Genomic DNA, 288358 nt, shown 5'->3' on the forward strand with positions numbered 1-288358 from the left:
TAATGTTATAAAATCATAACAATTTAATAGTTATGAAAGAAATACAGAATTATTTTAATATTATAGATATTAAATTAAACAGCAATAACATTAAAGAAACTAAGAATATTAATGAGGGTGAGATCGTGGTAGAGATTTGGTGGGTATTATTTGGATTTTGGATTTTAGTTATTGGAGGAAAAAAAACAAAATATGTTTTATGAGCAATTTAAATTAATCAGTGAATAATTTATTGGGATACTTCAATTTGAGGTAATGTTTCAGGAACTGTAGATTATCAAATGATTTTAAAGATTAGGTTAAATAATGTTTTCTTATTTTCACTGTAGTAAAATACAATTTATTTTTGGAAATGTTTTCAAAGAAAAATGATTAAGCGATAGTATTTTATCAGTATTAATATCTATCAGTGTTCTCATGATTCATGTTGGCAAACTGAATTGACTTGGTCAATGTTTGAATAGAGACTTTGTGATTTATTTTTCCGAACCAGGTGTATTGATGAGTAGCTTATTTTTTTTTTATGAATATCTGGTAATTTAAAAATCTTATAATATAAATAAATAAAAAATGTGGATAAGTGGATGTCGCTCTGCTGTATAGTAGGTTACAAGTGGGTCACTGTAACGGATGGTTTTAAATTTGAATTCAATGATATAATATCATTGTATAAGAAAAACGATTCTGAGCGAAAACGGTCAGTCAGCCTATGATATTACCAAGTATATTTGATGATATTATTGTGAATTTACGTGGAGCCTTGTTTTAAATTTTCAATCCTTAGCCATAAAAGTTAAACATTTTATACATTTTTAACTACAAAATAATTAATAAATTATAAATTTGATAAATGTTGTCAAAATTTGAACTTTAAATGCTTATAAAAAAAAATTGTGCCTATGTATTTTTAATATTTTTCAACTGCTATTAGAACGATATAGCAGGAGCCTTTTATTACATTTTCACGCTTTTTTACCCAACAAAAAAATATTTATTGATATTTATAGAGAAAAAAACTAAAAAAATTGAAAACTGACAATGTCCGTAAACCGCTCAAAAAGAGTCAAAATATTTTCAAAATTTTATAGTGTATAGAACATGCTAATATAAACATTCAGTAAAATTTTCAAGTATCTACAGTCATTCGTTTTTCAATTTCAATAAAATAAGAAAATTGTTACATGAGAAATCAAGTGAATATCAAATGTTGTAAAAATATAAATTTCAGACGCTTATAAAAATGTAATTTAAGTTTCTTCTAGACATTTTTTTTTTGATAAAGGTAGACAAACTTATGAGTAATCTTATATTACATTTTCAATTCTTAGATTTAAAAAGAAAAATTTTTACAAATTCTCAACTCAAAATAATTTGCTATTTTTCGTGATTTTTCCGTATTTTGTCAAAATTTGAACTTTAAATGCTTATAAATAAAAACTGTGACTAAGGAATTTTAATTTTTTTCATCTGCCTATGAAAAAATAACATAGGAGCCTTCTATTAAATTTTCAAGCTTTTTACTCAACAGATAAAATTTTATTGATATTTATAGAAAAAAAAACTAAAAAAATTGAAAACTGACAATGGCCGTAAACAGCTCAAAAAGAGTCAAAATATTTTCAAAATTGTATGGTGTATAGAAAATGCTAATATAAACATTCAGTCAAAATTTCATGTCCCTACGGTCATTTATTTTAGAGTTACACCAAAAACCAAAATCGATTTTCACGAAAACAGATTTTGCGTAAAAATTTTCGTTTTTCCTTAATTTTTCTTTTGTTTTTCACGTCGCTTTTGAAAACTACTGGAAAATTTTTACTTTTCACCCCCCAAAGTACCAACTAGATTTACATTCCTATCAGAAAAGTTACTTTTGAAGGAAATCCAAGCACTTTTACTGTTCTAAAAGGTGATGACAGACACAAAAATAAAAAAATAAAAAATAAAAAATAAAAATAAAAAAAATAAAAAAAAAACACACATCATTGTAAAATCAATACATTCATCGCTTCGCTCAGAATCTAAAACACACATCATTGTAAAATCAATACATTCATCACTTTGCTCAGAATCTAAAATGTATGTACTGAATAATGATTATCTAATGTATACATTACTCGTATACAGATTGCTGTTGTCTGTAAAATACTTTGAATGCATTTTCTAATAATAAATATTTGAAAGTTGGTTTTTAAGTGTGGATAAGTTTGCCATCTTATTAATTACAAAATGTGAACGGTCGCGTGTGTCGTGGCAATGTGGGATTTTTAGTTAAAATGTGTGCTCATTTGGATCATCTAAAAGTTACTTCCATCCCGTCAAATTCAAGGACATCAAAACTACTCAAAGACTCGAAAGACTTTTACTTTATATTTATTAAAGATTTGAAGAAATATTGCGTTTAGCTATAGGACACGGAGGTTAACTATTCCTTGTGATGAAAAATGTAGTATGTGAATTTTGAAAGGATTAACGGTTTTACCTGCAATGCGATTTGAATTCATGACAGAAAAGTCTCATCTCCTGTGCTTGTTATAATATGTTATATTACTCATTAGTCATTAGTAATTATTAATACCAAAAATACGTATATACCTATTATATTATTATTACTTTTTTTATCTAAATAATATAATGCAATTAAATTTGTTTATAAAGCAATTTTTTTTCAAACTTATTTATTCAACATTAAACAAAAAGAAATAAAATTTATTCTTATTCATTAAAACACGTAAATTACTATTCGTTTTGTCAGCCTTAATCGTTATTGTGAACTGTACAAATGTTTAACCGTTTACGGATCCCTAATCTTAACAATGTACGCTTACATTGAATACCGAATACTTACTTACGTCTTACACACTAACCAATGAATGCAGTCTATTGTATTTAGAGATTTCTGTTGGAAAACCGCTTACTCAAATGATGATTCGAGTAAATATGATCTTAAAATTCACAAGGTTAATTTTTTTCTTCGAATATAAAAATGACGTTTGCATAGTTAATAATATTGGGTATATTAAGTGATATTAATTATTTGTAGTATCAAAATTAAATAATTATAAGCAACAGCATTTTAAATACAAATAATGTAATGTATTTTATTAACTAATGTATCGTTTATTATATAGCTATTTTTTTTTTAAATTTAATAACCTAAATATAACTTCAATTAAATTGATATTGTACTATAGTATACCGCAATAAGATTGTATAAATTGAAATAGATTAAAAAAAAAACCAGAATTAAATGATGTATTTGTCGTTACGATCATTTTGCCAATGCTGTCAATTCTGAAATTACATTTTAAAACAATGATGCATTATCACGACTAATTACTCAAACAATTATTATGATTGTCAGTAGTTTTGTGTTAACCTTGGTGGAACTAATGATTCAACAACTGAAACATTACCTGTGTATTGTACTATTTCTCTATACCTCCCTACCAGATTTTTGATCACCAGTTGTTTAACATAGAACACCCTTTGAGCACCCTTTCTACTTGAAATAGTATTCACGGAAAACATAAAAAAAAATATGGAAAACTAATGCATTCCTTGTTTTTCTCAAAATCTAAATGTAGGTTTACAAAAGTTTTCTTTTGAAACGTCGACAAATATTTTGCACGTATAATTAAATTCAGGTTTGCGTACCATGTTGTTGAAAAAAAGTTATCATAACCACTACTATATTATTAAGTGTGAATAAATATTATTTTTATTTTACTGAGAATATAAAACAATTTCATACATTTTTTTTTAAGTTTATAGTATTTTAATTACCTCTATATAATATTATTTTTACTATAACTAACGTGTTTTGAGAATTATTGTTTATTCAATTCTTACGCTTAAAAAAAGTTTTGTAATCTAAGATAACACTAGAAATGGAAAGAACAATATTCATAAGAAAAAAAAAACACAACATAAATTTAAACGATGTTATCAAAATTTAGCAATTGTATAGGCGTATATCTAGTATCATAACTATTAACCAAAATCACTGTTAAAATGGTTATATTATAATACAAAAAAATAACAGGTATTTGTACTGAAGGCATACAACTTATATTTAAATTTTAATCAACCATTAAAATCATTAATGCGTCTGTTGAAAATTGAATTAAAAACCATCGATATACAATAGTTATATCCATAAATAATAATTATTACACACCAGTCAATAAAATAAATAATCTCACCATTATATTTTTTTTTTTTTTTTTTTTATTGATCTAATATAATGCCCGACAAGTATGGTCATTAGCTACAAATATGAAGTATACAATAGTTATTTACAGTTTTAAGGTATTCTTATATATAAGTTAGGTATTAACATTGAAATTACAGAATAGGTGTGGTTACATAGTGTACAGTCGGGTTAAATATTATTATATTAAATTGTAAAGGCCTGTCAATTTCAGGAATTTTGTTATCTTAAAGTTTTCTTCGGTGTTGGGTCCCAGTGCGGTGTCCAGTGATGAATCTAATCCGATGATTTGACGATCGCGTTGGAATTTTAGGCATTCGATTATGTCACCATTATTTGTTTTTATTGGTATTTTTTTTAAAAAATTATGATATTATTGTATAGGTGCGATCATCACGAAGACAAAGTGATGATCATAATTCATAATTTATAATACTTACTAGGTATTTTATCGCCATTCGCGTTATCGTGATGACAAAATATATAAATGTATAATTTTCATAATTTTCTTATATATTATTCAATAAATTACCAATTGAATATAGTTGCAATCATTTTATTATCAAGACAATTTTTGTAGGGTATGCACTAACCTAATGACATTGAATTTAGAATTATATTTTTCAAGTCTTCTGTAATCCATCTTCCAGAAGAAGATAACTGATTAGACTCGCTGATACTTACATTTACAAAACCTTAGAAAGACAATATCCGTATCCAGCATCATTTGAGTAGCTTATAAAATACGATTTTAAAATACACCTTATTGTGCTAAAAAATTGCATACTGTTTTTTATCCAACAAATATTAAACCGTGGTACTAAATAATATTTCATTAGGTGTCATGTATGTTTTAAAGCAATTACGTAGTATATTACATAGGTACGTTATGCGTAAACCTAACCTGGTATGACGTTTAAAAAAATCACAATTTATGATTTCAATTTAAAATTCATTATAGTAATTTATTGTTGTTTATAAGTTATAAACGATGAACGTTGTCAATAAATATTATTATGTATACCACACATGAGCAAATTACTATTTTTATTTTTAGATAATAATTTTAATATTTTGGAACTCATGAATATAATGTATATTAACATAAAACACGAATTTAATATTAAACATATATTATAATATATTATAAAGTACATTTTTTTTTTTTTAAATTGTATCAGACATAATATTATAATGACAGAAATTATGTCTCTATATTCTATAATAATATCGAATAAAATAATAATAATAATAATAACATATTATAATTCCGTAAAAAATATGTTTAGAACATTATTGTTCAATATTTTTGATATTTAAAAACAAACTATCAAAGCTCAAACACACGCAGTAGTGCTTCGTAATAATAATAATAATTGTAAAAGAGAAATACAGTTATTTTTAAATTTTAAAGCTTAAAACTCTGTTAACCTGACTAAAATCATAGAATTTTAAATATTTAAATCGAATTTTTAGTTTCCGTGCAGTATTATAAATCCGTCTAACGGGAAATCAAACAAAAACGTATAAATAAATACAACAAATTCCCACGTCAAACTTATATATGCACCCAGAGCTCACAATATAATATAACCTACTAACAATAATAACCTACCTACTATTTACAACTAACGATTTATGTATTATGTGTATGTCTCATAGAAATTATTATTATTACCACAATTATTATAATAGTATTATTTTTTTTATGTTTTTGATAGATTTCACTAGTGAATATGCAGCTAGGTACCCAAGTCTCCGGCCATCGCTACCGCCGTAGCTGTCAGTTCGTTTTTACGATCTTGTCGACGAAACCATTACCGCGGTTAAGGCGTGCACCCATACGCGGTATAACTCGCCGGTACTTAAGGTCACGTCGTTCGGACGTCACGCGTCGCTCGTGATACGACCCGCCTCACACTGTCAACATATTGTGTATTTTCCCATAAGCGGGTCACAAATACATATAACTTTTCGGAAGTTTGATGTAGGAGCCAATAATTATATTATGCTACGTTGACATAATATATTATAATACACCTAAAACTTTTGTCAATATGTCCCGCATAAAATATTTAAATACGAAAAAGATATGCTTTTAAATATCATTATTGATAATGCGCACGTCGTTATTTAAATAGCTCGGCTCTTATAGCCTTACATTTATTTACATTTATATAGTTTGTAATTTATAATTGGTATAAATAGTGTGGTATGTAAAAAAAACAACGACAAATTAAAACGATCATTTAAAAACGTTTTTATGTTATGCTCAAACACCCCCACAAATACTTAAGAGCATACGAAATAGATTTTCAAAAATGCACTCCCAGGAGTAATAATAAAAAAATGTTGAACAAATTATAATCCTACCACGTGAAGGAAAAAAAACTTTGTAGTCATAATAAATATTGTTGTAATACATACCTCATAATATTATTAATAATTATTATAGATACATTTATAATATTATTTAATATTAGTTGTTGTTCAAGGTTTTCGGATAAATGTTTATTTTATGACTTCGTTCAATAACTATTAACGATTTGATCAGTTAAGAAATTCCCAAAATTAAAAATTAAAATAATTCATTTTTTAGAAAGTTTGACATTTTCCCCAAATCATAAATATGAATTTAAGAAACATTTATCTTAATATTTTAAACTTTTTTTCTAAGTTTTATTAACGTATTTCGTAATAATTTATGACAGATATTCGATTATATTCCTATTTTTAATATTCATGAATCATGAACATAAGTACCCATTAATTCACAAAGTATTGCTACACCGTGTAATTTCCTGTCATTAATTTCGAGTGTTTCAATTATTTTTCACAAAAACAACTGTTTTAAGTTTTTATAATGAAAAAACAATGAACATATGAACCTAACTCATATTAACAGTAATATTATAGTATAAAAGTACCTAGTGAGTGCACCTTATTGTATATTTTTATAAATCTAATAAACTTCATTGGTTTTGCCTGCAGTGGGTTTTTTTTCCATTACCACACTTTTATATAAAACATTTGTAATATCATTGTATCAGCAATTCTAAATCATTCCAAATCATTTTTAGACTTTTAGTTGTATTTTTTATGTAATTAAATAGGTTGGTGCGTCATTTACTATTATTATTATATATTTTTTTAACATTTGTCTTCTATTTTAAGCATAGTTTTGGCATCGATTAGAAAAGATAAGGCACGTTGAATACATATTTGGATGGTTGGTTAGCGTTTTAAGATTTATCAATGTTTAAAGAGCGGCTTAACACTGTAATACAACGTGTCAAAGTTCTCGATCCACTTAGTGCTTACCCTCATCAGTTTTCACCAATGAAGTTTCTGCAATTCGTACAATTTTAAAAAACAATTACTTAAATAAAATACAATTTCTTTTTTAAAATATTTTAAAATAGTTAAGTTATGTTTCATGCTAAGTTAGTATTGAAGACAACGTTTAAATAAATTCATATCGTTACAATTGTCATATGTAAAATGGTTTAAAAATTTAAACGTTTACTAAATATATAATAATCATATTTTATTGTAAAATTCGAATCGTGCATATTATTATGTTTTCAACCAATTATGTATTGTTGATTTTTTATTTGGCTCACTATTATATAATAGTAGCGTGGGTCACTTTATTCATCGCCCGGATTTACATGACAGTGATTTGGCTTTCAGCCATTTATTCCGTCGACCTTTGAATTTCAGCCGTTTGTCGCAACCAACCCCATACAGACCCAAACGATATAAATCATCAAATCTAAACGCGCAGCTATCGATAATATCGCAATAATTATTAATCACTTCAAAGTGCAATAATGCAATACTTTGTGCGACATTGAATAGTAGAACTAGTTCACCCCTTTAAATTTGTTGTTTATAAAATAGCTAAGCTAATGAATACCATATATCAATGAAATTTATCATATTGTAACAAAACCTGAAAAGTTAGGTTATTATTCAAATCCAAAATATCGCTAAAAAGTCGACGGAATAATGATATATAACGTCTTCCTAATTCTCAGATTCGACGCGACAAACATTGAATCGTATAATGCGTCGCTCAGAGTAAAGATATTTACTTACTTCAGCCGGCCGTTTGATGTGAATTTTAGATCACCGCTAAATAATTTTATTGATAAATATTAATGGGTGACGTCTTGCATGATATGAATAAATTATGAATTATTAATATTGTACAAGATGTGCGTAGTTATAATAATCACTATCCCCGTAAGACAATGAAATGCAAATAAAACTGATCGTAAATAATACACAACATTTAACTTTTAAGTCGCATACTGTGTCATCATAACATGGAATTTCTGTATGAAGTCAGGGAGCCAATTTTTACGCACTGTCAAAGAAATGATATCGCCAGCGGAAAAAAAAACTGACATTAATATACTTATTATATTATTACATGTCCAGCGTGCCACGTGTCACGTCTTAAACCGACAGCGGCTCGTAAAATATGTAGTTTTTTTTCGTCACACTTGTAAGTCATTACGATAGGTATTGTTTGTCACTATATATTATGATAATAATAATATAGGTACGACGTGTCATATCATCGTATTGTGATTCTATATCGTGTCGAGCTTATATCGACAACATATTATAATAACATCTCCGTTATACGTTATTATAATACTTACGTCGTGTTTGCGATTGCAAATCGATACAACAACGACAAGTTTCGCGGATTTTCGCGCGTAAAATCTGGCGGCGACCACCGAAAGCCATTGCGGCAGACATTCGGCATCGATTGCTCCCGGAGATTAATCGCCACCACCGCCGACGCAACACCACCAAAGGTCACCCCTTTTCGAGAATCGTGAATATTCATGTCGTCATTATCGTTATGGCACGCTCGCGAGACCGTGGGCGGATCGCCGCCGCCGCCGCAGCGGAGAAATACCAGAGGAGCGTTGTTTGCGCCTTTTAATGACACCGGACATTTTAAAGGCTGACTGCCGCATAAATTTACTCGTGTTTGACGGTCATCCCCCGCCGCCCGTCGACACTTGTATAGTGGCTACGACGACGACACTTTTGGGTCATAAAACGATCAACTCGAGACACCTCTACGACGACGGAAATTCGACAACGATATCCACGTGTAATGTGTTTACATACACTGGTATATAGGTAGATACCGGACTTGGGTACTCGATTGAGAGCCTGTCGGTGGACTGTTCTTCGTTGTGTTTTACTCTCTGTGACCCGCCTGCACTCGTAGCACAGCTGCACGTTTGCGTTCGGCCGAACCTGAAGTACCTATTGCGTTTGAGATGCGAATTTACCGACTCAAGAACATTAGTAATTAGGTATCAGCTGTGTTTGTACGTTCAAAATCAATTTTTGTAGGTATACAATACTTACAAATACATATGTCAATTAATATTGCGATTTAAAAATGCTCATACATTACAGAAAAATGAAAATCAATATGACGTCGTAGAGTGTTTGTGACTTTGAGTTTGATAATAGGTCAATTCATTTTAATATTAAGGCTAACAATACTTCTAGATTGGTTCCGCTGAAAAGGTCCACAGATAAAACAAATAGCTGACATCCACTTAAGCCTAAGAGTAGGTATACATGTATTGATAGTACGAGAATGATAGGAAAATGTGCTGAGCATGAGAATGTTGCAAACAATTTAAACATACGGTTACGTTTTTATACTTGTTTTACCTGTGTGTTTTACTACTCTTACACATTCCTTGTAATCAAGATACGGTTATGTCTTATTAGTATATGTACATAGATTAACACTGGTAAAATAAGTCTTGTTCAAGTAGGTACATTTCCAACAAAACCATTGATTCGTTTTGTACCGTAATAAATTCATATATTTATGAATCAACCAGAAAAACTTCTACAGTCCTACTGAATTTCATTTTAATTAAAAAACTATAGTGGTTTACGTTTAGAAAAAAGAATAATATTCACTGGTGTTGTACCTATATTATATTATTATAATACTTTTAAAGTAAAAAACCAGCAAAATGTATTTTTTTCCGTCCACGTGTAAAATATCTGGCAAGGAGGAGAAATATGGCCCTGGCTTTTAGAAAATCCAGGCTAACATCGCAAGTTAGATGGTCAACACACAGGTACACGCGATACATACATCGTATTGGACCGTGTCCAATAGACGCGATGGCAAGTTTGGGGAACTCGCTAAACGATTTCATCCTTTATTTTTTTTACATTTCGTACCGCTGGGAAAACTTTAGTAGATAAGCCAGACGTGGATAACAAACTGCAACACAAGGGGATACTGTGTGATTTAAAAGTTTGCAAGTACAGTGGAAAAAAATGTCCACGACACATCGAATACCGATTAGAAGAAAACCAATTGTCGGTCCGTTTAAACAGTTTGAAACGGGCTCTAGCTCGGCACCACATTTATGTATAGGTATGTATCTATATAATTTTTGTCGAATCCATTGATTCATTCGCACTCATACAATATGATATAATACATTGTTGTGGTCGGTTTTCAAAATGTACGTCTGCATTAATTCGTATTCGGTTTTATTGAAAATAACTAAAATATATTTAAAGTAAATGGCCACTCAGTATATGATAATATATTAAATAAGTAGCTGACGTACTGTAACCAACAACAATGTCTTTCCTTGTTTTCTAGTGATACGAACATATTATAGTCTAAAATCCGTTGTTATTATAGCAGAATTTATGGTAATAAATAATATGTGTTTATTTAATTTATATATTCAGTAAAACGGTGGTTAGTACTTGGTACATATTATGTTTAAAAACTTGGTGATTGTTTAAAATGAATAACACAAATATAAAGAAGAATTAAAACAGCTTCGTAATACATATAAACAAAGAAAATTGGATATTATAATGTAAAAAATCATAATAATACAATTTAAATATATAACACAAGGAATAAAATATGACAAAAATAATATATAACGTTTTAATAAAAAAAAGCAAATTTTGCACATAACGTAAAATAATTATTTAGTTTCAATGTTTAGTTTGAGATCAATAATTTATAGTTAAATTATTTTATTCAATAAGGTTTTATCATGTATCTATGCATATATAAAATAAAAAAAAATAAAAATATTTAGAGGTTAACATAACAATTTAATAAAAAATGCGTTTTTATTTTTTCTAATAAATTACTCAGTATAATGTTGAAATAAGAAAAGTAATTAAAATACATAATTTGTACATGATTAAAATAATGAGAATCATAATGAAAAAACCTAGCTTAATTGCTTTAAATTATTAAACACACCTAGGTACTTACTAAATTCTTTGATATTTATAAAGCCGTGAGATATTATAATATTAATATAAGCAGTTAAAGACAATGATTGAAGAATTTTAATATAATATGGTATTATATTGAATAATAGTTTGTTAAATTATTTGAAAAAACATATCACATTAGATTAAAACAATGCATTTTTAAAAAGTATAATACATAATAATGTAATATATTTCTAAAGATATCATATTTTATTTTTTAATGTACAAAATATTATTTACATACATTATACATTATATACGTTATTTTTATTTTAACAATGTTAAATATTGTTTAAAATCTTAACTGTTATATTTTTTTTTTTCATAATACTGAACTAATGATTCCCTTATTTTGTTATCGATTAGCATTAAATTCTATTAACCTATTTCAATTAAGTATATAAATTATAATTTTTATTTATTTAAAAAAACATTGTTCATTTTATTAGTTTTTTCGTGGTTTTATTCAATTGTATGATTTATCTTCTTTAAAAATAAAATAAATGATAGCTAGTATGCATCTTTATACGACAGAACATTTGAAATGATTTTTAGAGCATAAAAATATTTTAATCTTATCATTTTCAGTACATACAAATCCGGTCTCTAGTTAAAACATAAAGCCATATAGGTATTATATTATTTGTATACGTCTTGAGTGCAGTCATAGTGTAATAATATTATATTTTCCGTGTTTCACAATGGCTTAAGGTATCATAAACAGTTTTTTCAACTTTGTGTGTAGATTTAATCAGAGAATTACTGAGAGTTACTGAGAATTATTATTACTTTTAATACGACAGAATAAAAAGTAGTTTGTACGTTATCTTAAAACTGTATATTATAGGTATATATATAAATTGCAAACCGGTATAAGACATATATTATATTATATAATATTATATGAGTTATTTTAATAGGTAGTTAATAGTACTTAATACTATATTATGTAATAGGTATATTTGTTTGATCGTGCTGGACGTTAGTTTTAACTATCTATTGTAATAATTATTATACATTTACAATAGTATATTATTAATATTTCGGTGGAAAAACGATCGACGCGGGATCCAAAGGAGATGAAAAAGCATAAAAATAATGAATAAATCAATAAAAAAAATTAATGAATCAATAAAAAACGTGTTAATTTGGAAACCCGTGACCAAACGACAACAATAATAATATAATATACCTAACTATAAAATACGGTAACAGTGCGATATTGCGTCTACACGTAAGCGATAAGGGTGCAAGACAAAGTCTTTCGCCAACAAGGACAAAGTCTTGTCGTCCGTCTACCACAGTTTCCGCCTTTCGACAAATTACAATGCCGATACTCTGCCGTCATACCGTGCCATGATCGTTCCATTTAGATCATTTCACGTTTAAAGACACTGCTAACTGATTAATTTTCGTGAATTCGCAAGAGCCGACTGTAGTCTGCAGCTTGAATAATAATAATAATTGTATTTATTGGTTTATAAGGCTTCAACGGCCGAGATCATTAGCCTGTAAGGTTGGTAGGGTTGGTACTGTAAGGTTGGAACGGTTGGCACGGTTGTAAACACGTGCATGTGCGGCAACGTTTTTGCACACTACGATAACCAGGATGGTCACCCATCCGGGAACTATTGACAGCGGCCGTTACTAACTCTCAGTCATATCGCGTGATTGATAACAGCCGCGCCAAGCCACATAGTACCTATTATTGTTGGGCAATTTAAAATATAATGCGTACAATAACAATAAAAATAAGTTAGCCCGATTTCGACCTCATCCTATATGTATAGCCACCAAGCGCCGCGGCCGGTTTTTATTTACGGCTAAAACGGTAATAACGCACGCGTGGCCAGTAAAATGTTAAGACATTTTCAGCGTAAAATATATTATCATATTGTGAAGAGCCGCGCTCGTTCACCCTTTTGTGTACCGTGGAGCCTCCGTACCACGAGTACCTATACACCCGTTGTTGTACAACACAGCTATTATGCGCCTACATAATAATATTATGAAGTTTAATATTATACGCGAGGACGTGTCATCACGCGTTCACCCCCGCCGACGTGTGCGACCAACAAACCGTTGTCGAGGGGACCGGCGGCAACAGACCGATTTTTTAGCGAATGTTCACGTGTGAGAGATATTATTATGTTCAAATCTCTACGTGTGCACTACCGTGTAAATCATTAATGCATGCATTATAATACTCGGTCACCCTCCGTCAGTCGGACAACGGATACGCCATGGATACCGTGAGCACCGTGCAGTCGTTGCATTATAATATATACCATATCAATACATTTCTGCGAACCCGATTTCATTCCATCCAACCGCAGAATATAATATGACAAAAGTAGTGAGAGTCGGTTGTACAACTGAGAGTCGAGAGCGGTATTTTTATACTCTGTTTTCGTATTTTTATATTGATTTTTTTAATTATTTTTCACTACATATCGTAGATAGCTGTAGTTACTGAAATAATAAACTCGTATACCTTATTTGAGTATAGGTTTTGATCCAAAATCCGTAAAAATTCGATAGACCCGAGCTCTCTAAGATTATGACCCGTCGAGAAATTAATTTACGTTTTAAAATATACTTTTCGCTTCGTCGTTATCATTTTAATTTGAAAGAATTTTCAGTTCTAAGAATAATGGTATAGGTTTTACGTTTCTACTCACATTATTCAATAAGTTATGAACAATTAAAAAAAGACGCGTGACGTTATTGGGCCCGGCTCATCGTAATTGCCTATCTTATACGTGTAAAAGTTCCTCGCTTCACACAACGATTTACCAACCTAAAAATTTTATTTTTGAAATTTAATTTACATATAAATATGTAGTTTTATGTCTTTGAGACAATACAAGTTCAACATTTCAAAATACCTTCATATAGCCAAGACGTGATCATTGACCTATAATAAGGCTATAACCATTAACCATAGAACGAATAGAAATCGAATTCGTAAATTTTTCAGATATATCAGATATAAAAACAAAATATGAGACTGGAAAATTCAAACAGCCTAATTTATTTTGGATCATTGAATAAATAATTAAAAACATTATATATGTTAATGATAATATTTATGTATCTTACACAATACACAGCTATAATTTCTACCGCAAACTTGGTAATTGCAGCAAAAATCCAGCTCAAAGAGAAAATACTCCTGTTCCACGGAGGAATTCCAAATGTGGTTGCATAGTAAAAGAAAAAGAATTCAACAAATTAACAAGAAATGTACAGCCGATCTAACAGTACTACAAAAGCCCAAAACTAAAGCTCTGAATATACTTAGAACAAGTAAAATAAATTCATGGCGAAATTGTACCGACTCGCCCATAATCACAGTCAAGCTCCAATGAGTTATGATACAAAATAAAAAGATTCAACTGCTTATCGAACAAAAAAATTAATACATTGACGAATGACGAAAACACAATACCAGTACCATTACAGATATCTCATATGATCCAAATAGTTAAAGTTAGTAGAAGTCCCAATTAAATAGTAGAACAGCGTGAAATATTTCTAACAATCAAAAACAAATATGGAAAAGTGAATATGATAATATTGATAATATTAATTATTATAATATGAACCTCGCATTGATAGAAGAATGATTGTTTTGTGCTAATGAGCTACTTACTACATCAACTGAATTAAATAACAGTTTGAGACTTTGAGTCAAAATAAATGCAAAAGCTGTAGCCTACACTATATTCCTATATAGTTTTTATCAAAAACTTATCATTTAAACCAAAAGTTTTCTAATACTTAGATATATAATAAGTTACGAAAACAAAGAATGTTTCTATGTAACAATGGGAAGCAGTCATTAGTTGTTCTAATATCAAAAAACAATCAATACAATACACTACCACCAAAGGCTTCCACCCTATATCATTACTCAATAATTTCAGCAATATAATAGAAAATAAAATGGTGATTTGCTATCTCAAAAACACTATGTTTCGCCCACTGACGCCGATTTCCGAAAAATAGAATTCAATTATTTTCACAATTTATATACTGTTAAGCTTACACACATCATATCATGTCAACTGATACTCTTTCTGTTCGAATTTCGGTAAACTAGTAGAAATGAGCCAGGTTTTGTATAAGTACACTTAGGGCCGTTCTTTCCATGTCCGAATAAAGTTACCGGACATTTAACCACGAATAAAATCTGTTATCAGTCGGTTAGCGTTAATCGACACTTTACCGGACATTGTAAGAACGGCCCCTTGTTAACTTTACGTTTAACTGGTGTCAATTTGTTTCCAGTATTTATCCGTGGTTTTGCACCCGATTGACCCCTGCTTCCAGGATTAATAATCATTGTTTGAATTTTAATATTAACCATTAACATTTTATTGATTGTGTATTAGCTCTATTCATAGGATTCACAAAATTTCCAAAATTATTGAAATAGTTAAATGATTATAGCCAATATCGCAAATGGTTTATCACACCGTTTACCCACAAATGTACCTACAGTAGATCATGACAGACCCAAAATGTCACACGGCTTACCAATGCCTAATTAGATAATAAAACAATAACTACACCTAACTGAAATCATAATGAAAATAGTAATTCATTTATACGTAAGCGTTAACTCCATCGTTTTCGGTTTCTAAGAAGTCCATAAGATCACATTTTTTGGCAAAGATTCTTTCATTACGGACGGTCCGACAAACTTTGTCTAATATTATTTGAGATACTTGTTAGAAGTTAAGGCCAAGTCTAAGTCAGTTCAACGTACGAGTAATAAATAATAGTTTAAATACAATAGCATAACACTACGCGTTATAAGACAAAATAATTATAATTGTTTTTTTTTTTTATATTTTTGTATATTTAGTTTGATTGTACTACCCTTTGTGTACGAATATTATATACTTGTGCCTGAAATGTATATAATCAACAGTAACTTAGTAAACGTTTATAAATGGCGATCGTTCAAATAGTATTCATATTTCATTATACATGTGTACAATATGATACCGGGCAATACATAAAATATTACAATTTTGAATGACTGTGTAAAATAAAAAATAATCTAACCAAATATTTGTGGTACAATATATTTTATTATCCACAGATATGTAAAAACATTTGATTTCACAACTTATCTGTAATTATTAATATTACAATTGTTAATTTTAAGTAAATAGTAAAATATTTAATATCTAATAATATTAGTACAGATTTGTGGCTCCTGGCTTCATTTGTATAGGAAAATTAAAAAATGAATAATCTTAAAGAGGACATATTTCCATAACCAATCTCCCTATAATTTTCAAGAAAAATCGACAACATAAAACACAACTTAGTTAAAGAACGGTTCATTAGTAGTTGACTAAATGTTTGAACTTTGAACTTTGAACTTTAAACTAATTACGTCTCGTTATAATTTATAATAATTTCGTATTAAAAAAATATTTTTATTTATTTATCTTAGAATATTGTGTATTACCTAATATAATTTCATAAGAATATAAGCTGATCCCGCCGGCACTTCGTTGCCCGTTAAATGTATCAATTCTATATGACTCAAACTTTGTTCAATTCGTTATTTAATATTCGGTGTATATGGTGTATGGTGTTCAAAATTTATCTTAACTTTTCTGTTGCCCGGAATAAAAAGTCCGATTCTCAGCAGTATATATTATCAGGTGGGCAATCTACCTGCGGTAGATCGCAGACCCCGAGCTGTTTGTACGTAAGTGTATGATTTCACTCTAAAGTATCAAAATTGTACCAAGTTTGTCATTTATACTTAATTCCACCTACAGAGGATTAATATAATCAATTAATACAAAAGCCTAACGCACCCGTACTAAAATCCGATGAATAAACAAAAACAAATTTAACACTTTTTAAATTAGCCTATCTTCTTCCCAGAGGTCTAATCTACACACAAACATTCATTTTTATCTATACTAATATATAAAATGATAGCGTTTGTTTGTATGTTTGTAACTCCGAAACTACTGAACCAATTTCGAAAATTTTTTCACCAATACAAAGCCACATTCTTTGTGAGTGTCATAGGCTAATTTAAAAAGGGAAGTGATCACCCCCGGTAAGTGCTCAAACAGGAATTTTAAGATTTACGATAGAAATTTTTGTTTTTTAATGGTTGATATGGGTTATATATAATATAGATAAAAATAATTGTATAGACGTTGTTGTTGTTTTTGGCCATGTCACCAGGTGTGCACTTAAGAGGCCATAACTCCGGAACCACTTATTGCACAGCATACAAACTTCACAAAAACTATCTACATATCAATATTAATATGTCCTGAAATTTTTATCGAAATCGGTTTGGTGGATCTTGAGTTATAACATTTATTCAAAATGTACACTTATTTTATATATTTTAGTGTGCTGTAGAACTACCGGCCAACTGTTTATGATTTCTCTGGAAATCACATTAATATTGATTGTGAGTAAGCGGAATATTTCTACTTTAACTCTTTCCACGTCACTATAAAATTGGGTCCAGATACACCAAATTAATTTATACTACCTAATTAGATTATTTAGGTACATATAAAAACAATCATCGATTCCAATGTATTTCGTCAGTATAATAATAATAAATAATAATATTATTATAGCACAACAATGTATGTACTGCGTAAGATAATAATATGATATTGATGAAACATTTTTAAATATTAATTGGATGTTATACAATTGTTTGAAATAAATTAAAAAAATTGATTAAATATGCGTGTGCATCAAGATATTGAGACATAAAATATTTAAAAAAAATATTGTTAATGGGTAAACGATTGTCAAAATTGTTAATTTTTGCAAGTTTGATGTCATTATTAGACCCTATTTTATTTCTCTAAGAATAACATAATATTTATATTATAGTTGCTACGTTAAATTGGTTGAACAATTGTAATTGATAAGTGATTCATTCACAAATTTATTTTTATTTTATTATTATTAAATGTTGATAATATGAATATTGTTTTCTACTTTGGTCACGTATAAACCACACTGTTGCACCCGCCTCATTCAATGTCATAAAATAAAGTTTTATTTGAACTTTCTTCTGTATCATAAATAAAATTATTTAGGAAGTCACAACTTTCACCCTTCACGAGGGTGCCCAAGTTTTCCTCAAGAGACACTGATACCCCTCACCAGTTTTTACCATAAGGTTTTATTCAAGGTTCATTCGCATCCATCACGTACGTCAGCGTGACGGACGTGTACATGTTTCTTCTTTATTAAACGAGATGTTTTTTTTGCACTGTTAAACGTTATTATTAAAAGCGTTTTTATTTATTTATTTATTTTTTTAGTCGAATGCAGCGCATCCGAGCTGTTCGTAAAACCCTAGGTAGTTTAAAACAACACATTTTAAATCTGTTGAGCAGACCTTTTGATGTATGGTTCAAACTAATTCAAAATGATGAATTTAAAAAAAATGCAATGTAATTTTTTTGTTTCTATTCAGGTATAAACACGTTTGTTTTAATGTTTAAAATGATTAACTGTCGTTTTATAGCCTGGACATTGAAAGTAAATTCGTAAATTCTACAAAAAATTTCAAAAAATTTACATTTTACACTAAATAAAATATGTAAATATGTAATATAAATCAATAATGATTTTTAATTAATAAGTTCAAACGGTACATACATTTAATCAAACGTCGATGTTGATTACCTGATGGCTGATGGTATTAAATTTGATACCTAGGTCTAACTATAATAATGTACTTATGTCAAAAAATCTTAGATTTTTATATTTGTTTTTCATTTTTGCAACAACTGTTATTAATAATTTATTATTAATTTGATGAATGTGATAACTTTGTGTTACTGTTATGAGAAACAATAATAATTAATTTCATTTTATACTATACATTGTATATTGTTGAAAACACACTTATGATGGTGCGTATTTGCTGTATACTCTATAGGTACTAATTTTTAATGGTAACTATAATTATAAAACAAATTAAGATCAAATAATTAAAACAAAATATATTAAATATATAAAACAAATATTCAACAACCCTGGCACTAAGTATAAAAGGAAAAGAAACCTTTAAAATACAGACATAGGCAAAACACACGCTAAACTGCTGGACTAAAATTACAGCAAGCAACACAATTCACGAAAAAAATTTCTAAGCATAAACCATTTTTTAGTTAGATAATGAAGTTTGAAAATACAATATTCCAATTGGAAATTTTACGTAGAAGTGCATGGTGTAGATAGTTTTCAAATAATGTTGAACAATATCAATAGAGTTATAGCCAATTTAACTAGAAATTATTGTAGCGTATTCTCAACATTTTTATTATTTCATTTATATTATTATTTTTTATTATTAGATAATATTCTCCACAGCCCGCATTACAATGCACTATCCAACACTTATCAATGGAAACCAAAATACAAAAAACATAATATATTATAAATTTATTTTATAAAATAATTAAAAAAAAAAAAGAAAAAGAACATCATTGTAAGCCAATATGTTCCCGAAGTAAAAGGTATCAACAAAACATTTAGCGGTATTCCACCGAAAAAGCTCCATCATACTCTTTGTAAAAAAACTGGTCTAAAAGTTGTGGTATAATTTTATAGGTAGCTGAGACTTTGAACTATAGATAACATTCGTGTTAAAATAATCTTCTAAAAAATTTGAACTTGGCTTGGTGACTTAAATTAAAAATTTAAAAATACTATAGCATTAAGAGTACATAATAATAATATTGTCTACTATCATTGAAATAGGTAGTATAATCAAGTGTCTTAAGAGTCACTAATGTAAGTTAAATTTTTTAGCAGATTATTTTAACATAAAATATATCTATAGTTCAAAGACTTAGCTACCTATAAAATTATATCATAAATTTAGAGCTGTTTTTTAATACTTAGAGTTTTTTACACGGAATATGTCGGAGTGTTTTGGGTGGGATTTAGTATACGATAAACACTTCAATAAACAGCTGCAAAGATATTTTATTATTTACATTAAATAAAAAAATATAACTTAATTAATTAATTAAATTCTTAAAATTCCACAATGTTTACAACCAAAATTCGCTGGTAAATATAGCGTCAGACTAATTCGTAAAATGCAATTTTTTTGTTTATGATTTTTTCAAATAAAATTAATGATAACGCATCGTTTAAAAGCATGCTGCCTCAAAAATAATAGTTTATTCTTCCATGAAAGTATTTACAAACATATAGTGAAAATGTCCCATCTGATTTGTTATGGAAGAAAAAGTTCCATCTCCATGAACAAAAAACGTGTTATTGATTCAAAAATAAGAATACTTAAAATAAATGTATTTTTTAAATTTATTCGATGGCTTTGTTAATATTATTTTTAACAAAAAACCACAAAACATCAATAACACTCTTGTAACAGGACTTAAATTTTTCGTTTATGGTCCCTTCTGAAAAATAGACACTATAGAGATAGAAGTTCTACGAATTAGACTGACAATAGAATACCAGTCATTAAATAATTTCCGGACAGGTAAGTTTCTTTTACGTAGAAATTATAAATGTATTTTATGTTAATGTTTAGTTTGAAAATTACCAAGAAAGTTGTAAGTTTAATATTATTGTAATGTATTTTTTTCCAAAAATTATTTTGACATAACTTTAGGTTCCAAAATTCTACAAAATAATAGTTTTCTGTTATATATTATATTATAGTTTGGGCTTAAATATTTTAAGTAAAAACTATAAAATGTCAATATAAAAAATAAATGTACGTGCATTTACTTATTAGGTACCTATATACTAACTGAAGTTTGAAGTTTTATACCTACCTGACTTTTCATTGATATAATTAATGTTTAAAACCGCAATATGAAATTAGTTTACTTTGTAACAATATGTTTCGTATACCTTGGTATAATTTTTTTTTGAAAGCGTTTCTTAATAGTTTTTCTATTGATGCCTAAACTATTTTTAAACATCAAGATTTATAATCAAGTTGAACAATTTTTTTTACAGAAGTTTTTTGAGTTCTGAATGTATTTAAAAAATATAACTTAATAATCTAGTTATTAGCTCAAACAATATAATGTTTTGTTATGCTTAAGCAAATACCGTAATCTAACCTATAACCCTTTTTTGTACGTTAATTAGTAAAACTAGTAAAAAGTGTTTGATATAATATGTTTATTAGTGATTACATTGTTATATTAAACACATACATCTTGATACTATATTATAGCTCACATCTATTTATAGTACCTAGTGCATGTTTTTTATCTGAAGTATAAATCTTGAAATATTTTGATAATGCTTATCATGTATCAAATATTTACATTAATTAAACTTGATTATAATGATAAAAATCTGAATAAGGTTCAGCAACTATTTATTCGAACTACCAAGAGAACCTATATTATATAGTATCACATCGGTGCAAGTAAGCATGTTACATACTAAATTTGATATCAATAATATGCTTCTTCCACAGTGCATCTTCTGGTATGAAAATTAAAATTTAAAAATTAAAATTGTTTGCATAAACTAATAACAATAACTATAATAATATCATTATAACATAAATGCATTCTTCGTTTCATTAAGAAACTCATCAAAAACCTCCATATTGATTAACTTGCAATATAATTTATGGCGTCTGGGTCAATTATAATACGCCAAGTATTATAATATAAGGATTATTATAGTAATTATTCAAGTATGTACATCAATAACGACTTTAATCAAAATGTATCGATTGTAATATAATATTGTCTGGGGGCAACTGCACCTAAAAAATAATACTTATCAAAACAATATTTCATCATCATAATAATTAATAATATGAAAATCAGTATCTTTTGTAATACTTATGAACCAAATAATATTATATGATAATTTTGAGAAACGCATTTTTTATCTTTCATTCAAGTAAATTATTCTTATTTCTTTGTGTACCTATACTTGATGAATGTATACATTATGTCATTATTTATCGTAGGTATCTATGGCATAGTGCTGAATTCTATTTAAATATTTGTATAGAAGATATATACGTTAATTTATTTATAGTAGAAACAATTAAATACATATTAGTGATTACCGGTGAAATGTAACGATAAATAATAATTTAAGGGCATTAAAAATACATTACAAGTAACAATTTTTGTGTTTTAAAATAAAATAAAATAAATATTATATATTTATATTTAAATGTACTTAATATATTACACACAATTTACTATTTACTACCTGTATTTACTGGCTGTTATACATTAGTTATAATCGAAGGATATATGATAGTTTTAATGATAAAATAGTATTTTTATCCGCATGTGTTAATTTGTTAAAGTACATGCTAAGTATTTTGACGAATACGGAATAAGTTTGTTCATGAACGATAAAAAAATAAAAAATTACACTTTGCTAGTGTTTATCCAGGCATAAAGTGGACGTCTTGAAATTGCTTGTGCTTTAGTCACCATGTTGTTCTTATTTGTCTTACTAATCTCTAGTGAATTCCACGTTATTTTTATTTAGCATGTGGTAGTAATGCTGGAATAGCGATTTTTCCCAATATAAATGAGTTCGGACTTTCTCAATATTTATACCTACTTACAAAAAAATATATAATAATATACTTTATTAAATAAATTTAAAATGATTGATTTTGACGTCAAGTCATTTTCATTCTATTTTTCAACATTAAATAAATACATTTATTTTGTTCAAATACATTGAAATAATAAAATTAATTCTAAAATTATAATACAATCTTTAATGTAAGAACTATTTCCTTATTCTAATTGCACTGAAGAAATGAAAAACTAGTTTGATATTGTATAATTCACATGAACTTAACTCATACTTATCTATTTAATATTAATTGTCGTTTATTTTGATGTGATATAATTTTATTTTACAGTAGTTACTTTTCTATACATTTGATTATCAAGACTATAAAAATGTATAAAATAAAAAATAATGCTTCGTAATGATTTAAATAATTGATCAAGTAAGTTTCGTGTTTTTAGATAATATAAAATTAAAAAATACTTAGGTACTATAATTTCTTAATATATATACAAAGTTTATAAAACACATTTAGGAAATATAAGTAAATCGTCTTATAGTGTTATAACATAATACATAGTTGGAGGTCTTCTTGTGCTATATTAGGTCGACATTATATTTAACTATATTATCCGGAGATAATTATTAAATATATTAACACTGAGGTTCATTCTGTGAAATATTGACTTATGTTGTGTTTGTAATTTCTCATATAAAACATTATATGAGAAATTACAAACAAACTCCTATATTTTGTATTGGTCCAACAAAAATGTTCAATATCAATTTACTCTTATTGCCAAAAAGAACAAGACGGATAACAAAGAGGTTTTGGCTTTTAGCCAAAATGCTTTAACCTGAGTTAAAATAGTTCTATAGAGCGTTTATCATGTTTGACAAGTTCTATTTATTTTAAAGATATTACAATATTTTGATTTAGGTATTCGTCTGACTACATTATAAAAAGCCCTTCGTAATCTCTCATTTTTTCATATTTTTAATAAAATAGTTTTGAATTTTGATTCATAACAATGGGAAATTTGAGGTTTGAATGAATTCACATAAAATAATAATAATTTATTTATTATTAATGTTTGCTTTTAAAACAACAGCTTTATGTTTTTCGACGTCTTTATTTGTGTCAATTAAATTTACAGCAGACATCAGACATTCAAATTATAGTATTAAAAATAAATTGTGTTTATGCAATCTCAAAATGCCCAAACGGCATGTCGCGTTAAAATAGTACGCTGATGCACATATGTTTTAAGACTCAATATTTGAAATGGTGGAAAGCAGTGGAGTATATAGCCGTTGTATGGAGGTGGCATATCAACGAATGGCATATCAGACGTGTCGGCGTTAGGAGGTGAAAAGAAAGAAAAAATAACCCCCCCCCCCCCCCCCCGGTCCCGTGTAAAACACCGTGGAAATATTAAATAGGACTTAGGAGCTGAGTATAAACTGCGGCCCGGGGACGACAAGGATTTAATAATAATATCAAATCTCATTTTACGAAACTAATAAACGGAGAATACGCCGCAACACAGCGGCCGTCGTCATTTTCGTCGGCCGACGCCGGGGAGAATTTCTTTTAATTTTTGCTCTGTGTTTTTCTCGAGTTTGATCACGTACAAACGTCCGTCTAGTCCAAGACCCTCCCCGCCCCCGTTCCCGCCCCTAAAAATCACCCCCCTCCGATTCGCCGCCACACACCGCCCACACCATAACACGCCGCCGTACTATACACGATCGCGCAGCAGCACGCTCTAACCCTAACAAATCACTGGACGTTTGTCCTCTTTTTTTTCCAACGGACTTACGTAACACGGACGACGACTCTCTTACCCTCCCGCCCCTGCACCACCACATCCATCCGCCCAGAGTACAACGCCGCTTATTACGCTCGGTCTTTTGCGTTTGTTTTTGTGTGCACAACACACTCTGCGCTGTATATACGAAAAATTACCAGCGATAATAGAATTTTCCTTTGATTTCCACTCGACCACCACGGCCGCCGCCGCCGCCGCCGCCACCGACGGACCGAACGAAAACAGTTATCCGACAAATTCCGACTGATTGGGTGCCGGCGAAGCGTGTTTTGCAAACCGGTGTTTCCGTTTCGCCCTTCGCCCTCGGCAGCCGGCAAAACGCCGATCTCTTTTTATCCCTCCCCTAGGCCAACGGCCGCACAGACTATACAATATATTTACACGTGTATAGAATATGCCGCTCAACGTGCAGAAATAAACAACAACAATAAAATATATCGTCCTGCGTCGATGTAGTGTCGTCGGTGGTTGACGTCTGAGCACATTTGCACACTATTGTCACATAATATTATATTATCTTATTGTTATGCATATTTTACGAATCGATAAAAATCTTACGTCGACCGAGTACGAGTGCCTATACACTGTAAAGTGTCAAGTGTACATAATAATATTATATTGTACACAAATTCGCGTGCGTTCTCGGTATGAGTTTTTTACTTTTATTATTATTATAATTATTATGCAAATTACCGTGTTTTTTTATTCATTAAGCGTGCAACTCAACCGTTTATAAATTGTATGCTATAATATATAATATATACAAGCGCGTGTAGGATAGCTGTCGATCTCTGGTGAATCGTATAAAACAATGGAGATTATAATACGCAGAACCCGCGACACTCCCATCATGTATACTCAAAACGGAATTTGAATTAATAATGTTACAACAATAATAATAATATATCACTGATCTTTATTAACATAAGTTTACATAACTATTGGTTAGTGAAATCCAATCATTTTGCGTCTATTCATCGGAACAAACAGTACAATGCGAATATTATATGTAAAACATATTATGGTTATCATCTAATAATGTATTATATAGTTCCAGTTATATCTACTGAACTATTACACTGTATAGTTTAAATCTATAATAGACATACAATATATTTATATCATATAATAACTATTAATTAACAGCGTGAAACCGTCATTTTGATGAAATTAACTAAAAATTACATTTTGTACATTGTTGTAATCAAAGCCCCACAATGTTGGGACATGTAGCTAAATTGACGAATTTTTTTTTATAACATCGTTTACGGTGAAAATGTGACTTAACAACATAATGTTATGTTTTGTATAATAACCACTTCTAAGTTCTAACATTTAAATTTCAAACCCAAATGTTGAAATGTATGAAAAAAGAGTGAAAGTGATGGATTTAATTTTTCGATATATTATATCTGAAAATATTTATAATGTTTTTCATGCTTTCCTCTTTGAAATGGAAAGATGTCAACGATTGTGCTGCAGAGAATTTAATATCATAATAAGATCTCAAATTGTGGGCATGGCATACATTTTTAGACACAAGAAAAATCTTCGAATCTTTTCATTAGAAATTGTATATAATGTTTTCATCAGAAATACGAATGATTAAAAATTTTAGACATCTACTCAATATTAGCAATGCAAACCCTAATATTATTTATACCTAGTAAAATTATAAGAACAAAAAAAAAAAAAATAATAATAAAAAAATATGTATTATTACAATTTATTATAAAAATTTAATTATATTATTCAATAGTGAAACGGAAATCTAAGCAGTTGATGAATAAATAAAATACATCAGAAAAATGTTTGAATTTATATAAAACAGAAGAAAATTAGTTTTTATAAATTAAATATTAGGTACAATATTATCTTGTATAATGGAGACACACTAAGATATGTATGAACATTGAACATACCTGCACAAATATTATGTTACCGACAGTCCTAACTCAATAAGTCTGCATGTCTAATGAAGATGAAAAAAAAAATGAATATTTAAAAACAAAAAATGTTTTATCAGAGCAAGAACAACATCAATAGTATCCCAGTATAAACTTTAAAAGTTAACACGTGTAAAATGTTATACAATTAATTGAATTTAAAATAAACAAATAATAATTAATGTTTACCTATAATTGTCAATGATTATTAATTGTATTTAAATGTTTGCTAATGTATATTTATATCTAATTAAAATATTGATTTTTTTATCAGTACATTTATATGTCCTAAAAATGCCTGAATCAAACATAGAGGTTGGTAGGTGATCAAATTTGTTTAGTATTGTGGCGCTGATTATTTAATTTATAATCTCGGGGTCGTGGGTTCGAGCCCCACATTGGGCGCCACTTTGTCGTATACGTCGACCACAGACGTACACAAATAAATGAACAAATAAATTATAATGATCACTTTTATCAAAACTTTGACATCCAGTGGCGATCGAGTCACACAATCACCACCTACAGACACCTTTTCTGTCTTAACAATATGTTCCTTCTATATTAATCTTAAAATCGAATCATTATCGAATAATGTCGATTGTCCCATGATTAAATTGTATACTTAGTTGTTATTATATTACATAATTGTTGTCTTAACCTAGTTGCATGAATATGTTTAATGTTTATTGTTTAATGTTTGATATTCTACTTGTTACCTTGTTTTCTTAACCTAGTTTTTATGAACTAACATTTCTTATCACTACATCCTTTTAATTTATACCTGTATTAAACGCTTAATACAACAATAGGTACTTTACAGTATGGTTAATGTGAGGATTGAAGTTAAACACATTCAATCGTACGAAATGTCATTAATTAAAATTAAATCAAATCATTATAATATGTCCATAAGATAAAATAAATTTAAAAACCCACAATTTTATTGACTCACCAAATAACACTTTTATGTTAGATTAATAACTTTTTACACTTATACAATGAAAACCACAAAATACCGGACACTCTTGGTCGCTGAAATTTTGTCCGCTATTCAAGGGTCTACGTTTGTATTTCGTTTCGAAAAAAACGTTCGATATTTGAAGGTGTCCACTACGTAGAGATGTCTGTTAGTAGAGGTTTTATTGAATCAGTAAAAATGTATTATCACTAAAAGCAATATCTATAAGGATAACTGCAAAAATATGAAAAACTATTAATTATATCGAAAATATATTGACAATTTTTTGTTAATGTTGTTTTATAATAAATTATTTACAAGTTACAGTTATGAAAGAAAAAATGTTTCCAACACATTTTTTAGATAATGTTTAATTTCTGTTGAAATCATCCTGTATAATCTATATTATAGACTCTTCATTATGTATTTATGTTAATAATTCTACACTGTTGTACGTGTCTCGTGTACATATTAAAAGTTTATATAAACATTGATAAATATTTATTTATTATTATAATAATTCTATGAAGCTATTCATATACAAATTATTATTTATAATATTTTTCATTAAATAAGCTCCGACATATCAAAGAAACAGGATGTAAACCTTAAGCATTAATGTACGTTAAGCAGGTACTCGTGTTAAAAACTAATAAAATAAAACGCAATGTATAAAATATGAAAACGTTATTCCTTAAATTTCCATAAAATGTATACCTATATTTCGTTTCAGGCATAGAATATTCGTAAATATTATTAAACAAATTCTTGCTGATGTGCATTTTAAACATTAATCCCGATTACACAACCATTTTCTATCGTTGGTAGTTGGTACATTCTTATGAGTAATCACTTCCCAAAGACTTATTACGTTAATTTAATATTTGTCTGCTTTTATCCGTTATCCATTAAACCTGCGTATTATAAATAATATTCTTGTGTAATTAATTAGAGTCTGAGTCGCTTAAAATAATGTGTGTGTATATTTTTTTGTGTCTAACACTCTAACGTCACCTTTGGAAAAAGTAAAAAAGCTTCAATATTCAGCTTTGGAGGTAATTTATGAATCTAGTTGTTGTATTGGAGAATTGAGAAAAACGTGAATATTCAAGCAATAAAAGTCTTGGATAAACCAATTTTATTATAATTAAAAATTTAATAATAATAAAAGGAAATTTAAAATTTTCACAATTTGTACATATTATATAATATATATATATATAAGCATTATAACATAAGTAATATTATAATTTTTCATACATGATAATATACATAATATATCATAAACACGTTTTGAAAATATTCTGTTTATATTTTATTTCAGCCATACACTTTTATAAAAGATTCCACAACCGTCTTTCCTCCCACTTAAACCCTTTAGGTAATTAAAAACCTTCAGTCCCTCACGATCCCAGGCAGCTCTCTTAGACGCCTAAAACATAAATGGTTCAGAGACCTTTCACAATTTTAACTCTAAGAAAAAAAAACATGTCTAAATAAATAAATTCATTTTATAACTTTTAAAAATCAACAATAGTGTGTCATCATTGGGTGGCTTCTTTACTCACTTTTATTTTCGTACTCATGTTATCTGTCTTTTATCATATACCCTTATTATGTCATCCGATGTATACTTCGACTTTAAATAAAAAAAAATATTTTATTTCAAACATATGGCATCCACGGATAATCCGTGTATAATCCACTAAATTCAAATTGAAACGAAAATTCAGTAATTAGATTATTAAACAACTATAATTATGTAAATCTTGTAATGTTATATAATATGTAGTATTTAAGGAAAATTAAAGAGAACCCGTTTTATTTTTATTTTTTAGGTTAACCGATAACCCGATAACGCGGGTTGTACGTTAATTGCATTTGATCTTATATAAATTAATTACTAATCATAATTATAAAAGTCAATAGTTCTTAAATTATTTGGTAATTCCGGAATATAAAGTTTTTAGTATATAATATATATGCTATATAATATCATATAATATTTTATATTTTATATTCTAAAAAAACTTGAAGGGCCCTGAACATTTTTGATTATAAAACCTAAGCTGTTGACAAAACTAAAATTGGTTTACGTGATTTGATTTTAATTCCAAAAAACATATTTGGATTAAAAATACCAAAGTACTGATTTATAGATTGTGTAATTTGCCATACAAAATATTAAATATTATTTAAGGAGTTTAATAAAAAATTTTAAATTGTGTATATTTTACAAAAAAACATAAAACAACAAAACAATCATGAAAATAAATTAATTAAAAAGTGTTTTTTTGTGATGAATAAAATAAAAAAATGTTCATTTTACACAATATACCTAAATATAGGTTTCATTATTATATGAACATTATTTTAATAATATTGTATAATGCCTAGTGGAACACCAGTGAAATTGTAATGTTGTAGCAAAAATGAGTTCATACATTTGCATTTAGGAACCTGTATTCAGTGTTTTAGTTTAACTATCTAATTTCACTGTGCATAGCGAACCATATGGTGTGGAACTAAAATTAACTAACAAGGTAATACAATCCAATATTGAACATCCCACGCACTTTAATAATTATTATCTTCTTGTCATTACATTTTAACCTAATACGAGTATAATTGCGTTCAAGGTTGGGATTTTGAATATTTAATACACTAAAATAATGAAAAGTATAATATACAACCGTGCGAAAAAAGAAGATTTCACAAATATGTGACATTAGTAAATATGTAACAGGAATAATTTAAAAAATATTTATGATTTTTTAAACCTTGTTTTTTTAAGAAATCTTTTTAATACTGTATGGGCTTTAATATAATAAAGTATTTTTATTTGCGTCTACATGATGCATATTTTAATTTCACTAAGTATTTTTTATTTGTATTACTTATGAATTCCTGAATTTTCGTGGTTACATAAATGACTTAAAAACGAGATTGTTATAATAATACCATTTTGAAGTTGAATGTTTTGCCATTTCTGTTATGGCTAAAACGTATTTACATATTTGTTAACTTATGGATGAACAATTATGTGTTTGAATATTTTGTAAACTATAAATACAATTTTCATTTTAAGAACACTATATTTACACAATACGATTGACACGTGTTGCCAGAATGTTTGGAAACTTATGAATACCTACAAGAAATCAATAACAACTGGTGAAAGTCAAATAATAAACCACAAAAAAGATCTACATAAAAATGAATACAAATGAAAAGAATCAGCTCTTTCAGGTAATAAACCCTAAATTATTAATACATTTTGTGTGGAATCGTAGTTTATTGTACCATTTTCAGCTTCGAAATTTTAATATTTCTTTCGTCTGGAAATTTAGTAATTATTTAGGTCAGTACATATAGAACTAGTTAAATTTGTTTTCAATATGTTTTGAAATCATGAGTACATGATATAGGTACATAGTTTTAAGCAATATTAGGACACTATAAAAATGTATTCGTATATGTATCTATATGTATGTATAATTTGACGGAGTATTTGTGTATTGAAACAAAAAAAAAAAATGAAGATATCATCATGAATAATATAGTATTTGTCTTTACTTACCAAATATGCTGGTATATTATAAAATACGCGTTGTTCGACGTTCAATACAAAATATATTTTACGGTAACAATGATATTTTCAACCCCATTTCATGTTTATGTAAAGCACATAATTTAGTCCAATAATCCAGAAGATCTCGTGCTCTATATGCAGGAAACATACTATAGCTATAGTATTTAAGTTTGTAAATGTACCTACATATACTATCATTTGACAGAAGAGTATATTTTTTCAGTCTGATTGTAAAAATAAAAACATTGTTCTAAATAAGTTTAAAATAATATATTGACAATAAGATAATATATATTTTTCCATAGACTGCAAAATAGATGAACAAAATTAATAACAATAATATCTATTTAAGGTTTAAGTGAACTAAAACACTATTAATATATTAAATCAAATTATCATTAATATTTATTAAATTACAAATGCTAACAGTCGAATCATTTAATTTAAATGATAAGCTTTTGTTTTGAAGGATCCTACTATTATATCAATCAACTTTACATTTCAAAATTACCTATGGATAAATCATCTGATTGATTTCCAAAACGAAATGTAGGTAGGCATTTATATTGATTTTATTTGTGGTATTAATACTATTTACACATTTATAATAATATGCTAATAGGTGTTCTTAAATCATTGGTTTCTTTTTACTAGAAATAAAGTATGGTAATTAACAATATACAGGCCTAACATTTTTTTTAAACGCATAATGGGTTGAATCATTAATAATTTTAGTATATATCTTTTTTTTAAATATACATTTTTCATAGCTTATTTTAGTACAAATTGTTGAAACTAATAAACGATGCAGCTATAAATGTTATGTTTTATGTATTTTATATTTAATAAACCAACATTAGAATTATTGTATTTGAAAAAAAAGCTAAAAATACCTTTCGAACGATATTAGATGATATCTTGTATTGATTGCATAATGTTTAATCACTAATAGGTAATATTTAAAATTGATTTTAATTTTTAATTTTTTATCACTTGTGTTCCTCCTATACCTACCTCAATGATTATTATTATTCAAACCGGAATTATAGTGTGCCTATATAAATAGTTAATATTTAAACAGTGCATTGATAATAACTATACACTGTTCTGTTGATCTGATTACTCGTATATATAATAATATTATATATAGAACAGCGCTCGAGTTTATATTAAACAATATTATTATATATGCGTCGGATTATTTGATTTAAGATCGAGTATGTTGACGGGTTGATGAATGCAAAGTGCCGAATCCATAAAACGCGTCTCGCCTCGCGTTAATAGCGTAGAGTCTATGGGACGACTTTGGTGTCGCGCGTTCGATAATCAGCGAAAGTGTCTCCGAGCAAAAATTAACAAAAAAATATATAAAGAGCGATGCTAGGGTGGTATCCGCGAGCGCATATTTTCCCGCGTCCTCCGACAGCAGCCGAGACGTTGCGTTATCGCGTTTGTTAACGAACTCGATGATATGCATAATCATATATAAATACACACACACACACGCACGCGCACGAGCAATATGATAATATTAGAATAATAATAACAATAAAACGTGCCGCTCGCGTGTACGTGTTTCCACCGCTCTTCAGTTTCATTCACTCGTTCCGCCAAAGTGCAGAGCGCGTATACACACGTGTTGTAGGTATATTATTGTTAGTACGATACTCGTGTAAGGTATATAATACGACGACGTCGCCTCCGGGGTAAAAGAGACAGCTATAACCGAATCACGTGATGTATCTCTCACACCCACGCACACCCACACACTATCGCGTCGATGACGAGAGAGAATCACGCCGTCGTCGTAGTCGTTGAATTTCAAATACGTACGACGGCGGCGATAGGCCAACAACACCGCCGCCGTCGACCCCGTTGATTTGCCAGCTAACGAGCAAACCGTCGTGATAATAATATTCTTAACCCCTTTCGCCGACGATGCCAATTTGTAGGGGGCGCGCGGTGCGGGGCAACCCACGGTCAGGGGGGTGTGGGACTGTGTGGGGGGGGGGGGGTCGTCGGCGGGGGACGAGTTAAACGATCCGTGCGCGCCCGGATTGACTGAGCGTCCCGAATTTAAATTTGATCCCTACGCCGCCGCTCGGGTCTGTGCGTGCGGTTAAATACGTGCGGCCACCGTTCCGCCGTGCCCCACCCCGATGAATAATCAACGCCGTGTTGTGTTTTATATAATATCCGCATAGAAATATGAGGGGAGGGAACCGTTGCCGAAACCGACGGGCATTATACATTATATTATTATTATACGTTACGTTTCGCAAACACAACTGTTTACGCCAGCCACGCCGCTGATCGACGGACTCGCGGCGTGACGAAAACCCGTCGCTCGCGATGACGCATTGTACGCGATCCAACTAGAATTAGGTAAATAACGCCAATCCGATCGCAGTTACTTTGACGTTTTCGTCTGATTTCGGCGAGGTTCAACTATTGCCACTTCTTATTTCGACTCACCAATGTCGGAACTGCGTGTATAATAATTATACTATACAGTGGCACAGATTTGTGTAAGGGGGAAGGGGAAACTGAGGAATCCACCCTAGTCTAGTATTTATATCGACCTCAAGTCAGCGCAGATTCTTATAAGAAGTCTTAATTTTAACTTACAAGGCCATTGTCATAATGTTGATATATTTTGCACATAGACAAACAAATTTGTAATTTATTTATCTTTTAATGACTGCAGATAACCGACTGGTCGGTGTGCCGAAACGTGGCAGTTGTTGCAGGTACTCGAAGCCTGGCAGGCGCTCAGAAATTTAGATTTTAGAACTACGTCCGGAACACTGCAGAGTACGTACTCCGTACAAGATGTGTACTTCAAAATCCAACGTGTGAAGTTAAAATACCTGATTATCTACCTCCCCCTACCACCCTCCTTCAACCGATATCATAGTGCACTATATCATAGCAGGAGGCACTATGGCACGACTGTCGACTATGCCATGTGAATCTGTCTGAAAAAAATTTTAAGTGGGTAAACCAGTAAGTAGTTTTCCTAGTCTAACAAAAACTGAAATGACGCCTGCTGATTATGAAGCGTGTCCATATTTTAATATTATAATATTGTATAGTGACTATTGGTAAAATAGTTCCGGATTCATATTTTAGATATTCGTACCTACCTGATGTTGTTCCGTCATTATAAAACCACAGAAGTATCCATGTGTTTTAGATATTAATATTGTTGTTTTAAAACTTATGTGGTTGATTTATAAATACTATATAATTCATCCGAGATTCCAAAGAAAACAAATACAAACTTTTAAATATAAATACAATATGCTTATTTAATTATATTGAATTATATAATATACATTTTTTTTAACAAATAAGACATTTTCATTTTTAAACATTGCTATAAATATCTTTAAATGTATTAAAATGGGGTCTGTGCAAGGACATTTTAATGATGAGTACGGACTGTTGACATATTTCGTCTGGGAACGCCATATTAGCGTGAGTTCGCATGCATCGTTTTCGATTTTAAAAGTTTAATAATGTATTATTAAATGTTTGTATTTTTGGGTGGAATTCACAGAGCATAAACGTCCAATACTTTACCAACGATTTCTGTTTTGTTTTTTTTTTTTTGTTTCATAGAACTGCAAAGGACATCGTCGTTCCCCGTTTTACAATTCTGGGACCGGACCAAATAAGCGAAGCTACGCGTTTGCCGTCCGTGTGTGTGTCATTCCGGGCGTTCCACGGCCAGTGCATTCCGACGTATAATTTCGCGAGACTATCCTTGTGATAGTGGTCGGTCGGACATCGGTGTATATACGAATACGCGAGAGGGATGGAATAATGCGTTTTAAAAATTTGTCGGTATACATATACGGTATAATAACCGTACATGACGTGCGCAGTTGGTTACGCGGGGTATAAAAACGACAACAAAAAAAAAAAAAACAAAAGTCGATCCCATTTCACGGCTCGAGCAAAAGCTTTAACGATAAAAAGACCGTGGTCCCTCTCTCTCTCACACACACACACACACACACACACACACACACACATGCGCGTGCGTATAAGCTCGCACAAGCGCACATTTTCTCGCGGTGGTGTATATAAGTAAAATTTATGGCTAAAAGATCTCCGGCGGCGGTGATATTATCTTTATAGTCCCTCGGTTCACGCGCGCTGTCCGTTGTTATTATATCAAAAGTTGGCAACATCCTCCCTGCCCACCACCCCCGCACAGAAGCATAACACCCCTCCAAGCGAACACCGCGGCGCCCCCTCCTCACCACCACGACACCCCCGCCCGCCGCCACCGACCACACAGAGCCATAATAAACACCATCTCGCCGAAAATAACACCGGAGCACGAAACAACAGCAGCCCTATAATATATACTGCTGCAGTGTTATATATATGTATAGAAGCCAACCAAGCCGCCGTTACCCTCAATAATTTCACGTCTCTCGCTCCGTTCCGTGGCCTCAGCTCACTCACACACCGCTGCCCCCCCCCCGCCACCCCCTGTGCCGTCCTCGTGCATTTATATTTTCTGTTTCCTTTGCGGGTTTTTTCTTCTACTTTATTGAATTTTTTTCCCTGCTGAAAATTTTCCCATTCATTACGCACTCGTGAACCTATATATATATACCGAACGCATAAGTGTATTTCATTACCACTGCAGCAGCGACGGCGAGGGTGGGGGAGCGAACGAGGCTTTTCCCCGACATCCTAGCGGTTCTTGAATTTCAATTCCATTTGAAAATTTCGAACATAATTATGCACATTAACCGCCGCCGCCTCCGCCCCTGTTTTATATTCATCGAGTGCACCGTCTGGCGAAACAGCCCCTCTAACCGCCTTGTAACCCCACCCCCCCTCCCCATCGCCATCTCTTACGCTCTCTCAGCGGGGAACCGAAGACGTTATAATATTATACAGTAAGTGTAAGTGTGTATGTGCTCGTACGCTCATAATACACAGTGCTATATAATATAGCCCGTGTATATATATATTAAGTGTAAACGCTGGGTTCAGCGGAAGCTAGGACGAAAAAAATAATACGCACTTAAAATAAATTGGAGGTAGATACAAAATCCCATTATTTATCGTGGCGACGACATAAATACGAAATATTCCGCCGATAGCTCGTACAGCATAGTTGTGGTAAATACGACCTTATACCTGTAATTTCTTTTTCCGTTTTCATTTTTACCCTGAAATGCCAATGGAAAAGCAATATCCGAACGATTACGAATTCGAAAGGTGCGTGACAAGGTGCTAAGGAAAACGTCGCAGAAAGCTGTATGCAATTGATGGGAAAACTCAACAGTTTAATATTATTATTTTTTTGTCATCAAGAAGAAAACTGAAAATATTTTAGAATATTTAATCTAAAACTACTATTTGTTTACCGGCATACAATAACAGTGGTTCACCAGTTCTTGTATACAACATTATAATAAAATAATCATTCTACATTCTACCTGTATAATTTATTGTGAAGTAGACTATACATTATAAAAAACAGTAAGGTATAATATTGTATTGTTTATTCAAGCGTTGTAAGTGAGTATTATAATATACAGTTAAATCTCTAGCTACCGGAAAACTCTCAGACGGTGACATCGTGTCCGCTATTCAGAGGTGTCCGAAATTCATAGGGTTCAGATTATAGAAAGTTTGAAGTTAGTTCCATAGAAAATGTCTGTTACTTGGATATGTCCACTATCCAGAGGTGTTCAATTGGAGAGGTTTTACTGTACACGGGTCAATAGTACGCTTGAATATAGTAATAAAAGTTCAAGAGTTAACTATAGAATTCCAAAGTTAACGAATACCTAGCAGTATAAATTATAATAATAATTGATATTTGATATAAATTAAAATGTACCTGCAGGGCTTATAAACAAACTGGTACTAAAAATGATTTAAATCGTACATTGTATGCTAAGTTTTAAATATAAAATCATAAAATCATTTTTACATCAGTTACAACTAACAACTTTACAAAGAGGAAAATGTTAACAAATTATTGAATATTAAACAAATGTGAATACAACAATTAACAATTTACAATTTTTTTCTAACCAAAATGTAATTAATATTATTATTGTTATAAAATGTTTTATTTTTATGAATTTGTGGTTTTTTTAATAAACATAATGATAAAACTCATTTTTAGATTGTGTGTTTAATATTTTAACACTTATGCTAGAATATAAAAAAAAAATAGTAATCAACTTCTCTTGGACAGTGTTTAAAGAAAAATAATGTACACTATACATGATGACGATTTAAAATATTATATACATAATATTGTGTTCCTCTAAAAATGTAACAATTGTTTTTTAACAATTTATTTTATTTTTTACTTGCAAATGAAAATTGTACACGTAGTAAAATGTTGATGCATTCAAATGTATATAGATATCTGTATCAATCCATTCCGATTTATTATTCAGATAACTCCTTACCTACGAGGGAAATTATATTAGTATTATTTTACAAGTGGAATGAAAAAATAAATTATTTTTGGCACGAAGTAACACGATATTATCTTTAACGTTTTTATTTCAGACACATTACACTTGTATTTTCTTTCAGTGGTACGAATAAAAGAATAGAGAAAGCTATATACTATATATTATATATTTGGGATCTTAATTTTCAATATACTTCAATTTCTCTGTTCGTAACCCGCCTCTTCAGAACAGCAATATACCATGTACGTGTGCTGTTTCGTAGAGTTTTATATTACTTGTCTCTATTTTTAAACTGTATTTTTTAAACGCTGTCGATGAAAAATGTTGTATTTGATACTAATACACGTTCCACTGACTGTTTACTTAATCGATACCTGTATAATACTGTGTATATGGAAGGAACTTAAAATTATCGAAGGTAATAAAAAAAAGGATAAATAACAAGAGATAAAATCCGTTTTAAAAAGTGTATTTACATTTTATATTTTTACATAAATGTTTCATGGATATAATAATGGTATATATCAATAAATATATATATAATATATATATTTAAATATATTTATTTATTTAAAAGTATACATTTATTTTTAGGTGACAATATTACAAGTAGGTAACATAATATTATAACAAAAAAATGTAAGTAGTTTTCACATTTAAATAGATAACGTTGATTATAGTATAGAGATAAATGTTATTTTTTTTTTATTTTATGAATAATGTAAATTTAGAAATGTGTTAGCTAAAATTAAAATTAGACTAAAGAATAGTAAAGTGTCGTAAACAACAAAAGTTCTGTACAGAAATTATATATCTCAACAATATCGAGGTGTTAAAAACAATTAATCTAAACGAGACACGTTTAAAAACTATACTATATGTACCTATGGTTTACTTAAATATCCACAGATTACAAAATAAATGTATTACACTAAACAGTAAGTAATAACGGTTTGCAATGTTAAAGCTATTTAACTATATAATCTGAAAACAATAAATTACTATATATTATAACCAAATTGATTATATCCCATACAACATTACAAATTATAACTTATAACTGACTCGTTAAATATTAGATGAATTTATTATATATTTATTAATTGCATCATTAATAAAATAATATTATGGTAACAAAAACTTTGGAATGATACATACAACTATACAATAGTACAGTACAAAATTAATTAATATTGTTAATTAAAAAAAAAAAAAACATGAAACAAATAATTTTATTGACTAAGACGTGTATGTCAACTTTTAGATACTGTTAAACAATAAGTTAGGTTAAGTCAGAATGTTTCATTGCAAATAGTTGGTCATAAACAATCAGTACGAATTAAATTACTATAATATTTTACTCAAATGCAATATTGTATTTACTGTTTTAAACTAATTTTATTTTATAATACAATAATTATGATTTTCGTGATTTATTAAACTGTTTTATTCTGTTGATTTTAATAATTATTATCATGGGCATAATATTACAATAAAGAATATTAGAAATATTACATATTTTATACGTCATACCTAATAATGCAATATGATTTTCATCGATACAATTTGATATCCATCGATTTAAGTTTTTGAAACAAATTGTTCCAAAGCCGAAATGACAAAATGGCAGACTATCTATACAATGTTTTGACATTCAGACAGAATCGAGCCTCCCTGACGAGTTATCGAAACGTCCAATACAGATGTACAAAAACCACTGACAATGAAACTATAGGAACCTATTTTGATGTTTATGTCTGACGACTATAAACAATGTAATTTTGTACACGGTTAATAATGCCAGTTTGTATTAAATGCATAATATTTGTATGGTAAACAGTAGAAATGTTTCCAATTAACTTAGGATAAAACATATTTTATGAGTATATGACACACGTCTCGACTTCGAAGAAAAAATAATATAATATTAAAAACTTTTATTCAATTTCCATATGCGTTCAATATTATTTATGAATACAATCTGTATGATATTTTCTCGAGAATATTAATTAATTACACAAACTTGACATTCATTGTTGCAGGTTATAAAATAGTTTTCAGATGTTGTTATATGAGAATATATTTTAAAATGAGTCAAATAAATCGATATATTATAATATTTAAATGTTAGCATACGTCTTATTTTTAATGATTTATTGTAAATAGTTTATATTAATATGTTATTTTAATCTTATATGATAAGTTAAAAATTATATATTAAAAAATGTAAATGTTTATTTTTGTTTTTTTCTAGCTTATCAATATTACACTACTTACAATAAATCCAATGGTGGTGGGAAATTTGGGTGTAATAAATCATTGAACAAAAAAAATCATGCGATGACGCATTATACGAATTAACAAAATGCACATGGACTAGTCTTGATCGGTAAAAAAGATAAGTATGCCTTATCAATTTTTTATTTTTATAGGTAACAACAATTAACTATGAATTAAATTACATATATTTATATAGGTAGGTAATATATTATTAAATATAATATAATATAATATCTAGTTGTACAGAACAACGATAAATAGTATTTACACAAAAGATGTACGACAACCAAGACACTTGTTATGCTTGTTGACTTGCACTCACAAACCCGTAGCTTTTAGGATGTCGAATTAATTTATATGAAAGTATAGAGGTAAACAGGGGAGAGGTAGGAAAGCGCCGTAGCTAATCAGCATCACCGTATTTGCTCATTGCAAAACATGTAAACATAATGTGGTCAAAAAAATGGAAAAAAATGGAATTATTTTGAAAACACTCAACTTACAACAAACACGTTTTTGTTTCTTGCGCGTTGGTGGTAAAAAATAAAAACTTTCAACCGAATTATTATTATTTAAAGGTTAATAAGATGGTGAGTCTTTTAACGGTCCCACACAAAGGCCTGAACTTTCAATAAAAAGTTTAAAGGTTTAAAAAGCTCTTTGAAAAAATAGCACGAACTCTCTAATTGATACCACGGATACCACGTTTGTGTACACGACTTCGCTTTGAACGAAGCATTTTTGTGTTTGAAGTTCAGGCCATTATTATGCGGTGGAGTCCAAGACAACCAGGCAACAACAATGAAAAAAAACGCCATTTAAAAAAAAAAAAAAAATAAAAAAGTTTTTCATCCTAATTGCACATTATTGATTATAAATTGAATGTGTTATATCTATGGTATTTAATCAAGGTTTTACTTAAATCTTCAACTTAATTGTACACTTCGTAGTAATAAACAGCAGATATGATCAATATTATGGCACAATGGTTGTTGATGGCAGCACCTAAAAAAAATAAAAGATGATACAAATGAAATCATCTTCTACGCTTCTTCTCGATATGCATGATATATTATTATGACTATACAACAGATACAAATTGTATACAATATATGATAATATTATGTGCCTGATTAATTGATTGAATAACTGTTTTTGTGGTACTATAATTGTTCACTAAAAAAAAGTGATATTTTTTTAAGAAAATTATACAGTTATACAATTTATAAAAACGTAGATTATTTTTTTGCCCAACAAAAAATCTAAAACAAGAAAACATTGACCAAATATTTTATACTAATATACTATTGATGTGATGGGTAATGAATTTGGTTCTTACTTATTAATCACCCAACTCACCCCAAGGCATGATAGTAAAATCTAAAGGTAAATTAACATTATTATTAAAGCATGAAATAGATTATTAATTTATAATCAATTTACGGTTACAATAAAATATTATAAAATCAATAAATGTTCGATTAAAGTTATTTTCATTAATTTATCAAGGATTTAGTACACTTGAGTAGGTAGTTGAGTGTATCTATAATAATTTAATATGTTCATATTGTTAACATACTTCTGTTTAAAATGAAGAAATAAAACCAATTAAAAAAGATTTTAGTGTACAGAGAAAAAATGATTTTATTATTAGTTAGTAGTATTGTAACAATTACATTTATATTTAATATAATAATTATATTAAATAAATACAAATGTTCCAAGTAAATAAAGTTTTCTTAGTAACAATCTTTTATAATTAAAAATCAAACCCATTCAATAATAAATCACTTACTTACAATTCCTTCAAATTCAGAAAAAATAATATTTTCTGACACTCGACATTACTATTAGTGCATGGTGACAATAATTTAATTTAATTTTGTATTTTACAAAGTAGATATATGTATCGTAATGCGTAGAAAAATTAAAAATTTTATTCAACTTTAATGATTATATATAAACTTTTGGATTGGAACAAATTACCAAGTTTCCTAGACCAAAGTATAGATCGAGTAAGTATAGAGACAGTAACTAATGATATTGGTCGTGATACATATAGCCCCACCCGTATTTCTCTAAAGCACTTATTTTAATTGCCATATAAAATATATATTTATAGTGAAAACTACAAGAAATAATAACAACTATGAACTTTATTTAAATCAAATACATCAAAGCAAATCATTTAACGCTTTTCCCCGGAGTAAGCTGGATTATGTGAGCTTATAATTTCATATATGGATTGATAAGTACAACAAACTGACAGCTTTTTTTCTTCTTTCGAATATTTAATTTTAAATGTATGACGGTACAAAAAAAAATATAAATGAATATAATATTTACCATACACAATAGTATAATGTTTTTAATTAACAGAATACAAAAGTATTTACGAAAATATATTAATTAAAAACTATAATATAATCGGTTGTGAAAAATGACTCGCAGTTTGGCGTTCGAAATCTGAACGAATTCGTTTTGTGTAACCGCACAATTATAAACGTATGCCGTAAATCATTTTCACGTATCACAAACCGATCTCTTCGATGAAATAATTACGAGTGGTGTATAATAAATGTGTGCAAATGTTCTGATTGTGTATATCAATTATTCGTAGGTAGTATTGCGTAGGAAATATTACTCGGTATACGCTGAGAACTACCTCGGTTACTTAGCGTCGATAAATGAAACATTATGCGATTATAATGAAATTATTAACGACTCGTTTCGTTGTGGTTAATAAACTATCGTTAAAAAATAATAATAACTGCTCTGTCGTTACCTATATTTTTTTTGTTTTTAAATCGAGATCATTCGTTTATAATAATTAAATAGTTATCTAATTATAAATACACAACTTCTAAATACTTAGTACACCCAGTACAACAATTACTTATTTAGGTTTAAAATTAAAATTCACGAAAAAAATTGAATTTTATTGCAATAATCATTAAATAATTCGTCAACTGAGCGAAATTAAATCACAATAAACAAATAGCAATACTCTGAAAAAAATAAAACTAAAAACAATACAATATACGAATCTGATATAGCCGAATAACACACTGTTTTTTTTTTATGGAAAAATAAGATTCATCCTGCAATATATTATGGCTTTATAGAAACCATGACGGTTAAATATATTATACCAATAGATTTATGTAAACATACAGATGACTTTGACAACAAATTAACGCACCAAATACATTGGACATGGTGCTTTGTCCAAATGCGGAAAACAACCAGAAAAATATTAAATCATAATAAAAATGAATTGTTTGATGTATTTAATAAGAAAAAAATAATTAAATACTGTGAAAAAATGTAATGAAATAATTGAAAACAAATGAATGGCCTTTGAGCTATGAATAAGCTGAAGTTATGATTTGATAAAAAAAATAATATAGGTTTATAGGTATTCATTATGTGTGTATTACTCAGAATATTACACTTGAAAATATTTCCCATACTAAAGGTACCTACCAATTATGCACATTTTTATTTAGTTTAGATTTTTTTACTGCAGTAAATATAATAAAACAGTGCTAGTTGTCTGTACATCAAATAACAATAATAATTATTAATAAACGTATACATTTCAGCCGTGTTGTGTATTAGTATGAAATGCATATTACCTAATAATTACTTGATAAATGATTATATTATATTTTAATTCACTGTACTATTACAAAATGTACTTATTAAAGTTACAAGTAGGAATACTAAAATATATTTAATTGATTGAAAATCTGTACAGCGTACCTATTATTATATTAACATATTTCAGTGAAAATACGTCATGCTTATTAATGATATTAATGGTTATTATAGCTATCTATTATAATGATATAGGTATAATATTTATTATTACAGAAACTGAGTACCCATTGAAGTACTATCCACATAATAATAACACTGTAAGCAATTAATTTTATATTGTGCGAGAACAATATAATGTGATTTTTATTTCTTATTTAATCAATGTCGGTAGTTTTGGAATCCGTAGTATTGTTTGTATCAATTGACTTCCAAAACGGCCCTCGAAATAAAATCGATTACCTACGCGTGTGCGGTTGCGAACGAAAACTACAAACAAAATAATTGTATTTATTTACCAGCATTAAGAATGTGCCTCTCCTGCGATAGTGTCTGATCGGGTACGAGTCGCAGCCGTACACTCGTCTCGTCCGTCTTGGGCTCAGCTCCGGCTACCTTTGCAATGCATTTGACGTACATAAGTTTTTTGTTCATGTCCACCCATTCCTTTTTGAGCGGAAACCGCAGGCCCAACGTGGAGTTGTAGAACGGCCCTTCGGATATTTCGGGAGTGTAACGCTCGAGCAGGTAACTGTCCACCTGAAACGGCATGAGATTTCGTTTGAATGATAATTATATCGCCACGACGTGATTTAATGACAGTAAGTTATACTATAATATTATCATGTAAGATGGTCTCGTTGTATAAAATATAAATGTATGAACACAAAATATGACGTGAAAATAATATGATCCGCGAGTAAGCGTTTTTATTGATACAAATATTCATAAAGCAAATCGTTTTATGTTAAAATTTATAATTATTGCTCAAAAAGAAAAGTTTATAGTTATTATAGTATTTATCTGGAGCGAATGTGTGTTGTTATGTTATCATAATAATATCATTCGATGGAACGCGTGTGACAACGTAATGTGGACAAATAGTATATACCTACTGTATTATGTGCACGACATTACAACGATTATGGCTAAAAGAATATATATTGACAATTGGATAATCCAATTGCTTTTTTGACGGTAAAATAATGAAACTGTAAGAAAAAAAACCGTGTTCTTTGATGTCACGAATGTAACAGTAACAAATTACAAGATACGATTATACTAAATATATTATACTACCATCGTGTTATTTGATATTGATGTAATGGATATTATAATATCGATAAAAAAAAATAATTATACATTTTTTTTTTCAAGTCAGCCAGCTCAATAGTATAAACTAATACATAATATTATTATGTTATTTATCATATTCGCGTTACCGTAATATTAATATTATACAAGTACGGAAATAAATTTTCATTTATAAACATCACGTGGTAATATATTTGAATGTTATGGAGTATTGTATATTATTGGTATACATAATACGTATATTTGTTTCGACACGTCATATTATTATTATCATGGCGTAATAATATTATAGCTCGCATATTATGTTTACGGTCAAAAAATTATCACGATTTTTTCGGAACAAGTTTTCGTAATTTTTAAAACTCGTGTCCATTAACGCACACGCGCGTACACGACATAATAATAGTGTATTATAATTTATAATATTATAATATTATAACCTGATAGGTATACTAATAATAATAATAATTATTATTATGCATTACTCGAACATATTATACATTTTAAAATGTACGCCCGGCGACGACGTTCAATTAAAAACGTATTAACGACGCGGGGGCGCCACCCTAGGTTTAGTTTTGTTACATGTTTACTGCATTACACCAAATTGCAGTTCGGCGGATCGCACCAGAACATGGGGCTGCACACTTTGGGTTTCGGCATACCATGTGTGTTTAAACGGGCGAGGTGGACGCGACATCAAAGGTCGGCGCGGCGGTAACAAAACTTTACCTACCCCTACCGCGGTCGTTGTTTAATAATGTACGCGCACAACAATAACGATAGGTAAGCCGTATAATAACACATATTGTTACTTCGGAATTCGGCCGGTGTATATAGGTACACGAACCCGGGTAATTTGATTGCACGTATTGAAATATAATTCAGTGGAACAGTGTTACTGTCGAATTCGTTTATTATAATTATTCCACATTATATTATTATAATAGGCGCGTAGGCATTGTTTTGTCCTATAATAATATAGCGATGCGATGCTCTTTAAATGATGGAATAAACTATATTATTGTTATTATACGCACCGCTACGGGCCGATATATCCGAAAAAAACCGAATTGCACACATCGGTAAATACACACGACCGGCCTAATAATTTTCATTACGATATTATATAATATATGCATTCTCAGAATCCGGACATGTTCCAGTCGTACACTGATTTTGTTACGTATTATAATATTTAGTACTATAGAATTTTATTGTAACGTATAATGTTATTATGTACAATGTGTAATTTTAGTATTTAATGATTATGGCTATTTGCTCTTTTGAAATCATCTATATAATATTATGTATTATCATGTTTTACTAAAATGTTGCCAGGCAACAATAATAATTGCAATATAAACAAGTCTCTGTACTTCCACCGCGAACGGTTAAAAACACTCATTGTCGTATTCTGATGGCATTATGCGTGTGCATCGTGTATGGGTTGATTTCAGATCGATTCAAGCCGATTACATCGCAGAATATTTACAAACAGCATCAATCGCATAGAGTTGTTTGTTCAAAAAAAAATGTCGACATAAACGTGCTCGAACAAAAAAAAAATGTTTTCCCAGTTTACCGAGTAGGAGGTTACAACTTTAAAATGTGCCGTAGGTTTGTTGTCTAAATGTTATTAATTATAGTTGTACAAAATACGTTTTCGTAGAAATTCGAAATTATAGTGTAATTTCGTTTGTATGCTATTTGAGTTGTTATTTGTCTTGTAATATTTACCTACGCGTACCTAGTAACCATCTCAACTCCATAGTCCATACTCCATAGGAACTTCAAACTAATGTCTAAAATATCCATATAAATGGCGGAGTAGTATTGATAAAAACACTAAAATGTAGTATATATTTTTACAGAGAGTAGGTGAATACCTATTCATATTTGGATAGTATTGAATCAGTACATACTAAAATTAAAAATTAAAACCCATTATAAATATATATGTTTTTAGTGAAAATATTTGTTTATTAAAATTAAAAAAAAAAAATATCATGTTTTAATGAATAATATTACGTTTCTATTAAAACAACAATAAATATAATAACTATTAATAACAACCAACACTGTTGAGATGACGGCATTTAAACCGAATTTCGAAAATTATTAGTTTCATAAAACAATAAAGTATAATTTATTTTAGAACTGTGATCAATAATTGATCATTTGAAAATAAGTAACTAGTTGTTGATGTTGAAAAAATATCAATAATAGTAATAATAATAAGTAAACAACAAAATAATAAGTAAAAAAAAATAATACTAATTATGGGTTCTCTGCAAAATATTAATTAAATACATGTAAATAAAATATTTCACAGCATATTTGATGAAACAATGAACACATACGGTTTATATAACTAAATATAAATATTATATAGACATAACAAATGGTTTTTAGAGAAAAAAAGTATAAAATATTTAATGCAAATTGGAAATAATATTTTTAGTTTAGTTTAGTATATAATTTTATGATTTTTAAATGAAGTACCTACGTTTGTTTTGAAATAAAATCTTACGATTTAACTTAAGGCAACTAAAAATCCAAAAACAGCCAATATTTTCAAAGAAGAATTTTGAAATCGATTCTTATGTTTAGTTTACATATTCAGATAATACTAAGCTAAGGTATATTAAAAGTGCCTTTTATTATTTGAACAAATTGAGATGTTGGATACCAAAAACCATTTCATTTAAAACAAAATTTGAAATATAAAGCACATTAGTCAAATACGAAATATCATCAGTTACTCCGAGTATGAGTTAAGTTTAGTAAAAGTTTCCAAATAAAACTTACCAAAAATATTTTTTTTTCTCCGAAAACACTTAATGTTTTTTTTTGCCTAAGAGAAATCAAATTGTTGGACACCTGTTTATGGTCCCGTGGGAATGGTTAAATGAACACATTTCGAGCATCAAATTACATAGCTAGTAAATGACTAAAGAAAAAAGTTTCGTATCCGAGTAAGGAGGCAGCCGTTGAAAGTTGCGGTTATTTGTCAAATTGTACAGAAGGTCGAAAAAAAAATAAAGAAATACAATAATAAAAACAAGGAAATGCGAACAAAATTTATGTCTGGTGTCTGATAAACCGCTGCATAGACATTATTATGTTAAAACCGTATTCAATGACTCTTTTTAAAATGTTGATATATTCTAAATTGAAATTCTAACGAGTGCGTAGTTTATGAGTTATTTAACCTCTTGTATTAAAGATAATGATTAATGATTAATGATTGTTCAAGATAGTAGGTTTGGACGATGTGAGGGTTATGGCAATTTTAAAATAATAATAGTTAAAACTTATAAGTTATAACTCATTTAAGTTAATCAATTAACATTTTATAGTTTGTACAAATAGTTTGTGTATAATTAGTAATAGATTAAATATAAAAAATATTTAAGAAATTTGTTTTTAAAACCCGCAGCACTTTTAGCACTCCTTAGTATTGAAACAGTATGCACAATCTTTGTGCTTCGTATATAATGTGACTACAGGTTTTAATGGTAAATACGTTGTCCTTTATTTCTATGGGAATGTTTATATAAAATAGGGAGAGAGAGGAGTCTATACTGGTTGATTGGACCCAAGGATGTGACCTGTATGGGTAATTATCCCTTATCGTTGACCATGCAGTATCATCATGCAGGCCCATCGCTAATTACAATGTGTGATGAATATATTATACGGATTTCTACAATGTGTATGAGGTTACGTCGTTTTCAAGCCCGCTCAAGCAGATACAGACCAAGTCGAGATACGACGATTAAATAAGGTCGTCGGTTGAGAGGTGAGTGGTAACACGATAACGGCCGTTTTTTGGTCGGTCTTGGAGTAAAATGACACGTCTTCACCGGTGTTGTCAAAGTTCTTTTGTGCCCCATTATTTGGATTCCTGTTGGTCTCGTTGATTCGTTTCACCAGGTCCAACCGTCATCGGTGATAATTTGTGTCTTCTCAATAGTGAGGTACATAAACAATTGAACGTAGCTGCGACTCACTGCCAGGTCCACCGAAGTCCTGACGCTAATTTACGCTGTAGTCCTGCTACAGCTGGGTCCACTTCTGTCGCTTTGGATCATTATTTTATATTCTCGAAGGGTATTGATTGGAGGTTTGAGGAGAAGCTGGGAATCTTCTGGGTAGTATTTCATTGTTTGGTAGGGTTTGAAACCTATAGGATCGTGTCAGGCTATGAGCCTATGACTAGTTGAGTTGTTTCAATTTGGAAATTTAAATTACAGTTATTGTGACTAAGACCTGTACAATGAACCATGTTTTTGGTTGATGGAAGTTTGGTGTTCCTGTGACACTGACCGTCCAAGGTTTTAAATGTGGACGTAATTAGAAAAAGAGTTGTGTAGTAAAATATAATTTGGTAGTTCTTAGTTATCTTTTGATTGTTGAATGATGATAATTTGTGTGAAAGTGTTAACTGTTAAGGATTTTGTTTGAGAAAAACCATGAAGTCCAATGGTTATCACCGTTTCGAGTCATTATAAGTTTAGTGGTAAAGATAATGCTGGACCAGAACTTGTTGCTATCTCAAAATATCAAATTGTTCAGTAGAGTCATTTTAAACTATTTTCAACTGTACAATCTTTTTTTATAATGAATGATTTTTTAACAATGATTAATGATCGACATAACTAAAAATTTAAAAATTTGTTCTCTAGTTGACACTGACAATTCATTTTTTTTAAATATAACTGAATATCACCATAGTTTTAGGAAAATATGAGGTTGAGCATCTTGAGAATCATTCTGTTTACATATATATGTATTTAGAAATAAAAACCATAAGTACCTAGGTAACAAGAACGTGAAAAGGAACGTAGACAAATATTACCATCGATATTTATCCATCTAGTGTTTTTATATTCAGGCGCAAAAAGTAGAGTATGATACGACTACCTGCGGCAACCCCATTTATGGGTAAATGAAAAAAAAAAGTTACTTCGATCGAACGGCGAGTTGCGTGCAAGGGTAATGAAAGTTTTTTTGGTTAACAATAAATTACGAATTGAAGGTATATTATTCTTATCCTATATTATTTTACTCCAAACGTTCGTGAAAGAAAAAAAAAACGTTTATCAAAAAACTTCTATATTGAACCTGTCAAATGAGGTATTATTAAATATGGTTTTATAAGGTAGAATTTACGTTTTATAACAATTCTTTATGAACAAAATTTCACTGAAACGAAATCATTAAGTTCAAAATAAACATAACAGTATATAATAATACACCTTCAATAATATTAATATTTTCCTTCGAAATATAGCTATGCCAACTAATAAGCAGAGGAATGAACTTTTGTCAATCTGTTTAGTTTAAATCGATTTATAAAAAAAGTTTAATTTCTTAAATTGTTTTGAAATAACTATCGTACAGATGGAATTTGCATTGATCCAAAAATAATTTCATTTTACTATTCATTTTTCGGTAAAGCAATTAATAACGTAAGTACATGCAATCATAATAAATTATAACATAATACGAAACTTGTATTTAAAAAGTATCGAAAATGAACGTTTTCTAACAATACTGCGTATTGCGTAGTACTTACACGTTTGCTGAAATGAAAATTTCGTTGTTAGCCGCGAGACATTCACACATCGAAAATGTTTATTATTAAAATATGTGCTCTCTCATTGGTAGTTTATACTTTTTTTGTGCTTTAAATTACAATGTAAAATTGTATTAAACCAGGAGTTAAATTCCACCCAAACAGAATTTACTGCTACAGTCATAACGCCATCACACTTTTAATCAAATTTATATATATATATATTTTTTAAGTAAAAAAAAATGACAAATGCATATTTTATATCACCACAACTATAACGAACTTCAAGTTGACAAGTTTTTGTACCCATTTCTGTCATTTTATCTACAATTTGAATAAAATATAAATTATTACTAATGATTAAAATTATTTGACGATATTATATAATTATGTTTTGTACGTCACGTTTATACAACATAAACGATGAAATATATATCTGTCTTGTCAAATAGTTTTAAGGAATAGATTGGTAGTTTTCAAGAACGTCAACTGTTTTAAGATTAGAAGATTAAAAGAAAATTCAGACATAATTTAACCAAACAAATTAGTGAACGTAATATTAATATCGATGAGTTTAATTATTTATTATGTGTTTGATCTAAAAAAACAAAATTAAGTATGGAAAAAAAATTAAACTTGAAGGACCCAATATTATGCCAGCTGTTTTTCACTGAAAGTTGTTAAAAGCTCTAGCATGACTGCAAGACAATGTAAAACTACAAATAAATAATACAAACAGGCCGTGTTTGCACTATACGTTTCTATCGTATATTTTCCCTCTAAAAATTGTTAGTTTCTCAATGCTTTGTTTGATTTATTTTGAGGTTTATGTGACTGTGGGCTCGTCATAAATTATGAAACTACCACACAATTTTATATTTACGTATAGAGTTATCTATATAATTTAGTTTATAAAGAACTCCATATCGTGGTCATTATTACAATGTGTTAGTCCATAATAATATATAGTTGACCGTTTTAATTTTCGTAAATTATTGTTAAAAACAAAAAAGAAGAAACGGTCGGAAATATTCGCAACGAACGTCTATGTTTGTTGAAAAAACATTATAATCGCGTTCCGGGACTACCTACTTTATTTTCAGTTCAGAGCCAACCACGCAGAAACACGTCCAATAGTGTTAATTTATACGATCCTTTTTTTTTTTTCTATGCATTTCATTACATCAGTCCATCAACGATTTTTAGTAAATGTATATATTGGTTATTTTCGCAGCGTAGGAATAAAGAAAAAAAATACACTCCTCTCCACACCCATTCATTCAGCCATGTTTAATACACACACACACACACACACAGAGAGACCGACGTAGGCCTTTTAAATTTAATGGAAACGCCACCGTGTCTTCTAAGTACGTATATTTACCTCCATTCACTACAGTTCGGGTTATACATGCCACACTGAGTTTACACACTGGTCATTCGATTTTATTGAGTTGCTGATGGGGTTTTACCTCTTCATTCTCTCACACGCACACCTACACACACTCTTACACATACCTATACACATTCCTATACAAATATACATACATACATACATACATACATACATACATACATATATACATAGGTACATACACGACGCATACTTTGCTGCACGCTGCCTTTTGTCTTACCATTTACACTCTGCTGTTATTATTATTAGATATTATTTTTATTATTAATATCATAATATTATTATTATTGTTATTATAGGCACCATATTATTTGTCTATCTGCACCATCAAGTGAGATAAAGACCGTCTAGCTTCTATGAACACATTTTCGTTTCCTAATTTTTTTTTTCACTCGCTCCGGGTACATTATTATTATTTCGATCGATGCATTAAGTACCGTTATTACGTTGAAGTATATTGACTGTTAAAATTACATTCGGTGTGTTCTCGCGGTGGTTAACTCGGCGCTGTTCGGTTTATAATATTACACACATTCAGCAGCCTCGTAATGGACAGGACCGACCGCAAAGTTTCCACGTCCCCGCTAAAACTTCCGGGACAGTAATTACGTTAAGGACGTTCACCGTCTTAATTGTCGGCGGCACAAGGTAATGCAATAAATTACACTACGTGGATATTATCAAAGCGGAAGCTCCGAATTTGAAATTGCACGGTTGATGTAATTTATCTGACTATTCGTCGATATTGTTTTAGGGAAATGTACGGTAGTGCAATGGCGTTCGGAATTATTTTTACAACCGTTGCACGTTACGCGGGACGGCGAACGACCTAGATGGAAACGAGCGAGAAAAACACTGGTTTATAGTATATTGACGGCAATAACAATAATCTAATAGCGACATAAATTTCCAAAAACGGCGAAAATACAATATTGTATAGTATGTTGTTTAATATAAACCATGTCATCAATTGAAATCATATTAAAGTGTTATTTATTTATTTTTATATAAATATTGCGTTATGTAATTCAAATTCGCTCCGTATTTGCGCCGTGCATGTGTATACGCTATTTTTATTGGAAAACTTTTTGAAACATTTATTATTTTTTAAGTAAATTTATTTCTCGAAAAACATAAATATATTTTACAACGAGATTTAGTAATCTCATAAAAATACACCTAATCCTTTAACGGGGCAATAACATCGTTGTAAACGTATATTATTACTAAAAAAAAAATTCGTGAAACGGACATTAAAGTATAAAGCAGATACAATCTCATAGCGGTAACACTGGACTGAAGTTTTATCCACCAACCGTGTAGTAGAGGTAATACGTAATGAAATTCTTTTATCGAAGGAAAAATTAAATTAAAAGTTCTGGGTGACCCGATACCAGTGAAATAAGTGTTTCGCAAATCACGAGAAAAGGACGTTTTTTTTCGGTTTAATCAACCACGCCCTGCAATAATTGATAAGGTTAGTCTAATAACAAAGGAAAAATGATCGTCCAAATGTCACGCAACCAAGGTCGAGAGCTATATTGTTCTAGGCCCTTTTATTATTAATTTACGTAAGTACTCACTTACATTAAAGTTTATTGAAAGATCGTAATTAATAGTACCACATAAAAGTATATATGTAGGTATATATATATATATCATTCATTTTAGTCACCCCAGGTGTTAATAGTTATATGTTATAATATTTATACAACCAAGGTGATTATATTTAAGGTGGGGGGGCGGAGTGGCCGAGCGGACCAAGGCGGCGGCTGCAACGCAGCCGGCGCTTGTTCGATTCCTCGGCCGCGGGCGGCATTTTTCTTCGGGCAAGTCACGGTGTCCAAAGAACCAGTGCCGCCATCCCCCCACCCGGGGCATAGCAGAAACCTACGGGTGCCCCATTAGAAATTCTGCCAAAACACAACACACACATGTACCAACCTACCCAATCTAAAAACTTACAGTTCCCTCTCCACACCCAATGTCCTATGTTGCCGCAGGTTATCCAATAAAAAAAAATATATATATATTTAAGGTGAACACTCATTATTTTGAAAATTATTCACTATTTTGGAAATATTTATTTTAAATTATATTTGTACTATTTTTATACTCAAATGTTTTTACTTTTTCATGAGAAAGCATACATTTTTAATTTAGAATTATTCCTATGAAGATCCCTTTCTGACAATTTTAATATACAAAATTGTTATGAAAAAGTAGTGGATTAGTATTATAATACTACTTAAAGTCTATATAAACGATATGTAGCGGCACAAAGGTACTCCATAAAATGTTATAGGTACTAAACTTTAAATACCTATCTACAACTAATAACTGATTAAATATACGTTTGAAATTAGATTTATGTACGTTGCAATTGTCAGAAAAATATTTTGTCTTGTAATATGAAATCACAACCATTGCAATTGGGGGTCGATAAAAAAAAGAATAAAACTTAGAAAAGATATTTTTTCAAAAACGTTGTATTTTAATAGCTTTAAATCGTGTAAAAAATTATATATTTTAATATATAATTAGAGTGTTTAGTTCTAAACGGATCGCCCTTTGTATTGTACGCTTTTTGACCGGCACTCGCGGTATTTTTACCGGTCCGCCGAGCCGTACAACAGACCAGTTTAGTACGGTCAGTGCTCTGTCGACGGATGCCGTCTTAAAGCCAGGAAGTGGCAACGGTTCTAGCAGTGTATATACATTTCCGTTTGCACGGCCGGAAGTGTGTATCTTATTCGCGTGGAGTCGCCTTTAGTCACCACCACATCATGGCGGCGTCGGTGGTGGATGTAATCATACCGAGCGAAACTGTTAAGTTCACAACTCTGAAGTTTTCGACACAAACATCTGGTCCGTGCGGTTATTCGCAAACACGCATTTACACACATCTGAGTAGGTCCGGATCGCAAACAGCAGCCATGGCGCGCTTAATATATAGTGTTGTTCGGCGGCAGAGCAACTACGCCGGCAAAGGCGATGAGTTTATATACGTTTTGCCGGGCTTTTACCAACTGCAGTCGGACAAAAGGTCCCGCCGCCGTGCATTTCTCGGGGCTAATGGATCGGGTGGCACCGATTTCGACAGTGTATGTGCGTGCATGTGCATGTGTGTAATATTATATATTATTATGTAACGTTGGGCAGCGGCAGAGCGGTTCTTCACTATCCGTCGCGCGGGATCAACATCCCACACCCCCTCCCACACCTCGCACACCGTCTATACGACACCCTCCCGCTGTTCGCAGCGCGTTTCAGACACGTCGTTTTGTCGCGATGGGTATATTGAGAAATTGTGAAAATTTGTTTTGCTCTTTATTCTTTTGTCGCCGCCACTCCTCCGCCACACACCCCGTCGTCCCATCGCCGGGACGCCACACTACGGTAAAGTTCATCTTTAAATAATATGTATAATATAGGTCCGTCTTACCTATACGGTTTTCACAACCCGAGATAATATCTCTTTCTGTTACCCCGACAATCAACGACTGCAATCGTCTGTTTCGAAATAAGTTATTGCCCGTCGTCTTATGCGCTGCAGGATATAATATTACGATGCCGAGGTGTGCGTGCGTGCAGTTTGCACTTGACTGTTTTCGATTACTTTCGTATAATATGCGTCTCGTCGGTACCATCTTATACCTTCGATTATTATGGATATTACAGAGTATAAATCATGATATATTTCTGTTAATTGTTGGTAGGTTAGTTTTTGCTTTAATACAAGTAATTGAATAGATTTTCAGTATATTCAAGCAGTTATTACGATGTTAGAGTGTACTTTAATATCGATCAACTAGAACAAAAAATATCTTTTTTCCCGTTACCTATATTGTTTTAAAAAAAATATTTAAACCAAAAAAACAGCTTAGGGGTATTCTTTCAAATAATTTAAATCATAACCAATATATACCACGTGGAAGTATTGATATGATATTTGCATATTGTATGTAATATAAAAATGAATGTATTAAAAAAAAGTAGGTAAGGTATAATACTCACTGAATGTTAAATGAGAAATTCAGAAGTAGTATTAATACTTTATAAAGTGATCTATTATTCTGATTAAATCAAGTTTGATTAAATATTCTTTGAATTATTCTGGAATAGCATAATATTTCCTAATAACGGGAATACATACGCTAAAAAACCGTATAACAGTATTTAAGTATTATGCATAAAGACATCATCCTAAGAATTGTAAAATATAATATTAAAGTAAATACATATTATTGGGTTCAAAGTTAATACGCATATTATAATATATTACATTAGATATTATATATACACTATTTTATTTTTATCAAATCTAAGACTATAATATACAGCCATATATGTAATAATTCAACATACACGTCCAGATTTAATACGTCAAAGTATGTAAAGATTTCACATTAATTTAAAAATAAATGTTATCATTGACATTATATTACTATTAACTTCAGTCATACATTAACAATTCAAAAATATTTAGGTACTGTGATCACATTAATTCTTAAATGTATGTATTATGAGGTAGAGGGGTACAAGTATACTAGTAAATGGTTTAAAATACCTGGCAGACAATTGGGTAACATTGAAAATGTCTTCAAAGTATCGGTAAAATTTGTCAGTGTGTAGAATGTTCACTTAATTTCACCAAACATAAATAGAGTCAAACGTCTTGTTTTTAATCATTTGCTAAATGATTTATTACGAACAAGAAACCAACCGTCATTAGAAATGGGTTCATGGCATAGATGTGTACCCACTGGTTTCATACAAAGTATTTTATTTTTTATTACCTACTCGTTTAATGTTTTTAATTATTTTTTTGTAAATATTTAAGCTGTGACAAATTGTTCAATAGAAAAATTTTTAATAACATTGGGTTTTACAAATATTACTGTATAAGTGGTTTATTTATAATAGTTTAAATATTTATATAATTAAAAAGTCCAATTATTTTCACGAAAGTAAACTTCATTTCATTAATCCTATACAATGCATTAATGGGGAATAACTGCGTTCTTTTGTTTATACACAACTTTTCAGATTTTAATAAGAGTGCAGTCAATTGCACCAATGCATTTTGTTAGTTCAGTAATACTAAAAGTCTGTGTTGAATTTTTGTCATTCATTTAAAGTTACTAGAAACAAAATATTCCTTGGGTTGAACCTCGATATAACTTTAAATACTTTGTATTAAACTATAAATATAATATAGATATTGCAAAGATATCATAAATGCATTGTTTTTATTTATTCATTAATATATATGTTACGGGCTAAGTAGGAAATTGGGCATTGTGCACAATTCCTGATTTTCGAGGAGAATGTTGGAATAAGTTAACATTTTACTGCATTTTTAAATAATCATAATAAAAACTTGAAATAGGCGCTTCAAATATTAATTGCCTGTTAATAGTTTTTAAACTATACTGAAGAATTAATATTTTGATATTAAAGTGTTTTGACATGAACAAGATGAATATTATTTGTTATTGAATTATAGTTATTTTAATAGTTTTAATTTAATAAATTATTACTAAAAAGTAATCTTAGGCACGTAAGATAACATTATATTACTTTATTTATTAACAAATACACAACCCTATCATGGCACTTTGAGTAAAATAGACGACCAAATGTTTTGCATTTAAGTACACCGATTGGCATTACATAATAATACAGTAGTAATGACGGACACGCAACGTCATGACAATATAATAATTCGATAGTTATAAAATATTATCTAGACTTTAGTGTTCGCGCAAATGCGCAATATACTATATTGTGATCACTTTTTCGTTAAAATTACAGATCGGTTCGTATTATCTGCAGCCGCCATCGCGTATATCGCATGTAATTAGATGGATATCTCGTAACTCGTAAGTCGTGGTATATCAAACGAAGACAATACCTATGTAAGAATAGTTTTGTAGTGTTATTGTTACGTATAAATACCATTCTACATAAATGTATGCAGTAGTTAATTCACTTTGCCCACTTGGATCCGGGCGGGGTACACTTTTCCCGGGCAATCTCGTACAACGCCCGGTCAATGTATGAAAAAAATTTGTATTAAAATGATTATTATTACATTGCCCAAAATGTTCGGGCATTGTGCACAGTGCCCGGGCATTACGTCATAACAATGCCCGATTACCTACTTTGGCCGAAACATATACATATATATGTATATTAAGTATTATTTATATTTTATTTGTTTTAACCATGCTATTCTAACCTACAACTTCACATCAAAAAAGATGATATTGCATTGATATGTACTATACGTAGCAGTTGGATGAATGCATTCAATTATCTGATAAAAACGTATTTATAAAAATAGTAAGAAAATCTGTAACAGAATTGTTATTTGTTGTATTTGTTAATCATCCATAAATAACCGTGGTACCCATATATATTCCGTTTAATTTATTAGCCTGTTATTTCGTGTCCATAAATCTAAGTTGAGTAGGTATATTACTATTCGTTATCGGAAAATAAATGATTAAAGCGATGGATCGTGTCACCACCACGACCCTTTTGATAAGGTTACACATGTCACGGAAATCACGTAGTTTATCATAAACATACACAAGGTCATTTTCCGTTAGATTTATAGTGAAATATACGAACGATGTATGTGTATTATCGATTCGCTCTTAAGGTATGATATATCTGTCCTATAAAGCTATTTATATAAGAATAATTGAGTTAGAAACATGAAAATATAAAATAAATAAGTAAGATCGAATACCTATAACTGCATTTGACACTTTTAATTTATATCTAATTTTACATTAAAATATGATACAGTTATATGTTATGCTTAAAATTGTATCATTAATATAATAATATGTTTTAATATATCATAAACATTTATAATAATTAATTTAATTTTTATATTCATTTAAATATAAAATTACTTACTCGACGTAATTGGAAATGTAGTATTCAATATTACTCAAACCATTGTAACACAAATTATAAACTCGATAAGTGGTTGTTAATGAAATAAATATTTTAATTAATAAACTGTTAATTGTCATTCCACATACAATAATATGATACTATGTTTAAATCACTCTAATTTTATTTTTAAGTAAAATAAACAATTTTAAAACTTGGTAGTTATTATAATAGAATTATTACTATTGTCTTCGTGTATTATGTATCACTATTGCCTATACATTGCGCCGTCTTACATTTTTAATACATTAATGAAATTAATTTTAATATTTTTAATGACTCTTAAGTCTAGGTTATAAATTATAATAAATCAAAATCAAAATAAACATTTTATTTTATAATTCATACATAAATAGTATGTAGAATATACATGTAATTTCAATATTAATATTATTTTATAATTATTTAAAATTATTTGTTTTAAATAGATAAATAAGAAATGGTATTGTTTATTTTCCATCAGGATTACAAATTGTCGTATACAAGTTGAGCTATTATAATGTCATTTTTCGTTTGAGTTTATAAGTCAGGATTGTTCTTTTGAATTTATAATTTTTCCAAATGGGCATCATTTTTCGTGTCTTTATTTGTTTGACACATCAGTCTACCGGCACTGTCACAAACTTCTCTCACTTCATTTATAAATAATATTATTCTACCATGGCCCACTATGTCTTGCAATCATTTTTGTCATTTTTTAATTTTATAGTTTTTATAAATTAAATGATATGGCCATTAAAGTTTCACGAGATAATTTTCTTCCAAAATAGAATTTAATGCATAATTTCCACTAGGAAAACATTTATTACATTAGACCTTTTTTTACGACTCATTTATAATTATCTGTCGACAACTACGACTTGTCTATAATAATTCAATATAATGTATTTTCAATAATCATAAAAAGTGTGGTACGGTATTATTTAAATACTATTGACTAAAATAATGCTCTAAACATTTTATACTTAAATAGTTTTTAAAATATAATACTATGCGAGTGTATATTAAAAAAAATAATAGTTTGTCCTTTGTCTTATTTATAGATATTAAACTACTTTGATTGCAAACGCTTGTTCGTTTTATTATTAAAAATATTATGTGATAAAATAACTTGAAAAAAATAAATATATTTTAACTATATATTTTGCAACAATGAATTAAAATTTGATTATTGTTTATAGTCCACAGGAATTGTATTTTCATATTTTTATAAGTTCCAAACTAAAGAATGTATAATAATATTTAATATTATAATAATAATACGGTAAATCTTTATTTTATGTATTAAATAGTCATATATGAATAATATGTTTATATGAATTATTAATAGTAAAAACTTAAAATTAAATCAATCAAGAATAAATTACGTATTTCGTTAAAAATAATTTATTGAATAACTAATTCTTCTATCATCACGTATACTATTATATTATAAGTCGTGATACATACAATATTATTTATACGTGTATTTAAAATTAATTACTCAAAATTAAAAACCATTATATATAAGTAAATAATATTGGTAATTCCACGGATGGCGATGGTGACTGGGTATTATAAAATATTTATTATATAATTTAGAAATATTAAAATGCAGTATTTTGATAGTGATCAATATGTTATTTCATAGAGTATTGGCTATTTGACCTATACAATATAGTATAACATCATCATAATAAATTATTGCTAATAGGAATCGTAAAATGAAACATAAAATTTTTATTATCCTTTTTTCCTTATTATAATTACGCATAGACATATTTAAGTTATTTTAAAATGTATACACATTTATGGACATAAACATTTTGAGTAAATATATAGTATGTATATATATATATATATATATATACATATAACTAAACAGTTGATATATAATATAGAACAAACTGAATAATATTAAACTAGACAATGTTGAAATATAGAAAACAATCCATTGATATTCAATTTATAAGCGCGATAATTTATCTGAAGTGGAGAAAATAACAACTGTTGTTTAATTCTTTGTAGGCATAGATAGATTCGTTATATAAAGAAATCACATATAACATGACGTAATGACTGTTGTAGACATTAAGATCTCAGTCTACATGGATGTTCGTTTAGATGTTATTTAATCGAGATACCCATCATGAAAATATTTTAAGCACTTACATTTAATCATCAATAAGATATTTTTCGAACGACAACAAAGCCTAGATCATCTTTATAATATGTATGTTGACTGTTAAACTGTTATCAATAAGATGCAAATAAGGATATAAATAAAAAAAAAGTATATTGTCGAGGTACACATAGATACGTGTATTTGAATTACGAATTAAATATGCAGGCGAGCTTCACCGTATAAACATTGTTCATCTAATTTACGTGCCGTTGTCTCGTAGTTTTCAAATGTTCAAACCGACAAAAGAAAGTCGCAATTTGCCTGAATGTTATCGGTTGGAAACACACTAACGTTTGATTGTGTGTGACTTACGTAGTCATATCTATACGTTGATCAATAGTTTTTTTTTTAAATCACACATTGATACTAATGAAATAATAATAATAATATCAAATCCATGTGAGTTTTATTTTGCCACTATATAATATGTATTATTAGTTACACGGATGTCAATCCATAGCAATCACATCGAATGTATTATTATTATAATTATAAAATCGAAAGAGTTAGTTGTTTTTGTAACGTAAAAAAAATATATAATTTTACGTAATATTATATTATTTTATTGATGTCCAAGTCATTGTCTGTAGTTGTTTTCATTATGTTTAGAATTAAATATTTCTGTAATTTTATGTATTTAATTACTTAATTTATTCATGTTTTGTGTATCGATATCATTTGACATTGTTATGATAATAATATAAATATTATAATAAAGTATACAAGGTTCGATATTTTTTTTTTTTTAATGTCATCACTATATTTTTTAATTACAGTGTGATAAAATAATATCACGATGATAACAAAAAATATAATATAGTCACAATAGAACAATTTTGTAATGGTTTAAAATTTAAATTAAAAAAATAAATAATAGCCACATATTTTATAATAAAATAGAATATTTAAATTATCTTTACGCTATTCAAATTTATTTTCTAATAATTAATTATATTGATTTTATTTAAAAACAATTTAAACATAATATTCTTACATCATATTTAGTAATTTATTCGGGTAAATACATCCACTCAATTACTTTAGAAATAATATTAAAAATATACATATAAATATAAGTTTCAGTATTGATAATTGGTAGTTATTTAACTTTAACGTTGTTTAGTATACACATTTTTCAAAACTTATTTATGAATAACGCATATTATGTAGGTATTTATACAATTCAGTTTACACAATGAAAATTTAAAAAAATACAAAACGAAAAAATCAACGTTATTTTTTTTTCACTCGCCGTTCCAAGTGTGGTATAATGTGCGTAACTATAGTACGCGAATAAAGTTTCAAGTAGTTATTAGAATCACATTTGTGATTTAACTGTTTGCCCTCGTATCGATTTTTCTACTGGCAGCATGTGGTAATTAAAACGACCGTCACAGAGGTGCGTGGAAATCCTATGTACAAAAGCTCAACTCCACTACACTCGTTAATAAAATTCACCATTCACACGGCTGTCAGCTGTTGAGTGGTTAAGCCCCGGACGCTGTTATGTATCCCAAAATAACGAGATCACGAAATCAGGCAGGAATACAATGTTGGGACGTTTCCGCAGTTGAGTGTTGTTCTAATAAAGATTTTCATATTTGAAATCCATAATAATATGTGCTGTATATAATATACTATTACAATATCACTATTAGCCATAGAGTGTCATGGAGTGCGCGGTTAACACATTAATTTCGTTTTTTTCTCGCGAAAATCGACTATTTTTTTAATTTATATTATTATATGGTTGACATTGGTTCCGACAGCAACGTAAGTGTCTTTTTTATTATAATCAATATAATATTATATTACAATGTGTATCCGCGAAAACATGGTACACTGTACAATTAAACTATTCCTATTACCCAGTACCCTATACATATTTTTGAATTCATTTTGCAGGACATGAAATTAGGCTATTGGATCATCGATCTCCCGCAGAAAGAATTCTTAAATATGTACAGAGTACTGAGTAATGTGGGTAACCGAGTTATGGCGCGTACTCAGTTTTCGTGGACACATGGTATATTATGAATGAATGTATGTGTTGTATCTTGCTTAATATACAAACATTGTTAGTATTAAAACTATTAACTAGGTTAAGTAAACATGTACTATGCAACGGGTAACAAAATTTAATATTAAGTCTTAGTCTGTAAGTTTTAGCAGATGTAGCAAAATTGAAACTTGGCAATAGATAGTAAAATTAATATATAATGAATACTATGAAAAAGACAGAGATATGGTCAGTGGTGGTGATCGCGTGACACTAGATGACACTAAATTCAGCTGCCTAGCCTATGAATAAACGTGTTTTTTTTATTATTTGTTTGTTTTTTGTGTGCGTCTGAAGTGAACGACGTATTATACGTCAAAGTGGGGCTCGAACACACGACACCGATAGTAAGAGTCTCGTGTCATACCGACCGAGCTAGTTTGGCGTTCCTATACGACTGGGTTATAGCTTATTTAATATTCAAAAACAACTCGATCGATTTTGACAAAAATTTCAAATCGATTTTAGAAATATCAGTAAAGTCTAGAGATCAGTTTGAAACACGTTTGAAAATATACCATGTGCTATATCCAATACACCACAAGAGAAGTTTCCACCTCTGTAGAATTAGTTCACAAAGCTACTAGCTAGGTACCATCGTGAACTGAGGTACATACTATATATAGCTAGTAATATATTATATACTAATCTACCTATACTTTCTACAAATTTTATTACAAAAAATTTCAAATCAACATATTCCCATATCTCTCAACCTCATTATCATGGACCTATTATTCATAATACATAAAGTTGAATAACTCAAAAACTATACTCGTTTGAATTTTTATTTTTATTTAAATACGTCAACACTTTCAGAAATGTATCCGCTAAATAATTATTGAAAGTAGAAAATGCGGATACACACACACACACACACACACACACACACACACAACTATACATTTACTCAAAATGTTTCTACGCAATAACCATTTTTAATGTAACGACAACAACAATGGGATATGGTATACGCATACACGTAGCCATATATAAATTCTATTTAATTAATTTTGTCGATTGACGACTATTTTTATGCACATTAAACACCGTGACCATTATCCGAAATGTTGTATACAATATCATAATATTGAACGTCACTTTTCGCCTATTCGTTAAAATCCGTAGGTATTAGTGTTCGCGTGAATTCGAGAAATATGAATATAAAATTAATTACAAACACTCGTAAATTTAATACGTGAATATGATTAACACTGCGTAAATTATGGACATGATACTGCATATTGCTTTCAATTAGCTGATTAAAAATAAGATAATAATATTATGTGAGCTTATTAAAAAAAAATTACTCAAGCACACTATCGACAATAGAGCCCCGAGCTACATAATAGCAATTTATTCAATTTTAATCTGTAAATATTAAGTAAAACGAAATAAATGTTTATTACTTATTATCTTAAACACAGTTTTATACAATTAAAATAGAAAAACACACTTCTCCTTTTAATAATTATTATTGTTTGAAAAACCATCCCAGACGTTTTTTCTTACACTTTTATTTTCTGTTTATTAATTCAATCATAATAAATTGACAGCAAACATGATGCAATACGAATGCAAAGAAAATAATATATAAACTGCTTGTGACTCGATTTAAACCACAAAGACAAAACCTTTTATTATCATAAATTGGATTATAGACAATTTATTAATAATATTTTTCATAATATAATGCTTTATATTTCAATATAAAACTTATAGAAATGAAAACCTTTCAAGACTCCGTAAAAATGTTCTTTAATACAATAAAGTAACAAAAATATATGAAAATAAAAACAAACTGTAAGCTTTAGAAAGTAAGTGTGCAAATATTATAAACTTTCTCTATTAAAATATTTATTTATTTTTTGTTCTTTTAAAATGGCTTTATTACGTTCAGAGTATTTCGATAGATATTCAATTATATAGGTAGGTACTTGAATTACGAAATATTGTGAATATCGATTTATTTGCATATTGTTTATCAACAGTATACTTCAAACACTAAAATAAACAATAATAATATAGTTACCAATAATATTATGTACCTATGTTATAATTCTGTTTTTCATTTTCATTTCAAAGTCAATTTTCCAGTCTTAATTATATTTGGATAGTATGCATCCACTAATCACATTAAGAGCATATTCCATCTACTTTGGCTATGGTGTTGTTTGAATTCGATGTTAATAAAATGACGAGCAATTACACTAGCTGTATGACGATTCTTTGTTCTCTCGTAACATATATAATTTGAATGACCCCAGGCCATGTGTATTTATGGTATGAAACAAACAAAATTACATTTTGATGTGAGTGATTCTGCTACATTAAAGTCACGTATAAAATCCAGATACGGTATAAAATACATATTCTACAGACTACATCAAATTATAGTAAAACGATAGTCAATGTTATACAAACATTAATATAATTTATTCAGACTAAATCAAATATAACATGTAAGGCAAACGATAAAAATATGTCATATTTCAGAAAACTCCAACTTATAAGTTGTTGTGCTCGCGATCAAACAACAATATGATATTATATTATGTTGTGTGTGGTAATAATGTTATATACCTACTCGTAATAAATCAAATAAAAAAAAAAGGTTATATTATTAATACATGTATTAGGCACTCGTAAACTATTAATAATAGTTGTTAATACTATACATTTTACCTAACTTGTATAATATTATTGGTATATTGTAGTTGTATGTACATATATAGCTATGTATTATTACTTCCTCATAACAGACTGTCTGTGTATCTGTGATTTATTTATAATGACACTACTGCAGATAACTACACATTATGAGTATCATTCTAGAAATAACCGATAAGAAATATTATAGTAACATGGTATTAATATTATAAGTTATCACGATATCCACTTGATATGTTTTTAAATTTAAAACGATTAATAAAGTTCTAGTGACGTAGATATAGTTGCTTTAAGACACAAATCAGGAAACATGTTCTGCTGTAACCTCGAGTGAACCTCGTCATTGAATAGGTCAGTTTAGTTACAGTGACCATAGTGGATGTGTTAAATTTGCATAGGTACAACGATTTTAAATGGAGCGGTCTTAGCCTATATTAATAACTAATAAGAATATTTTGTGGTGGGCCATATTTCGATTTTCAACATTTGGCTCTTAATTTTCTACATCTCTCCCGCTATATTATAACTCAATTAAAATCATTTATTCCACCCTTGGTATCAACCTCACTCTTATTAATGCACTTTCAGCCAATAAAAACATATTCTTAATTTTATATTTCAGACAGGTCTAAGAATTTAATAGTGTGAGTCTTACCAGTTTATTTTTTTAAAAATCTTATAATGTTTATGCGTACATTAATTATTAACTGTCGTCGAGATACAATATTTTTTAATTAAAAATTTCAATAAAGGGAAAATAAGAATATTTTATTATATATTTATATTGCTATTAATAATATTACTATATTTTACTATTAGTACTATTAGTAGGACTTAAGATAAACTAATGTCATATTAAGTACCAATTATATATATACTTTATATCATAATATATATTATTATAATTTTTATTTTAGTCAATGCAGACATCAGTAAGAAATACTTATACGGGATCTTGTATTTTAACGTTTTGGACTTAACCTAAATATTTTATTAAACCAAAAAAGGGCTTTAGTAAAGAGCTTAAAATATGTTCGAAATATTTTGACAATTTCATTAAAAATATTATTTAAAAAAAATGGTTTTGTAGTTATCAGTAATATATTTACAGTTATAATAATTAATAGTAAGTTCAAAGATGGGTATTGATATATTTTTTAGATCAGAACAAAAATGACATAGAAAATAGTGTTGAGTTTAATGATTGTAATTTTTGGAAACCAACATAATCATTTATTATTTTGAATTTTACGTTGGTTGTTGATTATTTTGACGGGTATTAAGTTGTTCAGTAAATTATTCGTGATAATATTATCTGGCAGATTTTATAATTCTAGTAATAAATCTAATTATAGAGTAACCTTAGATCAAGTGAGAATATTCTCATATATCGCAAAATATAATTCAAGGTTTTTCTTGACCAGTGTTGCCAAGCTTACTTATTATACCTTGATTATGAATAGAATTTAGAGTATTGAGTATTTTTTTTTTTCACTTCATTTTAATTTATGTCCCCAAATCGATTAAATAAATAAAATTATACGTGGTGGCTTGGTGTGGCGCGGTCCGTACACTCAACTGCGGAAATGATCTAAGTGTACGTATCGGCTGGTGTTGCACCGGATGGGTGACCACTTAATGGGAAGTCAATTACTACATTAGTGTCTTTCTTTGTTTTTTTTATGTATTGCTGTATTGTTAGAGAAATTAAATAGTAGTTTACATTTGTGAACCATTAACAGTAGACATTGAAATCATCAACGAAGATAACACGGTTGGGTAGCTTTTTTGTAAATATTGTCTATGGCTACTAAACAAAAATGTAACGCTAAGTAGATAAACATCTTTGAGGTAGTCCGTTTCATGTGTTTCTAGTATTTCATTATTTTATATTATATTATTCTTTTTTTTATACAGTTGAAGTTAATACATCTAAGAAGTGATTATTTTAGAGGGGTTTTATCTCCTCTACCAGATCCGGTTAAAAATGAATATCCCATTAGCCAGGAACGCTCAGATATTTGTATATCAGAACTTGTTGTATTGTATTTATTTTGGGTCCTGAAAATATTTGATCTCCCTTCCCTCACTCCCGGAACATAATGCAGAAAAAAGGCTGCAGCCAGGTATTAATTATTTTGATATTTCAATAAAATATGTTATAATTTTAAACAACAGATTTTAGGACAGTCTAACAAATTGAAACGTTATTAAACGTTTATACAGTTCTATGCACCCACATTTATATTTTCTACAATCGCACCATCCAAAACGCTTTTATCTCAAAGGCCGCAGTAAAGATGTTTCCAGCAATTTTCCTGATCACATTTTTCCTGACACGTATTGTACCCCATAATAATAACAACAATTGCTAGATATTCACGCTCACACACACACACACACACACACACACTATAACTTACGGTTGCATTTCGTTCAGTCATAATGGGATTTTTTTCCATATGGTGCTTCTAAATCTTCATTTTTTTTATACATATAATCGAGTTAATGTTATTGTATCGACCATAAATTCGCGTGGAGCAAAAGAGAGACCTCGGTAGCCGTATAAAGTTTTATTGGGTTATATTATTATTATTCCAAAGAAACGCAATTGCGTTTGCTGCGATTTCATTCTGCTCATAAAAATTCAAGATCCTTTGTGTGTATATAAACAAACGTATACGTATATATTTTATAATATATGCATTTATTATATTTTTCACAAGAATATTTTTTTCTGATAATAATACTACCTACTATAAGGACCATCACGCTACAGTCTATATATTAATTTGAAAGAAAAAAACATACCCATAGCATATAATATATAGTATATTGTTATTTTTCGTTTATTGTGGGTAGTTTTTCATGTTTTCATTTAATAAGAATTAGTATGACAATCTATAGCGAGTAATGATATTAGAATAGGTACTAAACATAAAAAATATGTTTATAGCTATACAATATTAATAAAGTCATTATTATTTATATATTTTAAAATGTTGTTTAATAAAAATAATAAATATACACTATAAACTAAATTTGATTAGGTATATGTATCTGAAACGAACAATCGTATGTATCGAATAAAAATCTGCCTAACATAATAATACATTTAAGTTTGACAATCAGCTTATTTATATATCGTGTCTGTATACATAATGAATAAATATGACATAATTACAAAAATAAAAATTTTTAAATAATAATTATAAGCGAAATCACACTAATACCTATTAAAAAAAATTTCCACTGTAAGCTAGTTCATTTTAGTTACTTGTTATTTTCCAATTTTTAATGTATCAGTATTTAAATTTTAAAGTAAACGAAAACTGAAATAGTAATTATTATATTGCGATATTAATATGACTAACGAACTGGAACACTAAACATGACAACACTCGTAACTTGGAAATTTATGAATTTTTTTTTACCAGTTAAGCACGGTTAACTGCGTATATTTTAATAGAACAACTAGCGATTGCCGATTGATGTACAGATGAATAAATAAATTAAGGTGGAACTTCGCTTAATATTGTATAACAAATATTTTAATTTAAAAATGTTTCAGTTTATATTTAAATCACGATAAAAAAAAAAAACGAAATAGTTCATGTTATAATATTATAATGTTTTCATATCAAAATTAATTTTGTTTTGTACAAAACATATTAATTCCACCACTGACGGTAATCAAATTGTACTCGATATTCAGTTTGCACACTTAATCATAATTGCTTTCAGATGTATACACCAATGAGAGACCATACCGACAGCATAATATCTAAAATAAATAGTAATTATTATGTACTTTATAACCGGGTATATATAGTAAACACGAACAAGAATAACTACTCCGAGCGACTATACATATTTTAATAAAACACTTGTGCAGGTTTAGTAATATTTTCCGATAATCACAGCAATAAACCTCTACAGTAATAATATTGTATTTAATCATTTGACCAATGTCAAATGCCGCCATTTTGGGTTTTCGATGAAATTCTTATTTTCATATTTTAATTTTAGTTCTCGGTAGAGTATATCGGGCACTATACTGAAGTAATCAACTCATAATATATTGTTTCCTGTATAAACGCATATAACAACGTAAAAATCAAAAAGAAAATAATAAGTGCAATTATTAGTGTTAACATATTATATTAATATATGTATATGTGAGGTAAACCATAAAAGTGTACTACCATACTCCAGATGATCGGAGCTTTCCGGGGCCTTGAACTCAAAAATGGTTAAATCATTCACTGATTTTTACAAAAGTATTATGAATAAATTATAAAAATAATTCTGAGTATGATTAAATACGAAACTTATGTCGAGTTGAATCGTGGAAGTATACACGATACTCGGTACCCATAGTACTCAAGTATGTGGAGGTCAGGACAGAAGAATGGATTAAAAATATGAATACATATTTACGTTCATAAAAACTGCTTACTGAAACGCATGGCGTTCACGATGTATACCATGTAACAAAGATTATAATGCTGTGAGGAGGGAACATTTTTTGAGGCCTTTCCAAAGGTTAGGTTATTATTATTCAAAAATGTACGTCCTTTGCATAAGATGTTTATTTCATCTTCGGTTAATAAGCCATTTCCGATCCGGTGTTCAACTTATTTCTGATCAACTGAAATTACCGTTTTTTACCGTCAGAACTTTGCAGGGTATCTATTATACACGGCATACCTATAAATGTGATTTATTTAATGATCATATTTTGTCACACCAGTTTTCGCGGTTATAATATTTTGATATGCGCTAATGCGACATTTTTAACATTTGCGGCTGTGTTAAACGAGTTGTGGTGGACCATAAAATCACTTATTATCATCAGTAATTGGTTATATTTTCAGCTTGTGCCACTAACCCTGAGCAATCCTAAGTAAAGCGATAGTTCCTATGCAGTATTTTTGAAAACGCAATATTCAATATTGCATATAATATACAATATATATATATACTAATATATACATTCAATTTACTCATGATGCGTCATTACTGAACGTGTAATCGTTACATATTACAATTACAAACCCATGTACTGTTTATGGTAAGTATTTCTATTATATTTTCAACGCTAAATATTTAAATTTCGAAAGTAGTCGTCATCGTGTCAGTAAATCAAACGCCTAAATATTTTGTATAGGTTTGTCGGTTACAAAGAGTGTGAAATCCTATAAACCTAACCATTAAGTTGAAAAAAAAATTCTTATCGTTCTCAAAATCTAAGAACAAGACGTATCGATTACGTTGGTATCGAAAGACGACCACGCCAAACTGTACGTTGTTAAAATACGGAAACGGTAATTTCGGCGAAGAAACGGTATATTGCACACAATGTAATAAGAATAATTTTTATGTTGGCAGTCTTCAGTCTCGAAGTATTTTCTGCTTCAACAATATTAGAAGGCGCCGTGGGTCGTGTCCCTTGTCTACTCAACCACAACGTTCGGGTTCGAATCAAGTGCATACTTATATATAATATATATATATATATATATACATATATATTCTATATAAATTATATTGATTGGATATAGGACCCAAGGGTGTTAGTCGGCAGTTCCGTCGCGACTGCACTTGGCGACCGATATAATTAATTTCGGAGGGTTGAAGCGCGTCTGTACCGGAGACAGAAAGGCCAACTTCTTACGGGACACGACCGCTTTGAAAATAAATTCCCAGGCGCGCTTAAAGCGTGTTGATTTAGATGTACATTACGTATATAGTGTGTTTTTCCCATCGCGTTAAAATAACACAGCGATATGGCGTGGCTTTAAGACAAAACCAAAAATACGTTTTCGCACGCACACGCACACACGCATGAATGCTCTTGCCCACACACATACGTATTATACGTGGGGTGTGTGTGTGTGTGTGTGTGTGTGTGTGTGTGTGTGTGTGTGTGTGTGTGTGTGTGCGCATGTGTGCGTGTGCATACGGAAAATTCAACGTTCCTCGGGGCTGAAAGGTTTTCCGTGGGTAATTCGATGAGTATGACGAATGATACGCATACGTCGCTCGAAATCCATTTATTTCCCTACAGTCATTTCTTATGGTAATTTTTTATACCGGTGTGATACATTTTCAGTTTTTCATTAAACGCGTCGAGATGGATCCGAAAGTCGTCGAGCTTCATTTTTATATTCACACCTTATTCACACAAGTGCGTGCCGTTTTTATTAAAAAAAAAAAAAATAATAATAATAATAATAATAATACAAATAAATTGCTACCAACTATAGTTAATTTTAATATCGTGTCGATATGAAGAACAATAAAAAAAAGAAAAAAAAGCGGGTAAGTGGATGTCGCTCTGCTGTATAGTAGGTTACAAGTGGCCAAGTTAATGGTAGTAAATTTTAATTTAATGATAACATAATATCATTGTATACGAAAAACGAATCTGAGCGGAGATGGTTTGTCAGTCTAGGATAATATAATATATAATTATATATATTGTTATTTATTTTATTTATATTGTTATTACTTATTATTAATACGGTAGGTGGTAAGTTAAATTAATATTATTAAATTACAAAAAACTAACTAAAATTGTTATTCTTGGTTATTTTATATGTAATTTCGTCCAAATTTTAAGTTAAAATAACTATAAAAAAAAAGATGAATAAAATCGAAGCAGTTTTACTTCCCCAAACGGTGATGACAGAAATTGAAAAAAAAACACATCATTTTAAAATCAATGCATTCGTTGATCTGTTCAGAATTTAAAATCTTTCAATAGCACCTATGTCCTATAACTACTATACCAAATAATTTACATTTCACAGAACTAAATGTAACTAAAAGCACAGTGGGCATTTTGCTATTTAATTTTCACGGTCTCTAGATTTATTTTGTATGATCAAAAACATATAAAATTAACTTGTTTATAATAATATTCTATCATGAAACACAAAAATCTATTAACATGATATTTCATATGTCAGTTTTCATATTTTAAAAACTAAAATGTAATACAATGTAACTATACAATTTTCAGAACTTATATGAATATAATAGACTTAAACGATTTTTTTTTTATATCAAAATGTTTTACTTCTATAGTTGTATTTTTTCCCCTGAATATAACTATTAAAATAAAATAATAATATTGGTTTACTATTTTTCGATAAAACATATCAAACATAGTTAAAATAATGAAATACTGAAAAAATATCAATATACATCATAAACATCTATGGTAAATAATATGAAAAGTGATCATTTTGAAAATATAATTATTGTTATAAATTAAAATGATTGCGTAAAAGTTTTTTAAACAAAAATATACTCGACATTTTTGTTTTTCATTAAACAATCACATTGTACTTTATGTATACAAAAAAATAAATTTTAGTTTTGTATTAACCTGTTATCCTAGTACAGCGTATTTCATTATGATACTACTTCGATAAGTAGGTACTATACTTGTTATTTTTGGACACAGTATGGTTACAGTGTGGCACTGGTCAAAACAAAACCGTGAAATCAGGGCCCATAAAATACAGTTATATTTATCTCTCTCTGTCTCTCGTGGGTCACATATTCTTTTGAGTAGAAATTGTCTCTATCTCTCGTCTCCGATAAATCACTAAGTTTAGGTACCAAGTCAACTCCAGCTCTTAACCACGAAGGAAGAGGGACTAAATAATTCAGAAATAAATCGTGGGTTAACCGATTTTCTTCTTCACGGGATTTTTTTTTCTTTACTCTATTCTCAACGAATTGATATGCAAAGAGGCTTCCTTTTGTAAATAAGACCTTTTTAGCTTCAAAATGTATCCGACTGGCCGATATTAGAAACGTATGGCGTGCGAGGGGAACGAGGAAACGAGATAAAACACTTTTTCGGTTATGCAAATCATTTTCGATTTAATTCGTTTGTTTGACACATTTCCGGAGAGAACTAAACCATTCATAATATTATATTCTTCCATTTCGTTCTTATGAAAAAAAGTTTACTCCAAATTGTAATGATATGTGAAGTGTTCCGTGATAAAATGTATTGTACCTATTCACAGTTATTATAATTTATATGTTTCTTGAGAAAGCACTATTCACTCATCCTATAGGTACTTAATTTAAAATTTAGGAAATAAAAATCGATTAATGATTTATTATAATTTTATAATATCATAATATTTTAATATTCGACGGAACAATAATAATATTGAATTTGATTAAAATATATGTAATATATATATATTATATTATAATTATAATATTATTATACTGCTCTAATGGAATCTAGTATAAAGTTTGTTTATTTTTCAGAGTTTCCTGTGATACCTGTGAATCCTATATTGACTCGACGATACGGATCTGCGCACGAAGACAGATTCATATAAATTAAAGTTAAACATAATCAATAGAAACTAACCATTTAAACTGAAATGTATAGGATAAAGAAGAGAGCAGTTTCAGTCGTGAAATGCTGATTAAAATGGATTTCGAGTGCAATTATTGCGAGACGACCGATATAGAAGTGCGCCTGCTATAGACTTCGAGATCGGTAGGTATACGACTGTGTGATTAAGCGCACCTTAGTAAAAAAAAAAAAATAAAAAGCTCCGTAAACGACCGAGTGTGCCCATAAGTCGCTCAAACGTCGTAAAGGTATTTATACGGTCTCGAGAGAATTGGTCTCGAGTTGATACGAACATTTTGAGAACTATCGTTCGGTACATTTAGTGTACGAACTGCAGACTTCCGAGTTTCGAGAAATGATTTACTAAGTTTAATATTCACGTAAATCGTAAACGACATTTGAAATTAAGTGACGTGCTGGTGTTAGAAAGCACTGGACCCATCATATGCCTTAGACGGTTTAATTTTCATAAGCGAATATTGTTAGATAACTGTTTTGTAATTTAATCAATCTTTTACTATGGTTTTACGATTTGATCAAACTTTACCTGTGATAATTTAATGTATATTGCTCTTGACTTTTTATTCACAATATAGCTGTATTACAACTATATTAAGAAAAATATATAATAAAATAAATGTATTTTTTGACTTAAAGATGTACTCATTTTTCACCTCATATTAAAATACATTACATTTTTACAAGAAAATTTACATTTTATCTTCTATTTACTTCAAAAACACTATAAAAAATATGTTTAACGATACTATATATTTTTTATTATACTCAATTTCAGACATTATTACAGCAACCGTTTTAAATTATAAATTTAAAATTTAAATAAATCAAATACGTTGTACATTTATATTTTAATAACATTAAATCATATAGTATATTTTTTGAACTGTTATATTGTTATTAAATATAAAACGGAACAATGACTATAAATTACTGTTGATGATCTTAACTACATAATATGACAATAACGTGAAACATTTTGTACATTACAAACTTTAAAAACATAATATTATATTAATTTCATTTTTCATTTGAATAACTGGGAATATTGTAATATATTATGTAATATGTATTTGTTTATTAAAAATTAAAACATATTTTTATAATGTAGGTATACTTCAAACTCATTAAAGAATAATTCAGAGAAAATAATAATTATTAAAAGCAATTATTTACATTTTACTTTTAGGAGTCAACGGCAATTGTTTTGTATTCTACCAAAAAACTTTTTCACATATTACAAAAAAAAAAAGTTCGACTATTCATAACTAGTCGCGTGTCGTGAAGTGGCATTTTTCTGCTTACAGTTTTCTTTTTCATTTATATTAATTTACTATACAAACAACTATAGAACACGTTCTCGGGGGAAATTTGTGAAAATAACGAGCTGAAACTTTATTTTTATCATTATTTTTTTTTTTTTAATAAAAAAATAACATAATTTTCGGGACATCGGTTGGCGGCGGCGGAAGCAGCACCAGTTTTAGTGATGGCGTGGCGTGGCGGTGACGGTGTTCCGGTGGAACAAAGATGTGCATGGTCATATAATAGGTATTACACGAGTGTATAGCTTATCCGTTTCAGCACACGACAAGAGCTTAAAAAACCATACTCAGAGACACGGAGACAGAGATGGATAGAGAAACTTAGAAGCTGCAGAGTAAGAGAGAGGACACACACACACACACACACACACGCACATAGGAACACTCAGTTGAACGGTTTTTTTTTCAGATTTTGTCGTTTTATGTGGCCGTTTAGCCACCGGACATTTTTTAACCAGTTTTCCACCGGTCCCCAAGTGGCCGATTCGTCTGGCAGCCTTTTTAATACGTATAAAGATATATAGAGCATACGATCTAACACCGAGCGTGTGACTCACAATTGGTGTACGACCTATATATATGTATAATAAACGGTTTAAGCGCGTGACTAACCATCCGGAGCGACAGACAATCACACGGCCGTTCACGCGAGTCCGTTTGCACTTTTGCGTAGTTGTTGTGTCAGAGCGGCAGCACACCGTCGCGAGGTGGGCGCTGGTGTATAAAAGTTGTGCGATCGTTTTAGAAGCGGCGTTTGATCTATGAACTTTTTCTATTATAAACGAGACGAACGGTCAGCATAACATGTCCGGTGGAGGGGGGGGGTTGCAGGGTGATGTCGTTTTAGCAGCCCGTTTAGCCGCCGGACGTTTTTCAACCAGTTTACCGGTCCCCAAGTGGCCGATTCGTCTGGCCGCCTTTTTTATACGTACAAAGATATGTATATATATATATATGTGTGAATAGCTGCATAGTACGGTCTTACACCGAGCATGATGTGACGTACGGGTTAGGGTACGGACCTATGTATAATAAACGGTTTTAGCGCGTGACCAACCATCCGGCGCGACAGATAATCACACGGCCGTTCACGCGAGTCCGTTTGCACTTTCGCAGTTGTTGTGTCGGAGCACACCGACACGAGGTGGGCGCTGGTGTATAAAAGTTGTGAGCTCGTTTTAAAAACGGCGCTTGATCGATGAACTTTTTCTATTATAAACGACGGACGGTCAGCAAAACATGTCCGGCGAAAGGGGGTGTGGGGGGAGGGTGGCGGGGCGATGTGCGTGTGTGTGTCCAAACGAGTTTTAAACTGTTATTAAAACTCGCAGGGCACTTCCCAATGCGTTTTATTGAGCTTATAACGCGAAAACTTTCGGACGCACAACCGGAGTAAAAGTAATCACCAGAGCGTACACGTCGTACACTACACTGCGATTTTATACGTTTTTATTTCTATTCCGCGGGAAAAATAAATTATCTAAGACATTAATCGGTCCGTCCGTCGTCGGTGTCCAATGGTTTTTTTATACTACATAGGTGGGTGGGTATTATGCTAAAACTATCAGCTGTACTAACCTCTAAGTTGTTGATGAACCAAGTGACCTGTGCTAGGGGAAATGTCATTTTGGCTGTACAGTTGGCTTCTAAGAATTCGCCTACGGAGTACAATTGTCGGAGTCCTTCTATCCTCGGACCATCGTCGGGAAACGCTACACAAAACATATAATAGACAATAAGTTAACATTTTTTCAACGTATTATCAGTAACAACAATATTGTTTTAAGTGATAAGAATATGTACGATTCAAATAAATTATTAATTACCTACAATCTGATACAATGAAATAATAATTTGATTTTTGTCCCAAAAATCCACTAATTCTAGTGTGTGTATTCACTGTTATTCATCGTATTATATATTTTATGTTTATGTTATCAATAATAATAACTGCTGGTATTGACATGTATATTTACAATAACAAGTATGTTAAAAATCAAACTACTGAAATACTAGAGAATGGTTACAAAAATATTATTTATTATTTGGATTTAGATCATGATCGAATATCAAATAAGATAATATAATAGGTATGTTGTACATAAAATATAATTGTGTACGCCGTATTCGTGGTATATATAAATCTTTATAATTTATAGGTCAAAACTAGACTTGAGATATTATGATTATTTTGGCACCGTGTAGATAATATTACCCCCTTATTATTCTAATTGTATAGTATAACTACGAGTGTATTAAAAAATTGTTGACTAACGATACTACCCGATTAGGGTTAACTTCCAGTGAACAATCACAACATGGTTCTTGTTAACTGACAAAGATATTGCAGAGATTTAAAATATTTGGTAGGTGTAATCAAATAAAATAATTGGAAACAAGTAATGTTTGGTAGTTTATGTATAATACAGTTTGGAACATATCGACAGATAATAATATACAACGAAAATAATAATGCATTGACTGGAAGAACCGGATTGCATAGAATGGTTTTCCACAGTTCCGGTGACGATAGCTTACTATATAGATATCAGTAAATCCCCGTAAATGGCTCAGTAGGTACACTATTGTCAGCCACATATATTCCACATATATTGACAAAGCTGAGATGGTAATCGTTGAAACATTTATGCTCGAAACTTAATCTGAGTATACTATTGGGATAAATCACTATTAACCTACTCAAAAAATATTTTATTTTTAAAAACATTAAAATAAACTAGATACCACATTTGAATCAATGTACATAATATTACAAATATTATATAATTTAATTTCTATTATAACTTACAATACACAACATATTATATATAGGGCAATGTATGTGTGCAATGTACATTGATTTATTTTAGGATAGTTGTGACGTAAAGTGTAAGTTTTTTATTCGAAATTTGTATGCATCGAATTCAATGAATTCATATCACGAACAACTTTTGAAGTTTACTCAAGGGAAATATGAATTTCAGCATTCAATATTTAGTTCGTATTGTCTTTGAATATCAATTATGTAAATAAAAATAAAATTTGTTATACCCATTATTATTTAATATTTTATAATTTATTAGACAATATAATATTAAATATAACATAGCATTAGTTTTCCGGGACCCAATATTTTGTACGTATTACTTATTTTTCGAAGGCGTATAACAATATGAGTACGGCGTGTAAATAATAATGTTACAATCATTTCTTACCGATGACTGACATATTGGCGTCTTCGACGACTGTCGGGAAATTCGGAGCATCCGTAGATACTTCACACTTGTAATTGCCGTTGCTCGTCCTGGTCAGCGGATACAGCGTCACTTCACTGGCGGACGACTTACTCTCCTGGTGGATAACAACGACAATAATTAAAACTAAAATACGGCTACCCGAGAAATTTGGATGCGATGAACATTAAATTGCGTATTACTGAGATTGGATAAAGCGTGGTATTATAGACAACAATAACTGTGAGGCGCATAGAACTAAATTTCTAATTACGAAGACAACATTAAATACCTGTAATAAGTACCTAGGTTTTTCAATAAAATATATTTTTGTCTTAAATTTTTTTGTTTTCAAAATATTGTATTAATACGTTATCAGTCTATAATATATTGTACATATAGGTACTTTTTCATACACCGTATTAGATGTAGGTAATAATAAAATCTGTCTTATGTAGTTTTATAATGGAACTTCAATAGGAGACGCTTTTTTAAAATAAAATATGTTTGTTTTAGGTTGTAGCTTACCAGCTATTTAATACTATAACAATATTTAACATTAAATTGACGGTTTGATGTATAATAAGCGATGCGTACTTGGTTTCAAAAAAAATGAAAAATACCTATGCGATATTTGCCTTTAATATTATACGTAAGGGCAGCAACGAGCGTATTAAATTCCCAAGTCTTCACACTGTGAGAATCAAAAATACTGTAATAATATATCAAACACAACTCAAAAATAATACGGTAAAACGACGCTGTATCGTTACATTATGAAGTTGTAAAACAACTGTGCTGGCGACGACGACTGCGGCGGCGGTATATATTGTATAGGCACGGTAAATTGCTCCCCACCTCGGGAGGGGGTCTGAAGGCGCTCGTATGAATACGAAATAAACGACGATATTGTACGGCAGTGCCACAGTGACGTTTATATATTTTATTGCGTACGCTGATGTGGTGGGGTTGGGGGGGGGGGGGAGAATACACGGCGCAGACGAGCGTCGCCGTTTATTTCGTTAGGTTTTTATTCGGGCGTTCGGTGGAAAAACGGCTGCCGGGCCGATATAAAATACGAGACATACAAATGCACCGGCGTATGTGATAATGTTTTCGCGGTCCCTATGTAGGTCAATGAGTCGAAAACTTTCACCACAAATTTCCACGAAAATATAATATATATATATACGTACAACATGATATTCGCGGCGGGATTACACAGCGTTTCGTTGTTTCATCTTGGCGTCTAACCGTCTCCATCCACCACCTGCACGGCACCATCGCATCGTCCCTATCTCTCCCTCGCGCGCACCTAACCTAACTTAACCGCGGCGTTCCTTTCGGCGACGCTGACAAACTCTCCGCGTCGCAAAAACTCTCCACCGCGACCCCCGTGGCCTAAGAAAGTTTCGGCCGTAATTTTTAAGCCACCGCCGCCGCCGCCGCCGTCCCACGCGCGGAGTACACGGCGCGACGTGCGATAAAATAATTCGCCGACCGGAAATAAATGAAAAAAAAAAAACGAAAACCGACCGAAAACGTCGGCGCGACCGACTAAATATTATATTTCGTACTCACGTCTACGTTTACGCCGTCCAAATCGAACACGAGCGTCTGCGGAGACAGTCCGGGCGTGTATCGGAAGAATTCGTGGTCGTCCTTGTACCATTTCACCGAGTACAGACTGTCGCCGCCCGTGTCGAACTGGCAGTACAGCGTCACCGAGCTCCTCAAGTCCGCCCATTGGGGTATGACCAATTTGGTCAGTACGAGACCGCCTTTGCTACCTGCGAAAATGTACAAACGGATATCGTGAATTTAAAGTCAAACGAATCTAATCAATATTAATTATTAAAAATTAACTTTTCTCTTAAAAGATGATTACACATAAATAATATTAATATACAAAAACAATTCAATAGGAAATATTTAACTACAACTATAGCTAGAGTAACGACTTCCACGTTCTGGTTCGGGACGACGTAAAAATACGTCACAGTCAAAAAATGTCTGCGTCCAGTTTATATATTTGTTATGAAGTGAGGCGTACAGCTGTAACGAGTATTTCATGTTTTTGTACTACATCGATACTGCAAAGATTTTATTATTATATTGTACCTCCAATAAACATTTTCTATACACATAATACACGACGGTCACAATGAAAATCCGACACGAGTTCGCGTGCAGGTACCACGTTCATAATCAAAAAATTAGCGGGCTAATGTTATTAATTCGACGATCATTGTTTTATAAAGGGTCTTCAATATTGTTTTTGTTTGTTTTTCCATAAAGTCAAATGCCAATTAGTCGTTTTTCGGTTTATATTAAATGTATTATCTAAATTTCACTCTACCAGTAACCTTTTATTGTTTTGTTTATTATTGTTACTTTTGGCGAATACAAAATATATAATAAATATAATGATATAATATTATACATTATTTGTATTCTAGTAAACTATCACATTGATTTTGAATTACATTGTCTTAACTATTTTACTATTGTAATAAAAACATTGAAACTAATGGGTGTAAAACGAGTAGGTACAAACCCGATATAGAATTGATTAAACAATTAAGAATCGTAACTCGTATATTGCAGTGGCCATAGTGAAATTATATTTACAATTCGCATACGTGTTGCACACTTTATGATCGTATTTAACCGTTTTTTTGTTATTAGTTTCACAATAATTTTAACTGAGCTGTGGCCTGCGAATAACCCGTTCATATATTAATTATTCATGACGAAGTGCTGAATTAAAGGATTACGGACAATATAGGCAAATCCTCTATAACATTTTATGTTACATTTGAGTTAAATATTTTATAGATTTTTATTTTCTTTCGATCGTGTCACTAAAAGTTGTACCTTACCTTAATATTCATACCCTAATAGTAAGCTACTATTAAAGCTTTAACTTTTTCTGGATTAAAAAAATGTATAACATTTCAAAAAAATATATTATAAAGATATTAATGTAAAACTATTCAATGGATATAATGGTATAATATTATGTTAAAGTTAGAGCCTTAACATTTTTTAATTTTTTTTTGTCAATTAGTAATAAATAAGTATTGGTAAACAACACTAATTATAATTAAACATAATATTATTATTATATATTCATAAAAATCTACATATTTAAATCGTCATAACTAAAAATATTTAACAATATCATAATAAATATTAAACATAATGTAACTTTACTGTGGATATCATTGTACCTCTTGTAGTTTTAAAATACTAAATCAGTGGTTATATCAGTTTAAAACATATTAAATAAAGATGGGAACGGAGCTTTACTTGAAAAATATGTAAATAAAAGGTACCTTCCTAAAAATAAAATTGTTATAATTCACATGAAATAAGTAATTGTTAATCTTAATAAACAAATGAGAAGATTGTTCGAAATTAATAAAATTGTCTTTTTAAATTCATTAAATAATGCATGTAACAGACTTCATGATCCACGGTAAAATATTTTACACTTCAAGTAGGTACGTTTTTGACTCAAAACTACTGTTCCACGTACACTAAAGAGTTTAGAAACAACTTCCTTGTGATGTCAGAAATATTCAAACACTTTTTACTCTAATCTAAATACCGATATACTATAAGTCATTTAAAAACTTATGCATCAGCACAAACTCATGAATTACAAATTAAAATTAATCTAAAAACATGAAGTATCTGTTAGCTTGAATTATATTTATTTAAGAAAAAAAATGCAGGTTCTTAAAGTTTCTTACTTCATTATATTTCGTGATTGCGTATACGAGCCATTAATAATTTAAAATAATTTTGAATTAACCAAAATCCATTAAAATAGAATACAAAAGTTATATAGACAGTGAAAAGGATAAAGGATTTTTGATGCTTTCGGTGTATTATGAATTATGATATTGAAACAAGTTGAATTACGATCATAAGCAGAGAGAAGCATTATACTATGTTATCCTCTCTGGTTAAAATTAATGAGAAACAAAATCTATTTAAGTCACATTATTGATTGGTTAAATTCAACAAAATATTATTATCGACATGAATATTTTAATGTACTATGAATACAATTATTATTAATAATCGATATATACGTACATATTATTCTGATTGATTTTACGTATGCATGTATGTTATTGCCGAGAAGACAGGCCAACATACTGTAATATCGGACTGATTTTATGGCAAGAGATCGGCGATAAATGGAAAAACATCAACGAACATGTTTTTTTTAGGCATACCTTTTTTTTACGATTAGAAAGGTTGGTGTAATCTGACCGAAAATATAAATTAGGCGTGTTTACATTTTATGTATATGAAAATGAACCGCTTTTCGTAGGACAAATGTACGCCGTAATATTATAGTTTAGTACCAACCGAGGTAAGAACAGAAATCACCCAAGCAACGCAAAGGATAAACAATTTAACGTCAAACAAAAATAAAATTGTAATAACAACAATAATAATAATAATAAATACTAAAACTACGAGCAGTGTGTCACGAGTTTGTTATATTTTCTGTTCAGGCTGTCAACAAAGTTTCGAACTGCATCCCTCGACACGCGCCGGCAGCGTCAGCCGTCAAAACCTTTCTGCGGAATTTCCTTCTGGTCCGAACGAGATAACGCGAAACGTCTGCACCACCGCGGAAATCCACACGAAACTCCTACCACCACCCTATACGGGATAAGCCCACCCATACGCTAATTGAGAGGACTCTCGGATAGGAAATTGTGTTTTTAGCTCTCTTCGTCACCGTTCCACCACTTCCGATAACACTGACAGTAGTCCGTATAGTTCCCCGACGATCGTGTCGAACGAATCGTCCACCACTCACATTATATTATATAAATATCTTAATATATGTACCCATCATAATACTGTTGGACATTGAATAGAATGTGTGGTTGTGCATTGTACCTATATACGTACGGCTAAGCTGATCGACCACGATTCGGAAAATATTGCGTTAAAGTATTGTGGAACGAACGAGATAACGCGAAACGTCTGCACCACCGCGGAAATCCACATGAAACTCCTACCACCGCCCTATACGGGATAAGCCCACCCATACGCTAATTGAGAAGACTCTCAGATAGGAAATTGTGTTTTTAGCTCTCTTCGTCACCGTTCCACCACTTCCGATAACACTGACAGTAGTCCGTATAGTTCCCCGACGATCGTGTCGAACGAATCGTCCACCGCTCACATTATATTATATAAATATCTTAATATATGTACCTATCATAATGCTGTTGGTTATTGAATAGAATGTGCGGTTTATGCATTGTATACCTACGTACGGCTGTAAGCTGTTCGACCACGATTCGGAAAATATTGCGTTAAAGTATTGTGGAACGAACGTAATGCGTTTGCCCGGTTCTTCCTTCGTACGTCGTTTTGAGGTCGTTGGCATTTTCAAAAATGTAAATATAGTATAGCGTGTTCGAATTCAATGCATTTATGTATTTTTTTAGGATTGCCTGTGAGTGACGTCGGTTTTGATTTGAATAGTGGTAAAATCAAATTGAAATTACTCGGCGCAATTGACATCAGGTCAGCAGCGGCTATAATGGAAATAATGGATTTAATGATACCGTGACGGTCGTTTCTATGCGTTTCAATGGTAGGAAACATTGTGACCAATAAACTCCGTTGGCCTATTAAAAAACGCTCAAGTGCACTTAAGTTACCCTTTGTAATTACGACGGAATAATGCGCGTCGTAGAAAAAAAAAAGGGACTATATTGAAATTCAAAGCACATACGAAATGTTTATTGCTCAAACGCGAGTATGTGGAAACCCGTGGGACACTGTACAATATACAATACTGTGCTGCACTTGGAGGAATGTTGGACGAGAAAGATAGAAAAAAAAACCTCACCCGTGTGCACTCCTCCTCCCCCCCCCCCCCCCACGAGCAACGACGTGTGCTCCGAGCTTCGTAAAACAGCTGTGTAAGAAAAATCGACTAACTCTTTTTTTTGTGTTTTTTTTTTTTTACCCCATGCTGCATCGCTACCATAGACGATACAGTCTCGCCGATAAAACTAAATCAAAAAGATTATATCGACTTGGGAAAAATAAAAGTTTCATAAGGACCCTCGTGGGAACGTTATCCCGTTGTCCTGCGGTTGCAAAGGAACATTTCGGTGCCTTTCGCGTTATTATTCTTTGTCACAGAAATCCTTTTACGTTTTATTGCCTTAACCACAGCAGGCTCTTACGCTACTTTTAAATGGATTGCAATCTTTTAAAATAAAACAATAAGTCATCGGCGGTGAGCCAATTAAAGGTGAGATCGCTAAATTATTGCTCGTTTATGGTTTACGGAGTCTTTCGTTTTCACACTTAAGACCTTGTTGTTGCAATACTTTTAGTGACTTTGCCGGTACACTGATGACTATTTATACGATTTGAATTGTTATACTACAACTGTGTGAAAGCACATTTCGGTCCCGCGTTGAGACTCAATTTCTAAACGGTCAGCTGATGCACGGGGTTTGATTGAATTAATAATAGTTTACAACGCCAGATTAGTTGGCACAAAAGCCAGGGACTGGAAGTAGGTGCGCTTAAACTTTCGGCGGAGAGAGTGGATATACGGGTTTACCAACACCGATATATCCCATTAAACTTACCACTTTCTATAGTCAGGTCTGCAATTAGCTAGTTAAAACTGATGATCCAGCTGCTTCAGTATTAACTCGGCCACATTAATTACCGGCCAGGGCCTCCAAGCGCCTGACAATGAACGGATATATTATTAAAGCTTAATGGTTTCTAAAATTAGAAAGGACAGATAAACTTTGTCAGGTAAGTTTCAAGTCGGAAGTCAAAAGGGAACCTTCAAAACGAATGGTTTTGTTTGGCCTCACTAAGCTCGTGTGCTTATATCGTACCAAATCATCGACAACTGTTGCTAGTAGTAAGTCTCAGCTAATATACTTAATGTATTAATAGGACAGCTAAGGCCGATTGGAAACAATAGACACAGGTGAATGGCTCGTAGAAATAATTAAACCTATTGAATAATATACACTATCAAACACCTGACTGAAATACTATAGTATATTGTTGTTGATCAAAGATTCTGAGAAGTGTGAGTAATAAATTGGTGTTTTTATATTATAATATAATATCACCAAATTTGGATTTTTTTTTATATAAATCCTTTTTTCCTGATAACTATAAAATGAAAATTATTTCCACTAACTTGAGTTTAAATGAGTGAGTAAAGATATTTAGATATAGATAGGTTTTAACATTTCATGAAATTTATTTTCTTAAAATATTTCATTTTGATGAAAAAAAAAAATAAAATGCTTATTATACCTAAAAGTTTATAGTTGTCAACTTCTAAGTGACTATTTTTAAAAGTTGGTTTATTGTATGAAAAATATGTAACATATTTACATATAATGTATTTTGTTTAACAAATCTATAATAGTTCTAACAAACTATATGATCTAAGTATTAAATAGTGAGCCCAGAGCACCTTCACATCACTCAGCCACATATGACATATATATACACATATTATACGACTTTTGTACACTTTATAATAAATAATTACTGAAAATACACTATTATTTCATTCATTGTCGGAATCAACTTTATTTCAAACCATTATCTTTTAGGTCGCTGATATACAACAATATTTTAAAACTCATGTAAAAAAATGTTTTTATTCTCAAAATAATGCCAGGAATATTTTTCAGCACTATAAAATATAGAATATACAAATATGAAATAATAAATCATCAAAAATAATATGTTTTTATTTAATTCTAAGTGTGAAAATTTTAATCAATTTATTGTTTCTAATCGTCTATAACCGAACACGTTTAAAAGAAGAAAAAATATTTTTCATAATTATGTTTCCTGTCGCTCTTTTACATAAAAAATTTTAAATAACGAAGACAAATATCTTAAAAATAGAAATCTGTATTTACTGTGATACTTTTTTTGACTATTTTTTGATATTGTTTTTTTAAATCAACTATGCTATAATATTCCAAGAAATAAAGTTTGTACATATTTATAATACGTATCATATAATTTGTGATATGCATAAATTATGGTATTTTCATAATTTACTGTAGCTCAATAAATTATACCATATTGTGAAATATTTGCAAAATTATTTGATTAACTTCTCCTTAAAACAATACTTCAATGTATTATTAATATAAGCTTTAACAGTTGTTGAAGGACTTAAATAGTAGAATAATGAATTTAATCATAATTTTGCTGGTTTTGGTACATTTGGATTATTATTATTCAGTGATTTATATATTTAACATTTTAGATAAATTAATATGTTGGTTATTTTGATATTCAATAATTTATATTGCCTACAGTTTTATTTATTATATTAATATTCAACATTTGAATATACTTAAGTAAGATTTGAAACATACCAAAATACTATATACTTAAATTAATCATTATTATTAACAACTTATGATTCGTTTTTATCACATTATTTTGAGAATACATCAAATCTTAGATTTTTTTTTCGAATAGTTTTGTTTTGGGTGTAATATTCATAAAAAATAGATGAGCTTTATTTTTTCTAAAAAATCACAATTATAGTACCTACATTAAAGTATCATTCGTGTTATTTTTTTTCACCACTGGTGTAATATATTTTAGTTTTCTTTGGAAAACTTCTTTAATAAATATCACATAAATAAGATTATTTTTCGCAAAACCCTGTATTTAATTTTGTTTTTACGGAATTATAAAATATAAATTTATTTTTACTTCAAGTGAAAATTAAATAAACTTAAGTTATTTTTAATAATACAAAAATATGTTTATGCTCATCACAGTGGTTGTCTAAGTGTAGGTAAGTTATATCAAAGAGAATACAAAATTCAATTATCACATTTTTTTTTTGTTCATTACATATTTTATATTTTATTCACATTTTTTAACACTTTCGAAATGTTCACCCTATCTACGTTTAAGTGTAAAATTAATAATATTGGTTTCGGCTACAATCTGGTTTGTTCAATTTCCAGTTCATATTTCAGTATTTTTTTTATTACGTTACACGATTAATCATTTTAGTAATTTACAACTTTACATTGCAATAAGTTAACTTCGTAGACGTTGTAGTATTAAATTATGTAGATTCAGACGTTAATTAAACATAATACTTTTAAATACATATTATGTATATCTAAATTTATCATATAGGTTTTTGTTAATTTAAAGCAGATTGACTACATAGTATTATTTTGATGTGTGCTCGTGTATTAAAGTTTTAATGCATTTAAATAATATACAATTATAACTTCATCACAATGTTACTTAGTGTTCCGGTATAAAACCATTAAACTAAAAAACAAACTTCGTTCTAGTTTACAATGGTTTTTTTTTACAGCCCTTATACGTCGACGTTTATAGTATCGTAATAATTAAAAAAAAATATTTATTTAATTATTAATCAGTTTATCTAGTTTGTGTGCGCAACCACTTCAATAATTCGACATCAGAGCTGATACAAAACGTGATTCTAGAGACAATGCCTGACTTATTAAAATGCCTTGACTTTAATATTAGAAAAACGATACCATTATAGTTATACAGAATAAAATCAAATAATACAGAAGCAAAACACAGTAAGGGAATATTGTAAATAATGTAATATTGACAATATTAATATAATAATTAGGTTTAATTTCGATTTTTAGTTATAACTAGCAGAAATTATGTTTGAATGAATTATGTTCAAGCACAAAATGCTTATATAATTTGTTCACTAAATTTATCTTTATATTTTTTATAATAACGCTGAACATACGTATTTATCTATTAAAGAAATATGATTTGATGATATAAATAAGAATTTGATGACGTATCTGTACCTATTATATTACAACAGTAAAAGAACTGCAAGTGAAATAATGCTGGATACTCGTAATTTAATTTTTATATTTCTTGTAAAATTATTTATATAACTGATATCCCAGTAGTAATTTACTTACTTATAATTATTGTAGAGTCCAAAAAAAAATGTCTTATCAGATAAATGTTCGGTTATACATTTTAACCGAGTAGTCACTGGTGTATGAAGAGGGTTAATGAAAATGCTAGTAGAATCCTAAAGTGGTATAACAGAAATTATTTTAACCTTAAACTGGTCGACTAAAAAGATAGACCTTTTAGTAAGTGCGCTATCAATATTCAACCATAGCAGGGATCACCGGATTTGCATATTATCTTTTTCGAGTACAAGGATAAGCATTATTGGATACAAATTCGTTCACGGCGCACATTGTTCATGGTAAAATGTAAATTTCTGACAAAGTTAATATAAAAATTCTAGAACTTTTATTGTGTGAAATGGGATAAGTGTTTTACATCAATTATTTATCCTCAAGTAGCATAACTTCTATCGTACGGTAAATCGTGGGTTTATGTAAAAAAAAATCCAATACCGAAAAGTGTACATTTAAATAATAAAATAATTCAACCGAGTACTACAATAACGGCTCAAACGTTTAAAAAAAAAAAAAAAAAAACATTTCTATTCGAATGACTTTGTGAGCCGTTAAGACGAAGATGTTAAAATTACATACTAGGTAGATACCAAATTGTACCTACCATTAAAAATGACGTTGTTGTAATATCGACGCTAATAGTTTAACGTCGGCTGACCGACGGAGGTGGTGGTTTTTCCCCAGTCGGCTAGGACCCCATACACACACACACACACACACACACCAACCCACACCAAATTTCATCGACTTCCCCGTCGTCGTAGGTGTACGACCGAACACACAGCCGAAATAATAAACGACGTCCGGCGACGTGTCGAGTATGAAAAGCGGTCAACCGCCGCCACTGTGCACCGGCGCGCGTGTAATCTGTGTGCAACCCTGGATTGATCGAGCGAGGTAAAACGTGCCATAGTTTTTACAACCCTTTTGTTTTTCCCAATTATCATTATTTTTTTTTTATTTTTTCTTGCACGGTCTCTTTGTCGATCGTTGTCCGATCACGATTATCATTATTATTATTATTATTATTTTCATTATTGTTATGAATTTTATTTGATGACATCGATGAATTCGAGCGTGTTTCGGGCGACGATAAATTTTTATATTTTGGAAAGGATATTCGTGGGGCATTAAAACAGCACACATTCATGATAGTTACTTCTCGGCAATGCGTCACAATTGTCGACACAGTTGTTCTGTATAATGGCTACGGCAGGGGCTATATGAGTGATAAGAAAATATTATAATATATTATTATATTTGCTGCAAATCGAAAAATCCACATTTCAATACAATTCATTATGTATAGTCGGTTATAGGTACGTATATAAATTATAGGTATACCCTTGAAAAGGTCACACGGTCCAATGACGAGTACATTGAGATTTTTTTTCTCTTCCATGTACGAACTTATAATATATTTAGATAGTACCCATATCTTTTTGCAGACTTAATTAAATTCTTTTATTTACCGAGTGAATATAATCTATGATACTAATGTTTGCGCTTACAGAATAAATATTTCGTATAAATCTATTTTTTTTTCAATTTAAACTAAATTTATTCTATATTAAATAAAATAATTAATAGTTATGTTAACCATTATTTGGTTTTAAATGGTAAGATATATTTGATAACCATCCTCGTATAATTTATAAGCATTAAAATCGAAGAAAATAATGAAAAATATTCATGGTATTTCAGAAACTAGTATCGGTGCACGACATTCATCAGTGATCAGTTTATTTTCAGTGTTTTGAATTTATTACAGTTAACAATATTATAAAAATAGTATAATGGGGCCTGGTGTGGCTCAGTGGTTATAGCCTCAGTCACTAGCGTGTTCTGAGGTCAAGCATCAGCCATACGAGTTTTTAGAGACGAATCCACGCACCACATACGCGTGTTCCTCAACCAACCGTAACCCCCACCAAAAAAAAAATTAGTTCCAGATGCTTTAGATCAATGAAAAAAAAAAATAATAAATAAAATAGGATAAAAAACTTTTATTCTATCATGCAGTATTATTTTTGCAATAAGTTATTTGTGCCATTTGTGCCGTTAATTATTTGTGTAATAAAGCATCAAAGGTGGTTATTTATTGAAACCGTTATTTGATGAGTTGTTTTTAAAAAAAAATCAAAACTTTATGTTTTTTATTGTTTTTATTTCCATTGGTGTTTTCTTAAACATTTCTTCTTAATTATTAAAAGTTTTCATCATTTAAATGAACAGGTTTTTTTTATCTCGTGTTTTTAATAACTTCGAAACTTTATCGAGATTTGTTACAAACAATAAAAAAACTTCATTTTTAATTTTTACATTAACGTTCGTTTAACCAATGGACTTCATTTATCATCTACAATATTTTTTTAGCGTGTCATCGGTATCTACTTTTTACTTACTTGATAGATTTACAACTGCTTAGTTTTCTAATGGTTTCTAAGGTATTATTGCTTTTTATTACTATTTCCAAATTAAGGTTTCATCGTGCAGCCATCGCGCATCGTTTCCATCTTCTCTGAAACATTAATAATAACTGAGGCCGAGACAGTATACCAAATATTCGAATTATTTTCGTGGATATCAAAATAGCGATAGGTAGCGTTTTGGACGACAGCCAATAACTAAAACCATTTGATTTATTGTAGTCAGCATTTTAATCGTGAAATAAAACTGTTATCCGGCACATGACGAAGAAGAAAATAATGTTGCTCTGTTAGTATTTTGAGTATCAGAAAATTGATCATCTTCTCGAAACGTTTGATTAAGCGTTGTAAATCGAAGAATTTTAAATCGTTTAAGCGTCAATATTAATTAAATCGATTTCAAATGAAAATAGAATCGTTTATAATAGGGTAATAAAAATAAACTAAATTCTTTTTTTTCCATAGGTAAACATTTATTGCACGCCCCCACTATTTTTTAATTACTTTTTGACCCCTGATTTATAGATAAACGACGGGAAGGGGAAAGAGCCACAAATCATTTAGAGGAAATTATCGCGTGCGTCGCGGGAATATATTTAAGTTATGTCAAACCGTTGTCCCGTCGACATACTATTGACACTTTTTTGACACGCACAAGGAACGAAAAATATAGGGGAAAATATTTCGGTTTCAAGTCCAAAATCAACGGCAGATAATAATATTATCCTAGCCGGTAACACGATGGGTCTCTGTATACGCTCGCTTACTCAATGTTTTGATACGATTTCTCTGGAATGCGATTATAATATTATTATATGGTATTGACTTTGCAGGACGTTCAATTATTTTCGATTGACGCCGTAGGAGATGATTTCACCATCGGCTTCGTTGGAATTCCACGAGACTTAATTTGTGCGCAAAAACTATTAGCGAACCGTATCACACGAAATTACAACGACCTTTTGTGAACGGTCAATAAAGAACGAATAATAAAATATAACTCGCAGTATGTGGTACGGAGTAAAATGTTTATTTCCCCTAAACACCGTAATTTGCCACTAAACCAGCTATGGCACATTTAACGTAATATGGCATATAATTTAGATAAAAAATGGTTAGTGTAAAATAAACAAGAAATCGACTATGTATATATTATAATTATCGTGCATATTGTATGATCATAGTTGGAACTTCAAACTCTATATTCGGTTTATAATTGCTTTATAGTTTATCTACGCACAAAATTAGTGTTTTTATTTTGGTTTAAAATTTTTTTTAGTAGGTAATTTATGTGGAATTAAACACGTGCCAACAATTGTTTTAAAACAAACTTGTCGTCAGGATTAGGAAATATTTATATAGACTTTTCAATTATAAATAACATCATTATAATATTAATATAATATTAAGTGTGCCATTTAATACGTAAAATATTCTTCATATTATTGTATATAATATATAAGGTTGCGGTTGTGGTTCATGCAAAAATAATAACCATTAATGACCTAACGGGTAATTAATTACATTTTATTATTATAAAATTGTCAGCGGCAAATTAATTTCGTGGCGGTGAAATATTCCGATATATGTTTAATAAATATTACGCGTTTAAAGTGAACCAGGACGCAATAATGATTAATTCGTTGTAATTTATACAGCAGGACATGTAACTATTCGAAAATATATATACAGTAAAACCTAAGCGATTAATGTTTCGAGTTACTGACGGTATACAATACAATAATTATATGATACGTATTGATCGTATTGTATTGATACGCATGATAGTGTATACACGATCGACCGACGTCCAGTTTCGATGACACGGTATTATGAAAGGCTTTGGGAGAAATATTGTGACAGAAACCCTAAATCTATGGTTCGCCATATAATGTTATGATATATTGATAATATTACGTATATACATATTAGAATATTATATTTACGTATATGTGTATAGACTATAATATGTTTCATAAAATGGTTTTGACCGCGTACAAGTATAATGTCAAATATTTAAAGTTCAAATAAATAATCTAAAACATTTTTATCAAAACTTAAACCGATATACATATTATAATTGTTAATTTACGATGAATAGAATCATCGACTTTTTATGGATTCGAATTAAATCGAATTAAATTACATACACTATATATATTATATTATGAGGTCCGTAAAATAACACTCACTGCGCAGAAGTTACAGAAAATAAATATTGGAATATCGTTTGTTTTTCTGTTTACATTTCGATGCAAAACCCATATTTATTCCGAGAATCCTATATAACTAAAACATATAAGTAATTCAGTACCGTAGAAATAATAATAACAGTATTATAGTTTTAGTTGTGAGTCAAAAGTGGCGAGCGGCAGGGGGAGCTGACCTAAATTGCCCCCTACTATAATATTATGATAATATATTATATTACATTTGATTTGATCATTTTTTTTCCTCAAGTCTCGAAACTATCGTGTTACGATATCACCATATAAATGATATAATAATAGTAATGAGTAGTTGCGAAATAGTGGGCATATATTTGCAGCGCCGCACGAGTGAATATAGCTTCATATTATATGAACGTGACACCGACACACCTATAGCTTTTATACGCCACTAAACATTCACTGGCCCACAGTAATAACCTTACGATCCCACCGCAGCAAAATTACGGTGGACTGGTATTTTCCGTACAGTACCACCACTGCACAAGCTTTGTATATTTTTCGTTTTCATAGGTAGCAATATATATATATATTGTTAAATATTTTCAATATACAAATTTAATTTTAAATTTAAAGTGCGAGGGATAGAGGCAGGATGCAATCATTGTTTTATTTGTAAAACGATCCACGCGTCCATTTTCAGCAACCCACGAGTGAATATACCTTCATATATGAACGTGACACCGACACACCTATAGTTTTTATACGCCTATAAACTGCATTCACTGCCCCACGGTAAACCATACGACCCCCCCCCCCCCGCCGAAGCAGAATTACGGTAGACAGGTATTTTCCGTCCGGTATCGCGAGCTCGTTTAATTAATACCGTTGTATTAACTTTTCGCAGGGGTTATCAGGTAAATATTGTTGTTGTCCCTGCTCGACACTATGAACACATTAACAGTTTGTCCGCTCTTCGGTTTACCAATGTTTCGTGATAATCCGAATGGATTCGACCTTTAAATACCTCGCGCGTATTTAAATCGGTCGTAAAAACTGCACTTAAAAAAAAAAAAAGCTGAATTAAGAATCACCGATCTGCAACCGTCAGCTGCTCTTTCGAATTACAATTCGGTTGCGTATAGGTAACGTTTTTATTGATATAATTGATTGCAATTGGACTAATACAAGTACGACCAAACATCTATAATAATAATAATGATAGGTAGACGAGTATATAGGTAGAGTTCTATTTTAAAGCTCAATAGTTTTTTTTTACAATATTATTTTGTTTGTACGGATTTTGTGTGTAGGCAACACAAGCTTTGTACGTTTTTTCGTTTTCATAGGTAACAATATATTGTTAAATATTTTCAATAAACAATTTAAATTTTGAATTTTAGGAGGGATAGAGGCTGCAATAATAATAATAATAATTTTATTTCAATAATATTTTTATAATCGTTCGTAAACAGTTTTACCGTTTTATGCTTTAAAAATATTGCATAACATGCATATCAATTAGAAATGTATATAGATTATTGTCATTTAGGATTTCCTGAGTTTACAATTTTTCGTTATTTCCTGGGGAAATCATAAAACATCGAGACAATTATAATACGTCTAAAACTATAATGACATTATACGACTTTTGGTTAGCATCTTCCGGTGTGCCAAAAACCATTCTTTTATTATTTATTACAATTTAATATTGTTTTAGCAAAATAATTTTTTTATATAAATTGGAAAAACTTATTTTACAAACTAAAATAAAATTGTATTTATTTTTAGTTATTTTTCAATATTATAAAAATTAAAAAATAGAATTTTCAGGAAACTAGGAAAATTAATAAAGTTATGCTGAGAATATCAGAAATATACTTAATATTGTTAGTTCATTTTAATGATGAATTAATCTTGTTCAAAATCGCTTTAAATATGAGCAATTTATAAGTTATAGTTTAAAATTAAATTAAAACGTAAACTTAGGTACCCTATTCATAATTCCTACCAATAGGCAATAAGCATAATATTAATATTATGTAATATAATATTTTAATCAGTAATATTCTATTATGTCATTCCAATATATTTATTCACATAACAATGTAAAAATAGTATTATTATTTATTTTTTTGTTTTTGAGCCGGGGGAGGAATTTTGGAACAGCAGGCATCACGTCATAATTTACCTGTATCTCTGTAAACCATCCAGAATCATTTTTATATTTAATGGTTAATTATTGAACTCAAATTGATTACAGTTATTGTTTTAATCGAAATATTAAAAATAACTATATTAGTAATTTACATTAAAAATATGACGAAACTTAAGTTTTAATTAAATTGCATCATTTTAACCATGCATATTTTTAATATGTTTTCGATTTTGATTTTAAATGAATATTATGTCAAGTAATACAATACATTTTTTGTTAAATTACCAGTTAAAATTACATTTTAAAACGATAAGTACCATATTCATTCAAAACTAATAAATAACAATAAGGTTAACCAAAAGCTTACACTATCAGTTCCCATTATATAAAGAAATATTCATGAATCATATTGTTGGTTCCTAATTTTTTTTTATTGTTGTATAATTCATAGTGAATATATTTTATCTTGTTGATTATTAACTATCAAATCAATATTTTTTTAAGGCATGAAGTTAAGTTGCTTAAGATTCAAAATTAAACTATCGGGTTGCCACCAATCGGAAAACAATTCACTGGAGAAGCGGCTTAACACTATACTGCCAGACAGCAACTGGTGTGCACCCTTCCATGAGCCATGTCATACCATGTCCCTATTTTACCATTGTGTAATGTTGGTATTTTAAGACTTATAATACAATTTGGCAAACACGAATGTGGGGTGAAGTTACACGATAATAATAATTATAATGCGCACGTGGTAGGTATTATGTTAATATTATTAGATTAGGGTTCAATCGTATGTATTGTAAAGAAAACCAATTTACTCGAGTCATTAATGACGCCTTTTGCGAAAGTGAACAATTTATACATTTTGTGCAATCTAAAGAAATACATTACATCGCAATGGGTCGTAGATGTTTCGCATTCAAAATAGGTTAAATGAGTAGGTGTAATTAACGTTACCGCAAGTAACATGGCTTTCGTGTGCTGAAAAATATGCTGCATTGCTGCGCCAACTCGGGCAAATGGGTTGCAAATACTGTTGAGCTTATTGGACACAACACAATATGTACCTGGTCTACATTCCTCGATTTTATTTTGTGTTTGGAAACTATTCGCTTTGTTCATATAATCATACAAATCGTATATATTTAAGCTAATGGCCATAGTTGCTGGGCTTAAGTTCAATAAATAAAAAATTGTATATTATTATACGGTCTACGGACCGCGGGGGTGGAGACGTTTACAGTTTTTAAATAACAGAAAATTATTACGAAAAACCCGTTTTTAAGACAAGATCCTTTGAAAGAATAATACCTACATAGAAATATAAAGACGAGAGAAATGTATAATATTATTATATTACACTGGCATTCACGCATACGATATTATATTACATATACCTACGAACTATGATCACACGCGTGTAGTGACTGTAGTACCCATCTGCATATAGTGAGTACCGAGTGCGCACGTATACTGTAGATCGAGAACGGTTTGCTCGGATGCTGTAGCGAGTAACCCGACCTACCGATCGACGGCGTCACACACACCCACACACACCCACACGCATTATAGTATTCTTCTCTTGGTTTCTCGTGGTGGTGCAGGAGACGTAGGAGCATAGGTGTTCTGGGGTGCAGTGTAAACGCGTGACGGGTTTAACGCCGAGCCCGTCGTACACTATATATACATACATATATTATATATATGGGATGGAAACGTGTTTATTAGCTGGAGGCCAAATCCCGACCCCTCGCCACCGGTACGCCCTGCACAGTCGACTACGTCTCGTTCGTTCGTTAGTCGTGTCTGTGCGTGCGCACTTGCAGGAGAGAGACGCGGGCTGGTCGTAAGGGCGCAGGAGAGACGGGCACCGAGGGGGCGGGGGGGGGGGGCGGGGCGGAAGAGCCGTTGGCTTTTATACGATCTTTGAGAGGCTCGCGACCGGAATAACAATAAACCGCCAAACGACTACGACGACGATGACGATGACGATGACGACGACGACTATACGGCTGTACGAGACGGACCGGCGTGCGTGCGTCAGAGGGTTCACGGAGAGCTGCACGGTGGTTGTGCGCGGTGCTCGTGTGAGTACATAATATTATAATATATACATATAACATGTATATATATATACATATATACACGCGAATGGATCCGATGGGACCCATAGTTCGGGGTGGGTAGGGGGCATATCTCTGCGATCGTATCTTCCTGCGGGACCGATGCGTGTGCGCCGAGTTGGTGTGCGGAAATTTTATTACATCTCCACGATTGCCCACACGGGTGCGCGACGACGTTGTTTCTTTTCAACTACGCGTACATCCACTGCGCGTATACACCATATAATAATAATAATATATATATATACCGAGCGATGCTATAGACGCTCTGCGTATATATATATATATGGTACCTCAGAAATAATAAGCGCACTGGGAATGGGAAATCGTGATAAGAATTTTCAGCTGTCGCCGCGCCCGGACGATTGTTGGCCATTTGCTTTCATACGGCGCAGAGGCGGCGGCGGCGGTACGAAACGAGGGGGGAGGGGGGTGGTGGTACGGAGGAAACGTACCGTATAATATTATTATTATACATGAGACGCGCACAAAATTGCGGGCGGAAAAAAACCTAACGCGTGCGTATGTGTTCGGTCCGAAACGGTTTTGGATGGCCGTCAGCGTACAATATATATATATATATATATATTATGTCTTACACTGCGATGATATTATTATTATTATTTTTATTACTGTAGAGACGTTGGCGATAATGCCGAGCTAACAATGCTGTGCGCGAACACGTCTTAAAATGCAAACGGACGAGGTGAGTTCCGGAGAAAAAACAAATTTTATGACGTGCGTGTGCGACGGTTACGACTTACGATCGCAACCGTACGCGGCGGATGATTATAATCTCATTATTGCTATTATTGCTATTATTATTATTACTACCACTAATATACTATCATACTTCTTTCTGCTTTGTAAAAAACGAATACTCATTTGCATAATCCACGAGTTACATTATAATACCATCGCATATAACGTTTATTGTTCACTATATTTTCGCATAAAGATTGTGCAAGTATTTTCGTAAGTTCCGATCAATACTCACAAATTGCACTGCTGTTTAGGCACGTCATGTATTTGGATAATGTTTTTTTTTAACCTGTATCAATTTCAAAATATTCTTAAGCAATCAATTATGTTTTGATACATCCACTACAGCATTTAAAACAATATTATTCGAATAATCGGTAAAAAAAATAAACGATTCAAACATTACAAAAACCATTTTTTTTAAAAATATTATTATGTTTGAATATTTTAGTTCGCAACCAAATAACAAACGTTAAATTTAATTATGCTATGAGTTACAAACTGTTCGTTTAAAATTATTATATTCGAAACTTTAAAATTAAAAACAATGGAACACATTATAACATTATTTCAGAATAATTAAAAAATTCAACAGACCAGGAATTGTTGTTTTTGTGTTAAAAAGAACAGTAAACCATTCTAAAGTTTAAAATAAATTAAAGGATGCATATGGAAATTAATAAAAGGAATCTTTGTGAATTCTTTTACATATTTTGGGAACGTTTTGAACATATTGTTTGTCATGTCTAAATTTCGATTTTAAACGAAACAGTAAAGGTATTATAAGACGTACAATAACCTACTCCGTTTTTTTTCTACTCGGAAAACTGTATTTTATTACTTACCTAGAATCTAGATTAAATTATTGTAAGTTGAAAGTTATTCAAAAGTTACTTATACGGTATGCAATCGATTCAAAATCTGACACTGATAGTTCTTCTATATGTAATAATTAAATTAAGTTGTAAACTGATTCGAATTGGGAAACAGTTTTTCACTGCATTGTGTTGTAAATAAAATAAGTTATATCTTATACTTATAGTTAGGTATAAACATAAATTATAAAATAACATTAGAAATGGAGTAAGACATTCGAATGTTTTTTTCGAATGCAATGATTAATACCAATGACCTCAAATTTAAGATCACAGTTGCCATTCAATGACGATGTAAATTCGCTACCCATTATTTATGCTGCAGCAGAGTGATATCATGGTTTTAAGTGAGTTGATCTAATTTTTTATAAGTTCCTTATTTTATACAAAATATTCTATAACACGATATTATATATTTTAAAAAGAAAAATTAATGAAGCAATCATTTTTAATCGAAAATATTTTCTTCTATTTATTTATTTTCTCATAATTGTATTCCAATACATTTATATTATATTTATTTTTAGTTTATCTATTTGTGTATACTAATTAGTACCAAAAGTTAAATTAAATACGATGCAAAATGTAATTATGATAAGTTTATTTGTCGAGCAATCAATTAACAAATGATGAACGGATTATATAGTAAACATATTATTTATATTACCATCATCAAGAAAGATGTGTCTTGAATGTAAATAACGAATCAATCCAATGTATAATTTAAAATTAGAGGTATCGTAATTTTTCAGTGTAAACGAATACTGGTATAGAATGATTCTACTTCGTTACCAACAAAAGCTGTTGTAGAGGAAAATAAATGCGACCTAATTTCGAACAGAAACCTCCTCAATTTAATCACGTTACATTTTAAACACCTCTGAATAATATTGGTTTTTTATTTTATTTCATGGAACTGTCGGGTTTTCAAACCGTATTGTTGCCTCAATAGCTATTCACGTGCATCACAAATAAAAACCTAACAAACTTTTAACTGAATACCAATACTCAATAGAGTATAACAATATTATGATCAAGATTGTACTGTCACCGTCATGTAGCCGTCTTATACCAATAACAGTTAACAATATGTCAATATTCAACAATCGTTCTATATCGTTTATAATTATCATTTTTAGTTTTCTGTACATATTTATAATATTTAGAATTTTAGAATCGTTATAAAAATGACCAAACTAATCAATTATGTGAAGAATGTTATAAAAACAATAATGAATTAATTGAACAATACATTTTTTTTCATCGATTTGTAAGTTTGTAACAATAATTTTTTTTTATTGGTTAACTCTGATTATATTTTTATTTGACATGCATCGAGACTGGACGTGCGTTTTATTGTTACTAAAATGATTTTCTCACGGTTTACTATTTTTGTTATCTATACAACTACTACACTATATTATAACGTTTTTTCTCGCACTACGCACAGAATGAATAACATGACGTAGCATAGAAAATATAATGTAACATTGCCGTTGATTTCGTGTCTTGTCGCTTTTCTTCTTTTTTCTACGTGCATTCGGAAATGAAGTTTCCGGTCCTAGACACACGGTGCGCTACAACTACCAAATAAATCCGGTCCAGCTAAAAGCTCCTTCCGGTCAGTCACCACCGCGACTAGAGGACGGGTGGCAGGAAGCTACTTCCGGTATGCGTCGGCTCGTTACGTATGTAAATATACATGGCATAGCATAGAGAACCACCGTGAATAATGTGCAACATTAATAATTATAATTATTATTATTATAGCAGAACACACACCAACACACACACACACGTGCACAATGCACATGCACACACAGACTCAAACTAAATACGCATTAAATGTTATACAATACAAGGGCCATAGAAAGTGATGCTAATGGAAAGTCAAACTCTATCGATATCGGACGGACACGACAATAGAACGCAATCATCGGCTATAATTGTGTCCGCATTATTTTTCCCCTTTCCAAGCGTAAACGGTTTTTTTTTCACCCCAGGATGTCATTATGAAATGGAATAATATTGGACATTCGACGACAGGACGAACGTCGAGGAGGTAAAAAAAAAAAGGTTTGGTTTTTTCCAATTATATGACCTTTTTTCGCCTCCGTGGCGGAAAAATCAAAACTAACATTGATTGCGAACACGAATTTTATTCGGTATAATTAAATGTATGTCATGTTAAAAAAAATAACATCGTTATTTCAGAAAATGAGTGTTGCACTTGAAATATAAATAATACGTTTAATTTATTAACGACGCGTAATACGAACTAACGTTGTACAAACGGTATCATAATTATTTTGTATTTCAATATTTTTTTTTCACATTACTGTATATTATAATGCATTATATGATATATATATGTATTATTGAATATAATATAAAACTACGTATAAAGCGTCATTTCTAGCGTGAAAACGTGGTAAAAATATTAATTATTATTTAAATAAAAATACAAAACCGTGTGAAACTTTTCTTGAGAACAATTTATAACTACCCTATATTAACTTATCACTACATTTAAATTTATTCAACTACAAAGTTTACTACGGCTTAGATTGTAACCGAAATGTATGCAAAGTGATATTCTCGGTGTGATGATCAAAGTGAAATTATGAATTCCATACATGCTTATATTGGTCTATCGTGTAATGCATGAATGGTAAATAAGATAGCCGTAGGAGCAGTATTAGAAGTGGCCTGTTAGCGTGAAGGATACATTTCTGAAACTATATTGTTAAGCTGGCAAAATAATATAATTGGTTACATTAACAACGTATGCACTAATTTCCGTTGTGAATTATTATTGTCAAGAATCTTGTTCACATATCTTCAAACGGTGTGACACTATATTAATTATTATATTAATAAATTATATGGATATATTCAGCACGTTATAGTACGTTCAAATATTTTAAGATTTCATAATATCATACTATAGTTTTTAAAATTGTATTTCTTTTTTTCTAACCAGTTGATGAATAAAAATGTATTTAAGGGAACGTATGGTAATTTATTTTAACATTTACTATTTGTGCGTTATATTATATGTTAGTAATTATGACTCTGATTTTTTTTTTACATTATAATATATATATTAAAAATACACTTATTTATACGTGAGAACCAATAGTGTTGAAAACTCGGAAGATATATCGTCGTTTTTTCGGTGTTTTAAAAAATCGTAAAATAATCGATGATGTTTGTTAAAGTTTTCGACTTTCAAATTTATTATTTATAGCTTTATATACCCGGTCCAATCATCGTATTTTCTCGTACGGCCTAAAAGCGTACCACAGAGTAAATTTTGAGAGAAATAAACTACACGCGCGCTACAGTTTCAATCCTATATGTACATGAATATTTTATTTATTTTGCGACGATTTCATGACCATAACGGTCTGATCTCTTAATAAAGATTTGATTTACAGCCGACGTATTTTTTAAGGTGCACGTATATACGTATATCAGCTATCCGTGGCGGAATTGTCGTAATCCGAATGTACACATAATACCAACACTCGCACACGTACACACTGTCACGTAATCTTGAAAAATGAGCTTTTGTAAAAAGGGTCGATTGTACCTATGGGCTGACACTCCGGTACATAAACGTACAACCTAGGGCCATGTTGGCCATGTTCCAACCGCTCGACAACGATATCGCGTAATGTATTCAAATCGCGTAAACGAATTAATGATCTCGCGATAAAAATGAGTTGTTGAAATTCGACCTAGACCGGTTCGAAAGCTAGAGCGCATGCGCACGCGTGCGTATAAAATACAGGGTGTGGCAGAGCCAACTGACTAGTTTTTAAGGGCTTTAATACGCACGCACGACGAACCCTCGATGTACAACCGTTCAGACGTTGATTACGACTAAAAACGGCATAATCGTGGAATTCAAAATATTCCACTAATAAAGGCATGCATTTATCTTATCTCAGACTAATGACCCCCATAACCTCATCAGTCGGTTCTGCCGCACACTGAAATCGTCGCAACTGTGAGATCGTCTACAACAGTGTATCGATGCTGACGGCCGCCATCTTGAAGATATAATTTTCGAAAATGGGATTTCCTACTTATTTCAATAAAACAAACTGTTTTTCTCTAAGTTAAACTATTCGTAATTTATAGCCTTTCAAAACTCGTCAGTCGGCTTTGCCACACTCTGTATATAGAGTCACCGCGAAAGTACAGACGTTTTTATGGGCATTAAGGCGCTGGCATTTGGTTGTGTTCATCGAATGAACACCGCAGCATCCGAACATTTAGGCATTGTGTTCTCGAATTTTCAAAGACCATACTGCCACACAGTCAAATTAGCCGGGTGGTTTCAACCGAAAGTCGAGACTTTCATAAAAAAAATAAAACTACGGTTGTAATAAAAGTTTAATGCGATTCCGCTGAAATACTCATGAAAGGATTAATAATTATTGCGAAGTTTCAAAGGGTTCTAAATAATAATGACTCTATACCACCGCCATCACAAGGGAAAAAAAGTTGGCCGTGAAAAATTGCTAAAAGTTGATGGTAAATGACTTTGGATGTATGCCAAATAGAATGAAATAAAATTATATGCGTAAAATGTTTATATATATATATATACTATAAACATTACGAATGATAATTACGAACATTAAACGACTGTGCCAAATGCATATTGTAACGGATTCTGCCACAAAAAAGTTCTTTCTTTAAATTTTGGTTTACTATTATTATTATTATTTTTTTAATTTGAGTATTAAAGCGAAACGATTGTATTATCTCATCCAAATATCGATTATAAAGGTTAAAATAATAAACTAGAATATATGTGATGACAAAAGGTCAACGGAGTAAACAATATGAAATCGCATTAAAAGGTAGAAAACTCAATTAAAATCGTACCGAGATAACTCCTCGATTATCTCGCCAGATTTTATTAAAATATAACCACAGCAGGTATCGATGACGATTTATTAATTCACTATTATTATATAGGAAGGTACATATTATTATAATAGTGTCATAAATCAAAACAATACGAAAAAACAAAGTATCAAAATATCGATAAATATATATTAACATTTAAAAAAATTGTACGATGACCGCGTTTTTTATGAAAATTTTAAATTTATGACCACATAATTGGTTCTCGGTGTATGCATTTTAATTTTGACAAGATTCAAATCAGATTAAAAATCCGTTGATTTTTAGTTTTTACCAGTGTTATTCTTATAAAATTAATTTAGTCAAATACGTATATGATGTATACAGTATACATGCATATTGCGTGATGTGGTGTCCAATTATTGTTCCGTAGCCTTTCAGATAATCTGACGCTGCAAATACGAATCACTACAAAAATCACAAGATCCCCGGAGATGAAGTTTTTTTTTTTTATTATTTTTTTTTTTCATGTATACCTACACGTTGTTGTGTGGATTCACCATACAATGGTCTTCACGGTGTATTCTGAACTTTATCCGCGTGCATTTCCTGACGTTGAATAGACGTTCACTCTATATCTTGGCCGAAAATTGATATAAGTAGTTAAACGCAGGTAGACGTATAATAGAGTAATGGCAAATGGAAAGAGCAACACAATTAATAGCGTTGAATTTATTACATTGGCTCAAACATGATTATTTTTATCTACTGTTTTTTTCCTATTAAAATGTTTCACTGCATATAAATTTTATGTGAAAAAATATAAGTAAATGCCGCTAAAACATTGTATTTGAGATAGAAACATATAGCGTTAGTATATTGATTAATGGTAGGGTGTAAAATATATAATTTGCAATTCATTTCACAACAGTTAACACACTTAAAAAAAAAAATATTTCAGTATGGGTAATATATTATGCGTACAATACTGTAAAAGTAAAAATAATTAACTTCATTCTTGTTCTATAACTTACTAATATACGTATTATGGTATTAAACTCCAATGGGACTTGTCAAAAAAATCTTAACTTTAGCGATACGAATTGGAAAGGGAATATCGTCATCACAGTTTTATGAGAAATTAAAAACAATCAGTTACCTAACTGTAATTTTAATACTATAGTGTTACTGGGTACTGGCTCACTGAGGTAAAAATTGTAAGTATCGAACAGTGCTTTTATGTGTTGAACGCTTCTTTAAGATAATTTGTATAATGAAACGAGTTCGATCGCATAAGTAATAATATACCCGAACCTTCATTTCCTCGTCAAATTCCCGAAAGTTGAAGCTATTCTACTGTTTCCATATTAATATTATATTTATAATCGATAATATCCAATGATTTTGTACATAGTAATATATAAAGTTCGGGAAATTATAGAAGACGGTTATCACTGTTCGAAATATAATATGGTATATTATCTACATGTCAGTATAGGTTGCCTATAATATTAGGATAGAGTGGCTTTCGCCTGTGCATGACATCTAATTTAGAAAACTTTCTTCGTTTCTGCACAAGGAGTTTATTATTAGTCCACTGCGTTTTGAACTAAGTTTCTAATTTGCGTTTTGGACAACAAATCTGTCTACTTTATGTGCCGAAGTAAATCCCGAGGTTCCGCAACTCCCGTGTGCGACATGAAAGCTTTTCAGTTATCAACCGATTCAGAGAACCCATCCACCGACTATCCATTTGTTTCTCAAACACCACAAATGGTATTCTATCTTAATATAATCACGTGACCAACGAATGAAGATTACTCTTCAAAACTAATTCGTTCAGCATTAAACTAGGATAAACCGTGGAGAAATATTTACCATAAGCTCCAACGCGGGCAGCACTCAGTGATATTATTCACTCCCTTCAATGTATTATAAAATTTTTGTTTAAAAATTAAATTAATATATTTCGCACACAATTTCGGTTTTTTTTTTTCAACTAGGTAACTAAATATTTTGAAAATACATCATGTTGTAAAATTTCATTATCGAGCAATAGTAATTTATGGTTTCTCATGAGAACTTGTGCTAATTGCGTATGTCAATGATGTATAACCAATTATTTTTTAACATTTCCAATGTAGAACGACACTGCTACCGATTAAATTGTATTTAATACTACCTATTCATAACTATAATAAGAATGTATTTTACTAAAATATGCCAAAAAATAATAAAACTCATAAATTATATAAATTAAGTAGTAGTGGGTATTATGTTTATCAAGATACTTTTCAACGACGTTTAATAAATAATATTTAACTGTTCAAAAAATTGGAAATTAATTAGTATTATTAATACTGAATAATTATTTTTTTTTAAATATCATAGGTATATTACTTTATAGATCATATTTTCATGTTTAAATTAATAACTATAATGTAAAGTGATTTGTTTGTCTTACAATGTTTCACAGCATTTTTTACAACACCTTTGTTTAAAATGTAAAAGGGTACCTATCGCCAATACGCATGTCTTGAAATATTAAATACCTTAGTATACTAAAATGTCAAAATCTGACACATGATTTAAGTATTCACTTACGGTGTTTATAGTTATCTTTTTTGTATAAAAACGGAACGCTTCAATCAAAACTACCCAAGGGTGACATACCTGGCATTCTAAGAATTAATATAAAAAGAAATTAAATATATCGTAATATTATATGACTATACAAGTAGGTATGTCATAGACTTGATAAAATAATATGTCTGGCTTAGATAATTCAATTTATTCCATAATACCAATACACTCGAAATGTTTGTACCTACTTATAAAATTATCGTTACAATAATTAATGATTTGTTGAAAAAAAAATACTTACTCAGAAATTATAATACAATTTTTTTTTAAATATATATAACAAGGTACCTACTGTTTATTAAATTTTACTGTATTTTTCAACAAGACAGCCCTTTATAAACAGTTCTCAATTGATTATTATTGAATAAAATATTTTACCTTAGGATGAAAAAAATGATTATTTACAGTTCAATTAGTTGAATCAATGGAAATATAAATTCCTAAAAAAAAAGAACAATTCCATTAGAAAATATTTAATTTTTAATTTATATAGTTCCGATGCTTGAATGTCAATAATAATAAATACATAAAACCATAATAAAACATAATTATGAATTATTAAATAGCCATAGTTTCATCGAGGGAAGAAAATATTATTATACTAAGGTAAAAACAATTTTTAAGATATTTTACAAATCCTTACCTATACTCAAAACGATTAGATATAAGATTGAAATGTTCAGAGTCAATTGTTTACGGTTATGATTATTTCTATATATTGTATTAATAATATTTTGTTCATTACAATGTAAGATTTTGGTATAATTGTTGACTGACAACTTATCGGTATTGGTATTATACTATTATTTATATTTTGTTTGTAGATTATCAAACTGTTTAATGAAAACAATGTGTATAGTTTTTCATACTTTTTGAAGTTATGAAAAAAGATTTGTGTTAGAGAACTAATGTGTTCTAAATATCAAAAGTATATTCATAGTCGAAAGAAACCTGTAATGATAACGGGAAAATATAAAACAATTCTAAATTTATAGATAAATATACTAATATTCAATTAATTGACAAATTAAAAAAATAATAATGTCTGAAAATTGAATTAAAGAAAATATGATGTTCTACATTAAGGATCAAATTAATATTAAAATTAAAAACAAACAAACAGCAAACAATAATATTAAAACAAAGCAATTGTTTCATGTTATAATAATGTTGAGTATACTGTAGGCGCAAATATTATGGAATAATAACTAACTATCGTTTCCGATGTTTAGAAAAATATTAAAATATCAATAGTGTACCTTAACGGGAATGATCAATTTACAGTGTTATACAATATAGGATATCAATGATAGAAAACGCTTTTGAAAAATATATTAATTATTTATTTATTTTTATTGGATTGAAATAAAATTATATACCTAATAGCTACTTTATATCTTTGTTAACAGTTCCGGATTCACTAGAATTATAATATTATTTACAAAAATTATTTCCAATATTTCAAGAACAAAAAAAAAATGTTGGTTGCTTATAAAATATATTACACAAGTAACGACCGTAAAATTCAAAATGTATCTTATTAATACAATTTTTATATATTCAAAAGTTAAGTAATAATATTATCCTTATAACGTAGGTTTAAATTTTCGTATACAACATTGCTAAAAAAAAAAAAAAAATCAGAATCATTTATTATATATTTTTTTTGTTTTTGTTGGATGGCTATTGAACTTCTATAATCGAGAATTATTGTATTATGAGTTTAAAAAAAAAAGCTTTATTTTTTAATTGTTTCTCTTTCTCAAATCTGCGCTTTGTCAAAATGCTTGGCCATTTTTCATTTAACTGAGATTATTGATTTTTGTTTAGGTGGTTATTCAATTAACGGAGTTTCTCATCAGAACTGCTATTGTTTATATAATTAAAAAGAATGGAAGGCCGTGCGAGAAGTTTTCACTAGGGTCAATATAAAACTATAATACATGACGTCTCCTACTCCCGTTCATCGTCAATAATAATTGTAAGAACTTTCTATTCGGCGGTCTTCATTAAATGTTCATTTTCGATTGACTATGCACGAAAAAAAAATACTATAAATAAAATACAGTAGAACGAGGTTGAAATTCCAACTTCAAGATTCACTGACCGTAAAAGTTTAATGAATTTCCTGGCTGCATAAAAACTTTTGGACGTCCAATATAGGTTGGTCGAACTAGATTGGAGTGAAAAAAAGGGTGTGAAATACCTATCGAACGTTTTCATTTAAGCGACTACAAGTTTTACAAAAAGCTGTCGTTTCTGTAGTTTTTTCTTACCTTACCATAAATGTTTGCATAGAATTGTTGGCGCATGGTTGGTTTTTTAGGATGAGGTATTTTCCACTTTTTTATCATGTCAGCCGATAAATGTTTATACATTTAAAAAAAATAATACAAAAAGTTACACAAGGTAAATAATTATTTATGTCATATTTTTTTGTTTTATTATTTTAAAATGATTTATGTTTTAATTTAAAGCTAGATAAATACAAGAATAAACCCAAAAGTAGGTACCTAGATACAGTTATTCAATCGAGAGATTATAGATAATTAAAAAAACCACATAAAATATAATCTCTTAATGGTTTTTAATTTATTGAGGCCAACTTCCACGTTAATTTCTTTTTTTTAGGAATACAAAAATTCCAACACAGACATTTATAAAAAAAATCAGGTCAAAAACAATTGCTTCGTGGTGTGATTTCATGATTTTGATTCCAAATGTTTCTTTATAAACGAGTATTATAATATTATAGCTTAGACTAATTATTATCACATCAAAACACGTTTTTGTTTTTGAATTAGATATAGAACCTATTTCAATGGCCATTAGAGTAACATCAAAAGATCAAATGTTTTAATAATTTAAATATTATTGAACATTATTCCATAACGATGTTTTATTATTATATAAATCATAAAACAGTAGGTAATACAAAATACATTACTCTTTGTTCACGTATTTTACACTTCGAGGTAAAAATACACAAACATTGAATAATATAATTGAACATAGCGAAACACATTATTATTAAGTCAGTGTACTGTTCTAACGAGTAAAACAAGACAGTACCTATATCTAAAAATCGTTTATGCGTTTTTAATGTCTTGATATATGGACATTTTATTAATTTTTTTTTGTATTACAGCTGGGATAGTTGTATAACGACTTGTTTGTTTTTGAAATTGCACGTAGGCAGGTACCTAGTAGTTTTAATTTGAACTCAGTCTCAACAATCGTGTTTTTATTTCTAATGGGTAACCTTAACCCATAAGCTTATATAGCTGGTGTATTAATTTATTGAAAATGTATATTAGATTTAATTGACGGATTAAACTAGATATTTTTTGAAATCATAGTAAATATAAGAGAATGTCATTAGTCGTTTAGGTATTGAAAACAATTAGTTTAAATGTTTGTACAACGCATGATGTATTAGGATTATTGACTATTTAATTAATATATATACCAAAATATATAAGGTTCATAATCTCAGTATGTTGCGAATGTCTATCTCTTTCAGTCATTATTCAACTTTTTAGGTTCAACTTTTATGGTTTTTCGACTTGTAGATATGAAAGTGTTTCTACCTTCTGCATTATTTCATTTTATATAATTTTCAATCTGCTCCTTAAATATTTTCATTGGCTACTTTTATATCCTAATGATTCTATTGTGTTACTATTTTATACAACAAAGTTTTTTAATTTAGTTTCTATACTCTAAACTATAAAGTATAAACAATAGGATTACCATTGAACATGCTGAATAACTCTTTTGTATTCATGAGAAATGGCTTATTAAAATTTTATCAAAGCCATTTATAAGCTTACATTCATCATTGCTTTAAAATAATATGTTTGTGAATATTACAAGTTCAAAATTGTTTCTTCCCTCTGCTCTAAGATGATTTTCATTTCCCTGCATAAATAATACGGTTCTCCTACGTATTTTAAAAATAATATTCTGGTTTAAAAGTTTTTAGTTTTCTTGCAGATATCCCTATTCCCTATTCTTGAACTTAAAAATTATGAAATTAATTTGAAATTAAACATTTAATAGCCAACAATTTCAGTGAACAGTACAAAATAAGTGGTGTATTGTAATGTCGTTAAGTATAAAACGCAACAATTATCTTAATATTATGTAATGTTTAATATTTGGTTCTGTTGTCTTCAATAAAATAGATTTCATATTAATAAGATGTATCTAATTTTATAATTGATCGAATTTGTATTGTATGTATAGATAATAGGTAACTTATATAGTTTGTTGCAGACAATTTCTTTTTAAATACATTTATTTATAATTTTATTTATTACATGAAACCATTTTAATTCTTTTTATTTTAATAACAATTATAATTAATTTCACTACGCATTTAAAACTTGTATTGTTCAATATGATTGTAGTATAATACATTTTTATTTATAAATTTTCCCTGGGAATTGATTTAAAATTGTAATGCCGAACCGTTAGCCGCATAAATTGTAGTCGATTTCCGTTTAAACGAAAACGATTTCCCGAGGTGTAATAATTTTGGCAGAGAAAACGACGTCAAGAGCGCGGGCGACAGGGCTGGGGTGGGCAGTTACGACCCGATGTTAATCGTCGATCCTTTTTTTCCCCGCCCCGCTCCTCCTGACCGTTGCTAATTTTAAGGGAACGCGGCGGCAGTATACGGAGACCTGGTTAACGGCGTTCGTTTTGAAATATGACCCGCACACCATACCGGACCTGACACACCCGCCACCCACCTTTCCCGTCAAGGACACATATGCACTCTCGCGCGTGGGCGTCGTATCTAAAAGTTATCAGCTTCTCGTGGATTGATTAAATACGGCGCAATAACCGCCTGTGCACGTGCAATACTATTATAATGTACAAACATATATATATACACACACACATGGTATTTCGGCAGTGATCGACGTGCGTGCGTGCGTGCATGTGTTGGCAAAAACAAAATCGTACGACCGGACGATTGATATTTCCGATATTTTAACTTTGGGCCGTCGCCACCGTCCGCGTCGGAGAGCTACCACCACCCGTTTATTCCTCCGCTGTGCTTTCGACCGCCGTCAACGGATATGGTGGCGTGACGAAGACGATGACGGCAACGGCGACGGCGACGACGTCATCGACAGCGGCGGTTGGGTAGGTGTGGGTGGCGGCAAGAGGGTGGAAAACTTCGCTGACGGGTATAAATGCGCCATCGCCGCCGCCGAAGTCGGAGCCGAACGCGAATAAGATTGATGATTGGCTGCCGACGTCGCCGCTGGCGGAAGGAAGCGGCCTTGATACTCTCCGGCAGTAGCGACGGCGTGGCTTGCACCAGCTACTCTGATGGATTGATGAGCGTCCTCTCTTGCCGATGGACCTATTTTGATTCCATCAGAATTATAATCGGATATCCCCCCCCCCCGGTTCACCTACACGCAGCACTGCGGCCAATGATCACTCCGTCACCGGTGACGTGGTTGACGCCACCACCAACAGCCATCGGGAGAAGTCACCTTAATTATTTAACGTCGGCAATCGACTGCAACCTAGCCTGACCGGCGCCCGCGTCTTCACCGAAACTCCGTTTAAATTACCACTTCCTAATCGAAATAGACTTTTCGTGTTGAAAATAATTTAATAATGTCATCGACACCATTCTTTACAGGTTCCTTTCAACATACGAGAACTACGCGCAAACGGTATTGAAACTGCACCCTAAACGGTGGTTATTATAAATGACTATACGGTCTTGCAGACAACATCGGTCACACCTGTTGATGTACTATGGCGAGATGAGTGGTGGAAGTGGTGAGGTGTAGAAGCATCGATGACAAAGGGGTTTATTATATTGCTTTGATGGTGATTGGTGTATGCATAGTAGAGTAAAAACAACGTATTTTTTTATGAATTATAGATAAAAATTTGACAATTAAGACAATACAATTATCCAAATAAATGGTATTGATATTATGAATTCAATAACACAGTTATCTGAACGTTGTAGTTTCATTGATGTATCAAAATCCATCTGTTTTCTAAATCCTAGTGTACGCCACATATGTACATGTAATTTCCATATGATTCCGTATTGTAATATACCTACCTCTAATAGTTATAACATGATAAGCATTGTACAGAGAATATAATATATAGGTACCTCCTATATATGTAAAGAAGTTAAAAATATGTTTCATCGAATGTCCAATCACAAATTACATGCATTTCGGATAAAAACATTTTTATTATCTATATAACAATGATATGTGGATAACTCTTAATAAATTATAATGATTTCGGTTTCCGTATTATATAATTAAGTATTTCAACATTATATTCACATACCTACATACGATCAACAATTTGTAGCATCAAGGCATCGTCGTAATAACTATTACTAATATAAGAAAAAAACAAACATAATTCACTCAAACGTAAGACTGCAAATAAATAATAAACTTTAAGACATTATTGTATTTGTACATTTTGTAGTTTCAGATTCTAAGCGGAGAACGAATGCATTGGTTTTACAATAATGTGTCTTTTTTCCTTTCTTATTTTTTTGTTGCGTCACCTTTAGAAGTAGTACTAAAAAAATACCTTTGGAATAACAGGAATATTTACAAAACACCAATTTTCGGGAAAAATCGATTTTATTTTTTATAATGTTTCAAAAAGAAATGACTATAGTCCGTAGGTACTTGGGGTTGTCACCGAGTATTTATATAACCCTTTTCTAGACATCAAATAAATTAAAAACTATTAAGACTATTATTCAGTCATTCATGGATATTTAAAATTTCATACTTTAAATTTTTTTCATGACGTGTCGATAAAACTAATTGTTTTCTTTTTAAAAAACTTTAAAATGTAATACAAAATTCTACATACAAATTTAAAATTATTTAGTCTAATTTTGGATATTGATTATTTATAGGCATTTAAAATGTATACAATTTTAGGTTTTTATTCATCAATGTTGATAAAAAAAATATTTTTGTTCAAAAATCATATACATTTAAGAAAAGGTTTCTCGTATATGACCAACAATATTTTTTATAAACGTTTTAAGTTCAATTTTCGATAAAATTAACGATGATAATTAAACGAAAAATAGTAATTAAATATATTTTATGAGAATTTAAACTTTTTAGATTTACGTATATTATTTTTATGTTTACACAACAATTACATTTTCAACATATTTATACTATACATTTCAAACTATTTATACCACTATCCTATTTACACCATGTCAGTATTACTTATAACTTAAAATTATTTTATGATATATGTCTTATAATTATTGTTATAGAATACATGCGATGTAATAAATTAAATAAATTCGGATACAAAATAAAAAATAAATTATAAAATATCATTGGAAATAGAGGCAGATATACCATTTCAGAAAAATAATAGGTAAATGGTTTATTATTTAATTACAAATGAGTTATCCATTACAATGACCTACTCATTGATAATTTACGTAGGCACACTAGAATCGTACTATTCAGCGGATTTAATACAAAGTTTCTCCGTTATTTGTTTATTTAGATTTAAAGTGTACTCTATACATTTCATTTGAAATCGTATTGAAAATTAATTCTAGAGAAAATTTAAATAAAAAAACCATAGAAAATTAAAAACAAATTAGTAAATTTTACAACTAACCCGTTTTATGTAAACCATTCTCCGCTTGGTGTCGTGAAGTTTTTGAAATTCTTAGAACAGTAATATATTTTTAAGGTTTGAGTATAAAAACGTCAAGTTCATAAGATGATAAAAAAGTTAAGAAAAATGTTTATTTTAATATAGTTAAAATAACGTTTTATACTTACGTCATATACGCATTATTATTTTTAAAATGATTAATTTTGAAATCATAAATAATTTATACATTTTTACGATAAGTCATATTTTAATGAACTTTTAAAAGTTAGATAGTTTATGTGTCATTTGACTAGCCTAGCTATTATATACGAACACAAATAATATTTTCATAATGGCATTTTTTTTTTTTTTAGAATTTGGAAATGGTCCACTTACATATAATAATAGGTATAGTGTATAGCTTGTGCCTTGTAGTATATTTCCAAAATTAAATTAACGTGGAAAATAAGTAGTTTATAAGATTAAAAATATATAATTCATACTTCGTTTTAAAAGTTTTTATTTTTTAATAACACCGTTAAAGCAAGTAAGCTAAAAATGTATAATTTCACATTTTCACATCAAGCATAACATTTACTCCTGTTTGTGTACACGTAGGAGTAGAGTTCCATTAGATTATTTATGTATGCTGCGTTTTAATACAAAACGAAATTGTAACGAAATTTCTAGTATTCTGGTGTGCAATTAACGGTCACTGAAAAATTAAATTTACCATATTATGTACAATAAACTACCTACAATTCAGATGATGATAATATGTATTAGTTATTACATATTTTTTTTTGGATTTTCATAAACGTGATGGTTTTTTAGAAAATCAATAATTTTTGGATTTTAAAAGATTCAAATGAGATAGAATCAGTGCTTTTTTTAACGGTGCTGAATGGTTATTTTCTATTCAAAATAATTGTGGTAGTTTGGATAACAAAATATAACACAAACATCACAAAACACAAAAAAAAAATGTTTGAACAAAAATGTGTTTTAAAAAAATATGTTTTGAAGTAATGCGAAGGTCAAAATCTAATAAGAGTATAGTATAATTTTCTAATTTATTATTCCGTTGAATAGTAAAAACCAGATAAAAAACTTAGTGTATTGTTTTATTTGGGTTATAGGGGGTCAAAATATTAGTCCCTTTTTAATTTTTTTTGGAATATGGCCGACCTAGACTTTAAATCCCCATAGCATATTATTATATCGCACACTGTGTTCCGTGGTGTAATATAATATTATGATAGTGTAAAAATTTCATGTGGTACAGTATTTCCGTTATATAATATAATATAATCATAATATACGCGACAAAATTATCGTCATTTTTCGGATTCACGGTTTACAGTATGAAACGTTTTTTTTTTGTTTCGTTGATAATGTTATTATTTTTACTTATAATAAATGCAAAATGAATTAGTTAAGCTCAAACGATCGTGGTTATCCTCATGGAAAATTAAAATATCAATGCGTTGACGTTGGCCAAAATTTAAGCCATTAATATTATTTCACTGATAAGACGAGCTTTGTATTTTCATCCGATTAACATTATCACCTCGACTAAGCTAATGATTAATTAATCACGATATCGTATATTTTAATTCACATACAAAAACTATGTGCACCAATAGCAGAAATGTATCATTTTAATTTTACATCCGAACTCTTACCTTGTAGGTTTACTGTTATTTTATAATAGTGTTATACACAAAGTTAAATTTGAAAACTAATTATTTACTCTTTAATCCTTGGCACAGTAAACAAATGTAATTAAAAAAAATACCACGTATTTTAATCCAGTAAAATAAAACCGACTTTTTTTTTTATTAATATAACATATAACACGTGTTCCACACGGTTCTGTGTATTTAAATACCATAAAAAAAACAGGTTCATCTTTTTCTATAAAATCGTTTTGATACAAAACACAGACGATACTACGGGAACGTTAAAACCAATAAAAATGTCAACATAACGTGAGAAATGTGAACGACAGTTATGATATTCAGTTGAGTGGGACCGGGCGAAATGTTTTCCTGGAAAATGTTACCAAGGAACGTAATTCGCGAGTCTTCGAGGGGAGGGTGGTGGTGCGAGAGCGGTTCGCGTGTATACGTTCATTTTTCCGCGTCCCATTGCATTCTCGCAGACTGTAGCCTTTAAAACCACCCAATTTAATAACAACAAGACAGATGAACAAAACGTATAGCGTAATAAAGCGCGCAATTCTTGAGTACATTCTGTCGTCAAACTCAATCAACCAACCATAAATCCCCCAACGCCGTTCCATCCTGTTTTTATTGCGGTTGCCAAAAAAAATTATATCCGTGAGACCGGTGCCGAAAGGAAAAGGAAAAACTTATTAAAATAACCAAAAGAATAAGTAGAAAATGGAAAAAAAAAAAGAATAATAACATTTTGTAACAACAACGGTTTGGACTGAATATTATAATATCAGACATTATTAGGCAAGAGATGACTCTAAGACTATAGTTGTTCATTTTTATATTATTTCCATTACAACATTTATTAAAATACTATGAAATGAAAAGTGAAAAAAAAGACAAAGTGTGAATTAATTTTGAACGTAATACCTTGGTTAGGAGGAGCACGTGCATCAATTTCAGCGTGATCGCACTAATTAGTTTTATAAAGAAAATATGATCAATGCGAATTGCAAAATCTGATAATAAGTGTTACAAAACAGATTTTTTTTTATCAGTATTATATTTTATTTGAAATTACCTTCTCTCTGAATTATTTTATAACATTATTGTTATTTTATTTAATTACAGCTGCCGATGCTGCGTCGTTGTGCATTATCGTTTCGCGCGTCGACAATTATAGTGTATCGACTACAAATCGAACGGTTTTTCTGTATTAATTTCACAAAGTTCTGCGGTCGCACCATGTCACCGAATCGCGCACACACAAACGGCCGTCGTCGTCGGTCGTGCCGATAGTATATAATATAATAATATTGACTATAAACTCCGGCCGAGTGGCGAGGGGTTACGCGTTTCTGACCTTATATAATACACACGTCATTAGACGCTGAAACTTCGAATTTCGAATCCTCCCCCCCCACCACCAACCACCTTACCGGATGATTCCACCCGGTCACCGCAGTAGCGTAACTCTCGGTCCGCCGCCATCCCCGTCACGTGCACCCCCCCCCCCGCCGAGGACATCGCCTGACGGGGGGCGGACGGACTACACGCGTCGTGTTTCAGCGTCACGCATGGCGGCCTCTTCGACTTGGTCGACCGCCAAATTTCGCCGTGTACACAACAATAATACGGTCCCTCGGACCTCCGTCTCGTCTTCAGCAAGCCAATATACCGTACATATTGTGTGTGTGTGTGTGTGTGTGTGTGTGTGTGTGTGTGTGGTTTATTTTTTCCATACAAATAGCCGATACCAATAACCGGAGCACGCGATAATTCCTCGTGCCGATCGTTGTTGAACCGTGTAAAACGGGCGGAGTACCTAATGTTTTTTTTTTACACGTAGAAACCTGTGCGCGCGCACACATACTGCAACGTGTAACAATGAAATAAAACCTATGTAAACTACACCCGACGAGATTACGCGGGACTGCAGGGTGCGGGCTGAATAACGTATGATATTATTATTATTATTATTATTATTACTATGTCGGGACGGACGGGGCGGGTCTCGGTGGGTGTATTTATGTGTGTTATAACGATATTATATACGAGTCGGCCGTTTCATAGACCGTGAAAATGCCTATAATGGCAAATAAACGACTTTGAACGCCCCCCCCCCCCCCCGCCCACGCATGACGCCAACGCACGATGCCAACGCACGCATAGGTATTCTCCTCACCTCCGCTTTAATATAGGTTCGTCGCGCAAGTTCCTATATACGTCCGTGGCTGTATATAACCCATTTGCGGCCGGGGGAGAGGGGGGAGGGCGACGTTTAACCGCAACCACTAACCTCGGTTACCGTCATCGAGCTCGCGTGTGTTCGCAGTGCGTCTCCGATTTGGCCCGTCGCAACGCGCCACACTTTCGTCGTGTGCATATTATAGACTTGTACGGGGTCGGTACAACCCCACAACGAGCTATATTATTAAATCATTGTAATGGGCACCAGACGGCTTTCGAAACGTTTTAGTTTCAGTAAGTTTTTCGTTTTCAAATGCGACTGGACACCACGCGCCGTGTTCGCATAATAGATAATATACCATAGTAATATGATTTAGTCACTCTGCTGCTCGGCACTCAAAAAGTGTCCTCCGACTGTCTTTGATGGAATAAATTAATTTTTATTTTGCACTTTTACTGATTTGCATGGTTGATTGAAAGTGTTTACTATTCTTTTGGTCGAAAACTGTAATGACACTATATGTACAACACTATATATGCGTCGACACTGATGCAAATGAACGGTATCAAAGCAAAAGCGCGCGCATAATCGCTCTAATTAAAAAAGTTTAAATCTATGCGTATTATAAATTGTTTTAAACACGCTCAAGAATGTATAAAATGAACTTAATACGCAATAATTATCATCTCATTTAATTGCAAATATTTTTCAAAATTTAGATAATGTACGTGAGTAGACGTACATTTGCTTTGCTTATTTGAAGAATAAATGAATTTCAATTCTATTAAAATGTTTAAAAGGAATATATTTACATTTTTGAATTATATTCTAAAACTTTTGAGTTTCAAGTTTTTAATTAAAGTAAGAATAAATATTTTATTTTTAATTGATCAAAGGGAAATAAAGAAAATATAACTAACGCGGAGTTTGAGAGACGCAATTTTGGTTCACTTGCATGTGTGAGTAACTATTTCAGTGTTTTTAGGTTATTTTAAATATTTAAATTAACAAATGCTTACAGCAGTGTTTCAAAAATAAAATAAAATTTCAAGATTTGAGTGCCCTGCTTTTAATTGTTTGCTGGATAATTTTGTTCAATATTTTCCTGCAGGTACAATAATTAAAAATTACAACAAAGACAAATTACGTGGTTCGAATTTCAAACATGATAATCTCATTCAGTGAATATCTACATTCTACAGTAAATGTAAATGGTTATAAAAACAATGTATCTACCAAAGGTAAATATTATTAAATTGTAGATCTATAATATTATGTTTAATCGAATTTTCGCCGTATAGAAATAATAATACCTACCAGAGCATTATATTTTGTTTACTAACTTATTTAGCAATGTTCTTTGTCATATATAATATAATACCGTTTAAAATGCATTAAGAGTTTATATTACATATTAAAAACTTTACTATAAAACAAAACTGTATAATACAGGAGGTAAGTAATTTTAAGAATCAACTTAACTGTGTATACCAGATTTAAATGTTGGTAATTTTGAACAAAATATAAGTTATGTTTTTGTATAAAAGATTCAACACTCCAAATTCATGACATTAAACCAAATATATGTTGTATACATGTTATTATATTTTGTATATTATGTACAATGTATGAATTTTACATTTTGTTAAAAAAAAAAATAAAAAAGGTGGGTAAGTGGATGTCGCTCTGCTGTACAGTAGGTTACAAGTGGGTCACTGTATTGGATGGTGTTAAATATGAATTCAATGATATAATATCATCGCATAAGAAAAACGATTCTGAGCGACAACAGTCAGACAGCCTATTTACTATTTACTAATTATATTTGATGATATTATTGTGAATAAAGTAATTTATATATTTACCTATTTACGTGGAACCTTGTTTTAAATTTTAAGACCTTAACTATAAAATTTGAACATTTTTAACTACAAAATAATTATTAAATTTTAAATTTGATAAATGTTGTCAAAATTCAATTTTAAATGCTTATAAAAAAAAAATTGTGCCTATGTATTTTTAATATTTTTCAACTGCTATTGTAACAATATATCAGGAGCCTTGCATTAAATTTTCACGTTTTCTTAGTTTTTGCCCAACAAATAAAATTTTATTGATATTTATGGAAAAAAAAACTAAAAAAATTGAAAACTGACAATGTCCGTAAACAGCCCAAATTGAGTCAAAATATTTTTAAAATTTTATGGTGTACATAAAATGCTAATATAAACATTCAGTAAAATTCTCATGTATCTACAGCTATTCGTTTTTGAATATCAATAAAATAACAAAACCGTTGTATGAGAAATCGAGTGCATATCCAATATTGTACAAATATGAATTCCAAACGCTCATAACAATTTAATTAGATTTGCTTGTAAACATTTTTTCTTTTAATAAAGGTAGACAAACTTATGAGGAATCTTAGAATCTAAAAAAATTTTTATGAATTCTTAACTCAAAATAATTTGCTTATTTTCATAATTTTTTCTTATTTTATCAACATTTGAACTTTAAATGCTTAAAAATAAAAACTGTGATAAAGGATTTTTAATACTTTTTAAATATCATTGTAACAATATAGTAGAAGTCTTGTATTAAATTTTCAAGCTTTTTTAACTAACAAATAAAGTTTTATTGACATTCATAGAAAAAAAGATAATAAAAATATACAATAAATACAATAAATTGGAAACAGAAAATGTTTCTAAACAGTTCAAAACAAATCAAAATATTTTGAAAATTTTATCGTGTATAGAAAAAGCAAGTTTAAACGACCAGTGAAAATTTCATGCATATGTTCATTGGTTTTAGAATTACACCAAAAAACAAAATCGATTTTGTAAAATACCGATTTTGCGTAAAAATTCCCGTTTTTCCTTAATTTTTATGTTGTTTTTTCTCGTAAATTTTGAAACCTGTTGAGAATTTTAAAATTTGACCTCTTAAATGCATCAACTACATTCACTTTTCCACCGATCAACATACTGTTGAAGAAAATCGAAGCAGTTTTACAGCCCAAACCATGATGACACAACAAAAAAAATTAAAAAAAAAAAAAACACAGATCATTGTAAAATCAGTACATTCATCGTTCTACTCAGAATCTAAAATATATATTATTTAAAAAAGTATACACTTTTTGTTAAATTAGAAATAACATAGGCTTAAATTTAATATCAAAGCAATACATACTCAAAAGGTATATAAATTAAAATCGTTTGCCTGTTACATTGTTGTATGGTTGAAAATATATTAGCAAGTACCTACCTACTTGATGTAAAATAAAAATACTATTATTAACTCGACAAGCATAATAATAATATGATAAAAATATTTGTTTTTTAAATATTTCAAGTACTTATATAATGTACATCGATTTTATGCATTGGAATTAAAAAATAATCACTTAAATATTTATACGACTCGTTGAATGAGATAAATCTATTAAACATAGTAATTATATTATACATAATATATTTATCTATATGCAAAAATCTGTAATAATGTATATTATAATTCGCATAAGTGGCTTACTCACATTTAACGTTAATAACATTTTTTTAGGTCATGATTATTGGAACGTGTCGGAAAACCTTGAGGAAAAGCAGCCAAATTAATCATTCAAAAGTCACTGAGTGCCGTTTTTATTAGCACAAATTGAATTGCATCCATCCATCCGGTATTCCCGTTTCCACAAGAGTCTTTGTCGAACCAAAAAACTCTATTCCGAAGACTGACTTCTGGGACGAGAAATGGGTCACACGACGATGACTCGAAAGTGTGCTAGTCATAAACCTTGAGATCACGTAGATACATGATAATTTATACACGAGCAACGTTTCGATCAAAGAGGGAGTTGATGTGTAGTCGAGATTAGGTTAGGTGAGGTGATATAATAAAAACAAATTGGTCATCGCTCGGGGTGTATTTTATTGAATATTCTACCAGAGAACGATAATATAGGTGGCGATTGTACGACTGCAGACTACCATGATCCGTGTAAATTGTATACGCGGCATTCAGTCAGAAAACAAAATGAACCGAAAACTATGTCATCGCATCGTTATCATAACACATCATACGTACACACAATCACATAAGTATCATGTATGTATGCGTCTAACAAACCCTAAAAAATACATAGGTCGTTTTGAGACTATCCACATTGCAAGGTTTGACATTTTTTTTTTTTTTATCCGTCAATCTACACGTTTTAGTATTACACTCAAACATTCGATTGTTCAAATGCATTTGAAGTTGAATAAATTACATTATCACATTTATACATTACGTCACGACATATTATGGCTTGCACATAATTTATGGTGGTCGGACGCGAGCAATGGTATATGGACGGATCAGGAAGTTTGTTGAGATATCAGTAAACAGACCAATAGTCTAAGTCCGCAGTTTATTGTCGTCGAGAGTAATATTAATAGTTATTTAGGTGTATGTTAAACAAATTATTACAGAAAACGTTTTGAATTATATAAAACTGATTACGGCTGGTTATAGCAGTTAAAAACAATGCGACACTGGTGTCACGTAAAATTGTATGCATTGTACGTTTGCATGCAGTTTTTCCCAGCCAAAATATCTTATTGTGTAATGGAGAATAATATCGTTTGTTTGTATTTATGTGAAAATGTGTTATACAAATCTAATATATTATTCTAATAATATATTGTCTCTGTATAGAGAACAGTAGTTCGTTTTTTGTTTTGTATATGTTCAGAGCAGTTGTTATGTTTAAACCATAATTTGAAGAAAACAAAATAAAAAATATTGTTGTACTATGCAACTAAACTTAGAATAAATACTAAGAGTGTCAAGCATACAAATATTTACGCATCACTTTGTTCATATAAATAAATAACAAAATTGTTCAATCATAAAAAAAAAACAACAAATGTATTTATTAATTGTTAATAGTCCAAATTGAGTATAATATCACATTTTAACAGTTGTATTAAACCAATATCTTTACCATGAACGTGTTTATTGTACTGATTAATCATTGAATTGAAAAGTCGAATATTAAGTATTTCTGGTTGGTTTCAAACTAAAGTCTAAACAATACAAGAAGCGTAAGATAGTGTATATATATCTAATATTATATTCTCAAAATATAGTCATAGTAATGTTATTGAATATAAAGACATTTTTGTGTGTTTATAATACTGAACCTCCTTAAAACGTTGAATTATATTTTAAAACTCGTCATTTTGTAAAAGACTAATATCTTATCGTCCACTACAATGAATGTGCTTCGGAACAGACGAAATTAATTAAAAGTCAACGTGGAACTCCCTATCTATAATCTCTGTCGATTTTTCGATGAATATAATCTTATCAAATAAAAAAAAAATATATAACAAAAACCTTATAACGCTTTTCAATAAAGTTAGGTTCTGAGTGTTTTTCTATCCTTTTGACTTTATTCTCGCGTTGATCGAGATTCTGACGTCAAGAAATTTCTTCATTGTATGAATCGACTGACCTTTTGCCGTTGTCGAAAATGTTTCACACTCTCAAGGTGCACTATAGTGGTACTAGGCCCACAGGAGACGTTTTACTCCAGGATTATATTTGTTCTTGGATGGGGTATTTCGACAGGGGTACGGTCGTTACGGGCCATTGGTCGCACGTCCATAAAAGTGGAATGTACCCGTCCGACCTGGTGGAAATACTGGCAATTTCGAGAGAGGAAAAAAGTTTTAAGAACAATGACTGTTAAATTCATTGATAGTAAAATAAAATATCACTTTTATGGATCACATGAGGCATATTACATAATATTATTTCTTGTACAATATCAATATTTATGTAATTTTACGTTTATTTTTTTCTCGGTAAAAATAACGTTGGAGCTCACATCTTAAATTATTTAGGAATGTATTATACAGGTATTGAAAAAAAAGTTTTGATTTAAAAATAATTTTAAAAACTCAGATTTGCTTATTGATTAATAAATAAATACCTTGAAACAAATTGTTAAAATTACACAATTTTTAATATAATATAACGCTAGTATTCCAGCCATTTCGTGATGGCCACTATTCAAATCTACACATAAGGTAGGAGAATGTTAAGTATAAAATTGTAATGCCAATAAGATTAATAATATCATATTCTAATACAAATTTATTTCATCAAGTAATAGTATACCAAATTCAAATACCTAAAATATTGTGTATTGTTAACTATCATATATTTCTTAAACGGTGTAATGAATAAATGTAAAACCTCTATATTTTTAAAATATAAAGAATATTATTTTGCCTAGTGAAAACAGCCCAAAATTCTCCAACCGTTACTAAATAAGTCATTTTAAATATTTATTATATCATATTATGTACGATAATGTTTCTGTAAACATTACATTTAAAAATTAAGTATAAACTATGTAATTATAATTGTGGCTCGGCGCACGCAGTGGCTGAAATCAATCGCACAAAGTTATTGAGAGTAAGCAACGGCCATTGCCACTAGTTTCCATATAATTTTTACATAATAGTAATTATAGTTTATAATTAAACGTAAGTACCTACATATATTTATTTGTCTTTTTTGATTTTTAAAATATTCATCAAGATATTTATTATACTGGAAATTTGTATTTATTAAGAAATCAATGTTTTTGAACAACTAATATTTCTTTTCTTGAAACGCTAATATTTCTTAGTGAATTTCGAACAAATTAGAATTGTTATGACCATGGTACTGTTTACGACATTTTTTAATCATGTTGGATACTAAAAAAAATTACCACCTACACAATTGTGTAGTAAAATTGCATATATTGAGCGCCGTCGTACGTTCCACTGTTCACGTTTTCCGAAAGATAATTTTAAACTTTTTAAAACACCAATATTTTCCCCCCATTTATTATGTTTGTACAAATTATGAAAGACAGTATTAAATTATTGTTTGAACGCAAAGATGTTTAATTACTTCAAATAAAAACAAAGAAATAACTGCATGAGTATTACGTTATTCAACGTGTAGTCATAACTAATAACAATTTAAAAAGTATATATTAACAACTGTAGTGATTCAAAATGTCTTTGATTTAGTATCTGATAAAATATATTATTTAAATCAATATCCGAATTTATTCTCTAAAAGTTTCGATAACACGGTACAACGGTAATGTTGATTTTTGAAATGAATATTTTTCTATTGATATAGCATTTGAATTAGACAAATGATATTTTCAATATATAAAAGCATTTTTAAAATTGAAAAAAGATAATTCCTTAGATTTTAATTTGGATAATTTCCTTGAATACTCATTTTTCAGTTATGTACAAAGTACAATGGCTACATGACTTTGTATTTTAATTATGTAACCGTTTTTCCGTATACATGATGTGTACAAATAATTTTTCCTATATAGCATTGTACAGTATATATTTACTACACGTTGTATTTGTTGAACTATATAAATATGTACATGGGTACCAGAAAATGTAAATAATATTAATATCATTGTGTACAAACTGCATTTTTACCTACTCATAGTAATTGAGATTTCAATACGAAATTCGTAAAAAATATTTTATCGTACTTTATAGAATATAATACTATGCAAACTCGTATAAATGTTGTTGAAAATTATATATTAAATATAAAATCATTACGCTGTCGAACGAAAAAAAATAACTAATGGGCATAATTACATTAAACATTTCGACGCTTGCAATTTGCATTACACATGATCGAATACCAATAATGACCGTAATTTTCTGTAATTTAATTCGATTTAATTAAACCGACTTTATACATTCGTGGAAATTTAAAAAAATAACTCAACTGTTTAGGCGCTTGTAGTTAGCGAAACCGGGCACGTTTTTGTAACGGTGTAAATAATCCCCATTTTCAATGACAAACGTTTTATTGGATTTTTATGATCTAAATAGAATTTAACGTTCTTCTGAATATAAAATAAAGTCATTGCCAATTTTCAACCTCGTTAAATTCGAAATAACGTTGTAAATGATATGATAATAATATATAGGAGCTACGAAATCGTATTTATTCGAATACGACAGTGCATATATTATTATTATGTTATATTCGTACGTCAACCGGGATGTTAATAATTTCGCGGGCAGACATTATATACCATTAAACGCGTGTTGTGCGCAATAATACGCAGTTAAATAATATATTAACATATACAGTGCATATATAGCGTATTATATATATATATATGGGTAGGTGTGTCTACGGCGCGTTGATAATATTATGTAAATATTAGATGTTATTATGTTAACAGACGGATTTTAAAAGTTCAATACCTACCACATAATAATATACATATTCATATCGTGCGGAGGATGCACCGCGCATATACAGTGTGTTGAGGGTATAGTACGACATTACAATAATAATATAGAATAATAATAATAATAATAATAATAAGAATCATAATAATAATAATAATATTATAATACGTGGTTATAAACACGTTTGACCATGTGCACCAGCTTGTCTCATGTGTGTGTGTGTGTGTGTGTGTGTGTGGAAACTTTTTCTTCTAGTCGTGGCGTATTGTCGCCGGGCGAACTGCAGCGGTAATCTCTATATGCAAAATTCCACACGGTTTCCGCTAACGATGGCGGCGGTGGTGGCGTCGCGATCGAAGGGATTCCCGGGCGGCGGCGTTAGACTACGACTTACTATACACTGTACAGGTAGAGGTACCTAACCTACCCATAACACGACGACGGAGACGTGTACAGTGCGTATATATATATTATATGTATAAATATGTGAAAAACGAAATATAAAAAGTCCTTCGAACCGCGCACAACTGCATGCAGAGTGTATAGTTTATATTGTATAGTATCGCCACCGTCCCTTCCTGTCTATGCGCGTCCTATGAGGTGACTTAAAATAATCCACTGAAGTTTCGAAGGACAGTTTTACAGAGCGTTTTCTTCTATTATACACTCGCGAGTCTTATTATACGTATATAAGGAGATTTAAAGTTTGCCGAATCCGTAACACACGCGATATGTCTTTTAAAAGAAAAACACTTGAATATATTATTATTATTATTATTATTATTATGATATTACCTACCAAACTATATCGTACGCAAAATACCTAGTTGAAACATCGCGGTTCATCATATAAATGTTTCACAGGATATTCAGGTATAATATTGAATGCAGATGAATATCTTAAAACTAAAGTTAATGGGCTAATTTTTTTGTTCATTTACTATATTATAATAATAATAAAAAAAAATTAACTTTAGGCAATTACAACGCGAATTCGATACAATCGTTGAATGGTATTTATCTATATATAATATAATAATAGTAATTCACCGGATGTCATCCAAATATCATTAATTTAACTTTCATCAATTTTAGACAGTACAATCGTGTTTATGTTTGTACTATAAGATTATTATTTTTTCTTTATTAAAGAATCGAACGTTTTTATAAAATAATTGACCTTGTAGAATTTACAAGGTATATATATTATTTCATCTAATAAATGATAAATGTCATAAAATTATGTAGGTACTTAATTATTCTAAACTTTTGACACTCATATGCAAAAGTTATTGATTTGATAATCATGTTTAACAAAATGTAGATTCAATTACACAACTAAATATACATAAAAATAAATATTGGCTTGCAATTCAATGAAGTTTTAAAGAATAAGTCTTTTTACAAAAACGACATTGATATCTATGTTTGAAATATAAAGTATATATTTTCGATGCAAAAATAATTAGAAGTTCTCTTAAATAGTTGGTACCTATTTTACGTTCAAAAATCATATAATTTGTGTTTTTGATATTTTACAAAATTTTAATTTATATATCATATAAATATAATATAATATATTATTATTATACCAGTATAAAAGTTTCTAATTATTACTTGCACTTTGTTTGAAATAACTTTTCTTCAAAATCCATCTTCATGGACATAATTATTCTTACCTGTGAAAAAAAAATGAAAATTAATTAATATAGTATTTACATATTATGAGTATTTTTTAAAAACTATTATCACTAGAACTATTAATTAAAAATGTTATTTATTTTATCTAAAAACGATATAATAATAGGAAAATCAAAAAGGTGGATAAGTGGATGTCGCTCTGCTGTACAGTAGGTTACAAGTGGGTCACTGTAATGGATGGTGTTAAATTTGAATTCAATGATATAATATCATTGTATAAGAAAAACGATTCTGAGCGAAAACGGTCAGTCAGCCTATGATTTTACCAAGTATATTTGATGATATTATTGTGAATAAAGTAATTTATATACAACCTATTTACTCGGAGCCTTGTTTTAAATTTTCAATCTTTAGCCATAAAAGTTAAACATTTTGTACATTTTTAACCACAAAATAATTAATAAATTATAAATTTGATAAATGTTGTCAAAATTTGAACTTTAAATGCTTATAAAAAAAAATTGTGCCTATGTATTTTTAATATTTTTCAACTGCTATTAGAACGATATATCAGGAGCCTTATATTAAATTTTCACGCTTTTTTACCCAACAAATAAAAATTTATTGATATTTATAGAAAAAAAAACTAAAAAAATTGAAAACTAACAATGTCCGTAAACAGCTCAAAAAAAGTCAAAATATTTTCAACATTTTATGGTGTATAGTAAATGCTAATATGAACATTCAGTGAAATTTTCAAGTATCTACAGTCATTCGTTTTTTAATTATAATAAAATAAGAAAATTGTTACATGAGAAATCGAGTAAATATCAAATGTTGTAAAAATATAAATTTCAGACGCTCATAAAAATTTAATTTAAGTTTCTTCTAGACATTTTTTTTTTGATAAAGGTAGACAAACTTATGAGTAATCTTATATTACATTTTCAAATCTTAGATTTAAAAAGAAAAATTTTTATGAATTCTCAACTCAATATAATTTGCTATTTTTCGTGATTTTTCCGTATTTTGTCAAAATTTGAACTTTAAATGCTTATAATTAAAAACTGTGACTAAGGATTTTTAATTTTTTTCATCTGACTTTTAAACAATAACCTAGGAGCCTTCTATTAAATTTTCAAGCTTTTTCAATCAACAGATAAAATTTTATTGATATTTATAGAAAAAAAAAATAAAAAAATTGAAAACTGACAATGGCCGTAAACAGCTCAAAAAGAGTCAAAATATTTTGTAAATTTTATGGTGTATAGAAAATGCTAATATAAACATTCAGTCAAAATGTCATGTCCCTACGGTCATTTGTTTTAGAGTTACACCAAAAACCAAAATCGATTTTCTCGAAAACAGATTTTGCGTAAAAATTCCCGTTTTTCCTTAATTTTTCTTTTGTTTTTCGCGTCGCTTGTGAAAACTACTGGGAAATTTTTACTTTTGACCCCCCAAAGTAAATTCACTTTCCTATCAGAAAAGTTACTATTGAAGAAAATCCAAGCACTTTTACTGTCCTAAAAGGTGATGACAGACACAAAAATAAAAAATAAAATAAAATAAAAAACAAAAAATAAAAAAAAAAACACATCATTGTAGAATCAATACATTCATCGCTTCGCTCAGAATCTAATATTGAAACACACTTTGTTTAATTATTATTCTTCCGTTTTTAATATGTAATTTATTGTACAGCTTAATACTTTGTAGGCGTCATTTGTTTTATAAAAACAAAATACATTCAACGTATTATGTTCTCCGTACACAAACACATAATGTAATAATAACGCACACGGTGTGTCATAGAACGTGTGTTTTAACTTAATGGATAAGTCGCTTGTGTTATTGTATTAATTAGCGCATGGAAAAAGCGCATGCAAAATATTGTTCATTTCATTTATAACGCGGCCATTAAGTTGTTAGTGAATTAAACAACGCGAAACTTAGACAATAACTTATTTTATCTGAACATTAAACATTTTCTAGGAATGGTCTTTTAGTTTTTAATTCACTAAAGCACTCGTCAACAATGGTTAATTACGTATACGGTCTCACAAGCATCTCACCGTTGTGTAACAATAATAATATACGTAATACAACGAACGAACGACTATGGGGACGACTATGTACTTCAGGAAGAATGTAATATTTGCGAAATATCGGCACTAAGGGATGCATATACAACATAATATTGCTATGTATTGGATCAAAAGTACCCAATTTTCGAGGATCACATTATAGCTCGTTTCGAGTAGGTGAAAACGACCCTATCATACATAATAACCGTTCATAAAATTTTATATATAATCCGCGTGAACAAAAAAACCCTCATATGTATAATCATTTGTTTGGATGTTGTTCGTGTTTGCAATTTTATTCCTGGGAAGGTAAATTGAGTGTTACGAACAACGCGTCTTGTGATATTGAATTAATGTAAATATTTTATGAATTTAACGAATGACGCGATATTTTAAGTGAACATGAAATGAAGATTCACTGATTAGGAACAAATATTAAGAAAAAAAAACACGAAACGAGATAGTTGATAAATTCGTTGGGATTTCTGTAAAAGTAAATGAAATAAACAAATAATAAGTGCCGTCTTCAAAGTATTTTTTTTCTATTAGCTAACGTTATAAAAATACTATTTTTTTTTTTTGATACTTTCTTTTAATTTATTTTTGTAATTTCGATATATTAAATTACGTTCGGGTTTATCTTTGCATAGTTACGTAAAAGTAAAATAAAAATAGAATAAAGAGAAAACAATATAAAATTGAAGCATAATATTTTAATATTCTAGTGCTGTATACTTGTGAAAAAATTACTTTATATTGTTAAATGGAACGGTGCAATAACAGTCGAAGTTGACATTTAATTTTTATTTTCATTTAAGGTGGGCGACTACATTGGAAGTTTTAATTATTTTATTACTGATTGAATGTTCAAGAGCTTGAAAAATGCCAAACAAAAAACTTTGTTTCTGGTATGACGAAAAATAAAAAACATTAAGTTATAATAATAATATATATATAAGAACGGCCCATATATACATTGCCGTACAGTGGATTAATACGATTAATGAAAGTTGACGGACGAGAACCAAAATCCTAGCTTGGTTTAAATTGCGGTCTTAAAGAATCAGTAAACAATAAACGTCAAAAAAAGTTAAGATGCTTTGGTCAATGTTCGCGCTATGTTTTTATTCCCCTTGTTAACTCGCAGGCCCGTTCTTGCCGTTTTCCTTTTAGTTTTCATCCCTCCCCTCGCCAACACACCACCCGACATCATAATCCCATCCAATGTAAAAACTTGTTAAGGAGAGAGTTGCGCGAACCCGTCTCAGCGTCAGATACATCCCCTATATAATATAATATTATATAATATATATATTTATTTATTTATATCTATCACCCCCACCTCCTGCACGGGTGCTGCCACCAACGCCACCGGTGTTACACTTGGCAAGAAAACTGCACTGCATACACGACGGCGTAGATTACGTTTTAATATTATCACATCCATCTAGCGAGTTTGTCCTCGGCCTCGGTATTTTTATTCCTCCATTTTTTTTCACCTTTTTCGTATTTTCTCTACTTTACCTCCACGTGCCGCCATGTTTGGCATATACATCCCGCTCCCCACCTAAGATGCCACGATAACGAGGATTCACGGTGAAACGCGATTTTTATTTTTCTTTCTTACCTACGCCATCCCACCGAAGGCGCGCGAAATTAGATTTTAATTTTAGCCACTTCCTATCATATAGCGCCGCGTAAGGCTTTTTCCAGGACGATATTATTATTTTGCACAGCCCTTTGGCCCCCACCGTTGTTCTCGCCCATTTTAACAGCGATTGTTCTACAACGCGCCGCATGACCCGCTGTTATTTTGCATACAACGTTTTAACAAGGTATATTACACGCGGATGTAGTTATATTTGAATTTTAATGGGACACGCTTATAGATGGTCTGATTTCGAGTTGAATATCGAATCCAGTAACAAGAGCTGCTGTAGTGTCGAGCTGTTAAAGTTATTCAATTAATTTTAAAACATTATTGTTGTACGCTAATTGAACGGTGCACGTCCGACAGGCGCGATAGACAAATTGAATTTTTCGTACCTAACCGCGCGTTATCAGTAACGTGACATATTATTCATTCCGAGACGATATTCTTCGTGTATCGTATAATATTTATCATATTGTGGGACTCAGTATTGTTGATAACTACAAATTCTCGATACCAGCTATCTGATAAAATAATATAAATGTTATGACTGAAATTAGAATTATTATATGTTTTTTAAATTCTATGTGAAACGAATAATGTAAAGGTCTTACAATGGTGTTTTATTTTTTTTATCTTTTACAGCAAACACATTTTTGGGGCCAAAAGAGTGCTTTAAAAGTTTAACATTGGACCTTTATAGATCGTAAATCTTATCTATATGGCGCTTTGAAGAGGTAATTTTCCGATTTTCTTTGTAGTTTCCCGAAGCATGAGAAAAAACACAGACAGCAACATTTTAAAATGTTTATAGAAAAATCAACAAGCTCTGTTTTGACTGTGCTGTACTCAAAATCGTTATTTAAAAGCGATCACTCCTTATGAATGTTATAACATATGACATAATGTGTACCAAAGTAAACGAAGCGAGTACCTAAATCCAGGCATCTGATGTGACCTGTGTAAAATGTAGAATATAATATGAGATATTATTTTATGCTTAATACAGAATGATGAATTATATCCTCTTAAAGAAGTGTTCTTTTTGATAGCGTTATTTTTACAGTAATGATACGCATCATAGTAATATTATACTATCCATTTCAAACGACGTTAATCAAATATTTAATAAATTTAGAATGATTATACATACCATGTATTATTGGAAATATAATATATTATGAATGCGTAATATACGGAAAATTACAAATGTAAGTTATTCATTTTTATATACAATGAGATACTTTTTATAAATGTATCTTTATTAACGAGTATGGATATGTCTGTAAAATAGGTGATGCTATTATAATATTATTTTGAACTTAGTTTCCTGCTTATACAATATAATATGACGTGAGTACTATTAAAGACTTAATTCCGAAAACTCGTTAATATATTGGTAACTGATGCCCAGCTCAAAACTCATATTTCGAGAAAATTATAGTAATATAATTTACACTAATAATAATGCACATCTCTGAAAGTAACTAATAATAACAAATGTAATAAATAAATGAACTACAAAAGAAATGAAGACTTGAAAGTTTTTAATATAATTTAAAGGCAAGATCTAGGGCTGAAAATATTATCATGTTTGGTGTTGGGGCGAGACCATCAACGATGAATGCAAATATATATATAAATATATTATACTTTATGGAACGACGACAAAATCGGATTTAAAGCTGGAGGTAAAAGAAGTTTTAAAAGGCGAAAACCTCTTTTAGCTACCGACCGCCGACATGGCGGGAAGGAAATTTATTGAACAAGAAGATAATGTTAAGGTGGAACTTCCGCCGAAGGAGACACGAGTTCCAATTATCGTGTACCGTCTGAGGTGTTCCGCTTTTGTTCGGGTCTCAAATATCTGCCTTTTGTGCGTGTACGAGGCCGGAAAAAGGGACGCTACAGAAATGAATATATATTACATATATCCCTTATACTTATAGATAAATACATATATTCGCGTGCATACAGCGTATAGATATTTCGTTTCTACTTTTTCTTTGGTTATAAATAACCTACAATGTACAACTACGAATCATTTCCCTGGCAATATTTCACCCAGATCTAACGTGAATATAGTCAATGGGATGGGCTTCTACACTAACTCACTCCAAGTGGCGTGAAACTACCGTGAAATACTAGTGCTAATGGTTTCTCGACCAATTTGACCGTCTATTTTTTTTTTTTTTACAACATTATTTTATTTGAACATTATTTACAAGAAATAATAATTTTAATATTTTGTACTTCTTTCAATCAAATATTAGACACTATGGTTTTAAATTTAACAGTATTAAGAATTATGTTCAGAGATAATTTTATTGTGAAAGCTATATTCTAAAAATCTTGTAGTAAAAACTAAATATTAAAACATATATGTAGGTAGCTCCTTCTAAGAAATAAAACGTTGCATATAATATTATATTGTGTCGTTATTGTAAACATATTTAAGATACTCTGAGAATTAATATAATTCAATACATGTGAAATATGTTATAATATACAATAATTCGTAGTTTATTGTATTTATTGCAATGTAAATCTTAGTTCTCAAACAACTCAAGTAGAAGTCGTTATATTATTCAGTAGAAACAATAATTCTATGGTTAGTCTGTAGTGTTGCGAATATTCATATTTTTTTACTATAGCGAATACCTACTGTATTTTATTTTATTCGCAATTCTTAAGAGAATAAATGTTGATTGTTATGACGACCTTTTATCGATAATTTGAATTCAGAAATAAAAGGTTTATTGTAGTATAAAGTTTCTACTATAAACCATATGCTTAAAATAATTTACAATTCAAAATAATTCGCAAATTTAACGCCAGCGATCACTATATAATACAACATGGGATTTATGTGAACAATAATGATATAACACTTTTAATACTTTGCGCTTATTTTAATAAAATATTAGATAATATAATTTTAAGTTTAACAGTACTAAACATTTTATTCAGGAATTGTGATAGATATTCTTAAAATCTTGTAGGTAGTAAAAACTAAATTTATCATTTGCAATAACTTTTTAAAGGATATACCGTAAAAACAACAGTTAATGTATTATAGAAACTCGGGGTTATAATGATAATAATATATAACTTACTATTAAACGAGTTTGTGAATATTTGAATAAAAAAATATGTATAACTATAATATAGATTCCACGAAAAAATTATAAGTTTTTAGCCGCAGTTTATATTATTATTATAATCTAATATGATTGGGTTTGTTTCACCACAACATCAGAAAGGAATAACTACTGAAGCTTTTACCTCGGGTTGACGATTATTCTAGTAATTGTTTGATATCGATATCTTTGCTGATATTATAATTGTAATATAACGCGAAGCGTCAATATTCAATGACGACAAATTATTAAATCATAATATACTAATATTATATATATTACGATATTATGTGTACGCTTTTGAGAGGATACACGCCGCCGTAGTCGTAAAAACGGAAACAATGAGCGACGTAAAATTAAAATTAAATTATTGTTATTTTATCGCGTAATTTATGTAGTATCCGTTTCAGTCAGATGCGTAGCGGCACGTTGCGGTGGTACACGCGTATAATGTGCATTATAATAATTATTGTAATATTCGCATATAATACATTAATTCGTAGCCGAAATCAAACGGCCTGCAGGGTCTCTGGTCGACCGCCGACCGCCGCCGCCGTTCCGGTGTTCGTATATTTTATAATGACGTTATAATAAAATCGTACGCGTATAGTGTTCGGCGAGTCCGATGGCGTTACGCCATTATAATAATATTATATTGTATTGTCGCCGTCGTATCGGCTTTTACATAAGAGAACAAAATCGTAAAAACATTGTTCGGTGCAGTCGTCGTCGTCGTTCCGTTTCCCCCGTCGCCGGCCGACCGACCGATTCGTTTCATACGGACCGTTAACTCACTGTGCGACAGAAATTATAATATTGCGACCGTTCGCCGCGTCCCGTCCCGTCGTGTTCCGGTGTCTGCGGTGGCGCTTATATTATAATAATAAACCTAACACGGTCGCGTGTGCGGGATTAGTGCGGCGGCGTAGGCAGAAACCCAGTGCGGGCCGAGACGGTATAGAGGCTATAGCAGCAGCTGTATTGCAACACGAGTGTGAGTGCTGCGGCGGGTTTGAGGGGGGGGGGGGTCGGGAACGGCTGTGGATCCGAATGCAAAAGTTGTAAATTTATCATCGTGTTTATAATATACACACACGCGTTTCGCGGCCGCCTACTCGCCTCTTTCATACGGCCACAGCCGCCGCCCCGACAACGTTTCATAAACCTCCCCGCTGTTTTCGGAGCCACATATTTTCTTCGCCGTTTGGCGACACCGAAAAATCGCGAAGCGCGCGCGCCCACACTCACACACATATACCTACACAACGTATAACACGGTATTATTATTATTGTAATATGCGCTCCGGTCGTAGCCCGGAGGTCGGTTTTTCCGGACCGTTTAAATCCTTTAACCCCCTCCCTACCCCCCCCCCCCCCCTCAATCCTGCGCCCTGCACACCGATCGCTGTATATACGATATTTATACATATATATAGTGCAGTAGGTACAACTATATACTATATATTCTACCGCTCCGGCCGATACTCGCCGCCCCGGCTCAGCGCGCGATGGGATATATCACATATTATTATAATATATACTCTTGCCGTATATACGTCATTTATACATGTATATACGATTATTATAAATCATTCGCCTCGCGGCCGTTTGGCTACAAGGGTGTGTGTGTGTGTTTGTGTGTGTGTGTATGTGTGTGTGTGTGTGTGTGTGTGTGTGTGTGTGTGTGTGTGTGTGTGTGTGTGTGTGTGTGTGTGAGTGTGAGTGTGTATTATAATAATGTATAATATTGTATATGCAGGCGTGTGCGCGGCGCTTACAAACCGCCCGAAAACGCACGGCGTATGTGTAATAAAATATGTGTACGGGTGACACATAATATTATATGTGTTTCTTCTGCGGGGCTAGCGCGTCGCGGATATATTATTATTATTATAAGACCGGCGAATTTCCCGGCCAATATACACGTACGACGCGGAAAAGCGCGCGTGGACGTGCAGGAGCAACGGAAAAATAAGACGGCACGCGACGTGCGGGCGGCGGCGGCGGCGGGTATTACGCTCGCGCGTGCGGTGTCTTTCAACAGCACGGTGTCTGCCACTGCCACTGCCGCTGTCACGAGACCGCCACCACCGCCACTGCCACTGCCGCCGCCGTTCTACACTTGTACGGTGGACGCGCGCGCGTGTGCGGCCGCCGCCTCCTCGGATAAATATTTGTTCGATTCTCCTACACGCGTGTGCGTTCTATCTTTTTCTTTTATAATATTATGAATAAAACATGGCAAACGGCGCGGCCCCGCCGCCGAATAGACACGTCACGCGGTAAATGACCGTGCGCGCGCCCTCCCCCGCGGCGCACAAATGTGTTTTATCGCTTTGCATGAAGAAGAAAAAGAAGAAGAAGAAAAACCTAACCCGACGCTCTAGACGGCGAGAAGAAGAATGGCGCATGATTTGTGTCGCCGTCCGCCCGCCCGTCCGTCCGTCGACGAGGAAGAATGATGGTAAAATGGCGATAAAAACAACCGAGACGCTGCGTCGGTGATCGCGCTATATAAAGTCGTCGACGAATGCACGCAATTGTACCGATCATCGTGTATATAGCTGTGTTTCCGAAACGGTGTTCTCTCACTGCCCCCCCCCCCCCCCTCCCCGCCCCCACACGTGCCAAGAGCGTAGGTTTTTCCCGCGAAGACATAAAAACACACTAAACATTTGGTAGGTATATATTGGAAAAGTGTTACGCTTTATTTTTAACAATATTATTATAATTGACGAAATACGGTTATATACCGGAAGACCTGACAGATGACTTTTGTTCTACTCAATATTTTTGAATATTTTTATTACTGAAAATAAAAATTCTTTAATTTGATTTAAATTTTTTGGAAAAATTCAAAATAACCAACTTATAAATCTAATGAAAAGAACAATTTTTATGGTAAAAACTTTTATCCAAGTCAACAATCTTTTTATGAGTAAATAAATTCAAAACGTGATACGTAAATTGTTTTATAATAATATTTTTGGGGATTTCCTGACATGAGTATATTTACTAACTATATTATTTTCACAATTATTTTTGGCATACGTTTAAGTAGTATCATTTTTTTGTTACAAGTCTCCCTGTTACAAGCTGTATAGTGTGCAGTAGCCTCGCCGCCTGCACCGCTTCCGAAGGAGACGCACTGCACGCAAACGGTGCACGTAAATCGGATGAATAAATTCACTGCTGGGTATAATATTATTATACGACGACAATTAGCCGTCTCAATTAAGATATGCCCGGATAAAATAGTTAAAACGCCGATGTAGAGTAGCTTTGTTGTATTTAAATCATAATATATAGCCGCGCTATTGTCGAACAAACACAATTGGACGTAGCTAGTTATATAAACGCACATTACGATCAAATCGTGACGGTTTAAATTTCTGCAACGGTATTGACTTTACATAATGATACGGCGCAAAGCAACGGAATTATGATATCGGAATTGTTTTTAAATTTAAATAATATTATTACAAGTGTTCTGAATAAAAATTGAAATACGCCGCACTTATAGCAGTTGATCGATATAATATATTCGTTCGTGAAGTAAAATATTGTGCCCTACTTTTCGTGCTTTTTTTATTCTCTCTCTCTTTGAACATCACTGCGGTTTTCAAGCGCAATTCGTTATACTACAGTAGGCAATTTCACAGAGTTCAGCGATTTCACTAACATAGGTACACCATCTCTGCGTTCATATTGGTGTTAGTGATTTTTTTTTTTTAACCCTCGAGAAAAATAAAATTTTTTTGTTGATACTACAATTACTCGAATTCAAAGAGTTTTATTAAGTAGGTACGTTTGATTCATTAGTTCAACACTTGACAGTTACTAAACATTATGCACACAGTATGTTAATATCTCTATAAAATAATGTTTGTTTTGCAATCAGTTTTTAAAAATTGTGTTTTGATTTAAATGAATTTATGCTCACTAATGAAACATCGAAATTATGTTTTAAATTGATAATATAATTCATACTTTATTGTTAAGTACTTAACCACACTGTCAGGGACATAAGCAAAAGTGGAAGTTTGTTAAATTAATAATATTTAAGTAGTTAGATTTTATAATAAATAGTTTTCATATGTTAATATAAGACATATTTGATAACTAACATTTAGGTTACAACTTAACTAGTTTATCCTTTTGTATATTACATGTGTGTATCTAAATCCAATATATCTAATAAAGACATTTTATAATTGCATATTATTATAATTCAATTAAACCATAGTATAAAAAGTCAGCCGTCTGAAAATAAAATGATCACTCGTTGATTCATGTTGTTAAGAACATTTTAATGGATATAATATTTATAATTTGTATTTAAACTTAATGTTTCTGCACATTTTCATGGGTAGAAATGTATTAGCGAAATAATAAAAGATATTGAAACTTCTCAGTTTGATGAATCAACATTTCAAATAAATGTTGTGCAATTTATTTCAATAAATTACGGAAATGCAAAGTATTAGAAAAATAATAATCACATGCACTCGTTTAATATCATACAACTGATACGACAAAATAGTCTTTGTATTTATGAGTCATATCAAATATAAAATTATGATACGCTTGGCATAAGTTTTTGACTCAAGGCCAGAAGTGAAACAATCCAACGGTGTGTAACAAATAAATGTATACGATTTTTTTCAATGTTATTCTATGTGGAAGCTTGGTTTGAACTGTCTAGAAAACACGATAAAGTTAGATGAAAACTTTAAAACTTTTCGAAAAATGCACTGCTTTTATTCTGTTTACAATTTGTTTTCTAATAAAACTTTTCTTAAAATAAAAATGTATAATTAATATATTGCTATTTTTTAAAACAAATAATAATTAAAAATCCAGTAAATAATAACGGGATGGTAATTTATTGACATTTTTTCAGATGGTTTATGATTCAAAATGAGTAATAATTAATAATTATACAGTAAATTGTATATTATAACTATAAGCATGATACACTCAACATTTGAATATTTATTAAAAACTCGATTGTTATGGAAATTCTAAAATACCGTTCCAAGACTGAATATTTATTTAATTACATTAAATTTAAATTCAGTAAAAATATTATTTTAGGTACATATTAAAACAACTACATTTAAATATGTTCGAGTTTTCAAATTACTTGCTTGCGTATTGTATAAAAACCTACTATTAAAAAATGCTCAGATGGCCAGATGTGATGTGAATACTGAATAGTGATGAAAAACCTACACAGTTATTTATTTTATAATTACTTATAAAATGGGTTTTATTGAATAGATCACATGGGATTTAATCACATGGGCGTTTTTTAGGTCTCGTTATGTTAAAGCTGTAGATTTAGTGAATGTTTTATATTTGATTTTATAATTATGTATGATTACAATATCATGGTCATCTCGTTAAGTGAATTGTATATTTTTTATTTAATATCATTACTTTCGTATTATATTGATCATCAAGCAAGAAACCTCCCGATCTGGGCAAAAATTCGATAAATAATAAGGTATTTAAAGCGGAGCAACAAAATTCGATTAATGTAATTCATTAGGACTATATTGTGTCCCCGACATAATATAGTACCAATCAAAAAATCTCGACGTTTTAGATATTATTACACAGTTTATTCAATGAGCGGATTTTTCTTTAAAATAAATTGGTGATATTGAATCACAGTTAAAATCACGTTGAATATTTAATAGTACATTTTCTATCTGAAAAATTAATTTAATCTTATCATTTTAAAAGCCATCTGATTTCATCAAGGTAGAAAAACTAAAATAAAAAGCTTACACGGCGTTCGAAGTAGGCAATTTCACTACATCAATGTCGAAGAATAATAATTAATATTTATTATTTTGTGTGTCATCGGTCTTTTGGATAACGAATCAATATATTGTTATATTATCATCGCTCGACCGAGTTTTTAGATCTAATCACATTGTTATCACTTGCATGACTGGTTTGACTCACGTCACTAACATCGTATTATTGATGCCCCGATGTTATTACACGACCGCTGCGGTGGCGTCGTCCGAGACGGGCACGAATAAATAAAACCCGAGCCACGGAATGCATTCGATAATATTATCAATTTCAATAACTGACGAAACGCCATTCGTTTTCATTAGACTCGATCGATTCTTTGGTCCACTAAAAATAAATCGTAAGCCAAAGTGTTTTTACAACCCTACGTGGCAAGTACGTGGGACGTGGGTTCTCCACCCCCGAAAGATTCACAGGGCCGCAGTTATATCACCTCCGCCACAACCGTAAACGCGTTTCGACTTAATGTCGTCATTAACAGCCGTCGTATCGCTCTCCTGTAGTAGTGCGTATCGCATATTATTATATACTATACGCGTAATCGTTCATTTGTCAGCCTTTGTTCTCTATATTGCTGAGTGCGCGCGATCGTCAATATTCGTCGAAAGAAAAATAAAATCGTCGATTTCAAGGGGAGCCGCGGGAGCTGCGGTAGCTCTGGTATCAATTCGTTTTGGACCGGAGTTGTTTTAAACAAAATACCGCTGCAGTATCGCGGATTTCGAAGGGGGGGGGGGCGAATCGTTTGCGGGAAACAACGAAAATCGTAGGTACGCAGGTATAATAATATAATAACGCGTATAATAGGTAGATATACGAACAAATTAATGGAGAGAGAGAGGCCGAAAAAAAAGACATTAATTAACGTACGTTTGACAATATCGAATATACGCTGGGAAATCATTATTCATCGCCGCGTATTATATAATGCGCGCAGATACGCGAACCGAGAGACAGTGTCAAGTGTAATAAGTAATGAGTTTCCTGATACCGCACGCGGCCATAATGTCACGGTGTCATGATTCAATTCGCTAAGGGTGCTTACTATCGCACGATTTTCGTTTCCAGCCATAGTAATAATACAAATCTGCAGCACCGCGTAGTTCAGTTCGGGCAAATATTATTAGTTCTCACCGCTAAAACGCGTGCGCTGCTCTTTGTCGACGGATAGACACTGCTATTGTATAGGCGGCAGGTACTCGAACAATAACGATGGTAATAATAATATTATGATAATGTCGTAAAATTTTTACTTTTTCGCTGCGGCGTCGAACATGTTGCTCTGGCCGACGATCCGAAATACGATAACACTACGCTAGACCTCCACCGTCACGGTGTGTCCAACAATTATAAGCCTATACTATGCTAAAACAACAGCCTATAATATGACTGCAGCAGCCGTTTGTTCGTGCGAAGTATCATTATTATGGCGAAATAACTCCGTTTTGTTTTTACGTCGTCCGATTATTACACGCGTCACGGGTCCCACCCGAGTTTATCGGGATCGGAAAGCGTACATTATCGTGTTTTTGTCCGTTCGTCGTCCGCGCGTAAAATGACAGGGAAACCGTAGTCGGTATGGTGATTAAAATATTGGCCGTGTGTAACCACCCGCACGCGGAAGCCACGGTCGAAATTCATTACACCGCCGATGACACACCCTCGCGCAGTCCCTCCACGACCCTTGTACTGCATTATTATATTATTAATAAAACAAAAACGTCGGGGAAAAAAAAAATAAATAATAAAAACAGAGTATCCAACGCGATCCGCGCCGGCCGGGTCATTAAAACAAATCATACGCCCTCCGGCGGTGTTCAATATCACGGGTTTCATCTGATATTGATGGCCACACGTTTCACTGCTGCCGTCCGCCTCGACCCGAGCTCGTAAAATCGTCACTATGCCCGCACAGCTTTTCGCACGCTTTTCCCTCTATTTCCACGTCGTCGTCCGCGGAGAATTTCACGCCATCGTATCAGCAGTTGGCCAGTTTGTATGTGTGTGCTGTGATTTTATTTTTATTTTTTACAGTCTCGCTTTTCATCCACGTCACACGCCCGACTGTGATCGATATCGGTTTTGTTCGTTTTTAGATAAACTGCGTTAGGCAAAATGTTATCAAAACGTTCGCGTTTTCAGACTTGGACGTCACCGCGCAGTACGGATTTCTGATTGAACGTCAATAACATTGATACTGCGACGACACAGCACCGGCTCAATGTCAAATTTTCGTCCGGTGATTGCTTTTGCGTCTGCGACAGGCACCTAACCAATAAACCACGAAGAAAAACTAACAGTTGAAAAAAATAAATAGTTTCAGACGGCATACGATTCACAGTATACAATATATGCGTAATGTATTTTGCATAAGATCGTTGGAAAAATAAAAACAGATAAATAAAGCGTGAACAGACGAGGTATGTGGGACAGAATATCAAAACTGGATTGATGTCACGAATATTATTAGGACGAGACACCAAGTACAAAAGTAAAAAACGATAAATCAAACTCTTTCTGATCGACTTTTTAGCATTACGGATTAGGTAGTGTGGACCTATTGTATTATGTAGTGGATTTCTCTTGGATACACTGAACAATTTGCACGGAGGATAAAATCGAAGTTAAATTGCGTTTAATTTTTAATGCGTTTTCCATCCTAAAAAAAAGTAATTTAATCCTGCAGTTGAAATTTGTTTAGAAACACAATGTGAGTTTGTTTTTATTATCATCATTTTAAGGGCTGTTTGATTTCATTAGGGTAGAAAAACGAAAATAAAAAGATCACACAGCGTTCAAAGTACGCAATTTCACTACACCGACGATACCAGAATAATTTGCGTGTCGTCTTTATGGTGCCCAGGCGGTACCTTCGGTAACGAATCAATTTTTATATCACCATTCGGTGGAATTTTTAGTTTGTATCACGTCGATAATATTATGTGTGTACGACTGTAGTTCAACTCACGTCACCATCAACGAGATATTTATGCCCAGACGTTATTACGACCGCTGCATAAATAACGAGACGGCCATAAATAAAATATAAAACTGGAGCCACCGAATGCCGCGCATTTGATAATATTATCAATTTCAATAACTGACGAAAGGCTATTCGTTTTCATTAGACTCGATCGATTTGGTCCACTAAAAATAAATTGCAACCAAAGTGTTTTTACATCCCGATGTGAATAGGCAATACATATACGCGCAATGACTGTTCAACAATTAAAATATAATCTTCAAATTATTCTTAAACTATGATTATATATCTTCAATCATACAAATATAAACGGATTGAAAAAATGTTCAACAAAAAAGGTGTTCTAGTATAGAGTTATAACACAAATATTTTTGCTAACTCATAATGCTGACCTAAGTTAAAAACACAGTTAACGTTGTACTTTTTTATGTTTCTATTTTGTGTTACTGTTTTTAAAAATAGAAGAAGATAATAATATCATACACGATCTACCTTTTTATTTATTATATTTAAAATAATTTAAATATTTGAAACACACACTAAATGTAAAAAATATATTATATCATAGTAGCAAATAGCAATAACAGATAACAAACCTTTTATAGTTTTTTTTATTCACGGTAATTTCTAATTAGAATATCAAACAGGAAATTATGGTATGATCTAATATTTTTTCCAATTTCGTAGGTCTATTAAAACGTTTCCTTTGAAGATACGTTCAAAGAACTTCACCGAATGCTATTGAAGTACGTGGTGGTTATAACTCATTGTAAGACACATATCCGGCACGTTAAAATCTTGAAATTGAATGGGATTGGATTTTGAAATGTGACGTTATCATTATGAAGGTGTACAATAGTTTTATATTATCTTAATTTAAAATAATACCCCCCATTCACTTACATGCAGTTGAAAACAATATAAAACAATTCAATTATATATTTGTGGTGTCCTCCATAGACATAAGTGGATACAACAAAACATAATGGAGATACGACACTATATAACCTTAAACGTAGCACAACGTTTCATTTTGAGTATGAACTTGATATACTTTAGCTCAAGAAGCTTTGATTAAATAATATATATTACCACTAGGTAATGAGTTTATACAAAATACTGAATTATAAACGTGTCTTATCTGTTCTTAATGTTAATAAAACATAAGCTGTCATTTAATATTAAATGGCTTGGCCTTTGAATTTTCATTTACAAAGATATAAATAAACTATAACGAACTGACTAAGAAACAAAATCATTGTATAAGAGAGACATTTTCACGACGAAATCATACCTACAAAGAGAATTACTTTCCGGACATTATATCAAGTGAGTCACTGTTTCATTCTTTTTTTTTATGTATATAACAATTCACATTGTAATTCAATCAAAAACATGAAACACGCTAAACCATTTTTCTTTATGATAATGTACGACCTAAAATGTTTTTATATTTATATACAGAAAGATTAAACGAACACCATAATCGAAGACAGACTTTCTGCAATAAATACCACATGTTACACAATTGATCGAACACTAATTTTTTATCAGAAGAGGAAACATCGTGTTGTTATAGTTTTTATAACATGGTATATCGAGTATCTTTTTATTTTATTAACTAGGTAGGTATTCAATTAAAATACAAATTGTCTATACAATATGATGTAATAATATGTAACGTATAAAAAAGTTTACCGATATTAATCACATTTTCTTAATGACCAGAGACGACAATAAACAACTTAAGGTTCATATATTCAGATAACATATTCATTGATATTGGTTTTTAAATATATAATAGTAGTATATAATAGTATAACGTATAATATTATACAAACAGTAATTTTACTACTATAGTACCTAATTTATCTACGATGTAAGTTTCGTTTTTTGCAAAGTATATGGGGAAGATTGAATAAGATATTTACAGTCGTATTTTAGGCATTAACTTGTTGATCTAGAAAGAAAGCTAAATAGTTCGAAGTGGCATTGTAGATATTGGTAGAAGATTGCTCATATTGTATATGGTATTTTTAGGGGTTTGTGCATATGATTTATTTAAATGGATTGTATACCTGAATTTAGATTTTGACTAAGGATTTTGTTCGTTACACATTGTGTTGATCTGTTCAAAGAAATCGGATGAATGTTGAATTTGATTTTTTGGAAATTATTTATTTCTGGAGTTGTATTCAGAACATCTTTTGGTGTTACAGAGAGCAACTAATTTGTTGAGTTAGAGGTTTATTTCTGTTTTTGCTTAAATGGTTGTTACCAAATTTGAAACATTTGGGTGGATGGTTGCAATATTTTTTGTATCATTGTTTATTTGACATATATTAAGACGTATTGCACTAATTCATCCCGGACATGCGATACTTTAATTTTCATTTTTGTGAAGCAAATATAATTTATCTTTAATATATCGTAGTTATTGGAGGCAGATTCATTGTTTACAAAGAATAGAGGTCGTTTTTGTTTGGTATGTTTTTAATATACTTACATTATTTATGTTTCTGGTTATTATGCCGAAATTGTCTAGTTAATTTTTTATATTTTGTATTTATGGAATATGGCTTTACACTCTTGTAAGAATTTGATAAGTAGTCTGCAGTAGGAATTTGGTGAATTATCTTGATACCATTTAAAGAGCATTTGCAGATAAATTGATAATTTAAGTATCTCTTGAAATAATAGAATTAATTATTGAAATAAGAATGTTTAAGTTACATGTATAATTAATAAAAATTGGTAGAGGTAAAGGTAAATGTGGTGATGGTTATGTACTATGATAGGATTGAATGTATTAGTTTCCGATAGTGGTTCGCCTTCCATAGTTTCTGTTTCAGTAGTTAGCTAATTGGATATAGCATAAATAATTGGCAAGGAGAATGTTTTTTGTTATTTGGGCAGAGCCATGGAGGAGACCGTAGTAACAGGGAATCTTATTTTTTTGTATTAGAGTTAGTTTTCTTGGTTGGGGAATTATTATTACTATTTTGATCACTCTGTAGACGTTTTTTTTCTGAATAATAAGTTGAAATACTGTTGGCAAGTTGTGGGGCTTTACGATGACGCGATATGACTTTTGGAGTAAACTTCGTGAATAGAGATATAGCTACGATTAGGAAGCGGCACCTCTAGGTGTTCCGCAACCTAAATTATAATTAAATTAAATTGATGCCAATTTATCGATTTTAGTAGATGCTGTAATGACGAGTTTTTTTGGTGTTTAAACTTTTTTTTTGGTTTTAAATGGAAAAAAAATTAGCATGTTCAACTTAAGATAATCGGTATTATATGCAGACCAATATATTGTTATAATAAAGCGCAGTCGGCTGACAATGCGGGACTATAATAGTATATTTAAATTTGAAAATTAATTTATTATAATATAACTATATTGATTTTATGAAAAAAAAAAATGCGGTAGGGAGTTACTAGTATACCACTTTATAGTTTATTACTTTCTTTGGTATAAATAAAGTAACTAATTTATAATATTGTTGAATTGTCTTTTGTTTTTAATTTACATTACAGAGGTTAAATTTATAATTAATTATTTTATTTTAAACAGTGAATTTAAGGTTTATAAATTATACTTAACATTTACCTATATTTTGTTTATTTTTAAATTTTTTTTATGTTTTTAATATTTATTACTAAGAATAGCAATTAATACGTTACCTAAAACTATGTATTAAATTATAAAATACAACATACGTACAACAATATTAAATAATTATTATTTTTCTGCATGTTAAAAGTGTGATTGAGTTAAAGTATCTCGCTTATTTATATTTGATAATTAATTACGGTTTATTAATATAAACATTAAACAATTAATTAAAACTAATTAAATCTCATTAAAAACACTTGCATGAATAACTAGTGAGAAACGTTAGCAAAATATTACTGCCAGTACCTACATTTTTATTACGTGTAATTTTTCATTTTGCTTGGGTAAAAAATTTATAGTAAATTTTAATGATTTAATTTCATACCTGAAGCTTTGAAGAAATATTCAATTCAATATTTCGCAGATCAATACAACTCATATTAACCTTTTGTATTCTCAACCGTTGTACTTCATTCGGATTAAAAAAAAAACCAGGATTAATTTTTATATTTTTGAACCATTCAACGGTATTAACACAGAGCATCAATAATAATAAATAAATGTTATAATAATATAAGTTAGTTTCGAAAGGTTCTAAATGTGTTAATACTTCAACAGAACTCATCATACTTATGCTGGTTTGTGCGATTAGAATTTAATGGTTTTATAATGGTCATTGTTGTATTTTTTTTATCTGTTTTTAAATAGTCGTACCTAAGCAATATTTAATTTCTCATAAAGTAGTTTGTCAGAATATGCGGTCTGTGTTTTAGTTGAAACTTTATATCAAACATATTTTATTTATTTTTATGTCAAAATAAAATATGCCTTAGCTCCAGAAATGTTTTTATTACTTCTTCAAATTCAAAATATTATGTTTGTGTCTATAATAGTTTAAATCTTTACTTTATAAATGTGGCTTGACATGACAAAAACCAAACAAAAAATTGTTTTCGAAAAAATTAAATATAAAAATAATTCAATACTTTGCTATATAGTACGTGTCGTGAAACAATGTCGTACAATTATTAATTAAAAAAAGAAATAATGGTTTTTTTTAAGCGACTTTAAATATAATTCTGAACTGTGAAAAATATTTCGCACAACATAAATTATATTAGTATATACCTACTATATGGGTATAATATTCTATATAACATTACTATGAACATTATAAACACACAACTCAATATTTTTTTAAAAATCGTAAGAATGTAGATAATGATAGAATATCACTACTTAACCAAGTACCTATTAACTAAAAAAAAAATATGATTTATGAAATAAATTAGTTTAAAGATATTTTTAGTATATAATTATTACTTCTATGATTTTCCATAAAGTTGAAATAGAAACCAGTCATTAATGATGTTTAATTTTGTATTGTTAACTTTAATTTATTATTCGTTTTTGGATGAATGATTTATCACTAATATACTTTTTCATTGCTTTTACAAATTTGAAAAATAAAAACATTTTGTATTTTTTTTTATTATTGTCTTGAATTATTCATATTTTACGGAGTAACCATTAATATTTAAATAAACTAGAACGCTTTATAAATTACACCTATTCAGAAATGAAGTAAAATCGCTGTCATTGTTTATATATTTTGTATATCTTATTGATCTTACAGTTACATTGCTTCATCATATTTGATTGACATTTATTTTAAAATTGAATTAAGTAATAATTTTCATGTGTCTTACACTGACAAATAATATTGTTGTTTCACAAATTAAAGTTAAATGTGGTAAATAGTTGTTGCGATTGTATTTTTATTTTTACAATCTATGCCAGTAAGAATCATTTAATTTTAAAATTTATATTCAGGTACCATTTAAAAAATAAACTATACTATACATCCCTTAGTAGGTAATAATATTGTACATCTACATACAATTTATTGAATATTTAAAGGTGTACTATTATTATAACAATTAATATGGTATTCTATAAATTACAAATAGTATTATTGTCCTCTCGTGTAAACAATGTTTCTCAGACAGTTTCAATGATCAAATTATTCACAGTCCACGGACACAATTTTTTATTGGAAATTACCACTATAAATGCAAATAGTGTTGAATCTATGTTCAAATTTCAACCGTATTTAAAGAGACCATTATCCAGTAATTATTTTAATAGATTTTACTGTGAATTAATTATATCTTGTTTTGTTTACGAACAAACTGGTAAATAGAACAAAATGTGGTCTTTCAATTTTTCACATAGGATGTTGTTCAAATACGTTTGTGAATTAAATTGAATGCAAACAGTACAAAATGTGTTTAATTTATACAAGATGCATTATTATGCTGTATACACTAAGCAAAATTCATCCTATACATTTATTTATCTATCCTATTTTTTTTTTTTAATTTAAAGAAAAAAGAAACTGATTGCTTCTGAAAATCAATTAAATTATTTGTAAAGAATTTAACGTTTACAAGACAAGCAATATTTTTTAACACATAATAAAAAAGCACGTATAAGCTTTCATTGGACCTAGTAAAAGTTTATAGTATTCGGTGAAAGGAACAGTGAAGAAAAATCTCCTCTAGAGTACTGTAAAAAAAAAAAAACAACAACTAAAAAACTAAAAACAATAACAGGAAATGAGAATGTAATGTATATGCTTTTGCGGTTACAAGATTTTACTCATTTCTAGACGCACTTACCGTTGTAGACTGCAGTATTATAGGTTGTACGTCGTTTTTGGAAATAAAAAGGTTATGTCAAAGTGACAATTCGTTATTTTAAAATTCGTTGAAAAATCGCATTTGTATAAAATATGTGTTTGGCATATATTTAACGTAACCGAATGGAATTTCGATGGTAAGTCATAATCGAATATGTTTTTATATCATAACAACCATTTCCAATCTTCTGATAAATTACGCATGGCACAAAGGACCACAAGCCCATAATATTAAATATTAAGTATTCGGATGATCTCTGACCTTAGGTGTAATAATAATAAAAAAACAATTTTGAAATCCAATGTAGCAATCGAATGTATTTCGTTCACGTGACGACATTCGAACTTTATGTATCGTCGTTTTTGTGCGTGTCACTAAACAAACGAAAACAATCGGCGCACATATTCATTATTCAAATGCCAAATATTATATTTCATCGAGCTCGATGGAGCGCCTGTGCGTTTTTGCGAGCGAATATACAAAAATTAATAAATTTCGTACCCGAAGTCATTAAACAGACGTGTGTGGATATTATTGGTGGGCGTGATTCAGTTTCGGATGCTATATTCCACATGGGATGTATTATTATGGTATACCCCCCGATTAAAATTATTTTAACAGTTCTGCGTAAAAAAGTTTACCGAAAAAAAAAGGTATATGAAAAACGTATAATGCACACGCTCGGGGGCGTTATCCGATAGCGTTGTATTATTTATTTGTTTAATTTTATTATGCAGATAATAATATTATACACAGGTAAAATAATATATATATGACCTATTATTGAATGAATTGGAATATAATATGATACGTTCACGAATATTCGATAGCACGACCAGTGTATTACGCACTACGTCTGACGTCGTAACGAATCAATACTTTGAAATATTATGTTAATTTTATAGTGTTATTAAACTTTAAATTAATGAATATAATCATTAATACACGGGCGTCGAATCAGATGGTTTGACAAGAAGTCTATTGTGTAGTTGCATTATGCGACCATATTATGCAGCCGATTGTGGGTGAATTGAATATGGTTCAATAATAATGTCAGTGGATTGAAATTTAGAGGAATGGTGAAACTCCATCTATCGAGAATATCGAATTGATGAAATACGTAATTGTTATAAAAGTTTAAACAGATCTTATTTTTCCCGAAACATCGAGACTTTCGAGTTATCAAGTTTCGAGTTACTACTGCCGAGATTCAAATGTAATATAGTTATAAACTTTTGTTTTTTTTTTTAATTTGTTTCTGTACCTAGTATTTAATTTATTTTGTTTAATATATTTCATGTTACGGGCACGAAATAATAATAATATTTATAATAAAGTGACCAATTTTTGAACTATATAAGTTTTCAATTTAAGTTCAGTATTGTAATCGAAAAAAAAATATACGATAATAACAATAAAATAGATTGGGGTGGGTTAAGGCGGAGTTTTGAATATAATAGACGAACAAAAGGTGATTATTATTCAGGAAATTGGTATGAAAGGATTTGAAGGAAAATCAAAACCCCAAAATAGATCGACTAGATTATAATATGAAGAGGGATAATTGCATACCATAAATTGTGAAAAAACGTGCAGCGCAAAATGTGAGAATTGACGACGACCGAGGCGACTGACCTGACATAATTACTTTTTTTTATTGGTAAACCTTTATTCGGGTTTGACAATTTTCGTACTGTTTCTCCCTCGGTCGTCTCACACCGTACCCAGTCTTTTTTTGTATTCAAACGATATCTGACAAAAACTATTGCACAGGTCTCTGACGTCAAACGCATATAAATTAATATTTAATTTTTTTCTACCACATTATTCGGTAATATTCTGATACCACGCGTTATTTCATCCTGTCATGTGCACTGAAAATTACAGTATTGGCTTAACGTATTATATTATATGTGCATGTTTTTCGTATTTTTAACCTTTATAACGAACGGTTGTGGACATGTACACTGCACGTAGGTACAGATTCTTTAGGTACTTAGGTATCACGTGCGTGAGGTATTTATTTTCCTTTAATAGGTAGGTATATTGTCTTCGGAATGCTTTCCGAAGTGACTAACTAATCGCAAAAATGTGTCACTTTTTCGCCGGGTAGGTATTCCTTGAAACAAAATATCAAATTGTCATGTATGCATGTGAAATATTTTTTCTTAAAAAAAAAAAACGAAACTCCATCAGTAGAAAATGTTTGTGTTTTCCACAACGTCCATATTATACTAAAAACACGCCCGGGACTGGCATAAATAATAGTTCGTTTTACTGAATCCGAGATGGTAAAATGCGATGTACTAGATTACGCGGAGTGATTCACGACTAGTTCTTAAGAAAATAAAAATGGCCGCGAAAAATAGCCGACTTACACACAAAAAGTTATTCCCTCAGGTTTTTACATGGTACAAATGTCCGTTATGCTATTTACCAGCTCGTCCTCGTGACGTTCAACCCTATTTTAAATTCTCGTAGGAACGATTTCGTCAGCCATATAAGAGCCGTACCTATTTTACAGTGTACACCGTAAAATAATATCTCAAAAACAATTATGTATTATATTGGGAATTAAAAATATTTATAAGTGCATAGAATTCAGTAAAAATAATAAATGTATATACTATTATGTTTTAGATTCTGAGGGGATTGATGGTGTGTTTGTTTTCTACTGTGTACTTGCAAACCTTTTTTACTGTGGAAAAAATGATTTAATTTTCAACTTTAAAATATTATATTTTTGGGAGGAAAGTTGGTACTTTGGTAGGGATGGAGAGGGTCAAAAGTAAAATGTTCAGTACATTTCATATTTATTATGGAAAAAAAAGAATTGTTACGCAAAACCAGTTTTCCTCTAAAATGTATATTGTAATTCAAAAACCAATACCAGTACTTTAATTTTTACCACGTGCGTATTTTAGCATTGTCTATATAAAGTATTTTTTTTAAATTTTTAATGCTTTTTGAGCTGTTTATAGATAATTTTAATTTTAAATTATTTTTAGTTTAAAAAATTTTCAGTTGACATAGTAATACAAGGTTCCTTATAAGTTGTTATTATTATACCTATTTAAAAACATAAGAAATACATAAACATAATATTTAAAAAAATTTTAAAACTATAATGTAGTTTAAATTTATAAAATGTTCAATGTTTATAGCTAAGGCTCTACTGCATAGCAAAGCGGTTACCTACATTCCCCCTTTTTTATTTTGAGGGATAGATAACTTTAGAGTTCTAATATCATCTCTTATTACTATAAATTGTAGTATAATATTGCTACAAATTATCTTTAAATAGTTAGTAATCGTTTTGAAATGATAACATCAATGATAAACATTTTTAAATATAATAACATATTATAAATAACTGTTATATAATATGACAATTTTAAAATTATGATAAAATATAATTTAGAATCTAATGAAGAAGTTAATAATGTATTTTGTATTTTTTACGGTGTTTACTTATCATAGTAAACACGTAACTGAATACTTTCTACTTAAGATAAATAATATTGTACTGACACAATAATTACTTCAATATATTGTTTATTATTAAGGTATACTTATTTGAAGAAATATTCTACCATAAAAACAAAATAACCATGACTTTATTAAATTAATGAGCCAAAGTTAAAATACAACTAATATTAATTAAATTTTAACTTTAATAGAAAGGTAAAAATTTAAAACTTTAAATGAAATGTATTCCATAAAAGGTACACATTTTCAGCGCTTTAAATTTCACGCTAAATATCTTTCAAACAAGTTTTTTTTTTTTATCAGGAAGGAAAATGTGATTACGTTAATATGTGAACTTTTCTTTTTGAAATATGTTAAAACTTTTCCGAACATCATCTACATTTGTCATTTTTCAGTTGATAGTTTTGTGAAAAAAAAAGTATACTAATAGTTTCAAACATAAATATGTATGTATAAAGTTAGACATGTAAAAGCATTTATCCGTTTAATGATTATATTTTCAACTTTTTGAACATATATATTTTTTTTTTTTAATGTAAATCTAAAATGGCTTTTTTGTTTCCAGCAGTAGATACATATATAATAATATATATTTGTTTGATATTTGTATTAAATTCTCATCGATATTAGGCAGCGTAGTACATCACCAGACTCAAATCTATACACAACAGGAAATTTGAAAGCAGTACTTAAGCTTATTACGAGGGTTTCCGATCGCGTGCCAACAGGAATACACTACACCAGGTCGTTTTTCTTACAATATACATTCGTCAAAGTGAAATATGCCCAACCTGCGTGTTGGCGTTAATTTAAATTTTTATGACGGTATCACACGATAACGATAATTTCTTTCGGCAGTTCATTACTCAAGTTTGATGACATATTATATAGTACATCAACCTTTTACTATCCTAAATTTACTACCTATCAATATAAAATCATAACTATTATAAAACTGTTATCGATCCATCGACAATAATATAATATTGTATGTACATTATTTTGGTCGAGCTGCGCAGTAACAATAGTAACATATAGGTATCGTAATATTATAACTACTGCATGTATCGCATTTTTCGATTAATTATAGGTACGAACTTCTGAGTTAATTTAAGATTGACAACTGTTGATTTAAAAATTTTACAATACTCTTATCAATTTATACCAAACAATAATAATTCATAAAACACACTGTATCCGTTGTAATATTATAGTACTTCACTTTTAAAACAATAATATACAATTGTATAAAGATGTTAATTTGTCATACGTGTATACTGCAAATCTTGGTCCCATGACTTAAGTTTCTTGTTAAAAGTTTTTTTATTTATTTTTATGATTTACAATTAATACTCACAATATTTAAAATACAAATACATAATTTTCAATGATAAATGAATCCAAAAATTTGTGAATTATTTATAGCTACATATATATTATACTAATATATGTATTTAGCTAGTGATAATAATCGTTGTAAATGAATTCGTCTCCTAGACTAAACAATACTTTACCTGAAACAGAAAAAAATATAAAAATAATTAGTAACCAATAATTATTAATTATTATGTTAAAATACGTATATATATTTGTACTAAAAATTTTAATCAATAACTGAACACTACACGTAGTTTATAGGTAATCATTAAAAAATATCACAAAATATGAAAAAACATTGACCCTTCATATCGTTATGTGTTCAGTAAACACTAATTATTTACATTTTAATTTCTTAATTTAAATTCAACTTTTTTCATGTGTACCTAAATAATATGGTCTATGGTATTATAAATTATTAATTAATAATAGTATTTTATTATTTACAGAAATATTCAAGCTTTTGCGAACTTTAAGGAAAAGTACATACAAGTTATTTACCAACAGTTCGATTGCACTTAAAATGCACCATTGATATTATAAACACAAATAAATCAAACATACACAATACAATATTTTAAAAGCCTTAATTTAGTGACTTCATATATAATACTATAGTGTTGAGTTATTTTTCCAAATCTTAGCTCTTTTGTTTTTAACTTCTATGTATAGGATCTAAACTTTTATGTTTATAAACCAATACTAAGAAAATATGGTCATAAAATACAAAGTATTTTATTTTTGCCAACACCGAAAATAAATAGAAAATAAATTCAGAGATATTATTTTTGTAAACGCCATAGTAACAATAAATTATTAATCAAAAATTGATATTATAAAAATCTATGTGAATAGAATGGTTTCTTCGAACATTATTTAGTGAATAACATTTCCCGCGATGACGTTGTTGTGAAAAACGTAACTTAAGTCAAAACAAACTTTTATTAGTAGTTAGTACGATGGCTTCTGAAATACCTCTAAATAATGTTGTGATGCACTTAAACATTATTATGAGAGTTTCCCTTTAGGGACCCTAATGATTTAGGAATGAAATAGTCTATAACCACTAACGATTTTTCTTTTACCAACAAAACAAAAAAGAAACACTTTTCAACGTTGCCCGTGGTAACGGACCAACAATTTTAACTCTCCGTGATACCAAGATCAAATAATTTCCTCGAGTTTTCACTAATATCCATACCTACACACACATTTTCAAAAATACATTTTTATAACAGATAAAAACTATGTTTAAATGTACACTGCACAGAGTACACTATGAGTTTATTAAACACATAGAATAAATAAATTATTGTACCTCCAGTTACAAAACCTTCAAGCAGAATAAAAACTCAAAATATAAATTTTAAAAGTTTTTTCTTTAAAATGTAATATTATGCACTTTTACTAAGATAAAAATCACCATATTATATAAAAATAATTGAAAAAAGTATTATAATTAAAACAATAGTAAACTTGACCTCAAACAAATTAGACATAAGATAAAACATGAATCTTTTGTTTAAGTTACAATTTTCATTGTTATACCTGAATCCAACTGAAAAGAGTAAAATAAAAATTGTAATTTATCGTTATATATTTTTACTGACAAGTCTACACTATTTTTTTAAATGGCACTCGTATAATATAATAATATTATATTCATAATGATTCAATTGAAATAATACAAGAATGACATATTATACCTTTATAAATTCTATAAGATTCCTTATTAAATACGTATTTAATTGGTCCAAGAAAAAAAGAAAAGTGTTTGAAATACTGTTACGATTATCAAAACTATAAAATATTACACAATAAAATATGGTTTTCTTATCATACATGTATATTTTGTTTCAGTTTATGGTGTGTAACTAATATTGACATATTTTATTTATGGACAGAGATTATTGATGTATATTATATGAGAAGTAGTTATTTTAAACTATTAAGTGATTGGTGATCGTATTTTATAACATAGATAGTTATATTGGACTCTATCGAAACCCTTGTAAATATAAACACATAGATTATAGAAATATATTTGAAAATCGTTTTGTTTTTGTTATCTGAATAAAGATATTATGCAGCAGATTTTTTTACAGCAGTGTGTGGGATATAAAAAATATACAGTCATTAAAAAGTTAAAATTAAATATATTATAATACACATGTCCGTCTAATTGGTATATTAATATATTATGCCTCTGATAATAATTTATCATTATAATGTTATATTATGTTACAACCCCCCAGTACCAACTAGATTCATTTTCCTATCAGAAAAGTTACTGTTGAAGAAAATCCAAGCACTTTTACTGTCCTAAAAGGTGCTGACAGACACAAAAATTTAAAAAAAACACACATCATTGTAAAATCAATACATTCATCGCTTCGCTCAGAATCTAAAACCATTACATTCGATAAATTATTGAATTAATAATTATACAAATCATCAATAATAGTATAAAATAACTATTTAACAATAAACAGTTTTAGTTTATTTTCTCTGGACAATACCATTACATTAAATAAGTTTAGTTATTACTTCCAAGTGTATTGAACACTTTAACCACAAGACCTCAAACAACATCGTGACAGTGACATATGTTTTTATACCGAAGAAAATTGATCACGTATTTTTTTTTCATGTTAATTTCCAAAAATCCAATAGCTTTATCACACGCGCGCGCACACACACACAAACACAACACACACACATGCATACGTCTATTTACTTACACACCCATTCAGCGATAGTTTGTGAGGAAGGGAGGACAATTTGACCCCAATCCACACCGCACGCCACCACCACCACCAAACCGGACGATCCTTTATTTTGAACCTAACTACCCTTCTCCTTCGTTTTTCATAGTAAAAGGAAGCTGTCCGTTGGATATTCTCGTCACGTTCGCTTTACGTCCCAGAAAAGCGGAGAGAAGACGGAAAAATCTCCTCAATATCCTGTCCTACGGCAATTTCCCGTTTTTCCGCGTTCGTGAACCCTAAAAATTAACCACTTTCTTTTTTCGCTCTAACCCCGTCACTTAAATCTACTCTCACCCGTACGCCAACCTTCTCTAGCTGAATATCCGTCACCTAAAAACCAATATAAAGGTTCTGCCAAGAAAATCTGGGACCATTATTTGCAGCTTACACGTAGTTAAAAAATTGAGTCCGGAAAAAATTTGTCGTTATTATAATTATACTATATTCAAATGCGGGAAAAATTAACGTTTAAATTGGTCGAATGTATACGCATTACACATTTTGGCTGAACTTTTAATACTATTTGATATTTCCATCTGTGTTTGTATGCACATCACATCACATCATATGTTATGAAATATATTATTATATATGTTTTATGACCATTTTAATATATCTACGGAGAGGGTTATAGTATATTTCAAACAATAGTTTTAAGAAAAGACGAGAGATTTGAGATTTCAAACGATATTTGATTGCAAGTGTACAAAGCACAACAATACCAAAAAATACACTCAACCTACCATGGATTTTACATCCGAGGTGGTGGGAAGTTAAAATATTAATTAATGGGATCACAAATTCACAGCACAACTATCATTTGAAAAGTTTAGAAGAAATTCTTGGGGTGTGCCACTCTTGCAGAACCAAAACAACATAACTGCCATGTCGGTTATTTTAAATATTTTGTACAAGTTTTTTTTTATCTATGGGACTTGTTTGTAATATTAGTTTCACTGTTTTTGCAATCGTAAATAAAACTATTTTTTTTCAGTGAATCTATTGTAATACGTTTTGTATATTTTCATGTATTATATTGTCATATTTAATGTCAGTTTTTATTATAATGTACCATATCATATCATATCATAGAATTATTTAAATAGTGCTCTCAAATAATTTAGTTTTAAGCATGATATCTATCAAAAGTTAAAGTATACTCGCATAATATTTGGGATGTCTCAACTCTTAAGACAGTAATAATTTTAACAAAAATAAAATACGTTTTAAAAGCGTCTAAATAAGTTTTTATGGTTGTAATAGTAGAACACTTAAAAAATTTAGTTTAAAATATTAATATCCATTCCCGTGAAACGTATACCTATATGAAAACAACGGAGTTTGTGAGGAAGATGTGTAATAAAAATAAGAAGCTAAGGTGTTATTCATTGACCCACATCCCTTACAAGAAATATAAAATATATTTACTCACGTACCTATAGTCATGTAAAAGTATTTCACCGTGGCAATGTGTTCAACACATTGTCCCGTAATAATTCTCAGGTGATTGCTCAAAAGCGATGCAATCAAATTTATTTTTTCGTCTCATTTTTATTCGTTTCGTTTACTGCAGACACTTACAGCTGGCTACATATCCCACCCAATCTGCTAAAATAATTTTTACCGGACCCATATGTTGTATTTTATCAGTATCGGTTGTTTTTTATAGTGGTGATTCGTGTATTTCTTCTTTTTTTTAGTACTCGCATGTACCTACATTTTAGAGCTAAGATCCGTATTCTTCATATTGGATAAAATACGTATTCAAGATTATTGAAATTTAAGAGTACCTACGAAAATGAAAAGGAAACAGCGTTTGCAATGTATAAAAAGGAATTAACTCTGTTCAATCAGAACAGTGGATATTATTATTCATACACGTATACCTAATGCATATTCATGTACTTACTTAATGTAACTTTACTGCTGTTGAATATATTGAGCACATTCACATGAACAGTACTGCGTATACTTATTATGTTTGTTTGAAGCTTTTAATGAAAATAACAAAACTAGTATGATATTTTCTTTACTTAACGATTGCAGTTTCTATTTTTCCAAGACCGCTTATGTGAAAAATAATACGTGTAATGATTCAAATATAATAAAAAACATTTGCAAAGATTTACATTTAGAAAATTAAATTGTTACAAATTAAAATTTGAATTGTTACTTACATATATATATATATAGCCCTTATTTCACTCTTACTGCTACTTATTAAACACATATTTTGCGTTAGGTACCTACCTACCTATATAAATAGTTTGAAAACTCGTTATTTTCGTAAATAATATAATACTCTGCAATGTATTTAGAAAAAAATATTCTGTTTGATTTATTTTACACCAACACATACCCAAATATTGTTAAAAACGCCAATTAGAACATAATACGTTAATGGGAGCCTTATTTTTATTTTTGTAATGATTTGAATTTCTTTGAATTAATCCCAGTGCAAAACAATCGAATTAAAATAATACAACACCTCAGCTAAGCATTTCAAATTGTTTTTAAAAATGTGTAATAGATCTTTGTATGTAGTGAACAATAATATACCAACAACCCTTCCACCCGACCGCAGCAAATTAATTAGCCCTGAAACTCATTAAGCGACCAGGGGCAATACCGGAAAAGGAACAGAAAATTGTCACTAAGGACTTGGATGGTTAATAGGTTCTTTAAGTTTCTTTTTATTTTTTATTCGTAGCATAAAACAACCTTTTTTCTATTGTACAATATTTTTATTATTTTTACTATTATTTAGTTGTATTTTTTTTTCTGTTTCAAAAACAAAAACATGGCAATTTATTATTAGGACTAAGGTCAGAGCGAAATGTATTATTTCTCCATTAATCCACCAGGCAACAATTAGCAATGGAAACCCTTCATCGTCGCATAAACCCCATCAATGCAAAGAGGGACACTGAAAAGGTCATGCCTGTGTAGCCGCAATCAATCAGTCGCCATCCGGAAAATGGAACGAGACTACTTGCACGATCGCCAAGTTTGTGCAGTTTATTGGAGTTCAATATTTCTCATACATTCACAATCATCACTAGTATTTATAAGAATATTTATTTTATTTAACCTCATTTACTCTTAAGTAGATCAATATTATTTTTGTGTATAAAAAAATGTATATCAAAAATTCAAAACAAATACCCAACATATAGTTACGTAGGTAATGATATTGAAATATCAATATTTAACTTTTATAAAACGAAAGTGAAAAACATATATTGTAACTATATATTCAATTGAGAAGGTAGTAGGTTTAGTATTAGTTAAGATTAGGCTACAAATACTAATTTTCAAACTAATTTGACAACACTTAGAAGTATAAATATTTATTTGTATTTAAATAACATTAAAACAAATATACAAAAAGCAAATCAAAAATTTATAAGTTATAAATAAAAATTATAACAAACAAAATATTTATAATATGTAGGTATGTATAATGTATATTGTTAATATTTTTTAGTATTATCATAAGACTAAATATTTTTGTTTTTGATATTAGTTATTACTAAAAGCATATTATATTTAAAAAACAAATTATGTATATAAAATTATAGAACGATACCTATCTCATAGTTTTGTTAAACTTTTAAATTAATATAATTTTTTATTTAGTATGGAATTTTTTAAGAAAAATGAATAAACAGAAGACAATCAGAAGAAGAACGAAACACAATATGTTGTTTTGTCATTATTTAATTATTGTTAAGTATGTTCTTTGGTTATACAATTTTCAGTAGTCTCAATTCATTATTAAAATTAGATTTATGTACAATTACAATTTATCTTAGCCACATCTAAAAATATTAATATGTTAAAATTTGAAAATTCTTTACAATATTTTGCCAACTAAAACCGTGTATAAGTCCTTTGTGTAAATATTTTTAGTTTTATTTGTACCGAAAAAATAAATAGGTACAAATGTACAAGTGATTGTAAATACTATAAAAAGCATTGCCCAAGTCAACGTTAGTCCTAGGTTCACAGTTTTTACGTTTTTAAAAAGAATAATGCAATGATGATTAAAATGGTTACAAAAAAATAAAAGCATTCATCTCTCAGCTCAATGGAGTACTTATACAGGAAAAACATATTTAGTTTTCACCGGTAAAAATTGTATATGTCTTCATATTATTGATTTTCATCGTAGACTTTATTAATTATTTATTTATTTTAACTTTTAGTATAATTCACCTCAAAAATGTGACATAGAGTAATTATGTATAATATTATTCGATAAAACTGACGAAGTTTACCACCGCTGTTTTAAATTAATTGACGGCTACTATTATAATATGAGCTTACAGACACTGTTCGCTAGGCCGGTTTGATAAGATAATTCTTGAATCGTTTAACAGAGTGCTTCCAATTTAGACAGTTTCGACATAACCAAAATGTCGCTAAGACCCCCCCCCCCCTGAAACATTTGATATTCCGGAATTCAGAGTGATTAATAGCGAACCAAAGGGTTTCTTTGTTTCTGGGTCATTGTATACAGGCGATAGGGTCGTTTACAGACATATCTATCAATACAACAATTTTAGTTATGCTGTTTACGGTGTAACCATAGTATAACCTTATTCACCCAATTGATCAATACATGTACGCAAAAGAGCGATGAACAACCAAATCGCTCAGAGTATTCCATTAATTATTAGTACGAGATTTTAGTGTGTGAACTGAAATGTTAACAGCGAAATCAGAACAGGTAGGTATGTCGCATAAATGTTTCTATAATATGTAGAGGGTATACTGTACATATAATATTTTGATATATCGTCAAATATCCACAAGTGATTATTTCTGTAAATATTGCAATTAAAAATAGTATGGATGAATCGAAGAGAATGTAATATCTTAATACGATATCTTTACTATCATAAAAACTTTATAATATAATGAATATTGATTATTAACAAAAACAATCAGTCTCTAGGTTATGTTACAAATTTAATTTACAACTATTAAAGTTTAATAAACGTTTTGCTGTTTGTGAAAAATATCTTACATAATATCCGTTGTATAACATTAAATTGTTGAAATATTTTAATTATCTTATTACTGTTCTTGAGCCAATATGGCGTTAATAATAATACATTAATTAAAATAGTGCTATTTGTAGTTTATTTTTCTTTTATAAGTACCTACTGCATGTTGAACTGATTCTTGTCAAAAACATCTCAAAATAGGGATAACTATGTTATTAATTAGGTAAATGCGTAAATTATATTATTATATTATTGTGTGAATAAGTCAGTAGTATAATTGAAATAAGTCTAAATATAAATTATATAAAAATAGCATTGTGCATAGAAAATTATAACATATGTAATGTCCTCGTCTTAAGTACCTAGAATTAATATTTTTTGTAATATAATAATTAAAACCACAAGAGGAAAAACTGATATTTTCATAGGTATACAATTTCGTTTAGAACACCAAAATACAAATGTACATAAAAATAATATGTTTCCCATATACTATTATGATGTTTTTAGAATGCTGCAAGACCTACTTTTGAAAGATTTTGCATTAAATTGACTTAAAAACAGCCATAACAAATAAATAAACAAACAAAATCATAAATTCAGTGGTAAAATCAATTATTATACATTTCATCGTTCCTTTCAGAATCTAAAATGTATGCAGTGGTGTGATCACTGGAGCGATGAGAGGGATAGATCACCCACCATAACCTTTTTTCAATGTTTAAGAGCTAATAACCATAAATTATATTTTAAATAATTAAATAATGAAAATAGTGCATGTTAAAAAAACAGCTATATCCCTCCTCGCTTAACAAAATCAATTGACCATCACTGTGAACGTGTCACATTCTATTTTTACAGTTTGGTATTTTTATAAGTTATTTTCAACTTTTGTATATCTACCAGAATATCTGTTATATATTATTAAACAATTGAACGATTTCAGATTTAATGGTTTTATTTTCAAATAGGTCGTATCATATATATTTTCAGTTTTGATTTAATGTTTTGTAAATTCTGATAATATTCGGAAAATAGTTTAATTTCAATTTAATTAAAAACAAAATCCAAATTCTCTAACGCGAAAGTGCTGACAATAACTTTGACATACGAGACACGTCTACGGTACCTATCTATCTTTTACTTTAGGCCTTTTTCTCACAACTCCATAAGTCACTTTATAGTCCGTTGCGTGATAATTACTTGAGCTTTATTGTCACAAGAAAACATTTTTATTACCATTAAAAATATGTTTTATGATATTTTTAATAATTCTATTTCATACGGGGTGTATGAACATTATTCTTAAAATATGAATCTCATTTATATAAATACTTCTTTATATTTATTAATGATACGTATATCACCCATATTAACCATTTGTTTGTACTTAATTATTATTATTATTTTATACACATTTCATTCTCATATGGATTTTTCTTGAATTTTATAAAATAACAATTATAATTTACAAATCTGAATATTATACTGTGTTTAGAAACGTAGAGCATTAAAATGCATTAAACGTAATATACTTTGAGTTTAATAATTTTAAATTAAAGAAATCTATTAAGATTAGGACAATAAAATCTGATAAACTTAATAAAATGTCCAAAACTGATTGTCAGCCGTTATTTAATAGTAATAAAGTCGGCGAGTTACCCCGAATGTACGTATAAAGAAGTTTTTACGACTAAAAACGATTTTTGTCAACCCTATCAAATGAATGCGTACAACAGTTCATTTTCAAGTACATATAACTCGGTCGATGAGTAGACGTTATTATATTATTTAAACGGTTCAAACACTCATGTTATATAATATGTTATTGAAATACGAAATAATAGTATTAGGATTCGGTGGTACGTGAACAGGTTATAAATCCAAACGTTATTAAAGATGAAAAAATGCATTGATTTTATTCCATTATATTATTATTATTATATATATGTTTTTTAATAAAAAATTGATTCCCCTCCAAATCGATTCTCGACTGAGAAAAGCTTGGATTTAATGTGCCGTCGGGATACGGGTTTTAAACCGCGGTATCCGGCGAAACCCGTTTTGCTGGAGAGCGGTTTCGCGTTAAATCTCTTGATCCCGCGGGACTGCATATTCGGCCCGAGCAATTCCAACAACCCAGCCGTGGCAACACGAGAGGATTACTCGAGCGCCCGGCAAAATTCACAGCGGCGAGAAAAACCGCGAGGCCAGTCTCGAAACTCCAAAGTAATTCCTGCAGAGTTTAATGCTATTATTGTATGGATGTTTCCTCCACGAGTATGTAACGAAGACCGATAACGACGAAGACGTAGTCTAGAAACACTCTTTGGACACTAATCTGACACTCTTTGGACACTAATCTGACACCCTTTGGACATTCGACAGACAGTCTTTTGACACTCTCTGGAAACTATCTTTGGACGCTCGCCGGACGATAGTTCGTCGGCAGCAACCTGCAGATGACTGGGATTTCCTGCACACGTGACCCAATAATTTCACGGGCGTATGACCCGGCCTGACAGCGACATGGCGTTTCGTGTGTGAAATTGCATCGTACCTGAATAATTACAATAAATACTTCGAATCCCGAAGTGACCGACCACTGCGTTTATCAACGATGCGTGTCGAAACACTAAACCCACACGGGCGTGACACACGATAGCGCACACTTTCGATTTTTTTACCTGTACAAAGTCACAATCCGAACAGTGTTGAATTCACAATAATATGTTACTTTTTCTGTGAGTACAGAAATATTTTATCTGGAGTTGAAAATTCTTATTTATTTTCCCGGTCCTATCACAATCCGTAAATACTAAAATATAATAATGCTACTTAGGCCATAAATAATAAAAAAAAATAAATTAGATTTTTTTCTATGCGGTACTACGTAAAATATAATATCCTATATTATTATACTTATGATGGTCGATAAACATTTTTGTTTTTCTCCAAAATAAATTTTTATCCGTAATTATTAAAATAACAACAGGTGTAATAAGTATTCCTAGCATATATATTCCTAACCATAATATGGTGTTCACATATTTTACCTCGTCAGTTCGTTATCCGACAGTCGCGAGTACTATAAACTATAAAATATACTCTTTCGATAATATTTTCAGTATGTTAAACATTTTTCCAAATTTCAATTATCGGATAGGAAAATATCGTGAGCTCATTTTTTTTTCCCGGTCGGTGCGTACCTAACTGAGTTGTATTTTTTGCCAGGTAAAAGTGCGCAAACACAACCCCTGCAGCGAGATCGTGACTAGATTGCGTTTTAGTGTGTTATTTTAATATAGGGGTCGATCGCATATACCGGTTATTGTAGACGAATAATGTACACGCACGGCTTGCACAAAGATGATGATAATAATAATAATAATAGTATAATGCCTGTTTTCAGAGACGACGACGACACATCTGAGATTCGCAATAATAATAATAATAATTACCGGCTGAATATTATATTTTGTCGTGACACTGTGTTGTAGCTACAGCGAGGTACAAATCAGCTTAAAACTAATCGGAAACCACGCGCGGCTTTAAAATTAATTACAAATGAACACGTCCTCTTTGCCCGAAGTATTATAATTTGTATTTTTTCCACACTATTATTAAATAATATTCACATGGTATATGATATTATGTATCTACAGGTATTAAGTATTGTATTTATGCGCATGAAAATTATAAACAAATCGGATTTACGCGTTGTTGTTAATGATATTTAAAAAAATGTATTTGTTCAATTCGTCGTTTCGATTTTATACCTGGGTATTATAGACGTGGTATGTAAAATCGTACGAACGCGAGGAATTGTTGTTCTATAAGCCTAATTTGAAAATCTGCTTTCTTGAACTAAGTTGCAGTGAATACTTGTGTTGGTGGGTATAAATAGCTGTGTTTCAACGCGATGCCGTTTGTAGTCTCGTTATACCTACTAAACATTTTTTCGTTTTTCCGGCCAGAAAAACGTCACGTCCGAGATTGTTGTTTTAAATGCGGTTTCCCTTTTTCATGCAATCCTTTTTGCATTACACTGCAATGCGATCTTTCCGGTCGTCGGTATTCCACGCGTACCGGTGCACCACCCGCACACCACACCCGCACGCCACCGCGAACATTTATTTCGCCCACGTCCTATTTGTTTACGAAACAGTGCAATGCGTTTGCGGCCAGTCCGACCGGATGCCGGTGCGTTTGATTAGCGTCCCCTAAAACTTCCCCATAGGTACACGGAGAGGAATATATTTTCTGTCGTACGTGTAATAATAATAATATTTATTATTTTATCATATATTGTTAGTGTCCCCCCTCCCCGAATTCCGTGACGGAGATGAGCTGTGAACTGTTTCGTCGTATGTTTCCTCGGTTTCCTCCGACTAATCCGTTATCATGATACTACTTTTTGTAGGAATTTTATTCCTAGCCATTGAGGATGGTTATATAAATATTGTCGATAAACGAAATATAATATGATTTTATTTTCGACGTGTCCCACGTGGACCGTACGCCAATGACGTGTACCGGCGGGCGACGTTCAACCCCAGGGAAACAGTTTTCGATTTCTCGGGCGCCGCAGGTATATCTATATTGGAATGAAATCCCATTAAACATACTCTGTTTGGTATTCAATTCCCTTCGCTATTGATTTAACAACAATATTGTTGGCAGAGTATTTAGCAATGAAACCGACATCATAATAATAATATATACATTAGGTGGATACAATATAATATAATATATAGGTACATTGATCACCAAAACGGCGGGATATTATTATAACTTCGCGTAATTTACGTAATCCTATTCACGAAAAAGCATCCAGAAATAATTTAAAATTCCGTTTCTACTCTATTCGAGTAGGTAGGTACCCTGTAGTACCCACCGCCATATAATATTATATTCCGCATTACACGCCTTATCGATTATTTAATGCACATTAACGTTTTACCTATATGAGCTGCGGGTATTTTAGATATTTTGTTCCCGATAATCCCTTCTTATTATCAAAATGTCAGTGTTGATTTTAAGCTAAACGACCTAATTGCATATTATGTATGTTCAAAATATTCTTCCAATGTTCACTCTTTTCGACAGCCATCGAGATCCCTTCTGCAACTTTCATTTCAACCAAACAGATTTCTATGTTTTCGGCATACTTTTTAATAGGTAGTGTCGTCATACGTTAACTCATGACAGAGATCTGCACGTTTTATATTGTGCCTAATAATACTCTTGGTGTAAGACTGCATCCACAGTATTATAACTCGCCACCTAGGAATAAATCACCCTGATTATTTTCATGTTAAATTTATTGACTTAACATTGCACGTTTCCTAAAACTATAAACTAATTTACAATAATCGATCTTTGCATATACCTACACATCGATTCGTATTTTTTGGCGCATGATTAATGTTCTAAAATAAAGAAATAATTAAATCAGAAAACATTACTTGTTGTTACAAATTATTTAAATTATGTGATTATTGATGAAACCAGCATCTCACTAAGGTTTGTTATTCATGCACTTTGGGAAACATTGTGCAATCTTACGGGCATATCAACGTAAAATCAATGGAACGCAATGAATATATACTGATATCGGTGGTTTATGTCACAAGAACAATTTGTCTCGCAAATGGCCACGTTTTATTTCAGGGATATCGTAATATCGTATTAGTTCTTTAACGTCTTAACACACACCAGTAATAACACTATTTGTCTATTTCCGATTTAATGATTGATTGCACCGATTTCGCGTTTAAAAAATAAAATAAAAAACAGTTTTAAAATTAATTTATAAGCACCTACTTCAACTACTGTATACCAGTGACACAATCATCTTATTATAAACTAAATTCTGATAATAACTAAACCCTGCAATGCTATTAATGTAAAAAAGAATTTGAGTGACGTTATTGTTTTTGAACTAGATATTATTATGTGTTATACATTATATGCTTATAAGTCTAAATTCGTCATAAACGAACTAAATGTTATATACATATTACATATACTGTCAAAATAGCGTAATCTACATTACATAAATAATATGATTTTGATTGTTGTGATTGATATTTATATGAATAATTAATTTACATAACTAGTATCTCATGCATGGATAGAAATAATCATAATTATGTAGAAAAACGTTTACAATTAGATAAAACTGATTGCATGAGTATACCAAGTAAGTAAATGAAAAATCAAAAAAAGGGCTTAATTTTAAACTGATAACAAATTTATAATATTATAATTATGTTAATTTGTGATTCAACAAATACGGGAAAACGAAGGAAATTTAACTGTCATTCAAATTAAAAAAAAGTTTATAATGTATATTGTGCAAGTTATGTAAATTTGTCTAAAATAAAATCTAATTGTTTTTTTCTTCTTATAATAAGTGTCTTCCAAGCAATTATAAATCAGGTCTTAATCTATTAACATAATGTACCTAGACACTAAAATGTTATAAATGTATATATTTGTAATTTAACTTAGTATTTATTAATATGCAATTTTGTATAGGTAAAGAATAATAATTTTGAATTTTCATGTTTTTGAAAGCCAAATAAAAATAATATTTGTAACGTATTTAAATACATCAATATTATAAGACATGAGATATGACATTTCCTTTAAATTATAGAGATAAAAATTATACATTATTCATAACAACTTTAAACGATAGTTTAGTTCGAGCCTTAAAATTACATATAATATTATGAAAACACGTTATTAAAAATTTAGAGCTTAAGAAAAAATAAGATTATGAAAAGGTATTTAAACTTAAAATTGTCTAAATAATTAAATCATATTTTTCTTAGTAGGTACCTAATATACAAAAGCTATGGGTGGGTCCTTTTTTTGCTATAACAAAATGTTATATTAGAAAATAAATGGTTCAAACATTTTTTCAGTTTTTAATTAATTAATTAATCATTAAACATCCTGCAGTGTAAAATATTAAAATGTGTAATGTACTTACCTATTGTGTTTAAAATGTGGAATGATTTACATATTTAATCGAATAAATTAAAATGTATATATATAACTTAGCATTCTCATAATATAATATCGTCATGTTGTACTATACTCTTTGTTTGATTTTTATTGGGATTAATACTAGTTAATGGGTTTAAATTGAAAAATCATTAATTAATGGCAATTAAATAATAGATGAACGTTTAAAATTTTTTATATGCGATCATTATAAATTGAGATTATTAAACAAAGAACCGCATTTTATCTGCACGATATTATAATATATAGTTTATTTCATTTGGCTTGTATAATAGTCGTATGACCATTGTATTGTAATATCTATTTCAAATACATGTGATATCGTAAATGAACATTATTTTGAGTACAACTATGATGACAATATTCATAACATTTTGTCTTTTTTTTATTATTATTGATTTTATTATAGGTATTTTATAATATTAATACTTGCAAAGTGTATTATGAAGAACGAACATTTAAACTATTAAGTGGTAGAATAATATAAATTCCATTAATCTATTGTTTAGATTAAAGCAACTTTATCTTTATGTACCACCCTATATCTATATTATAATGTAGGGCTTAATTTATTATTAATGTAGGTAGCCTGTCTGTGTTAGTAGGTAATGTTTAGTAGGTTCAACTACCTACCTAAATTGTATAAATAATATATAAATGCAATTTCAATAATGTCGATGATTAAAATGCAGGGTAAATATAATATAATAGTATATAATGTATGGTTTCAGAGCTATTAGTATTGCAATTATGATTTTCATACAAAAAAAAAATTGTAAAATATTTCTCTGATAAGTAATCTATTTAATCACAAAATTAACGTGGATTTTAATGGTAAATGTTTGAATTTACATGTAATTTTCAACATAAAAAAGTGTGAAAATATTCAAATTGAATGCAAAAACTTGTAAAGTTGGTTTCTCAGAAGAAACACCAAATATATTTAAAGCCATTTCTGGACTGTAACAAGACACTCTTCTCTCCAGTATTTTAGCTTTTTGAAATTTGACTAATGCAGGAAACCCGTGAAAAAGAAGTATTTGGAGATATAGCACTATTAGAATATTTAATGGATGACATACTGACATAGTGTTATACCTGGAGAAACTAAAAACAAATAGAAAGTAGTACAAAAAAACTTACCGTGATAATTCAAACTATGTGCTTTCAAATAAAATATTAAGATAAAACTAAGTTTATACTGATCAGTTATGTGTAGACGTTCTGTGTTGCTACAAAACTTGAGTATTGGTGGGTTTTTGAAAAATTCGATAATTTAAAAATAATCCAAGCGTTAGTATAAATTCTAAAAACAACATGCGTCACGAAACAATTCTTAAAATAAGTGCATCAAACCGTGGAAATTGCGGTATCAAACATTAAAACTTCTATAAAAAGACACCAATTTAAAAAAAAAAAAAAACAATACATAGTCCACCTATACGGAATTCTCATGTATCTACGGGTTCTCATGTGTTACGTGGTCTATGATGCCAGGTGACTATAATACTGATGACTTTTGAAAGAAAATAGTTACAAAGAAATATACCACTTGCAAACTCTATAACATTGATGAATACGAGCAAAAAAAGGTAGTGGACATTAATAGGTTATAAACAGCTTACGAGATTTTCTAGAATCAAATAGATTGGAATGGGTTGGACATACGTATTATATAGCAAACATAGGGGAAGTTGATAAAACGAGTACTTACCGGAAACCAAATAAAAAAAACACCGGTAGGAAGATAACACAAACGTTGGATAGATCAAGTGAAGAACGATTTAAAAAGATTAAGAGAAGAAGTGATAACTGAAGATTTAGGAGATCGTGAATGATGGAGATCATTGGTAGAAGCTGTGATAGGAATAAAATATATGGAAAATGTTGAAGCCCATACTTCAAAAGGAGGTGGGAGAGAAGCTGCCGTGAATCGGGTCATATTAGTTATTACTATATTATATAACCCGATCTTATTACTTTTATAAATTATTTTTGAATTATTCACGGTCATCGTAAAGGTTATTTAAGGTACTATTTGTTTTTACATTTTGACTTATTTAGTTTATTAGTTATGATATCAACATAAATTAAAATTAATATATATTAACATAGAAAGTAGACTATGTCTAAAAAAGAGCCAAAATACTTTGAAAATTATAACATTTTTAGAAAATACTTTAAATGTCAATATTTAGTGATCATAATAATTGCAAGTCCTTATGGTTATTATTTTGTGAAATACTATCACAAAAATTAAAATGGATTTTAATTCTCTCAAACTAGGTACTTATAATTTAACAGATCCCTCCTAAATTATGAACTAGATCTTATTTTCTATCAGAAACCACATGTAGTATAGATGTATAGTTTTTGTTTTAAAACGTTATTAGTTATTACAGACAAAAAAACCATCCAACATTTTAAATCTAATGCATTTATCGTTCCGCTTATAATTTAGAAAATATTTTGATAACTGTAATAATTGTCGATACATATTGTAATATTTTAATATGCAACTTGTAATGACATATTATTATTATTATATCTATTGATATGTTACATTATTAAATGAATACGATATTAATTTAAAAATAATAATTTAATAGGTAACTAGTAAGTATTACAATATCAATAAAAATGTATCTGAATATTTTTTATTTTTAATGTTTATAATAATTATTAAATGTATTATTTTTTTTGGTTCCTATATTCAGGAGTTAATTCATATAGATATTATTGACGTCAAACATTCGAGCTATCAAATCTGAAATCAATAACCATCATTACTTCTATACGCGAAATTGTGTGATAACTCCCATAGAATAATACGTGTGTTTATTTAAAAGAGTACATATTATGTTGATACCAATAACAAAATGTATTTACATTTCACGGAAAGTCAAAGTCATCTAAGTCAAACCGCATTTGAACCATATATTGTATTAAATATGTACAGGGTCACCAATTTTCAACCTATACGTCATAACGTATTGCAAGTGTATGAAATTGTTTTTGATAAATAAATAAAGAATCTCATTGTAACGTCATCAGGTCATCTTGACTGTATCCATTCACTATAATGTTTGACTGTCATAGTTTTAATAATGTGTTTGCTCTCGGTTCTACGGAGGTTTTCCAAATATGACCTGTACAGTGGTTTAAAATGAGTAACATAATCCATATTTGTTTTGTTATACTGTACTGCAGATGACAGGTAACAATCACGTCGGAAAACACCTGAAATAACATGATCGAAATGACGCTGTTTGAAAAATCGTATAAAACCCATAGTCTCTGCGCTAGACATCAATTTTGGAATTTCTGTATTGTCAGCAGTAAATAACACTGTAACAAACAATCAAAATGACGGTTAAAATTTCCGTTTTTGCTGTCGTTCTGGTACGTATATTTTAATAATAACTATCGTTCACGAAATAACTTATAATATTATATTAAATCATTTAACGTCCTTACTACCTATTGTATTTTATAATATGTAAGGACGATAATTTAATATACCTAGTCAGTTATTTGTTTTAATAGTATAAATTGTAAAATACAAATATTTAAAATGTTCACATTCACGTGAACATCTAAAATAAACTTTGCACCCTGAACATGTATAGTATAATATTTTGATATTATTATGTATATCTTAAAAATAATAATACGTTTTTAATGTATATTTTTTGTTTAAAAAAATGTATATAAAAGATACATTTTTCAAAGGTTTTATTGAAAAATTGAAATATATTACATTATTGTTATATAATAGTGTGTACATTTCCAATCAATCGCCAAACACTAAAACATTTGATTATTTTATTTCGCAGATTGTGACTTGTGTCCACGCTAATCTCTACCAGCCGCCGCCGCCCACATTATCAATGAGCATGCCATATATGCCCAACTATCCAGTCGATTGTCCAAGCTTCAATGAATTTAAGAAAAGTGTATACACTATGAATCAAGCTTTAGCCAATGTAATTGCCACTGCTAGAAGTGCCTACAACTACCATTCATTGTACAAAAAACAGCCAGGCCTCAATATGGAAATAAATGAAAAAAAAGAAATTTTCGATAAAGCTCTAAACTACTTTGAAAATAAGTTGCTTAAATACCGCCAAGCGTTGATCAACTACAAAGCGTTATTAGAGTATAATAAAATGCCTCCAATCGTATCAATGGACGACGACATTCCCATCGATCGTGAATTATTATAACTTTTAAATATTACATAATTTTAGTAGTTTGTTAATAAATTAATTTGCAACAGATTGTCAAACATAATAACTTGTATTTGTTTTTAAATAATCCTGAACAATAAAGTTCTAATTTATTATTTCAAACCCTTTACTTTTATCGACGTACGTGGCATATCATGCAAAATATATTATTCGTCTTATTATTATTTAACATGTATAAGATTTATGAAAATATTAGGTACATACAAATTTGAGAGTTAATCAAATTATTATTGTCTTAGAAACAGTCAATGTTTGAATATGACTATGTCATAATTCGCATAACACTAATGTTATTGTAGTGATACTGAATTGTAAAATGTATGTGATAGATAATTTACAATAATGAAATATGGTACTATTTATTTCTAAGTTTCAAATGTCGATATTTTTACAAAAATTGTGGTAGACAGCTATTTTGATATTTTCTAGAAGACGGTCGCCCAGCTTTTTTTCAAGCATTCAAATGAAAAGCAACAAATTATTTATTTTTTCTCGTTCTCATTTACCATCACCGCAGTAAGAAAGATGGAGCATAATCTAAGGAAGGATTTTTTATTTTGGTCCACCTCATTTCAATTTTATTCTTCAATAGATCAATTTTTCTTTAATGATATTTGACTTTTTCACTTAAAATAAATAAATAACTGTAAACTATATGAAAAAAAAAAATATACATCGATTATAATATGAATAATATTATCATGTGGTTTTCATATGTTTACACATACATAATATATTAATATGTAAGAAATACATGTATTTATATACATAAAAACATACTTTACGTTTAAGGAAAATAATAATGCACGACAAATTGATATAACTATATTATTTTATTTAAAAAAAAAAACACATTTCGGAATATTTTTTACCGTCCTAATTTACTTTGTGAATTATTGATCATTTAAGTGTTAACCGTAATCTGCCTATTTAAACATTTAAAATTAGTTGTTGAATTCTGCTTAAAAGTTGGCGAAGTAGTCCCGACCAGGATCAGTGGGCTTAAAAAAAATATTTTAATTGGATTGGAAAGTTATAAACCTGTATATCTTCTAGTCTGACTACACCACTGACTGTCATGAATCAAAAATCATATACCTACTCATATAACTAACTCATTAAATGCAGGACCAGAATATTTGTTGGAATTTTTTTTAAACTAATTAATGATAATTCCGGTTTCATATTATGTTCTATCTGTTCATTAAATCTATAGATTTTTTATTATTTTTATTATATTCGATAAAATAAATTAAAAATTGGCATGTAAATTGCTCAAAGGTCACGATGAACGATTTAAAAACAAATAATATTATCATTATAAAACAATGTCAGAAAACGTTTATATATTAATTGTAACGGTTAATATTAATCAACTCAGTTAGAAATAAAACCCAAAACACGTGATTATAATATTGATATGTATCAAATCGCGTGTAATCAATACACAAAAAAAAATTAAGTTGACGTTCAATCACGAATAAAAAAAATTATAACCGTTTAAAAGTGGGCCAGTTACCACTGTAATACATGCATTTTAATACAGCATTTAACTGGCATTGTGAAAATTATTATAATGTCTAAAGACCCAAGATAGTATAATATAATTGTAATACTACGCAACAACGTTGGGTTACGTGTGAACCGTCACGAATGTGACTATGTAACGAGAGTGAGTAAAAATAATAATTGTAAGTAATTGGTTTTGTACAAAACGTACATTTAATGTTCCATCTAAATCGTTGTCGAATACGATTGAAAATAAAACATTATCATACCTACTTCAACAATACAATGATAATAATTTACATCGATAATTTCATACTTTTTAGTTTTTACCAACGAGTCATCATTGATAGTTATAGATGGTAGTGAATAATCATCGTATTAAAACTCGATCAAATATTGACCATTATTAACTAGACAATAACTAATATTGCAATATTATTATATTTCATCAAGATATTTTCCAACATACAAAAAGTGGTGTAAATTATTTCGTATGATTTTAATAACAGTACCCAGAAGAAGCATAAGGGCAACATTTAGTATATACATTGTATGTATTTAATCAAATGCTTATTAGAACGACTGAAAGAACCTACTCATATTTCCTAATGAAATTTGACTGTTGTATCTTGTAAGTAATATTTTCCCATCACTAACGAATGAATAAATAATATAATCTGTTATCGTATTCCTAAAATCTCTATTCTAATTGGTCATAATATATTGTATGCATATTATAAAAAATAAAATAAATTATTTTGTCCAATGCATAACTTTAGTCTGCGAGTTGAGTGCCAAATGCAATAGAAATGTTCTAAATCATCACATTAAATTATCGATTTTTTTTTTTAACTTAAACATTGCGTAATTTTTCATGCATGGTTTTTAACATTTGATGATAATTTTGATGAATTACCATTGGGTAAAAATAAATTGGTGTTCTATAACCCATATAAATGTTTATTTGAAAACTTTTTTTAGCTTATACCTATTAGTAAAAGACACAAGTAAACGGATCTTCATAATTGTCTGCACTTCAAAATATTTATGTATATTTTTAGTTTTTAGCGGATAAATTGACTTATTGCAGGTCGTATATTTAAAAACTAATGACTCAATCGATGCTCGGTAAATTATAGTTTAAATTTTTTTTATAATCATAATTTATAATAAATATTAAAAAGTTTACTTTATAATTATCAATAAACAATTAATCAAACATTTCAATACAAAAAATTGAGTAAAAAAAATGCATATTTTAATTACTTAATTTTTATTATTCATACCGTCCAATACATTGGTGGTAAAATAGTCAATAAGCAGAAGTTCTAAACGAATAATAAAAAGAAACGTTCATTTTGTTAAAGAAACCGTCCAGTGACTTGTTACATGTTACATAAAAATAAATCACTTTTGAGGTTTCAACCAATTCATAATTCAAACTAGTAGAAAAATAAATGTATCAATGTAATCTTCATTTTTACTTAAAGAGTATTTCCCAGTTTACTATTTACAATCTGCAATAATATTGTACCCATACAAAGCGTTCCATACATAATATAAATCTAACCATCCAGGAACGTGAGTTGAGGCGTGAAATAGCAAAACTACGATGACATTGAATTCGGAAATTTATAATCAGTCAATGAATTTATTATTATAAATTAACGTAATCTTTTCTAATGACTAATACATATAATAAAATAATATTATTTACATATTATCAGCTAATCGTATTAAGAATAAATAATAACCTTATAGCGTGGAGTAAACCCAACAAAGCTAACGAAGGGTTAAATAATTTAGAGCTATACAGTATATTTAAAAAAAGGAAAATGTATTCCTGGGATAATATTGTTTTGACCAATTGGTCACCGTTCCCATTTTATTAGAAAGTTTTGAATTTACAAAAGTTGAATAATAATAATTATAAATTGGACATGAAACAGTTTTAAGCCGGATTTTGGTCTTTTTAATCACTTCTACTGCTCTAAAAAAAAAAGTGCTCACTGAAACAAAAAAAAACACATAATCGTGAAACTAATAGCTTTCTCGGTTTATGCCACCCTCAACCTAAATGTATGTTGAACATAACGTTTTATTATTAATTTCAAAAACATTTATCTAAGCTGAAAGGAATATTTAAAAGAACTTTTAATTTGTTTTTTTAAAACTATTTAAAGACCTATTGGAAAATTAAATATATTTTTTGTTTCAAATACAGCAAAACTGTATCCGAATTTCTGATAAACTAAAATATAAATAAATAACTGATTTAATTGTCATACATTTTTATATAATTTCGATTATCATGAATATCATGCCATAGCTATAATACCATATTGCTCAGATTGTATTGTTATGTGTATTTACAAATATCGGCATTGAGGTTTTTGTTTACTAAAATGTAATATGTCACTACCTAGTTAAACATAGATTTTAAAATTCATAGAAAAACATTCAATCAACCGTCATTGCATTTTAGTCAAATCAAAAAATACTATATAGGATGTTCAATTTCACAAGTAATAGAAAAATTATTCCAAATTATTAATATTTAAATTATGTTTACTTTAAAACTATAACTAAACATTTTATAATAAATCTCTCTATACATATATACCTATATTGATGTACTATAATTTTATTTTAATAGGTTCTACCCCCATATTTTAAAATAACATAATAATTCTAGATAACAATTAAATATTTTACGAAATAAAAAAATGTAAAAAGTTCATTCAAAATATGTTATTGTTTTGAATTATTGTGATACCGGCCCTGTATAAATAATGAAATGAATACCAACGTTATAATAATATTTACTATACATACATATATAAATATGAATACTTTTATTTTTTTATTCGTAAAATAACACGAATTTCACTTGTGTCAACAAATTTAAGAGATCAAACATAAAACAAATCGTATATATATTGGTCGGAATTTGGATATTTTATTCATTTAAAATTGACATAAATATCTAATACACTTGCAGAAACTCCGACCAAATATTATGGCTTTCAAGGAAATTGCAATGCTTTCCAGTTTGGTGGTATGTATTTTTTATAGAGTATAAATTAAAATAATAAACCTTTGGTTAATATAAATTAGGCAACAATTATTAAATTACAAGTAATAGAAGTAAGAACAAAATCTAACATTTTAAAACTTTAAAATTTAAAAAAAACATAGAAAAAACACTATTTACTGAATTTGATTAGTGCACTTATATAATGAAACAGATTAAAATTTTTAAAAAAATTTTACTTAGTTGGACAATGTATGATCAGAATTTAATTTAATACTATAGTTTTACATTGGATATTTACTACCTATGGTATATAATAGATTTCGCGTCACATATTTTAAAATAGTTGGGCGCCTAGATAGGTACATCACTACTTCACAGTAACACAAAATAAACAATTAATTGTTATCAACTATAAAAATAAATACCCATGTGTTTTTATTAGCTAGTTGGGTTTTTTTTTAATCTTTAATTATATAACATTATTATCATAATTCATAGAGATTTACACTACGTTTTAGTTATAATTCACTTAGCAATAATTATCACCAAGTACTTAATTACTTTATGTACAAACAAGATGTCCAATATTTAGAAAAAAATAAAATATTTTTATAATTTTAGGTGGTCACTATCATAAGTTACAATGTACTAGAAGGCAATGCACAATCAATAGAACCATTAATAGACCAAGATTACTGTAAAGTAAAAGCCGCATTGTATGACTTGGGAGAAATTGGAATGAACTTGATGGACGATTCGCAAACATTGAACGACATGCAAAGAGAATATTTTGCTGGAAAAGTCGATTATTCTGCTGTGGAAAGAGCAAGGAATGAACTTAACAAGACCAAAAATAAGTTGTTCCTAAAACTTATAAAATATATTTGGGCAACAAATGAATTTGAGCCTACAATCAATTATCAAACCACAGATCCCCAAAAACTTTACAAAACCATGGACGACTTGGAAAATTACAAAGAAAGCATAGATGAGATGCATGCCGATCTTCTTAACTCAATGTCCCCTACTCTCCAACCAACAGTCGTTGGAGCATAATACTTATTGTAGTTTTATGTTTTGTTTTTGACTCTGATGTATGTTATTGTTTTTCTATTAACCAAACGTAACCGATTACAATTTTAATAAAACAAATGAATCATCGTTAAGTATCCAAACATATTTGTTATAAATTAATATTATATTCCTTCGAAATCCTTTCAGAAAAGATAAGTATTTTATGAGTATTATATATTCCTTTAGACTTTAGAGGATCAAACAACCTGTATAAATATGCATACCTATTAGGAATAGGTAACCTATTTCATTAATAAAATATTTTAGTGAAGTTCAAGTACTTATATTAAAAATAAATTATTATTTATTGATACTTAAGATATTTTGATTTAATGTCTAACACATTTAATTATTGAAGGTGCTATTTACAGAGATGAGGTGTTAAAGTAAAATTTAAAAATTATATTTACCATTTTTTTTCTATACTTAACTGTGTAGAACACAAGCGCAAAAAAATTGCCTTTTTAATAAACTACAAGTAAAAATCATTTTTTGTTTTTCGTCCATTTATTATAGTTTTAAGTAAACGTTTACGCTTGCTGTTTGCTTCGATCAAATTATAAATTTAATGTGTGTGAATTGTAAAATTTGTCTTTCATAGTTTCATGTGACGGCGTTATTATTCTGGGCTTTTGATAGTCATTGGTTCATTCGAAGGTGGCTCAGTCCAGAGGTTTAATGAATATTTCTTGCCATTTTCAATAAATTTATATACCTTGGTGGCTAGGTAACAATAGTTTTAAAAAATCCTATTTCATTTGAGCTTATACTGTTTATACAGTATATTATAATTTATATTCAGTATTGCATATTTATTGTAAATGATTATCAACTAAATTTTAACTGAACTCGATCACTGTTGTATTTTGAAAAAGAAAAATACTGCAGTAACCTATTTAAGTAATAATTAATATAAGGATCGTAAAATATTAAACTGAAACTTATACAGTGCAACTGGCACAATATGTTAACAGATAAAACAATTTATTTTGCGATTTTATTCCATTACTAAGATACAAAAGCAAGAATCAATTTTGCACTTTTGGAATGGGCTATTAAAAAAAATATTGCGCTTTTGGGTATCACCGAAAAATGTAAGGACTTACCTACAGGTTATTAGGTGATCATAAAAACGCAAAACATATAAATTATGTATAATCTAATAAAAATGTTAAATATAATCAATCTAAATCAATTGTTGAGAATAAATATTATTCACCAATGAGTTTTGTTGAGAGTTTCCGTAAACTGCAGTGGTTCCAATGATCAAGTTGTAGCTAAATTGTAAGGCATCCAACAGGCATATATTATATCAAAAATATAACATTTACTGCGCAGATTTAACGTGGGCATTACAATGCGAATAAGTATAATATATTAGTTTATATTATATTTATAATGCAATATATTTTATTATTATGTAACTTTCATCCACAAACAAGTTTACAAAATAATCTTTTCTTGTATTTTCCACCGTCGTTTCGGGCACCTGCAACCCCATTTCCGTTTTTTATTTTCTTAGGGCAATAAAAACCACACACGCCGGACACGACATAATAATACAATAATATTATATATCGTACAACATACATGTGCATTGTCATACACAATTCATTCTAATACAGCGGCGGCATTATATTGTTGGCAGTCAATTGACTTCTATTGACTACGGGTCTCTCGCCCAGAGTATATCCGGCTAAGATGTTTGCGTTTGCGATCTAACTTTCTGCTTGTCGCCGTCGTATTTACATTTAATTAGGTATACGCGAAACCCGGGAGTACGGTATTGTATACTATATTATGCGGTGTGTGCGTGTACGCGTGACCGAGGTCGTAGCCGTTTATAACCACGTATACCGGACGCACGCCGAAGGGTATTTCTGCGCAGTCGGACTCCGATATTGTACCCATATTACAGTGACTTGAAAAAATTCGATATGGTTGTTTTTTTTTTTTTTTTACATGTCGCCTTGTCTACACGTCGTGACGCGATTTATACGCACTGTGAATATAAAATGTATATTTCGGCGTTAAGTATTCGAATTTAGAACACAAATGTAATAAATAAATAATAAACGAAAATAGCAGCGGGAACATCGTGGTAGAAATCGAATCGTTGAATATTTTCATAGAATCTTACACCATAGTATAAAAACTACAATGACTATGTATTTCGCTATATTTATAATAATAAAAAAGGTGGTCAAGTGGGTGTCACTCGCTGCTGTACAATAGGTAAAATATGGGTCACTGTAATAGATGGTGTTAAATGTTAATTCAATGATAATATAATATCATATTGTATAAGAAAAACGATCAGTCAGTCTATGATATTACTAAGTACCTATAGGTATATTTGATGATATTATTGTGAATAAATTAATTTATATATTATTATACCTAACCTCTTTACGTGAAACTTTGTTTTAAATTTTCAATCCTTAGTTGAACATTTTATACATTTTAAACTACAAAATAATTATTAAATTTTAAATATGATAAGTTATGTCAAAAATCAAACTTTAAATGCTTATAAAAAAAACTTGTGCCTGTATTTTTAATATTTTTAAGCTAATATTGTAACAATATATAAAGATCCTTGTATTAATTTTTTACGCTTTTCAGCCCCACTAATAAAATTGTATTGATGAAATTTGTAGAAAAAAAAACTAATAAAATTGAAATTTGAAATTGTCGTTAAACAGCTAAAATGAGTCCATTTTTTTCAAAATTGTATGGTGTATAGAAAATGGAAATATAAACATTCAGTGAAACTTTTATGTATTTACAGTTATTCGTTATTGAATTACAACAAAATAAGAAAATCGCTAATGAGAAATCGAGTGAATATGCAATGTTGTAAAAATATGAACTTCAAACGTTCATAAAAATTTGGTTTGACTTTCTTGTAGACATTTTTATTTTTATAAAGATGTCTACAAACTTATGAGGAATCTTGTATTTCATTTTCAAATCTAAGATTTAAAAAAAAAAAATTATGAATTTTAAGCTAAAAATAATTTGCACATTTTTGTTATTTTTTCGAATTTTGTCTATTTTAACTTTAAATGCTTATAAAAAAAAATCATGGGTATGGATATTTAATATTTTTCAAATACCATTGTAATAATATATTAAGAGCCCTTGTATTAAATCGTCATGCTTTTTTTAATGTTGTTTTTCCTGGCGCTTCTTAAAACTATTCGGAATTTTAAATGTTGACCTCCCGTATGCACTAACTAGATTCACTTCCCCATTGAACAAGATACTAACTATTGGTGTTGAATAAAATCGAAGCAGTTTTTCTGCCACGAACCGTGATGACAAACATAAAAAGAAAAAGGTGGGTAAGTGGATGTCGCTCTGCTGTACAGTAGGTTACAAGTGGGTCACTGTAATGGATGATGTTAAATTTGAATTCAATGATATAATATTATCATTGTATAAGAAAAACGATTCAGAGTGAAAACGGTCAGTCAGCCTATCATATTACCAAGTATATTTGATGATAATATTATTGTGAATAAAGTAATTTATATATAACCTAATTACGTGAAGCCTTGTTTTCAATTTTCAATCCTTAGCTATAAAAGTTGAACATTTTATAAATTTTGTCAAAATTTGAACTTTGAATGCTTATAAAAAAAAATTTTGCCTATTCCATCACATTGGAAATTATCCAGTGTCCTATTGTGACTTACTAACAATTTGGGCAAAAAAAAGAACCAAATATATATAAATCTATGGATTGTGCCCAATCAGAGTGACTACCAAATTACAGTAATTTGCATAACTGCATTAGCAGTCATGTCCGTCAACGTGTTAATATTTTTCAACTGCTATTAGAACGATGTATCAGGAGCCTTGGGAAACTTTTACTTTTGGTCCCCCAAAGTACCAACTAGATTCACTTTCTTATCAGAAAAGTTACTGTTGAAGAAAATCCAAGCACTTTTACTGTCCTAAAAGGTGATGACAGACACAAAAACAATAAAAAAATAAATAAAAATTAAATTAAATAACACACAACATTGTAAAATTAATACATTCATCGCTCCGCTCAGAATCTAAAAGCAATTTTAAAACTAATTGGACACACAGAATTTAAGCTACTGTTTGTACAACTAAGGACGAATGGCGACAAATGCCATTTAACGGGAAAAACTGTCCCCGTTTACGAGAAAAAACCAATATTCTTGATTAAAAATACATATTTTTCAAATATTGTGCATACGAATCACTTTTTTTAAATTTTTAACATACAACGGTAACATTTATTAATGAATATTATTATTATTATTATTATACTGATTCTCAATTATAAGTCGTATTATATTCAAACATTTAAAACTTTTTTTATACAGTTAGATAAAAACTTCAAACATTTTGATAAGCTAAACAAGAAAACGGCTGAAAAATGTAATCCAATAATCATCAAGTGCAAATAGTAATAACTAAATTACGAAAAAAGAAAATTGTCCATATAAATTATGACTGAAATGGTTGACCCAATAAAACGAATCACTCGAATTTTTAACTTCTTATCGGTAACAATAAATTATTAATTACCTACTATTATTAGTATTATTTTTTTTATGATACTGATTCGCAATAATAAGTCGTATTATATTCAAACATTTAAAATTTTTCAGTAAAAACTTTTTTTTATATAGTTAGTTAAAAACTTCAAACTTTTTGATTATCTAAACGAGAAAACGTCTGAAAAATATAAACCGATAATCGTCAAGTGTAAATGGTAATGACTATATTATTATGAAAAAAGTTTTCTTTTTTTATGAAATTCTTAACACAATAAGTAAAATTGTTAGTCTTGTTCATAATATTTTATTTCTAATAGAATTATATATATATACATATATACATATGCCATACGTTGCATACAATTAACATTTTACTGTTGAGCACGTGTAGATGGTACTAATAATGCTTAGTATTTAATATTCAAAACCAATTACAGTTTATAATCTAAATAAATAACGAGTACATTATATAAGTATACTTATTATACATATATGTTATTGTTAATACGTCAGTTGTTAGTACAAACGATACAATTCAGGTTGCTATTGCAATATTATTACGATTGAAACCGATAGTTGGATAAACTATGTTCAGACTAATAACATGTGTTATGTTATCACTATTTGTTGCAATTTTAAAATATTTTATACTACCTAAGTATAAATATTGAATTAGCATTATAAATACGTTCCTTATTTGTTAGAAAAACAAACGCACGAAAAGGTACAGCTTAATATACAAAACGTAGTTTTAATTAATGGTAAACAATGCTATGGAAATAACAAAGAATAAAAAGAAGTAGGTATAATACTGCAATAACATTAAAAAAATATATCAAGTTTATACTAGGATCACGGTTGCATATTATAAACATTAAACTAGGTATTTTATTTTGAATCCGATTTCATGTAGAAATGATTGAACGCATTTTTAGTGTCCACGTGATACATTTTAGAAACTGTCATAGGTGGAGTCAACAAAAGTTGTCAGAATATATATTCATCCCTTATATATGTTAATATTCTTCAATTTCCGGACTTGTGATACAAACTGAGTAAATAATGTGTCTAGAATATAAATATGTGTTACTTTTCACGTATACTCATATTTTGAACATTTCTTTGTCACAAGTTTTATCTTCGTTTTTTTTCTCGTAATTATCTTCGTCATATTTATAAATACCTACCATTGTTTTATAAGACAAGTAAAAATGCAGTTGTGTTATGACAAATTTATTATAACTACGTACTAGTGAATGTACAGCAAAATATACTTTTTCTGCGAACAAAAGTTTAACATTATTTTTAAGAAACAATGTAATTTATAATGATTCTTTTGTATGAAGCCTTTTCAAATCGATTATTAATGCTGTGTACAACTTAATTAAAAAAGTTAATTGAACAAATCAAGAAAACTTCCCATATTTATGCATATTATTATTGATTTAATATCTCTACTGTAATTTTAACAAATACGCCAACAGTATGAGACACTAGAGAGAGTTTCTGTAAGTGTTTGACCCAAAGAAAAAGTGAACTATCATTGGTAATATAAAATATTATGATGCAGTTATACTAGTTGTAAGTAAGTTCAGAGTAATTGATCAAATTGAACGTAATATTTTGGCGTGAGTGATATAAATTACCAATATGACGTATATGGCATATTGGCATTATCGGATCGTTATTTTTATCACACGACGTTCTATTATTCTATTATACCGTTGATACAATTTTATATTATTATATTATTATGTCCTTGATTTCGGTATGATATTGACACCGTGCAGGAGACACATTAGCAGAGTATTTTGCACGCATAGTCCCTTCAAATTTATCTTTCATTAGTGTATTATTATATACTGACAAACACTAACGTATAGGTATGCACATAATATTATATTAATATTCGTGCGTAAGACTTTCAGTATAATGTTATTAAGTACCTACAGTGTGATAATACGGAGTCTTTCATTTGGTTTTCATTTGGTTTTTAGTAAAGAATGCGTTGCGACCGTATTCGGCTATGCAATAATGGATTTTTAGTTTTTATTATGTTGGACATAATATTATTTTGGTCGCATTATCATATTAATATTATGTTTACGATCGCTTGTTCTTCACACACACTTATTAAGGAGACAAATCATTATCGTGTAAAGCCCCAGCAGACCTCTGTGAACCATGTGTAATTATAACTATCAATATTGCATTTTATCGCTACGTGTTAATACAAAATAACATGTAATATAAGCTACAGTCGTTTGGATACCATAAACGTGGTCATGACAATATTATTATAAATATAATATTTTAACACCATAGCAGATAGTATTATGAACCGATTTAATATTTTTGATGGTTTTTGTGATATAGATATAATACTCATTTGTCCGTTTTCTTTATTATTCAGTGTTCGTCGTCATGACTTACATCTGAATATCGCGTTTTATTATATAGCATTATTGTATTGGCTATTATATATTATTATTACGGAGTGAAACGATTGTATTGCGCACGTCGTAATGACGACTCCTCGTGTAAGATGTATTTTATGTAGACAACAACAACAATTTAAAGCACCTCGGGGACTCCATTTATACGTGTCAGTGCGCTTTATCATATTTTTTTTCACCATTCGTGATAACTGATTAAATTCAAACTCTAGTTCCCAGATATCTACCACGGTTATATTATGCCTATAACTCGTGTCTATAAATATATTTTGATTTAATTTGATAAATGACTCCCTACAATGTACCTTTGTAACATTTGCAGAAATTACCTATGTGTATTTTTTTTTATAGATGTTTTAATTTTAAATAAACAGTTATTTTTTTATTTATTTCTAAAAACAGAAGAGCTAACTTAATACGCCCGACCAGCGAATTACATTAACTTAATATTCCAAGAATGTTAGACTGACAAAAAAAACGTTGAACTAAAATGTATACATGTCGTCGCTATACCACTTAGGTACATAATATATTAAGTATAATTACTATATATACATATATTTTTTATACTTTATCAAAATAGTTATTTTTAATTCATTGTAATTGAACATCAAACAAAAATAAAACGTACTTTTTTAAAACCCGTCGCATTCAATTATTTTAATTATGCGGATGACAGCTGTTTACACTAAAACCGACGTATATGGGTCAGAGCAGAGTTGGAGATAAAAATAATAACAGTAAAAAAATAAAAAATAAATGAAATGAAATAATTTTGGTTGATGTAATTAAAGATCGACCAGCACGATAATTCGGGTATAATTCCCTTATAAACAAGAAATAGCAATGTCCACTGCCGCCTCCATCACCTCCACCGCCATATCCACCACAGCTACAGTACTTCTACCGTCACGCCACGACCACCATCGCTATACCACCATAATACGCGGACGGACGGATTAAACGAGCGCTCACTCGAGGTTCGCTGGTTCGCATATTATAATATTATACGTACGGGGTTGTTTTTTTTCATTCGTTATTATTATTATTGTAGTCGTGTATTCGCGTGCATTTCCGACCCCTCCGAACCAATGACGGCCGTAAAACACATCGTTCGAATTAGCAAACGACTCGCGGCCATTTGACTTCGACAAGAATAATAATAATTACCTACACGCAATAATATTACACCTGATTGTAATGTTACAACGCGACACATCGGGCAGGATTTTTATCAGCGGGAATCGTGATAACGGACACCGTACGCGTTACCACAACTGTAAGACGGCGGCCCGTGCCTTATACCTTATACCATTGATTGAATCAATGCTTATACGTACACTATTATAATGATATTATATTATACTGTGCACGGCTGCCATCGTCGTCGTCGTACAAGGCCGTGGCCTAGGTAACAAGTTTTCCGATTCCGTCGACTGCTAGCCAATGTGAGAGCCGGGGTGCGCGAGCGCGTCTCCTAAATCACTCGGTTGTTTCCCGTGCGCGCACGTGAAAACGACATTTTCCCGGCACATATTTATCGTACGTTATTTTATATTTATGTCGGTAAAAAAAAAAAAAACAAAAAATATTTATCTCAAAACTTGGTAAGCCCACGGTTCACCCGCCAACGTCCTATCGTCTATTTATCCGCGACGAATGTTCGAACTAAATAGGTAACGTATATTATAAGTTATCACACACCGGAACAAAAATATGTGCTCACAATAACTAAACATATATATATATATTGTGTAATAATATTCTTCGGCAGTTTTGCCGACTACGGTGTGACGCCGACTGCAGCAGCCGACCCCCGAGAACAAAAGGCTTTCATTACACTACGAGATGCCATTATTATAATATTACCATTCGTTTATTCATTCGTTCGTTCGTTCGAACGTAGAACAATGTTTCGCGAAAGTTTCTTGAGACTACGAAACTCTTCACGCGATGACGGCTTTACGCCGCTGCAGAGGCCCATACACATTTTGACACACGCGTCTTGTCATCCAGAGCAGACGGACTCAACCGAATAAAATATAACACCGAGCACATCGCATAAATAATAAATACACTGTTATTTGTACACATTAGTTGTAGTATTTGTGCACCCACGGATTTCACAATTACCATGCCGGTATACTACGTGTGTTTCTCGTCTTTATAGTTAATATATATATCGTAATATATTATGTACACGCGCCGAGGAGTTAATCATTATTACCACTATACAATGTAATATAATATTATTATTATCATGCGACACACAGCACACGTATTCATAATACGCCATCTCGGCAAACCGTTGAGTCACATGATCACATTGTCCCGATACCATCCCCTGCAGGGCCGCGGTCGTCGGTGTGTGTACGTTATTATACCGCGGTATAATATTATTATTTAAGTATTACGATACCTGATTATTAACGGACATTAGATTTTCACGAGCATTTTAATAACATATAGTTATCGTTTTATTATGATATTGCGTACGTAACATATTATGTATAGATTCCGTGAATCGCAGGTACGACAAATTCGTTTTGATTTGATTTTAATTTGTTTACAGTTATAGGAACACCCTTCCACGAACAGTTAGAAAAACTTGGGAGATATCCATTCGTTCGATTTCTGCGATTATCTCGGTAACATCTATACATATATAATATTGTATAGGTGTTCGTTTCTACTTATGTATTATACGCCGTACTTATTGGGCTTACAGCCGATGTAATCGGGTTTTTCTTCTTAAATCCTTTTTGAACGGCTTTACAATTCTAAACTCGTTATGATTAAAACCTCTACGATCTACATGGTTTGTCAAATGCTGTCACTACATAGTATATAAGCTATAACATCATAATATTCTGTTGAAGGTCGCAACGGTAATTATTTTTATAATTATTCACTCTTAATAATCGGTAAATTAATAAGTATATGTCACATCGTAAGCATTATATTCGTAGCCATGACATTTTTTAACACATTATAATATATGAAAAAAACTGTACGATGTAGAGAAAAACCCCCATAGCTATTGATTTTCTTATATACCGAATTTCCCATAGTACTTTGGTTAAATTAGACCAATAATAAATTCCGGTTAGTAAAACCCGAATGTTTAAAGTAAAAGGGTGCGAAGAAACGATTGATATAAAAGACATTTCAAATAAAAGTGGTTCTAAATCGCAAATCGTTTACATCCCTGAATTCCAGTTGAGAAAATAGTCCCTGGAGTCTTGGAAAAAATAGAAAAAAAAGATAAGATCAGATTTAACACGAATGCAATTTCTTTCTCGATTTTAAAGTTTAATGTTTAATGCCAATTTAATCTATTGTTTTTAATTTGTTTCTTACGTACAATTTACCAGATAAGCATCATTACTAAACTAATTTTATCTGTTTCGACACGTATTTCCTACGTATCAGAAGAAAAACAAAAGTAAAAAAAAGTAACGTGTAATTAACAAAATCGTTTGATATAGTAAATATAAAAGAAAAGAAACGTAAAAAACTGGGTTAATAACTTTACTATAAACACATCATTAACTTACATATCATAATGATATTATTATTTTCGTCGACAAATATCATGATTTAAAACACTAATTTTAATACTATGATGAATAAATAAATTAAACAAAGGAAATATTAATTAAAATGCTAATTGACTCAAATTTAAGTTGAAATTAGTTTCAAAGAATTTTTTTCGTAGATAAAAACTACGTCGAAACAAAATTATGTTTCATAAGAATAATTGAAAGTTTCAACTCTGTGAATATTTCAACTACCGGCATCACAATGGGATAACGCGTCGAACTTATAGAGACCGAACAGCAGAGCATTATTAAACAATAACTCATATTTATTTATTTTTCTCGCGAAGCTATATATAAGTATTTAATAAGTCGAACTATGTAACGAAATAAAGACTAATATTTGTCAACGATTAATTTCAATAATATTGGCGGTATGCTGTACAAACACAGTTAAAATTAATCGAATGTTTGTTATGAAACAGTTCGTAATGACATAATATCGTTCTTTGGTTGATTCGACTCATCGAAAAATAAACCGTTTTACTGCCGGACGATTAAAACGGAATTTTCGTGTACGATTCGAACTTTGAAACTACGTCCACGCGTGGTTAGGTGGGCCGTTATGTTAGACGTGTTTCGTTTCAGTGCAAGGAAATAAAACAAAAGTATTATTATTTTCCGTTCGAAATTAATTTTAACGAATTCCGTGACGAGGAGTTCCCCGTCTGTCGTTTTCCACGCACTTGTGGGGACGATTTTTTTATTTTTCTATCGTTATATATGGGGTGGGTTTTTAACTTTTTAGTTTTTCGTACACACTACACTAACGGCGTCGAGTGGTCTCTAGTCTCTACGCCACAGTAATTATCACTCACCTATTCCAGCAGCGACGGAAATTATAATTGCTGACAGCGTGGCCACGTACCACGTCACTCGCCGGTCCGCCATCGGGGACCGGAGAAAATCGAGCGGATATTTGCGGATTCGACGAGTTTTCTTTTCGAACGGATGTTCGTCGTCCAAGAAGTTGTGATGTCGGCGGTTGTGGTGTTACAATATTGTGCGGTTAATACCGTTATATTATATTTTCTGGTGGTTCGTTTCGTTATCGTTCGGGGTTTTCGCGAAAGAGGCTCATTTCCGCGGCTCGCAAACGACGAGCCCAATTAGAGTTTTTATTGCGGCCGTAGGTACGCGATAAAACGGTAATATTAATGATAATGTTATTATTACAGCCACCGGCGGTGCGCGATTCGCAGTGTAGTTGTGCACATCGCGTAAACAGAGGCCGAAAATTAGTGGAAACGCACACACGCTGAAGGAAAGTCAACCGGTCGGAAACGGACGATCGGACGAGAGACACAGAGAGAGACAGAGAGAGAAAAAACGTGCTCGGAGGGTCCGGGCGGAAAGGCGGCGCACTTGGAACTCGCACGCGTTTCTAGGGACGGCGGCCGACGGGACCGGCGACGACAGCAGAAACAACCGCCATCTGACGGCCGGCGGCGGCCGAACGTTACGTGCGGCGGCGACCTTGTTGTAGGTACGCGCCGCGGTTTGTTTTATTTGTTTTTGTTTATATTTATTTTTTTCCCATCTCCTAACCGAATTATTATCGTTGTATAGTTATTGTCATCATTATTATTATTATTATTAGTATTTTCCATCAATTACGCTTAAATATTAGCTGACCCGTGAGCGCAATAAAAATATCGATTAGCCTCCGGCAGATGTAATGCGATTTTCAGCCAGTAGACGCCTCTCTCCCTCCCCCTTCCCCGGTAAAACATAGTTTCCTACCTACCTGAATACGACGACAATGACGAAAAAATCAAATTTTATCCAATATAATTTTAAAAAATTTTAGTATTTCACCTACACACAAAGCAGTATTAAAATAATTTGGGATTCAGCAAACGATAATGATATTTTCGTTTCATTTCAACTTAACTCGCCCCGCGCCACCACCAAACGTATAATAATTATTCGTTTCCAACATGACTCTGAAATTACTTTTTCGTTCTCAGCTTTTGACTTTTTCATATACCTATATTAATACGAAGTACCTTTAAAAATTTACTCGGAAGTCGGAGTGATAGTCTTGGAATCGAACACTTGTTCATGTCGTACCTTCCATTGCTTGGCTGCCACGTACGATATAATATAACTATTATAATAGTAATATTGCATATTATATAAATACCTTATACCTATGAGATGGCACAAAACTTGTTTTTAAAAATTGATTTATCTGCATTTTTAGCTAACGTGTAACAACACCATCCAATCCAGTATAGTAAATTTTAATTATAATACTTTATTTGTAAAAAGTAATATTGCATCATTAATAAAAATGGCAAAGCTTTCAAAAACGTTGTCTATATAAAAAATGACAAATGTACTTAATTTGATCAATTATGCACAATAAACGTGATCACTCAAAGATCAGATTTCAAAAATTAAAAACGTTTGGTATTATTCGTTTCAGCTTAAGATTACTATAATATAATATAGTATTTAAATATTTTGCTAGTATTTAAATTGTACAAGGGAAATATAATAATAATATGTGTACACACTATAATGGACGCTTTAATGAAAGTATTATATACGGTTTTAACCAGAATGCTTGTCCTGGTAGTGAAAACTGAATTAAGATATTTTCAACGTACTGATTTGCATTGGATATGCAGTTAACTGTAATATAAGTAATATGATATTTACAAACATAACAAATAATGAATTTTAATATTGTATTTTAGATTGTAATATTTTTGTTATAAATTTGTAATTAAAATAATATTGGACAAAGATAAAAATATCGGATAAAGATTTTGTAATAATGTATACGGGTAAATATAAGTTGAATCTTATTTCTGATACAAGTTGAAGAAACGTCTATCGCAAAGTCAGATATTTTTTCCATGTAAAACACCTTGGTCAAGTGATAGAAAATTACGATTAGATGATCGATAGTAGAAATTAACAAAAATGCATTATTAAATAGGAACAAATCCAGAATGAAGTAAGTTAACGTAAGAGATTCGAAGGAAAGTAACTAACAATATATATCACACACAATTATAACCCAATATTTTATATTATGTAATCATGTAATACCTGTCCATAGAGCTTGAACCAACTATTATATATGCACAGGTATAGTGGCGAAATCAAATGGTTAATAATGTTTTAAATGGACTGGTGGTGTCCAGTATGTACCAGGTACCTATATAGTACAACGTATACATTAATCGAAAGATCAATGTAGTATTGAACATGGCTATAAATAATATAGGCTAGTAATAATAACATATGTTGAACTGTAATAGGGAAAAATTGACTAAATTACTATGAGAAATTTTTTCTTTGAAATCGGTAGGTACAGTCTTTTCCTTTTTTTTAATAATCAAAACAATTTTTTAAAGCCTTCTAGGATATTTTATACCTATTGCCGTATAATTCGGAATAAAAACTGATATTTCCACATAAAAATAAATTGTTTTATTTAAATAGGTAAATAAAAAAAAATTCTAAAATATTTTATAGAATATATTATAGAAATTTATCTCTTAGAAAAAAAATTAAGACCAAGTACGCGTTACACGTCATATTTTAATATTTTAATGATATTTTGTTATTTACTTAATCTACATTTGTAGATTTATACAAATATGTAAACATATAAAAAAATATTCTACTGCAAACATAATTTATTTATTACAAAATAATTAAATACTTAGTTTTCTGTATAGGTTTAAAGTGAAACTTGTCATTGAGTAGGTCACACGGTACTTGAATTTATTAGTGATATATAACTTATATTTGATTTCAGTTATGAGTATTAATTGTATGCGAAAAACAATTTAATCAGTTTCAAATGTTCTAAGGATATTTTAAATCATATTTACATCACTGTAAGTAATAATTTGAACTTATTTTGCTTCTGTATTGTTGTACTATTTTAACATGCAGATAACTAATTATCCTGCAGCTTGCATTTCATTTTCAGAATTACGTTATTCAAATTGAAACGATTATAAAATTTTATCTGAAATTCAAACTTTTGTAAAACAAAATGTTTAATCCAATGGTTGATAAACTTGTAATACAAAATAATAATTATAGGTTGTATTGCGTACATTTGAAAACCATAAGTTACCTATGTATTACAGTTAAAAATGTTTTTAAATTAGTTTTTAACTACAAAACAATTTCCAGATGTTCGTGGTTTTGACAAATGCTGTCATTTTTTTAACTTCAAACGCTTATGAAGTAAAATTATGACAGAGTATTTTCGATATATTTTAATTAATAATGTAAGAAAATCTTATGAGGAACCTTTTATTAAACTGTCAAGATTTTTTACTTGGAAACTAAAATTTAACAAAAATCAAGAAAAAAACTTTGAAAATTCGAAAATGTAACTAGCTAAATAATAGCAAACACCTTTTTAAAACTGCACCATTTCCATGAAATGCTAATTTTAATAAATTCTGGATGGTAATTTCAAGTAGGTATTGATGGTTATAACTTATTTCTAATTATTGAAGTGTAACAAGAAATATACCTATCTTACCTATAATACATAGGTATGTTACAGTTTTAATATACCATAGGTACAGTATGTAGTATGTATCCTAATTTTGATTTAGAATAAACACATCATTTATAATTTATAATTTAAATATAATTGTTATACATTTTGTATTGCCTATAGTTAGTTTATGTTAAACTTGTCAATGGTAAAAAATAGATGGATCATATTCTCATTAAATCAACAATGATAACATTATTAGTGAGTGGTAACAATGGTAGCAAATTTCACGATAAATCAGCGGATGACTGATTGTCAAAACGTTAAACGGGCATAATAATAACATATAATAGCTAGACAACAAAAAACTAAAAACAAAATTTGTTTTAACATTATTCGCTATACTAAAATTGCATACAGAAACTTGGCATGAAACCCAAATTATGCACTTATATAATGTCTTTTGAATACCATGTGATATTCCATTGGATTTCCAGAAATGTTACAGGCTCTGTCTTTCAATAAAAAGCTTATCCGACGCTTACTAAACTAACGTTTCGGACCACCGTCGAACCAACAGAATCGTTTAGTAGAAAGAAAGGATTATGACGTGTAAACGAGGTTTATCTCTTCACGAGTAGCTATTATATTATTATAGTATTTGAAATTTTGTATGATAATGGTATTATATTATAAGGTTTACGTTAATTTTGAAAGACATAATCAAATATTAAAGTGAAAGGTACTAAGAGCGTGTTTAATTTTATTATGACACACTCTTCGTAATTTTCTTACAGTAACATAAATAATAACTAATAAATATGTTACAGATTGTATAATATTGTTTTTATTATTAATTGTCGTATAATAATTACATAATTGAGCGATTAGTATGAGTATTTTATGCTATTGTATGATTTTGATATATGTTGTAGGTATTATGTATGCTTATTATATTTTATTCTTATCAAAACACCAATTATTATTAAACTACTTAAATACTAAAATAAACAATTGATAAACAAAAATTATTAAATACCTAACAATTAATTGGCATGTCCTAGATGACCAATGTATTACGCACTTTAACCTACGAAAATTGAATATATAATAATTATAACTATACTAAATTGAATGTACTAATAATTTATATTAGTGCGCTGATAATTATAACATATGTTGTAGTAGTGTAGTACATATATTGAAATTAATCTGTCTATAATGTCTATCATTTATCAATTTAAGGAGGTACTACAGTTCAAAGCTTATATCATTTCAATATCTGTATCTATATGTCAAATTATAGTATTCAATATTCAAGTACAAATACCGTAATTAATATAATTTGAAGATGTCAGTCTTCATAGTAGGTAATACGATTGATACCATTTTATTACTATAGTTATTTCGAATTTTATATAATATGTAATGAATATCTAAATCAGTAGGAATATAAATTATTATTTACTATAGAATAATATGAGGAAATTATCTTGTTTGTTAGTCCTAAAAAAATATTTTTCTTTAAAAATTTTTCTTTTATGTAAAAGTAACTCTCAATATTAAATACCTACACGTGTAACTATAATATTCTATGAATAATTGTAATATACCTGCAATACCATTATCGGGATAAAAAGAATATTTTATTAGAGACGAATATTGACATAAGAAGATAATTAATTAGTCATTATTTAAGCACAACATGATAATTATAATACATTAGACATTTATATCATTATTGAAATTAAAAAGAAATTATACTATTAAAGCTTTTAGATTCTGAGCGGGAGCGATGTGCATTGTTTATACAATAATATGTCTTTTTTTTTCCTGTATCCAAGATATAACAATGTACCTAATAGAAAAAATGTTTCGATTTTCAATTTCAGCATATTTTTTAATAGAAAAGTGATTCCATTAAAATTAAAAATGTCGAATAATTTTCTTATTAATTGAGAAGCGTGGACATTTTTACGCAAAACTAGTTTTTTTTGTCAAAAATATAATAAAAATCGATTTTCATACATTTTTATAATTTAAAAAGCAAATAGCTATAGATATTTACCTACAATTTCACCAAGTGTTTATATTAACATTTTCTATACATGGTTGAACTTTCAAAATATGTTGACGCTAATTGGGTTATTTAAACATATTTTATACATTAACTTTTTTTCTATAAACGCCGATTAAACAATTTTCGCCTGGTAAAAATATCTTGAAAATTTACAAAAGGTTTCTCGTAAGTTGTTAATAAAGCTTTGAAAAAAGATTACATTTTTTTATAAGCAATTTAATTTAAACATTTTTTATTTGGATTATAAAAAAAAATAATTAATGTTCAATTTTTATAGGTAGCTAAAGCTTGAAAAAATAACGCAGTGTTTCTCATAAGCAGTTCATATTAACAGTTTATAAAACTAGAAATTTAAAAAATATATTAACACAGTTTTAGTTAAATTTAAAGCCCATGTTTTGACGATATCACATATTTAATAGAAAAATAATGGTTTTAGTTTTTTTTTGTGATTATAAATAGGTACTATTACGTATATTAATATAAAATATCATAATGACTTTTTAAAATATTTAGATTAATTTTAAGCTATTGATTATTTATACAAATCTATAATTCATAGATAACGTTCTACAGTAACTCGGTATTGACTCCAAAGTTAATACCTAACGGCTGACCATAATATATGATAATTTATAAATATAATAAAAATACATAATACTATAAATTATAACAGTTTAATTGTAATAATATAATAGGCATTGTTTTCAGTAAAGATTAATGCAACTTATCATATGACTAATATACAAATAAATTATTATCATATATATATAAATAATAAATATATCATAAAATATACTTAGTAAAAGTAATATACGCTGACAGACTGCAATCTTCGCTTAAACCCGTTTTCATATGATTTATAATTGAATTCAAATTAAACACTTACATTTAAGTGACTCGTTTAATGGCGAGGTACACTCGACACCTACAACTGTACAACTGCAGAAAACTTACCTACTTTCTCATTCCTATGTTTGATTATTTTTTTAGCTCCAACTACAAATTTGTTATTAGTTATATAGGTATTTACATTTTATTGGTTAATTTTTTTAACATAGATATTTTTTTAGCTAGATATCTAAATGTCTATTTTTTTTTTGTAATCATGATCAATTTTTTGTTATAGAGTTAAAACGATATAATTTTGAGTTACAGTACCTAGGTTGCTACTAGCAACAGACAATAAATACAATTACGTAACCAAAGTAACCAAAATAAAAACGGACCCGCAAAATCTGGTTACAATGTTTTCTTTTCGTAATCGATTTTTTTACAGGTTACTCTAGCATCTTATGGCTTAATATAATTATTTCACTATAGCAAGTATTAGCAAGTACGTTTATAATTTTTTTTTTTCATTATTAATTATTATTTCAAAACCATATCTATGATTCAATGAGTTTTCCGTTACGTTTACTATTTTTTTTATCTATAGATAATTTTGTAAAAATTAATTTTTTGGTTTCTGATTTCAATTATTTTGGTTACAGGATTTGGTACAGTTGGTACTGATGACATTCTATTAGTAATGTGTTCTGTATTTAAAAATGTATTATTATACAAAATAATTCTAAGGATTGAATTCCCAAAAATAATTGTAATAATATTATATTAAATATATTATGCGTAAAAATTGTAGGTTAAAAATAACTATTAATTCTAAAATATCAGTGATCAATAATCACAAAAAAAAAGAAATTGATTAAAATTTCAAATGTATACATTTATTTTTACATTCTTTATAAATTATAATTGATAAAGTGAATCCATTACATTTTAGATCCATTAAGTGGAACTAAATTTAAACTTTCAATTACCTATTGTATTATCCAGTATCAAAAATGTCAATTAAGAAAAAAGGTAACTACGGTTTTCCACGTTTTAATTGATTGAATAAAATAATTCTGAAACATATTTGCAAACGAGTAGGTAGTAAATTAAATTTTCATCCGCTAATGAGATCGATACATTTTTAGAGTTTAAACCTACACATGACTTTTATTACCATCAAATCAATGAAAAAATATGAGATAAGTATTATAGTAATAAGATGTTTTACTGTTAAAAGTTATTTATTGGTACTTTTAATTATTAGGTAGGTATCTACATTAGGTACATATTTTTTAAAAGTATAATAATATATATAATATTTATATATAAAAATAAATAGTCGATAATATTAACAGCAAAAATGATAAGATAATTTGATACCTGAAAATTGCAATATAAAAGTTGATAAAAACAAAAACAGAAATCTAATTTAATTAAAAGTTCCATGTATAATCATTGATGCAGATTAAAGATCAAAGACGCCCAATATTCATATAAAAGTCATAATTTGTATAATGAAATCACATACCAATTATTAATTAGGTACTTACTTCAAATTTACATATTTGTTTCATCGATGGAATGTGTTACATTTCTTTCTTCTCTAAACGTGCATGCATAATATTTATTAAATTAAGAATGTCGTGTAGGTAGCCACTAGGTACCTTAAATATGTATGATTTGAGTTTAGTATAATATCATAAATCATAATAATAGACTTCATGTACCTATACATTTATTCAAATTAATGAAAAATACAATTAATGTTTCAATAGACCCTGAAGTATTATGATAATTGAATATTAATTTAAATACACAATCATTTATATTTAAAAGGAAATAAAAGGAGAACAAATTATATGTTTGTTATAGTATGTGAGAAAACTTGTACAATAACATATTATTAGTATGTATCAATATTAGACTTTCGCATCGAAAACACCGTTGTTTTTGAAACACCTAAATATGATAAGAATTTATTCATTAACATTATTAACCGTTGGTGAGTTCCCTACTATTTATGTCTTTTTTTTTGGTTGTTGTGGACATACACATGTCAACAAAAATCAATTCATCCTGCATATACGTAGGATGTAGATAGTTTTGTGCATAAACAACCTTTGCGTTTATAATATTAATATATCAGTCAATCAATGCTCCATAATTTAAGGAATTAAAATATTTTACCAGGATATAATATTGTAACACTCATAATTATTATATCATATTATGTTCACGGGTAATTTATATTATATTATTATGGCGACTGTCATTCGCAGCAGTTACTTAGTAAATCGCAAACTTGAGTGAGATAGCATATTATTCAGAACTCGAAATGTACGTCAAACGAACAACTGGATAAACCATAATATGTCCGGGTAAATAATTAAAGATCAATTCTCATAATATATTGGAATCAGTAATAATATTATACTCGTAGACACATACAAAGTGATTCAGAGTCTGATAATTATTAATATTATTTTACATAGATTTATGTCATTCTATAACAACATTGTTATAAACTATAATTATACATTTTACAATATTTTAAGTTTTTAATTTTTGACTGTCAGCATACACGTTTAATATTACATAACATTCCTGTCCAGAATATTTTTCGGAGTTCTTTGATACATACATATAAAATTACGAACAAAATCGTATATATTGAATTGTTTGTTACTATTTAAAGTTTAGATAACTGGAGTAGTTTCTTAACATTTTGAGTTGTAGACACTTAAATGTATCACCTTGTATGCTTGTATAAACGGGTACCGATTAAAATACCCGATGAAAAATATCCACAGAATAAATACCAGGTAAGTATAAAAAATACCTTTAGAAATAATACCCGGAAAAAATAACACTAACAAAAATAAAACACGATAGAAAATATACCTGTGGAAATAATAACCAAAAGAAAACACACTTGTAGAAGTATTACCGTAAATCAAAAATATACAAGGAAATGTTACCCGGGGAAAAAATAACAAAAAAAAAAGTAATATTTTTAGAACATGGGTACCTATGACGAATTAGTAGTAATATATGTTAATTTTTCTACCATAAATTATACAGATAGTAAACTAAACAGAAAAATGGAACCATAAGATTTCTAAGCTCGTTAACCAAACCCATTCATCATGCATATGGATAACATGTAAAAATGTGCCTAGAAAATGTGTTTGAAAAAGCCAATTTATTGCAAAGAGAATACAAGACAACGTCCGAAACTATAAAAATTAACTTATAACAATATTCAAAATACATTTTACCAAAATCCTAGATGAATTGGATTTCTGCCATACTATAATTTTGTAAATAAAAACAAATTCAAATATTATAATTTTTAAGCCACTTTCGTACCTATTCTGTTTTAACAATTATTATTGATTCACAAAATATGTATACAATTTATTAACTATTATAATATGTAATAAACAAAAAGATATTATGCATACCTGAATATATATTTAAGTAAAAACATAATATTCTTATTAGATATTCACATTTACCATTTTTGAAAAAATTATCTCATAGTTGTCAGGATGACAAAAGCTGACATCGAGGGGTCTCGGCGTGGCCCTGCAGTGACGTGTCAAGAGATCCTCCAAAGACCTAGCATTTAGGACATCCGTAAACCAACACGTACAATGTTTTCATCTATATATGCATTGTAGTCACATTTCATGATGTGTCCAGTTTTTTCTTTATTAAGCCTATTACATGGTTTAATCAGCTCTCATCAGTATATTAGGTACACAAAATCGAACCATTATTATAGTTTTACAAATTTTGCTTTCAATCGTGATAAATGCACACAACAATGAAATAATTGGGTGTTTCTAAATATTATTTAAATTTTAAATATTGATTTTAATACATAAGTAATTGTTATGAATAATATTATATAGAGTATAATTATTTTAAATCATTCTTAAACATTTAACTGTATCATTATGATTAGAAAAACAGTTAGAGGATTGTATTGAACAATGTTGTAGTTCATGATAAATATTGGTAATCAGTATTTTAACAAGCAAATTCTATAATTGTAAAAGAATTTGTATTTAAAGTAGTTAACATTTACTTTATAAAATATTTCTAAGTTTTTACTTCATTAAATATCGATTATATTTTTTAACCAAATGCTAAGATTGAAAAAAATAACAAAATTGTATTATTTTTAACTTACTAAGACTCGTTTAATATATAATAATTTATATGCGATTGCTTTATCACCAATTCATTATTTAGTTATTATTAAAATAATATTATAAATCAAATTTTAGGTTTACTATTGATAATCAAATGTCAGCGAATGCATGACCTTAGAAGTTTTAGGACATTGCCTTGTATCTTTATCTCCAATCATATAATATAATATTATAATATTCGATCAGTCATAACTTTTTAAGAAATATTTACCAGTTCTCGGGATAGATATTATACCCAACATGCAGACTAAACATTTTGAATCATAATTTTTAAAGAATCTTCTACACTGATGTGAATTCATTGTTATAATCGTAAACAATAAAACTGTACACGTATATATGTTTGGCTAATTGGTATTCGTTAGAAACTTATTAAGATCTGAAAGTTGATGAATTAATCAAAATGAGGCTGTATGACCGAACGAGTTAAATAGTTATTTATACCAAACATTAATTAGTTACTTACTTGCAACGTCATAATTTATTATAACCCGCATCATAAATAAGCCATTTCAATTTGGATACAAGTTGTTTGAACTAATATATTTCTCGGTTTAAACTTTTACTTTAATATTTTCATCGGTTTATTTGAGATTGAATTATTAAAACGAAATCGTATAAAATGTGTGCTGAAAACAATAAATTAAAATGTAAATATTTCATCATTATGAAAATAATGATGTGAAGTTCCACAATTCACTATATTTTTTACAAATATGATCTCAGGTATGAAAGTAATTTAGTGGTTTCAAATTAAATATGAAATTTAAGTCTAAATCAACAGCTGTCAAAATATGTATATTATATATATATTTTATTCGGCTACGGCGTTTTGTGTTTCTTATTTTTTTTTTTTTTTTTTTATTAGGGTTAAGGCTTCGACTACTTGGTCATTAGCCTGTGGTACTGTAGGGGAGGGTACTGTAGATTTGTTTACACGTGTGTGTTTGTTTTGGCAGAATTTTCGATTTGGGCACCCGTAGGTATCTGCCATGCCCGGGTGGGGGATGGCGGCACTTGTTCTCCGGATACCGTGACTTGCCCGAAGAAAAATGCCGCCCGCGACCGAGGTATCGAACCAGCGCCGGTGTGCGTCGCAACCGACGCCTTAGTCCGCTCGGCCACTCCGCCCTCTGTTTTATATTGTCTTAGTTATATTTTATTGTTTTATATCATACACAGATTATCATGATAATCAACAATACATAAAACCACTGGGCTTTGATGTGGCCTGGATTATTTTATCTTTATTGACCTATATACATAATATAACCATGTAATGTGTAAGTATAATATGCATACATTATAATTAATTGAATGCAATCGAACAATAAATATATGTTTACGTATAGTTGCACCGGTAAAACAACAAGAAAAAAGTATGTGCTGCAGATTTAACTTAAAAAATACATATATGTACGTAATAATATATTATAAAACACCAGCGACCACAATGACAATACGCGTCTTTAACAAATCAAATATTGTGCTTTGATCAATTTTATACTTAACAAAAAGGAACATACCAAATAAATTTAATAACTCCCGCATTGTTGTAGTATTAAACTTGCAAGCTGGTGTCGTCAATATTCATTGACTTTCGTGGAAGTTCGATGTATTGAATACTCAACAGCTAAAATTATTCCTGACAATTTTCCGTTTTATATCTGCTTGTCAACACTACATGTTTTTCGTCATAATCTGACACAATAAAATATTTCCCCCCCCTTTTTTTTTACATTTTCCCGGCTGAAAGATAAATGCGTTAGATGCGATGCGACGAGTTTTTATTGGACGCGTTAAGGGTTTCGAAAATATAACGAGAAAATTGGTCCCACGGGAAAAGCAATATAAGATATACAACTTGCATTATACACGATATAAATAATAAGACGGAAATGCAATAATTGTTTCTACGGCGCGTGTTCTTTTTTCGTGCGTTCCGCGTTATATATTATTGTTCTCCGGAGAAACATGAAACGAAATAAAATTAAACGGAACTTTTTCAAATGTTTCCTTATTATTATAATTAAATTTTTGTTTTCGGCATCACATTGTTCGATCGGTTGGACACACGTCCCCCCCCCTCCCCCGAAAAACCCCAAGACCGTCACTATAATACAGATAGTCGGACGGTACATCATAGCCGTCCGTTTCATTAGGCCCTCCCCGGGTCACTTCTGCAGCAGTTAAAGACATACAAAATAGTCTGTTGATTGCTCTCCACGATGATGACTACAGATATATGTACGTTTAATGGCACATAATAATAATATAACGGTCGTTGCGCGCGCACACACATACATACAAATTCGTGTACGTACGTCGGAATCGATTTCGTGACGTCGTAAAACGGTCGAACGCATCAGACCGTTAAGCCAGCCGCCCACTATATACGCCTTTCGTTATCGGTATTTAAGTAGGTATATCTAAAACGCAATGTTCGCAAAGAATATATCAGAGTACGAGCAGTAATACATATATAGTATAGTTGCGTTATGTATTGTGTACATAAATAATATATATATGATATTATTATTTATTTCTACAGTGACTGTAAACAAAAAACCAAAATAAAAACCACCCGAACAAACATTGACCGGAAACGTTGAAGTTGCTGTTGTCGTTAGATTTTACACCTGCTGCAGTGTTTCATAAACACCGCCGATCTGAGGCACGGCGGGTTATCTGAGGCATATTTCATGCTGATAGTTACAATAATTGCAGGTATAGGTATACGTATTATAATGATGTACTATTTCTTTTGAGTAAAAAACTCGACAGTTGTAAATTTTATGCGATACTCACAAAATATAATTTAATGTGACGAGCCTACTATGTTTTTAAACCGGCAACGTATAACGTTGGAAAATTAATTTAACCAGCAATAATATTTCAGTACCACTACCCTATACATGCTCGGGGTTTTTTTTTATTATTGCAACAATGATATTATACAGTACATTGTATTGTGTTTATAATATGTAAAATCATTCGTTCGCGGGTCACTATCATTAGCTAAAACAAGAAAATTGTCGTGTTGTTTGTTTTTTGTATTTGAAGAATATTAGCGATTTTGCAGCACGTAATAATAATAATCGCGTGTAAGCCTATCAGGAGACATCGAGTGGCTGCGATGACTGACAAGGAACGCAATACTGTCGGGTGATATTATATATATTTATAGGTATAGTCGCTTGTAGACAGGTGGAAATCACGAGAGTATATCTTGTCGGCGGGCCGAGCGGTTTACCGACCCTATATAAGCCCTAAATTATATTATATAGTATTATAATCTCACTGTGCCGTTAGCGATTTTAACGTTTACACGTGGCATATACATATATACCTATATTATTACTATATACTGATACTACATAGTGTACCTATATAATAATATTATGTATTCAATTTATGCGACGAGGCGTGGATACGAATACCGCTAACATATGTACCTACGAATGTTATAATATTATAATTTATATTATAAACCATAATGGAGTACCATATAATGACTAGGAAAATTAATTAATCGAGGCCGGGCAAGTCTCATTCTCGTTAATTTTACGTCATTCCGTTATCTGACGATACTCTGAAAGCGTCTCGGTGGCGGATGCATTTCAAGTTGTCGACATCTGTTGGTATAATAAAGACCGTGATCGAAATCGGAAAAATTGTCTGGATACAATCGAAATGTTGTGGCGATACGTCAGGGAAGACTTTGAAACTAATTTAGCCCAAGAAAAAATCGTATTAGCTAGATACCAAATTTTTAATTTTTATCTAAATTGAAAAATGAATCGTGTATTTTTTCATTATTGTTTGCTCTAGAATCTGTAAACCATTATTCTGACTGACATTCCCCGACAGTTTCAATCATAATGCGTGTAATTTTAACGGCTCAGGCATAGATTTAGAATATTGGGAGGGCCTAATTTTTTTTCAGAAAAAATACAACTTTAATAAATTTTAGTACAAAATAGAGATATGGTTTGATAACACAATTAACAATTTGATTTATATTTTAAATGTACGGATTTTAAGACATATGACTTACTAATTATTATATAAATAAATACGTGACACATAAGAATTTCAAAGATGGGAGGCTAAATCCCTGGATCCGAGCATATATCGGTCAGTTTGGCGTTGCTGTTCGGAGAGACTAAGCCCCGCGTGTTATAGGAGGTATTAAAACTGGGTTTATTAATTGTACGCCGTGCCACCTCATTATCATGTCACTATGTATAATTATACTATATTAAGGTACTTTGTATTTACATTATATTGTATTTTAAATTTTAAAAATATGAGGTCTTTGACTATTTATTATTAAATAAGTTTAATGTATTAATTATATACGAAGAAGATGGTCTGCTAAAGATATACTTGAAGTTCAGTTGTTGATTAATAAACAAAAAATAATTAGGGTGTTTCTTGTTTGATATTTTGGTTTAGTAGCTATTAAGAGCTTACATTTTTAGTCTCCCCTCAATATTTACCCACGGGTCACCACGGTCGGAATCTTTACCCGGCGGCGCTGATGTTTTGTCCTTCAACGCCACCACCAAAAGTCGCGAATTCTTGGAAAATTGAAACTTTCATACCGGCGACGGAAGTTGAAATGACGTGACGTTATCGAATCTTGGGATTTAGGATAGTACGTGAAATTCTATGGTAATATGGTGTACCAGAAGTGTCCATTACTCAGCCAATATACACCGACGTAAAATTACGACGAACTACTATAATTTATTATAATTTAATATTATACCATACAAGGAGTATTGTCAATACCATATTATCATACCAAGAATAACCACCCCGAAAACGCCACCTGTCGCTCATTTGAAACAGATGAGCAACGCAACGCATCGAACTGATGTTTTAGAATTCAAAATTCGTTGTATGTGTCCGTTTCGTGAGCATAGAACAGGTCACAGGACACAGATGCGTTTATTTTTTTTTCTTGGAACACGAGTGTAGCTGAACTGCCTATACAAGTCGCCGTGTGGTCATAATATTATTCTATTGAATTAATGTTTTATACAAAATATATCAAACTTTTGAGATACAGAGGAAATGTATCCAATGGTGGAAAAAAATAGGGAAAAGCGACGTCAAAAACGCACACTGAGTGTACCTTAATACACCAAAGTTCGTCATATTATGGTATCCTAATATTTTATTTCATTGGTGACAAGACAAGAATAAACAATATTTTGCATTTCAATAATAAAAAAATGAAAAAAAAAATGAATGGATGCTAATATTCTGAGATACATGAATATCGAAAGTATGTTTATATTAATTGTTGTTTACGTTGTTTATTTTGTATAAATATCTGTTTTGGCTATAAATTAAATTAAACTAAATTATTTCTTATATTTGTTCAATAATATAAATAAAATGGTGAATAATAGGTTAGGATTTAGAAATATTGATAGGTATAACGAAACATATTTATCAATTTATAGGAGAGCACATTAATTTATTGCTTGGTTACATGTAAAACATCATAACAACGTTATTAACGTCATTTGGTATATATATAACTAAATTTGATGCATATAATAAGACATAATAACGTCACTATAATTATAGTATAAAAAGTAAACACAATTTCGAACTTTGCAGACAGTGTTATATAAAATATCATAAATTTACGTAATATAGTAGCTTACCTACATCAGATAATTTAAGACATAATATTTTTATAATATTCGTGTACAAGCTAAAAATGATACAATACTACTTTTTTTATCCAGTCCATCGTGTCGTAATGCGATGTATTTAACCATAAACTGTGACGGCTGTGGTAGGTTAGGACCGCAGAACGTAAATCCATCACCAGTCAGTGGACAAAGAAACAATAACACGATAATATTTAGTTTTTGTGGCAATTCCTTAAGATTCACCTGCCATGTTCAGAAGATTAAGGGCGGTTCGCAAAAACAGCCAGTCATCCAAAACTCGTCGAAGTCGTCTGTATCCGATCTCTAGAGCCGGCAGGTTCGGGTCAGTGTATACCCCTATACACGTCTTCGTCGTCCTAAGGGGCGTAAAAATAACGTGACATCGTCGTGAAAAGTGAAAATCTAAATACTACCCATACGGGATTGGTCGTCGCACACAACGTACTATATGAAATCCAATTTTCACTGAGCATAATATTAAATTGGATAGGTTGGGGGGGGAGGGGATTAACTTTCTCCCGCGAGTCCACATAATATAATTACATAATATTATTATGCAAGGTTATACGCATAATAAATAATTATATTATCGTGAACTTTTTAAGCTGCAGGGGTGTTGAATTCGTTTTTAATATCGTTTTTTTTTTCATCACACCCCCGCTTGAGCACTGCCGGTTTGTTAACCACGATATTCTACGCGGTCATATTATAATCGCCTGCATGGTGGCGCGTGGTAGACTACGACGTTCAGGCACGCGCGAGGACCTCAGACGCATCCGGTGTCATTTATCAACCTTGCGGTGACAATTCTATTCAGAGTAGTTTATTGTAAAAACTCGCAATCCTCGGCGGATTCGGCGGCTGTTGGTGTGGGTGTCGGTGCAGGTAGGCAGCTGGGGTGATGCGAGCGCGGGCCTCTCATCGCTTTCCGTCCACACACATCCACCTCTGGCACATTGCGTTTGGGAGAATTAATTAGCTATTTCGTCCCCGGCGAAGTGACTAGCGGTGCAAAAACGGCAGTCACGTGTGATAATAATCCGGTGGCGGCAGCGGACAGGTTTGGGCGCGCATGCCATAAAATCGATCGGAAAGAAGCGCATCCGACCGTGGAGGGGGCACGCGTGTGCATCGGAAATTAAAATGTCGAAACTATTGCGAGCCACCGGTAAGACTATATTAGTATTATATATACGGCTGCCGTCGACGATTGTCTACGATGGTATCTGGGCTGCTATTTCCGCACAAGATTATCGTCACGGCGGTGTTTAAAGTTGCGCGTGTACGCCTCTGTCGGGCGACAAAATCAAAAACCCCTAAAACCAAACGTACGCGGCTCTATGTATGATGTTTAGATTTACGTTCAATGATTTTAGATGATTTCTTAAGACATATTAGGTTAGGTTTGTCACACCCACGACACATAAACTTAGTCGGACTGTCTTATGGGTAGTTCAGGAAAATCGATTATTCAGCAAAAAGTCTGAAATTGTGACGTCAAGTATAGTGTTAATACAAGAGTTTAAGCGGCTATAACTACATTTCAATATTTTACAAATAACTTTCTTTTTAAAGATATTATCTAACAAAGAGATTACAGCAGTATAATGCGAGAAAATGTAAAATGCTGTACCTATACTTTTGATTATATAGAATACTTTATAGGGGAAAAGACGAAAAGTTATAATATTACTTCGAAAATATTCTACTGTTCAAATCTCTTGACATTACATTATTTATCTTTGGTAACGCACGGTGTATATCTAAGTAGTATTTTCCACGCATTTGGTAAATATTTTACCCCCCACAAAAAAGCCATCTGAAATTCTCTAATAATTAAGCTTAGACATTTAATGACATTAGCATAATATGGCCGTACAACTTAATTGTATACTTTATTTCATTATAATTTATTGCAAACATCACAATTACAATTTGTAAATAAAAAATATTTTTACAACTCTATATAGCTGCAACTTTTAAATATTTACGCACTTGGGGTAAATAGCGTTTCGATATTACAATATTAAAATTATGTTATGCGCATTGCGCAGGAAATAATAATAAAATGCGTTATTTTTTTAACGATAAAGTATGTTAACTTGAAAATAATATGGTAACATGAGTAAAAAAAAAAAAATTAAAAACCATACAAAGACAAATATTTGTTTGCTCAAGTTTTGCTAAAATACAATGATTTTACTAAAATTATGCTTTTTTATTGTTCGTTGCAACAGTTGAAATATCGTTATAATGTTATATTGTTTTATATGTTATATTTTTTAATATATTGTTTTGAGAAGTGTGAATTTAATGTTTCACGTCAATAGAATTTATATCACAATGATTGAAACTAAAAAATATAACTTACAGGTAGATATATATTATTTATTATTTTTTAATACGACATTCGAAGAATAGAGGAAAAATATTTTCCGAATTGAAATACGATCTGGCTTAGGGCGTTTTAAAAAATATGTTTGTTAAAATATGAATTTCGAATGTCCGAAAGTTAAATTACTTTTCAAACAGAACCTAAATAAAAAACTTTTTTCTTCGAGACTTATTGTACAAAATTACTAAAACATCATCCAACAAGATGCATAATTATATTCAGATTGTAATTTTTCAGGTACCTATACGATTTGTAATACAATAATTTGTTGAAAAATATAATATTTTTCTGATTTTATTTTTTATATAAAAATTAAAGAAAATACGTAGGTATTTTGAATATTTTAAATAATGTTTCCAAAAGTATTTAAAAAATCAATAATCTATTTTTAAAAATGATTATAATTTTAAGTAATAATATAATATGTCTAACCTACCATGTAACGTACTAACTTAATTATTAAAATAGATACAAATATATAACTACATATTAAAACGTTGTATTTTAGTTTTAATATTAATTATAATAACCTTTTGATTTTTGATTTTTCATACACAAAGTTTCTAAGATTGCCCTGAAAATTACAATTACATTTTTAGTATTAATCATTTTTATGTCGGTTATTAAACTATTAATTAGATCTTATCTAGAATATACGGGGTGTATTAAAAGTCTTCATCCGATTTTAAAAATTTATATTTATTTTTTAAAATAAATAATTTTTAAATGAAGATATAAGGGCGAAATAAAGTAAGATATATCCTTAAAATAGCTGGTAAGTTTTATTAATCAGTCAAGCAATAATACATGGGTTGCTAACTTGCGATTAACCGTTGCCAAACTATATCAGTTCGTGATTGTATGAAGACTTTTGAAACACTCTGTATATTTTCTCCGAAATTTTATATAATTTCCTATACTAAAATCAGCAAACAATCTAAGTTGAGGTAGTCGGTGGGCACTTTATGTACTACCTAGCAATTTTCTACACAATTTTTTTGCTTTATCGTCTAAATTTTCTACTGTAGTTCATTACTCAAAATGTGAATGTCTATATTAATTGATTGTCATATTAGAATACAAACAGACGAAAGCTATGTTCTGACAATTTATGAAAATCCACCCAATAAAATATGCTATAAATATGATTAATTTACTTGAACACAAAAAATGAACGAATCAAAAGCATCCAAAATACATTTATACTGTTCTCTGATCTGTATATGATAGGAATGTAGTACTGCTGTTTCATTGAACAAGGTTTAAGTTTCCCAATAATCTCAAATAAAATACTAAGGCTTTATGTTTGGTAAATGTTTTTCGAAGTCTTCATTCTTTGTCTGCACATATCATTTGAAAGACAAACATAAAAAACTCAAGTTTCGTAATATTATGTTAAAAACATGGCTTCCCTTAAAAATACATGACTAAGTGCTGCTTTACAAATGTCTACCTTCTGTATCTTAGGCCATTGAAACGTTTCAATACATGGAAATAATTACAAAGCCTCGCAATACCATATCGCAAACATCTAACTTCATTCAAAGCTCAATATAAATACATTTGCCCAAACTACATCAATAGTCTATAGACTATTATACCTACTCTAAACTAATTTCTCGCGAAACCCTTCTCATTACTCAACTGGTATCAAGTACGCACTACTTCGTAATCCTAAAAGGCGATTATAACAGAACTGGTCCGGGGGCAGTGTCACAATCGTGCAACTTTCCACTCAAGCAATTCACTACATAACTAACGTCATTGTGTTATAATAATATTGTTCACTAATTTACATAATGTATTACATTTTGAATAGATTTTAATAATTATTATTCGTTAGATAAAGATGTTTAACAAAATAAACAATCTGATATCATTGAAACTTCAAAAATATTACCAAAATTTAAAACGTCGTGAATATAGGTTCTTAATAATATATAAAATGTGTATTGTACTACTTTTACCGCTAGTATATAAATTACTTTATTTTGATGTATAAATTGAGTTTTAGTTATTTTTTCTTATTATTCTGATATATTTTAAGTCGGCTTATATACTTAGTTTCAATAGAAAAATTATACTATTGAATACACCCTTCGAATGTTTTTATTTTGTTGAATGAAAATTACTGGTTCTATAAACATCTTAATAATTCTTCTCTTATATTCATATCGAGTATATTATGTTATTTTTCTTTTGCCGTCTCAAAAATATAAATATTTCCACGTATAAATCATATAATATAAAACTGTCGTTGATAATAATATTCGATGAAAAAATAATCTATACATACCTACCGCATTTACTTGCTATAACAATAATAATGATAAAAATGCATAATAAAAAGTACATTTCTCGTTTCCAAGTGAAATAAACAAATAATATTTTTTGTTGTCGTGACAATGTTCTTAATTATTACGAATAACAAAAAAGAATTTAATTGGGACACCCGCCAACACGTAGTCAAAATCATTGTTAACTGGCGCATAATGTTTGAATTTATGGTGATTAAATATGGTTATTTGCGTCATAAACATTAAACATTATACATATTATGACCATTTACGCATCTGCGCATATCTGTATCTTTATAGATACCTTCATAGAACATTACGATATTACTATTGACACGATGGAAATATATTCAGTTTTATTGTAGGCAAGTCGTATATTATTATGAGGGATACATTTCCCGTGTGATTGTTACAGAGCTGATATAATATTTCATGTACCTACGATAAATACAGATACGCATCTAAAAAGAAAATTTACAATGCAACAAAATTTTTATGTAGGTCTATAATATACATTGTTATATACTTTATGGATTGTGAATCTGTCACAAATAGTACTGAGGGTAGATTACAATATTATTAAACCAATTAATTTAACGAGCAAACCTAAATTTACCAACATTTGTATGGTAGTACAAAATGGATTTTTGTTTTTATTGAGACACTAATTAATGTTTAATAATTTATATTTTTTATAATTACAAGTCACAAAAATAATTAATAATAATTATTAATTATTTTAAAGTAAATTAAGATCGTTTTTTTTTTATTAAACGTGGTACAAGTAGGTGTGATGGTTTTTAACTACCCACGTGCAATTATATATTAATACTAATATGCAATAAATTGCAGTTAAAAATATACGTTTTACCCGCAATAAATAATTTATTAGTAATAATATAATTTTGTAATTTTGTCATCACCATGATTGTCGTGACTTAGATTTTTTAGCTAACTTTAGCTTATTATAATAGAGTCTGTCTACAAAAAGACGTAACATTTGAGTTTTTATTAGATCAACTCGTATAAACCACTTGTAAACTTGAACTATTCCAAAATGAGTTTTTTTTTTGTTATTAGGTACTGTGGTTGTAAAATGTTCACCTCAATTTATATCCATAAATTACTATAAATAACTTTTCTGGATAAGGTAATTGCATAATTATGTTACTATTTCTTATATTTCTGCAAAGATGGCTTAACAGATGTTTGATAAGTATAAATTTTCCGACTGTTATAATAATATCATCATGTATCAAAATGATAAAATGCAAGGTGGCAAACATGTATAAACTGTGCTATTTTATTTTATATTATTATAAACAATTATTTCAAAATGATCAATCAATGTAAAATATTTGAGTGAGCACTGAGCATAATGAATAATCAGAAACGGTTTGCTATCAAAAATATTGTTTGATTATTTCACTATTTAAATTTTAAATCATATTTTATTTTTAAATGATAACCAACAGATGAAAACCAATCAGAATTCTTAATATTGTTATCTGCAAAACTTAGTGGGTGATAATATTATTTAAATTGTATCTGTAGGTACCTACCATTTTATAATAATATAATGATCCATAACGTATATATGTATCATATAATATTTCATAATAACAATTACATATATTAAACTATTAGAGGTAATACTCTAGTTAAAAAGTATATAAAATAGAAATTTTTAATTTCGAAAATATTTTCATATAATTGTAAATTTGTAACTATTTATCCATTTTTCTCAGTTTTTTTAAAAAATACTATAAAATATTTAAGTGCATCATAATAAATTTTTAAAAACTACCTTATGTATGTTCATTTTTAGTCGCTTACATATTGTTATTATAACGAATTATTAATTAATTAAATATTTTACTCTATTAATATTATTTTAGATATCAAAAATACTGATTATTTAGAATTTACAATACTTTAATTATTATTTAGTTTTTTTCAGAATTTCAAAATATCCAAATACATTAATAAATATTGGTATATATATTTTGAAATCCAATGCAATCAGCTGAAGTTTTTTTTTATATCATTCAGCAATGGTCATTGAAATAATGAAATACCTATATAATAATATGATAAGTGATAAACAATTACACAGTAATCCTATTATTACATATTCGAAGTTCTATCATTCACATACTAGTATTTAAATTCAATGACCATAGAATGTTTAACTACGATTGATACATAGGAATTTTGACGTAATGCAAATGTGATGTGGAATTTTCAACTCGACCAAAGCTGAGTGCTCTGCATTTTGGATCACATTTTTAGTCCGGGTGAAAACACAACTTCACAGCGTTAAATGCATAACCCGTGAAGGACGGTTGTTATCGGAGAAAATAATTTGTAAACGAAATAAATTCCGTCGTGACATCGGTACGTAAATATTATAAAAATCATTATAATACAAATAAGGCGCAAGTAATGAAAAACATTTGAATGGGGTTGAATAACATTGATATAATGACGTGAAAACCGAAATGTATACATACAAAGGTACCTATTATAATAATATGTCCACCAGTAGGTACTACTATAATGCGGGAGTAGGTATTATGAATATCGTAGACCGTATATTATTATAATGTAACTTATATGCCGTCGGGTGTATTATATACGGAGGTAACGGTGTTTCACAGTGCACCAACCACTCCGTCTCTTATCGATAGTACATAAAATGCGTATTATTATTGCTACCTATTACATGTATCTATATAAGCTATAATATAATATTATATATTTTCAATTCGAGCGGATGCTGTTGTGCATGATACAATATAGATACTATATTATTATATTAGTATATTATATGGTAAAATATCGTGGCATGAATTGTACTACTACTACACGATAAGACGTTTCGGTGACCGGTCGGACGGCGGCTGTTCGGTTATGAGAGACGAATAACCCCGTTCCTACTAAGCAACTGTTATGGTGATTTGACGAATATATTTTTTCAATATATTATTTTATAGTTTTTAGACTACAGATTTTTTTTTTTTTTTAATCATAACAGTTACCGAGTGCCAAGGTGATCTAGATTCTAGATGACTATAGAACAGTGGTCTTCGACCGGTGGGTCACGTAAGCTTAAAAATAGGGTCGCGATACGTCTTTTTTAAAATAAACATTTAATTTAATAAATGAAATAAATAAAAATACAGTTTATATAATCTATATTCTATAATATAATGGATATCAAATCACAGTATATGTTTCATATACTGGTATGATTCTACGTAGCAGTTGGAATTTATATTATGTGAAAACACTCAAAGACAAACATCACATTAAATTTTTTGTGTTGTATTTTTATTTTATTATATTTTTTCGTGTGATTTCTACACATTTTAAATTGATAATAATTAAATATTCAACCTACTAAAATGTAATTTTTATTTATTCAGTTATAATAGTACTATAAATAATACTACAAAGCATTAAGCAATTTTAGCTTTTTTTTTGTTTATCTACAAAGCTTACGCGGGTCACGAAAAATTAAGGCCTAAAAAGTGGGTCGCGAGTCCAAAAAGGACCACTGGGCTAGATGATACCTCATCGAAACTACCCCACCAGCGATCGCGAAGGACGTTAGCCACGGTGGATGACGAACACATCGTCTAAAACATTATATAATATCAATGTTTTTGAACAACGCTGACCCGATCGATAAAATGTGCCTATAACGTAAACAATAAATTACAAAAGAGCTGATTTACCAATCGAGAACAGTCTAATATAAGTATATAACAATTATAATATTATATTTTATAGTGGGAACCTTGCAGGGTACTTGAATAATAAAACGGAAAAGGAAAAACAATCTACCGATATACTATTTCTACTGTGTAGGTGAGACAGTTTTAGATACGACATAATACAATGTATCTAAATCATATACCTATCTAAATATTAATTTATATACGCGTACGCGTTTTATGGGGTGAATGACGTATTCTCGCGTTGTGGACCTCATCGCGTCTTATATAATAGTGTCTATATATATATAAATATATATTATATGTATAAATTATAATATACCTATTGCAGGTAGTCCGTCGTGTAGGTACTTACCCTCTACAGGGCTGAAAAAAAATTACGACTTCGCACGCGCCCAATGAAACGCGCCCTTGAATGTTTAATGCGCGCGACTCGGCAGGGTACGTTTATCGTCGAATGGTATGGGTACGCGCGTGTGAGCTTATATGTTATAAATATTATTATTATTATTATTACTATTATATCGCGTAGGTATAGCAAGCTGGCAGTACATAATATATATATATATTATTGTTATCACAGCTACAACTCGCGTGTAGGTACATTGAACCCAGAAAAACGCGAGTAGTACGGCTGTATATCACGTCGTCCAAGGATTTTTCGCGATGTAAAAAAACGACGAGGACTGCGACTACTACTGCGACGACGACGACGACGACGACGATGCCGCGTCCGCGAAAGAGCTGGTCAATATACTCCCAGTGGGACCCATTGCCGCCGCGTCGCATGGCAAATTCCGTACCGAGGGTTTTTTTTTATTTTTTTGTTTTTCGTTTCATTTCGTTTTTGGGTTTTTTTTTTTTTTTGGTTTTTTATTCCATGTCCCGACAATTGTTAGAAAGGGAAATGGCCGCGCGACCCGGCAGCGTCCCAGTGGCATAGATCACTCGCCCGATGTCCCTGGAGTGCGAATAAAAACTGATATGTGTTTTAGGGACGAAGACTGCTACGACGGAAAAAACAAGCGCAACGCGACGACCATTAGGGATTTTGTGCGAAAATCTAAATCAGAATTTTTCCACGCATTCGGTTCCGAAAACGAAACAAAAATTCAGTTAGACAACGATGTGGGTCGTCGTTCGTACCTACTTACTCTCGTCTCGATCACGCGCGTTGCGCTGGTGTTAGCCTGAACCCTGACACCTGCATAAAGTTACATACATACATGGAAATGGAAATTTTTTTAACGGTATCCGCCTCTTTATCTAAAAATATTTTAAATTTTCAACATTTATTTTTATTTTTTACAGATGATTTATTCGTCGTATAGTAAGTATGCATCAAACATAATATGTTATATATTATATATATGTACATATATGGGTGACGTAACACGCTATTTTCCACACAACTCAAAAAAATACTAAAATATAAAAACATAATTTAAATACTTGACTATTCGAGCTTTTTGTTCGTATATTAAATACTAATTATTATTTCTAACTAACCAATAGTATCAATAAAATTTAACTCCTCATTCATTGTGAAACAACGTTTATTCCAATATAATTTATCAGTTTTTTATACTTTATATACCTATTATTTGATATACGAATCAGTAGAACGAGTATTTTAAAGAACAATGAACATCAAATCATTAATATGCATATTAAATCGAATTTGTTTTTATTGTTCGTCATCATGACAATTCGATTGTATTTATGTAATCACGGACTAAGACATAAAATATTTATTTCAATGCATAAAAACTAATTTATCGGTTTAACGCTATTAATCGTAATTTAATATAAAATACCGTTTTAAATTGTAACATCTAATATTTTCTTATTAGAAACATAATAACTATAGGGCTAGAAACATTTAGTAGATGAATATTTTCCTATATATTTTCAATTTATAGCAGACCAAGATAGAAATCCATTCTGTTCTTTTAAAAGTTTAAACATTTTAATTTTAAATGCGTATTTTCTATATTTTAATAATTTTAGATAAAAACTGCGTATTTCTTAATTTTATTTATTTGAATACATACTTAATATTTTTTTAAATAAATATATTTTAGGTTTTATTAATTATCTCCTTTCATATCATAGTTATTAAATATTATATAATAATATATTCTCTCTTCTTTTATACACAATTATTTAACTTAGGTTTTTTATTTTCCTAAAGATTTGTGGAAACTAGCAAAAATCCAATTTTCCCACTATATTACTATAACAAAACTTTTTGATAGTGCCATGTTTTATTATGGCTTGATGGTACTCGACTCAAAGACGTATTATATACTTGTATGTTAAATTGCAATTTTCTATCACATTTAATTAATATCATATTAGTATATTTTCAATAAAAATAACTTTTTAAAATATACCTATAGGTATAGTAGGTACTTACCAATTATTTACTGATATATTGTTATTTAATTAATAGTTAAATATAGAAACAATTTATAATTTGTATTCGAATATTTTAATTATTAATTCATTATTAATATCTTAATAGTTTTTTTTTTTAATTTTGAGTACCTACCTTCATTTTTTTACATACCTATGTTATTTATTCTAACTTCCATAACTCGCGAGACCTATTAATTACTATATTATATTAAATTAAATATAAAATAAAACATTACACAATGTTGTATGCCCGTATGTAATATATTGTATAATCATATCGTAATAATATTATGCTCTGCATTTTAAGCTTTCAAATTCTGTAAAAAACTTGTTCGATTGAAATACATTTTAGTATAATATATACCACGATTTATACCGCCTACACATAAATTATAATATTATTTTTTCCAGATATTATACAGATCAAGAGAACGAATGTTGCAATCGAGTGCATTGCATCGATCGTTTGGCGTTAAGCCGCCTTATCGCCTGCAAGTGCGTCATGATATAATAATATTATTTATTGTTTTGGATGTTTTGATATAATAATATTATTATGCCGACCGTTAACAATAATAATATTCGTGCGGAGTGAATCGCCATCGATTAATTATTATTATTAATACCGGTCGTACCGTGTTCGAATGTCAGCAGCGTTTATCGGACGCGACAAAGGCACCCGCGCCCAAAATTAATGTCGACGAGAAAATCAACGAAAACCTGAAAACGTATACCAAATCCAATACACACGGAAACATATTATTATTTACTCAACTGTGCGCCTACGTGTATTATTCATGGTGTGCCCATCATAACGCATTCGGTTTGTTGTTTACGCGGGCACGACTGGGGGGGGGGGGGTGTAGATTTCTGGTGGTGTTGTTTTCACACGGTTTGCTAGAGAAAAAGTTGACACTTTGAACCCGGACGGAATGTTTTTTATATGGATTAAAAGCACGGGGGAAAAAAAAACCGAGTAAAAAAAACAACGCGTGTTCTGAATTCGAAATCGAGGCCTGGTGTTGCCGTCGCGCAAACACTGTCACTATCCGCCGGGAGTAAATTATTTTCCATTACAAATAATCCCCTCGCACTTTCATCCGCGGCAAATCGGTTACTCGACGCATATAAAAGCTCTCCAGGGTGAGTATATAATATCATTATATTATACTCTTATGTTTTGTTTTATCATATCGCCCCTCCCACTTTTTCAGTTATCATTTCTCGCGATGCGCCGCCGCCGCACAAGAGATAACTGCTATTGGCTGTTGTTTTTGCGGTGGGGGGGGGGGGGGGGGGCAGGTATAAGTACCTGCATCGCTCTTCGCATTTACATTGCGACACTATACTAATATGACGACGACGACGACGACGATGATTATGATGATGATGATGATCGCTCAACGTCGTGTTGATAAATAAGACCGCAGACGCAGATAAACGAAAACACGCGATAAAACGTACACAGAATTTTCAAATTAAAACGTTCAAATTGTATTACGATGGGCAGTGTGCCGGCCGGGTTGTGTGTTCCGTTCCTCCGGGAATCCGCGCTTGCACTAAATGCGATTTTCTCATTATATCGTCACGGCAAACAAGTCGAAACAAACCTGCACACGTTTATTATAATATAAACTGATACTTGGCATTATTTTGATTCGTTGTAAATAGTGTCTCGGGACACTAAGACTTGCGTGCATGCTGCATATATATCTTTAGTGTTTATCACAATTTTCCCGGGACGCCTCTTGAATATTTTACACTCGCGCTCGTTTTGGTAGTTGTTCATCTAAAAATACTATTGTATTGAATCTTTTGTTCACCTAAAATATAATTAGATATAACTATCAAATAAATACAATGTAGGAACTGCGAGCGGTATTAGAAATTAGAATTCTTGTTCCTACTTTTTTTTTCCTTTTTTTTTTTTACATTATATTCAAATTCTGTACATCTTCGCGTTTATCGATTTCTGTTTAAACGCAAGCTTAAGACGTATATTCTGGTGTAATTTATGAAAGTACACATACAATCATAACTAAAACAATATTTTAGAAACAAATAGTCTACTTCAAACTCATTTTTTCACTTTTAATGATGAATTTATTAAAATTCTGATTTTTTAAATTTTTAAATATACTTAGAGACCATATTTCTAAATTGTCTATTCTGCTCAAGGAGTGTTCTGTAGCGATTCAAAATTCTATTTCTCAAATGAATACCTCCCTTTTTACAGTAAATTATCCGCTAAATAATTTACAGTTAATAATTAACAAACTGAGGCATTCGTCTAATTTTACCCGATATGATATTATTCTAATTATAAAATTAGATATCTGAATATTAAACAAATACTATTTTATATAAAATTCTATATTTTATAAATTCTTTTTTTTATATAGATAATATAATTAATATAAATATTATACATTTTGATTCACTAAGCAATTTATCTGAATTTTATTTTATTGATAAAAAAAACGCTTTAACAACAATGGTTATATTAGCCATTTACATTTTTTTTTTTTTTTAAACAGTATTATTATGAAGATATTTTGCTTAATAAGTTTATATAAATCAGACATTTTTAGAAAATTTATTATTTTGTTGTTTGCATATTCGGCGGTTCCTAGGATTTCGGATAATTGTTCAGGCAGATTGTTTTTTTTCCTGAGGTCTTCGTATTTTAGACAATCAGTGAGTATGTGTTTTACTGTTGTACGTGTTCCACATGTGGTGCAAATTGGGGGGGGCTTTCTTTAGCCATTAAGAACCCGTGGGTGAATTTTGTGTGTCCTATTCTTAGTCTGTTTAAGACTGTTTCATTTTTCCTGTTTTGATTGTTTGAAAGCCATTTGAAGATTGATCTTTTAATTTCACTGAGTTTTTGGTTTTGTTTTTTCCATATTTTGTCCCATTCTAATGTACATATATTTTTATTTGTTTTTTGATGTCGCTGTATGTTTGTATTTCTATTTCTATCTGTTACCAGAATTTGTATCCTCTATTTATTACAATTTTGGTATTTGGAATTTGTAACTATAACTTAGGTCTAAACTTTACAGAATATATTTTTAAATACTCAGATTTTGTTCCTTCCTTATTATTTTATCCTTAGTAGGTACTTAAAGTTAAATAACTAAAAAACAACTTTTTTAACTTTGATTTATATGCTTGAAAATATTCAAGACAATCATCCTTTTGATAATTTTTTTTCAAAAAAAGGGTATTTCTCAATTTCAAAATAAATTGTTTTCTTTTCAGTACATTCCTTAGATTATTTAAAAAAAAATGTAAGTAGGTATTTGAAAATATTATGGTTTTTGAGTAGTTTAACTTGAAACTTCCAAAAATCATTATTAGAGCGAAAATGAGGGTGAATATGCTTAATGTATCATATAAGGCTATTAAATTGCCTACTCAACATAACCATTTATGAGCAGGTACAATATAAAAAAAAGTATTTATTTTAAAATAATTTTTTAATTTTTCGTGATTTTGACAAACTTTATAAAAATTTTGACTATAAATGCTTGAAAAAAAAATGTGACTATGTATTTTTGATATTATATATTAAGTACAACTTATAATGCATCATAATTTAAATTTAAAACATACTTAATCATCAATATTTGTAAAAAAAATTAAATTAATTAAAAATGTTTATTTTATAGGCATCAGAAAGTGCCAAAATGTATGTATGTAAATATAAATATTTGGTGAAAAGTATACTACGCTTATTCGTTTTTGAATTTAAAAAAAAATCCATTTTTTCCTGGTTTTCTGTACTTATTTTATTAGTTATTCTCGATTGCGAATTCTTACCATCTAAATCTAATTTTCTACCAGAAACCGTTCACGAAATTAAAGGTCAAAGCAATTTTATCTGGTATACAATTTTTCTTCAGACACATACACACAAAAAAAAAATACATACTTCAATGTGTTCAATACATTCATTGCTTAACTCAGAATCTAAAACTTTATTTATTTTAATTAACCTTACAACGAGAAATGTTAATTTTTTAAATTGGTTTTATAAATCAATATATGACGTATAATATAAACAATAGTTACCTATTTCAAGTTCAATTAAGAATATGTTTTTGTATTGTAAATTATAATGACTATGGTGTAAGTTTAATCACTTTAATTCAATATTATCAATTATGTTTTCGCTGGAAACTTTACTAAGGACTTCAGAGTTATGAGTATTATTCAACGATACATCATTTCAACTGTCAATATAGTATACATTACAATTATTATAATGCATAAAGTATCCATTAGTTAAATATAATAATTATTATTTACTTGAGCACATATGCATTTGTCTTTTGAACCTTCATCTGTTTTTGTTATTTTACTGCTTAACATAAAATATAAAATGCGTTTGTTGAAAACAGAAACCGATCAAAAAATATAAAATATTAATTTAATTTAATTTAAAAAAAAAAATGTCTGTAAATAATTTTTAAATCACATTTGTTTTCATTTTCATGAACGATTTGATATTTTTTTTTCTGTTAAATGTATTTGTTTTTAATAACAGCATTATATTACATTATTTATATACATTCCTTTGTACTCATGCTCTGCACGAGTTAGAGGAAAATAATGTGTACACTGAAAACTGTCTGAAAATGTTTACATAAACACCCGAGGGATACCAGTAGGTAGACAACTTTACTAGTATGAAATCTATGTCATTTATAATTATAATCAACGTGCGTGTACCACATATGAAATGTTTTTAATATAGGTACTCTATATAGCCGTGGTCGGCAACCAGCATACCGCAATAAACTCTGTACAGTCGACCATTATAATATTATAATACAGGTATCACGTAGGAGGTACTTACTATAAAAATAAAATATAAAACTCTCAGTATATTATATTTGGTTATTTAATGTCAGTGGTGTGCTAATAGTTATAACACCGTTACGTTTACCGATAAGGTGAATTCCGAGCAGTATACTTAGAGAGCTCTAAAGCCCCCAACAAGTTATTTTTATGGAAAAATTGAAAAAAAAAATCCAACGACAATTATCCCGTTAAAAATAAGTCTTTTAAAATAATTCTAACATAACATTATTACATGCTTATTCTATATTGAGTTAATTAATTGTATATTTTATACATAAAAATGTATAGGTGTAATAATATATTCTGTGGTACAATATACATAATACATACACACTACCTTTTTTTTTTTAAAGAACCAACCGACCCTTTTACTTGTCTTAAATAATATTATAAATGTTATAATTATTTTTTGCGAGACACTCTGGAAAGAAATCTAGTTTAGCACCCCCATAAATGTTTTCTTTAATTATTTTTTTCAGAAACTTCCTTATAGCTTCGTTTAAATAGAAAATATCTTTCGACTTGTTATGCAAAACCACCTTGGGTTGGTAACTTGGTAGAAAATCAATTGTTTTGTTGAAGCCTAAAGACCGGGAGGGGTCTTTTTGTCGATACGCTTGCTTGGACAGTTTTGTGCCGAATTGTTTTTACAATGTTCAAATACATAATTTAAACTCCATGCCGAATATAGTATATACCCATCAGATGATTTTTTTGATGAACCAAAAACTGGTTCAAAAACTCAAAGTATTGAGGTGGCATTTAATGAACAAGGCTTGTATATGCTTGTTACATAATATTATCATGAAACAATGCCTATACTAGACCAGAAATAATAAAAGCAACATTTCAAAACAGTATTAATTCCAAAATATTAAGTTGTACATAATTTATTATGAAAAAATAGACGAGGAGTATTGGATGACGTCAGTGACGTACGCAGGATTTTTCCATGGAGGAGGCTAGAAAATTAGTTTACAATTTTATTTTTGTTGTATCTAGTCTAATAATTTCAAACGTTTATTCGAGGTATTTCAAAATGTTTGTAACATTTCAACTTTTCTGGTAGAAAAAATGCTCTGATCATAAGCTGCGATGCCCAATGTATGTTTTTGGAAGCAAATTGGATCTAGTTGGTACTTTTAGCAGGTCGAAATTGAAAATGCTCAGTGCTTTTTAAAATAATTGGAGAAAAAAAAATGAAAATGTATTAAAATTGTTTGGTAACCAGCTTGGTTATATCATCCTCACTTGGATTGTATATGATAAGTCTAAATTTTTTTTTTCTATAAATGTCAATAAAATATTATTTATCCGGTTAAAAAGCTTAAAAATGTAATGCGTAAGTTTTTATTATAGGTAAAATATTAACGATACATAGGCATCATGGTTATTTTTTATAAGCATTTAAAGTTCAAATTTCGTCAAAACCACAGTTAATTTGTATGGCTAGACAACTTAATACAAGGTCTTTCATACAAATAGTTCATACTTTTACCGAAAAATTACAGATAATTTTAGGAAAATTGGTATGCAAATACAATGTTTTTCAAAAATGAATTCATTCTGGTCAGACGTATATGAAATGTACGTCTTGCTTACTATAGTTGACAGTTGAAACTTAATAAATATTTTTTTTTTAAGTAATATCATAAGGGCAATGGATGACGTGATCTATTTGAATCAAAACGTAATATTTACCATGTTAAATTTAATTTAATAATCGGTTATTGTGACATAACGCACTTGTTCCGTGTCCAGTATTAGGCCAAAACTAAGTATAGTTTACAATTTGCATCAAAAGTTTTATTTCCCGTGATAAAAAGATATTTGATTTTCTAAATGCGGCAAAACGTATAGAATCCATGTATATTTACAAATTGAACTATTTCAATATCACTTAAAAACTCACTATTTTATATAAATAATAAGCATAGCGAACTAAATTTAAGTTAAAGCAGAATGTACAATTTCCATTGATTTAGAAATACACATAAACTTTTTTGTATATTTTTAATAATTAATTAATTTATACAAATTAAGTGTGCAAATCATTTTGTATGATTTATTTACATATTATTTTTATTGTCTGAAGAATAAAAACATAGTTATTATACCTACATAGCATTATGGTTATATTGATAGTAAATTTCACAAAAATTGGAGATGGTCGCAGTGATATCACGTATTATACTAATATTATTCATCTCGAAAACCTTTGAAAAATGTATACGGTAGAACATAAACATGTATAAAACTAGAAGTCAAGCCTTGTGCGTCAAGCAAAACAGGAAGTAAGTATCTACAATCGTTTAAATATAGTAATTTTAAATGTAAACATAAATGTTATTATTTCGTTGATATATTATCATAATGTTTGCGTAATGCATTATAAGTATTAAAATAGGTACTATATTATTTATTAATGCATAAAATGTATTGCGTTAAAAGGTTAATAATATTTTATTTTGTTTTATTGATATTGTATAATGTAATATAACAATACGTTGTATACCACTATACTTATACTCGACTACTTAAATAATTCTTATGTTCTTTTATACGTCTTGCATACGTCTAGGTATGTAACAAATTTTAAATAACTATTCACTTACAATAAAGCGGTGCTTCTTGATGCTGACACGTTGAACGGATGTGATGGCGCTGCAACGTTGATTTTGTTTGTATATGGTTCTTTCTTCGGAATTTTCGCCGTGGAAGAATGATCAGGTCCTCCTTGTCGACTGTAGCCTTTGAATTGGTGGCCTCCTTTGAAAAATCCACTCTGACTGCACCAGTGTTACATGCGGCCACGTCAGGGATCCAAAAGATTTTAATTGTATATAATGAAAATTAATTCATGAACATTATTACATGGATTTAGTACAAAATTGTATTTATCCTAATTAAAATAATTATAACTTTTAATATACAAATACATTCATTATATTATTATTATGTGCATTTCTATTATGTACATCTTAGTGCATTTAAAATAATAAGTAATATTATGTTGTGTTCGTTGTAAATACAATGAACACAACATAATACCTATACCTATATATAACCATTATAGGTACCATTTATACCTATATGTTAAAAATATAAAGGTAATATTAGTACCTACCTAATAATTATATTGATAACTAAAAATATATCAATACCTATTGTTTACTAATGATATATATCATATGAAAATCAATTTTAAATACATAATATAAGTCTTATTGAATATTCAAATATTTTTAGAGATATTGATAAAGATTTTTTTTCAATAATTACGATAGAATCTATGATATAAAATCATTTGATACTTGGAATATTTGTATATTTTAAGGACAAATTTATCATGAGTACCTCCAATAGTTATAATATTATCAGAAAATTATTGACTAAATACCAGCTTTTTTTAAATGTTAATATATTTTCCGAGTGTAGACATAAGTTCAAGTAAAGTTGAGTCTATTTCACATGTTATGTCAAAGGCCATGTAAGAAACTGTAGGAATTTACAAAACGTATAGTGCCTACGAGAACAATTTTAAATGTTAAAGAAATTACCTTGCAATATTACCACAAACCCGTATAAAAATCTTTAAGACTGTTTTTAAATTCCTGATTAGGCTGAATAATTTTATGAATAATTAAATATTAAATAATGTTAAAAATTCCAAAAATAATCAATTGAAGATTCTTTTTATGTCGAAGATGGTGATTATTTTACTGGTAGTAATATTATCAGTAATAGTAAAATTACAATATAGTTTTATGTTATTTAAGTTACTGAAAATTATCATGTTGTTATGTTTACTTTGTATACCTATGCCGGATTGCATAAAACATTTAATGAATCAATAGTGAGCTAATGGTCCCTTAAACAAGATTTAGTGGACCGTGATTGGTCCATTAAATTTTTAGTAAACCATTAAATTTAATAAATTGTTTATGCAACCCAGCACTAGTGTTTTATATTTAGTTTTTAATGTTATGTAATAGACTCAATTACAACTCCTAATGTGACTATATCAAGATACTTTATTATTTGTAAATTAGTAGGTAATGCAGTTTTCTTAAAGCTATGTATAGATATTATATTATAAATAATTAATAAATTATTTAAATATTTTTTCATTTGTTATTAGTATTATTACTAATATTACTACTAATATTATAATTTGTTGTATACATAGTATTATAAGGGTGTATGTACTCTAAAAAAAAGATAAAATTTAATTTATTTTCGTTTAATGTGTTAATAATTACCTACTCATGCATAGAACTGACTAATTCGAAAACAACATATTATTATGGCAGCAGCACTAAATTTTGGAAAAAAGTAAAATACTACGTTCCTACGTTTTTTCGCCACAAGCTTGTGGTTTAAGAAAATAGTTATTTCAAGTATGATTTAATTTAATGTATTTTAATTTTTTTGTTCTAAGCTTGAATATTTTGTGATAAATAAATAATACTAATCTGATATAAAGGAGATAGCTTCCTGGTTTAATAATTTTGCACTTAGGTAATTTACTTTTTTTTTTAATGTAAGATAGATTTATTCAAGTGTGTTGATGGTATTAACTCAATTCTAAGATAATTCGATATTCTTGGAAAATATAATATGTTATGATAGAATATAGAATTTATAATTATTTATAGGTATCCATTAATCAGATCAAAATGTAGTGTTCAGAATAGAAAACCGTGATTCCTGAAAAAAGTGTATGGTGGAAATGTTGCTACTAAATTATTTACTAAGAGAAGAACGGTGTAAATCTGTAAAACCAAATAACCATTTTGAGGCTTTTCCTTGAGGTATCGAAATGTTCCAAACATAATGTATATGAATAAGACGAAGCATGTTGTAACTTCAACATTACTTATTGTCTGTTGATTATAAAGTAAAAATCGTTTTATAATTTATACAATAAATACGTGTATGTAGCATATGAAACAATAAATGTTCCGACATAGGTAAACTTTTGGCATTCAGCCAATATGTACTTATCGAACTACCATTATGTGTATTACAAAATAATTTTATTTTAAATAATATATATGAGAAGCAAAATTATGCTATAAAGTCTAATAATTAAAGTGAAATTTTTTATAAAAATATAAAATTGTGAGTTTATATAGTTGTATTATACTTGGCTGGTCCTCAAAATAAAATACCTACTAATAAATTAATTAATACAACTATTTTTAATTGAATCGACAAAAATAAAAATGTAATAAATAAATACTTTAATATAGACTAAAATGTTATTCGTAGCTTACAACTACTGTTATCGAAGATGTGAAGTACAATACTAAAAACATTTTATTTAATTAGGTACTATTATATTGTTGGTATCCAAGTATAAACAAAATGTTGATAGTTTGAAACTGATATTAATAATTGAACACAGACAGATAAAAAAACATATTCGTTTTTTTCCGTTGTGCACAGATTTTGTTAAGACTCATATTAGAGAATACTAGTCTTGTTATAAATACTATAAAATCTTTATAGAATACTTAAATACAATCTAAGTTTGACAAATGGCGCATTTAATAAATAATAGGTGTCTCATTGATTTGAAAATATAGTTATAACATTCACCTATTGTATTATGACGTATATTATAGTATATGATATACGTATTTTTTAGTTCATAAAACAACCAATTTTCTTCAATTAAATCAGTAAATCCTTTTACGGATATAAATAATTGAATACAACAACTGGGTGAACGACTTTATGCGTTACACACTTCAAATGCGTTTGATTTTGTGCCACTCTGCATAGTTTAAAACATTCGATAGGTTTTATTCTGATCGACGGGAAAAAATGTTTTTGTATTTATTTTTCAAACTTAACAAATAAGAAGCAATTGTTGAGTATAAGCCGATGAATGTTTTACATTGTTCCTGTCGAATGGCAGTGAACGCGTTCTCGAGCAAAGGAATAAGTAGTTGGCATTATTGTTCTGAATAAAAAAAAAAAAAATCAAATCGTGTAGGATTTAGCAGAAATGGGAAAACATGGTTTAGCCACTTAATCATTATCGAGACACAAACAGCGAGAAAAAAAAACAAAACCGGAGAAAAACTATGACTGTACGAGAAAGTCGCCTGAAAGAAATTTATTTCGATACTGAAACCGTATTAGTGATTCGTAAACGTCTTGCGTGTTTCTGACGAAGAAATATATTCGAATCAAAACAGCTCTCAGTCAATCGTAGCAGATAAAAACCTCGAACAATCAAACGGCGCAGGGAGGGTTGAAAAATTGCCATTTCCGAGAGAACAACCACCCCACTTCACATCCGTAGGACGAATAGGCCTTAAGTATGAAGCCAAAATGTTCGTCATAAAAAAAAAAAAAAAAACATCTTCATTATCATAATCCTCGGATTGATGACCCGTGACCTGCACAGATGACGCGTAATACGGTTATACGGCTATATAGTGATAGTTCCACATGACATCAGCCATTTGTACGATGCCGAAAAAATAGTTGTCGGAGTAAAAGTTACACGCGTCTAAGCGTCTTTTCTATAGTAGTACTTTGAATCGTAAACATTAAAAAATAAAATAATAATAATAATAATAATGAAAAAACTGCTCGGTAAGTAATTATTTTCGGGACTGCCGGAATAATAATTATTTAATTCCTCCTGCGGCAATGTGTGATGGCACAATGGAAACGGGAATAAAAAATATAATAATACATTATGGAAATTAAACGCAGTCCTATTATTTAATGTCCACTCGTTTGACGTTATGTCCCGAGATGGACGTCTGAAAATATCGCGTGGCGTCGTTGGCGTATTTTTTTTTTTTTTTTTATCTGCTTATTAAATAATTATGTAATCGACGACCCTTTTGAGTGCTGGGCGTGTGCCGTCTGCCGTAACAATATAATATCGTACGCATTAAACGGGCACCGGTAGATCGAAGATTGTGTACGAGGCCCTCGCGATTTTTACGGCTCGTAATGTCGCGGTAACGTCTACCACGGTTTAGTGGTAGTTACACAGTCATTAAGTTAATAACGCAATATTCCGGCGTATAATAATAATAATAATAATATAATATAATATAATATACTGAATATAGTCAACAAACGAGTTTATGATGTACACTATTATACTAGAGGGGAGGGGGGGGCGTCTATATAATATGAACGACACTATATAATGTTATAGCACAATGCACTGCAATGATACACAATGATAATAATAATAAAAATAATAATAATAATAGTATTGTAATGACTCAATTACATTAGATCTGACCGAATCGATACGACGTGTTGTAAACAATTACGACGCACGAACGGTACGGAATATTGCATTACTATTATGTTACCGCGCATATGCGTTTCGTTTAGTGGTATATTATACGCGGTATATGCATTTTATTTTATTGCCTCGACGTCGACCACGATGACAGATGGCGCGTGTGTAGAGAGCTCTATTCGCGACCGAAACGTTTATAATTAATTTCTATTATATTTATTGACAGTTTTTTTTTTTATAAGATCGACATTTTTAAATAACTACCTACCCATACTTGTATGAAATATATATTAATTTTGGCGCACATTATAATATGTCATTTTTGCACCTTTGGCGCTTCTGTCATACAGTGAAGTAGAACAGGTATATGGTAATAGGCTGGCGCTTATGTCCTGCTACATATCTGGGAGTAAATAATATGTAATTGTTGTACCTTTGGCGCTTATGTCATATAGCCGTTCGTTCGACATATTTTTACGTCAAATGACTCGCAGATCCTACGACTCCGCCGAACGTGTTGATGTGATATCGTAAGCCGCGAGTAACATAGGTAAAATGAACGCATACGCATCATTGAAATCAAAAACAAAACGAAATGTTTTGCTTATATTTTTAGCGTTCGCATACGCTCGATTTCGGTGTCGGTATTACAGACTAAAAAATAAGTTTTTAAGTCAGTGTGATTTCATGTGATCGGCTTGAATCCGGTTGTAATATTATTACAGTATTGTCCACGCTGAGCCTGATGACCGGCGAAGCATTGACCACGTGCGCGACCGACGGCGCTGTGGCCGGTTACTCAGCCAGGCCATCCATCAAAAGAGTTATATTTATCTTTATCTTGATAAATTCCATTTATGTCATCTTTATTTTCATCTAGTTAATATTTTGTCAAAATTATCTTATCTAGATAATTTTTTAACTATCTATTCCCGACACATGGCCCTTTGTGAACGTGATTCGTCTCGTAATTATGTAAGCGATTTAGAGAATTTTAGAGCCACGACGAAATAACCTTTTTATTAGCAACTCCACGTATAGGCTTAAAAAATGTATGACCTTATGGAAATTAAAAAAATAACAAAATGTATTCTCAAATTTAAAAAAAAATATTACATGTCTAACTTTAACTGGCATTTTGATAAATTTATATCTCCAACGCACACAAACAGATGATAATTTAGCCGCATATTCTATACTAAATGTCTCAAGCAACATAATTTTTCACAACATCAAAGCCTTTTTTTGAGTACTGTGTGTAAGTTACTTTATACCTAACACAAAGAAAACCAATGTAAAAAAAAAACAAATGGCGACGTGAAATAAACAAGTTAATAGATTTATACTATCTTCAAAAATGATGAAAGTCGAGAAACCGCACTTCCGTTTTTTGTTTGTTTTTTTTTTTGTTTACAATAAGCGAAATGCTCCAAAGAGTCCAGAAAAACATTATAGATATATAGGTATAAATGGTTCCCATTGGTTTTTAAAACTTCCGGTTATAATCAGCAAAAGGAACGACACAAACAAAAACGCTCTGGTGAAAATTAGAACCACTTTTCGACGCAATAAAAATAAAAAAATACATCAAAGTTAATATATTATACTCGTTAGTTGGGTATACAGAAAAGTTTAAAGAACATTGTATACAATTTTCTTATTTAAAATAGACGGAAAGTCTTTTTACAAAACAGTGCATCAGCTTTTTAACATAATTTTCGGTGTGATGAAAATATCACTTATACTTCCTTATAAGCGTCAGTAAAAATATAAAAAAAAGTATTTGACTAGATTGCAAAAAATTACGCATGGCTAAAAATTATTCAAATAATGTGTTTTTCAGGTGGAGAATGGGGGGCCCAGTTATGGTTGGATGTGTGCAGTGAGTTTCGGTCCTTAACAATAATAATTGTTGAACATTGTCGACATAATAACATCCAAAGAATATTAGGGTAGCGTGTGATCACGTCACAAACAGAAAATTTCACTCGACTTACCGTAAAAAGCATGTTGATAATAGGTTGAGGAACCGAATTGTTAACTATGGCGAAAAGAATTCTAAGCATGTAGAAACGAAAAAGAAAATAGTAGTGCATGTAAAAAAAAAAACCTCTGGACAAAAATATCACATATTTACCTTGCACAATATTATCTGCACATTATTTTTCACCCTTCAGTCGCGAAATGTATAGTAATATATTATATTATTATAACATCATATAGTATTATTTTAATATTTTAATTTACGAAACAATACAAATATGAATATGAATAATGCAAATTAATTTGTAGAAGAAAAAATATAGTTTTCCATTTTCATTTATACGGTGCTGCATTATAAAAGTTAAAAACTGAGCTAATTCGGTCAAATTACACATAATTGGTTTTTTTTTTTATGCATGTATGATAATAGTATAATATTTATTATAGCAAATACAAATCACATAATTTCAACATCAAGAGAGATATCATGTTTTCTATTAGGCAGGTAGTAAATAATAATTATTAAAGTCATATTTTTCTACATTTCTTCCATGATTTTTTTTTTTTTTATATATACGAGTAAGCCTTGATTTTGTATTATACTCAATTCAATATAAGTGCTTGCAAAGAAAACACAGACTGAAGTATCGTTCAAATATGTTTTTGCTATATCACATTTTAAGGGTTGCAGACGCGAAGGCATCAGTATACTCAAACAAAATCGTAAAGAATTTTATAAATAACAAAAATAATATTCTTGTGTTATACGACTACTACAGGCTTAAGTGCCTCTCGAATATATTATACTTAAAAATATTTTATTGAAATATAAAGTTAATTAAACAAATTGAAGTGCGGTATTTAATGATATTTAATACGACTAGACGATGTTCTGAGTCAAAACAAGAAAAGAGATTTTTATGATTATTTTACATTCTCTTATTGACGTATTGTAGTAATATTATTGAAGTAAGGGAATCATACAAAGACACGTGTTAAGTTATGTTTAGGTAATTATGATATTGTTTATTATAATATCTTATCTATGTTATCAAAAATGCTTTCACAATAATATTTAAGTGGCTCGGTGTGGTGCGGCGAGTGCATTCGAACCCCGTTCTGAGTGTACGCACTGGCCGGTTTCACTAGCGCCCGGATGGGTGACCACCCGGGATTTTTAGTGACAAATCCTTTCCACACATACACACACGTGATTAAAACTTACAGTACCCTCCCACATAGTACGCCAGGCTAATGACTTCAGTTTTCGAAGCCTTAACCCCAGTAAAAAAATAATTTAAACTACTGTGTCTCTGAAACTGAGCTTAATATTATGGTAAGACGTTTTGAACCCAATAACACTCAAGAATTCTTGTCTGATCAAAAGAGTACAAACTTTGTGGAATTCTGTATAGATAAATAAGTACCTATAATCATGTTCCTAGTATGGAACATGTTGATAATTATAAACAATCGATTATTTTGCTGTATTATACGCACAAATGGCGCACTTAAAGGAATGTGGGGTGGAGTCCAAGTCCAGAAGAGGTGCATCGCAGCATAGTAGGTACTCTGTTATTTTTATTTTACCAACTGATATTTATTTATTAATATTTATACGGGCAATATCCAATTTACAATATATAGAATAACGATAAAAATAATAGTATAGTATAATAATATTTGACTAAGAACACATTTTTAAATAATACAATATAAGTAGTACAATTAATACAAGGAATAAATGTAATATATTTTATTATAATAAGTATAAAAATAATATTAAAAAAAAATGAAAGATGTGTAATTATTTTTCTTGACACCCCCCCCACCCGAACCACACACACAAACTACAAATATTGGTAGCATAGTGATTAATTGTGTTTAGGCCATGTCGTATAATAGACATAATACTACGGGAAATTTTATGATGGGTAAAGTGTATGAGGGTTATGCATGAGGTCATTAAGTCGACGAGGGACGCAACCTTTTAGAATAAAATAATATTATTATGAGTTGTAACATTGAAAAAATATCAACAAATCATTTGTAAAATATATTATACAATTTGTAATTATATTATGGTACAAAATAATTTTTCCTTGTAATCCCATTTAAAAGTACGGCATACTTAATTTCTTTTATATAACATATGTATAGTGAAAAATCATAATTTATTCACGATTTAATTATTGTACCTACATAAATAAATTATATAATAAAATCATTTCCACTCGATTAAACAACGGAATGGCAATTTTTTCTTTCTTTCTATTAGATTTGAAAATTAAAACTTCTATTTACTTATTTTTAAATGCAATTAAAATAATACCGTAAACTTAAATAGTCTTATATATGCTATATATATATTAGATAATAACTTTGGTATATTAATTTATGAGACATTTTTTTTATTATTATTACTTATCAATTACTATTATAACAACATATATTATTATAATATTTTACCAAGTATGATTATTAATATTAATTTAATTAAACATAATATACCTACCTACATATATTTTAATACGCACAACACGTAAAACAAGTTTATAGATAATTATTCCATGTATAGATTACAACACATTTGTACGTTGCTAGTGGGGTTTCTAAATTCTTCTAGAACAAGTTCGATTAACAAAATATGTTTTACCAAGGCTTAGGCCGGTGTTACTTGTGGTTTTGTCAAAACAAGAGAAGCTTCAGAAAATCGTATGAGTATCTTCCAACCACAGCTAATTTCTTAATTAAGTGTTTGTGCGAGTGCCTATATTTCACAGCGCATAAGTTGACGGTTAACTGCGCCGGGAACTATATAAGCCTGCAAACTCTTATGGTATGGTACCATACGATATCGTTGTACAATCTCATATATTTTGTGTACGATTCAAGCAGGAGTTTTTGGTGACGAGTAAAACAACACCAATAATATTGTAGGTACTTAGGGTTTCATATTTCACACGGCGGAAGTTAATAGTGCACTTCACGATATACATTATATTATTGTCTTTGGAGCTTCATAGTTTTCAAAATTGAATAGCAAATTCTAGTATAAAGGCACCGAAACAAAATACGACCCAAAGTTAAAATTAAAAAACGTCACAGAAAATTTTACTAAATACCTATGTACATTCTCAAGAATTTAAATTAGATTTATAAACACATGCTGTATAGGTGTATCAGAACATATGAAAATGATGGCTAATATTAATTTGAAAATAAAGTAATTCGTTTGCACAGGTGATATAATATCATCGTTTTGAATAGAGACAAATAAATCAAATAATGTTTGGTTCAATACTGCAAAAAACTAACCTTTCATCATATTATTATAATAAACATGTGTAAATATTAACACAAAAATAAAACTATTATGCTTCGATAAAGTTTCAATTTTGTTTTTATGTTCAGACGCTGTAGTACTATAGGTCTGTTCCTACCTAGGTGATTAACCCCAAATTGCTATTTTTAAATTGTATAATATCAACAACAATAATAATATTAGATTTTAAACAATTTAATTATAATAGTGTCTACGATCAATGAAAATCAATAATATATAAAAACATACTCATACCTATAATGATTATTTTTTAATTATTCTCTAGTATTATTTTATTTGCTAACAAAAAAACAAAATATTTTTTTAATTTATTTGACATTATAAGTAATAACAAATAATAATAGGTACAAGTTATTAATAAAATCGGATTACTTATTCAAATTTATTTCTCATGTATTGTATCTAGATCATAATTCGTATTATTTCTTATATTTTATAATATTATAATACCTCTTATTTTATATAAAAACTGAACTTGGAATGTCATCTCAAATAAACCAAGAAACAATATAAATTTGAATAATTGAACAACTTCAAAACTTACTGCAAAATATAAACTTAAAAAAAAACTTTTTTTAATATTAAAGTTGTTGAGAATTAAGTTATTGCACCATCAATGATAATTATTTAATGATAATTAAAATCATACCGTAACTTACAGTAGTTACATAAATTACAAATAATTGTTAATAAATAATGTTATGTATGAATTATGGTAAATATACATTATATCTATCAAAATATCAAATATTAAGTAAACTAGTATTGAACATCAAATTATGTTTATGGTATATTACAGGGGTGGCCAGTAATAAAAGAGTCGCGAGTTGCACAATATTATGATAAATAATATGGAGATCAGGAAAAGGAATAATACCTATTATTAAATTAATAAAAATGTTAAGACGTGATTTTGCCACCTCTGGTGTATTATATGTATGATTATTTTCCAGTATTCTTTGAAATCTACACTTCTAACATCGCCGAGATGAAATCTATAAAGTGTATGTACTCTGATGATATAAGGACCGGTGGCACAAGCAGTTATCTCACTCTATTAGAAAACCATGCTGAGGTCATGAGGACTTTTCATGTCTTGACAGATACTTCACAAATTGGTACTTAACACTAAATAATATAAGTTTGTGGATAATGCTTTTAACATTAACAACAAGGAAGCTAAGAGAAACCTGTAGGTAAACATTGCACGTACATAGGTACCTATAGCGGCAAGACGCCCAGTTACCCAGGATTAAATAAGTTGGGTCATTATAACCTTCAAGCAACATGCTGAAGAGGTTAAGAACTAAATTAATACTAGAAATAATATAACAGGTAAACTGACTGATAACACACCACACCTCTGCTTCGACTCTTGTGTATAGTGCTGCTGAGTACCACTGATCTAAGCTTGGAGTGCTCACTGTAAAAACTATATCGAGTTTATAAAACGATGCAAATTAAATCAACGACCTTGCAAGAAACTCAAATTCAGCGGTTACTAGTGCTTTAAAACATTGCGCCATCTGATATACGGGAAATAAAACATACCAACAGAATAATGAAAAACATTAAAAAAACAATCCACTTATACACGGCATACTTACCTATATTATCTGATACCAAGAATTTCCTATTTAAAATATTTAAGACGATGCACCTGGTTTGGGACCACAAAACTGGGAATGTTCACTAGTATAGGAGATATTTGAAGAAATAATCCCGCGTTAAATTATCCATAAAACATGGCATGACAGAATTATTGGGATTTTGTATCACCTTCCAACAAATTAAAAATATTAAAAAAATGAACTAACAAGTAGCACATTCTTCAAAACTTAAGCAGACGACAAGAAGTTACTTTAACCATAGCGAGAATCAGACATTTTTTTTCTGATCCACGCATTTTTAATTACCTAGTACAAATCCAATACCCATATGCAATATACCAACAAGACTTAACCATCCAACACATCATCCAAGTCTGCCCAGATCTACAAAACACTTGAAACACCCTATCAATAATAATAGACAAATTTTATGAAGCTCTAAACGCAGACAACTCTATAAAAATCTTAAACTTTCTTACAACAGTTAATATTATAAACAACCTCAGACCAATTTGCTTACACGATTCATACATTTTAAAATGTTAAAATTTGTATACTTTAAATCAAATTCTTAATGTAACACACAAAATGTAATATGTACAAGGCTAAAAATCTGTTGTTGAAGCCTCTTTTATCTTTTCAAAAAAAATCACGTGTTTTAAGAAATACGGGCGTTTATACAAAATGCTGAATTTTTAAGAAATTAAATTTCCTCTTAGAGTCCCAGGATTCAATCTTCCCAGATCCCTCCAGTGAGCCACCCTAAATAATAAAAGATAAAATCAGGCACCAAAAAATTGGGGCCCGCGGTGAAATATATAGTTCCAAATGTAGAAGTATAGGTATGCAAACCATAAGACACGTTACAAAATTTCAACCAAACCTCACTTTCAAGATACTCTAGAAAAATTAGAAGCGAGCAAGTGGTTTAAGGAATTGAAAATACGTCTTTGTTCATAGTCACAAAATATTTCATTTTCAACTATTTGTATTGTGTCAATGTGAATTATCATGTTATTGTTCATTTAATATTAATTGTATTATTTAGTTTATTTGATTGTCTATTGTTCATATGTTTCACTTTTAATTTATGTTAAATAACATTATTTTGTCGATTAATAAAGCTATAGTATGCAAGAAAAAAAAACCGAAAAATCATGGACCAATATCCAATTATTATTTAAAATAACTTTATAAAGAAGGAAGAGTGTTCCAAAAAGGGGAGTATCTCCTACAACTCATTTACTAACCATTAAAATGTATGGGTATTATTATAATATTATATACATGATACTTCCATACAAATATTCAGTAAAAATTATAAAGATATAACCACATTTGCTCATGCATTTGAAGTTTCAAGAATAAAATAATGATAAACGTATAAAATATTTTGTATTTATTTTATTATACAGGTATTTGTATTTTGTACACACTATAATATTAATAATAAACATACAAGCAATTTTTTTCATAATATTTACTTTACCTACCCGGTAATCATATTATTTATCGCATAATATTTGAATTTATTGCCATAAAGTATTATAATATATTCGTTGACACTGACTAAATACAAATACCATATATGTTAGGCACTGCGCGTCGAGATCATTAGTGAATTCTTTTTTGTTTTCCTGAGCTTGAATTATGTTATATCAAGATATTGTACTGCAATCTGAATCCGTAGGTTTAAATAACAAGTAACTAAAATTTGAATAATAATGAATAGTTATACGGTAAATACTAAATACGTTGTAAGTAATAAATTAATATAAAATAAGTTTGCATAAATCTTTAGATAGGAACTGGAAATTTATGGTATGTATACTTTTTGAATTTGCAAAGTTCACAGTGCATTTTGAAAAAGTTTAAAATTCAGTAATAATACGTTGAGTTCATGCGATTTTTTTTGAAACTGTATAAGTGTATTGATCGATACCAACAATGCGCAGTGTGAAAATTGAACGATATTGAGTTAAATGTGCGTGCAAAAACAACAATAATAAATTGACTTTTAACCAAAATCTGTTCCGTGTCTCAGTGTCCAAAAAGGTACGTGTACCTTGTCAGGTATGCTTTGCGGTTCGTATGAAATGTGACATTCATAAATCGTTCATTATTGTTCAAAAGGAAAAAAGAAAACAAATATGTTATAAAAATCATAATAAAACCCTATTATGAAACCGGTCAAAGAGATAACGCATTAACGCTGTATTGTTATTCGTTCGGGGTTACCTGTTGATTGTTCTGTACGTGTGCGAGTCATGTTATAAATAACAATGAGTTTAGAAAACAAGAGAAATGTATTTCAATGAACAAATTATCGAGTTAAATTATTCCGCAAATTCATGTGTGCACGAAGTAATGAAACAAAATCATAATGAATTAATGACGTAAAGATAGAAAACAAAAAGGTAGAATGAACAAAAATCACCAGAATTTTTAATTACATACTGAAATCATTTGGTGGTAAAACTATAAATGTCAATACCATAAAAAAATTACACACAAATTCAAATACGTCATATTAGATACTGCAGTGATTGGTTAAATACAAAACTTGAACATATTTCGTGTTGAATAATTCATTGAACATGATCGAAACGAGTTCATTTTTTAAACAATTTTCGTAATTTTGTTTTAATATGCTAAGAGCCTTGGCTACAGAGATTATATTTTAAAAATCAGCCTTGGAAAGTTTCAACGAGATTCGAAATCAAAATTTAGCGCTACTTGAAACTTTTGAAGAACGGCGTCTGACTAAAAAGTGTATAGAGTAGTCGAGTAGACTATAAAAACATATTATAAAATATATATTGCTAAATAGTAAATATCATCGTAAAACCGAGATATTCCTTCCTTCATTGAAAATCTTAAATATAATTTAATATAATACCTTTTATTCTGATGCATTCACGGAAGACGTCTTTGCCAGAGAACCATATTGAATAGAAACAACTGTCTGATGTTGTGAGATTGATATGTTTCACGGGTTTCAAGAAGAACATAATTAAAAATGTAATTAATTAAAATAATTTGATGACTTAAAAATTATAAACCATTATAAAAATAATCGGTATTTTGTACTGCATCGTCCACATAAAAAGGTCAAACATCAGTTCAACAGGTTATTGTTTGATAGAATTTATTTCTATGGCATTTTATTGCTATATATGAAACAATAGCATAATTTTGGTATAAAAAAAAATTCTATTGTATATTTGTATATTTATAAATACATACCTACTATTATATGTATATTATTGTAGTAAAATAAACAGCACGAAGTTAGCCAGCAAAAAAACTATACATGATATTCTTTAATATTTATGTTGTGTCTTATGAATATTAATGATTTTGCAGTATTTCAAATACATTAAAATTGTATTTCCCTGAAAAAATACTATACAGATGAGCTATTATAATGTAGAGCACTTTATTATATTGCTATAATAAAGTGTAAATAATATTATATCATCATAGTATAGACTCGTCGTCAAATTTGGTTTAATTGTTTCGAGATAAATTAATATTATAGATTTTATTGAAAATGCTATGATAATACATTGTGTAAATATGGTATTTGCGGGAAAAATAGTCACAATGTGTATTGATGCGATGATATTTGCATGTTAAATTCTAGACCAAAGTTCACATCTAGCGTTTGATCAATGACCATAAATTACGACTGACCATGATTGTATACAATGGGCTAATAGTGAAGTAATTGATATTGTAAAAGTTGAGTAAAAAAAAAAAAAAAACAGATCGCTTTAAACCCGTACTAACTTTTGAGAAATAGAATATTTTTGAAAGTTTTGCAGTTTTGCAGTGCGAACAATCAGCAGCAGATTGATTGTTGGAAACTTTATGTTTAATCGTCGTAAACAGTTAATTTTCCACTCATCATTTATTACACGAATCGCTCGACGATTCGAGACGGTTTTTCAAGTGATCTCCTCCGTCGAGTCTAGACGTATAGTCACTCTGTGTAATTTACAAACTCCCAACGTTCTACAACTCCCATTTCCACAGAATCTAAAACAAAAAACCACACCACGTTCCTCGTATAATGAATACGAAAAGGTTTGATCACTAAAATTACCCGGTTACGCGAAATATATTATGTATGTATGTTTTTACTGAATTGGTAAAAAAAAAATTTTAAGAGTTTTAATCGAAACTCAAATAATTTATTTGATATATAACTATATAGACATTGTTAGACTATGCTATTTTTAAAGTATAATATGTAATCATGAATTTTATTTCGGTCTGTGTTTTTATTTTATACGTTCAAAGTACGTATTTGACATTAAAAAAAAACATTAAAATGATTAATCCATTTTAATATTATGTTGCTAACAATATACGTATTAACTATTAGATATACAAATTGTACAAATTTTAATAATGTAAATGCCCTAAAAAGTATTTATTTTGCTTTTGTCAGATCACATGTAGAATATGCATCCCTTATTTGGTCATCAGACAACATAGGAGTTAATCATAATCTCGAAGCTATTCAAAATCGTTTTCTTCGCTCTCTAGCATTTAAGTTTAAAATCGAACGTCCACCACATTCAAATTATAACGGAGTATTATCCTACTTCAATATAGAATCGTTAAATACAAGAAGAAGTAACCTCCATTATTCATTTTTATTAAAACTATTAAACAACTCAATAGATTGCCCTTATTTACTGCAACGATTAAATTTTCGAATAAATACTAAATCCTCCAGAAATCTAGAAAGCTTTTTAATTAATAATGTTTCTAAAACATACTCTAAATCATCTCCTTCAAATATACTGATGACTATAGGAAACACTATGAATATTAATTTTAGTTAAAATTATTATAGCTGTAAAATTATATACCACATAATATGTAATTGTTATATTAATTGAATGTAAACTTTATACTATTTGTACCAACATTTTATTGTATTCTTGTCACTACACAAAACAAATTTTTTTTTATATATATATTATTCTGTAAATGGAGTTTTTTTCCGTCAATAAAGATAATAATAATAATAATAATAATAATATAGGTATATTGGAAATACGATATTTTATATTGAGTTAAATAATATTGTAATTATGTCGAAATATATTCAGTGGTATGTTCTTGACGTACTTCATTTGTCAATAATATTATTGCTTATAATTGTGCAAGTTGTTATCAGTATTCACTATTCAGTATATTATATTATTGTAATATTTAGTTCGAAGTCTTGAAGACCTGAATTATTATTCAATGATCGAGGTGAAATATACAGTGGTTGTTGAAGTATGTACTAGTACACTAGGTACTTAAAACTTTAACCACCGGTGAGAACTTTCTACTAAGAGGCCATCTCAAAAACTTTAATTAATTTCAATAATATTGACCGTTGTTTAGAAAAAATATTTATAATCAAGTAACTTTTAGCCTTATTATTTGTATTTTTATAAAATACACAATTATTGCATCGAAGACAAGTACTTAATTATTTATTCGACTGTTAGGAATACTTTTTTTTTAAATATAATTTCAATAAATTCTATTTTCGTTTTAGTATTTTTTTTCCAAATATCTATGTTTTTTATTATATAGTTCAATGTTTAAGTTAATATGCTCAAATTACAAAAATAACATTGATTATGTAGTTTGTCACTCGACTCATTTCGGTCATTATAATTTATAATACTATATAGTATAATAACAATTTACTATCTTTAAGCTCTATACTATAAGGCACAAGCAATTATCTTTAATTGTTTCACAAAATAATAAGCAGTTTACAATTCCGACATAAATTATAATTATGGGGAATCTATTAAAATAAGAACAGTTATTAAAAGAATATGTAATAAAATATAATATTTTAATGATTTTTATCAACTTAATTGAACATTATTAAATATATAAATTTTTCAGTTGTAAAGTTCTGTTATTGGACTCGAACACTTGTTAAATTGTAAATATTATTTTAAAAGCCATTTAATTTACTTTTATTCCGAGAAAAGCACGGGTTATAAGTGCATTTTAATAATAATAATAAAGAGTATTTGAAGGGCGAATTGAAAGAAAAAATAAACTGTCTTTATATAATTAATGGGAGGGTACAATTGCGTTCTATATAATCTAAAAACAAGAATATAGTATGACTTATTGCAATATCAAACAATTAGTATTATTAAATTTTTTTGATATTTTTCATTACATATAAAAAAATGTATAACACTATATTTTTGTTATAGTATTATAATATCTAGTTTTGTTGTGTCATTAATATACGTATTTCGGGGGGACGAGGAGGCCGAGCGGTCTAACGCGACGGATTCGGCACAGCCGGTCCGAGTTCTCGATCCTCGACCACTGGGTGGCATTTTTCTCCGTGCAAGTCACGGTGTCCGGAGAACAAGTGCCGCCATCCCCCCACCCCGGGGCACGGCAGAAACCTACGGGTGCCTCATTAGAAATTCTGCCAAACACAACACACGTGTATCAACCTACCCAATATAAAAAACCTACAGTGCCCTCCCCACACCCAATGGCCTATGTTGCCGCGGGTTACCCAATAAAAAAAAAAAAAAAATATACGTATTTCAATATAATATGAGTATCTGTATTAATTTTTTTTTTATGATATTGAATATTTATTAAAATACTTTGTTTTGTATTAAAAACTTTTAATTTTATCATATTATAATTTATAACTTACACTATAGTCGAAACATTATTGTATAAAATGAAAACTAATAATATTGCTAAAGCATTGTATTTATTAGTAACCCAATATTCAAAACTGCGTAGACTTTAGAAAAATATTGATAAAGAAAAAAAAAACAGTTGATTGTACAGCAATTCGTTGAATCAGAAATTGTAAAAAAGTATTTCAAGAAGAATTAGTTGAAAATGAATAATATAATAATAAAACCGATAGTAAATATTTATATTTCCATAGTTAATTATAATGTTTAACACTCGGTTACCAAGAAGTGCCTCAATTGGACGTATTTGTAATGCAAAGGCGAGAATGGGGCTTGTGGCAATAACAGAACTCGTCTTATGAATGCACATTTCAAATTGTAGTTTATAAAAAATGTAACGAAAAATAAACATTTAGAAAAAAAATCAAATTTGTGTACTTAATGCATTTCACAGTAACTCTCAAATAATTTATTTTTAACTATTGGATATTTACACAAATACTTTTTAAAAGTATCTTTTACGACACATAATATAATATTACAGTTTTTATTTAATATTTAAATCATTAGTACTATAGAATAGGTAGTCAAAAGGAACAAATTTAACATCATTATTATTAAATGTGTACATTTAAATTAAAAAGTGCTAACTGACGGAACTTCTATTTTATTTTATTGAAATCCAATTACCAATCTATTATTATTATTATTTTTATAAATAACCTGTATTCATTGATTTATTTACATTATAATATGTCAACATCATATTTCAGTATTTTTTAGCAATATGGATAAATTATCAAATAATTATTAAATAATAATTTCAAATTAATGTGTTGATATCCAAAATTAGTAAATAATAGTAAAATAGTAGGTACACTTTTCCATATTTTATAGATCATCGTTTTTTTTAATTAGAAAACATTTGTCGTTACTTATGTAAAAACATAGAAGTATAGAAATTAATGACAGTGGTACACGTACATTTTAACGTTGTATATGTGATTTATTTGTATAAGATAAAAATATCAAAGAACTTGACTTACATTTTGATTTACTCAATCAACTTAACACTTAACCAAATAACAAAATTTGAGAAAACTAACAAAATGTCAATCAATGCCATAAAATATAATTGAATGTATGAAGTAACTATATGAATTCGCGGTCAATGGCCGTTTTATCTGATACTAATACTTACAAATTTAAAATTAAAAAAAAATTGAATCGCCTTTATTTTAATTTTTCCCATGGTGAAACGAGAAGTAGCTAGCTACCTTATATTCTTCGTTGAAGCCTCAAGCCACAACGCATGATGCGACAAAATTGTAGTCACGTTTTTTCGCGTTATTGTGTACCCAATTAGGGTTGAAGGAATATGTTTTCTCGGAACCGGTTCGATTTTTATCGTCGTGAAGGAGATGATTGCACGTGACGCATGTGCGGTATGCCACTCTGCTGCAGCTGAAACGGAAAAACAACGTCGTGGAAACGGCTGAAATCTCCTTTTGACTCCTTTGCTTCCGCGCACCCCTGCGACACCAGGGGTGGTTCAGAAGTCATCGAGGCGGATATCGCGTTTCGAGATAATTAAACACAGAATAAAGAGGCGAAACATGTCATCCGCGACCTTTGCGCGCGTAACGTCGTCGTCCACCCCACCAACCAACCACCCACCCACCCTCGTCCTCGAGACGGTTCAATTTAAATGCGACCGGCAAACGTCGCGCCGCCGCCGCCGCCGCCGCCGTCGTCGACCGAACGGTTGGCTCGTTTCTTCGCTTCTCGTGTGTCCAATTTATGGTCGAAGGCTTGATTATACTCCATTCCTTTCCATTAAACAGTCGCCAAGAAAACATGACTGTACGAAGACGCGGCGGTAAACAACATTGACGGTGTAGTGGAATGGGTGGATATTGGGAGGAGGGGGGTGGGGGACAAACGAAGCCGGAGGAAACTCGATGATCAGCTGCACGGTAGTGGTGGCGGGGGGGGGGGGAGGGCCGTTATCTCGTCGCGTTGATGTTTACTGTTCGAGCACGATAAAATGAAGGCGGGTCGGTAGGAAAAAACTGGCTTGACTCGAACGCACTTGTTTAATCAAAACTGACGGTTGTTTTAATTATGACAATTGTCGGCTTAAATGGCCCGGCAATTGGATTGACAAATTGTTCTCTCCCATAACGCTCTGAGCACGCGCCCGTAGTCTTTTCCAACCTCGTCGCTGGAACGTGCAGGTCGTGGCGCCTGATTTAATTTCCTCTCGGCCGAGGCGCCACCGCTACCGTATAATGCGCGCGTTATTATTTTCGCGCCCTCGCGCACGCCGCCCATTAGCATATAACCAGTCGGTCTCGTTTATAACTGCTACGGCAATGATAATAACAATAATAACTACAACGAATAATACTATGGATGATTCTTTCTTTGTTTTGTTGTTTTTGATCAAACAATGGCGTCGTAGAGTAAAAGATAAATACAAGTATATTATATTATTATACTGCGAAAACAATTTACACTATTCGATATTACAATATTCGAATATGATAAAATTCTCTGAAGCGCACGGCGCGTGTCTTTGGCATTATTCATATTTTTGATTTCACCTTACTATAGTGAATTTTAAACAAGCTTATATACCCGTTATACTTTTAATTCCCTAAATACAGATAGTTAGGGGGGAAATCAAAATGACAGAGAAAAGTTGTTAGCTTTCTTTGTTGAAATGTTGTTTGATATTATACTCTACCTTCCTGATTAACCAAGTACATAAAAACACATTTTGGGTTCTTCCTGTATTTTATGAGACAGAAATGAAACAATAAATTAATAAAACTAATAGACATTGCTTACAGTATACGAGTTCAATTTGTATAAATTGATCATAATAAAAGTAAATATTTACCAGCTACGTCATAATGGTCATAAAGGCCCTGAAAACGTGTGATTTTTAAGGAGTTGTGTTTAGGCAATTATTTCGTTCCTTGAGCTCACTGTTCAACGTTGTGTGTGTAATAAATTATAAATAATGTGCGTATACTCCCAACCAATCATCCACATTCCACATCATACATATTACCATCCACATGGGCCACATGATATTTAGTCATTAGATTAAAACATTCAAAATCAATTTATGGACGTGAAATAGCTACACGACTGACAAAAATGTAAGTACCTATACTTCCAAATTGGACAATTTAAAAGATGTAAAGATGTTTGAATGCATAAACAAGATTACTTTGTATCGGTCGGAGCATTTTTTCAATTTTAACAAATTCTTGACGGGAATAAATATTTTCAGTTTTATCAATTTACTATAAATACATCAAAAATATTGAATATATATGTGCTACGGCCGCTGCAAAGTAAACTTTTTTATCAAATCAAACTACTAGAGGTACCTTAATATAATATGTCAGTCAGGTAATTTTAGTGAGTAATGTATAGGGTTTTGTAGAGGTTTAAGGCATAGGTTTCTTTTCAATTACCTACATATTTTAGGTATATAAACAAATTAATACATATTATTATTTGTTGATTCAATTATTGGAAACAGTTAAAATTAAAATTTTAAAATCAGTATGGTCACAGGTTGACATGTACCATCCTGGCTTGCCCCTACGAAAAATCGACGGCTAATCTGAAACTTCTGGTAAACGTAAGTCAAGGTATCCAACAGTAAGCAATATCAATACATTTATCGCCACCACCAGTTTCATTTTCGTGCCCATTAAAGATTAAAATTAAATACATTAAAATTATAATAATTTTAAGTGAATTATTAAAAGCACGTCCAATAAAAATAACTTTTTCTGTTTGAAGTTGACAAAATATGTATAAACATTTATTTTACATAATACTTATTGTACAGCAATTTTGTATTTTTACACATTGTATAACTATTCAGTCACTGCTATTTTAACAATCGATCGGTATTATGATTTCGTGGATATGACATGCTTTCATCAAACTATGCAATTGTATATTGTATTAAAATCCCACACGAAGAACTACGAGAAAAACGTTCTATTTAATAATTTAAAATTCTCGAAATAATATCACACATTGTTTTTTTTTATTTGTGTTGGAATTAATAATTTTTATTGTTATTTTAACACTTTCAGACATTATATTTCACACTGGTTAACAAAATATAATAATATTTAGTAAATTATGTCGCAAAATCCAATTATTATGTAAATCCTTGTTTGTAGTTTTTTTTTGTTGATATCTATGTAATTTTCGTTTCGTTTTTTTGTATACAATATTAATTTCATTCTTGTTTTTACAAGTTTAGTGCTGTCCTTCGGTATGGTCAAAATACTGTTAACTCCCATAACATTTTAAATCTGACTAGTTTAAACATTGCAAGATCTGAGGTATTTTCAATTTTCTCGGATGTAACGGGTGCCCCGCGGAAAGTGATCGAATGCCACACGCTCGAATGATCTGCAAAATTTAAAATGTCAAAAATTCGTATGAACATTGTAGCGGGGATACAACTTAAACACGAAACATTTTTAATCAGGACAAAACACGTCTTGCTATCTAAGAATATTTTAATTCGTTGGTAACTTAAGGTCTCGTACTGTTATATTAATTATATAATCGTTAGTCAGACGCATCTTGAACGCTTAAAGTTCCTAAATGTTTATAAAATATACTTGTTGAGTCACGGTTGATTTACAATTATATTAACCATAATTTATTATATGATACGATTAATAGCAATTAATCAATCATGTCTAAAAGTATTAGTTAGATGTATTAATTCACTAAAACATACCATTTACACTGTTAGGTAAATAGATATCTGCATGGTTAACAATCTTGTTATTAACCGTTGACGACCGATAACTTAACGAGTGTGCATAAATCTATTTATTCGAATATATTAAGCCAAATTTTCGGATTACAAATTTACTTTAATTCATATCAGCTATGCAAATATAAGACACATGATTGTAATTTTATTATGAGTGTCTCGGGATTCGAACAAATATATTTACGAACAAATCACTTTGAATGGAATTATTTATGTGTTCGCATTCCCCCGAAGGGAATATTGTGTCCCATTAAACTTTGAACTGTTATGATTTCCAATTGAAAACATAGCATGCCGTTTACAACAAAGACATCGCACAAAGACTGCAGAGAGCGGATGGACGGTACGAAATTTCAATACAATCATCATACGGTAGAGTGGCTTTAAGTATATATACTTTTGTATTGGTCGTGCTCGGAAAAAAAATATATATATACGTATATAATAATAACATATTAAGAAATAACATGAAACGACGTACGCGATTACGGCTGCGTGTCTACCTCCTATCATTTGGGTCGATATATTTTTCGCAATCGTATACAGTAATATTCCTCCGGTATGCGGACCATGGAGGACATATATGTAGTTATGGAAGTTATAACGGTCAGAACAGAAAATCAAATAACACACGTTCGCGGGTCGAATTCGAGCTGGCGCATCGGCGCTCGTCACGCGGTCGTAGACTCGTGTGGGTGTGTGGTTTTCCGTGACTTTTCGGCGAAATTTCAAGAGATGATTTCTGAAGTAGGTAAACTATAAATACAAACCTCAGGAGACCCGCCTCGCAGGATAGCTGCTGCTGCACTTAAACGCGAAGTTAACACGACTTTTGACGTTCGGTGCAGGGAGACGTATACTTATACGTCGGCACGTCGTCGTGGTATCGCGGTCGGCATTTGGTCTGCCGGGGGATAAAGTGAATTTTCGATTAAAGGAATCCAGCTCAGTGTAACAGCACCACCGCTCGTAACAATTCATTGGAACGTACAGAAGTCGTCAGAAGTCATATTATATAATAACATATGCACACGCGTCATCACGACTGCATCGTCACTTGGCGCGGTCGCCGGCGAAATAAATTACCTAATATGCGTATCCCCTGCACGACAATATACCTACCTTGTCGGCATTGATTATAAAATATACTATTCAACCAATCAATGGTGTCGGGAACGATAAGTTATTATTTTCAAATAGGCGAACCACAGATTAAATGAAAATTAATTGATTTTCATGTAATCTTTGGGCGAGCGTAGGTCGCGAGTTGTACACACACACACACACACACACACACACACACACACACATGTCGTATAATAGAGACGACCAAATTGTCATAGAATGCACAGTGTATACGACGACGATGTACCAACAATATTATTCCTAATATATTGAATATTAATAAAAATTATCGATACCGGTTTAATGTGTTAATACATATATTCATTTCAATCACAATTTTTATTCATTCTTGTCGTGCCGTCGTACCGTTCACTATGCAGCTATTGACGTATTTAAGACGAATTTAGAGTAACGAAACCCCATGGGAAAACATTGACCTGTACAAAATGAAATATGATATCAAGCTTGTATATAATATTATTGTTTGGATATTTTCAAATCGACAATTTTAATACTTAATAAATGTGTAGCTAAGTGGCGAGTATCCATGATTAATGAACACTTTTTTTTTGTCGGGAATAATAAACAACTATAGTATTATGTTTTTTAAACACATATAAATATTGTAAATTTTATCTTTTAAAATATTAACCATTTACCAATATTTATGTTCGGAAAAATTGCATTTATTAGATTGCTTTGCGGTAAAATATGAGAAATAAATCACATATCTTGGTTTAATAAAATACCCATAACTAGACTAAAGTGTGTTTATATTGTAGAAAATCGTTTAGCTTAATGGGCGGTACATATCGTTGTATATATACTTCCGCTATTTTTAAATCAATTTACATGAAATACGAGTTAATCTAAATGTATAATATGTATAATAATATATAATATTATTTATATACTAACTGTATTTTTCCATACTGTATATGTATTATTTATTCAATAGTACTTTTATTTTGAACACGTTTTAAATACCTAGTTTACCAAACAGCATTATATTAATAATTATAATATATGATAATATCTCATTATGTTTTTTAATGTTATTTTACATCTTAAAAGAACGATTGAAATTGAAATTATGTAACACTCCGGTAAGTCATTATTCATTAATATTAATTAGGATGAACAATTCCACAGAACTGTTGAAAAGGTTAATTTTTAATAAAAGTTATGACGCTGTACTATAAATATACTCTGTACCGTTAGAGGCGTTTGAGCAATAAAGTGTAGACGGCATGATAATAATAATAATAAAAAAATGTGAACTAAATGAAAAAATAATCATGGCAGTGCGAAGGATCAAAGAAACCACATACCTAAAACACATCCGCGTGTACATTGTAGGTAGGTATAGGTACTCCTCATATAGTTACATGAATATAAACATTGAAGCGCAGTTCTGAAAAAAAAAAAATAATATAATATAATACTATTTCACATTCCAGCGATCGCAGTACGGTATACATAATATATAATATTATATTATTACCATACACGTCCGCCTTCTCTATATTATGATAAATTATTTCTAAGGCGGTCGGTGGATATTCTAGTACTATGCGAAGTCCCATATTATACGTTATCCGGTATATACGTCGATTCGTAGAGTTAAAATTGCACATGTGCGCCACGATCGCATAATATAGGTATTATATTGTATATTTTTATATTATAATGTATTGTATTATATTATTACCACCGTTATATTACATTATAGGTATATAGAGCACGCCGGGAACGAATTGTCTGCGCATCCAAACGCCACTTGGGAACGGGCCTTGGCCTATACAATGATGATGTTCGGTCCGTAGCAGGTACTTGGCGAAGTCGTAACTTGTAGTGTGTGGTTTTATTATTTTCTTAACGAACGAGCGGATTCACTGAGATTTTTCTCCACGAATTCATATGGCACAACGAGGATCACGGAAATTTTTATTCTTCACCCCCTTAGTCATTATCATACGTAATAATAGAGTCCTATAATATTATGTCCGGTTCAAAACCACCACTGACCTTTGTGCGATTTTTTTGGGGGGAGGGGTATCTGCAATTATATTATCATCATAATATATTTCTACTCTATTAATTACTCTATAGGATAATTTTGATTATTCGCTTATTTCAGACTAATAATTAGTAGGAATTTATTCCTCCTCCATCTATTATAATATATTATCGTCAAATTGTAATTTTAATTTTAGAATTAGTTTAATTATGGGATTAAGACATAAGTGTTATTTCAACGTGTTAACAATGCAGATTCGAATTATACATAATATTTTAATGATTTACAAATATCGATACTTTGAAAATTTAACATTAAATAAATAAATAATTTCTAGTTTTTAAGATTTATGCTTAGATACATAATATTAGACAGATAATTTGGTAGATATATCTATACTCAAAAAAAATCTATAGTTGTTCGTAACATGGTCTTACTTATACTCCGAACAAATGCAATTATAATTTTATCTACTAGATGTTTTGGTTTAAAAAGGTTCAAAATAATTAAATAATATTAGCAAAAAAATAAAATTAATGACATAATTTAATATCTAATAATAGCCATGCACGATTTAACATTTATGATAATAATTTAAAATACATATTTATGGTATAATGCAATTTTCATATATTATACTATAGGTTATAAATCTATGAAGTATGAAGTACTTCGTTTTTATAATTATGAATCAGGTCCGATACTGTAATGTATATTCTTCCTTGTCAACATGTCTGTACCTACAATATGCTTACATATTTTCAATAAACGTTACAAACATTTCTATGTAGTTACTGAAATGAACACATATTTTGAAATCTACGCCAAAAAGATTATACATTGGTGATATCAAAAGATCATAAACGGTTTTACGTCAAAACTCAAAAGAGCAAAAAATTAGTCTTTTGGAATAACAGTTTAAAAGAGCACACTGAATAAAAATGTGGTTTTGAGTTATCATCTACAGTCTACACCAACCTTGTCACGAATATTTATGCGGATTGAGATTTACGATTAAGCTATGGCGGAATCATAAGTATTGCTACTCAAAAAACTTTAAAGTTATTGTTATTATATAATGGAAAATAATATTGAATTATAAAACATTACACCAAACTCGCAATTAGCTTAAAAAATGTGATGAATTTTGATTGCGATGTTTTTTATTTATAATAGGAACTACGTTCAAGGATTCCAGAAAAATTTAAAACTCGTTCCAATAATTTATTTGACAGTATTATTAAAATATATAAAAAAAAAACACCATCTAAACTAAATTTGTAACACCACTATTATAATTATTGGAATTATATTAATATATTTATTTAAAAATAGGTACTATACTGTTATAAAAATATGACAGTGAAATAATAATAATACATTTCTTTGTGATATTATGTCAGAGATAAAAGTCCACAGAGCCATACATGTAATATTTTGTAAAACAATACGCCAGAATGGGTACATCATGAGAGGGTCCAAAAGAACACTAATTGAGATGTATTCTGTCACCGAGTCCAAAAGCACACTCGTGTCAAGCGTTATTAAAATATAAAAATATAATTTTGAACTTATGAATTTTAAAAACTGTTTAATAATTTGAACATGTATATTTCATCAGGATATTTTACTCTTATAAAAAGATACATAGTTTTAACACAACAACGATATCTGGATAATATTAATATTTTAATGAATTAACAATGATCATATATTTTTATATGATATGTATTATAAAATAAATTAAACTATAAATTAAAATACGACAACAGCTATTATAATATAAGGATCAAATATTGTATACAATTTTTGATAAAATAAAATACGTGTATTCTTCAATGGGAATAATTATTTGAGATTCACAATATTTGTTTATTTTCACCTAACTATTGCCAAATAACTGTGAAAAATGAAAATAATTTATGGAAAACACGTGCTATTAAAAATATTACACCTCATAATAATTTTCAAAACTATGTTAGTATGTTACGTTATTGAACTAAACAGTTATATTTAGGTGCTAACATTGTACACGCATTATACCGACAATGCATACCTGATGCTAAAAGTATTTCTTTGACAACGTTTTTATAAACACGTTCAACAACTTTGTTCAAACACTTTATACTTTGAACTTCATAGTCAGTGTAGCCTCTATTAGTTATAATTATTTAAACTTTAAATGTATGTATGTAACGAGTTAGTAATATTTCTATAATTTTAATAATACATTTCACTCCTTTGATAATGGCAAACAAGTTTCGAAATAAGTAATTATGTGACTTCAAATGTCTGCCAACTTTATTCATAAATTACGCCAAAATAAACCACATATTATCGTAAACTAATAATATTTTCGTTACTAATGATACCTACAACATAGCAAATAACTATTGTGTTCGTTTAAAAATATTTTTATTTACTATCAACTTATGCCTTTTAAGGCTTATTAAGTTTTACATAATGGATCGTTGAAAATTGGATGTTTACATAAGTTTACGTATGTATATAATAATTGAGACACGACTACACGAGAGACTCAGTGTGGCAAAGTATTATTTTGTTTAAGAAATATATAAATAATAATAATAACAATAATTGAAGAGCAAAATTAAGTGTACATAAAGTTATAAATGTATAAATACCTATTAAAACGTTATTATTTTTTATTATAAATAAGCTAATCAAAACTATAAAAATGGTACAAAATTATATAAATGTATATTATTATACCTACCTATTAAAAGTAAAACTAATTAAATAAAAATAAAAATATATTATACCAATTTTAAAATTGTATTTTGTAAATAGTTTGCCACGCTTCTTTTTCCAAAGTCACTGCAAGTACCTACGTTAAGTGCCTTGTGCGGAATTTTCTTAATTTCTTGACTAGCCATAATTTATTGTACAATTTTACAACGGTTAAAACGTTGTTCTTTTTTATGCAGCAATTGTATAAATGTCATTATGCTTGGCCATTTTAATCCATTTAAGCAAGCGTGGTAGAAAATTCATTGTGCACCCTCTCAACAGGAGTTATTAGGACGAGGTAGGTATTTTATCTTGTAATTGTGTTTAAAATAATTCCATTGTCAATTGTAAATAATGCAGATTTACTGAGTTTTCTACGGTTTATTGCACCGATCTAAGTAGATTGAAAATAATCTAAAAACCCGAGAATGCGTTATCATTTTTATTTTAAACGCATCATATTGTTTCGACGATTCAAAATAATTAACTACAGATTGGGTGGGAATATATATAGCCATATAGGTACACCAGGGAATTCAAACACAGAATTTTTAAAGCCATATAAGGATAATTTATATATTTTGTTGATAGTGTTACTTGTTGAATATATCTTCATATATAAATAGAAAATGGCACCCTCTAATAGTCTTATCAATTAATACCAACACTAGGAAATATAGATTTTGCTACTTTAATTGAATAGAGATGAATGGATAACCAGATTCGGCAGTAGAAGATGAAGAAGAACTTCAGTAGGTAGCGACTTTTTTTTAATATAAAATATTATTGTATTTGGTGCGGCCCGAGTCTGGTAAATGATAAATTTCTAAATTTGTTAATGCATTAATCATTCGTGTATAGGTAATTTTATTTTTACCTTTTAGGTAAAATTGCGTAAATTTCAGAAGTGATATTTGAATATTGCACACCAAGGATAATATACGACTGAGTAAATCCGCCTGCATACCAATGAGAGAAGTTTACGATGATAATTTCTTATAAGTGGAAATAAAATTAAATCCTATTTTTACGATAATTGTCTGATATTACGTCTGACGTTAGTTTAAAGTCGTTCGGTCGGATGACGTATTAAGAGTTTAAGACACATCGTTTCTGGTAAATTTGTTACATTTCCAACCATTCCTTGAATAATAATTATTTTTAGGTTAGGTATATACCGTTGGTAAATACGTAAAACTGCTGGAGTTAACTACATACAATTAATGTACAAAGAACCGGATAAGTATAATATGTACCTCGTACCTAAAGTATTAATATTATTTATGTATATTAACAATAAACGTTATGGTATAGTATACCTAATATTCGAAAATCCTGTTTAAAATGTATTCAAAAGATCTCGAAAAGTAAGTGACCATCGGGAGTGATTCAAAGATATTATTACATATTATTAATATTTATTTACATATCGATAACATGATAGGATGGTACAATAAAAAATACACAAATATGACATGCTATATGACTTCAGTGTGATTTCAATACACCTTAAAGAATATTTATTTTTTTATTTTTTTCATATTTATATTTTAAAAAAAAAAAACAGAATCGAATACCGTGAACTAAACTAGAAACTATATTTGAAGGCCTTTAAAAAAAAAAATTGACGAATGGTCAGTGTTTCTTTTATTTGTCGAATCATCTGAGAATAATGGAGACCACTATTATGGTGTACGAGTTACACAATGGTATGGTTCATAACGAAAAATGTCTATATTTTTTCTTACACATTATAATACCAGCTAGTATACCACATACAGCTTTTATGTTTTTATATGAGGTTTTCATTTCGATCATATATATAATCAATCATAATGAAAGTCCCTGTTATTCATTCTTTACTGCGCGAAACACCAGATACACGTCCATGGGATATTCCATGCATCCGTTTCATTTGTTTTCGAACTAGGCAAATCAATCGATTTAACAGGAATGATATTTCAGACAAAAAATGAACATTCTATAGTTGCGATAAAAACATATACATATCGTTCATTTTTGGTACATCAAATGTGAAACATAATGGGTGCACACGAATGTTGTTCGATGCTATAATTTTCAATCTAAACTGACGTCTTATATGTTTAATAATAATATTTAGGCTACGTATATACTTATGTAACCTAAACGAATACGTGATAATAATATGTCAAACACGATTCCACGGATGAAACATTAATTATTGTAGGTAGAATTGGTTAAGTGGATAACCGTGTCACGCAATTTATATTTTTATATGTGCAAAACCAACAAAAGTTGTGCGTATTATTAAAAATTCAGTCCTGGTTTTCAACTTTCAAGAAAATTGAACAAAATCGGATCGTTATATTATAATACCTATTACCTGGTAGCAGATTCTGTGTGTTCACTTTCAATATCACATTGATGCGTTTTTTGTTTTATTATTAATTATACAGCGCGGTACACTCGTGTTATAGTGATTAATGATACAGTAGTTTTGAATCTTATTTTTAATAAATTATTTCAAACTTTCATTTCAACGTTTTCAATACGTTCGTTTTACTTCATTATAATAGGTATGCATTCATATTATAATTATCGCTTAGCCCGAAAAATCGAACACTTAGTCCAATAATCAAAATTTCGTGATTGAAAAATCTTTCTGGCCATCTCTCTAATCATATTACACGTCTTGTAAAATTAATGTTTGATTGGCCTGCAACATATATTTTAAGATATTATAAAATAAATCATTGTAACTATACAGGTCTCTTTAGTGTCATAAAACCGTCTTATACTGTAAATATTTATTTGCATCGGCACCAAAAAAATTAAAATGACACCTTTTTCTTACATCGAAGTAAATGATATAAAAACTCCTTTATGAAACAATATTAAACTTAAATTATTAAATATTGTCATATAATATTATTATGAAACTACAGTGTATCTCTAATGAAAACAATGAAAACATTAACAAAGGCAATTACGTCGAGAATTCGAATTATCTTTAAGCATTAATTCATATTTAACTTTATTGATATTGAATTATGAAAAAAAATATTATAAATCATGTCTACATTTTATTTTAATGAAGATGTATTTCACAACTGTGATGGTAATAAAACTAAGTAGCTATTTAAATTATTTCAAAATTGTAGAGCAGAAACTACAAAGTTATTTATGTATTTAATTTGAACACTTTGACGACACACAGTTACGTAGTGAACATAAATATATTTTCAATGTAATATCATAGTGAGCTCTTGGAAAATAATTATTGATAAATAACATTATTAGTTATGTTCTGACGTATAGTACACTAGAGCCGTACAGCTAACACTGATGCATTATTATTTACATACCTATAATATTTAATTTATTTCACGAGAATTATTCTGTAATATTGTGTAATGTAGTTTTCCAGTAATATTAAAAATATGGTCTTATAGAAGGTCTAATTAAAGGATGAAATCATTTGTGAAATTCATATAGATAGTTAACTTATAAATATTTATATAATTTGTAATCAGAAATAATAAACGAAAATTTCTAGTTGTCAATCGGATATAATGTTCAGCTTAGACAAAAAATTCATTTAAAAAAAAAAAGTATTTACTTTTGAATATTATAAAATCAATCGACAAGACGTACATAATAGCGAAACATAAACTATTACAACCTGAAAGTTAATATCATTACTTTTTATCGTAGGTAACACTTATTAGTTATCCTTTAAGACCCTTCCCAGGATATAGTTTGAAGTTAACAATACTTCTTTTATAATTCATTAAATCAAGTGGTAAAGTGAGTTGATTTCCTCGAAACAATTAAAATTTTAATTTGATACGAAGATTGAAGGAGAAAATGTAGAGAAACCATTAGTCCCTCTTTACCAGATCCCTCCAAGGCTTATTTATTTTTGTACCTAATACGCTACATTAAATCAGAGGTTTGCCTTTAGATTCCTACGGCACATTATTTTGATTTAAAACTTTTAAGACTATAAATAAGGACGATGCAAAAACTATTTTCAGTATCTCACCGCCGCCGTTTTTTCGGTATTCTATCCTATGAATTATTTTATATGTTTCAATAAGTTCAATATAAGCAAATACGATTCATGATTTTACTCGTTCAAAGCTAGTTGTAGATATTTTCTGTGTGAATAAATTATTTCTTACTATTTTCATAAGACACAAAACAATTAATCACAATCGTTTATCCTTGGAACGATTTAATACAAAAACTATACCTAAATAAAAAAAATCATTTCCATACCTACCATTTGATATAGTAAAAGCCATTATTTACCATAAAGACGCACGCTGTTTTTTTATTTTTAATTGATCAGTAAACAATAAAAGATTTTTACTGGAAAATATATTTTGAATGTGAAATAACAACACAATGAATTTATAATTTTAATTGTTTGTTTTAAAATAGACCATTTATATTTAAATTAAACCAAAAATGCATTCGATTGAAACATGAATATTAACATACCCGTAGTTATATTACAGTGTTTGTTATATCTATTTAGTATTTACAGTTAAATTTCTCAATGTGTTTGCTTGACAACAATATCGTAATGCTAAATGCAATTGTTGTTTTTGTAAATACTATGTGATATTATTGATGATTGTAAATTGTTTTTACTACTGTATATGTTGGTACAATTTCTTGTTAGAACTTGGTTCCAAGATCTAAAGTAATGGCCTAGGTTCAACGAAGCATTAGACAAAAAAATAAATCCAGTTTTAGCCTAAATGTAATCGAATTTAATTGAATATAACTCTAACCAAACAAAACCCAAAATACTTGCTTTATTGATATAATCACAACGTTTATTTAGTCCCCTTAATACTCGAGTCTCTAGACTATAAAACTGCTAGTTTTTCCAAATCTCGAGTAACGGCACTACAACTTTTATAAATTACAGTATAATCCCTCAATATAACTAAAAATATATTTAAGTAATTAAATTTACCTACTTTGTTTTTTAATGTTATAGAAAACATGTTTATAAAATGTATTTAATTTGAATACTTTCAATCGTTTTATTATAATATATAAAAACTACGTATTTATATTCTTAATACATATTATATAAACGAACTACTCACGATATTAATCAAAATTAAAATTATTTAAGCTCGCAATCAGTGTGCTCGTACACAATCAACGTTATTATTATACAATTTAAACCCCTTTTTATAACTGCTATATAATGACAATTTAATCGTAACATTATGCGAATTTGGTTTTTGTTTCAATACGAATCGACTGCCTAGGTCATTAGCGAACAATATACATCAAATTACAATTTGCATAATTAATGATAACATTTAATCTTTAGTTTAAATTTTTTTTCGTTATTTTAATTTGGATATAAAGTATACTATAATATTATCTGTATTTTATTTTATACCCCGTTGTAGTTTAATTTTTTTTTTTTTTTTTAATAGTTCATAAAGTGAGTTACATTTAATCAAATAAAATCTAATTTTATAAAATTAAAAATTACACTTTTTACTATGTTTGCAGAACAAATAATAGGTTAACACTATATACTATCAAACATATTATAAAATATAAACTACTGTTTTTACGCGCTATTTTATTATAACTAGTCTGTTTGAATTTATTTTTTTATTCTGTCTTGCGTGAAACAACTATATTTATTTTTTTGACAGACAGGGTAGAGAGATTTTATTATTTATTATATTAAGAATACATATATTAAAAAATATCTGTTCAACCTAACTCTATTAATTGTTCGCGTAAAATAATTGGTAAAATAAATTGAAATATTTCAATGTACCTTTATACTTTATGCCGTTTTAATTTAAATGTTTGATTTATTATTAATAATTAACACTGACTTGATGTACCTACTTACTGATAGATAACCAAATAAGCAGTGGGTCTGTTTTCTATTATTATTATTATTATTATTATTATTATTATTACTATCATTATTGTTTTTTTATTTTAGATATCATGGGCACCTGTTCATCGTTTAACAATAATTATTTAGTTAAATTAACATAATTTGATAAATAAATACAATTCAATTATTTTATAATACACAAATAAAATCACAACAATTTATGTTTACAAATTTCGTTTAAAAATATCAATATTTGTCTGTACATATTTTCATCTGGTGCCTCTGGTCATCAAAGCTTGATGTACAAAATGATGTTCAATGACCAAAAATTATTTTTGATATAGGTATTTTATTTGTTTAACATTTCACTTTCAACTTCAACTTCATCTAAGTACTTATTGAGAACATGATCATTGATTTCGATCACCAATTAACATTTTTTTATAATTTTCTTTCAAATTCAATAGTATATTATGTACTTGTAATTTGTCTAGTCATATTGTGTGCAATTCAAATGGTTTTTATAGGATTTTCTCTTTTTAAAAACAAATGTTTTCATAACATAATAATAATTTGACAAAATATTATTTTTTCATTCTGTTTTGTTTTTAAATTTTAACTAGGTACCGTATCATGTTCTTACGTTACCTGTATAACACATCATAAACAATATAGTCCCGAATCAAATATGCCATAAATATTGAAACACGATGAATAAAATGAAAATCAAATACAATCGTAAAAAAATGATCTTATTAAGAGTTATAATTATTGTTATTATTATTTACTTATAGTTATTAACAATAATTATAGGTACAGTGACATATTGTATATCGTGGAATTATCGTAAATTATATACTTCTGTGCTGCACATCACACCCCTACTTAAAGTTTTTATGAGTACACCGCATATAATTATTATTATATTATTAGATATTAAATAATAACAACTTAAGTGACAAGTAATTGAATAATTTCAAATCATTAAAATACATTTTCTAGAGAAATGTTCTAGTAACCCCGTAGTATTTCAGAAAATTAATTTATTTATTTATTTATCTTTCATTTAAGTTAAATTTCCATTTTTATGTCTAATATCTATTATACTTTTAGACATTTTTTTTAGTTTTTATTAGAAAGATAGAAAAGAATATTACAATCTGTACCTACAATAAGTAATTGTAATAACATTTTTTTTTAAGTGGGCATGATGGCTTAAGGGAAAGAGGCCATTGACATTACTCCCAAACCAGTTAATTATTAGTTAATAATTAATATTCTAACATGATTTAATAATATTTTTACTTTGTACACTTTTTCATTTTTTCTTTTTAAATAATCAACTAAGCACTTTTATTCGTAGAAAAAATTCAAAATTATTTATGTACAACATTTGCATACCTAAAACTTGTACAAGTAGAAATAGAGTATATGTATATTTGCTTATTGTTTGGAACTTAATCAATAAACATTGAAACTGCAGAACCATAAGTACAAGGAAAAGTATTTTTATATTGAAAAGAAAACGCGAAATTTCTAAGTACTTAGATTGAATTTAATTTAGGATGATATCTATTTTAAGCTGTTTTACTGAAAAGTAACTATGTTCATTGAGTAAGCAGCTGTTAAGACCAAAACCAAAATCTAAAAAATGTCATTCAAAGTTAATTTTATAATTTCATAATTTAGTAAATAAAATATCCTATAAAAAAGTTGAAAATAAATTAAATAAGTAGTGAACATAAATAAAAAAAAATCATATCACAGCACTTGCTAACTCAATTATTAAGCATGACTTTTTCTATTTTATTGGTAGATAATTTTATAAAAACAAAAGTATGTCACGACATTTTTCATAAAGTGGTCACTGAATAAAAATGTGGCACCTAAAACATTTTAAAAATCATGGACGAAGATAATATTTTTGAAAAATTTGGTGTGACAGACAGAAGGTTTATATTATAAATGCCTGTGTTTGACATAAACATATTTTCACAAATAATTTAAAAGAAAACATGAAAGAAATATACAATGCATATTGCATATTGAAATGTTTCTAACAATTTTAGTTATCGTCATACTCAAAAAAAAATTGATCTTAAGGACTTGAAACTTTTCTCCATTATATTATTATTTTCTATACGCAGTGAAATTATCAAAACACTTAGACTACCTAACTTTAATCTATTTATAACACGAATCTAGTCACACCGGTACGCGGTATTGACTTATAACTTATAACAATAATATAATATCAAATCTATGATATAAATACTATAATCATAAATAATAATAATTTTAGAGTTGTTTAAGGCAACATTTAGTTCAACAAACTGTTTAACTAGTTATAGAAAATTAAATTACTAATAATAATATAAAATATCCTTAGAAAAAAGAGGCTGAAGAATGATCATTCACTCAGATTGATTTTTCGTAAGTACCTATACGCATTGATTTAACATTGAATTCAAATTTAACACGTCCATCATTACAATGACCTACTTAGACACTTTCCTATTTTTTAAAAATTTCATCAAATCAATTTAATATTTTGGCCAAATATTTTTACTTTTTTCACACCACATTTATTACGAACAAAATGCGGATGATTCCCTCATACAAGTTGGCAAAGAGCAATAAATATTATTTTTCTGAATTAAAATCGGGATTGGCGTTGTGATATTATACTAATTGTTTAAGTCAACAGAGATAAGTAACAATATTTAAATATTATGGTGTAATATGTGAAACACAGTAGAACTACGCATAGTAGAAAAAAAATTATCATAAAATGACATACCTAGTTTAACTATAATAGTTATAATGTTAGTGAAAGTTAGTGTGATACCATAGGGCATTATATTAATGGAGCGAAACAGAGGCTGAATGAATCTAGTTTGGGAAATATACGTGTAAATAAAATTACCTGAGATTAAGCACATGTTTAAAGTCAATGATATAAATGTGGTTTTAAGATTAATATGAAAATTGAACAAAGTATAATTATTATAAAGTAATAGAAAGCGACAGTCGTTGGTTGTTTTTAAATGTACCTCGAATTAATATAATATTCATTATTTATTAAATAATGCTACTATAGAAGCGTTACGAATACCATTACCAATGCTGTGATTATTTTATTAATGACGAATGAGAATAGACTAATGCATGACGATAACAAAAGGACATTTTGTATAATAACTTTTAATTAAATGTACTTGCTATGAATTTCAATTGCAAAATTTTAGCATCATAATATTAAATAAGACAATAATGAACCAAATTTGCATGTAAATGAAGAATAATAATAGCACGTATTATTAAAAATGGTGCCCTGAAGTCCGAACAGAAAACGACCTAGTACAGTGTATGAGACAAAATTACGATGGGATAATAATATCTTGCTTGTTTACTGCAGCAAAATATTTCATTTCACATAAAATCAATTCATAAAAAATGCATAAACATTTATTTTATACCTATATAAAAATCAGTCATATAACAGTTAGGATGTGAAAATTTCTGTTCCATTAATAAATAAATAATTAAATAAATAAATATTATTTTTACAAAACATTGTAAGTACATATCTGAACTATAATTCGTTCAAATCTGATTCATAAAATACCTATATATTTGTATTTTGTAAAAATATTCAATATCCATTATCCACTGTATACAAATATGGCTTTTGTATAGTTTAGGGCTACAGGTACATAAATAAATATTTTGTCAATGTCTAATATTTTTATTCCACGTTCATACGTTATAATTACTAAATTGTACATTTATTAATGCATATAGGTAGAATATATATTATAACTGCTTTAATAGTATAATATGTTTAGCATAGTTAGGTCTGTTGAACAAAAATATGTAGGTACAAATACCTACCAATAAATAGTTTAACTACAAAATACCATAACATGAATGATAAATTTATTATAATTTACTTGTTTACTGAGAATTATTGTAATGATATCATCAGTTTTGAAGGACTATTTAGGTACAACAGTTTTGAGAAATTAAATTAAATTGTATACATTTAAAAGCACATATTTTAAAGTACATATTATAAATTAATATTTAAACTATTTAATAATAGTTGAGTTCGAATAAAATTGTAAATTGTAATAGTAAATGAGCAGTATATTATAATATAAAATTATTTCGAAAGGGTATATTGAGGTTTGTTCAGTATATAGTATATATTGATTATATAGTTATACAATGAAAATAAATGATTTAAAAAATATTACCTGCTTAAAAACTCTATATTTCTTTAGTAAGATCAAATCTCGAATTTGGTCATTTTATCTGGTCGTGTGATTTTTCAACTTACAATAGTGATTTAGACAATATCCTAATATTATAAGTTTTTAAATATAATAGCCCATGTCTTAGGTTTTTCTCTATCCAAATATTCCCTAAAATCATTTATAGAATCATTAGGACTTCGTAATCTTAATATAAAGCGTAAATTATCTGATAGTAAAATGTTCATTTTTGATAGCTAAAATGGTTTTGTTATCTACCCTGAGATCTTAGCTCTAATTAATTTCCGTGTTCCTCGCAAACACACTAATAATATAGATTTATTTATCGTTCCATTTTATAAAACATATACTGGTACAGATCATCCCTCCTTAGAGCTCTTCTTTTAATCAATATACTATTTCTACGACACTTGATTTTTTTTTGGAATGTCACGTCAGTCTTTCAAAACTAAAACTTTAATTAATAATTAATTTATATGTATAAAATTGATATCGAATCTGATAATTAGTTATTGATTTATATAATGTTTTAAAATTACAGTTATTTTTACGAACCAATATTATTATGATTATATTTTTTGTTAATGTCATGGTGATGTACTATATCTAATGTAGTTAATCTTGTAATTTTTCTATAGTCTTTTAAGTATTCTCTGTTGGTCATGAAGCACGTTGATTAGGCACATCTTTGTCCGTTAAATGTATAGTAAACAAATAAATAATAATATGCTTAGTTACACCTGTCCATTGAGTGTTCAGAAATGAAAAATAAAATATTACCATACTATTTAAACGTTGGCAATTCACGTTGACCACTAGTATCACTAGTACGTATATGTGATTTTGTCTGGACAACTCGAAGTCAAAATTTGAAAAATTCGTGTGGAAATAACTAGCTATATTATATTATGTCACATTAATTACTTAAATTATTAAAAAATATGATAAGTACGTTGCCTAAGACTCCACAGTATTTTAAAGTGAATTCATTGGTACCTATACTCCAAATACATAATATTAGAAATTAGAAATAATATATATATATATAAAATCATTGAGTAGGTATATAATATTATACAATATATTATTATACTCAATGATAGTACGTATTTATATGTATTATAACGTATATCAAAATACACAAAAAGTACAAATTATAATTATATTGTCTTTTGAATGATAACCATCGATGATTTGTTTATAGTTTGAGAGTCCATTATTTCCAGTATGAGATATAGGAGTTGGAAAAAATGCCAATTTGTCGAGTACTGTTGTAGTACTCGCTAATAGTGTGTAAAAATACAAATACCGTTAAAATGGCAATAAATAATTATATAAATCTTGGAGATTCGACGAAAAGATATGGGACAAAACTCTAATTAATCGTATCGGATACGAACGAATTTACTCGTTGATTGTCAGCCACAGATTAACGATATACTATGTGAAATGGAAATCTAATATTAAAAAATATATACAATCTTATATCTTTAATATAATATGTTCGTTGACTTTGAATTAAAAAACTAAAACTAAAAGCAATGATTTGTGTGTATTTTATTTGTTTTTATATCACTTTAATGTTAATGTTCTCATATTATATTATTATAGCTGTGCTCAAATACGTTTTAAGTGATAATAAATTATTCTCAACTATTACCAAACCCAATAGAAGATCACATAATATTTAATCAGAAAGTATTTCGTACCAATATCCAGTGAATTGTTATTTTAAATATAATGTTTAAAATTAATTTTCTTTTTTTCTACCCCCATAAATTAGTGGATTTATTAAGATCTGAACATATTTACTACTAAAATCGCAAGCTATCATTGAACTGTATTTGGTTTTTTTTTTTTTCAACAGCTGATCTTGTACTTTGGGATTAAGTTGTAAAATATATTCGTTTTCGTTAACCGGTATTTATTAACATCACTTAATATACAAAAATGTATTGTGAAACTGTACAAATTCGATGAAAAAAACCTTGCCGTAATATTTTTGTTGAAGTATGGTTTTTTTAATACTATTTAGAACACGAACTTTAAATGTTTGAAGCTGTTAACTTGACAACTTAATTTTTCGCGTTTTCTTACTTTTGCACCGCACTAACTTTTTATTTATACTATTGTTCTCAGAGTGCTCCTTAAGTTTGCACATTAATAAAATGTTGATGAGTAAAACGTTATTGTTTTTTTTTTTCATCTTATTAAGTTTCTCTCCTCTCCCATTATGATTCTCTATTGCACCTCCACCACCACCGACAGTTCAACCGGTGACGTAGTGTCGGCATTGACCTCACTGGCTGCGTTTTCATACCACCGCGATAGATAAGAGGATTTTAGGCGGTCATTCCCCTCATAATGAAATGTCTGGTGTATCAAATAAAAAAAGAAATATAAACACGACAATCAACCCCCAACCAAGAAAATAAAAATAATAAAAATAATACTCTGGTGGTGTTTTTACGGGTATACGATCCTACACCCTACGTTGGTGGTGGAGGCAGCGGTGCATCATCAGTGGTTCGGTGGTGCCAGCTAAAACAGCGACGTCGACGTATACCAACCACCAACCGAGAGAGCCGAGTGTTTGCGCCGAAGTTACCGTCACCGCATAACCGCAATTTCATTATTTACGTGACTAAAGATATTCGCAAACGTGAGCTCGTAAATTTCATCGGCAATGTCTCCCGCTGTTTGGCCCTTATCTCCGCTCGGTGTGCGTGCATGTCGGTTTTTCTATTTTTACCCCTCACCACCTCTCACATGGGAATCCAGGAAATTAAATTTTAATTCCATCGGTCCTCCTGCGCGTAGCTCCATGCCCGCCGGTCTCACGTCGCGCTGTTGGGGGTTAGTTGTTTTAATATAATAATATCGCGTAGCTAGTATACCTACCTACCTTTACAATATAATATAATACACCAGTATAAACGCGAGAAAACGCTCAACACTTTGCACTCGGCGGTGGCGGCGTATATACGACTTATATACGTACCTATATACGATAGGTTGACGCTGCGGAGGATCCCCGCGGAAGGGTTTCGGGGGTCGAATTTAATCTAAATCAAGTCGATAATTATGTTTCACCGAAACAACAAAAACTATACGTAAATAACACATCACGGTGGCGTATATGAATACACACACGACATCAACCCTCGACGCGGTCGTCGCCCAACACCAACCCCACGTCTCTCCCACGTGTACCTGCACCTACCTCCTCAGGGCCACGGTGCAGTCTACCCCCCCTCCTCACACAACCTTGTTTGCGCCTCATTTCACTCGTACGTTTTCCACCCTCCACGACGAACACCCGAATGAGTAAAGACGAGAGAGAGCAAAATATGTTTACGCGTTTTTGATTTGCACTAGGTATATGAAACACGCATACAAGGATATTGATGACGGTACACTGAAATTATTCGCCCCGTTTTCTTATACGCCCTCAAGGTCCGTTATTCGTTTAATTTGACGTTAATAAATAGTAAACGCACAACTGCAAACACACGAGGCTATTATTATATATTAATATTAAAATTAAAATTATAATATAATACTGCAGTGGATTAGAACCCATTCTCTCTGATACCATTTTTGTCCAAGACTAGAGAAAGTTTTCCCAGTTTAATATTAATTTTAAACCTCTTCTAAAATCAGATAAAATAGTCCTCGTGCAATGTGAAGTAAAACATCGATGTAACGCGAATACTGCAGTTATACATATAATATAATTCGTATAAAGACATTCGATTACAATTTTAGAAGTTCGTCATTTGACAATATAATATAAGGTAGTTGGTACCTATCTAGCCGTACAGTCTGACGATTAAAAAACTTTATGCATTGATAGAAAAACAAACTTACGTCCAAACTTATTAAACATGTTTCAACATAAATCTTTTGTAAAGTTTTTCATTTTTGGTGAACATTTAATTGTATAAAACAAATTATAGGTTTCTACGTTTATCGGAGCGACTATTTCAAATAAAAAAATATACATTCACCTGGATGAGAATACTTAAAATTATTTAAACATAAACTAGGTTATCTATGAAAGAACTATTAAGGTCGTTTTATTTTTAGAAACTTTATAAGTGCGCACCTGTTCTTAAATAATATGAATAACTTACTATTTTAGTATATGAAAGTTCTCTATTGCAAACATTAAATATGTGTATTTAGTAACTTGGCAAATATTAAATAAGTCGAAAGTCAAACCAAAAATATTCATCTATAGTTGTTAAAAATTAAAATTTAATATTTAAAATATAAATTTCTAGTTGTTTGAATTAAGCAAGAGAGGCGAGAAAGATAATACTTATTCTAAAATGTAATATATTACTTTATATTAGGTACATATGAAAAGTTTAGTATACTTATTATAGTTTTCACTTTTGTAGATTTAACCTACTTCGAGTAACGAAAATGCATATTGTACTACAACGTGGTCGGGGGAACCTTGTTATGCGATATTATAGTTATCCAGACAAGGTTTTTTATTCCTTATGGATAAGTTTACCGTACGTAGGGGGTATAGAGCATTGTGTATGAGGTATTTTATCAATAATAAGATACGTTTGGTTTATAGATCTGTAATAATTTCTTATATTTAAAATAATACTTTACTAAATATGAAGATGATGGCCGTTAATAAGTGTATAGGTGAGTTCGCTCCTCTTGATGGTTGGTTATACTTAGTGTTTGAAGTATGAGAAATATTTCAATGTTTTGTGAAATATTGGATGTTTATTAATTATTTAATTTTTATTTTTTAAATATTATTTTGTTTTATATTTTTATTATATATAAATTATAATTATAATTTATATTATTTCATGTGAATCGTTAGCAAGAAAACTATGATCTTTATAATATATACCTAAGTACTGATTTCCTTTTACTGTTTCTTTTTAATATTTATTATGTTTTTTGTTTTATATAATTATAATACATGTCAAAATTAAGAAGAAACAATGATCTTCATAAAATAGCCAATTTATGAATCTGATCATAAGAACAATTTTGATGGTAGAAACATTTATCTGAGTCAAGTAGTTTATTTTTTAGAATTGTCATACACTCATACGTTTAAATAGCATCATTTTTTTTTTCGTCAAGTCTTTCTGTTACACCTTGTATATAGAGTGTAACAAATGTTACAGCACGTTTAATTGTATTTGAAAACATCCATTTTATTTTGTAGTATTTTGATTTAGAATTTTAATGCTTACTATATTTCAGAGAGAATATAAACTAACTCTTTTTTTAAATTAATATAAACAGGACATGTCTACATTTTGAATTGTATGTCTTGCTCGTGTAAAATATTTCCAAATACTTCACAATACCACTGATCGTTTAAATAAGTAAATTAAAGTAAGTGAACATTTAATATAATTATAATACAAAAGTTCATTATATACATGCAGTAGTTTTAGATTAATAGTTATATGTTTACAGTACAGTACAATACGCAATACTTATTTTATAATATGCCATAAACTTTTTAAAATTGAATATTGGACCAAGCATTTGTTGTACTGTCGAATGGCGATTGATTTCTAATAGTATTGTCCTAACATTAGGTAGTATAGACACTTGGATAATTAACAAAATTAATTACAGATGCAAAACAAACGGAGACAAAAGGTTTATGCAATAAATTACCCACATTATGAACGGAAGGTATTGCAGGACCATTGGTCAAGGGTTGTTTGAAAACTCGATTATACAAATTGAATAATTGTGTTCTGTAATATGAATATACAATTAAAATATCAACCGACAAAAAAACTTATTTCCACTTATTATTCGTATTTTTGTAGCCTAACAATGAACTGTGTAATATATGCAAGCTAAATCTAATAGTTTTCGAACATTTTTTTTTTGCAGTAAAATATTTTTGAATAATAAGTTCATCGTAACACATTGGCGTTCTAGTATGTATGAATGTATGCTAAACTGTATGTTCGCGTTGGAAAATTAACTGTTGACGATTAACGGGTATGGATTTTTTATTTTAGTTATGAACGTATGATAATTAATATCAAATGAAACAAAACGACGACCTCCTTGTGAATTATCGTGCTGGGATGGAAAATATTATTAAGACCAAAGACGAAATAAACAACTATCAATATTGCCATATTATTATTATCTATTTAATTGTAGTGAAGAGGTTTTCATTTAGACACTAAAATAATCGTTTTTGTACAATTTTACGAAAATGAAAACAAAATATAAATAAAAGATGAAATAATGTATTAACAGCATCAGAATTAAAAACACAATTTAGAAAATTTAACTGACCACAGTTTTATTTTATATTTTCATAATTCTTTATCGTATTATATAGCTAAACCACAAATAAATGTTCGGTATTATCAACGAATGTGTCTCGGTTTAATTTGTTTTTAATTTGTGCGCTTGAACAAATGGATTCACACCATCGACACATAAAATATTATAAACTTTTCAAAAATGTGGTTTACAAACTTAATAAACGGAACACCGAACATTATCGGGAATCGTAAAAAATTGTTTACACATCAATTTTTATTAGGACGTTTTTCCACCCAAAAATGTTTAAACGAGACGCAAAGTTAGGACGCATTAAACTAATGATGCGAGTATATGAGAATATAATACAAAACAGACGTGTTAATACTATATCTACGAACTATAGCTTTTATTATATCGAATAACTCCGCAAAACAAATTGTATTATTATTTTTTTCTCGTCTACACACCACTCCGGTTTATTATACACGCTCGGCACATCGTTCAATTGCAAGCCGAAAGTATATTAGAACGTATTATTATAGACGATCCAAAACATTGTGTATATACGTCCTAAGGTCGTTAGAACACACTTCTCCTCAGTCCTCCTAACCAATAACATCTTGCAGAAAGCATATTGACAAAAATTCGACGAAAAAGCATGAACCGTACGAGTCATTGTATAGGATAACTCCAAACCGTACTAGCACCGACGATACTTTAAGTTATTGATAATTATTATTAATAATATTATTTCGTGCAAAGGCGACCGTTGAAATATTATAACTTTGGAGATTAAGCGTGATGGTGGTTACATGAACCATACTGTGAACGAACGGTTTACATCTTAATCACCAAGTTTATCAATCTCGAAATTAATTAACGTACATTAACATGTATAATGTATAATATTGTATACCTACCTATTTTGTACCTATGTTGTACCTATATTATACATAGTTCATAAATTTATAAATAATATTGTACGTATTTAGTTTATAAGTTGTATTACAAAATATTAAACTATAGTTTTTTAGTATGAATATTGTAATAGTTGAGATTCAAAACAATGAAAGATACTATTTGTTTTGTAATTATTATATTATATCGATATACCTGCCTACCTGAATATAAACATATATTGGTATATTGTTACTTATATTTTTCTTACCTATTGAAATTGATTGACCTTTTTTTAACACAAATAATAACTTTAATTTTATGGTTTTAGATATTTTTAACAATACATTATTTTTAAATTTAGATTCTCTTTAGCTAATTAAGTATATTTATTGAACATTATAAGTACTTTAATTTTAATTACACGTCTTAAATTATCTTCTGAGTTTCTTTCGTTTAAATATTTTTTAGTTGAAAAAAGTGTTAATAATCATTATTTTGTGTTATGTTTATTTATAAATACCTACTTGTTTTCATTTGTATTAATAAAAAACCAATAAATTATTACCAGTATATTATTCTAAATCTGAGACTACCTACATATTTTGAAAGCGGCTCTGATTATGATTGACTGTTCATAATTTTTTTTTTTTAATGCATTTCAATCAAAATTCTGAAATGATACTCCCGGATTATATTATTATGTTAACATAATAACATTATTATGTTAATATGTTAACATCGAAAATATATAATAAATTACTATAATATAATCACTAAAAAATGTAATTAAATATTTATTTTATTAAAACAAGTTTGGAATCAATATCGCGCTTTATGATTTTATTTACGAGAATTAAATTCTATAAAAATGTGATTGTTAATATTATACTACCATAGTACTTACACTTAATCGATGCATGCATAATGTCCATTTACCTTAATTCTACCTAGGTAGCGAGGTTACCTGAATAGGTAGATTTACTAAATATAGTTCAATAACACTTGATTTTATTATGCTATTAATGCGCATATTATAATATATTTTATAAGAAAATATATGTTTACTAGATTAAAGACGAAAAATAACTGTTGAGTTAAAAATGTTGAGCGTAAGTAATATAATATCTGCTCGCTCATAATGTAAAGCACTATCCGTGGTTATGGATATTTTTCTGGTAATTCCCATGGCGCTAAACTTTTACTACAGTCAACGGACCTTGACCTATGTCTTTGTATTAAAATAATTATTCTCGAGTATTGTTTATGCAACTAGGATATAGTTCTCGTCCCAGTGGATTCGGTTTTCGAGTGTAAAGAGACAAATTGCCTATGCAAATCGTGGTGTCCCGCGTATTGCATGTTGGTTATGTAAATCAAAAAAACCACACTCAAGTCCCATCGGCCATTCTTTTCACTTGCAAATGAGCCGTATTTCTTTTTTTAAAGAGTCCCCTGTCCAGACATTACTTTTGGCCCTCGAACCACATCGCATACTTAAAGAATAACCCATCAGATTTGAATACCTATATACTTAATCCCACTCTCTTTATATTCAGTCAAAACAACGTCGAAACTTCAAGAAATTGAAAAGATATACTTGATTAGTGACGGTTTAACGACCAGTAAGTAGTATATTTAAATTACAAAAGTTTTGCAAAAAGTGTTTTGTTTGTTTTATATATACATATATATTATATTTGATATATATACATACCTCTTACCTTTTTTATTTGGCTCGTTTGAAAAGGACGTTTTTAGTGACTGACAATAAGTGAATGAAATAATCCCTTTTACTGGCCATTGTGATCAATCTAGTGAAAAACTTTTTAAGCTATTATAATAATCCAAATAACTACTGATCTTCTATTCATTTAACCATAGTATAGTATTTTTTGATGAAAATTAAAATGTAAATCAAACTCTTTGTGATTACAAAATCAAATTAAATAAAACATTTAATGGATTCAAAAATAAGCTCACTTAAAAAATATATGGGTACTGCGTTAAGCCCATTTTTGTATACTAAATGTATAACAATATAATATAATAAAAGTAAATATCGCTGATAAAAAACAAATATTTATTTTAAGAGCTTATGGAGTTTTGCATAACATTCACTGTATCCACATTTCCCCATTTCTGAGAATTGTCTTTAATCGTTTATATTTATTAACTAATATAAGTGGTACAATGTGCGCGCCGCATGGTATATCTTCAATAATTATTATAGTATTGCCTACCATAGATCTTTATTACTTAATTCACTATCAATTTTAATATATGCATTTTTAATTTTGCATTCCGTAAAATTAAATTTCTAATAACATTCCTTTGTGTATTCATTATTAGTTGAAATCGTTAAATAACAACTCTAATGTTTAATGAAGAAAAATCAAATTATAATATAATAACCAAAAATGTATGGATTTAAATCAATTGTGAATAATATATACATTTTTAGATTTTTGGGTTACTATATGAACTACCTACCTAAACTTGTGTGAAACCTTGTTTTAAATTGCCGATCCTTAGCTATGAAAGTTGAACGTTTTAATTGTAGAATAAACAAGGCCGAAACCTGCGGCAGCTCCGTCAGGACGGCGGACGGCGATCTCTGCTCGTCTGCATAGCAATTTTTTCGACATTGAACACCATTCCACTTGGTCGACGGGCCGGTAAAATGACGACGTACAGATGGAATTTTGGACGACACATTACATTTTTCAGGCTCTGCGGAAACCTGATGCATTAGGTCCGTAGCGGACAGTGACCGGAACTCGACTTCGGACGATTATATCTGCTGCAGTGGTGCTATATATTCGTCATGATAATCACGTCAATATAATATTATGAAAAAACTAAAAAGTCCTTAGCTATGAAAATTGAACGTTTTAACTGCACAATAAATAAGGTCTCAAACCTGCTGCAGCTCCGTCAGGGCGGCCGACGGCGATCAGCTGATCTCTGCGGATACGTCCCATGCAGCAGCTGAACTCGTCTGCATAGCAATTTTTTCGGCATTGAACACCATTCCACTTGGTCGACGGGCCGGTAAAATGACGATGCAGGAATTTTGGTCGGCAAATTACATTTTTCAGGCTATGCGGAAACCTGGTACATTAGATCCATAGCGGACAGTGACCGGAACTCGACTTCGAACGGTTGTATCTGCTGCAGTGGTGCTATATTCATCGTGATAATCACGTCAATATAATATTATGAAAAAACTGAAAAGCGCGTAATAAGTACAATAACATTACAACAGAATAAATACTGTTCGTATACCTATTATAGTGCTCACTGTAACAATAGATATAGATACTGAAAACAATACGGTGACACGGCAGATACGAATATCATTATATATATTTCAAACACTCAGCTGCCTATGGCCATAAGATTTTTGTAGTTTTTGTGTGTAGGCTGGAAAACGTTTCGCATAAAGGAAAGTACTGTGTGTACGTTTTAGAAAAAAAATCGAGAATCGAAACACGTCATTTTTTAATGATTCGAAAAATTGACTACCAATCTATTAGACTTCTAATGGCATTTTGACCAGTATGAAGCTGCTAATAGAAGAAATTAATCAAGAAAAATGGCCTACAATGAAAATAAATAGGCACCTCCATATTATAAAACTAAAATCACACCACTGTGATATTATCGAAAGATGTTTAATACAATTTAAATATTGGTATTTAAAGACGTATGATGATAAGCATATTATGCGTGTTTATGATACTGTGAAATCAAATGGAATCAAAATGCATTTTTCGTCATGTATCTTTTTTCAAAATGCAATCAAAGACATTCGCTGAAGAACTATCACTGAGTTGGTTACAATTTATTGTATCAGATTTGTGGCATTTGCAAAGGAAAAACTTATTGGCCATTTTAAATCAAAAAATTTCAAGGTATACTATACAATTGTGCCATAAAAATAAAAAAAAAACCAATATTATACCTAATATGAAACAAAAAAAATTTTGTATTGTTTTAGACTGTTCCTTTTTAAAAACCACAAAGAAAATTAATACAAACTAATAACGGAATATTGAAATCAACTAAATATTATACACCAAATAAATAAAAATCTAAAAATCTCAACGAAAAATATGTATTTCCTGAGTGTATAAGAATGGAATGAAAGCAGATCAGGAGCATTATCGATTGTAAATTTTTCCAGCGTGACGGTAATGGTTGAAAATCAAGCCAAATTGGCTGCATATAATTATTATCAATGTATCGAGCACAAAATTGTTCAGTTATCAATCATTATTTGACTGAACATGAATCATTAGACATATTCAAAAGTGTACACCATGTTTCTAACCCTTAATATAAAACAGTCATCAACATTTTATCAATTTCCAATAATTAATAAAAAAATGTACATAATATATGTGTGGTTTCTGATGAATTTGACAATTAAAAATAAAAATTCTGTATGTATATGTAATTTCGATGTTTTTTTCAACTTTTGAGGACCTTTTAGTCTTCAAGCTATATAACTTCCAATTTTGTCATATATAAATTTAAAATATTCTAAAAAAAGTAAATATTTTAACTATCTATAAATGGCACAAGAAGAGCCAAAATATTTTGAACATTATAGCATGTTTAGTAAACAGTAATATAAAATTGGTGGAGATATCAAGTTTCTGCAGTTATTTGTTTTTGAATTAAACAAAAAAACAAAATTAATTTTGTGAAAAATTTATTTGTTTAATGGGAAATTTTCCCGTTTTTTTAAATTTATTTTTGTTTTTTTTTTGATTATTTTATTTATTTATTTGTTTATTTATTGGGTACTGTAACATCCACTCAAAATCTAAAAAATGTAAAATTTAGATTTATAATAGGTAATGCAAAAAGCTCTTTAAAAATAACTTAAATGTTCTTAATTTAGTAATCATAGAAATTTTACTCACACGGTGTTTATATCGACAAAACCACTTCACAGTGCCAAGTTGGCACTAAATGTGTTGCAGGTAAACTGTTTCTGAATTCCGTCCCTAGAATTATTGAAAATACTTAAATTCAAACTAAACTGCTTTTATTTTTAATTCATTCGTATGTGTAATATATTTATGAATTAATAAACACAGCGTGAAATTTAACTTTGTGGAACTTACTTTGGTTGCCTTTATTTTTAATTTCTTAAATATATTTTTAGATTCTAAGCGGAGCGAGATAGTTTTACAATGGTGTTTTTTTTTTTTTATCCTGTATACAACATTTTTACTAGAAAGAGGGCTTTGATTTCAACATTAAAGAAGTCATTTTTCGATTTCTCAATAGTTATTTAATACCATGGGAAAAAACACCAACAAATTACGAAAAACCACTTTAAACGGGATTTTAATTTCTAACGCTTTGTTTATCATCGTAAAAAATAATAAAAAATAATAATATTATTATAATATTAATTCAACTTACAGAATAAATAATAACGATATAAAATATCCAGACTGACAAACCGTCTCCGCTTATAATCGTTTTTCTTATACAATGATATTATATCATTGAATTCAAGTTTAGCACAATCCATTATACATTGAACCACTTGTAACCTAAAGTACAGCAGAGCGACATCCACTTACCCACTTTTTAATTTGTAAATATTTTTTTAAGCAAAATTCTTCGATAAGCTCATCTGTACTTATTCATAAAATAATGAATTATATAACTAAGTTGTTTTGAGTAATTGGTATGTACAAAAGTTAAAAAAAAAAAAGGTCGAGTCCTTAGGGGGACAATTATGGGCTGTTCGTATGCAATATCGCTCAGAATCTGTGTCTCAGGACATAACTATAATTGTGCCTGCAGGTGTATGTTATACTGAAATAAAATTACCACAAGCTGGGCCTTGAGGTGGATCTTCCTGCCATGTATAGTGTCCGTCGTCCGTGTATGAAACAAGTGTTGGATATTCAAAGGGGGTTCAAAGCCGTTATAGAATATTGTGTGTAATGTGTATAAAATAAAAAATAAAAATCATAATATGATTGATGGTATTTCTGCACTAGGAAAAAACACGCGTTTCAAATAAAATGTAATTCAGGTTGAATAACCCCCGGCCCTCTCTCTAGCAAAAATAAATAATAAAAATATATTAAAAATATCGACACGATATTGTTATACTTAATATTATATCGAAGCTAATAATTATAACAGAAGAACAACTCTCTAAATATTATAGGTATATATTGTATATTAAGTAAAATACATTTCTTGGAAACTGTGAATTTCGGCCGGTTTATATATTTTCAACCAACTTTTAAGTGTATTTTTTTGATATTAACGGAAACTGGCCTAAAACAAAATTTAAAGTTATCGACAGTCATTTTGGCAGTTGTGGTATTTTTATGGGTCCATAAATTCAATATGATGATGGAACATTGTGGTGTATAAGAGCAATAAAAAAAAAATAAACAAAACCAACGATCACCGCAAACCATAATATACACAAAGGCCAGCCGACGTTATAAATAATCGTTTTGTGTTATAACTCAGTACATCCATTTTCGTTGAATTACGTAGCATATTAGTGCATTGTGTTTTGTATGTGTATTAGGCGATCCATTGAAATTTTAAAGCTAACCTGAACATGTAAATGGTCGCAACTTAATCGGAACATTGTTGTAAAAATATTATTGTTTGAACATTAAATTTATAGCAATACTGCCATTAATTGTATAATAGTAAAAAAACAAAAGAATTATTTGGACATCATCAGCTATTAATTATTATTACGGTATTTGCATGACGCATAGTGTCCAAAATACCAAAGTCTACGTGTACCTAGGTACATGGGTTTTATTATATAAATTATTTGTATAAATGTAGTATTTTAAGTTTATTAAAGTTATGATTATAGTTAAGTTTTATTATAGCACATGCAGTATAAAATATTTAAGTATACTGAAATGAATACCTACATTATGAATTAAATTATCAGTGAAAAATAATAACAAATATTTTACTCAACATTTATTATTCGGTTTTAGCCAAAGGTAAAATAATAAATAAATTTTCTGTTTTTAAATTAAAAATAATAATTGATGTTTAAATGGATGTTCTTCAAATTGCATAAACATCATTAATACTACGGGATTTATGTCGTACTTAAAATTTGCATTTTTATATAATTTCACGATATTTGAATTAAAAGAACAATAACATTTATTTTTAATAACTTATAATATGTATTAAAAATCGGTTTTGAAACGCATAAACCAGTATAAAAATACATCCTCAAATTGTATGCACTTTTTTTTTATAAATACGTACTTTTGAATGAGATCGTTTTTCATGTGGGTACTTTCAATTAATTGAACATGGCGTGCATTTTATATTATAACTCTCTAAGTTATATTAATATTCCCTTAATTGCATATAAATGTACTATTGGGTTAATAATTTGTACAACTATATGCATTTATATGAATATAAACTTATATAAGTGTATAGTTTCAATTAAAAAAATCATTGAAAAAAGAAACATTAAAATCCACGATGCGCCTGTCTACTAATAAAAAAATAACAAACATTCTATAGTTCTGATTATCTACACTATAATTATATTATTTATCTACAACAAGTATTTCGTAACATTTTTATATTGTGGTTTTAATATAATGAAAATTGACTTTTTTCTTATTATCAAAGTTTTGATTGCAATGTCATTCAAAACATTTTGGGTGAAATATTTGATATACCGCGCTTTAGATGCCCCGAGGAAATAACACAATGCTGAAAACTTGTGCAGTTACGTCTTTATGAAGAACTCTTGTTTTCAAACTTGATAGAATTGTGTATAGAAGATTTATAGAAGACTTGAGTTTTCTGAAACCTAAAAACTAAGATACTATACACACAATCACCGCTTTCGCAGTTTAAACACTGGTCGTGTCTGAGGCATCGTACTTTAAGTGGTTCTAAAACAAAAAACATAATATTAACAACATTTTTTTTATTGTTTTTTGAATAGAGTCCATATTAAGAAATTAATACCGTTATGATTTTGTGCGTCACAATACAAATTTGGAACAAATATCAATCAACCGTTGTCAAAATCTAAGACTCAACGAACACTGTTAATACATTTATGCATAAAATAAAAATACTTTACAACTTATTTGAACACGGTGAGCGAATTAAAATATAAATATTTCATACAATATATAGATACCTACAACTATAATTATAAATATTAGACTCTGAGCGATGAATGCATTGATTTCACAATAATGCATGTGTATTTTTTTTTAATATATAAATAACATAATATTCTGTCGTATATAATATTTTCAAAAATAGTTACATTACAAAATTATAAAAATTACATAGGACATATAATACGATGCCAAGGGTTATCTCAATACCAACTCATCCTCTCCAGATAGGATTTTGAAATATTTTTCCGTATTTAGTTTAATATTTGTTTTGTTAAGTCGTTTACGTTACACAGAGTATGGCTTGCGCGTTACGATTAAAATCTGAGTTTGGAAATAAACAGCAAGATAAACTTTATAACAAGTTTACAGCAATAATAATTGGTTAAATAGTGTACTTTATAGTATACCTAATTATTATTATATAGTTTATAAAAACGGTTCTACAGCTGTTTGTTCGAAAACACGAATTTAGATAAGAAAAAAGTAAATTAAAATAAAATAAATTCAGAGCAGGATGTATTTAAAAATGATAAAAAAATAAAAAAAAAATACACGTGTAAAAATAATGGTTTTTTTTTTTAATGGAATGCGGGTAGTTGTTGTAAACCCATAAGCTACAAAGACGGAAAAACGGATTTAACCTTTGGTGCCCGCATAAACACACAACACAAGATATCGTGTCCACGCCAGCCATGCGAATGCACCCCCAGGCCGGTCGACTGAGCGACTATGCAGCTTTTGTTTGCAACGGCCGTGTCAAAAATGTCGACTTTTACAACAGATTACGTGGCGACACGACCAGAAAAATAACATATTATTGCGACTACCGGACCCTTAGGCATAATTTCGGGGGTGCAATATAACCGTGCCAAGTGCACGTGGTCTAAAATTGTTTAGACCGTGTAATATTGTTATTTTGTCGTGCGGCAACCGTCGAAGCTTTTTTATTTAGGGGTTGGTTGGTGGGAGTCAGTGGTCATTTTTCCGACATGAATTTATACCGTTCAACGGACTTCAGCTGATTTAGTTATATTCTTATAGATTTGTATTTTTAGAGTCGTATATGAATATGACTATAAACGAATACACGTATTTTGAACGATTATAGAAAATATTAAAGGGATTTAGTGATGGCGGTGAAAACTCTTAAAGAGTATTAAGTGCTAGATAAAGAAAGAAGAAAATAGAAAATATTAAAGTACCGGTCATTGTTATTATTTCCGTTATTATTGTAAGAGGACCAAAGCTCTTTATGAATAATTAACTGTAAATAATATTGCGAGTAATCATAATATGTAGATAAATACTTTCTGGTCGGTTTAAGAAGTTGTGAAATCACTCCTACGTATATGCATCCTCACGTGTGATTTAAATATTGTACAGCTCCAGGTAATCTTATTCACTGTAAATTATGCAGAAAGATCAGAAATGTGTATTAATAAATTTCTGATCACTGTATATCTAATAAAATTGTATGATAGTAGTATACGCCTTGAAATCAGTATAAATATGGACGCAAGATCTGGTATTTTTATATTTTTTACTTGGAATGCGATGCGGAATTATGTGGCTATATTTATAGACTTTTATTCAATACGTACCTAAGTCACCGTATCTCTCCCTCTCTCTCTCTCTCTCTCTCTCTTCGTCTCTCTAATCAAAAAGTCACTGATAATATTATTCCATCGTCACGCACGCAGTAATATAATACCATAATATTATAATAATATAATAGATTATTTCCCTACTAGAATTTTAAAGTCCGAGTCCGTATGCATTCCGCGTGCATCATATGTATATGTATAATAACTTATACTTATAAATATTACCCTAATTTATCAATCCCCACTGCACGGGTTCTAATTATGTTTCTCGTATTTCAATTTTGAACCACCCTTAATATATTTTGAAATTGTTCAGATAATATTGAGCGAAGGTCGTCTTAATCAAAAATATTTACGACGTGTACTCGAAAATAATACCACCGTCACTATCAAGCCATAACTAGTGTGGTACCTATGTATTATGAAAATTGAGATGTAACTATAGACGTAACAATAAGAGAGACTCGAGTCTTCTCAATATAGTTGTTCATTTATTTACGTTTATTTTGCATATTATTATATTTTAACATTAATTTGTCGGACAAAAGAAACGAACATCATATTATAATATTATATTATAGTCATGACTCGTGTCCAGTGTAAAAACTGTACAGTTAAGTATGACATAGGCGCCCGAACGAAGGAAAAACACGATGACAGATAAAAAAATTAAAGTTTGTAAAATATAATCACATATAAATCACGTAGATATTATAATGTGACGATCCAGAGCTGGTAACCCGCAAACTCACCCGATAAATTACCGAAATTAAAATATAATGTGCCTTGCAGTAAATGTTAACGTGCATACTATAATAACATAATAACGATGTTATAATATGATCGATACAAAAATAATTATAATAATTTCGATAATATACAAATTACCGCTGGCAGTCTCGTATATTTCATTTGTATTTATATAATTGATTATAAACGGATGACCGAATTCGATTTTAATTTATTTAAATTTTTATTTTCAAGTGGAGTACATTTTGGTTCGCGTGTGCGAATGTGCAGAGATGAAAACTGTCTGCTGTAACGCATTGCACCTCAACCCTCCAGCAAGTATAATATATACGTCACCGGCGTATAAACCTTAACCTGCAGCACCAGTATTATAAACGACTGGTAATTTAATTCCGTTGATTCGCGTATAACGAGAACGTAATTTATTTGGATTACACGCACAATTGCCGTGTTCGTATGTGATACCGTTTACTCGTTAATTGGCACGTCAAGTATCGCGCAATGTCGCATGGCGAGTCGGCGGCGCCCCAGCTATATTATATAATAATATATATATATATATATATATATACCGTTTGTAACGACGCACACTACAACTACAGACAACAAACGGTATTAATACGACGTGTACGGTTACCGCAATGGGTTTCGTATACATTACCACGGTAGAGCATTTGTGTTATTATTATTATTACCATTTTTTTTAACCCCCTCCCCCGATGTGCCGTTCGCTTGCGCGGAGCAAATCGTCGTGACAATATGTTGGCAAACTTCAAAATCGTTTACAAGCGATTTGTTTTTAATGCAAATATATCGCGCAATGCGAACCGCAGAATGATATCCAATTACACGCCTCGTCGTTATTAAAACCAATTAATACAATTTATTTGCGAGTGTGGCCGATAATAATAAGTTACGCACGTGAAATAAAAAATAAATAAAAGCATTCGCAGTTAATTTCGTACCAATATATTATTATACTGTAACATTATAACATGTTTAATCAAATGACAAAAAACATTAAATATACCCGTGTACGATATAATATACGCAAGCCCGCGTTATATTACATTTTATGTACCTACCTACATTATGGGTTAGGTTAGGTTAGATTATTCAATATCCGTTTCAACCTAACCGTCGGCTTCGCGTTGACCACGTGTCTACCACTTCAGCGTCGAGGAAATTAGAATTTCTTAACTGTGGTCCTTGCTGAGTGCAGCCGGAAACTATATATCAGTGCGATATAGAGAGATGGTTAAAGCGAAAACCGACCGAATAAGGTTACTCGTTGATAAAACGTTAAGGGTCTAACTAGACGATCAAACGAACGAAATAGTTTCATCTAAAACCCAGTAAACGATACAACACACTTAATTATACGTTGGTACCTACCTGCCAACAAGAATTTAAAAAAAAAAACGTATAGGTAAGTAATTTAATATTATACATACTCAAAAATCGTGTATCATGTAAAATGTATACTTGAGTAAATAAATAAATCATATTTACGTGCTAGAGGTTAAAAATATATTATAAATATATCACAATACACAATATTAGTGACTCTCAATAACCATAAAATGATATGATAAGTTAGGCCTGTGTAGTATAGGTAATAGTGTAGCAGGTCTGTATGTATTTTATAATACATTTACAGAACTTTCTTGATTGAAGCTAGTAGCACTAGGTAAAATAATAATACATGATAATTTATAACAAGATAAAATTGTCCTTCAAACAGAATATATTGCCATCTCATCTAAGCAATTGATCATCCAGAAGTAGGTCAACTATAATATACGTGACAATATTAAATTATTCAAAGGGAATTAGAGAACAATAATTAGCCAACAAATCTATAAATCAATTTACATATTGTGATAAAATGTCACGTTTTTTTGTTCATCGATACACTAGTACCAGTGGAACGTCTTACCTACAAAAAATAGTGTAAAAATAATTTACGAATTAAATTTAAAAATTAATTTATCAAAATTTTAATTTAAACTTACAGGTATGCCATCTCATAGTAAAATGTATACATTAATTATACTGTTAATTTGTTACAGTATATTATGCTTAAGAGTTGAAAGTGTGCAGGTACTTAATATTGGTTAGTTAGTTAAGTATTTAATAAAAATAGTGCAATAGAAGATCTCAAACTATAAATATATATTTTTTATATTAAATTTTAATTTAAAGCTAAATTGTCTTTACCTTGACAGATTACTTGTTCAGTGAAAAAAAAATATAATATGATATGTATTGAACACAATTTTTATAAAAATATTTTGTATCTAACCTATTTCTTTTAGTTAAGAGTAATGGATTATTTTCTGTTTAATATTTACAAAGAAAACAATAAGTTATTTTGGGAAATGTATTGATTTTAAACGTACCTATAAGAAAGTAATTGCATCGTATAATTAAATTTTTTTTTAAAACTGTTAGTAAATTGAATGGGATCTTACATAGGGACACATAGTTGTTTATCTTATACACTGCGATTCTTTTATCCTTGACGAATCACGTTTTTATCAATTAAGAATGTACAGAGAGAAAAAAGCAATTTATACTCTAATTAGATTTTTGTTCGTTACAACTAGCAATCATTGTGTGTTTTTATCCAGAGCAATAATAATAAATTATGCTGCAACTAATTTTTTCATTTTCCTAATAACATGTATACAATAACTAATATAAGCCCTATATAGATAATGTATTGTTTTAAAGTAGGACATGCAATTTTTTTTTAGTCAATTTTATATATATTATTGCATATAATAAAGAATATACCTAAATATTTATAATCAAATGCAAGTATGCAACATTTAGTTTCAACTACGCATTCTGCGGACACAAAATGTCTTGAAAAATTTGACTAATAAGCATCAAACATTAAAGGAATTTTCTTTAGGTATTCACATTTATTATAAACATTTATGATACTTCATAAACAGAAATGGGGTGAGATTTTATCCATGATTACTGCATAATTTGCATGATTTTCTCCTTATCTAAATTTAAGCATTTCTAATTTCTAAAATCTGTACCTGAGAGGCTAAAGGGTCTAAGTCCATTATTGTACATTTTCAGGAGAGCCAAAAAACCGTTTTTCAACTATTTTTATTTTACTTAAATGGCTGGTGTAAATTCAATTTAATGATTATACCAACAAGGTTTGTTTTAAATAATAAGCTGTAATATTCTCAATAAGATGAATATTTTTTCTTTTAATTATAACTTACCTATAATTGTTTATTTTACGATTTAAATGAAATGTTTTGGACTTAGATCATTTTGCTCAATCACACAGTGGACTTGGACTCTATTAATCTCCATGTTAATTTTGATTATTTTTAAAATATTATATCATTGAGTGTAGTAAATACTAAATTTTAATATAGATAAAAATATTATAGTACAATATTGAATAATTTACAATTTTTATGAATTTTATTAAGGTATTAGTAAAGTTATATTGTATTCCAGTTAAATATAAAAATATTTTATCCCTATAAAAGGTCTTATTAGACCAATAAACAAAATTTAATTAAACAGTGTTGATAAAATTCAAAATAAGAACAAAACATATTTTAAAAACAAATCTTTATTAATCAAAACATAATAAATAAAAATGCATAACCATCTTGGTTTGATATTATAATCCAGGTTAGGTTATTATTAACTAGGTACCTAACTACGTACAATATTAGAATACAATATATACTAAAATATAATATAACTTATATCATAATATCTATGATACCTATTATATTACATATTTTAATATAATTTTAAATCCATAATACTATGTAATTATAATAATTAATAATAATAATATTATTTGGACTAACCTTTGTTAGAATTTGCAAGTGTTGAATTGCCATTTGCAAGGCTTACAAGTTTTCTCCCTCTGTTCATATTATTTAGTATATATTTTATATAATTTTTATAATATTATATTCTACACCTTGTGTATCACGTCATTATATTTTATAACATTCAAATTAATATGCTAATTTACTAACAAGTAACAACTAACAACTTTGGTTCTCTTCATAAAACAATAAAATAAAATAAATGATGATGATAATAATAACGTTATCAATTAGATCTAAGTCACAGCAAATCCTAGCAAGAAGAGCCAAGTCCAAAAATAGAATGTTATCAATTGGGTCCAAGTCCTTACAAGAATTTTGCAAAATGATCCAAGTCCTAATCATGGACTTGGATCATAATTCATAAATCAAAATAAATATTTGGACTTAGTTCTTTTTGTTATTTCCCAATATCTCGGTAAATATTCGTTATTGGACTAAAATGAAGATAGCTAAAATGACGCGCGTCAACATTTCACATAAGAAAAAACCATAACCTCAATTTTGATAAAAGTGGACTTGGACCCTTTAGCCTCTCAGGTACAGAAATATTATCATAACTATTGATTAAACTTTTGAAATCATCTTACATATTTTGCAAAAAATATTCCACTTCCAATTAAATTAAAATAATAAATTCCAAAATCAAACACAAAAATAAATATTTACATTGGTTGTGGAAAATTAATGAGGTATTGACATGTCGGAATTTCGAATATGTTGTGATATTTTAAGCGGGCTCCATGCAAAGACTTACAAGACATTCTAAAACTCAACAGGTGAATTCGACTAAAAGTTAGACGTCAAACTTTCTGTACATAATGTTTACTAATTTATAACTAAACTGGAGTTTCGCCACTTGTTATATTCAACTAAACCTAATGTTTTACGGATATTAATTTGATGTACATCTGAAGTCGTATATTCATACAATTAACTACCAGCTAAATTATGTTATCAATAAAAATATTTAAATATTTAAATAAAAACGTTAGATGAAAAAAAATATATCCCTACCTAATAACAAAAAATGAAAATTTAAGTAAGCTTATGAAACGACGTTTAAAAATAACTTAATCATTAGTCATATATTTTTAGTTTAATTTAATTTGATTTTTAAAGCGATGATAGCTGGTTAGTAAAATATAAATAAATGTTATGCATAAATTACCAACTAGATCCAACTTTCTACTGGAAACCACCCTCAAAGTTGAAAATCGAAGCATTTTTACTACCCAAAAAGCTGATGACAGACAGAAAAAAAACACACATCATTGTAAAATGAATACAT

At 29.6% G+C, this 288358-nt stretch overlaps 3 protein-coding genes across 3 annotated transcripts; 2 read left to right on the top strand and 1 right to left on the bottom strand.

Moving 5' to 3' along the window:
• Positions 1-38364: 38364 nt before the first annotated feature.
• LOC132950478 (uncharacterized) lies at positions 38365-192006 on the bottom strand. The gene is made up of 6 exons (XM_061021967.1): positions 191444-192006; positions 80515-80723; positions 78916-79051; positions 77279-77412; positions 44304-44544; positions 38365-41190 (listed from the first exon to the last, which is right to left on the bottom strand). Exons 1-6 carry the CDS (start codon positions 191514-191516, stop codon positions 41117-41119), a joined length of 867 nt encoding a protein of 288 aa, XP_060877950.1. The 5' UTR covers positions 191517-192006; the 3' UTR covers positions 38365-41116.
• LOC132950480 (uncharacterized) lies at positions 173412-174511 on the top strand. The gene is made up of 2 exons (XM_061021968.1): positions 173412-173561; positions 173996-174511. Exons 1-2 carry the CDS (start codon positions 173526-173528, stop codon positions 174383-174385), a joined length of 426 nt encoding a protein of 141 aa, XP_060877951.1. The 5' UTR covers positions 173412-173525; the 3' UTR covers positions 174386-174511.
• On the top strand, positions 178833-180130 carry LOC132951134 (uncharacterized). The gene is made up of 2 exons (XM_061022857.1): positions 178833-178976; positions 179577-180130. Exons 1-2 carry the CDS (start codon positions 178938-178940, stop codon positions 180009-180011), a joined length of 474 nt encoding a protein of 157 aa, XP_060878840.1. The 5' UTR covers positions 178833-178937; the 3' UTR covers positions 180012-180130.
• Positions 192007-288358: the final 96352 nt, after the last annotated feature.

Source organism: Metopolophium dirhodum, chromosome 8, assembly GCF_019925205.1.
Source record: "Metopolophium dirhodum isolate CAU chromosome 8, ASM1992520v1, whole genome shotgun sequence".
Classification (NCBI taxonomy): domain Eukaryota; kingdom Metazoa; phylum Arthropoda; class Insecta; order Hemiptera; family Aphididae; genus Metopolophium; species Metopolophium dirhodum.

What these genes read in the sequence shown, in the direction of transcription:
- LOC132950478 (XM_061021967.1), bottom strand. Translation starts at nt 191,516, where the DNA reads ATGGCGGACCGGCGAGTGACGTGGTACGTGGCCACGCTGTCAGCAATT. An exon ending in TGGACGGCGTAAACGTAGAC is followed by an intron (nt 79,052 to 80,514) that starts GTGAGTACGAAA and finishes GTTATCCACCAG; the next exon opens with GAGAGTAAGTCGTCCGCCAG. An exon ending in GAGGCACATTCTTAATGCTG is followed by an intron (nt 41,191 to 44,303) that starts GTAAATAAATAC and finishes TATTTTTTTTAG; the next exon opens with GTGCTGCCATCAACAACCAT.
- LOC132951134 (XM_061022857.1), top strand. Translation starts at nt 178,938, where the DNA reads ATGGCTTTCAAGGAAATTGCAATGCTTTCCAGTTTGGTG. An exon ending in CAATGCTTTCCAGTTTGGTG is followed by an intron (nt 178,977 to 179,576) that starts GTATGTATTTTT and finishes TTATAATTTTAG; the next exon opens with GTGGTCACTATCATAAGTTA.
- LOC132950480 (XM_061021968.1), top strand. Translation starts at nt 173,526, where the DNA reads ATGACGGTTAAAATTTCCGTTTTTGCTGTCGTTCTG. An exon ending in CCGTTTTTGCTGTCGTTCTG is followed by an intron (nt 173,562 to 173,995) that starts GTACGTATATTT and finishes TTTATTTCGCAG; the next exon opens with ATTGTGACTTGTGTCCACGC.